This window comes from Neoarthrinium moseri, assembly GCF_022829205.1.
Source record: "Neoarthrinium moseri strain CBS 164.80 chromosome Unknown scaffold4_Wmoseri_CBS_16480, whole genome shotgun sequence".
Lineage (NCBI taxonomy): Eukaryota > Fungi > Ascomycota > Sordariomycetes > Amphisphaeriales > Apiosporaceae > Neoarthrinium > Neoarthrinium moseri.
In genome coordinates this window covers 789,548-1,057,937 of record NW_026055118.1, presented here as the reverse complement: position 1 = coordinate 1,057,937, position 268,390 = coordinate 789,548, and the positions used below count along the sequence as shown (strand labels likewise).

At 52.3% G+C, this 268,390-nt stretch overlaps 88 protein-coding genes across 88 annotated transcripts; 47 read left to right on the top strand and 41 right to left on the bottom strand.

The window, feature by feature from the left end:
* Positions 1–537: 537 nt before the first annotated feature.
* JN550_002125 (uncharacterized protein) lies at positions 538–1,368 on the bottom strand (the record flags this gene model as incomplete). The annotated part of the gene is made up of 1 exon (XM_049313386.1): positions 538–1,368. One exon carries the CDS (start codon positions 1,366–1,368, stop codon positions 538–540), a length of 831 nt encoding a protein of 276 aa, XP_049176186.1.
* A 2,177-nt stretch (positions 1,369–3,545) lies between these two features.
* Positions 3,546–4,593, bottom strand: JN550_002124 (uncharacterized protein; the record flags this gene model as incomplete). The annotated part of the gene is made up of 2 exons (XM_049313385.1): positions 3,546–4,204; positions 4,257–4,593. The coding sequence occupies 2 exons, from the start codon at positions 4,591–4,593 to the stop codon at positions 3,546–3,548; spliced, it is 996 nt and encodes a 331-aa protein (XP_049176185.1).
* Positions 4,594–5,463: 870 nt separating this feature from the next.
* Positions 5,464–7,938, top strand: JN550_002123 (uncharacterized protein; the record flags this gene model as incomplete). Its single annotated transcript, XM_049313384.1, has 3 exons — positions 5,464–6,581; positions 6,634–7,147; positions 7,207–7,938. 3 exons carry the CDS (start codon positions 5,464–5,466, stop codon positions 7,936–7,938), a joined length of 2,364 nt encoding a protein of 787 aa, XP_049176184.1.
* Positions 7,939–8,419: 481 nt separating this feature from the next.
* JN550_002122 (uncharacterized protein) lies at positions 8,420–9,378 on the bottom strand (the record flags this gene model as incomplete). The annotated part of the gene is made up of 5 exons (XM_049313383.1): positions 8,420–8,607; positions 8,667–8,805; positions 8,859–8,894; positions 8,945–9,295; positions 9,355–9,378. The coding sequence occupies 5 exons, from the start codon at positions 9,376–9,378 to the stop codon at positions 8,420–8,422; spliced, it is 738 nt and encodes a 245-aa protein (XP_049176183.1).
* Positions 9,379–10,588: 1,210 nt separating this feature from the next.
* Positions 10,589–12,271, bottom strand: JN550_002121 (uncharacterized protein; the record flags this gene model as incomplete). Its single annotated transcript, XM_049313382.1, has 1 exon — positions 10,589–12,271. The coding sequence occupies one exon, from the start codon at positions 12,269–12,271 to the stop codon at positions 10,589–10,591; it is 1,683 nt and encodes a 560-aa protein (XP_049176182.1).
* Positions 12,272–13,003: 732 nt separating this feature from the next.
* On the bottom strand, positions 13,004–13,819 carry JN550_002120 (uncharacterized protein; the record flags this gene model as incomplete). The annotated part of the gene is made up of 1 exon (XM_049313380.1): positions 13,004–13,819. The coding sequence occupies one exon, from the start codon at positions 13,817–13,819 to the stop codon at positions 13,004–13,006; it is 816 nt and encodes a 271-aa protein (XP_049176181.1).
* A 692-nt stretch (positions 13,820–14,511) lies between these two features.
* JN550_002119 (uncharacterized protein) lies at positions 14,512–16,253 on the bottom strand (the record flags this gene model as incomplete). Its single annotated transcript, XM_049313379.1, has 2 exons — positions 14,512–15,888; positions 15,960–16,253. The coding sequence occupies 2 exons, from the start codon at positions 16,251–16,253 to the stop codon at positions 14,512–14,514; spliced, it is 1,671 nt and encodes a 556-aa protein (XP_049176180.1).
* A 661-nt stretch (positions 16,254–16,914) lies between these two features.
* On the top strand, positions 16,915–19,196 carry JN550_002118 (uncharacterized protein; the record flags this gene model as incomplete). The annotated part of the gene is made up of 2 exons (XM_049313378.1): positions 16,915–16,991; positions 17,069–19,196. 2 exons carry the CDS (start codon positions 16,915–16,917, stop codon positions 19,194–19,196), a joined length of 2,205 nt encoding a protein of 734 aa, XP_049176179.1.
* A 424-nt stretch (positions 19,197–19,620) lies between these two features.
* Positions 19,621–21,235, top strand: JN550_002117 (uncharacterized protein; the record flags this gene model as incomplete). Its single annotated transcript, XM_049313377.1, has 3 exons — positions 19,621–20,321; positions 20,375–20,427; positions 20,478–21,235. 3 exons carry the CDS (start codon positions 19,621–19,623, stop codon positions 21,233–21,235), a joined length of 1,512 nt encoding a protein of 503 aa, XP_049176178.1.
* Positions 21,236–21,677: 442 nt separating this feature from the next.
* On the bottom strand, positions 21,678–23,468 carry JN550_002116 (uncharacterized protein; the record flags this gene model as incomplete). Its single annotated transcript, XM_049313376.1, has 1 exon — positions 21,678–23,468. One exon carries the CDS (start codon positions 23,466–23,468, stop codon positions 21,678–21,680), a length of 1,791 nt encoding a protein of 596 aa, XP_049176177.1.
* A 999-nt stretch (positions 23,469–24,467) lies between these two features.
* JN550_002115 (uncharacterized protein) lies at positions 24,468–26,093 on the bottom strand (the record flags this gene model as incomplete). The annotated part of the gene is made up of 1 exon (XM_049313375.1): positions 24,468–26,093. One exon carries the CDS (start codon positions 26,091–26,093, stop codon positions 24,468–24,470), a length of 1,626 nt encoding a protein of 541 aa, XP_049176176.1.
* A 1,231-nt stretch (positions 26,094–27,324) lies between these two features.
* On the top strand, positions 27,325–28,578 carry JN550_002114 (uncharacterized protein; the record flags this gene model as incomplete). Its single annotated transcript, XM_049313374.1, has 6 exons — positions 27,325–27,358; positions 27,416–27,486; positions 27,539–27,747; positions 27,813–27,894; positions 27,964–28,240; positions 28,316–28,578. The coding sequence occupies 6 exons, from the start codon at positions 27,325–27,327 to the stop codon at positions 28,576–28,578; spliced, it is 936 nt and encodes a 311-aa protein (XP_049176175.1).
* Positions 28,579–28,892: 314 nt separating this feature from the next.
* Positions 28,893–30,452, top strand: JN550_002113 (uncharacterized protein; the record flags this gene model as incomplete). Its single annotated transcript, XM_049313373.1, has 4 exons — positions 28,893–29,655; positions 29,713–29,894; positions 29,951–30,061; positions 30,120–30,452. 4 exons carry the CDS (start codon positions 28,893–28,895, stop codon positions 30,450–30,452), a joined length of 1,389 nt encoding a protein of 462 aa, XP_049176174.1.
* Positions 30,453–33,406: 2,954 nt separating this feature from the next.
* On the top strand, positions 33,407–34,632 carry JN550_002112 (uncharacterized protein; the record flags this gene model as incomplete). The annotated part of the gene is made up of 2 exons (XM_049313372.1): positions 33,407–33,927; positions 34,014–34,632. The coding sequence occupies 2 exons, from the start codon at positions 33,407–33,409 to the stop codon at positions 34,630–34,632; spliced, it is 1,140 nt and encodes a 379-aa protein (XP_049176173.1).
* Positions 34,633–35,494: 862 nt separating this feature from the next.
* JN550_002111 (uncharacterized protein) lies at positions 35,495–36,720 on the top strand (the record flags this gene model as incomplete). Its single annotated transcript, XM_049313371.1, has 2 exons — positions 35,495–35,865; positions 35,928–36,720. 2 exons carry the CDS (start codon positions 35,495–35,497, stop codon positions 36,718–36,720), a joined length of 1,164 nt encoding a protein of 387 aa, XP_049176172.1.
* A 688-nt stretch (positions 36,721–37,408) lies between these two features.
* On the bottom strand, positions 37,409–38,505 carry JN550_002110 (uncharacterized protein; the record flags this gene model as incomplete). The annotated part of the gene is made up of 2 exons (XM_049313369.1): positions 37,409–38,125; positions 38,398–38,505. The coding sequence occupies 2 exons, from the start codon at positions 38,503–38,505 to the stop codon at positions 37,409–37,411; spliced, it is 825 nt and encodes a 274-aa protein (XP_049176171.1).
* Positions 38,506–39,442: 937 nt separating this feature from the next.
* On the top strand, positions 39,443–41,547 carry JN550_002109 (uncharacterized protein; the record flags this gene model as incomplete). Its single annotated transcript, XM_049313368.1, has 2 exons — positions 39,443–39,751; positions 39,823–41,547. The coding sequence occupies 2 exons, from the start codon at positions 39,443–39,445 to the stop codon at positions 41,545–41,547; spliced, it is 2,034 nt and encodes a 677-aa protein (XP_049176170.1).
* A 745-nt stretch (positions 41,548–42,292) lies between these two features.
* Positions 42,293–43,204, top strand: JN550_002108 (uncharacterized protein; the record flags this gene model as incomplete). The annotated part of the gene is made up of 1 exon (XM_049313367.1): positions 42,293–43,204. The coding sequence occupies one exon, from the start codon at positions 42,293–42,295 to the stop codon at positions 43,202–43,204; it is 912 nt and encodes a 303-aa protein (XP_049176169.1).
* A 387-nt stretch (positions 43,205–43,591) lies between these two features.
* On the bottom strand, positions 43,592–43,897 carry JN550_002107 (uncharacterized protein; the record flags this gene model as incomplete). The annotated part of the gene is made up of 2 exons (XM_049313366.1): positions 43,592–43,720; positions 43,775–43,897. The coding sequence occupies 2 exons, from the start codon at positions 43,895–43,897 to the stop codon at positions 43,592–43,594; spliced, it is 252 nt and encodes an 83-aa protein (XP_049176168.1).
* A 4,413-nt stretch (positions 43,898–48,310) lies between these two features.
* JN550_002106 (uncharacterized protein) lies at positions 48,311–49,330 on the top strand (the record flags this gene model as incomplete). Its single annotated transcript, XM_049313365.1, has 1 exon — positions 48,311–49,330. The coding sequence occupies one exon, from the start codon at positions 48,311–48,313 to the stop codon at positions 49,328–49,330; it is 1,020 nt and encodes a 339-aa protein (XP_049176167.1).
* Positions 49,331–52,393: 3,063 nt separating this feature from the next.
* On the top strand, positions 52,394–53,597 carry JN550_002105 (uncharacterized protein; the record flags this gene model as incomplete). The annotated part of the gene is made up of 2 exons (XM_049313364.1): positions 52,394–52,780; positions 52,854–53,597. 2 exons carry the CDS (start codon positions 52,394–52,396, stop codon positions 53,595–53,597), a joined length of 1,131 nt encoding a protein of 376 aa, XP_049176166.1.
* A 1,099-nt stretch (positions 53,598–54,696) lies between these two features.
* On the top strand, positions 54,697–56,442 carry JN550_002104 (uncharacterized protein; the record flags this gene model as incomplete). Its single annotated transcript, XM_049313363.1, has 1 exon — positions 54,697–56,442. One exon carries the CDS (start codon positions 54,697–54,699, stop codon positions 56,440–56,442), a length of 1,746 nt encoding a protein of 581 aa, XP_049176165.1.
* Positions 56,443–58,054: 1,612 nt separating this feature from the next.
* Positions 58,055–59,319, top strand: JN550_002103 (uncharacterized protein; the record flags this gene model as incomplete). The annotated part of the gene is made up of 4 exons (XM_049313362.1): positions 58,055–58,137; positions 58,235–58,901; positions 58,959–59,064; positions 59,144–59,319. 4 exons carry the CDS (start codon positions 58,055–58,057, stop codon positions 59,317–59,319), a joined length of 1,032 nt encoding a protein of 343 aa, XP_049176164.1.
* Positions 59,320–59,558: 239 nt separating this feature from the next.
* JN550_002102 (uncharacterized protein) lies at positions 59,559–61,799 on the bottom strand (the record flags this gene model as incomplete). Its single annotated transcript, XM_049313361.1, has 4 exons — positions 59,559–60,552; positions 60,653–60,741; positions 60,806–61,310; positions 61,357–61,799. 4 exons carry the CDS (start codon positions 61,797–61,799, stop codon positions 59,559–59,561), a joined length of 2,031 nt encoding a protein of 676 aa, XP_049176163.1.
* Positions 61,800–62,557: 758 nt separating this feature from the next.
* On the bottom strand, positions 62,558–64,671 carry JN550_002101 (uncharacterized protein; the record flags this gene model as incomplete). The annotated part of the gene is made up of 2 exons (XM_049313360.1): positions 62,558–62,574; positions 62,637–64,671. 2 exons carry the CDS (start codon positions 64,669–64,671, stop codon positions 62,558–62,560), a joined length of 2,052 nt encoding a protein of 683 aa, XP_049176162.1.
* Positions 64,672–65,483: 812 nt separating this feature from the next.
* JN550_002100 (uncharacterized protein) lies at positions 65,484–66,850 on the bottom strand (the record flags this gene model as incomplete). Its single annotated transcript, XM_049313358.1, has 2 exons — positions 65,484–66,642; positions 66,699–66,850. The coding sequence occupies 2 exons, from the start codon at positions 66,848–66,850 to the stop codon at positions 65,484–65,486; spliced, it is 1,311 nt and encodes a 436-aa protein (XP_049176161.1).
* A 1,626-nt stretch (positions 66,851–68,476) lies between these two features.
* Positions 68,477–69,184, top strand: JN550_002099 (uncharacterized protein; the record flags this gene model as incomplete). Its single annotated transcript, XM_049313357.1, has 3 exons — positions 68,477–68,603; positions 68,719–68,997; positions 69,129–69,184. 3 exons carry the CDS (start codon positions 68,477–68,479, stop codon positions 69,182–69,184), a joined length of 462 nt encoding a protein of 153 aa, XP_049176160.1.
* A 1,062-nt stretch (positions 69,185–70,246) lies between these two features.
* JN550_002098 (uncharacterized protein) lies at positions 70,247–71,358 on the bottom strand (the record flags this gene model as incomplete). The annotated part of the gene is made up of 2 exons (XM_049313356.1): positions 70,247–70,689; positions 70,755–71,358. The coding sequence occupies 2 exons, from the start codon at positions 71,356–71,358 to the stop codon at positions 70,247–70,249; spliced, it is 1,047 nt and encodes a 348-aa protein (XP_049176159.1).
* A 5,105-nt stretch (positions 71,359–76,463) lies between these two features.
* On the bottom strand, positions 76,464–77,120 carry JN550_002097 (uncharacterized protein; the record flags this gene model as incomplete). Its single annotated transcript, XM_049313355.1, has 1 exon — positions 76,464–77,120. The coding sequence occupies one exon, from the start codon at positions 77,118–77,120 to the stop codon at positions 76,464–76,466; it is 657 nt and encodes a 218-aa protein (XP_049176158.1).
* Positions 77,121–77,668: 548 nt separating this feature from the next.
* Positions 77,669–81,409, top strand: JN550_002096 (uncharacterized protein; the record flags this gene model as incomplete). Its single annotated transcript, XM_049313354.1, has 4 exons — positions 77,669–77,720; positions 77,779–77,938; positions 78,181–78,844; positions 78,914–81,409. The coding sequence occupies 4 exons, from the start codon at positions 77,669–77,671 to the stop codon at positions 81,407–81,409; spliced, it is 3,372 nt and encodes a 1,123-aa protein (XP_049176157.1).
* A 954-nt stretch (positions 81,410–82,363) lies between these two features.
* On the bottom strand, positions 82,364–84,328 carry JN550_002095 (uncharacterized protein; the record flags this gene model as incomplete). The annotated part of the gene is made up of 1 exon (XM_049313353.1): positions 82,364–84,328. One exon carries the CDS (start codon positions 84,326–84,328, stop codon positions 82,364–82,366), a length of 1,965 nt encoding a protein of 654 aa, XP_049176156.1.
* Positions 84,329–84,916: 588 nt separating this feature from the next.
* JN550_002094 (uncharacterized protein) lies at positions 84,917–85,485 on the top strand (the record flags this gene model as incomplete). The annotated part of the gene is made up of 2 exons (XM_049313352.1): positions 84,917–84,919; positions 85,027–85,485. The coding sequence occupies 2 exons, from the start codon at positions 84,917–84,919 to the stop codon at positions 85,483–85,485; spliced, it is 462 nt and encodes a 153-aa protein (XP_049176155.1).
* An 876-nt stretch (positions 85,486–86,361) lies between these two features.
* JN550_002093 (uncharacterized protein) lies at positions 86,362–87,227 on the bottom strand (the record flags this gene model as incomplete). Its single annotated transcript, XM_049313351.1, has 2 exons — positions 86,362–86,504; positions 86,570–87,227. 2 exons carry the CDS (start codon positions 87,225–87,227, stop codon positions 86,362–86,364), a joined length of 801 nt encoding a protein of 266 aa, XP_049176154.1.
* Positions 87,228–90,451: 3,224 nt separating this feature from the next.
* JN550_002092 (uncharacterized protein) lies at positions 90,452–92,149 on the top strand (the record flags this gene model as incomplete). The annotated part of the gene is made up of 1 exon (XM_049313350.1): positions 90,452–92,149. The coding sequence occupies one exon, from the start codon at positions 90,452–90,454 to the stop codon at positions 92,147–92,149; it is 1,698 nt and encodes a 565-aa protein (XP_049176153.1).
* Positions 92,150–93,821: 1,672 nt separating this feature from the next.
* On the bottom strand, positions 93,822–94,391 carry JN550_002091 (uncharacterized protein; the record flags this gene model as incomplete). Its single annotated transcript, XM_049313349.1, has 1 exon — positions 93,822–94,391. One exon carries the CDS (start codon positions 94,389–94,391, stop codon positions 93,822–93,824), a length of 570 nt encoding a protein of 189 aa, XP_049176152.1.
* Positions 94,392–97,727: 3,336 nt separating this feature from the next.
* JN550_002090 (uncharacterized protein) lies at positions 97,728–99,401 on the top strand (the record flags this gene model as incomplete). Its single annotated transcript, XM_049313346.1, has 1 exon — positions 97,728–99,401. The coding sequence occupies one exon, from the start codon at positions 97,728–97,730 to the stop codon at positions 99,399–99,401; it is 1,674 nt and encodes a 557-aa protein (XP_049176151.1).
* Positions 99,402–100,179: 778 nt separating this feature from the next.
* JN550_002089 (uncharacterized protein) lies at positions 100,180–104,000 on the bottom strand (the record flags this gene model as incomplete). The annotated part of the gene is made up of 5 exons (XM_049313345.1): positions 100,180–100,675; positions 100,751–100,862; positions 100,915–101,198; positions 101,252–102,376; positions 102,433–104,000. 5 exons carry the CDS (start codon positions 103,998–104,000, stop codon positions 100,180–100,182), a joined length of 3,585 nt encoding a protein of 1,194 aa, XP_049176150.1.
* Positions 104,001–105,608: 1,608 nt separating this feature from the next.
* On the bottom strand, positions 105,609–106,510 carry JN550_002088 (uncharacterized protein; the record flags this gene model as incomplete). The annotated part of the gene is made up of 6 exons (XM_049313344.1): positions 105,609–105,722; positions 105,790–105,967; positions 106,056–106,070; positions 106,140–106,240; positions 106,309–106,448; positions 106,498–106,510. The coding sequence occupies 6 exons, from the start codon at positions 106,508–106,510 to the stop codon at positions 105,609–105,611; spliced, it is 561 nt and encodes a 186-aa protein (XP_049176149.1).
* Positions 106,511–112,203: 5,693 nt separating this feature from the next.
* Positions 112,204–113,703, bottom strand: JN550_002087 (uncharacterized protein; the record flags this gene model as incomplete). Its single annotated transcript, XM_049313343.1, has 1 exon — positions 112,204–113,703. One exon carries the CDS (start codon positions 113,701–113,703, stop codon positions 112,204–112,206), a length of 1,500 nt encoding a protein of 499 aa, XP_049176148.1.
* A 1,142-nt stretch (positions 113,704–114,845) lies between these two features.
* Positions 114,846–115,415, top strand: JN550_002086 (uncharacterized protein; the record flags this gene model as incomplete). Its single annotated transcript, XM_049313342.1, has 1 exon — positions 114,846–115,415. One exon carries the CDS (start codon positions 114,846–114,848, stop codon positions 115,413–115,415), a length of 570 nt encoding a protein of 189 aa, XP_049176147.1.
* An 839-nt stretch (positions 115,416–116,254) lies between these two features.
* JN550_002085 (uncharacterized protein) lies at positions 116,255–119,772 on the top strand (the record flags this gene model as incomplete). Its single annotated transcript, XM_049313341.1, has 2 exons — positions 116,255–118,529; positions 118,586–119,772. 2 exons carry the CDS (start codon positions 116,255–116,257, stop codon positions 119,770–119,772), a joined length of 3,462 nt encoding a protein of 1,153 aa, XP_049176146.1.
* A 2,887-nt stretch (positions 119,773–122,659) lies between these two features.
* On the top strand, positions 122,660–123,569 carry JN550_002084 (uncharacterized protein; the record flags this gene model as incomplete). The annotated part of the gene is made up of 3 exons (XM_049313340.1): positions 122,660–122,730; positions 122,799–122,999; positions 123,059–123,569. 3 exons carry the CDS (start codon positions 122,660–122,662, stop codon positions 123,567–123,569), a joined length of 783 nt encoding a protein of 260 aa, XP_049176145.1.
* Positions 123,570–127,633: 4,064 nt separating this feature from the next.
* JN550_002083 (uncharacterized protein) lies at positions 127,634–128,909 on the top strand (the record flags this gene model as incomplete). The annotated part of the gene is made up of 3 exons (XM_049313339.1): positions 127,634–128,027; positions 128,079–128,562; positions 128,792–128,909. The coding sequence occupies 3 exons, from the start codon at positions 127,634–127,636 to the stop codon at positions 128,907–128,909; spliced, it is 996 nt and encodes a 331-aa protein (XP_049176144.1).
* Positions 128,910–129,641: 732 nt separating this feature from the next.
* JN550_002082 (uncharacterized protein) lies at positions 129,642–130,993 on the top strand (the record flags this gene model as incomplete). The annotated part of the gene is made up of 3 exons (XM_049313338.1): positions 129,642–129,980; positions 130,036–130,574; positions 130,624–130,993. 3 exons carry the CDS (start codon positions 129,642–129,644, stop codon positions 130,991–130,993), a joined length of 1,248 nt encoding a protein of 415 aa, XP_049176143.1.
* Positions 130,994–132,281: 1,288 nt separating this feature from the next.
* Positions 132,282–137,826, bottom strand: JN550_002081 (uncharacterized protein; the record flags this gene model as incomplete). The annotated part of the gene is made up of 5 exons (XM_049313337.1): positions 132,282–132,468; positions 132,846–132,871; positions 132,932–137,293; positions 137,360–137,508; positions 137,721–137,826. The coding sequence occupies 5 exons, from the start codon at positions 137,824–137,826 to the stop codon at positions 132,282–132,284; spliced, it is 4,830 nt and encodes a 1,609-aa protein (XP_049176142.1).
* Positions 137,827–138,657: 831 nt separating this feature from the next.
* Positions 138,658–139,441, bottom strand: JN550_002080 (uncharacterized protein; the record flags this gene model as incomplete). Its single annotated transcript, XM_049313335.1, has 2 exons — positions 138,658–139,350; positions 139,403–139,441. The coding sequence occupies 2 exons, from the start codon at positions 139,439–139,441 to the stop codon at positions 138,658–138,660; spliced, it is 732 nt and encodes a 243-aa protein (XP_049176141.1).
* A 1,313-nt stretch (positions 139,442–140,754) lies between these two features.
* Positions 140,755–141,894, top strand: JN550_002079 (uncharacterized protein; the record flags this gene model as incomplete). The annotated part of the gene is made up of 1 exon (XM_049313334.1): positions 140,755–141,894. One exon carries the CDS (start codon positions 140,755–140,757, stop codon positions 141,892–141,894), a length of 1,140 nt encoding a protein of 379 aa, XP_049176140.1.
* A 640-nt stretch (positions 141,895–142,534) lies between these two features.
* JN550_002078 (uncharacterized protein) lies at positions 142,535–143,240 on the top strand (the record flags this gene model as incomplete). Its single annotated transcript, XM_049313333.1, has 3 exons — positions 142,535–142,812; positions 142,877–143,034; positions 143,131–143,240. The coding sequence occupies 3 exons, from the start codon at positions 142,535–142,537 to the stop codon at positions 143,238–143,240; spliced, it is 546 nt and encodes a 181-aa protein (XP_049176139.1).
* A 1,610-nt stretch (positions 143,241–144,850) lies between these two features.
* JN550_002077 (uncharacterized protein) lies at positions 144,851–145,879 on the top strand (the record flags this gene model as incomplete). Its single annotated transcript, XM_049313332.1, has 2 exons — positions 144,851–145,242; positions 145,318–145,879. The coding sequence occupies 2 exons, from the start codon at positions 144,851–144,853 to the stop codon at positions 145,877–145,879; spliced, it is 954 nt and encodes a 317-aa protein (XP_049176138.1).
* A 2,395-nt stretch (positions 145,880–148,274) lies between these two features.
* On the top strand, positions 148,275–148,755 carry JN550_002076 (uncharacterized protein; the record flags this gene model as incomplete). The annotated part of the gene is made up of 2 exons (XM_049313331.1): positions 148,275–148,521; positions 148,571–148,755. The coding sequence occupies 2 exons, from the start codon at positions 148,275–148,277 to the stop codon at positions 148,753–148,755; spliced, it is 432 nt and encodes a 143-aa protein (XP_049176137.1).
* A 912-nt stretch (positions 148,756–149,667) lies between these two features.
* Positions 149,668–150,497, bottom strand: JN550_002075 (uncharacterized protein; the record flags this gene model as incomplete). Its single annotated transcript, XM_049313330.1, has 2 exons — positions 149,668–150,198; positions 150,273–150,497. The coding sequence occupies 2 exons, from the start codon at positions 150,495–150,497 to the stop codon at positions 149,668–149,670; spliced, it is 756 nt and encodes a 251-aa protein (XP_049176136.1).
* Positions 150,498–151,104: 607 nt separating this feature from the next.
* JN550_002074 (uncharacterized protein) lies at positions 151,105–152,903 on the top strand (the record flags this gene model as incomplete). The annotated part of the gene is made up of 2 exons (XM_049313329.1): positions 151,105–151,797; positions 151,851–152,903. The coding sequence occupies 2 exons, from the start codon at positions 151,105–151,107 to the stop codon at positions 152,901–152,903; spliced, it is 1,746 nt and encodes a 581-aa protein (XP_049176135.1).
* A 983-nt stretch (positions 152,904–153,886) lies between these two features.
* JN550_002073 (uncharacterized protein) lies at positions 153,887–154,756 on the top strand (the record flags this gene model as incomplete). Its single annotated transcript, XM_049313328.1, has 3 exons — positions 153,887–153,912; positions 153,989–154,302; positions 154,353–154,756. The coding sequence occupies 3 exons, from the start codon at positions 153,887–153,889 to the stop codon at positions 154,754–154,756; spliced, it is 744 nt and encodes a 247-aa protein (XP_049176134.1).
* Positions 154,757–155,519: 763 nt separating this feature from the next.
* On the top strand, positions 155,520–157,513 carry JN550_002072 (uncharacterized protein; the record flags this gene model as incomplete). The annotated part of the gene is made up of 5 exons (XM_049313327.1): positions 155,520–155,662; positions 155,730–156,461; positions 156,541–156,927; positions 157,025–157,368; positions 157,428–157,513. 5 exons carry the CDS (start codon positions 155,520–155,522, stop codon positions 157,511–157,513), a joined length of 1,692 nt encoding a protein of 563 aa, XP_049176133.1.
* Positions 157,514–159,635: 2,122 nt separating this feature from the next.
* On the top strand, positions 159,636–160,628 carry JN550_002071 (uncharacterized protein; the record flags this gene model as incomplete). Its single annotated transcript, XM_049313326.1, has 1 exon — positions 159,636–160,628. The coding sequence occupies one exon, from the start codon at positions 159,636–159,638 to the stop codon at positions 160,626–160,628; it is 993 nt and encodes a 330-aa protein (XP_049176132.1).
* Positions 160,629–162,947: 2,319 nt separating this feature from the next.
* On the top strand, positions 162,948–164,026 carry JN550_002070 (uncharacterized protein; the record flags this gene model as incomplete). Its single annotated transcript, XM_049313324.1, has 4 exons — positions 162,948–163,020; positions 163,079–163,128; positions 163,243–163,555; positions 163,605–164,026. The coding sequence occupies 4 exons, from the start codon at positions 162,948–162,950 to the stop codon at positions 164,024–164,026; spliced, it is 858 nt and encodes a 285-aa protein (XP_049176131.1).
* A 294-nt stretch (positions 164,027–164,320) lies between these two features.
* On the bottom strand, positions 164,321–165,454 carry JN550_002069 (uncharacterized protein; the record flags this gene model as incomplete). The annotated part of the gene is made up of 7 exons (XM_049313323.1): positions 164,321–164,538; positions 164,591–164,631; positions 164,688–164,697; positions 164,752–165,126; positions 165,195–165,205; positions 165,268–165,380; positions 165,440–165,454. The coding sequence occupies 7 exons, from the start codon at positions 165,452–165,454 to the stop codon at positions 164,321–164,323; spliced, it is 783 nt and encodes a 260-aa protein (XP_049176130.1).
* An 841-nt stretch (positions 165,455–166,295) lies between these two features.
* On the top strand, positions 166,296–168,947 carry JN550_002068 (uncharacterized protein; the record flags this gene model as incomplete). The annotated part of the gene is made up of 3 exons (XM_049313322.1): positions 166,296–166,358; positions 166,414–166,584; positions 166,680–168,947. The coding sequence occupies 3 exons, from the start codon at positions 166,296–166,298 to the stop codon at positions 168,945–168,947; spliced, it is 2,502 nt and encodes an 833-aa protein (XP_049176129.1).
* Positions 168,948–169,597: 650 nt separating this feature from the next.
* On the bottom strand, positions 169,598–170,196 carry JN550_002067 (uncharacterized protein; the record flags this gene model as incomplete). Its single annotated transcript, XM_049313321.1, has 2 exons — positions 169,598–169,824; positions 169,986–170,196. The coding sequence occupies 2 exons, from the start codon at positions 170,194–170,196 to the stop codon at positions 169,598–169,600; spliced, it is 438 nt and encodes a 145-aa protein (XP_049176128.1).
* A 2,696-nt stretch (positions 170,197–172,892) lies between these two features.
* On the bottom strand, positions 172,893–173,769 carry JN550_002066 (uncharacterized protein; the record flags this gene model as incomplete). The annotated part of the gene is made up of 3 exons (XM_049313320.1): positions 172,893–173,050; positions 173,109–173,600; positions 173,661–173,769. 3 exons carry the CDS (start codon positions 173,767–173,769, stop codon positions 172,893–172,895), a joined length of 759 nt encoding a protein of 252 aa, XP_049176127.1.
* Positions 173,770–176,043: 2,274 nt separating this feature from the next.
* JN550_002065 (uncharacterized protein) lies at positions 176,044–180,077 on the top strand (the record flags this gene model as incomplete). The annotated part of the gene is made up of 7 exons (XM_049313319.1): positions 176,044–176,872; positions 176,934–177,738; positions 178,178–178,293; positions 178,353–178,414; positions 178,500–178,653; positions 178,706–179,610; positions 179,715–180,077. 7 exons carry the CDS (start codon positions 176,044–176,046, stop codon positions 180,075–180,077), a joined length of 3,234 nt encoding a protein of 1,077 aa, XP_049176126.1.
* Positions 180,078–180,146: 69 nt separating this feature from the next.
* On the bottom strand, positions 180,147–183,158 carry JN550_002064 (uncharacterized protein; the record flags this gene model as incomplete). Its single annotated transcript, XM_049313318.1, has 1 exon — positions 180,147–183,158. One exon carries the CDS (start codon positions 183,156–183,158, stop codon positions 180,147–180,149), a length of 3,012 nt encoding a protein of 1,003 aa, XP_049176125.1.
* A 2,763-nt stretch (positions 183,159–185,921) lies between these two features.
* On the top strand, positions 185,922–186,545 carry JN550_002063 (uncharacterized protein; the record flags this gene model as incomplete). The annotated part of the gene is made up of 2 exons (XM_049313317.1): positions 185,922–185,966; positions 186,030–186,545. The coding sequence occupies 2 exons, from the start codon at positions 185,922–185,924 to the stop codon at positions 186,543–186,545; spliced, it is 561 nt and encodes a 186-aa protein (XP_049176124.1).
* Positions 186,546–186,720: 175 nt separating this feature from the next.
* JN550_002062 (uncharacterized protein) lies at positions 186,721–187,434 on the bottom strand (the record flags this gene model as incomplete). The annotated part of the gene is made up of 3 exons (XM_049313316.1): positions 186,721–186,793; positions 186,885–187,243; positions 187,315–187,434. 3 exons carry the CDS (start codon positions 187,432–187,434, stop codon positions 186,721–186,723), a joined length of 552 nt encoding a protein of 183 aa, XP_049176123.1.
* Positions 187,435–188,893: 1,459 nt separating this feature from the next.
* On the top strand, positions 188,894–191,237 carry JN550_002061 (uncharacterized protein; the record flags this gene model as incomplete). The annotated part of the gene is made up of 4 exons (XM_049313315.1): positions 188,894–189,084; positions 189,157–189,232; positions 189,300–189,664; positions 189,719–191,237. 4 exons carry the CDS (start codon positions 188,894–188,896, stop codon positions 191,235–191,237), a joined length of 2,151 nt encoding a protein of 716 aa, XP_049176122.1.
* Positions 191,238–191,932: 695 nt separating this feature from the next.
* JN550_002060 (uncharacterized protein) lies at positions 191,933–193,117 on the bottom strand (the record flags this gene model as incomplete). Its single annotated transcript, XM_049313313.1, has 1 exon — positions 191,933–193,117. The coding sequence occupies one exon, from the start codon at positions 193,115–193,117 to the stop codon at positions 191,933–191,935; it is 1,185 nt and encodes a 394-aa protein (XP_049176121.1).
* A 3,842-nt stretch (positions 193,118–196,959) lies between these two features.
* On the bottom strand, positions 196,960–197,706 carry JN550_002059 (uncharacterized protein; the record flags this gene model as incomplete). Its single annotated transcript, XM_049313312.1, has 2 exons — positions 196,960–197,430; positions 197,488–197,706. The coding sequence occupies 2 exons, from the start codon at positions 197,704–197,706 to the stop codon at positions 196,960–196,962; spliced, it is 690 nt and encodes a 229-aa protein (XP_049176120.1).
* A 249-nt stretch (positions 197,707–197,955) lies between these two features.
* JN550_002058 (uncharacterized protein) lies at positions 197,956–198,809 on the top strand (the record flags this gene model as incomplete). The annotated part of the gene is made up of 5 exons (XM_049313311.1): positions 197,956–197,989; positions 198,043–198,350; positions 198,407–198,497; positions 198,569–198,599; positions 198,668–198,809. 5 exons carry the CDS (start codon positions 197,956–197,958, stop codon positions 198,807–198,809), a joined length of 606 nt encoding a protein of 201 aa, XP_049176119.1.
* A 2,593-nt stretch (positions 198,810–201,402) lies between these two features.
* On the bottom strand, positions 201,403–203,201 carry JN550_002057 (uncharacterized protein; the record flags this gene model as incomplete). The annotated part of the gene is made up of 8 exons (XM_049313310.1): positions 201,403–201,464; positions 201,517–201,915; positions 201,975–202,059; positions 202,110–202,343; positions 202,390–202,397; positions 202,446–202,909; positions 202,964–203,096; positions 203,147–203,201. 8 exons carry the CDS (start codon positions 203,199–203,201, stop codon positions 201,403–201,405), a joined length of 1,440 nt encoding a protein of 479 aa, XP_049176118.1.
* A 759-nt stretch (positions 203,202–203,960) lies between these two features.
* JN550_002056 (uncharacterized protein) lies at positions 203,961–205,715 on the top strand (the record flags this gene model as incomplete). The annotated part of the gene is made up of 2 exons (XM_049313309.1): positions 203,961–204,172; positions 204,239–205,715. 2 exons carry the CDS (start codon positions 203,961–203,963, stop codon positions 205,713–205,715), a joined length of 1,689 nt encoding a protein of 562 aa, XP_049176117.1.
* A 1,215-nt stretch (positions 205,716–206,930) lies between these two features.
* Positions 206,931–208,063, bottom strand: JN550_002055 (uncharacterized protein; the record flags this gene model as incomplete). Its single annotated transcript, XM_049313308.1, has 4 exons — positions 206,931–207,414; positions 207,483–207,690; positions 207,759–207,894; positions 207,959–208,063. 4 exons carry the CDS (start codon positions 208,061–208,063, stop codon positions 206,931–206,933), a joined length of 933 nt encoding a protein of 310 aa, XP_049176116.1.
* Positions 208,064–209,041: 978 nt separating this feature from the next.
* On the top strand, positions 209,042–213,815 carry JN550_002054 (uncharacterized protein; the record flags this gene model as incomplete). The annotated part of the gene is made up of 2 exons (XM_049313307.1): positions 209,042–212,246; positions 212,452–213,815. The coding sequence occupies 2 exons, from the start codon at positions 209,042–209,044 to the stop codon at positions 213,813–213,815; spliced, it is 4,569 nt and encodes a 1,522-aa protein (XP_049176115.1).
* Positions 213,816–214,334: 519 nt separating this feature from the next.
* Positions 214,335–215,210, bottom strand: JN550_002053 (uncharacterized protein; the record flags this gene model as incomplete). The annotated part of the gene is made up of 1 exon (XM_049313306.1): positions 214,335–215,210. The coding sequence occupies one exon, from the start codon at positions 215,208–215,210 to the stop codon at positions 214,335–214,337; it is 876 nt and encodes a 291-aa protein (XP_049176114.1).
* A 1,610-nt stretch (positions 215,211–216,820) lies between these two features.
* On the top strand, positions 216,821–218,404 carry JN550_002052 (uncharacterized protein; the record flags this gene model as incomplete). The annotated part of the gene is made up of 1 exon (XM_049313305.1): positions 216,821–218,404. One exon carries the CDS (start codon positions 216,821–216,823, stop codon positions 218,402–218,404), a length of 1,584 nt encoding a protein of 527 aa, XP_049176113.1.
* A 242-nt stretch (positions 218,405–218,646) lies between these two features.
* Positions 218,647–219,666, bottom strand: JN550_002051 (uncharacterized protein; the record flags this gene model as incomplete). The annotated part of the gene is made up of 1 exon (XM_049313304.1): positions 218,647–219,666. One exon carries the CDS (start codon positions 219,664–219,666, stop codon positions 218,647–218,649), a length of 1,020 nt encoding a protein of 339 aa, XP_049176112.1.
* Positions 219,667–222,244: 2,578 nt separating this feature from the next.
* On the bottom strand, positions 222,245–223,301 carry JN550_002050 (uncharacterized protein; the record flags this gene model as incomplete). Its single annotated transcript, XM_049313302.1, has 2 exons — positions 222,245–223,002; positions 223,109–223,301. 2 exons carry the CDS (start codon positions 223,299–223,301, stop codon positions 222,245–222,247), a joined length of 951 nt encoding a protein of 316 aa, XP_049176111.1.
* A 1,275-nt stretch (positions 223,302–224,576) lies between these two features.
* JN550_002049 (uncharacterized protein) lies at positions 224,577–225,575 on the bottom strand (the record flags this gene model as incomplete). The annotated part of the gene is made up of 1 exon (XM_049313301.1): positions 224,577–225,575. One exon carries the CDS (start codon positions 225,573–225,575, stop codon positions 224,577–224,579), a length of 999 nt encoding a protein of 332 aa, XP_049176110.1.
* Positions 225,576–226,985: 1,410 nt separating this feature from the next.
* Positions 226,986–227,924, top strand: JN550_002048 (uncharacterized protein; the record flags this gene model as incomplete). The annotated part of the gene is made up of 2 exons (XM_049313300.1): positions 226,986–227,425; positions 227,483–227,924. The coding sequence occupies 2 exons, from the start codon at positions 226,986–226,988 to the stop codon at positions 227,922–227,924; spliced, it is 882 nt and encodes a 293-aa protein (XP_049176109.1).
* Positions 227,925–228,139: 215 nt separating this feature from the next.
* On the bottom strand, positions 228,140–228,937 carry JN550_002047 (uncharacterized protein; the record flags this gene model as incomplete). Its single annotated transcript, XM_049313299.1, has 1 exon — positions 228,140–228,937. One exon carries the CDS (start codon positions 228,935–228,937, stop codon positions 228,140–228,142), a length of 798 nt encoding a protein of 265 aa, XP_049176108.1.
* A 1,988-nt stretch (positions 228,938–230,925) lies between these two features.
* On the top strand, positions 230,926–231,469 carry JN550_002046 (uncharacterized protein; the record flags this gene model as incomplete). The annotated part of the gene is made up of 2 exons (XM_049313298.1): positions 230,926–230,938; positions 230,991–231,469. The coding sequence occupies 2 exons, from the start codon at positions 230,926–230,928 to the stop codon at positions 231,467–231,469; spliced, it is 492 nt and encodes a 163-aa protein (XP_049176107.1).
* Positions 231,470–232,293: 824 nt separating this feature from the next.
* JN550_002045 (uncharacterized protein) lies at positions 232,294–233,585 on the top strand (the record flags this gene model as incomplete). The annotated part of the gene is made up of 5 exons (XM_049313297.1): positions 232,294–232,328; positions 232,449–232,530; positions 232,604–233,290; positions 233,350–233,481; positions 233,550–233,585. The coding sequence occupies 5 exons, from the start codon at positions 232,294–232,296 to the stop codon at positions 233,583–233,585; spliced, it is 972 nt and encodes a 323-aa protein (XP_049176106.1).
* Positions 233,586–234,018: 433 nt separating this feature from the next.
* Positions 234,019–235,575, bottom strand: JN550_002044 (uncharacterized protein; the record flags this gene model as incomplete). The annotated part of the gene is made up of 3 exons (XM_049313296.1): positions 234,019–235,052; positions 235,130–235,385; positions 235,447–235,575. The coding sequence occupies 3 exons, from the start codon at positions 235,573–235,575 to the stop codon at positions 234,019–234,021; spliced, it is 1,419 nt and encodes a 472-aa protein (XP_049176105.1).
* Positions 235,576–236,693: 1,118 nt separating this feature from the next.
* On the bottom strand, positions 236,694–238,677 carry JN550_002043 (uncharacterized protein; the record flags this gene model as incomplete). The annotated part of the gene is made up of 4 exons (XM_049313295.1): positions 236,694–237,679; positions 237,775–237,919; positions 238,018–238,175; positions 238,239–238,677. 4 exons carry the CDS (start codon positions 238,675–238,677, stop codon positions 236,694–236,696), a joined length of 1,728 nt encoding a protein of 575 aa, XP_049176104.1.
* Positions 238,678–240,279: 1,602 nt separating this feature from the next.
* Positions 240,280–242,799, bottom strand: JN550_002042 (uncharacterized protein; the record flags this gene model as incomplete). The annotated part of the gene is made up of 1 exon (XM_049313294.1): positions 240,280–242,799. The coding sequence occupies one exon, from the start codon at positions 242,797–242,799 to the stop codon at positions 240,280–240,282; it is 2,520 nt and encodes an 839-aa protein (XP_049176103.1).
* Positions 242,800–248,936: 6,137 nt separating this feature from the next.
* On the top strand, positions 248,937–249,618 carry JN550_002041 (uncharacterized protein; the record flags this gene model as incomplete). Its single annotated transcript, XM_049313293.1, has 5 exons — positions 248,937–249,061; positions 249,168–249,293; positions 249,353–249,373; positions 249,481–249,522; positions 249,591–249,618. 5 exons carry the CDS (start codon positions 248,937–248,939, stop codon positions 249,616–249,618), a joined length of 342 nt encoding a protein of 113 aa, XP_049176102.1.
* Positions 249,619–253,026: 3,408 nt separating this feature from the next.
* Positions 253,027–258,174, top strand: JN550_002040 (uncharacterized protein; the record flags this gene model as incomplete). Its single annotated transcript, XM_049313291.1, has 10 exons — positions 253,027–253,133; positions 253,189–254,139; positions 254,191–254,736; positions 254,792–255,900; positions 255,959–256,648; positions 256,788–256,927; positions 256,974–257,039; positions 257,096–257,350; positions 257,417–258,015; positions 258,066–258,174. 10 exons carry the CDS (start codon positions 253,027–253,029, stop codon positions 258,172–258,174), a joined length of 4,572 nt encoding a protein of 1,523 aa, XP_049176101.1.
* A 355-nt stretch (positions 258,175–258,529) lies between these two features.
* JN550_002039 (uncharacterized protein) lies at positions 258,530–259,661 on the top strand (the record flags this gene model as incomplete). Its single annotated transcript, XM_049313290.1, has 3 exons — positions 258,530–258,554; positions 258,600–258,640; positions 258,696–259,661. 3 exons carry the CDS (start codon positions 258,530–258,532, stop codon positions 259,659–259,661), a joined length of 1,032 nt encoding a protein of 343 aa, XP_049176100.1.
* Positions 259,662–264,440: 4,779 nt separating this feature from the next.
* JN550_002038 (uncharacterized protein) lies at positions 264,441–264,818 on the top strand (the record flags this gene model as incomplete). Its single annotated transcript, XM_049313289.1, has 1 exon — positions 264,441–264,818. One exon carries the CDS (start codon positions 264,441–264,443, stop codon positions 264,816–264,818), a length of 378 nt encoding a protein of 125 aa, XP_049176099.1.
* Between the last annotated feature and the right edge of the window lie 3,572 nt (positions 264,819–268,390).

Sequence of the window (268,390 nt, the reverse complement as noted above, 5' to 3'; positions counted from 1 at the left end):
TGCCGTAAGGCTGATTCCGGCATAACTACATAGTGCTGAGGCTGACTGCTCGGCTCGAAGTCATTATCGTAATGTTCAAATGCGGCCTCACGTCATGCCAAAGCCACAATAGTAATTTGCCATGTTTCTTAGTGAGCTTGGTCTGCTGCTTGGCGCTCTTCATTTCGCTGCGCGGATGAAGAATCGCCAAGTTGTGCGTTATTTTCTAAGATTGAGTGGCATAATGGCTTCAGATCCGAGAAAAGGACGGTCTCATGCTCTCATTTTGCAGGACAAACGCCTTGTTGCTACGCAGTTGTGCATTGCGGATGTCAATGCTTCCCAAAACGACCCAATGTCATCGTACATAATATCACTCTTCTGCACTGTAACCCAGCTGAATATTGAGGGGCCATTAATAGTCCTGTGGCCAATCAAGTTTGAGGAGGACAGAATCCCATGCCTCAATTGGTATTAATCTGTATACAGCGCTTCTATTTCGATCTTCTACATTTGCGGAGAAGCACTCACATGCAGAAGCAGGAATGAATAAGCTGGTCAGAAACCAGCCGCCTCCTGGCCTGGCCAAGTGCCCCTATGAGCACACCACTCCATTAAAAGTGCTAATTCCTCCGAGACCTCCTTGCTTCTTGGTATCTCATGGCCGCCTCCTTGGTCATACACCTTGCGAATATACGGATCGCATAGACCCGCCAACTGAACTGAGGCCGGTAATCTAGGATCCTTGCGTCCGTAAACATGTACAGTGGGAATTCGAATCTTCAACTCTGGTGGTATCACATTGAGGTTCAATCCAAAACAATCATCGGAATCAAATTGCGCTCTGCGAACCACGGACGCGTAGTCGGTAAGTTGCCACCGATCCCGCGTAATTTTGCACGTCGTCTTGTCCAGCAACTGCCGCTTCGTGGCGAGGTCAAGCTCCTCAACGTCCTTGGACACTGGAACTCCAAGATCTTTCAGGACTGTGATAGGTACACCGCCGCAGATGAACATGGCAAACTTGAAGGGCGGCGGTGAGTCGGGCTCGTACCACTGTTGGTACAGCATGTAGCTCGACACGAGCGCACAGCCCTGCGAAAACAACAGCGCACCATCATATGGCCCACGTTGTTCGACAACGCGGCTCAGCCACTCATGCGCAGCACGAATAGCCTTTATTTCTGTTCCTTCGTAGAAAGCGTAGTGAGGTGGGTCGTAGAAGAGCGGTGTGTCTGGCGCCGGTGCCGAGGGCTGAGGTCCATCGACAAAGTCAAATTCGAAAGTCGTTTTTGGGTCTCTCTCTTCGAGTTTCCTCCGCAACGATGTAGTCTGAGATTTAAAAATGCGTCCGCTGGTCCCTTTACCGTGGAGGCAAAGGATCTTCATCGTGGCGCACGATTGCCTGGACGAATCTCTGTGCAACCGAAGTTACCGGCCCTGCTCAACAAAAGGAGTTGGATAAAACTCAGTAGAAATGTTCAATTTTAAAGACTGTAGATGTGGGTTGCGATATCTTGAGAGTCTTTCGTTGAACTGACAGACCTTGCGTTATGCTGACATGTAACCGGAGCTCCGGACTGTCACGGAGCTCCGGTAATCTCTGAACACACGGACGCCTTCCGATAATTACTTGGTTCTAGTCATGATTGTAGCGAATATGAAATAACAAGACTTCAAATATGGTATAAAATATTCCATCTGCACTCAACTTCACCCTGTGCTACGCGACGCGTCACGTGACAGTGTTTCTTATAAGTCCATATTGTCACCCTTCGCGTTTACAGGGTGACAACTTAACCCCAGCTGCAATGAATTTAGGCAACAATGAAAATGGCCATCAAAATGTAGCACAATATTGATCTACATAATCTTGATGAGGTCTGTTGAGCACTTTCTGAACGTCGGACACAGGCTTCGCCACCAATTTCCTGCACAGCCCCCCAAGAACGCCTAACGGCCAGCACTTCAAAACGCCAATGTGCTTCACACCGGAGGCTTCGGCAAAAAATGGCGGGTAGTGATTGAAAATTGCGTCGTGCACTACCCGGGGTAGGTTATAGCTGAGCCATGATTTTACGTGGCTTTCTACAACGGCTCCGGCCAGACATGTGTCAGATTAGACTGGTCTAGTGACAGAGTTTTGCCTGGCCCAGCTTCTGTCATTCGACGGTTAGGCATATTACGAGACCATGAAGGGAAGCAAATGACCATCAAGGCAGCGTTTATGCGCACAGGGACAAGTCCGTGCTTACATCAGTCGCACTTCGGAATCCAGGAACTTGACGGGCTGGGATCAGGCCCGGTGACCATAGGCACATTAACGACAACCATTCTATGAAATGCTAACAGAACCGTCACGAGGCTCACCTGAGAGCAGAGGCGAGTCACATCTGGCTTAACATTTTGTTGGAGACGAAAAGGGATGTGTGATCATGTATTAACCAACTCACAGAATGATTCTACCTAAAGATTCTTAGGCTGAGCCAAGCCGAAGACAGGAGGGGTTCTGTGAATGACTTTTAAAATGGCCGTGAATAATTACGTCAATGAAGAGTGATTATTCGTCTGTCCAGTTTCAACTAGCTCACAGAAGGTAATCGCATCCATGTTGCTTCGACGCCAACGTTTTCATCAGGGTGAGTCAGATCACTGGCAAAAGAAACGGAAGAAAAAGAAGAAAATAAGACTTCAATCCACGGGCCATTTTGATTGTCACAAATGCGCACCAGTCGCATACGCACCCGTATAGAGTTTGCACAAATACATTAGGTTTATGACCGGTTGGCCGACGGTTGACATCCTGCATGTGCATCCATGATATTGGATCTGAGTTTCGTGGAGAATATCAGCCTGGTTGTTATGTATGATGTTGGTAGATCAGCAACGAATGTAAATCTTATGTTGAGATGGTATAAACTTATATTTCTGCGGATAGCAAGCAAGTGACTGAACTGATACTACACAAACCCAAAAGACAAAAGAACAAAAAGATAGCCTTTGAAGGGCGAAGTTTTCCAAATATTGTATCGTGGTGCGACAGCTAAGTGCTCATCAAAGTGCACAGCAACTGAAGAATGGCAATGCAAAGCGATGCACACAGAAAACCACTCGGTCATTGGACCGAGAGTTGTCCTCCGTTGTGTGGAGGACGGGAAACTCATCGGTTGTTGCAATTCACACAGAGCTCGGCGGCAGGCGCCGAGACTGTAGTTACACGCCTCCATTGTGATGAGTACTAGCGGAGGTCGTGAAGTGAATTTTGAATGAATCTCCCCCACAGTACTTGTCAATGGAGTTAGCCACAATAGTCCCCCAGCATTATGTGAGGTACACACATGAACGGTAGTCAGAAACTAAGCGGCACCAGAGAGCACACATGGGGAGGTGATTAGGGAATGATACCGCATGACTTGTCAGCTACAAGCCCCATACATTTGAATGCTGGACACCGTGCTTTGACTACTTTTGACATGGAACCAACGAGCATACCACAAATGCAGCTCGAGGAACGAACTCGATAAGAGATGCTATTCCAATGTCTCGTGTGTACCATAGGTCCGGTTTCAACTATCTAGCCTTGCTACCTCAGGAGATAAAAATGCATCCAAGCTTGCAATAGCCTTCTGAACAGCATCCATGCCTTGACCTTGGTCTTCTATGAACGAGGTCGCTTCAAACAGATGACCTTGATTGTTGGCCAGCCACAGTGTAGCTTTCTCAATGCCCAAGCAATTCACTACGTATAATGTAACATCTACTGAGACATCATAATCTTTGTCTCCCTGGATGAAAACAGTAGGCGGCCAGGCGGCCAGCTTATCTGGGTTTGATTTTGTCCATTCGAAGCCTGCGTCAACGTCACCTACCAGGTCGAGAAACTTGTTCCTGTGAAGAAAGTAGTCGTACAGACATCCACGATACCACTTGGAGTCAGGTAGTGGGATGACTGGCTTGACCACAGGCTGCACAAAATCGGCGTTCTGCCGGCCAGACGGCAAGATACGATCAAGAAAGAAAACGGTTTTATCGGCTTGGGAGGTGGATCCAACTTCCACTGGGTTATCAATGTACGGAGCCATGTCCTGGTCGTCGATTGGCTCTGGTGTGAGGAGAGTAGACGAGTTGAAAAAGGGGTGACGAAACGTTGGAATCCCGGTGATTCCAAGTAAAGCGACCGGCAGTGTCTTTGCGTGATGGGCAAGGAGGTTTGCCATAAAAAACCCTGCAACTTCAGTTACCAATGACTTCTTGCCGAAGATGCAAAGACAGCATACCTGCGGATGCACCGCCAGCGATGACGCTGCGTTTCTTGCCGTTGTCTTCAGCCTTCCAGGATTGCGCGAATGCGTGTGCCGCGAGAGCATCTTTCAGCAGCCCCTGGCCGCCACTCTGGGGAAGTAGTCGATAACTCGCGCTGATTAGTGGCCATTGGCGTTCGAAGCAGACTTGCGCCAACCACGGGGGCAGGCAGATACGGGCTCCTCCAACGAGGCCACCAGAATGGAAGAAGAGGAATACCGGACGGGTGTTCGGGTAGTCGTCGGCGTCATAGACATCACACTCGAGGGGAATGTCGTGAAATGCGAATTGATGTGTCGTCTTGTTGAGCATGTTGATAGTCAAGTCGGGGGATGAATCGGGGAATTCAAGTAAGTCACGATGGGACGAAAAGCGAAGACGACTTGCTCATTCAGCTGAGCTACTAGGTCGGACTCACGACCAGCTAAATACAGGTAGGTACTAGAGAGGGCCAATGATCAATCGACTCAGCCCAGGCAGCCGTCAGGTTATCGTACCCGAACGTCTAAACCAGTCCCTGGTCAGAAGGACTCACTAGCCTTCGATAAAACGGTAAGACATGAATGCAGAACCCTACGGTCTGTCCTGGCACATGGTCTCTGTTTAAACAACCCTGGTGCTTTGTTTTGAGGCTAAGCCTGCCTGTGCACCACATGCGATCGACCAGTCGTCGGCGACATGCGACCGCAAGAAACCTCGGCATATTCGATAGGTAGGGTGAATACCCGTTGAATACGTACATGAGATACTTGGGGTACTGGAATCGCCCAGATACTTGGGTACCTAACGTACCTGGCAAGACCTAGGTATGTGTTCAAGGTGAAAATGGTTGACCAGATCGCGACCATACCGCGATGCCACGTGATTCTGCGGGGTAAATGCTGCATAAAGCTTGAACCCCCGTCGCTGCCCGTTGGGTCCAGTTTAGCGGGGATGATCCCTGTGGCCACCTCCGTCATGTCGGGGCTTGGAAACGGTGCCAGCGGGATTGGTCCGAAAAAAAAAAGGTCCCCAGGAATACTCAGAAGTCAACATTGCCCGCGCACTCTTGGCGCCAGTCCCCGTCAAGCAGGCAATGTGCTACAGCTCCTTGCGCCCCATTACACAGTGAGCGCCGCCATTGCCGTTGACAGGCCGGCAGACCGACTTTGCGTCTCACGAGTGCGAACCTAACCGCCCGCCATGTCGCCCCGGCCATCACCGCCGTCGCGGACCAACTCGCGGCAGGCTGCCGACCACGCCCCGACAACACCAAGTGCCCTGCGCCAGGCCCATACTCTCTCGTCGTCCTCGCTCTCCAACGACGGCCGCTCCGATCACAGCGCCGACCCGGCGGACGGCAGTCGGCCAACCACCCAAGCTGGCCCCAGCACGCTTCCAGAAACGTCGGACGACTTCTCCGAGACCACCTCTCTGCTCCATCACGAGCGAGCACACCCCGGCCCCTGCGACCATGGCACCTTCTCCCCGCGCCCGATGAGCCCGACTCCCAGCAGCCCTAGGGAATCTGACCTTGACGTCGGGTCTCTGCTGGGCTCCGAGGCGTCCATCGAGCGGCAATTGAAGGGCAATTGGAGGAAGACTCTGTCCTCCAAGATGAAGACCAAGACCATGACCAATTCGAGCGCGCTCGCGGAACAGCATGGTTTCAAGGACTCCCGTATGATGTACCTGTCATACTATGTCCCGTGCTTGATTTGGATGCGACAGTACAGCTGGTCCTGGCTGAAGGGCGACCTCACAGCCGCCATCACCTTGGCATCCATGTACCTGCCCATGGCCCTCTCTTACGCCGATAGCTTGGCCCACGTCCCCCCAATCAACGGCCTGTATGCATTCGTCTTCAACCCATTCATATACGGCATTCTAGGAAGCTGCCCACAGATGGTGGTTGGCCCTGAGGCTGCCGGCTCGCTGTTGGTCGGATCCATAGTGAAGAGCAGCATTGATTCTGGTCATGGTAACGACGATAATGCCGTCATGCATGCCCAGATCGCCGGCGTTGCTGTTGGGATGGCCGGGGCCACTGTTTTCATCATGGGCTTATTCCGCCTCGGCTTCCTAGACAGTGTGCTCAGCAGACCCTTTTTGCGTGGTTTCATCTCGGCTATCGGCGTCGTCATCTTTATCGATCAGTTGATTCCCGTCCTTGGCCTATCTCCCATTGCAGCGAGCGAACCTGGCGTTGGACATGGAAGCTCTGTCAAGAAGCTCGAGTTTTTGTTCACTCGACTTGCAGATCTTCACAAGTTGTCCGCGATCGTAGGAGTTGTAAGCTTTTTTGTCATCATGGTTCTCCGGTAAGTTTCCGCGCCCCCTCTTCCTTGGTCGCGCTACTCATGATATGTGCAGAGAAGTGAAACGACGCCTGCAGCCTAGATATCCAGGTGTTGCATACGCGCCAGACCGGCTATTTGTTGTGGTGCTATCTGCGCTGCTCGCATGGCAACTTCGTTGGGACGAGCAGGGCGTCCCCGTGCTAGGTGACGTTCAAACCGGATCCAGCCATATCTTCGAGTTCCGCAACCCCTTTCAGATTTCCCATATGAAGCACATTCGTGAAGCTATGGGAACCTCATTCTTGATCGGCATGCTTGGGTTTTTCGAGTCGTCAGTCGCAGCCAAGAGTTTAGGCACCGGCGAGGTCATTGAGGGCATGCAGTTGAGTCCGAACCGGGAGCTCATTGCCCTGGGTACAGCCAACCTTATTGGGTCTTGCTTCATGGCTATCCCGGCATTTGGTGGATATGGCAGAAGCAAAGTCAACAAGTCGACTGGCGGGACAAGTCCTATGAGCTCCATCCTACTCAGCATCATCACTGTGTTTTGCGTCATATTTCTCCTCCCTTGGTTCTACTATATCCCGGTAAGCCTTCCCAACTTTGTATGCATTGGATAGACATGGATGAATACTCACATTCCCAGAAACCTGTCCTGGCCGCGCTCATATCCGTGGTGGCATGGTCTCTTATCGAGGAGGCCCCGCACGATGTGGCTTTCTTCCTTCGCATTCGAGGCTGGACAGAACTTTCGCTGATGGCAGTCATCCTCCTCGTCACCGTCTTCTTCTCCTTGAACCTTGGCATCGCCATTGGCATCGGACTGTCCCTTCTGCAGGTCATACGGCACGCCACACGCCCTCGAATTCAAATCCTTGGTCGCATTCCGGGCACTGAGCGGTTCGAGAATGCCGAAGGAAACGCCGAGAGCTTGGAATTCATCGAGGGCTGCCTTATCGTGAAGATACCGGAGCCTCTGACGTTTGCGAATACTGGTGAGCTGAAGAACCGACTAAGGAGGCTGGAACTGTATGGCACTGGGCTGGCACACCCCGCGCTGCCGCGTTTGCGCCCCCTTAACAGCAACCGCAATGTCATCTTTGATATCCACGGCGTAACATCTTTGGATGGCTCGGGAACGCAAGTTCTTGAAGAAATCGTACGAAATTACAGAGCCAGGGGAGTGAGGGTCTTTTTCAGCCGTGCCCCTGGAAAAAATAGCCATATTTGGAAGCTCCTAGAGAGAAGCGGTATCGTGGAGCTTGTTGGCGGTGAAAATCACTTCGTGCGGGACGTCAAGGACGCTCTACGGATGACCGAGGTTGAGGACCTCGAGGAAACTGGCGCTTGTGCTATTGCGAGTGACGATTTGTCGTGAGCAGTGGCGGATGAGCGACAGTCACGTTTATCGTGGGCTGGTACTCGTCGAACCTCTTTTTACGTATGCATAGAAGGCGTTAGGTTTGCTTTCATCATGGCTCATTTGGGAAGCAGTTTCATGAAACGGGATATCAGCATCTGTCTAGCTAGCATTACAGCGATGCGGCGCTTTTTGCATCATACCCAATATAGTTCGAGGCACTTGGATTCTTCCATCTCATAAGGCCCGATACATGGAGTTCTGTATGGCGAACGTTATGTTGCTTTTACCACATTATGTGTTCCAACAATCATGCTGTAATAACACATATTATAGGTTCGACACTACTAACCAATTTTCAACGTGGGCGGAAGTTTCTGCCAAAGGGTATCTGGAGCCCGTCAATCCTTCCTCGCCTGCCTTCACAAGGTCCGGATATATGGTAAGATCAGCCAGACTTGATCTAACGATTTTCATAGGCGCTATTGTCTCAGCTTGCTCAACATACCCAGCCGCCATCTACGTTATACACAGCTCCAGTGACGAACGAAGCCTCATCACTAAGCAGAAACGCAATGACGCGGGCTACTTCGATAGGCTCAGCCCTTCGCTTTTGTGCAGTGTGCTGGAGACTTTGCTTCACGTCCTCTGGGTTCTCTCCTTCCGATAGCGGCGTTCTAATGGAGCCTGTCGGCGCGATCAGTGCCAGGTTCACTTCCACCAGAAATTCCTCGGGTTTCGCTTACCTGGTGAAACACAATTAATTCGAACGTGCGCATTCTCCTTTGCTGCAGTTCTCGACAGCCCTATCACCGCCGCCTTACTAGCACAATAAGCAGCATTTCCTGGAGCACCAAATTGTCCAAAAACGCTGGCGGCCGAGACCTATTCAATGATCAATGTAAAACATCATGGAGCAGTTATATAAGAGCGCTTACAATGCTTTCCCCGGCACTCATTGCTTTGATTTCAGCCTGTCGATATTATCAACATATAGAATCAATATAACGTGAAGCATCCCTACCTTTAAGCAACTATAGACACCTCTTGCGTTGACCGCGAAAGTAAAGTCCCAATCTTCATCAGTTGACTCGCTCACTGGGCTCGCGTGCTTAATTACGCCAGCCATGTTGACGGCACCGTCCAATTTACCCAGCGTTTGTACCGTGGCCTCTATCCAGTCATCGACTGACTTGCTACTCCGCACATCGACCACGGCGTACATGTGTTCCTTACCACCATTCTTTGGAAGCGAAGCTGTCGCCTCACGAACAGCAGCCTCGTTGATATCCGCCAAGGAGATAAGTGCCCCCCGAGAGGCGAGCAGTTGCGCGGTGGCAAGGCCCATGCCCGATGCAGCTCCCGTGATGGCGATCTAGATTGTGATGATTCAGAGCGAGGCTCGTGAACAGTGCAGTTTGGGAAGACACATACAACTTTGCCGTGAAATGATGCCATGGTTATCTGACCGGTGATACTGTTGGTGTTGATGCGGAAATGCGTTTCGCGACTCGCAGAGAATTCTTCAATGCCGTAGTTGAATAAAGACAAGTGCTGCCTCGCGAGTAGATGGCAGCGCTGTCGTATACGGGTATGCTGTAATGTATAGGGTCATATCTACTTTATCTCCTATCCATCCATGACGCATAACACTCAGAATTTTTGGACACACTGAGTCCGTCCAAGTCCGGGCTAGATATTTGAGATAGGAAGGTAAGCCCTAGCCATATGCATAGTGATTCGTGTTTGCGATTTGCACCTTCGAACATTCCGTGGAGTGCCAACAACAACGATATACGGCCGAGGTCGGTTTTAAGAGGGCTGGTCACACGGACGATAAGGCAGTAATTCACTCAGGGGCTTACCGCAAGGTCACCATCAGGCAGTGGTTATCTGCGTGACTATGTTCGCTTCTTCGGGAGTCTTTACTTTACGTGCGCATGTTGCGTGCATTGATTGCGGGTGGGCTGACTCAAACCTGGCTAGCTACGTTTAGCATAGCTCCAGGGGAGACTTTCCTATTTGTTTTCAGCGGGGGTCTTTCGGGCTTACAAGAACATGGTTGCCTTTAGGCTTTGGAGGGTATGCCCCTCAAATAATCGAGATAAGAGACATTCGCCGCTGGCCACTTATTGACGTAGTCACGCGAGAATGTCAAAGAGCAGGCGTTGGAACTGTTCCCCACCATTTCATCAGTGGCTGGAGAGACAGAATGATATCATAGCCTAACAGACACCGCGTGTCTGGCCGAGCAGATGCCCTTATGGATGTAAACCAGATTATCGGGGTGATTACTCCCGAATATTATCAACAAATTAGCTTATTCTCCCAGTGGGAAGACGTCGAGTCCTCTGGCTCACGGCAAGTAGCGAGTCATGACCGGAAGACGAGTCTCCTTGACCTAGCACAAAATCTTTTGACACGCTGTGCATCCGGAAAGTAGATTACCCCGGCCTACTGTACCTAGAAATCGCGGCCATGACAATCCCATAGTCGAAAGGAGGCCCGAAGAGCAGGCTTCACCCAAGTGCAGCTGAATAATCATTGGATGAACACGCTGCATACATACCATCCTGCCTCATCTTGGAGGTTTGGTCAAGTTGTATGAGTACCGGCAATCTCCCTGAGACTGTACATGCATGTATTTGGTCTAACCTATCCGATGACTTCATACATACTTAGCAAAGCTTAACTCCTTCCAGCCTGATGCATTACAATCAGCGCACCGCTTTCTATATTCGACCACATTGCCGACGTATCTTGCAACGGTCCTCTCCTGTTTGCCCTTCACGTTGGTGTTGACACCAGTCATCCAGCTATCTACCTCGTTGCCTAGCAAGCCCTTGCTAGAGTCCACAACATGCTCCCCCCACGCCTGCACAGCATCCGCCTTTGGCTCTACGGCTGTGTAGCCATGATCAAATATGTGCTGCAGCATAGTGATGACGACATCGACGGCGTTCTCGAGGCTGCGGGTACCATTACCGAATGGCTGGTCTGGCCCAAGCACCATAAATGTGTTGGGCAGGTCGGGGGCCATGATTCCAAGAAAAGTTCTTGGCTTATGGTCGACCCAAATGGCGTTCTTTCCAGTCTCTATGTCACTGTATCCAAGGAGTGGCCGGTCGTTTTTGCCGTGGATATCGATGGCGCTAAAGGACCCCGTAATGGCATTAAAGCCCGTAGCAAAGATGAGCACGTCCAGATCATGACGCTTGCCATCCGTAGTCCTAATCCCTGACGCATCAACAGTCTCGATTGTTGTTTTCCTTAGATCCACCAAGTCGACATTCGATTGGTTATACACCTCAAAATATCCGCTCTCCAAAGGCACGCGTCTCATGCCAAAGCCGTGATCCTTTGGGATGAGCGAATCAGCGATCTCGGGGTCATTGACACGTGCTCTGATCTTCTCCGCCATGAAGTCCGAGTATAGTCTGTTGGCCTCGCGGTCTGTATAAGTATCCTTGAAGACGCCTAGCCATTTGCCAAAGCCCTGGCCGTTGTAAAGCTTCTCCCAGAGGGCCAAACGTTCCTCGTGAGTCACCTCTGATGACTTGCGCGGGTCGGCTTGATACAAAAAGCCAGAGGAAGTCTTGGCGCATTGTCCAAATAAGTGCTCATATTCTTTCACGTGCTGCTTCATCTGTTCCGGGGATATCGTTGTGTTACGGAGGGGAGCAGACCAATTCGCGGTTCTTTGGAACACCGTAAGTGATTTGAGCTCGGCACCCTTTGCCAAGGCTGTGATCGTCTGGATGCCTGTAGCTCCTGTGCCAATGATCCCGATTCTCTTCCCTGCGAAGTCTTTCTTGGTGTCAAGTTGCTTCGGCCAAGCTGATGTGTGGAATGATTGACCCTTGAAATTGGCAATGCCAGGAATCAGGGGTAGAACAGGCTGAGAGAGGAATCCTAAGCAGCTAACGAAGAACTTTGTACGATACTCGGAGCCATTTGCGTCAGCTAACACCCAATTATGACAATTTTCGAGCCATCTTGCCGACTTTATTCTCGTGTTAAGTTGGATGTCTTTATAGAGATTGTGCTTTTCGCACACTCTCTCGATGTACCTGAGCACGTCGGGCTGAGTGGAGAATGTCTCTTTCCAGTACCACTCCTCCAATAACTCCTTATCCCACGAGAATTGGTAAGTTAGAGACTCTGTGTCGACTCGCGCACCGGGGTACTGATTGGTGTACCAAGTACCACCGACGCCAGGACTGGCTTCGAGCACTTTGACACGCCACGAGGGAAAACGCTCGCGTATATGGTGCAGAGCGCAGACACCAGAGAATCCAGCGCCCACGATGAGCACGTCGTACTGGCTGGGTGGCTGACTAAGAGATCCCATGTTGCCTAAGAAAAACCAGCGAGTATACTCTATGATGGATGATATGGATTGTGGGGGCTGGATAGATATCAACAGTGTTGTTGAATTAGTAGTATGGTTACAGAAGACTGGTGCTATATATAACATGAGTGCGAAGCCGGTTGAGGTGCTTGGTGAATTGACAGATCTATGAACGCATTCCTCGAAGTCCCCAAGTAACATCGATGGCCAAAACTAATGATAGCCGACCATGTGAGACTTCTCTTCTCTCTTCCGCCATGTATCATGCCCCGTATTGACATTAAGGAAGGTCTTTCCTGTATTGGTCCGATAGATCACCGACGGTAAACAGATCTTGATGTTTCGGCAAGCTTATCATTGGTATGTGTGGTGGGTCAGGGATTGCCTTCCGCTTGGTCTCGCTAGTCGCCCGTGGCGTTTCCCCACACTCCACACATGGGGTGTCGAAGGGGTCCAAGTGAACGCACAGGAACTCATTTGCCATGATTCTGCAAAATCGACCCCTGGTCTGATCAGTTTCAATACGATTCATGGTATTGGCTTTGGATGGCTGCTGTCGGAAATGACTATCGGTCGAAGGAGTGACGGAAACAAATTACAGCCTATGTTGCAATTAATCATTCGGGTCACTATTGAAAAAGGCATGTAAACTAGACGATGCTACAGTGATAGTGTTGTTTAATATGCTGTAGCTACAATGCCCTGTCAATTGATCTCCTATTGCAATCATTTCTATCTCTCAGTGTACCCGCCGTCAACCATGAGCGCAGTTCCCGTGACAAAAGAGCTCCTGCCGCCTGCAAGATAGACCACACCATCGGCAATCTCCTGTGGTTTGCCTACACGCATCATGGGAACCGCAACCAACACTCGTTCCTCCATCACTTTGAATACCCCAGGGTTCATCGTTGTTAAGGGCGTCTCGGTATAGCCTGGACAGATCGCATTGATACGGAGACCATCTTTCGCGTAGTCTTCGGACGCGGATCTCGTTAAGCCTAAAACACCCGCTTTCGATGCGGCATATGCGGTAGATAGAGGAATGCCCGCCACGGACTGAATAGATCCGAAGAGAACAATTGTCCCTCTTTGTAGTGGCCTCCCATCGATCGAAGAATGAATAGGCTCTTGCTTCAACATGACCTGAGCCGCAGCTTTCAGCACCAGAAGAGATCCAGTCAAGTTAACGTCAAGAACGCGCTGCCAATCGTTGAGCGCGGCAAATGCAGCACCTCCTGCATGCTTCATCGCGATGCCAGCTGCATTGGCGACATAGTCCAGACGTCCATACTCCTCAACAACTGCTTTCACGGCTTGGGTGACCTGTTCCTCCTTTGACACATCTACTTGGTGTATGACAACCCTGCAGGGCTTCCCCTGGGGGGTGTACTGCTTCTGCTCTATCTCTGTTTTGACCATGTGTAAGGCCTCAAGGCAGACGTCAAACAGCGCTACTCCGGCGGCACCATCTCTAGCAAATGTGTTCGCACAAGCTCTACCAATTCCCGAAGCGGCACCAGTTACCAAAGCGTAGCCGGGAACGTCCATGCTTTGGAGTACGCTTTTGAGATGAGGATGAACGTGAAAAGAGAGGAGGTTTAATGTCGACAGGTGCTTCAAGCAATTGACGCCCAGGGAATTGGTTGGGTACCACCAGTGTGGATATCTGTCTGTAGGCGGCGTGCAGATAGTTAGTTATCTATTATATTAGTTCTGTGGACAGTCAGATGATAGACTAGCTCGCTTTAGTGACCACCGGCCATCGGACTCGGCAACCCTCCCCCTCACTAAGAACAGCGGGTACCGCATTGTCCATTTGGGAACTTCTCATCCACGGATTGGACCAATAGAGTTCAAACTGGTGTGCAAGTAGATCGCGGCTTTATCGTCGGGAGTCCGACTCGTTGTTTGTGCCTTGTATGTTGCTGCGTGATGCAAGCCCTCTGCTGATGACCCGGGTTTTGACAACTGATTCGGACCAGATCAATGTGATGGACCTGCCGCTTGTCATAGTACGAGTTTTTAAGTCTTCTCAAGAGGAAAACATCAGGAGACTGTTTCACGTTGTTTACCTAAGTGATCAGACAATAACATTTGCGCACTGATCGTTTGGTGGCCCGAAAGTAACTTCAAAGTGTAAATAGCAAATTAAATGATTAGCCATAGGTCAACTAATAATTCAAACACATGCCGCTTTTCAAGCATAAATGCGTGGGGAGACATCTATCATCTGGCTGATCTTAAGTACGTGAGAATCCCCGTCTTATGATTCCCCAAGGCCTAAACTTATTAGAACGCAATCTTTCGTTCTCTTCATACGTTTGAGCATCCGCTTGAACCACGTCCAAACCCGTTGTCAGGTCAATCTCACCCAGGCTCATCAGCCACGGGTCCTTTCTTCCAACAGTCACCTTGTGTCCGACCCAGACTGCCATGAAGATAGGGATGCCTATGTAGGCTGACATAAAGTTCCCGATTGACCACTTGCCAGGGAAGAAAACGGTAAAACCGTTCAGCAAGCACAAAGCCGTAAATACGATGATACAAATCCATGCACCGAATGGCTGGATAAATGAAGCATGAGATCGCGTAATGCCTTGAATATGGCTGGCTTCGCTAAATCTGAGGAATGTGATGCAGCAAATAACCCAGGAAGTGTATCCTGCAGTGTTGGTAAGATTTATGAACCAGTTGAATACAACTCCTGCCTCAGAGTTGCTGGACATGTAAGCGAGTGGCATGAAAAGACTCGCAGCGAAAACGGCGTAGTGTGGTGTGCCCCATCGATTGCACTGGGAGAATATCTTCGGTGCATCTCCCAGTACCGCCAAAGAATATAAGGCACGACTTGACATATAGAAATATGAGGATCCGGCCGACCAAGCGCTGGTGAGAATGCCGGCATTGACGATGGAAGGCAGTGCTTCGATGCCGGAATTACGGATAGCAATGACCCACGGCGATGAATTGGCATTTCCAGTACCCGAGACAAGCCCTGATGAGTTTGAAGCACAAACGGCACCAATAGCCAGAGAGCCAAGGATATAAAAGACCATTAAACGATAGAAAAAACGGCGAGAAGCAATAGGGAGATCCTTGCGAGGGTTGACCATTTCGCCAGATGTCGCTATTATAAGCTCGGGGCTGAAATAAAAGGAAAATCCAGATAAGATCAGAACATATATGAACGCAACAAAGCGACCACTCGCTCCGGTGACGATAAATGCGTTCATAGCGCCAGGATCATACCAATATCGGAAACCAAGGCGTTCATGATTTGGTCCTCCCCCAAGCATCAAAACCAGTGATAGAATCAAAAGACCCACAATCAGGGCAACTTTGATGCTCGCAAACCAAAATTCTGCCTCGGCATATACGCGGACGGGGAAAGCGTTTAGTGCAATGATGATGACCATGATGATCGTGATCCACACGGCCTTGTGGACGCTATGGGGCCAATAATTTATAAGTATTGTCGCAGTAGTGATCTCATAGGCGGCAATAATGCCGTAAGAGTAGAAATAGAGGTATCCTAAAGCCACACCCAGTGACTTAGAAACATAGCGGCGGCAATGCATGGACATGGAAGCCCCCTCGAGTGGTAAGTGAGCGCCAACCTTGAACACACAGGTTAATGTCGGAACATCGCCAATCCTTCATGGTCCTGCAATCTGCCTTCTTGACTCACTTCGACAACGGCTGTGACAACGCCGTAAACAAGAAGAGACATCACGATATAGGCAATCAACAGGATTGCCGGTCCTCCAGCAGCAAGAGCTTGACCCGACGCTATAAACAACGATGTGCCGATGCTTCCTCCAATTGCAATCATCTGCGCGTGGCGAGGCTTGATTGCTCGTTTCGTGCCGTGTTGTTCAGTAACCTGGCCTTCACCAGTACTTTGAATCCTGGACATGTCGGCATTCTTCTCAACATCATCGTTCTTGGGACTTGTGGAGCGTTGATCGGAGGGTATGGCCATGATTACGGGCGGGTACATATGAAGAAATTGCGACCACAACAAGACTGAGCTCAACAATGATCACAGGGTACGAAAGCATCAAGAAAGGTTTTGTTTTGGGAATGGGTTGACACTGCAACTCGTCATGGCATTAAGAGATTCACGAAAATTGCGTTCTCAGTTGGGCTGAGGTGCTCGTTTATATATGTGTCCACCAGATCCTTGCGAAATCTGACAGATACATATCGTTTAGTCCTTTCTATGCTATCTCTAAATAACTGTGCCTGCAACTCTCATCTCTTTTGACCAAGAATCAGGAACAAGCTGTTGGCAGCTAAGAGCTGTCTACCCTGGCGAAAGACGCGACTCAGGCGTCTCAAGAACTGAATATGGATTGGGGAATCCCTGCCAGCTAGCGGCCTTTCGAGCAAAGCAGTTCAATTACACTAGCCGAGAGCAACGATAAACAGCAAACCAATGACGTCTAGTAGTCAATTGCCACGATTGAAGTTGGGAAACTCTCCCCTTGGCTCGGCCGGTGCGGTTAGCGGGGCAGTCTCTCAGGGGTAAACTTTCCTGATTCAATGGTACCAGGTCCCACTTTTGTCCCTCGCATTCGATAAAATAGCAGGGGCCCGGGCGCCACGACAAGTTTGTCTACAGAGGAAAGTCTCCTTCAACAATGCGAGTCTCGATCTCGGGCAAGTCATGGCTGGGACTGAAGGGCTCGCTGTTCGATCGTTCGGAGGGTGCGACACGGTAAGTCAAGTGCCACGTCATCAGTTTACTGGGCGGTACTTGATCGAGCGCAGCTGACAATCATTTCAGTGTCGCAGTCGACGTGTAAAGTGTGATGAAGTTAGACCCACTTGCCTTCTGTGTAAAACATCGGGATTGGCCTGTGGAGGTTACGGCAAGAACATCTTCTTTACCTCTGGCGACGACGGCGCACTTGTCCGAGATGGTATCCGCTTTCGCCGACTTCTGTTCACTGAGGCAGAACGCAAGGCTATGAGCCAATGGCTGATGTCAAGCGTACCACCAACGCTTGTATCTAGACAGCTGTCACGACTGGATGAGCATTGCGAAAATGCTGCTCCCTATGACAGTATTGAGCTACACTCTGGCCCATTTGGGGTCTTCAGAGATAGGCCCGCGCTTGAGACAGGGCCTGAGCTCCCACAGTCTGGGTTTGAGTTAGACTGGTCTAATGACCTAGACTATTGCCCAGAAATGGAGAACAATCCGGCGTGTAGACCGCCAAAGGAGTCGACACATCAACTGAGTACGATTCAGCAATGGCACGACCCCTACTTAGCTACTATGCTCAATGGCTCTTTACAGGATATGCTACCCGATGCATCCGACATTTGCAGTATCCTGGACGTAAACGACCTCGGTACGACCCTACGAAATCTGAGCGAGGGAAATTCGGGGATGCAGGAGCCGGAGTTATCTCTCGCTGCCCCGAGGCAGGAAGCATCCAACGGACCAGACACAGTACTACAAAACATCTTCCCAGCCAGTATCATAGATCTATGTCGTATTTCGCAGACGGCAACAAGCCATCCGTCAACACTTGCATACGCCCCTATGCCTGTTCCTGGCGACGCCGTTTTCTTGCTCAAGCATTATAGCTCAACCGTGGTCAATTTCATATCCCCTTTTGGGCATGCCAAAACACCATGGCATATCCTATTTATCCCCCATGTTAAAAGCTGCCTTGCAGCTTTGACGATGGGTGAGAATCTATGCCACGCAAGTCTCACCATCTTCTTCGGCACCTTAGCTGTTAGTGCGTCCAGTCTAGAAGAGACCAAACAGTCACACTCGATGTGGAAGGAACGGGCCAAAATGTACGAAAGACAAGCTCGTAAGCACTGCCATGCTGCCTTAGAGACTGCGTATCGTGTGCCAAAAGCGGCTAAATACAAGACCATCTTGATGGCGCTGCTTACCGTTATCCATATGTACACTGTTTTCGGGAGCCAGGACCGCGTCGACTTTTACTTTATAGAGACCGAGAAGTTCATTAGGGTCAAGGGTCTCAACCGCCAGAAGTCACGGAAAGTACGCATGCTGCATCACTGCTACGCATTTCAACGCATATTCTACGAAAGCCTATGTATTAACGACAACAACAACTTCTCACATCGAGACGCAGTCCAGAGGGCTATAGCGTCCAGCAATCTGGCCATGTACAGCAAGGACAGCGTGTCGTTCCACATATCGCGATGGCGCAATCTATCTCAAGAATTGTGCAAGTCGAAGACACAGGAGGAGGGTGAAAACGATCTTCATCTTGAGCGACCGGGTGTGTGGCCCGCTACTTTATATCCTGAGATCTACGGTGTCCCTGAGGTCTTGATGTGCCTCCTGTCTTGCATTGTACAGCTTGGCAAGGAAAAAGACGCCATTGGGCAGAACGGCTCCAGTATCACAAGTTTCTTGGACCGTGCAAAGATCTTGGAAAGATGCATTGAGCGGTATCAACGGCAAGACAACACTTCAGCCATGTGTCTCCCTGATTCGAACGCCGACGAGCTCGACAAGTTGGCGAAAATAACCAACGCAGTGCAGAACGCACTCGCGATCTATTTTTATCGGAGAATCTATGATGTAAATGCCTCGCTGCTGCAGCATATGGTGGCAAGTGTTCTCGATTCACTCATTCGAAGCCAACGTACGGGCACTGGGGATGCGTGTGGTTCTTTGGGACTCGTCTGGCCTGCTTTCATTGCGGCTTGTGAAGCTGAGGATGCAACCATACGAAAGGCGTTCACCGAGTGGTTCGAAACCTGTACGCGCAGTAGTGGATTCAAGACATTCAGCACCACCGCTAAGACAATCGCAGAGGTTTGGAGGATTAAAAGCTCTCTGAATAGTGAATCATCTTGGATTGATTTGCTGCGTGCAGGCCCTCAACTGCCTGGCTGGCCCGAAATGCCTATGACGGCGGAATAGCTGACCCCGGGACAATTAAAGGCGGCTTGGGATAGCGTAACGGGCTGGCAATCTAGCTATGGATATCACTTTTGGAACCTAGGATCCAGAAAATGATGGTGATGTGGTTGAGAAAATACTACATAGACACATTTATAATATATTCAGCAGAGGCCTATGGTGTTGCAACGATGCACCTATCTGGGAGTCAGCCTCTTCTTAACGCTCAATATGAAGACTGAGTAGCTTCCAACAACAGAACGTCATCCGTATGTTCAAATTACTTGAGCCGGAGTGAAAATGAACCATTAATCATCGTGCCCACGTAATTTTCGGCAACCTCGGAGCTGATGTACTTATGTGCGGGGTCCAACACATTTTCCTGGCAATCCTCAAGCACCCTCACGCTCTTCACCGTTTATCACTTTGGCACACATTAATTACAATGAATTTATTCTCGTTTTTGTTGAAGGCGTCCACTGTCTTCCATAGGGCAAGTCCTGCTGCCGCTGCCAAGGTGCTTAGCGGTGGCACCATTATCGCTTTCGATCAGGACGCCGAGTCACTTCAGGTAATACGACATGGCTCGCTTCTTATTGACAAAGACAGAATAACTTCCGTTTTTGATGCGTCCTCCCCGATTGTGGTGCCACCCGGTGCGGAGGTGATTGACTGCACAAACAAGATTATCACGCCTGGTTTCATCGACACTCACCGTCATGGATGGCAAACAGTCTTCAAGACGATGGGTTCCAACACAACCCTTGCAGAGTATGCCGGGCGGTACAGTGCCATGGTAGCCGAGCCTCTATTTACCCCCGATGACCTCTACATCAGTCAGATAACGGGTATTTACGAGGCTGTGGCAGCTGGCGTCACAACTATACTGGACCATGCGCACCACACCTGGAGCCGCGAACATTCGGCTGCAGGTTTTAATGCCTCTGTTGACAGTGGCTCTCGGATCTTCTTCGCTTACACCTTTCAAAACGCTTCTACCGGATTTGGTATCCAGGACCAGATTATTCATTGGCGCGAGCTTGCCGCTAAAATCTCTAGCAACCTCACAGAACTTGTTGTAGGCTATGACGATTGGACAGCTAATCCCGATGGAGCCGACACACTAGCTGTGTTAGATCTGATCTAGTATGTATCACTCAAGAATAATGGCGAATATATGGACTTAAGTATTATGGCAGTAAAAACAACGTGTCAGTACTCACAACGCACCATGTCGAAGGACCGTGGATGTGTTAGTTCATGTGTTCTGACTTCATTACTGTACATGCTAACTAAGCACAGTTGGGAACTCTCCAGAGGATCTCCATCGGGTTGGAATTCTCAATTCAAGCATTCCTATTGTTATATCGCATGCTTCATTTCTTGATGCAAGAGGAGCTGCGTTGCTAAGAAGCACGAACAAACACATCTCAATCACCCCCGAAAGCGAGATGCACTATGGCCATCTTCACCCGACGTCCCATCTCATTCTTGACCAGGCTTCGCTAGGAGTTGACACGCATTTCACTTTTTCAACAGATATCCTCACGCAGGCACGTCTCTATCTCCAGTCAGTGCGATACCGCGTTTACGAAAATACCATCGATCGATGGCAGCTCCCTGCTCAAAGCCCAATGTCTGTCAATCAGGCGTTCCTACTTGCAACTAGGAATGGCGGGTTGGCCCTGGGCCGCGAGGACCTGGGCATCATTGCACCGGGCGCGAAAGCTGATATTGTGGTCTGGGATGGGAGATCTCCTGCAATGCTGGGATGGGCCGACCCTGTGGCAGCCATCATTTTGCATGCCAGCGTGGGCGATATCAAACACGTCCTTGTGGATGGTGAGTTCAAGAAGCGTGACGGTGAACTCACCATCGACAAGTATGCAGGATTGCAGGATCGCTTCTTAGCAAGCGCCGAACGCATTCAGCGTATCCTGAGAGAAACACCATTGCCGTCCCAGGAAGGCAGCTTCCTGACTGGGACCCCTTATGGCTACGTTTTGCAGGTAGACGCACGTCGAGGTGATGGAACGGGGTATGGTCCCAATTTTGTGTAATCATTCATTAAAGTCTCAAGCACATTACATCATGCGGATTATTATCGCACAAGTGATCAACAACGGAGCTGGAAGTGACGGATGGTAAGTTGGCGTGCATTAATCTCGAAAGATTCTCGAAGCGTCCAATCTCCAGAGCCGCGAGGTTTGACGGTCTATGGGGGGTCCTTCCCGATGATTTAGGAGCTGCATTGGGAGCATCATGAATTGGTTGCAAGTCAGTCCGCCTGTCATCGTTACGGTACAGTCTAGGGAGTGCCATACAATGATGAGTGGGTGTCGCTTTTCGACAATGGTACAATCAAGTGTTTGGCACACAGTATCGTAGTCGAAGACTTGCACTGGGTTTCTCTATTGTTGTATCTCCTCTATGTTGCCTCTAAAATGCACTCTTTTGCCACACTGTCTTGGACCACAAAGCTGTCATGGTATGCGGTTTTTCTCAAGCGCACTTTCCCAGAACGCCTTCCCAGGGTTTGAGTGGTACAATGGCAGACTTTGGCTTCTCAACCCGGCCTTTGGTGTAGTTGCCAGCTGCCCAGAAGTCCACCTTCAAGCCCTCGGGCAGCAACCATTCGACCTGCCGACCGGAATAGTTCAATACTACGAGCCACTTCTCGCCCTTCGCGCTTGTCCTCGTATACGCGAAGACTTGGGGATGCTCGTGAGTCAATTCCTCGAAGTCTCCGTAGACGAAGACGTCGGCGTGCTCTTTTCGGTCCTTCAGACCACGCTGCCAGAACTGCCAGACCGAGAGGTTCTCCGAATCGTCCTTCATCTGCGCTTCGGCATTGATTGTCTTATAATCGTCCATCACGCGCATCCACGGCTTGACATCCGCATCGCAGAACCCTGCATTGTCGGATGCATCCCAGTGCATGGGTGTTCTAGCGTGGTCTCGGGCTTTCATATCAACGACTGTACGGCCATGATGTAATAACTCTGGGTCATTGGCGTAGAGCTCTTCAACCTTCTTCCAATAGTTAACCGTCTCAATATCCTTGAACTCCTCGATACCCCAGTTCTTGGGGATATTCCGCATCCCGATCTCCTCGCCTTGGTACACGAAGAGTGTACCGCCGAGTGTGGTCTGCATGAGAGCGATAAGCTTGGCGCCGAGATGTCTGTATTCGTCACTGTCGTCGGCGTAGCGCGAAACGGACCGAGGGTTGTCGTGGTTCTCAATAAAGACAGAATTCCAACCATCTAGGTCAATCATAACCCTCTGCCACTTCGAAATGATGCTCTTCATCTCCTTGACATCCCAAGGTTTCAAAGCCATTCTGACGTGGGGCTTGTCAATGTCAACGACATCAAAGATGAAAATCATTCTCAGTTCCCCGGACTTTGCCCCGACAGTTCGTAGAATTTCCTTCTCATCGCTTACCCCTGGCATCTCGCCCACAGTGATTGTGTCGTATTTGCTCAGTACTTCCTGGTGCATCTCTTGAAGATAATCATGGAGCTTCGGCCCATTGACGAAGTACTTGAATGCTGGCTGGTACTTGTGGCCCTCCCCAAGAACAACTTCGGCATCAGGGTACCCAGGGACCTTGGAGATTAGGTTGATAACATCCATGCGGAAGCCGGCGGCACCACGCTTCAGCCAGAAATGCATTACATCCCAGACTGCAGCACGGACCTCAGGATTCTCCCAGTTGAGGTCGGGTTGCTCGGGTGTGAACAAACTTAGGTAGTATTCCCCAGAACCCTCGTCGTATGTCCATGCTGAGTTCGCATCGCCGAGGATTTGGGCCCAATTGTTTGGGGGCTCAGGCTGTCCATCGACGCCCATGCTCTTGGGCTTCTGCCAGATGTACCAATCTCGCTTTGGGCTGTTCTTGCTTTTCTTGGACTCCAGGAACCAAGCGTGCTCGTTGCTGGTGTGGTTGACAACGAGATCCATCATCAGTTTCATGTCTCTCTTCTTCAACTCGGCGATGAGCACGTCTACATCCTCGAGAGAGCCATAGCATGGATCGATCTCCTTATAGTCCGCAATGTCATAGCCCATGTCTGCCTGAGGTGACTTGAAGATGGGGCTGGACCAGACCACATTGACGCCAAGGCTCTTCAGATAGTCTAGCCGCGAGGTTATGCCCTTAATCGAGCCCCATCCTGTGGTTGCGCCTGGATGCGACTGAAAGGAGGAGGGGTAGATCTGGTACACGACCGCCTCCTTCCACCACTGTGGGGTCGAGAAGGATGACTTCTTGTACGCTTCAGTCACCATGGTGTGTATCTTTGCTGATCAAGTTGTGTGAGAGTTGTTGTAGTTCTCATGCGAGAATTTGCAAGGCGGTTTCCTGGCAAGGTTTTGGGGGAGTGTTTATTACAGCAAGGTGTGATTCTCCGAGAATATCCCCGGCGGTTAAGCCCCCGCGGCAAGATCACTGACGTCTCCATTCGGGGGCGGGACTAAATCCTTGGCACGGCCCTACATGCGGCGGTGACCCGCTTCTTCGACACTGCATCGCCGCAGTGCCGTATCAGTGACACTCCAAGTCAGCGGTGATAGAAAAGTGACTTCGGCAGACCCAAGCCCGTGAGTCTATTATTCTTGGCTGTTACTAATCACGTTTCGGACATTAGACAAAAGACCAAAGAGACTCTCTGCGAAGCAGTCTAATCTCATTTATGAAATCTCATATAGACAACCCTCGTGAAAACCGTAACTCACAAGACCAGTGTCAGACATTTCAGCAGTAGTTCTGACTTAGTAACAAGAATACAAGGCTTTCATTTGAACAGGCTAGTGTCAAGTGATAGTCGTATCTTGGAGGAGAATCGACCGTAAATGGACACTGCAAACAACGGCACAGCACTCGACCAACAGGTTCTGCTTTGTCAAGCAATTCTTGATTTAAGGGAACTGATGTACATATTATCGCTTTCCATTTTGATCATGAATCGTTCCATACCGGAGGAGGTACGGCGCGCCTACTTAAACTGCGTACAATATCCGCTACGGGTACGAAGACAATTGTTTCCCTATCAGCCAATCCACCCTTCGAGATGCCGCTTGGCCCAGTGGTGAAGGTTTCCCACTGTTATATCAACAGGTAAATGGGAGATCACAAGTCCGACCCTTGTAGTGACCGCCTTTATTTTACCAAGGGTTTGGAGTGGCATATGGAAGGGGGCAGAGATCGTTCCGTTCGTTTTCTTTCTCTTCGATGTTTCTCCTTTTGTAGGTCCTTTTGCCTGGATGAGATGATCAAATTTCACGTACCTAAGTGAGATGGTCAGCTGACTCGGTAGAGCCCTGTGTGAGACTACTAAACAAAGCCATATCTACACCCTGCAGGGCCCAGTCATCTACCTCTGCTGTCAGACCAGGCACAAGCAAATGCGTTTCCTGGCCTTCATTTATAGCAAACACAGATTCATCTAAGTTCTGCGAGTCGAGCTGCAACGGTACCACCTGCCAGTCACTATTAAGGGGTTGCGTAGCACTGATTTCGTAGCCAATAGGACCATTTACAGAAGAAGTTTGCCCGCTTCGCTTGTCCTGCTGCCCTGCGCCGTGAGGATACATTGGATCGTCGGGACTGAGCAGGTTGCAATCATTTGTGTGCGAGATTGACACCTCCCGATGGCTTTCTTCGGAGTCCGTTTGGGCAGGTCCGAAGTTGTCCCATACATTGGGACGGTACTCGATTTTTATGGTGCCAAAGTATGGAATCTGGATCCTCAGAAGATTGGACCCATCACAAGTCCCGCCGGGGCCTTGAGAGTCTGAAACACCCGACTCATGCGAGGCGCTGGTATGGTATGTCGTGCCTCTAGCCGAGTTAATCTCAATGAAAAGAAGTGGTCGGAGGATGCTTGATATCTTTTGCGCAACAGCATCGTGCCCTGTCTCAGCAGTTCCCTCCATAATCTCGAGTGTGCGTTCAAGCAGTCCACGGTCGCTCAGTCGCTGGTGTTGGATCGCTTGAAATCCCGTGGCTCGTCCAGCACGGTCCGCCTCGCCCTGACGTCGAGCTTCGATATGCGCGATGCACAGCGTCGTGCTGGCGACGAAAGTAACAAAATCTATGCCACGGCAATATGCACTAGCTGTCACTGACTCCCGAAAGGACACGAAGCGTTCCACAATAGCACGACTGGCGCTCGTGGCTGTTATCTTGCTGTAATTGTAGGTCTTGTCTGCCGGGGACGACCGCAACATATATGGTAGGTGTAGCTGCACTAGAAGATGAAAGTGAGCAAACTGATTCGTGAGTCTAATGGAATCTTCAAATACTTTGGCATCCTGGCCGGCGGCAGCAGTTAGCTGAAAAGTCATCAGCCACCACTGCGGTGGCATCAAGGCAGCAGCCTCTTGGAGTGTTGTGTCAATTTTGTGCACCGTTTCGATATCGTTTAGTGCCGTCTTGTTTCTCTGTAGAATGAGTCCAGCCGCGACAGATTCCATACGCTCCATGCGCTCCAACGGTGTACAGCCTTCAAGTGCCTTTGGACTAGCGAAGATGTTCTCTGAAGTGCCTTGGGGAAGTCCTAGCATCAATGACAAGTATCGATCAGAGACTACTATGCGAAACCACATATATGCAGGGTCAATGTGCTGACTTGTTTCTACTGATAGAGCCATGCTTGGCGAGTTCGAGCCCGTATGTAGACCCAATACTTGTGCTAGGCTCATGGCTTTCCGGTTGGTCAGCCAGGCACGACGCAAGTATCCGGCATTGTTCAAATACATGCTTTCAATCATAATACACTCAATGCCCTCGAGCGAGCAGACAAGGTCATCGTCGCTTGTCACAAGACTGCTGGCTGTATTGACCATACGGGACATGATAGTGTTGTAGTCCACGCCCATCTCAGCAAGCTTGGAGGCTGAGTCGGGCGACATGCTCTGTAGAAGCACCCCTAGCATCAAGAGCCTTCTTGCTAAGGGAACTGGGTGGGACGATTTTACGGGCATCTGAAATATCGACCGACTTGATCCTATCTGTTCAGAGAAAAATCTAGAATATGACAGACACACCACTCCGTGAAATAGTATGGCAGCGCCGACGGGAACGCTAAGGATAACATTGAGGTCGTGTTGATTGGGCCATACTGCCAGGAGAGCGCGAGATAGTTCGTGAAGGCTCCCTGTAATCTGGCTTTTCAGCTCTAGGTTACGCGTTGTGATAAATACTGAAGATGGCGGTTCAAGGTTGGTGTCGTGCTGATGACTGGTAAGTATAATGATGTGACTGAGAACAGAATTGGACTCTTACTACTCTATCGGCATTTTCACTCGGAACAGGCGAATCTCGGCGGGGCATGCCCGTTGGGTTGGCCCTTTTATGTCGGGGCTCTTGTCCACTCGGAGATCCCCTGCCTGGCTCGTTGTCGAACTCCTGGCTGATGCATTTGGTCCGCCGACTTCGGCATCCGTCGCAAACGGTTTCTGTAGGCGCAGCAAACGTGCAGCGGATCTTACGTCGCTTGCATTCCCAGCAACTTTGGGTTCCTCTGCGGATTTTACGTCTCTTTGGCGCAGTTGGCGGGCATGACGCCCTACAGGAAGGACTGCGCGAATCTGCCGACATCTCAGGCCAGAACTGTCCTTCTCGCTTCCGCGATGTAGTAAGTCATTCGGCCCACAAAGATGCGAGCAGACGATCTTGGGAACGGTAATGCGGCGGCATATGCCAAAAGTCGTAGATAAGCTGCTTGTTATCTGAGGGGCAGCACCGTGTGATCTTGCAGTGCTGAAGTTGACGACTCTGTTCCGCCGCGGCGGAGGAATGCAACGCACGGGCTCACGGGCCGCCGTCGTACAGTGGGCGCCAATGCAATGCTGTGAGACACCGCCCACTAGTTATCTCCGCGGTCGAACAACATACCTATGTAGCTACCACTTGCTGGTAGTCGGTACATAGTCATGCACTCCCCAATTTCTATCGTTTCTCCGCTCCATAGCGCTATTGGCGAAGTCCTTACAACAGCCCTCTCCTGGAGATTCTCAAGTATAATAAGTGGACGGTCTCGCACTCCGTCCAAAAGACAAATCCCACACCAGTTTGCGCCGTTCTCAACAATCGGTTTGTGGAAATTTCCGGTTATAATAAACTCGCTTAAAACGAAGTGAGATGGTCAGGATCGCGGTAGCTGGTGGTTCCGGGCGTACGTCTGATTAGGAGTCGCATGCGAAGCTATCAACACTGCTGATGCAAAATACAGCTGTCTCCAGAGAGGTCATTGACGCTCTCATGTCATCAGGAAAGCATGACATAACTATATTAAGCCGTAGTGTGAATGAGATGTCGGCCCCACCTAGAAATCTATTGCTAATACTCCTACCAGGCTCAGAAATCTGACATCGCGCCTGAAATCACTTGGCAGGTTGTGGACTACAATGATAAACCCAATCTGATCAGAGCTCTCCGAGGAATTCACACTCTGCTGTCATTCGTTCAAATCCTGTCTGATCCCGACCAAGAGTCGCAGAAAAACCTCATTGACGCCGCAATCATTTCCGGTGTTAAACGCTTTGCACCAAGCGAGTATGGAAGGTAATACCAGTCGTGTCATATGTATATACGTGGCCGGAAAAGCTTGAACCTAACCTGATCTATAGCAAGGGAACGGTGGATATGCATTGGTGGCATGGCAAAGAAAAGGTTCGAAGGTATCTGGAAGAGGTCAACGAAAACGAACGGGTGAGAGGTCAAAATCATACCAAACTTGTGAAGTATCAAAATATCCAGTCTAATTTAATTGCTGGCCAGGTTCTTGAGTACACCTTATTTCAGCCTGGATTATTTCTTGACTACCTGGCATTCCCCTACAAGACAGCGAAATACCTAGATCCGCTACAGAGCATCTTTGACTTCCAAAACTGTCGAGCTATTGTCATGGAAGGTCACGAGGGCGCCATTATGACATTGACCACTGTGGCGGACCTTGCAGCAGTCATAGCGCGGGCAGTTGATTATGATGGCAGGTGGCCGACAACAGGCGGCATCAGGGGAAATAGAGTTACGTCCTCACAGATCCTTGAGATTGGTAAGAGGGTTCGAGGTAAGATTTCTCGCTGCCTACGACGACATGATCATCACACTTTATTCACATAATTTGCAGGAAGATCTTTCGTTGTCGATCAGGTAAAGCTCGAGGACCTTGAAGCTGGAAAATTCAAAGCATCTTGGGGGCTAGAGGCCATTCATCCAGCCGTGCCTGTTGACCAGGCATCTGAGCTCCTCAAAGCGGTTTCCATCGGTATCCTATTAAGCAGCTCGAAGGGTGCATGGGACTCGTCGGATGAGATGAACCAACTTTTCCCCGACCATGATTTCACTCGGATCGATGACTTTCTCGAGAAGGTCTGGGAGGGAATGCCATAACCAAAATCTTCTGTCATGGTCAATGGCGGAGTTGAGCATCCTAGAGTTTCGCCGCAAATATGTTTCCAAAGCTGCTTAATGTTTTCCTGATTTTTAATGTACTGTGCGTATAAATTCGGAGTTTTACTGTCTATGCGACTAGTCCGCCTACGTTAAGATCGCCAGCCAAGAGCTGACGAATGTAACCTTCCTGCGAGGTTCGTTTGCACGACGGGTAAAACTGATCATGGCTCGATCCATACCGTGGTAGACTGCGTCCCGTATTTCTTCTCTTCTTGAATCTATACATAGTGAAGATTCTTTTCAGATCCATAATGAAAGAATTTACACGGCAGTTTCGCTGGCATAGCCCCTGGACACAAAATGTTATCAGTGGCATTGGTTTTGGGTGTTCTGCTGGACTGTATGTTGCATTGAACCTGCTCGGCGCTGGTGGCGGCCGACCGGACTCCGCACAAGTTGTTCAAGTTGTCAACGCTACACTCTGTTCAGTGTGGTTTCTATCTTCATCATTTGGTGGTTCTATTCTCAATAAGCTTGGTCCAGGGCTGACCATGTGCATCGGCGTGCAGACTTACGCCGTGTATGTTGGGTCGCTTTGGTACTACGACGAGACCGGCAAGCGAGACTATCCTTATGCTTCTGGCCCATTGATTGGTATTGGGGCCGGTTGCGTCTTCATCACGGCCGGTTACGTTGCGACTGCTTACCCCGAGGAAAGCGAGAAAGGAGCCTATGCTACTATGCTGATGAATCTGCAAGCATTGGGCTCTGTCATCGGTGGAATCATTCCCGTCATCGTTAACCGTGATTCCAACACGACTTCTGGCGTTCCGCGGTCTGTCTACATTTCATTCATTGCAATAATGGTGATTGGCGGCCTGCTATGCCTCCTACTTCAACGGCCGCACAAGCTCAAGAGGGATGACGGCTCGGTCGTTGCGGTGAATCCTCCTCGAGGTGCTTGGGAAGAGCTCAGATCCAATTTGGCTGTATTTAAAGACCCAACCCTGCTCATGATGCTTCCGGCTTTCTTCCCATCGGAATGCTTTCTTGTGTATAGCGGGGCAGTCAACGGTATTATACACTCCAGATCCATCGCAAACCGCTAGTGTAGTAATTAATAGCTTCCAGCACACCTGAACAATCTTAGAGCTCGGTCAATTCTGAGCTTCATCGCTGTTGTGTTGCAGATTCCAGCAGGTTGGGCACTACAGTGGATACTTGATCACAAGGAGTGGGGTAGGAGGAAGCGCGGACTGATAGGGCTGACGGCCGTATCGAGTCCCATGATAGTGGCGTGGGTGTGGGAGATGGTAAAGCAAACGTCCCTTGAGAAACCGACAAAATCACCTAACATTTGTTGCCGCAGATACGTGTAAGCGGATATGACCGCAATCGTCCCCCGCTTGATCCCACCGATTGGACTGAGCCGAGATTTGGATGGATCTTTGTGTTATTCATGCTGACATGGGTGTCTTGCGTGAGTCAAGTCATATCACATGGGCATTGATTAGCGTGTGCTGACTTCATATTACTAGCAACTGTGGCACAACATTGTCTACTATTGGATCGGCGCATTGACAAACAACCCTCGAAAGTTAACACATTACGTCGGGGTCTTCCGTGGAGTCCTTGGCGCAGGGGAGGCTTTGTGCTTTGGGCTAGACTCTATCAAAGTTCCATTCATTGCTGAGGCAGGTGGAGTGCTTCTGTTCTATATTATCGGGATTTCGATATTCTATTACTTGGGATTGTACCATATGCAAGACACGAACTATGACAAGAAGGAGGAAGGGGCAATTGTGCCGAATCATGTACTCGAAGAGAAGGGAATTGCTCCCAATAGCAGGGGCGTAGACGCCACTGTCTGATAGAAGAGTGGAATTGATAAAGCTCAACAATATAGTCGCGGCCGACGCCGGACACTCACCATTTATCGGCAAGCCAGGGACTGCGGAAACTCTTATTACCGAGGCTTGTCGAAAGGTCTGCTTTGGAGGATTGGGCATTGTAATATTTCAATTCGGATTTTGTTCTCAAAGCTATCACGTATGGTAACCCTTCATGCTATAGTGGAAATTTGGCACTCGACTAGGCCTGCCTTACCTGGTATACGTAGAACCACACAGCTGAATGAATTTGGTATCTGGCTTGTTAACTTGCAATAGTAAATATTTTCTTGGTACATGCCACTGTGAACCATAAGACGTGCTTTCTGAGAACCTTAGGGTTATCCGACGCTGCGATCGGGCGGAAACGATCAAATGCATCACTTATGAATGGCTTGTGATTTTGCTTGTTCAAAAATGTCTGGGCATCCCCGCGGTAAAATATAAGTAGCGGTTAGGGGCACTGGAACGAAATCATCGGTGATGGTTGTAGTAATGTTACCACTGTTCACACCCCACCCAGTGAAACCTCTGGCTCGCTTTTGACCTGGGTGCCTTCTTGATACCCCCGATTCGGTGATATTGGCGTGGTAGACAAACTTCGGAGACACAACAGCCGAGGCATTGCTGTTTAGAATATGAATGCCATCGTTGGTAAAATTGTGGTAGATGACACTCATTGATGTTACTCTTGTGCTGTTACCAACTCCGCCGGCTGAAATTTGAGCACTTCCACCGGCCTTGCCATGAAGTATAAAATTACCCTTTGATATACCAATATCGGGCACTGGGGTCCTGAAGCACTTTGAATCGGGAATATACTCCACGCAAACCTCGCAAAGCTCTGGCAATAGCTCAGTAGGTCCTGGGATTGGCCGTTGTGTACGTGAGGAAAGCCTTACAATCACAAGTCGGGAGCGTTGTCCACCGGGCTTTGAAGAAATAGGGCAACAATCACGAGTCTCACGTCCTGTTGGAGTCTGTAGGTTTTGCGCATAGACAGCACTGGTTTCGTTGGGAGAAGGCGAGATGTAAGATGCAACGAGTGGCCATACAGGGTCACTGAAGCTGCACGCCTCGCCTGTGTCGGCGTTGAGTTGCTGCCCATCATAGGAACCCCAAGACCTTTCCGCATCGATCATAACTGACTGTATATACCTACGAAATCCATCCGTTGGACTAGCGATAGCTATCTAAAAGATATTCAGAGAGGCAGAGCCACCAAGATTTGGGGGGGATCTCGGATGCCAGCTATAAAGTTCATACGCTTTGCCAGTATAGTGCTGCTGTCCAATCAGCCACTTCTATACGCAAATGGGGACAGAAGTTCTCAAAAGCAAGTATTGTCGTTGATGGGCTTTGTTTCGCCGGTGTGCACATTCGTAGCCCAGTAAATATATGAAGAAGTGTCTCCGGTCGAGACGTACGCGATCCACTAGTCGAGTTAGGCTTGTATAGATCATTGACATTGATGAGATCAAATCTGGGCCCGAGCGCAATGGTAGTCACGGGCGCTGGGTTGAAGCTTAATTTGGCGTAAAGGCAGGCTCGTTCTCCAAAACCCTCTGCTATTCCTAACACTAGCGAACTCCACGCGATATGTGCGTCGTCTGGGTTGAGCGAAATCTGGCGCGTCAATGTAGATGACCCATGATTATTCGCTGCCCTGTCGAAATGGATCGGCTAAATACGTACAGATCAGGGGTACATTCATCGCTAAGTATAGGAAATACAGGGCATAATCAGAATTAGGCCAACTTGGACTTGAGTGGGAATTTTCAACTGTTCGCGATTGTCCCGGCAGTTTCACGAACTACCTGAGGCTGTAGGTACATGCCATGTTGACTCCTGCTAATTAGAAGTGTGTGGATAATTATTCCATTTCGTGATGATCAAATGAATTTACTGGCACTTGGGCTGCCCGTAAATACGCCACGCTTCAAGTTGCAACAGTGTCATTACTTGCGAAGTTTGAAATCACGCCCCGTTCCTTATTGATGCCGCACATGCCGCACAGAAGTGACAGCGGACACGCCTGGTAGAAAGTACCACCCGCCCCTTCTGAGAGAAGGAAAAGAAAAATCTTCAGGGAAAGCACAAATGACCCCCCTCACCTGACGCGCAATAGACGTGAACAAGATGCATAGCGCCCCTGGTTGCATACCAAGCAGACTGACAGGATTGCATTCCTTGCCTATCGTCCTTGCCCGAGTGGTGAGCAAGTAGTCTCGACCCCACTGGGAGTGCGGCGCGGCACATGGACCCCAGCCCAGGCAGAGCTTCAACTGGTCCACGGGTACCGATGGCTTGGTCGGCGGCTAGCGGGCTCTCCTAATGCGGACCGACACATTGTAATCACCGGCGGACAACCGAGTGGCACAGCATCCCCTCATTGGAGGCCAAGCTAGCTGGTTCAGAGCCTGGGCACAGCTATAGAGATCATTCCTCTGGCCCCTGATTGGGTACCGACCACGCGGGAAGGCGGGTGGGCCGCCAATAGCTGACACTGTGCGACTGCGCATCAAGTCATGATCGGGCCTCGACTATGGAGTCATTCCTCGGCGGCGAATCCTATCTTACATGCAGCACGCAAGCTGTGTTGGCGGCTGCGCAGTGCCGTTTTGAATTTGCTTTGGGACAGGATGGCCGGACTTCCATTTGCTTGCATGGGCCGCGGTGTCTCAGCATGACCAGTGACCACCACAGCCATCAGAACGTGACCCATCATAGCACCCCGTGCAATATCCTTATCCTTTTTCCTGCGGAACTCAGCGTTTGTCCAGAATTCTAGTCCATGACTCCCATTTGAGTTGCAAAGCTGCGCTAGGTCCTCTCTTGTACATCATCAAACCACGTTTAGATTTACAAGGCGTGTGCTTCCGAGGTGGATTGCTGGGCCTTCTGTCGGCGCTTGTCAAGCCCCTTGCGCAAGCATCATGGCTCTCGGATTGCCCACCACAAAACTGCCCGGCTTCCGCCCGAAGCTTGGGAAGCGCAATCATTCCGCTGGATCAAGTATATCTAGTATGGAAAACAGCGAGAAGAAGCCAAGAGAGAGCAACGCTGACAACGGATCGCGAAATGCCACCTCTGCGCAGCTCGGTAGCCAGTTGTTCAAGATACCTTGTGAAATACGGAATATCATCTACGATCATGCCTTGAACAGAACAGTCCGAGACCAACATATATATCACGAAAATGGGCGACTGTACCACGCACGATGCGTTATGACAGCCAATGACGAGGAACCAGACTTCATCCAGAAGCAGATGGATCGCTTGCTTGGATCAACACCAGTTGATGGGTTTAATAATGACAGGATGAAGATGTGGTTTTCAAGGCTCACTGGTGAAGAGTGGGATCACAGGCATTGGAGATGCTACTTGCAGCGACGCGGCCCTATTTCCAAGTTCGAAGAAACTGGATGGATGTCAATGATGCTCGCGTGCAAAAGAATGTAAGAGACTCTCATTGCGATTCTTGGCAGTTGATACTCAGCACAATGCCCCCCGATTCAAGCTGATAGACCGCTTCTCAACTCAGGTATCCCGAAGTCCAGACAGCTATTCTGGAATTCCACAAGTTTCACATAAACGACTTGACCTCCATACATCTGTTTATGGTTCTGCGTCCTCCGCTGATGCTGTCACAGGTCCGGCATCTTGACCTGACGATCAACGTGTCCTACTACGAGTACAGCCCATTCGTGAAGGACGACCACACCTTGAGCAATAGCCGCATCTTGGCTATTCAGAACGTTCTGCATAATCTTACATGTATCCACACATTAAGAATTTCATTTGACACCTGCAGTCGGAGGGTCTGGAGAGAGGTCCCTGAGAAAGCTCTCCTGAAGCGCTTGGACATGCTCCAAGTCCTAAGGGAGTTCACAGTAGAGCTGCCGCCGGAGCTATCTGAGCGGAACAGATCTCTTCCCAACCAGCTTGTCAAGGGTGGCGACTTCAAGATCGTCAGGCGCCCAATGTGGCGCTATTGGGCATGGCCGCCTCTGCGTGGAAACGTGCAGCGGATCGAGTGGCTGACATCAGAACAAGATGGGCAGGAGTACGGGTTCAGGACTGAGGATCAGACGATTTGGTGCAAGAAGAACCCATATGCTGGCTCAGACGTCGAGGGACATTCGGCCTCATTAGATTACTAGATAGCCATGGTGTCTCTCAAATGTAAATTCCTGGTTCTGCTGGAAGGCATCACATTGCTTCTAGCAGTGAAATTATCAGGACCCTGATATCCCAACACCGCGCCTGAATGTCACATTGCGGGTGGAGCCATTCGTCCAAGGTTCAATATTTGGGGCGGATCATGGTTCAATCACATCGGACGGTAATTCACACAGTGCTCTTCAATTTGTCCTTTTGCCAACGGAGCAGCTGTAAGGCAGAAGCGCGTCTGCAATCTATTCTCCTCACAGCGCATAGGTTGCACAAGTGTGTCACTACAGGTGGGCTGCAGAATCCATGTTCCACCGCACCATCGCTTGAGCGCAACGGACCCGACAAACTACGCATCTGCCCACGTCCCATGCATGCCAAGAACCATGTCACACAGGCAAACATGTCCAGGTCGGGATCGGCTGAGCCGCTGGGCCACGATCCTGCATACAGATTGAACTTTAAGCACGCATTTGGTTCTTTCGTTCATTTTCCTTTAGCGCCAATCATGTTTTCGAGAGGCGTTGTTGAGGCCCATGTGATGTATATCCTGGCCGCTCACATCACCCCAGACTCCCCGCTGACTGTGACACCAACATGCCGTGATGGTGTTCCGGGCCGGAGCCGCTGTGCCTCACCGGTGGCTGAGTTATTGGGTGATTTAGGACTTCGCCCCCAGATACTCGGTGGGATATAATCTGAGTCAGACTCTGCAACCTCTAGGGTGTCCAGCTTTCGCAGCTGTTCGCTTGTCTTGTGTCTTCGTCCTATCAACCAGTCTTTATAGTTGAAAACTCTATTTCCGCTAAGTGGATAGACTTTGAGTTTCAGCTTGATCACAAACACCCAGATATGGAAGCTCAGCTGCAGTCCACCTTCTTCGGAAGGCTGCCACAGGAAATTCGGGACATCCTCTACAGAGAATTCTGGGCAGCGTCGGGCATCCGCCAGCATATCTTCGAACAGGATGGTTGCATCACACACTCTCACTGCATTGTAAACCCCGGCGACGAGGACACGCGCAATAGTGACTTCGACCAACTGTGGCACAAGCGACAGACGAGTCGTCCTCAATCCCTGGTTCACGATGCCAACTGGGCAAGGAGAATGTCTTCGTCTTGGAACGAGCACTGGAAATGTGAGGAAGCTATGCTCCACTCTCGGAAATCAGGCACGCGGACGGGTACGCTGTTTCTGCCTGTCCTGGTATCATGCAAACGAATGTAAGTCGCACTGGTGTCTAAATTGCTGTGTCTCTGTGCGATTGGCTGATACTAGTTTGAAGGTATACCGAAGCTATAAAATCGCTATATCCATCTCTAACCATTATCATCACCTCCCTTGACCTATCACAGAGGCTCTTCCACTGCACTCACCCAACGGCTTATGTGCCTTACCTGCGCACCGTGGAGCTATCCCTCAGCGTCCCATTCACTCTCCTTCACACCACCATCGGCTCACCTCCCATCCTACATCAAGAAACGGCTTGGCCCGAACTATTAAGCTCGCTTTCCGCACTCGCCGACTCAGGATCGCTGCATTCCCTTGCCCTCCGTCTCGACCTCGCGGAGGACAACCGGTTCTGGTGGGAGGTGCGCGAGACCCGAGCGCTGGCCACAATGAGCCCAGGGCTGAGGAAGCGCACTCGGCTTGAATTGCCGGTGCTCAGCGTAGATGTGGGCCGGATGCGGCCGTTCCAATACAACTGCTCTGGCCCCCCCTCAGTATTTGATGAGCAACATGAGCAGGCCGAGGTAACTGAGACGAAGCGACATCCAAGTCAAAGCAGCGAATCGCAGGCTCCTGCCATTCTCCGGTGGCGGAATGAGGCTTCTGTGTATCCAGTTCCATTGGACCCAGGAATGCCGCTCAGAAGGGCAGGAGCTGAGGAGGAGCGGCAGCCATCTGATTTCGGACAGCTGACCAGGTACCCACGACGGCGGTGGATGCGGGCTGGCCTGGGCGATGGCATTCAACCACGGCTGGAGTTCTTCAATCCACAGAAGCATGGCATGTTGAATATCAAGACGCCGAAGGATCAGATGGCGGGGTTGTTCCGCGGCATGCTCATGAGTTAACGTTTCGTCTTGAATGGGGCATCATCCAGATGTGTGGTCAGAGGCTGTGAATCAACATCACCATTAGGTGATGCACAATGCACAGCTGCTACTCTATTTGAGAAAACGCCGAGTGTACAATCTAGCTGCTGTAGGAATGACGGCCTCCCATGTTGCTACACTATATATATTTCTAAACCAGCCACGTCCCCTGATTACGCCAAATCTCTTTGAAGAGAGAAATCTTCATCTATTTATTTGGGCATGACAAAGGGAGATTTGGGTGATGAAAATGTAAAATGGCGACACGTAGCATCCTCCCCGACGGTCTTACGTGCCACTAGTCCCATTATACCGAACCGTGCGGCCAATTGAGCCAATGTCACATCACTTCCTTCTTGTCGGTTATATACGGAGGACCATCCACTGACCATCCACTGTTAAGATCAAATATACTTAGTTCCGCTTATGTGCGGTTGTGATGCCTTCTACCCCAGAACTGAGCAGTTGTGAAAAAGCCGCCTAGGTGAACCTCGTCTCTCATAGGTTGGGAGTACGCGATTTACTCCCCAGAGCCCTCGAGAGCTGGATGTCATGGAATTGCAGACTCTAGCAGTGCTTACAAGCATACGAAACTCGTTATATTTACCTGAAAGCGAACCAACATACCATGAAACAAGACCTTCCCAAAACACCGTTCAATATGCAATCAAAGCCCAAGACTGAAGCCGAAAGACCCGTCAAATATATCGACATCCTCAGGCCCCCTACCGCCACGCATTGCCTTCAGTACATCTAGGTCTGGAACTTTGCTGCCCTTGTAGAATTTGAGCAGGTTGTCCATGTCCTCCTCAGTCAGGCCGCAAAGCTCGTCCCAGGTATACTGGTCGCTGACCTTGATCATCCACCTCATTCTCTTGGGGCCCTCTTCTTGTTTCGGAGCCACATCTCTAAGCTTGGTCCTTAATATACCAACCCTCTCGATAGCGTTGCCGACTCCCTGCGGCAGGGCGCCGGCGATGAACTTGCGAATGCTGGCTGCCAGACGCGGCCCCTTGCCGTTGGTTGACACCATGATCTGGAGGGGCCCGTCGCGGTGAACGCTGCCGAAGTAGAAATCGCACTCCGGGGGCACGTCGGCGATGTTGGCCGGGATGCGGTGCTTCTTGCACAGCTTCCAGATCTGGGTGGAGGCAGCCGGGTCGTCGACGGCGGTGAGGACCATGTCGGGGGCGCCCGTCTTTTCGGCATCGCCCGATGGATGCGGCAGGGACTCGAGATCAGAGGGTTCGAAGACTCGGTCGATATACGCGACTTGGTTCTGGGCTATGCGGTGTGCGACCTCGGGGTTGAGGCCTGAGGATGGGCTGATGACGGTCACGAGGGCATCGGCGTTGAGGACGTTGAGGATGCGGCCTGCTGCTACCTGTAGACACAGGTCAGCAAGTATAATGAAAAGAGACATGTACAACGTGATGAGAACCGTGCTGCTCTCTCGGCCCAGAGTTCACCTGCTCCAGGAGGCGAACGCCAGCTGCGACTTGCATGTGTGGGAGCCCTCGTGACCACAGTCGATCAGTTGGGTGGAGAGCGTAGTGTGCGTTCCGCTTGTGCTTCATAGATCTGGGGAGCTTCCAAGGAACAGAGGTGCTATACTGAGAAAAGAAAGTCTCATTCTGAGCAAACGGGTTCGCCTACCTCACCACCACCGACGACAAGCACGTGCTTGTTCTTGACCTGCCAGGCCAGGATCAAGCTCCCACCGCCCTGCACCTCAGGGAACCCGTGCTCCTTGTTCGCAGACATTGCCAGGCCGGCTTCGGGTGCGATGGTCTGGCTGCTTGAGCTCGTGCAGAGCAGTTGGTGAGGCTATTCAGGCCATTTCCACCCAAGCAAAAAAGCCAACTTAGGTACCCAGCCCGAGGAAATGCCAACTGATGACGGCACCGCTTCATGGCGCCCGTTCCCCAGACAGAAAAAAAGCTGTCCTATCCCGGCCGCCGAAGCCGCCCCCATCCCTGTCGCTGTTGGCCGATAAGCAGCAGATAAGTTAGCGGGGACCCATGGGCCATAGTGATGGTGGGATTCGTCTGGGCAAATGGGCTGGCTGTCTGGTGCGACGGGAAGTCCATCCTGGAATCAAGGGGTGCTTGGGTGGAACCCGCCCCGCGCCAGCTAAGCCCAGCCCAACTAAAAGGCTGCCAGAGCTTTGCAAGTCAGCCTGCGGGCCAGGCCCCAGCTGGTGCTTCCAGGGGGGGTTGTGAGACGGCTCCAGCGGCCAGGCCAACCACAGGGGGTTTCCAACCAACCGGAGTCCACCACCACCATCATCACGACGACCTCGACGGCAATCCTGCAGGAAGCTGCATCGCATCACTGCGTTGCCTTGCGCCGCCATTCATACCACCCCAAATTATCTCGTGGGCTCGGCCGGCGTGAGCTACAGCCTCGCCTTGCCTCTGTGTGTGCAGGGTTCCGCTCCCTCTGTCTGTCAGCGTCTGCGTCTGCGCCGCCAGCGTCGACGACTCGGCTCCAATTCGACCACCAACGAGGTTCAACCGCCACACAGACCTCTGGTCTCACCAGCCAACTGGGCACGGCACCTTGCATAGTAGTTACTGTTTGCTTGACCGCCGCCACGCCCTACCCCACGATCGACCCGTCGCCCTATCCTGCTCCGATGGCTCTCCTCTGTATTTCCTCGACCATCCTCTAGCCTCTGCATACTGCCCACGCTCCCGCCATGTCGAGCCGTAAACTCGGCGGGGGCCGCATCCTAGGCAGCGGGAAAGGCTTGGCCCCGCCGAGTGCAGCAGCAGCTTCGCCCGCCGTCCAGCGGGCGACGAGCCCCTACGCGCCCTCGGATAGCACCCCGTCCGTAGGAGGATCGATTGGGGACACCCTCCAGTCGCCCGCCTCCGGCTCCCCCATCTCGACCAGTCCGCTGCCCGGTTTTGCGCAAGACCTTGCCTCGAACATCAGCCTCGGCGGCCCCAGCGATGGCGCCGCTGCGAGCTCGAAGCTGGTTTGCCCTATCTGTGAGGAGGAAATGGTATGTCTGCCCCCGTGGTGCGCATGCCCACATTCTGCGACGAGAAACTCTGACAATAGGCCCTGTTACAGTTGACGCTCCTCCAACTCAACCGCCACATCGATGACAACCACCAGGAGCTCCCGGACTTCCAGCAAGACGAGGTCAAGACATGGTTCGACAAGCAGGTGCTCAAAGCCAAGAAGTTCCAACCCCTCTCCATGATCAACCAAAAACTCCGGGGTCTAGACGTCTTTGAGTCCAATGAGACGTATACACCACCCGTACCCGCCAAAGATGGTCCCAGTGCCAAAGCGCCTGCTCTTCTGGAAACACCGTTCGACCCCGACGACATAATCACAAAGTCACACTGGCAGCGGTCCGGGGTCAACGACCTTTGCACCGACCCTGCTTGTGGAAGGCGACTGGGCGCGGTCAACGGGAGCATCAACTGTAGGAACTGTGGACGACTATTCTGTGAGGAACACACCATGTATCAGATGAAGCTGTCCAGATCAGCTACTCACGAGCCTATCAGGGGCTACTGGTACAGGGTTTGTGAGACGTGTTACAAGTCAAGAGACGGCTACAACGACCACAATGGCTTTATGAGGGACCAGACTGACGCCCTTGCGGAAATAAGAAAGAAGAGGGTGGAGCGGCAGACTCTGGAAATATCACGGCTGGAGAAGAGACTGTCAAAGCTAACACAGCTGCTGGCAAACCCACCTGAAGAAATAATGAATGGCAGTGCGGGTGCTGGTGGGAGCCTGCTGTCCTCAGTCACGTCTCTAGCCGGCCAGAGAAACCAACGGAAGCTGATCGAGCAGTCGGTGGTTACGTGGGAGGAGGATGCCAAAGTGAGCAAATGCCCCTTTTGCAAACAGGAGTTCGGATCGTGGAATTTTAGGAGACATCACTGCCGAATATGCGGACGAGTGGTATGTGCGGACCCCCAGACAGGATGTTCATCTGAGATCGGCCTAAATGTCGCAAATTCAACGGCCCTCTCATCGGAAAAGTCCAGCGACAAACCGATAAGCGTGGATATACGGATGTGTCAGGACTGCAAGTTCACAATATTCGCAAAACGGGACTTTGTCGACAGCATCATACACAAACCCCCGGACCAGCGAGCTTACGAGACCTTGCGGCAATTTGAACGTGGTATAGAGCAGCTGATGCCCGGCTTCCAACGAGCACTACTTCCGTTGCAAGACGAACATAATCCGCCGACCCATGCCCAGATTCAGGAGGCTTCCAAACTCCGGAAACGACTCATGGACAGCTTCTCCAAGTACGACATTGCCGCTAAACGAATTCGTGATATGAAAACGACCAGTCCGACGCAGCAACACCTACAGAAGTCCATTTACCAGGCAGCTAGCTCGTTTTTGCACATGCATATGCTCCCCCTGAAGAACCTGCCGCGCCTCCTGAAACATTCTAGCTCGTCTTCCTCCAGCTCTCGACGGCTGCTCTTGCCAAACGGACACGCACCAAGCCCATTACGGGGCAGCACAGATGGCTATCTCGAGACAGCAAGTCAGACCAGCGAGACGAGCACCGTCGTTTCTGCGTTGGAGACCGAAGAGAAGGAACTACGTGAAAGGCTCATTGTTCTGGAGGAGCAGAAGTACTTGGTGCAAAAAATGATCGCGAGCTCACAGGGTGCCAGAAGATTCGAGGAAGTCAGTGCCTTGACGAGGAATGTGGATGAGCTAGAGAAGGAGATATCCGGTCTCAAATCCAAGATCGGCGGCGTGGAGGAGAGGTGGCAAGGGTTGTATGCTAACGGTGGTCCCGGCTCAGCTTGATAACTTCATGGATTTTTTCACTTTTTCGAGTTCTTGGTTTGCGGAAGATGAAGTTTCGGACAACGGATACCGGAAGGGTGCATTGCATTGCGTGGCGTTGGGAAGGCAGGTCGATTCGGTCAGGGAGGATATCACCATCTGGCATTGTTGCTGTCATGTATGAGTCTGCATTTAACAGGCAGCGGTTTGGCTATAAGCCACATAACCAATCATCGAAAAGACATCTAATTTAGCTGACTTCAATCAAACTTCAATTTCAAAGTCGTCAATGGGTTGGAAAGGAGCCAGATCAGGGCAACGGGAACTCTGTGTCAAGTGAACGAGTTGATAGCTTGTAGTAATGGTCGCCGGGCCTCGTCTGACATCCTGATACGTAATTAGCTAATTCCTCAACAGCACTCGTTCGCAGGACACCTATGCCCATACTCGCTCCCTGAAACAGCCCGCAGTGCGTGGAGGGACAAAGAGGCTACTTCCTCTGAACAAGGCCCTTCTTCACCCACGCCAAGTGCCACTCTGGCGAAAGACGATTCTTTCTTCGACTTGTAAGACTCGAGTGCATGCGCAGCCCCTACCCAGTTGAAAGACATGGGTGCCTCAGCAGACAATGCGCCGGAGACCTGTGCCCCCCTTTTTGATCCATGTTCTATACATAATGAGATTCCCCATCCACGTGAAGTTCACCTAGTCTCATCGTCTTAAATCTACCTCGAGCAATTCGCAATCAACAGCAGCTTTGAAAGCAATGTCTAGGACACTGGCAGATGTTTTGCAACTGGCGCTGGACCGCCAGGCGCACAAGTCCTGGTTCTGCCTGACCGCTTCCTCCGAAGAGTCGGGCTGCCGAGCCGCCGTAGTTCTCAACGAGGTGGCACTCGCCGTCGATCGTAGTGGTAAGGACATCATGGACGAGTCTTACGGGCCATACTTCCTCTTTAACCACGGAACCACGGGTGGTAACGCTGGCCACGGTTGCAGGTGCGTCGACTTCAGCCGTACCCGCCTCGCCGGTGCCTACAAGGCCGACTCGGTGCAGATGGCGTCGCGGATCTCGTCTCTGTTGGACAGCATGTACTCGGGCGAATTCGGCGACGAGAGCAGCAGCCTCCTACTGCACTACCGCGCGATATGGGATGACATCCTAGACGCCGCACTGAACCGGTTTGGGGAGCGGGCAGGGGGGGTTAAGACGCAGCCTCTGAGGTTCGAGGAGCCTCAGGATTTCCTCGACGCCAGCAAGGTAATCTTCATGTACCTGTGGACAACGGCCAGTGATGAGGACGACGACAACAACGACGGGAGCGGGACAGACTTTTCCATCTCACGGGAGACGTTCGACCGGATCCGGGCCGCCAACTCGCAGCAGTCCGAGGACATCGAGTATCTCTGCAACTGGTCGCGCATGGTGAAAGAGGGCCTGTCGAAGCTCTCGTTCGCCGACGGCGCCTTAAGCAAACCCGCGGCGGCCATGGCCCGGCTCAAAACTTTGTTGCGGCATCCGGCGCCGCCGCCGTCCCCTTCGCGATCCACGTCAGGGTCGTTGAGGAGGACGACTTCCCAGATGGTGTCGACGACCGTGGTCCGCAGAACGCGGGCCCCAGTTGATTTAGATAAACGGCCTCCGTGGAGGCCGGCTGGAAAGGGGATGAATGAGTGAATCTAATGGTTCAATGGTATCTCGTCTTATGTGATGATCTATCCCATTAGTTGTATAAATATGTAACATGACGTGATACGAGGTTCATGCTGATTCGACTTTTGGGGTTGATAATTCGTCGCAATATCCTTTTTCCTAGAACCTCGAGGATTTAAGAATGCGGGAACACGATGATACACCTACCTACTATTCCTCTCGCCAAGAGCTCTAAAGCTTGATGTGATCTGTGCTGCCATGAGTGTATTGGAAGCGAAATACTAGATGATCTCACAAAAGGCACGACCACTGAATTAATCTGCTCTAATTGTAGCTACAATTGCGACACTACAAAGCTGTGCAGAACGGCTATGCATGGTGAAAACGCTCCACCACAATCGACGCCTGGTTTCAACTGCAAATGAAGACAAGATCCTGCAAGTCTCCCTCCTTGTGCAGCCCCATGGATATGGTCAGGCGCTTGGCAAAGCCAGTGAGTAGCGAACGCGGTTCGCTGTCAATGTTGTTTCGACTGGCCACCTAGAAGGTATTAGTAGGAGTAGTACGGCAGGATAGCGCCAGAGTATGACACACCAGGTATATAACTAGGACTTGGAGTACACCAAGGTCTGTCTTACTCAGAAGTTTTGCAGGCTTGAGTGCAATCTGTATCGTGCCAGCATAACTAGCTTGCAGAACCTTCTTAAGCACTCTCATCTCTGCTCAACATTAATCGTCTGTCATTACCGTGATGGAGGCGAGGTAGATGGAGAAAAGTAGTGCCTCGAGGCAAGCACTAATGCTCCGGAGGTTGGAATTCACGCCAAAGATGAGCTGTTGGATCGAGGGTGCATGAAATGACAATTGTAGAGGATATAAATTGTGCAGAAAAACTTGCCAGAGCTGCATGATTTGTGGAATATGGGGGGTGAAGTCTGGGCAATCCTAGCGAGTGCACCTTTCCATATTTGCCTTCGCCTTCTTCGCTCGGACAAGGGAGATTCTCTCCAAGCTATATGATGCCGTAAGTAACACGTGAACTCATGTATCAGACAACTCCCTACTTCAGGTGCCAAATGGGTCCACACAGTTCTGAATGGTTTCAAGATCAAGATTTGATATTTCAGGAGCCAGAGAAGTCACGGATCTTTCTACAACCCTGGCGTGTCCATGCTGAATGACGAAGTGACCATGATCAGATTCCTCATTAGTCGCCGAGTATGCTCCATTATCGTCCTCAAAAGAGATTCTGTTTGTGCTTAGAAGAGACCTTCATATCGGTTCACACGTTTGATTAATTCTCTGATAATTACTTGTGATGCCGCTGCGCCTAACCTCGGCATCGTGATCTAATGACAGTCAGAAGAGTGACCAGTCATGACACATGTTCAACGTAGTCATTAGCTCAGATCAATCCGCCCGAGAATAATCGGAAGCAATACGGAACACGGACGCTTGCCGTCGGAGGATTCTAATTTATTTGTTATTTATGGTGCCCTTTTTTTGTACCACAGTATTATCCTGCTGTCTATATGTACGCCAGAATCAGACGTGATCGCGCCTGGGTGACTGAGGTATCTACAGTTACAGACATCGGTCCCGTTTCCTACACATATCGGCCGAGTCAATCTTAACGACTAACGGACAACGATCCCGCAATACCCATCGTATGTTCACGTCTTTTCTCTTTTGGTTAGAGGTATAATGCCTGATACTATTGGTTTTACTGCTCCGGTCAGGTTTCCTTGCACCGAGTCGCATTCTTGCACCTCTTACTTCATGATCGATCATTTAACTGGTAGGTCCTCTGATCGGAGGGGCCTTCATGGATGACGTGACCTGGAGATAGCTTTTCTATGTTAAGTCAGTGCTATGCATACCATTTACAGCTTGTGACTTGCTGACATCCGTTTTGGCAGCCTACCCATTAGGGGGCTGTCCTCGCCGTTATTCAGATCCGAAAGCATCCAAGACGTTATTTGTTCGCCAGCTTGTGCTACTTATACTTTAAGGCAGCTATTTTTCTTGCCATTTGTCATCTGTTTTCTCTTAGCTTTGCAGTAAGAGGTACAATCCAACCCCAGAACAGTGCTCGCATCATTACGCTGTTGGTTCTGGCTAGTATTCTTGAGATCCTCTTTACCGTCGGACAGACTTGGCGTCACGGGATGCGACACTTCCACCACACATCATGAAGTGACGCAGCTTGTCATTTCGGCGCATCTTCGCCATGTGTAATATGGTGGTGTCTCCATCGCGATTCTATATGCCTTGGCTCTATGGTTGAAAGCTGTGAAGGGCGTATTAGCAGTCCTTTCAGGCATCTATATCATTCCCTTGCTGTTGGCAATAGTCATCGGCACCATGATTTCGGGCGCTACGGTCCAGAAGACGGTTACTATGTCCATTGGATGATTGCATCCACGGTTTTCGTGACCATGGGAACGGGATTTATGACCACGTTTCATGTGGGCACTGGCCATTCAAAGTGGATCGGGCTCCAAGTTTCTTTGGGTTGGGCCTGGGATTTGGAATGCAACAACCAATTTTGGCAGTACAAACGGTGCTTGAAACGGATGATATCGCCATTGGCATTTCTTTGATGTGCTCCTACCAATCCCCTGGTGGAGCAGGTTTCATTTCTGTTAGCCGGGCCGTCTTCTACAGTTCTCTTAGGCAAGGCCTTTCCACCATACAGGGAGAGGATGTTGCTTTGGCTTTGGAGTCTGGCGCCACTGATTTAGTGAGACCTGTGCCTCTAGGCGTACTGCCACAGGCGTTGGTGGTGTAGAACGATGCCATTACCAAGTCATTTCTTGTCTCACTTATGACTTCCGCTCTTATGATCCTCCCGGCGATAGGGATGGAGTGGGAAACAATCAAGACAGCCAAAGCTTCTCGAGGCTCCACTTGATGCCGATGACATAACCTGCTAAGGATATTCGTCACTTGGTCATACGCAGGGAGGAAGAGAGCACAAAGGAAATCTGAAGCCAGCTAGAGGGTTTCTCTGTATCATTTGGGTACTATAGACTTACGACTTTAATTGCGTTCTACTTAGAACTTACCATCACGGGAGCATACAATGACTGTCTCTCTCTCAGGCGGAACTGGATATTATAAGCGGAAACATGTTGCATAGTTCGCGTGTAGCATGGCATGAAGCCATCTGTAGGCAAGGATAACAACCACAGTTGATGGATATACGGCGACCGTGCTCATGAAATGAAAACCTAGATTTTCTTTTCGAACATAGTAGACTCCACACCGTACCGAGTGCGGATCCTCGCAATCGGCATTTGTCATATAAAGCAAAATTATTCACATTTCGTCTTTCTTTGCTGGTGTAGATCAGCTGATACGTATGATTCATCCGGTGTTGTAGATTGGTAATACTTCACCGCCAATTGGGCCCTCAGTGACACAGCTGTGCAGTTCCATCATGCTGGGATTGAGGAACAGGACACAGGCCGGGTTTTGGCAAGGATGGATACGAACATGCGGTCAGGCCTAGATGCTATCACTAGTAGTATTGCCAGAAGTTACTAATTGTTGGCCACTTCTGAAACATCGGGTGTGGTGATTTTAATACGCAGTCAATCGCGTCTTGGATGGAGTGTCACAAAAGTATATTCATCGTCAGTGCCATGACCCCACCGACGTTACTACTTGTCAGGTGATCGATGGGGGACTACAGTTCGCTTCAGACGCCGAACGGAGTCGCCGAACGAGGCCCTGGGATGAACCAAGTTTCCAGGGTTGAAACACGCCATAATAGAATGAAACCCAAGATCAGGATGCATCCCTATCCTTACCGCAGAGACTCAACTTCAGATTTAGCTTTGCACTGCTATCACCATCCCTACTTCCGATGGATGTTGCCAAGGCCAGGCCAGCCAATTAGCTTAGCCTTGCGGGGAAATCAAGGAACAAAACCGTTGAGGTTCCGAGGACGCTTAAACTGGGGCCGCTTGAGCATGGTCTATTGGCCAGCTCGTAGCAGGACCAAAAATTTCTGCGATTCGCAATTTCTCGAATTCTTCTAGAAGCAGGCTAGAAGGCCCGAAGATTTGGATGCCGAGGACATCGTGTTACACGCCAGCGGCCAGTCCCCGTCTGCATGCGACTACGGTACTACCTTATCCCACATTGTATTTGTCTTTCCACGTAGTTCCGATCATCATCTTGCAGGTTGCTCGTCCAGACTTCCAGGGCATGATGGCTTGGGTGGGTCACAGACCGCCCGCAATGAACAAAGACGACATGAAGCGAAGCTTAGCCCGTAGGGATTAGCAACGACATATGCGCGACACGACAGTCGGGAACAAGCCACGTGGAGACCAGCAGTCTCATGAAGTCCGCCGAGTCTATCGTGATGTTTGTTTCGGCCAGGTCATCTCTTGAGCCTGACCGCTTAATTAGGTCAAGTCAGTCACTGGGGATATGTGCATCCCAGCTGCGCTTACTGGGTTGCCAGGGACCATGTAGAAAGACCCCAATGAACCATGGGTTTCCTGGAGTGCGTGGATGAGAGCCAAGAACCACCCGATTTTGACAGGTCCAAAGTCAAACAGGGGCGCCGCGATATTCCGTCATAGGTGGGTTCGGCCTCTGTCCCTACGGAAAACTGCACTCCTGACGTCGGGATTCAGTAAGATTTGGTTTCGATGGCTGGGTTTCCGCTGTGACTGTGTTAACTCAGTCAATGACAACGTGTAGAAATCCTTTGAAGCAGCGCATTGAAACAGCAAGCGCCCCAATGGCCAGCTTGTCATCGGAATTATTGTAATGAGTCCCCAATTGTTCTATGAGAAGCTCCTTGCAGACCCCGAGCTTACGGGCTTTAAAGGAAATTATATGGGCCCTCGGGGGCTATTCCCAACCTGGTAAATAGTACAGGGCTATTATCATTCCATACGGGCTTCTAGCTAGATAATATGATTCTATGTGCCAACCATTCATGGATCAAGGGTCCAACTATGCAAGGCCGTTGTCCCACTGGAGTGAAGTACCGGCCGAGAGTCCAAAATCTTGGGGACGCGGCTCTATGCACGATTCCTAGTTTTCTTTTTCTAACTAAACCGCGCCACGATACTACCTCGCCAACCTACAACTCGATCATCGTCGATAATGCCGCCCCCACCTGCGCAAAGGCCTACTCTAACCTATAGACGGCTCAATTCAACAAGAAAGGAGATACGCTTGCTTGAGCTACAACCAGCACAGAAGATCGAGGATCAAGTAGTTTGCCGCCTCATCACCGTGCCGCTCACAGAAGATTTGGAATTCATTGGACTATCCTCGCTATACGGAGATCCCAGCGAGACCGAGAAGGTCGTCGTTAATGGCATTCCCCTTGCCATCCCAGAGAACCTTGCGCAGGCTTTGCGCCATGTGCGCCAGGTGTTCTACCCCACGGCCGTAAAACCGCGTCAAAGGGCTCAATCCAAGGATGTAAAAGCGCCAAGGTGGTTGCAGCACTTGTTGAATCATGTTGGCAACGTTATTCCAGACCAAGACCTGGAGCGTAAGATACCGCTGCGCATATGGCTCGATGTGCTCTGTATCAACCAAAGCGACGACAAGGAGAAAGGGAACCAAGTGACCAGCCTTGCTCAGATCTATGGCGCAGCCAGGATGGTAGTAGGATGGCTCGGGTTAAAGAGCGACACCACCGATGCCGGCGCCGAAGTATTGAGGCAAATTGACGAGGCCATGCCGCCAACTTGGGGAGACCCAGGAGACGAGGCACGCAACCCACAAAACTATTCGCCGCACCACGAATGGATGACGAAGATTCAGCACCTGTGGGAACCCGTCGCATACGGGCTTTCACCATTGAAGAACGATCATTGGGTCGGTGTGGCTGATTTCCAGAACCGCCCTTACTTCCACCGCGTCTGGATTTTGCGAGAAATAATGATGGCCCGATACCCTGCCTTTATGGTTGGCGACGCAATAGTCTCATGGGAACAGGTCCTGCGACTCAATCGGTTTTTGGAAGAGGTGAAGGAGCGTGCGTCGTACGTGTGGCCCGCCAAATTGAAGACGGGTATCTATGAGTGGCCGCTGGATACTATTCACATGCTACTGGATGAGTTTAACAAGAAGCGGAGACAGGAGAGACCCCACGGTCCGGGACATTGTTAAGACTTGCACGGTTGTCACGTTGCTGGCTGGAGTCTGGGTCAACTTGGTGAAATTGGGGCCAAAAAGGCCCACAGCCACTGTTATTCGCATACGGGAAGGGAGGCTAGTAATTATTTGGGTTTTATGATACCCATTTGATGTTACACGGGTTCTTGCATAGCGTCATACATAGCATAATACATGGAGTTTTTCGGTTCTAAGTTGTGGCACTTCTCTTGGAACCCATAGTTCATTGCGAAACTGGCACTCGGCTCAGTGGCAGATGCAATATCCTGATTGTAGACATGGTTCATTCAAGAAACTCGCAAGACAGATTACATTAAGATCACTACTTTGAGAGAACCGCCGCAGAATCTCAGCCATAACTACGAATCAGTTTCTCCAAGGGCAAACACATTATTTCCAAGTCATCGACCATAGCTATCACCTTATAGCGTCGTGTACATTAATTCCAATAGATAGGCACCAACTGTTGTAGCTTGGTTCTCCAGTGGCAATAGAATCTCATCCTACCAATCTTGGATCCCACAGTCCTTCTTTTATATTGGGAATTCTCTCATGCTTAAAAGATGATTGGACTAGAAATATGGCATCTTTATATTCTAGTGAAGAGTAGCAATGTGCATAGACAACACAAGCAGAATACCATGGTTTGTGGCGAGAATTGCCCTAGATCCTGTACCTGAGTAGGTCGTTCACTCTTCAGACTTTCAGCCATGGCTTGACCCCCCAAAAACGTGGGAAATCGCAAAACATTTATGCGACGGCTACTTCGAATGTCCGGACCGCAGCTTCCCAAATAGCGTTGTGAGTGGAAACTGGTCATTGATGGTGTAAGTAATCTCCCCTGATTTCATACAGACGCAGCGTAACTATCGCAACCAATACTACTCACCTCCAGTTCAGGTTTGCTTTTGCGATATTTGCAACGCCTTGAATGTAGGCTTCCACTTGCCCATCAACGGCGACACCCCACCTTGGCAAGTGTTCGAGTGCCACTTCCCATCTTTTGTACCTGCTGCTGAGCATATTCCCAACATAATCAAATGCCTCTTGTGGCCCATGGCCACTCAGACGAGCAGCGGCTACCATGTTGTGAGGTACGAGCTCAGCCTAGACACCCGGTTCTTTAGCTTTCTTGACAGTTTCTAGAGAGTGTGCCTCGAGTGGGCTTACCTCTTCTTTCATGTAAGAAAGAATATCATTCGATCTATTTCAAGGCGTTAGCCCCTTGTGTGGTGATAGGTGTCGATAGGTGTCGATAATTATACATTAAAACGAAATCTGTACCAAGCTGCTCGATCTCTTGAATGACCGGGTGCTTGAAGACGTAATCAGGAATGTGCAGTTCGTGTGCATATTCGATTAGTGGGTATATTGGCCCAACACCCGCGGAAAGCTGCCTCCTCTCCAATACTTGTTCTGGACTAAGACGTCGCTTCTTCGAACAATCTTCGACTTGGACAAGAGCACCATGGCAGTAATGCGCCATTGCCCGGATGAATCGTTCCTGTGTACCTGTTCTCATCCTGAGTTCACATCTCTTCTAGTTGTCCGCTCTAATTGTACGAACCAGAAGGTGAGCTCTGATATTCATTAGCAAAAGGAATCGCTGCCAATGGTTCAACTGACATCTTGAAGTCTTTTCCAAACCGAGTTGTGAACTTTTATTATTGGCAGGGACGATTCCAAATTTGACTGCATAGCGTGACACTTGCTCATAGGTTTCATCAAATCGTGCATGATATCCGCTGCAGCCTTGGGATTGTCTCGGAGGTGGCCATTATCGAACACTTCGTACAGAGGACTAGGTTAGTTAGGGTTTGCGAGAAGTGGCCCTCGTCAGTAACGTACTGTCGTCGTATGGAAATACCTGTGTGGGCTTAATACTTAGTGAGAAGCAAGTGGCTCTCTGGATGCTTACCCAATTCCCCCAGTCGCATAGAGTTCTGTATCTCTCGGCATTTGCACTTGGAGCAGCCACTGCCATGAAGTATGAAAAATCACACTTGCTAATTGTTTTAGACGTCTTCGCATCGAATGTACAAAAGCTAATCATCAGTATTAATAACACGATACCCAATCTAAGTCTAGAACATACTCCGATATCCATGCTTCCGACTCTGTTTTGACTTGTCTGTAGTGCGGATTCAATTTTGGCGGCTCTTTAAGAAACGAACGAAACATATCTGGGATCATCACAGTCACCCGGGAAGAATGGGTACCATGCCACATTGTGCACTGATCTGTTGTCTCACGGAGACTCACCTAGTTACCCCTCGATATGGTACGGTCTCTTGGTTGGCCTTGGACAATCTGACTCGATGAGAAGTATAGTATAAACTGGACGTTGGCTCGTCAAAAGCAGTGACTGAGGTTCATATGATATGTTCTAGCCAAGGAATCTCGGTTACCTCTCGCGATAATTGACCGCCGCGATTCAAAGGCTAAATATAGGAGAGTCATAGCTCCTAGACTATGCACCACTGGGTTGACTAAGCTGAATCCTGTTCCTGGGCAAACTTTTACTTGATGTTTGATTTGTTGAACACATTTGGGAGACGCATTTATGGGGTTAGACCGATGCATGTCAGCTATCAATGGTGTGAAGCTGCGCCGCTTTTAGTTTCCTTCATTTTCTTGGACTACTGTTTTCCGACTAGCACCTGCATAAGCTGACCGCAAAAGGACATTCATTGATACAGAATGATTAGTGGGAGTAAAGGATTTTGGAATGCACCCCTAAGAATAGTGGGACAAATAGCAGAATGGTCGGGGGCTACGTCCTCCGATTGGGGGACACGATAATCAGCTGCGGACTGTTTGGCTGTGACCGGCGGTCAGCACTCGTAGCTCCATCCCACTCAAAGTCGCCGCAGTTCGCATGCCAACAAATTTTTTGATACCCGAAGAGCCCAACCGCTTGCTGACAGAGTGCCGTTCACTTATTCTTCTTATATCTAGCTGCTGCAACTTGATACTGCACAACTCCGCATTTGGATAGTCTTCAACGCCTGGGAAATCAGATTCCCTCAGAACCGAGATACCTGGCTTATGGCAACAATGGCAGAAGAAAATATCGGATCTAAGCAATGCGCAGCATCATATGTGTTTGAATGGACCGACTTGCATTTACCACGGAAGAAGACAGACCCTCTGCGGTTTCAGTATGACGTGACAGGCGCCAAGGCCCTTGAGCGGCTGCAGTCTCTTGCAAAAATGAAGGGCATGACCGATAACCCACAAAAACGACCAGACTTTTACCAAATTTTGGTCGAGAACCACCAACATGATTCTGTGCTAGCCGAATTGTGGACAGAGCTTCAAACTGTCCCTGACTGGGTGGATTGGGATCAGTTGGAGCGTGGTCAGCGGTTTTTCTACCGGTATGCCGCGGCCAATATCATGGGATTCGCTTTGCAGGGGTTTGTCGGCGAGAATAGTGCAGCTGTGAGTGACAAGAATTTGTGCAACACGCTACCATCCTGGCAAGAACTCTATCTGACTCCGAATGATATCTCAGTCTGGCGTTGTGGAAGTTCTCGTCCGCACGGGTGGCTTCTCGACCCGTGTTTTGCTACATCGCCTTCTTGAGACCTTTCAATGGCTCATTCAAGTAACAGAGTCCTTGTCTGCCATCAAACCTGGCGGCTCTGGACATATATCAACGGCCAGAATCCGACTTCTGCATGCCTCCGTTCGCCAGCGAATTATGAAGCTCGTCGAGACCAGGCCTCAATACTACAATGTCGAAGAATATGGTGTACCGGTAAATACTTTGGACAGCATCCATTCGATCGCCACATTCTGCTGTAACCACATGTGGTTGCAGCTCCCACGAATGGGTATACAACCCACTGACCAGGAGAAACGTGACTATATTGCGCTCTTTCGGTATCTAGGATATCTCTTGGCCACCCCCGATGAGTTTTTCGCAACTGTTCCCAAAGCCAAGGCTACGATGGAGTCGATGTTAGTGCACGAATTGAAAGTTACTAAGACGAGTCAAGTTGTGTGCTACAACTTTATCAACTGTCTAGTAGACCTTCCACCCTCCAACGTTTCGCGAGAGTTTATCGCAGCGGGAAGCAGAATACTCAACGGAGATCAATTATGTGATGAGCTTGAGATGAGCCGACCAGGTTGGGTATCTTATGCGTGCTTTAAGGGCCACTGCTGGTTGGTCTCAAGTCTCTCAGCGGCTCAGAGGCTAATCCCAGCATTTGATGCGTGGATCATTGACGTAAGCCCGACCCTCCGGAGATAGGACTCGTACTAACAGTCGAGAAGAAATGGCGAAAGCTGTTGCATTCAGCCGTTATACAAGGCGGACTCAACGGCGCATCTAAGTTCGAGTTCAAATATGTGCCCAAAGCGGATATGAAAATCAAAAAGGAGGGCAGCGGGCGTATGCCAGTAAGTTCTAGCCTCTTATTCCGACCGGTCGAGGCATTCTACTTTAGTGTTTTCATCCTTGGAGTATTGGTTGCAGTGTCCCCCCTGTTGGCTGTAAGCGTACTGTTGCATTATTACTACGTATGCTAGCGTTTCGATTCCAGAAGAAAGAAAACGAATTAGGCTCCTCCACGAATGATAAATGACAACCTCCTGCTTCTACATTATGGCAACACGTATCTTTCATATCTCCTCTGGCGGAATATCATATCATGATCCATCGACGCCCAAGTCGTGTCTTTAGAGTATACGGCAAGGCTGATACTTAGCACTTGTTGCTTTGTGCTAGCGCTGTGAGCTCACGCCAGGTAGACGTTATCGTTCTACGTCCTACTGGTGGTCGGCGATCGGTTGATGCCAACCGGTTCAATCCTTGTACAATTGCGAGTAATCTTCAGGAATAAAGTGACTTCCACCTAATCGGCGCTCTGAAAAGCTTCTAAGCGGGGATCGCGGCTGACTTAAAATCATAGACATGGCCGCCGGCTTATCTGCAGTCGAGTTTACTAAAATACAATGGAATTTAATATGTCTCTCCCATCGTGTTTCAGGTCTTGCTGGTATGGAATACCGGAAACACCTGCTCATAGGCGAAAGTGCATTTGCGCAGCACTACGTGCGTGCATGGATAGGTACATTAGCCACATGCCGTACGCTAAGATTTGTGCAGCGGCTTCGGTGGCGTGAACGGCTTCGGCTCCCGGCTCGCTGGAGCTGTGCTTCGGACACTTCCGATCTATGAAGGCGGGGATCCCTGCACGCCGATCCATCATGGTACAGATATAATTCAGCAATTCGGCCTTCGGATTGCGAAATGTCCCTCAACAATTTCAAAGCCCAGCCACCTCAAACCTTTCCACGCTGATTGATTTTGCCCCGTCACGGCTTTGGATGACCACCCGCGAGTAACAATGGCGGATTACGAGAAGCTGCCGCTCGTTCAGCAGCACGGTGCTGCTTTCAATGATCCAAACGGAAGTGCGCGAAGACCTCGGACGACCCATCGGGGTCTTATCATGACCGTTTTTGCACTCATTGCCGGGTACTCCCTACTTGTCCATTCCAAGGATTACCTGCGTGATTTGGTACCAGGAGAGTCCCAATCAGCAGAGGCACGATGTCCGCAGGTGGAACCCCTCCTGCCCGTCAGGCAGACAGATTCTCTATTGGAATTGGAGCAATACCTGGACTCTGGCAAGTTTCGCAACGAGACAATTGCCCGCTTGTCCGGTGCCGTCCAAGTCCCAAGCGAGTCTTATGATGACTTGGGTCCTGTTGGCGAGGATAAGCGATGGGATACAATGTACGACGTGGCTGCGTATCTAAAGAAGACCTTCCCGTTGGTCCACAGCAAGTTGCAGTTGGAAAAGGTTAACACCCATGGTCTGCTCTATACATGGGCAGGTTCAGACAACTCTTTGAAACCTACTGTGTTAATGGCGCATCAAGATGTGGTTCCTGTCGCTGCGTCAACGGTGAACCAGTGGACACATCCACCATACAGCGGCTTTTATGATGGAAAGTATATCTGGGGCAGAGGATCTTCAGATTGCAAGAACACCCTTATCGGTATACTTGAATCAGTGGAGCTTCTCCTAGATGCGGGCTTTGAGCCGAAGAGGACTTTTATTCTATCCTTTGGCTTCGATGAAGAGAGCTCTGGGAACCAAGGCGCCGGCCATCTTGGAGAGGCTCTGTTGGAGCGTTATGGCGAAAACGGAGTTGCACTCATCGTTGACGAAGGTTCCGCAATCATGCCATTCTGGGGATCATACTTTGCCACCCCGGGAGTAGTGGAGAAAGGCTACATGGACGTGGACGTAATTGTCCGCATGCCTGGAGGCCATTCGTCAGTTCCGCCTGCACACACCGGCATTGGTGTGATGTCAGAGTTCATTGCCTTGGTTGAGAACAACCGCTATGAACCTCACTTTGACTCGGAGAATCCATTTCTCCAGGCATTGCAATGCGGAGCGGCTTACAGTCCAGAGTTTCCACCCTCGTGGAAGAAGTTGCTGCCTACGAACAAGGGTGGCGATCGCCACAAGACGGAAAAGTTGGCTCACGCGGTAGCTGCGTCAAGCGATATGCTCAAATACCTTTTTACCACCTCTGTAGCTGTCGACATTATCGGCGGAGGTGTCAAAGCGAATGCCCTGCCAGAACGCACCACAGCACTCATTAATCACCGTATTAACATCGGCTCCTCATCCACAGATGTCAAGAAGCACTTGACTCACCTCGCATCGAAGATTACCCAGAAGTACAACTTGACTCTTCATGCATTCGATGGAGAAGAGACACCGTCATCGATCACGCTGAGCCTGTCCAAGGATCCCCTCGAGCCGGCTCCTGTCACCCCAACCGAGATTGACTCTCTTACTCCGTATGCAATCCTGTCTGGAACTACTCGTGCTCTTTACGGAGAAGAGCTTTACGTCTCACCGGGACTAATGACTGGCAATACTGATACTCGATATTATTGGGGCGTGACGAAGCACATCTTCCGATACGCACCTGGTTGGGACCCAGAGGACGAGGGTGGGCTTGGAAACATTCACACGGTTGACGAGAGAATCAGCGTTCTCAACCATATCAACGTGGTAAAATGGTATACTATGTTTGTGCGAAATGTTGACGAAGCGGAACTTTCATAAACTGTGTGCCTGTCGAAAGACATCGTTCCAGTTTCCTTCCTCAAAATTTAGATTCCGCAATATACATGCTGCTCCAATTGATAACCATTTGCAAGAATCAAGATGTCCTTTTTTTTTCTTCAGGGCTGTAGAAAGGTTCAGATCTTTATTCGAATTCTATTGAATAGTCAGACCAATCCTGTTCGGTTTACCCTACCTCCTATGAATGCAGGCATGTTGTCTGTAACCCCCTGGATGTTACTGCTTTATTGTCTTGCCCTGCCATTGAGTCCAATTACTACGAACAACATATTCTTCTAATCGTCTTTTAAACCTCTGTAGTAAGAACATGCCCTCGCTAGTTCAAAACTCGGAATTGCTCAGCTCTCGACGGTTGGATATTGTCATACTTAAACCGAGCATCATGAACGCCAAACAGGAAGTCAACAACTCCACTGGCTACGAGGAAATGGTCCAAGTCAACTTCCTTTCAACAGCATCGCTGGCCGTCCTCCTGCTTCCGGCACTGGAAATGAAATCTCCCGCTGGTATCCCAGGACGACTCTTACAGACGCAATGGCATCTATATATCTTCATGCCGCGTTGTTCACAGACGTACCCAAGACCTTCATGACAGGCCAAGCAAAGGGTCTTATGACAATACGCAAGCTGCGGATGAAGCCGGTACTGGGAGTAGAGGTTGGATCAACGACATTGATGATCGTATCTTCGGCCGTTGTGATCTTGCTAAGCTGAAGTGTGAACATCAAGACAAGGCCTTTGGTCGTGCCGTACCTTCTCTTGGCCGCCGTTGAGTTCCAGTTTTCTCGGTCACCAAGGGCGGGCAGTAAAGTTACTGCCTTGCGCTCGGAAAATTCGGCTATCAGCGCTGCGCCGGGCGCAACTAAGCGGCAAAGGAAGCCATGGAAGCTTTTTGAGTGATTAGGAGATCCAATCATACGTTCCACTTATTGTGTTCAGTGAAAGAGGTCAACATTTTCTAATTCTGTTAGATTACACCCGTTAATGTACCCTAAGGCAGGCTAAGTGTTTGTGAAGGGCTCTGGAATAAAACGGTCAGCGGGCTTTAATTTATGGAGGTGCAAGCAACGTTGGAATCTTGTGAATATGCTGCAACGTAACTGGGTAGATCAGCAAGGTCTTTTAAGAATCAACCATTGACCCGGACACAGCATCTTTAGACTAGTTGTTCACATCCAACATAATCCCAGCATACCATCCAGCACCCCTTGTAGGCTACCTGATCAGCATAGCAAAAAAGTCCTAGCTAGGGTTGCGTAATATGAAAAAAACGAGGACCCAAAAGCTCATATGTCAGATCATGAACAGTTGCAAAGACCCACGCAGAGCGTGGCAGTGTTCACTAGCGAGACTAGACCAAAGCCCTGTGCCGTATACGTGCCGCGCTACTGCAAACTTCGGTCATTGCTAGTCAGGGGTAGGCTTAAATCCAGCCAACCAGACCGAAGAAGCTCATTGCATACTCACCGTCGGTGCTACATAAGCCGCAGCACTTTTCTTTGCATTTTCAAGTCGCAATCAGGTATCGCGACCCTCATGTCGAACTCTCCTTTGGCCGTTCCACGTTCTTTTTACTGCTAACCCATACACCATGGACGAATTTACTGATCTCCCCGACTTTGACTCGCTGCCTCCAGTAGAGGGTATGCCCAAAGGCTGCGCATGGGGTGTCTTGTAAGTCCCACCTCATCCACCACTTCCTCGTCGTGGCAACGCCTAAACACATCTCTACATCTATCACGCAAGAGCCTACTCACATGCCTACCTACAGCGACAAGAACGGCACGAAGGACACTCTGGGCTGCCTCAACCTCCTCACGCCGGCCGTGGTCCAGTCGGCCTATGCCGAGGCGCGCGACGGCATATCCATCTCACTGAACCACACGCTAGACGTGCTCAAGGTGCCGAGAGGCCGGGCGGCGCCGTCGCACCGCGTGCTGTCGTGGGCCGAGGACATTGCGCCGGCAGTCTGCGGCCACTTGCACGTCTTGGACGACGAGCTCAGCTTCAACACCCAGGCCAGCAGCCAGTGGGACGGCTTGCTGCACTATGCACACCAGGCCACTGGGCTAAGGTACAACGGGCTGCGGATTAGCAAGGGTGAAATCGAGAAAGGCGAGAAGACTAGCATCCCCGGTCTGGAGCACTGGCATCAGCGCGGCGGTGTCGTGGGACGCGGCGTCCTGCTAGATTATCGGGCGTACGCTGCGGCAAAGGGAATCGAATATGACACCCGCAGTCGGCATGTGATCACAGTTGCAGACTTAGAGGAAATTGCGAAGTTTCAAGGCACCGAACTACGCAGGGGCGACATCCTGCTCGTGAGATCAGGCGTGGCCGAGGACTTTGTGGGGCTCAGCGGCGACGAGCAGATGGCGAAGATGGCGAATAGCCAAGGAGGAATGATTGGGATTGAGGGAACGGGGGAGGCTGCAAAGGTAATCTTTCTTACATCGACGCCGTGCGTGTGCTATAAATGTGCTAACCAACGCAAGTGGTTCTGGAACAAACACTTCGCCGCGGTGGCAGGTGATATGTTGGCTTTCGAGGTCTTCCCACCCCAGAAAGCAGATGGATCATTTGGTGACATGGGAGATCTTGGTATGTGGAACGATTCCATATCACGAACCTCCTTCTCGAGAAATTTCCACATGAAGTAGCGATTAACCACTGCCGCCAGTCCTGCACTCGTACTTCCTGGCCATGTTCGGGTTGAACATTGGCGAGCTTTGGAACCTGAAGGCCCTTGGGGATCATTGCGCCAAAATAGGCCGATACTCTTTCCTCTTAACATCGATTCCATTGAACATCTCAGGTTTGGTGGCTTCACCACCCAACGCTCTTGCTTTGTTCTAGTGGGGTGAGAGGTTAAACATAAGATAAGTCAAGCAGTGTACACACAATGGCATGACTCTGCCAGCCAATATCTAGAGAGAGCTATGCTCCTTACACAATATAAATATTCGCTATCTCAGGGTATCGAAATAGCTTTTGGCCACAATCTCCGGGCACTCCAGGGGGGAAATGCAGCCGAGTCTTGATCAAAGATTCGTCTTGTGCCTGATGTGCAGATCCATGATTAGCCGGCTTCAAAATCAGTCCTCATCGTCGCTCGAGTCGCACTCAGTGTTGTCGTCCTCCTCTTCTGAAGAAGTCCAATCACATGAATCGTAATCCTCGGGTTCATCAGCCCAAGCACCAGGAATTACCAGCGACGTTGGCGGAGGGGTCTCAACCATCTTCCAGAAATGGCCCGCAAACCTGTCCGTAGGTTCCGTGATCAAGATATCCCAATCCTCGATTTCGGGGCCGATCTTGAACGCAAGTAATTTTGACTTGAATTTCCATCGCCTGTCTCCTTGGCGGGTGCGCTTCCCGGAGTTACAATAGACTTGAAATTTTATCGATGTGTTTCCTCGCACATGTTGCGGCCCGCGGTGGCCCCGAACGGCGCCTTGTAGAAGCTCGTTCTCTTTTCGACCAAACTTAGCAAGATCTATTCCAGCCGCCTTGGCGGCACCTAGCCAGCGACGGAGGTTTGTTAAAATATGAGAGTGCATGTTGCTTCGCTTGTCGGCCCAAAACAAAGAAAAAAGAACAAGGGAAACCAAGGGGGTGCAACTAACGCGACCCTTTACATAACCGTAATAGGTTTCGTCAAGATGGTGAACATTATCTGTCTTCCGGATTACTTCTGTCAGAAATGCAACCATTTCTGACGGCCACTGTCCTAGAATCAATTGTCCAGAACGGGACAGTGAATGTATCAAGGTCGGCCCATCTGTCTCCGATATGTCATTGCCCGGGTCCCAATATTGGCCGAGAATGAATTTGATCACCTGAGCTTCGTACGTACAGTTGTCTCGAATTCTTTCCAGCCGCGAACGCAAAGTCGTGTTTTTGTGATTCGGACAGCTGTAAGGCTGGACAATCTGAAACAATGCCCACGTAGAGACCTTGCTGCAGGTGCAGATATCGTCGAATGGTTCCGATTCTAATTCGAACTCCAATTGTTGAGTGACCACTTGGCTGAGAATCGCTTGAAGAAGTTCTGCACTTGTTGGATTATAATCATAGCACGGGGCGGGCCTAGAATCAGAACAAATATGGCGCATAACGGTTCTAACGCTCATTCGGACCATATCAATTAGTCAACCTGCTGAACTATAGAGCAATCGAAATAACTTACGAGCCATCACGATAAGTCTTAGACTCGTCAAATATATGCAAGTCCATGAAGAATTTGATGATTTCCAGCTGAAGGAAACCCGCAGCATACTGTTGAAAGGTTTAACTTCTTGTACATCATATCTCTTTCAAGTTCCTTGTTACGGACACTCACCCAAGTCACATCGTATCCGTATTCGTCACAATCAAACGGTGATGCTTCGCCAGAGGCAAACATCCCTTTGAGCACTTCTAAGTTTCCACGACTAGCAAAACGAAAAACATCGGAGTTCCAAGGCCTAATAGAGTAGCTGCGAAAATGGAAGTTCCAACCATCGTAAGATTTCCTCAGGTTGATATCCCACGCGTAAGAGATGCCAGAAAGCCAATTCGGTGGCCGAAAGCCTGCATCTAGAAGATTAGAGGACCTCTCATAAACAAAACCACCGAGAACTCCTGGTTTTCGCCATGGAGCTGTCTGTAAGTTATTCTGCTTTCGTCGGTGGATAACCTCCGTGCCATAGGTCTGTTTTAGGGTGCAGCGCGCATGATCAACGTTATCTTGTTCTTCAAACTGTCGTTCTGGCCCCTTCAAGAGCTGGGTGCTACTTGATGCTATGTTGTCGATCTTCGCAACGACTCTGCCAACGATGATATCAGGCTGGAGTTTGAGCATCGCTCTGTTTGAGGTCAGCTACTCGGCATGAAATATATTGAGGTACCCACATAATGTTGCCCTGTTGCGCTGTCTGCAGCAGTCTCACCGCAGTCTCCAGCCGCCTCTCGAGCTTCCTCAGCTCGTCCTTCTTGAGGACCACCTTGACTTTGGCCAGCCTCTTGGACAACCCCCGGCACGAACTGATCTGCACGGCCAGATCATCAACGAGCTCGGTCAATTTCGACAGTGCCTTGCGGCAGTACTCAGCGCTGCGCACGGCCGCGCTGTCGTTCCACAGCATGGCGGGCAGCTCGTTCTGGGCAATGTGCTGCTCTGCTTCCCAAAGCGCTGGATCGAGGCAATCGATCTGATCCATGAGGCACTGGATGGTCTCGGGGACGTCCTTGACTTCATCCCATAGCTTCTTGAGCTTGATGACCGCGCCGCCAGCCGTGCCCGCCACTTGGGCAACGGCAACGCCGCTGGCAAAGATACTGAGAACTTCAGCCATCGCGATGCATCAAAACCAAGTGGATATGATCATCATGAGATACCGAAGTTGACGGTGATAGAAAAAGGGACAGGGAAATTGAGTGGAAGAAGAGGTGGTGGGGAAGTGAGATGAGAAGCAGCCTGACGAAGTTGTCTCGGGGCGAAGCAGGTATACATAGGAGCAAGTCTGTGACACGCGGGCAGTGCTCATGCAGGAAAAGCACCTGTGTCGGCCCATGATAGGCTCGGGACGAGTGGTGTGCGGCACGTGCAGGCAGAGTGGTCAGCCCATCAGAATGCCCAACCGGCGGTATGCAGCAACTACACAGCCGCGCCGGTCTGGAGACCGGTGTACGATGGCTGGTCGACGTCAAGCAAGGATTTGGTTTGTGAATCGATTGCGCACGTGGTTTTGGCCGAAGACTACCTAAGCAAGCTTCTCGAGGCGACTATGTTGGAGCAGGGGAAGATGTGCGTCCTAATAGGCGCTGGAGCTTCAGTGCGCCTGCCAAATACACAAGGCTGGACGTGGGCACCGACGCACCGAACACGGCTAGACAATGTGAACGAACAGGTGCTGTTACATAAGTCGTACATTATTCTACTTCCGCTATATAGCGCCTTTTATTTACAATACTCGCAAGAATCAAGTCTTTCGGCGGGGCTGACCAACGCCCATTTTGTTTCTCCAGACGCCATTTGGGCTCGAAACACTTTTAAAAGCACGCAAGTGACGGAAACAATGCTGTGGTCTCATTCCCGGAATGGACCGTTGATCTAGAAACTGACGAGATCTGTATACATGTTAGTAGCTGCGCCTGAAAACCGGTTGGATCTGTTGCTGGGGTAATCTTACCTCTTCCAAAGAGACCTCGCTTCATCCAATCCATCATCATGAGGAACCGGGTTCGAAGTCCGACGCTCTGGGCGAAGTACACGCTCCTCCAGGCGTATACAGCCCAGATACCACCAGTCAGGCCCCAGCCACCGCCGAGGTCGAAGACGGCCGAGTTGCCAACGTAGGCAAGGGCGCCCAGGTGGTGGTACTCAAATGCCTTGTAGCAAGCCTCGTCGAGGTCGCCATCACGGATATCGTTTGCGCTCATGCCCGGAGCCGCAGAAGCCATCTTGTTGAACTTCTTGGCGAGGTAGAGACCCTGCTGGTTGGCGCGCTGGGCAGTGGCGGGCAGAGAGGTCAGCTTGCTGTCAATTTGGCCGAGGAGCTCTCTGAGCTCTCCAAAGTCGAGCGTTCCGGACTGGTCCTTGTCGAACTGGCCAAAGAGCTTGTCGAGGCGCTTCAGGTGAGCTGCCGCCTGGGGGAACCGGCGCTTCACATCAGCAGCAACATTGCGCCAATCAGAGAAGTGCAGCTCAAGGTTCTCAGGGTCTTTGCCATGCTTGTAGGCGAGTCCACGGAGGAAGGAGATGATATTGTCCGCAATGTTATTTTGGACAGTGGAGCAATCCCCAATGGCGTAGACATCACCCAGAGGTGTACCAGCCACGCGCAGGTGGGTATCGGTCTCGAGAGCGTGTCGGTTAGTCTGGGAGTCGCCGAGCTTGTTTGCAATACGCTTGCAGAACTCGGCCTGCGACACACCAGTCGACCAGAGACAAAATCCCATTGGTAGTTCCTTGGTAACCACCTCGCCTTGCTCGTTCTTTTGAGTGAAGATGATCTTGTCTGATTGGACTTCCTTGACCCGCGAGTTGGTGAGCACGTCAACCTGATCACGCGCAAATCTCTCCTCGGCATATTTGGACAGAGCTTCGTCGTAGGTGTTGAGAATATGGCTGCGACTTTGAATCAAGTGGACGGAAATCTCGTTTCTGAGCAACTTTGGGAATCGAATGGTCAGATCCTCATTGAGCAGGTCGAAGAGTTCGGCAGCGAACTCGACACCGGTAGGACCGCCACCGCTGACCACGAACGAAAGTAGTCTCCGCCGCTCGGCATCATCGGTTGTGGGCAGGCATGCAAGTTCGAGGTTTCTCATGACCTGGTTGCGGATCATCCTGGCGTCATTGATGTCTTTTAGGAAGTGACAGTTCTCCAGGCCCTTGACACCGTGGGGATTCGTGACAGACCCGACGGCAATGACCAGCTTGTCGTAGGGCACGTAGAACCTCATCTCTTTGCCATGAGCGTCGGTCTGAGAAACCTCAACCAGCTTGTGGGAGAACTCGACATCCTGGGCTTCTGCCCGCACGTAATGGCCATTGATTCTGGACAAGATGCGCCGTATGGGTTCGACCAGGCTTCGCAGCTCGAGGGTTCCAACGGTCGCCGAGGGGAGCATGGGGGTGAACAAGAAGTAGTTCTTGGGGCTGACCACGGTGACGTGGTAGTCATCGGGGTCGAGCTCCTTCAGCAGCGCAACGCTGCCCCAGCCGCCCCCGAGAATCACCAGACGTGGCTTCTGCTTCTGCGCTCGCTTCGCTTCGGTGTCGTCGTCGTCGATGAGGGCGTCGATGATGGGCAGGTTCTTGGGCCCACCCCTCCGCGGCGAGAGCGCAAACTCGGAGACGCGGCACTCGCCAAAGAAGCTGGTCTCCTTGTATGTCGTCGAATCGTAGATGAAGAAGGCAGCGACGAGGAAGCCGAAGAAGCCAACACCGGTGCCGAAGATCGCTGCGGAGCGGTACATGAAGTTGAGGAAGAAGGACCGGCGCTGGGGTAGGGGGCGCCCCGAGAGGGCTCGCGAGACTGCCTTGGCCGGGAACAGCCATTGCGTCGGGCTGTCGTGCTTGCGCTCTGGGTTCTGTGGCCTCCTGGCCTGCTTGCCAAAGGCGCGCGTCTGGAAGAGGTTCGCCTGGTAGGCGGAGGTGAAGCGGCAGGTCCCTCGCCCGCGAAAGGCCCGGGCGACGGCAGCGCCTGGCTGCGGAGGCATGGCCGTGATCTTTGTCTTGGGGTGTGCTTGTTTACTCTGGGTCGGTCTAGACAAACGAAAGGTCTATAACGAGTGGGCTCGCATGTCGGGAAATACCAGGCTACGGGAAATGCAGGTCTCTGCTGGGCAAAGTCAATTGCGAAAGCTGAAGGTATTCCAGCCTCCCTCGCCTAAAATGCAGAGCCGTCCGAGATCCTGGATGCTGGGCCGATCTTATCAGGGAACGAGTGCGTCATAAGCTAGCAGTTCATCGGGCCTACCCACGTATTGATGCTGTAACTAAGCTTTCGGGGGGCCCACTCCAGCACCCAGGACCCGGGTTGCCCGGCGTGGCCCAGCTCGGAATTACACAACAGGATGTTTCGGAGACTAAAGAAACCCATGTCCAGGGTGAATGATGGGTTGATCGTTTATTCCCGTAACTGGGAAACCGTTTTTTTTTTTTTTTTTTTTTTTTTTTTTTTTTTTTTTTTTTCCAAGTATCTTTTTCCTCCTGGCCAGCAGCAGCCTTCAAAGGTCAAAGCCAATCTCGCTTCTCAGACAATTGTCTTCATTGAGAGAGGCTTCCCAATAGCAGTGGCACGAGGCACATGGGTGCTGCGATGCAAGACCGCAAGATTACTCAGCCCACACATCTTGGCCTAAAAGGTCTCCATCATGGAACACTCGGAGCAGGGTAGCCAAATATGAATCACGGTTCACGCGCCACTCCAGTTTTTTTTTTCTTAGGGTGCCGGTTTCGCGGATGGGGTATTTTATAATGTATGCAGTTCTCCTGGCGCTGAGGGAATTCCCGTACCGCGCGTCTCGGTCTATATCCTGAAATCCTTGTAAGTCCACTTCTCGGTGAGCTTAGTCCTGGCCTGTTTCCTGAAGGGCACTCTCCTGCGCGCCTCCATCCTGCCGCGCACCAGCATACTCCGATACCGGTCCTTCAGGAGGTTGCCCTCTGGTCTCAGTAACCGCAGTGAATCTTGCAGCTCGTCGGGGAGCACCAGCTCGAGGTCCTTCTCCGGCAGCTTGAGCTTGCCCAGTCGCTTCCTCCTCAGGACATCGTCCGTAGCCTCCTCGGTGCCGCTGTCATCCTCAGCTTGTAGCAGTGCTCGGGCCTGCTCTCTCTCGACCGCCTCCTTGGCCAGCTGCTTGATCTGCTCTAGCTGCGCCTTTCTGACCTTTGTCTTCTGCTCGTGCTTTAATCGTCGCTCTTCCTCCTTGCGCCTGTTTATCCTGTTCCGCTGGGCCTGCGTCTTCCTGCCCGGCCTCTTGGCTGAAACCTTCAGCTCCTCGCCGCCACTCTGCACGCCCTCCCACTCCGAGTCCTCGTCCCATTCCGACAATTCGGCACGGGCCTCGGCAGCCTCGGCCTCGGCGGCCGATCTGGCGGCGGCCTCCATCTTGAGGCGCTCTTTCTCCTCTTCCGCGAGGCGCGCCTTTTCTGCCTCGATGGCCTTGTTGGACTCTTCCAGCAGGCGAGCCTCGTAGTCGTTGTAGGCAGGGTTGTAACTGTAACCACCGGTGGGCTTGGCTACGGCCGGCACTGTCTTGCCCGTGGCTGCGAGCGAGATGGGCTTCTGGGCGAAGGACTTGGGCGCTCTCCTCTCGTCGTCTCTGAAATCGTAGACCTTTCCTTCGGGCTGCTTGGGCGCGGCTTCGGCACCCCAGGGGTCATAGACGGTATCTGTGAACTCGACGGTGGTCTCGGTCTGTCCGTCAGCGACCTTGCGCAGGCGCGAAAGCTCCTTCTGGGTGACGTAACCCGTGCGCTGTCGTTTCCCGGGGACGATGCCGTCGGTAGTCTTGTCTCCAGTCCGCTTCCGCGAGTCAATGGCGGGGACGGCGGACCGGAGCGAGAGGATCTCGTCGGACTTGAGCTTCTTGGCGGTGTGCTTGGGGAACTTCTTGGGGATGGCAGCATCGCCAACCGTATCGAGGGTGAAGAGTGCATCGGACGGGCGTTCTGCCACGACACCACTGCGCAGGGTTAGGTTGGTGATTTCAAAAGTCTTTTGGAGTGGGCCACGACATACCCCTTGATTATCTCTTCATTGAGGTCCTCGAGACCCTTCTGCACCTCGGTGACATCGACATTCTTCCTCCAGGCCTTCTTTCCCTTTCTCGAGGGCTGCTTGTGCGTGGCGGGCGCATCGGGCGACCCGGCCAAGGGCTTGATAACAGGCATCGTTCCGGTCGACTGCTGCGCACTTGAAGTTCGCAAGTTACAGGAAGAGACTGTTGATGTCGCCAGAAAAGAGACCGGCGGGCAGGATTGGCGGGCAGTTGTAGGTGCGGTGCAGTAGTCAAGCCCGACCACCCAGACTCGAAATTTTGGGGGACGGGGGATGTCAAGCGATAAGCAAAAAATAAATCTCTTATCGGATCCAAGCCGGTGGGGCACGGGGGATGCCGCCCAGGCGGTATGGTGATCCACCAGTTGCAGGTGGAGCCACTGGACTGGAGGCCACAGGTGCCAACTGTCGGGGCCCGCCAGACTACTATGTACGTACCTAGCCTGACCCCTCTGCCCCCTAAGTCAAGTCACCTGGCGATCCTGTGCAGAGTAGGACCAGAACGCCATGGACTCCCGACGTGGTCGAGGCCCATGCCCATACCGGTCGGCGTCGGTGGCTGACGAACGGGAAGAGGAAATGCGGAGGTGGACAGTTCAAGTCTTTCTTCTTCCAAGCCCATGTGACAATGTGGTAGATCTGAGTTAGTGCTTAAGATCTAGTTCTTGAGAGTCGATCACACCCGGGACATCTGGGCCTAGCAGACAGGCTGCCAATACTGCGCTTGGAGAGAGAAAGTAAAGGTACATTATGTGATTTCCCACGCATAGAGTCTTCTCTGTCACTAATACAGAATTTGGCGAGCAGCCTTGACGTCTGCAAATCCCCTGCGTCTATCCATTGGATCCTTTGACCAGTGGCAGCACCGATAAGTTGAGTCCCCAGCAGTTCCCAAGGAGAACCGACAGAGGAGAGAGAGAGAGAGGGAGCTCCATGCTCCCTCCCCCATGCTCCCACGCTCCACCGCTAAAGGAACCACCATCGCCGTCCAGCCGCGCCCCCCTTTCCGCATTCGTACCAATAGCCGTTCAACGAAGACCGCTGGAGTCAACTCAACTCAGGTAGACCGACCGACCGACCGACCGACTTGACTGACCAGTGACTTGACTTACGGCTGCACCGCAACGAAACCGCACCTTTTCGCAGACTTCATCCTCCTCCTCCCCCGGCCACGCCCGTGTCTTCCGACAACCGCCCACGAACCCGTCACCATTACTTATTTACCTAGCCACTCAGCCTTGACTTGACGGCCCTGACGCGCATCTCGCTTGGCACTTCCCCCGACCGACACCGAATCGCAAACATGGCTCAAGCTGGGGCAGGCGGGTCGTACAACAACCCGTTGAAGAAGTTCAAGTAACCACACCCACCCCTCCGGCCTCTCCACGTCCGACACCCTCACCCGAGATACGCTTGTACTGATCATGCTCTCCCTTCAGATTGGTGTTTCTTGGCGAACAGAGCGGTATGCATCACGTCCAACGTTCCAATATGCCCCCCTCTGTCACCCAGGTGGCCGCGGCGGATACCGATCGGGACCTCCTTCTGACTTGAATGCAACCTAGTGGGCAAGACATCGCTGATAACGCGGTTCATGTACGACTCGTTCGACAACATGTACCAGGCCACCATTGGCATTGACTTTCTTTCCAAGGCAAGACCCCTGGGCATCGCTCTGTGGTATGGTTGAGGAGGGAAGGGAACGCAGCAACTGACCCAATACTCCGGCCTCATAGACCATGTACCTCGAAGACCGAACCGTACGATTACAACTCTGGGACACAGCGGGACAGGAGAGATTTAGGAGTTTGATTCCCTCGTACATCCGTGACTCGAGCGTGGCCGTCGTGGTATACGACATCTCAAGTAGGGAACCCCTCCCACCTCCCCGTTCGGCCACTCGGTCCCATCCCTGGCCGACCGACCTAGCTCCCCGAGTTGCACATCGATAGAGAGAAAAAAGAAGCTGACATGGGCGCAGACGCCAAGTCGTTCCAGAACACCAAGAAGTGGATAGACGACGTGCGGGCGGAGCGCGGCAACGACGTCATCATCGTCCTGGTCGGCAACAAGACGGATCTGAACGACAAGCGCGAGGTGACGACCCAGCAGGGCGAGGACGAGGCCAAGAAGAACAACCTCATGTTCGTCGAGACCAGCGCCAAGCTCGGCCACAACGTCAAGACCCTGTTCCGGAGGATAGCCCAGGCTCTGCCCGGCATGGAGGGCACCGACACCGCGGCCCAGGCTGCTTCGCAAAGTACGTCCTCCTTCGCCTTAGTCCTTTATTGCCCTTACACCTGGTGTTCTTTTCATAACGTCATGAAAATGTTTTGGTGAAAAGAGCATGCGGCAATCCCCGATAGGTCAATGCTAACCACTGACCGACAGTGATCGACGTCAAGACCAACGCCCAAAGCACACAGCAGGAAGGCTGCGCATGCTAGAGCGCGATCGAATTGCACCTTTCGATGCATCCCTACGCGGGAAGCCCAAGCCCTCAAAGTCGATAATATAACCATGTGCCTGCGATCAGGCGAACCAGACTCCGCCGCCGACAGGGTTTAGAAGACAGGATATCATTGCGGGTAGTGACTTAGAAGAGCAGCCATTGGTGTTGTATAATAATCAAGAGAGAGTGAGAGTGAAAGCGAGAGAGACCAGAGCCCCAAGGGGGCGGGAGGATCAAAGGCTACCACTGAATTGTTCACCGCATTGCATGGATAGGAGAGGAGATCCGTCGACAGAAAAACACTTTGGCCAGCATTTACCGTCCCCTTATATGACATTTTAGTATATGTAATACTTTGCTTTCGCTCTACCATGTCTAGACTTGGCCATGGAACCTGTGCGTTCACTGTCGCGTTTGACTGGGACACCTCGCTCTTTCTCGTCTTGAGGGAGTTCGAAAGCTCACACTTTTGTACACAGAAAGACGGCACGGGGCGTCCTTTACGGTAGTGTTGGTGACGTATATAGGTCTACTTGTTTGTCATGATGGTGGTTTGTGCCGTCTCCTTTGGAGAAGATCCTGTGCCCTCGGTTTAATATACGCGAAATATAGCCTTGTATACGTCATTCTCGTACAACCAGGATGCCACCCTGTGAGAGTGAGCGCAAAGCTATGCCCTTGACTCTGAACTTGGGACAACAAACCCAGTATTAATTACAGTCTCTAGTCCCCCATTTTCCAAGATTACGAGCGTCTCCACTGCCAATCTGGTCCAATATTTACGAACCGGAAGGGCCTCGGTACCTAAACCATCAGGGGCAAATTGACTCAGGACGGGGCGGCAGCGACGTAGTAATGTCGGTCGCTGTTTTAGGCAGTTTATTCTTATGCTTAAGAGGGCTTCTTTCCTATCTTGAATCCATGCATCACCCCTTTGGTAAAACTCACGGGCAGCTGGCAAGACACCGCCGTCCCGGCGTATATAGTTATGGATCAGCGTTCAAGCAAGTACTTGAGGCATGCTTAGACTTGCCCATCGCTATAATACCCGCCTCCTTTATTTCTGTGCGTACTTGGTCTCGACGCTTCCGTCCGCCATGCCAAAGTAGACCACAATGGGCTTCTGCGCCGCCCGGGCGGCGTTGGCACCGGCGGCGCGGGCCTCAGGCCCGTCGTAGCCGGTGAAGATGCCGACCTCGATGACACCCGAGATCTGCTTGATGCGGTTGAGCAGGGCATCGGGCGTCCAGATGCCGCGCGAGGGGTCCATCAGGTGGGCCTCGCTGTTGAGCAGCAGCGTCGGGAACGGCGCATCAATGACGTGGTTGCCGTTGTCTGTAACCACGGGGCCGGCCTTGCCCGGTAGTCCCGAACGGATGAAGGGCTTCTGCGCCCCGATCGAGATCAGCCCGCGCCGCACGCCCTCGGTGATCTTGGGAGACACCTCGATGGGCACGCCAACCCAGTTGGTCAGGAGCCTGGGCACTTGCTTGCGGTAGTCTGTGGGTGTGGCCTCCAGTCAGCATTCTTTTTATCTCCCCGGGAGGGAGGGCGAAGAGACTCACCAGCAACGCAGACAAACTTGCGGCTGTAGTTGGCCACCATCTTCTCCTGCAGGTGGCAGGCACCGCCGCCCTTGATGCAGTTGAGCTCGAGGTCGACCTCGTCCGCGCCGTCGAAGCAGACATCGATGTACTGCTGGGCGTCCTCGTACTCCTTCTCGGTGAAGAGGTCGGTGATGTCGAGCAGGGGCAGGCGGGCGGCGCGGATCAGCTCGCGGGACTGGATGCCCGTCGGCACGAACTTCATCTGGCTCGTCTGGGATGCGGGTAGCTCGGCGATGGCCTCCACCACGTACTTGATCGTCGACCCGGACCCGATGCCGATGTGCCTGTACGCCGTGTCCAGGTGCTCGGCGACGGCCCTCCGGCCCGCGGCCCGCTTGGCGGACTCGACCAGGTCACCGGCCGTGGTCACCGGCGGCGGCGGCGGCGGCTCCATCTTGACGGGGGCCATCTTACTGCTCTTGTGCGATAGAGGGGGCGGGGTGCTTTGAGTCACCTGCGATCGTTGACGGGCAACCGAAGTGAAGGTTCTCCCGTAGTACTGGCCGTAACAACCGACAAGATTCCGGAATCGATTGACTGATCGCAGCCGCGCAAGAAGCATGGGCTAAATTTTCCGCGTCAGGTTGGACGTGGGTGAGATGGTTCTCACTTGGGGGCCGATCGCGGACTCTTCCGGGTAGGTAGGTGATTCACCTGTCGAGATACGGCCCTAAGGTTGGCGCTTACACAACGACAACACGATATGGATCGTAATATATATGTTCAACTCTGTCGATGAACGACTTGGTCTTATAGCCTCAAAAAAAAGGAATATGGCAGATGCTACTTGTTGGTACGCAAAGCGTCGGGGATCAACAAGTGTGTGAATAACTGGGAGCTCATGGCGGGGCACGAGGTCAGGTACCTCTTATCTTATCTCGTAAACCACAGCTGTCCACAGGTTCCAGAGTTACTGCCAGCTGCATCCCGCCGCGTCCGAGACACTGCGAGTTGCCCATCAGTCAGCTACTGGGCCCATTGGAAGTATAGGACATAGTAGAGAAGTGCCCATGCGAAACAGGTAGTTTGATGTTGCCGAGGCGCCAATTGAAGAATTATTGCCAACTGCCATAGCCGTGCCGTGCAATTGGCCACGCCAACGTGACATGACTCATGTTGGAGCATGACTACTGGTTAATGCCCCATGGACTGGAGAACGGGTCATAGTGGTAGCGAATGAACAGTAACACTGCCAGCTCGTTGGGATTATTGGCTTATGTGCCACGTGCTGTGTATTATCGTGCTATTAGGGCCAATAAATATATGTGTTTACGCAGCAACAGTGTTCACTGAATGATCGCGTCGAGAAGAGACAGGGTGGCCTTCTTTCTCTTCCAGAAGCCGTCCAGGATGTTGTCTGTCAGGCTCAGCGGCTCGAGATACCGTGTCTGTGGATCAATCCCATTCGCATTGTGTAACATGACTGAAAAGGCCGTTCACTTGAAACAGCAAGGACGGGAGATGTGGACGTCAACTCCAGACTGATCTTACCTACCCTCAACTCGGAAGACTGCAGTAGTTGGCTGTTTAGAGAGCGAAACAGGCTTTGTTGTGCCCATATATTGCATTATGGGAATATGCCAGAACATCGAGGCATGGTTAACTTGATCTGAACACATATGCATGCTACGCAAGTTCGCGGACCCCAAGTTCCACAACTCAGTCTCGGCATTGGCTTGGGGTCCGTCTGATATGTTTCTCGTGTCACTGTGCCGCATTAGATTACTAGAAACGAGATTATCCATGGGGCTGGGGGAAAATCATTTCGCGCAAGGCTGCGCTCGCGAGGCCTCGTGGAGCTGACATCCACACATCCTTTGCTTCAAGTAGCTAGGTTTGCTAGATGAGGTTCGATCTGCCAAACCAGAGCCACACGGATGAACTAGAGCTCTATGTTGTTGACCAAAGGAACCTAAAACATTCAGTCGCCTCCGTCCAGGCCCACGGCTAAGCTCCCAAAACCCGATCACAATGCGCCTCGTCAACGTCAAGACAAAGGTTTTGGAAGAATTCTTGGAAGGCACCGTCCCCCCATACGCAATCCTATCACATACATGGGGTGCCGAGCACGAAGAGGTTCTATTCCTGCGGCCCGATATCGTGTATAATGGCGCGTGATAATCTAGCATTACAGGACATTCATAACTTACGATCAAATCTTTAAGAATTTATATGCTATTTTATATGTATAGTATCATATATATTAGGTCCTTCGAAATTAACATTTCCTCTTTTCAAAATCTGCCGTAAAAGTGACTACATAAAGAGACACCAAACAAGCCTGTGGGCTTCGGAACAGATTACCGTACTTAGTTAGGCTCAAAACCTGTGGAATACCATAGTAATTATCCCTGTGCAGATCCTCCGTAATGGAATGTACGGGGAATAATACCGGAAGCATGAACAACGAGAAGTGGCGAATATAGAAAGTTCAAACGCTTCGACTCCCAACACACTTTTTATCCCACCAGTCAGCATAGTGCTTTTCTGTTGTTCCGTGTGCGGCGCAGAATAGAAGTGATACTTGGTGCTGACAAAATCCTTGTCTGTTGGCGGCAAACCGTCGGCGTCCTTGAAGAAGGCTCTCTCGTCTGGACGAAGCAGGCAAGCAATGGAATATCGGTGCCCTTTATTACTTGCGCGTCCTTCTCTGATGACGCTGTGTAGGCATGAATATAATTTCTTGTCGATGAAAAATCGAAGCGTCCCCCAACGTTGATCACAGCTTGATATTTTCGGGGTTGAACCCACTCCCACTTGCCAGATTTTGGCGCAACAACCTGAAGACCCCATTTCTCACTAAACAGAACCGTCAGGGAGCCCACATCGGTATGTTTTTGGTGAGTAAGCTGGTCAGGGTAACTAAGAAGAGCTAGTATGGTGTCCGAAAACTCTTGATGGTTATGGAACTTTTGGAGAAGAACATCTCCTTTCAAACCAAGGGCAATCGAGAGGCAATCCAAAAGGACGTCAACAACACGACTTAGCAAACGCCCTTGAAAACATCTTGACAGATTCTCACCTGCGCTAGCCGTCTTTCTCCCTTACAGGACGGAGGGATTGGTCCGATACCCAAGCTTAACCTGTCAGCCAGAGCACTCGCTCAGCACTTATCGAGCAAACACAGATACTCCCCATCCTCCATTGGGGCCATATATCTTGGATACTTACTCTGGACCGCAAGCAGCTGAGATCGACGTCTTGCAGGCTCTTGACTCCCTCGGTGTTGCTGAAGCAGTGTCTTAGAACGGTGAAGTTACTGTTACTGGATTGGCAAAGCTGGTCGGCGTGAATAAACTATCTATTTTTGATAAACAGCTCAAGTTCGGGTACTTCATGGGTATGTTTCGTCAAACGGCCAACGGCAACGTGGCCAACACGGGTTTTGAGCGCCGCAATGCCTGAATCGATCGCATGGATCGAACCCAGGCTTGGTAAGATATTTGATCAAGGGATCTATGAGACCACCAATGCAATCCGATCAGACAGCATGGCAGGGTCAGTGTACGCTGTAAACCAGCAGACCCGACGGGTCGAGGCAGAGACCTATGGTCACAGTTAAGAGACGCGCGAGAGGGCTGAGGGCTACAGAGATACAGTGCAGCGATATATAGTATCTCGAGCCGCTATAACGTTGGCTCATCATCCCCACTCTTCGATTCTTTCCATTTGGGATCACTAAGCAGGGACACAACAGTGGTGGATGTTGGTGGAGGCAACGGGCATCTCCAGATGGAATTGGCACCGCACGTGCCGCATGTGCACTTCATAGTTCATGATCAGCCGCCAAACGAAGAACGAGCCAAGAAACTGATGAGGTTAACTGTCTGGAGGACTGGGTACCGTTTCAGGCGCATGACTTCTTCACGCACCCGCCGGAGCTTCCCGCTCGGAAGGTCCCCAATGCTTATGTCCTCTGTCGCGTGCTACAAGACTGGCAGGATATCGACTGCAAGCGCATTATTAATCCTCTGCTGCTTGGCATGGAGAAACATAACACCAAGCCCTGGATCATGGACCGGGTTCTGCCTGATCGGTCCGGTGAGCGGCCTGTTCATAGGGAGAAGCTGCGCACACTATGGATCTTCTTACTTTCACTCTGTATGGGAGCGGTGAGAGAAGCTATGCTCATCTGCAGACATGACTAAAGTCCGTCGATAATAGAGTCGTAGTGAAGAAGGTCGCACGCCCGCCTCACTCCACTTTCTCAGTCTTGAAGGTAGTGCTTGACAAGTAGGTGTTGCGCTACACGTAACAAAATCAGGAGGTGACCCTTGACAGGTGGTTAGCCCGCGGCAGCTGTGCATCAGCTGTACACGGTCGGTCGATAGTATCCTCGCACTCGAGTACCGTACACAATCTATGTTTCTTACCATAAGCTTTGATAATTTACACTGGTACGATGTATAGGGGGTGAAAAGCATGTGTAAGAATCATCAATTCTAAGGGAACTTAGGGTGGAGCCTAAGCCCTATAGCTAGCTAGTTTTGACTTACCTTATCTGGTAACAGCAATTTATTGTAACGGGCTACACCGTACAACGCTCCATTCACGGTTGGGCTACATTCCGACCAGGTATAGGGTCCGATTTGCAATAGTTTCGTAACATTTGTAAGTATCTCTTTTGAAGTTACCGTCTTACTTCACGCTGTACAATATGACTGTTATCGTCGCCGGTGTATTCTCTCAGTGCACCACCCTACCCGGACTTACAATAGTGAGTGGCGCAAACCTGATGTCTAGGCTGTGCACAACAGCTTAAACTTGGTCCTTATTGAAATATATGCCTATAGGCTGTTTCTCACACCAACTTAACGCATTTCACCGATATATATTGGGTACTTGCCCCCGGTTCCCGCTGTGTCCATACCTGATGCATATACAGTCTTCTCGCCATCAAGGGGTTCGCATGGGCTAACGGCCAAAGCCAACCATATGGTATGCCTTCAGTTCATTGTCAATCAAGCAATAACCAGTGAGTTCCTGCACGGTCAAACATCAGCTAGAGAAGTCGTGTAAGACAGGCCGAACTCGTGAGCTGTCAACGGACCATTTGTAGCTATAGTTGGCAGATCAACCTGGCACACACGCGCGCGGATCTACAGCCAGTGGTAGCGGTCGGTATTGATGCAGCGTGGCGGTTGACCCCAAAACAGTGCTCCTCATATCTGTCCCTTGTCGGCATAGATTTTAGGGGCGGCGACGGCGGGGGTGAGCAGACGATGCGACACACCATGAAGTGTTGCGCGATCTGGCAGGAATGGGCAACGAAAGGCGCGGAGAGGGCAGGACCAGAGAGATTGAAGGCAAACTGGCTGACAGATCTAATATCACGATGTCCCCTATGTTGCTTCAGCCAGGTACTCTTGGTCTCCACCGCCATTGCTATACTTTGGACAATGGCTTACCCAACCCATTGTTGCACCAAATGAGGGAGCTGACGGGTGTTGCAGCCTTCAGCCACTCAAGAATCCACTCTGCACCTAGGTATTGGCCATAATACATCTGAACAGCCCAGATCTGTAGCCAAATGGCCAATACTGGCATGAACCATGTATCAAAGCTGAGCAGTCTTGTCGAACTCAGTAATGAAGGTCTTCACTCGGAGGGCAAGCATAGTGTAATTGGCCTCGTCGGCGAACCCTCCATTACATGGCCGAGCCTCTGCTACGGGTCACTCGCTTCCAACCAGTCAGAGTGAACGGACGGCGAATACATCGCCGCAATGGCCATCCTCTCGCCGGCTTCAAGTCTGTGTCTGGGCAGATTCCGCGAAGCCAACTCCTCGCCCGAGTCGTCAATAATGGTCACCTCAACGCTCTCGGCCCACGTCCCAAAACAGCGGAACTCCTCCAGCAGGGCGAACCAGCCGAACCAGTCATGCTGGATGATGCTCTGGACCTGGATTGTGAGGCACTGCAGGGCGCGCAGCCGGGCGAGAGTGGCGTAGTCACGGCGTAGGACCTCGGAGTTGCGCGCTTCAACCACTAGATGCCGGATGTAGCGATACTCGGCGACGAACAGCCGCACGTACACATCCGACGTGCGGATGGTATCGGCCTCGAAGTTGACCCAGATAAACCGCGGGCGCGCGCCGTACCGGAAGGCCTTGTGGTACAGGGACTGCAGGGCCGCGCGCGATTCGCTGCATGCGTGAAGGGGCGCCGGTACCAGCTCGGGGATGTCATCGCTGGCGAAGTATTGGAGCTCCCCGTTCTCCGCCAGACATGAGTTCAGGACGAGCTCCCGTGGCTGGACAGTGAACCTCCAGACTTGGCGGCGCAGCTCAGGAGGGAGACGGGTGAATTGAGGGAAGGCCACCATTGCAACCAGCGATGGGTTATTCAGATGTGTGGAAAGCGAAGGGTGGTTTCGCAGGAGTGGCTCACGGCATCACTATATCATGAGATGGAGCTAAAGCAGATGATCTGATAGCCATCCCGCCGGGTCCCAGCATCCATGGATGTGGCTTACATTCGGCGTTGGGTGCGCCGCGGGGATAGATGCCAGAGCCAACAGTGCCAACAGTGCGGGGGCTTCCCCAAAACCATCCAGTCCAATTAAGGCAAGAAGATTGACGGTTAACCCGGCTTGCCCTTTTTCGCAGGTTGAGGGAGATAGATTGGCACCAAACTCTTAAGTCAAGTCCTGCTGACTCCCATGACCGCCGCTAGATAATGGGTTTCGGGCCGCTTTGGATGTTTGAGCAGGAGAGAGGAAGGAAGTAAGCGACAGCAAGTTTAAGCCGAGACTGGAGATCATTTCGATCTTGCGATTGCGGCCGGGGCGCAAGCTGCTTGACGTATAAGTTTCGCCCTCGCCGCGCACTCTGCCGTGACCTTGTTGGATTTTACAGCCCGCAAATATCGACCATGGAGAAGCCGGAGCAATGCGCACCTCGGGGCTCTAGCTATTGTGTTGGCTGTAGGACTACTGCAACGGGAACAGCGTTCCAGAGCAGCAAGAAAGAAAAAGCTCGTAGGCCGCAACTGGGTAAGGATCTGCGTGTCGACAGGCTTGATTGGCAGACGAGACCTAGGCATTGAGACCCTGCCAGACCCTGCCAAACCCTGCCAAAAGGGCTCCACCGCGCCCCATACCTCGCCTGACCCAGACGAGTCTAGACCGCGAGACGGCCACAGGTACGTCACAGGGCCTCCCCAGGCGAGCCAGGGACCTATACTCCATACACGACGGGAAGACGGACTTGTGTTTGTTGTGTGCTTTGCCGTGCATTGAGTGTGTCTGGTCCCAGGTCGCCGGGAGCCCTCCTACCGGTCGGTGCCAAAGTCATTAAAAGAGAAGAGGCTAGTTCGCTCAGGGCTCTTGGACGGCATTTACTGCCAGCCGGAGCAGGCGTGCACCTTAACGTTACCTAGCCCAGAAAATACAGACCCGGCAGCGGTCCCACACGGTCTCAACCTTCCACGCACCACCACCCGTACTTCTCGCCATGGTCTCGCGCCCATCCAGACGACAATAACACCACCGCCTTCGTTGGAATCGCTTCGCCTTCCACTTCAACATCCATGGCGGCGATCTCCAACAGCGGTCGGCGGTTGCGCTTCGTCCCCAAGGCAGATGCCGCTGTCCTGTCGGCCAAAAATGCGCCTCCCCCGCCCAAGCGTCCCGAGACCTTTGTCATCTTCGACCGGGACAACCTCGACAAGCCCCTTGCGCCGTGGTCCGACGGCCAAGCAGAGTCTCTGTATCCCCCCAAGGCAGATGACCATGCGCCCGCCTCGATCCCCGAGAGGCCCACGCAGTGCCTCGCCGACAAGTATCTGCGTGCCTTTCTCTCCAAGCACGAACGGCTGCGCCTCTCAATGCTCTGGTATTACACTCGCGACATCTTCGACGAGGGCGAGTTCCTCTGCGGGCTCCGCGAGAAGGTCTTGCTGGCCCAGGAAGCGACTGGCTGGGAATATGTTGTCCTCGGCCTTCTTGATGTCAATGTCTACATCCGCCTGGCCACGATTGGTCTTCCCCTAAGCATCCTCCCGCGAGGTGAAACCATATGCGCACACACTGTGACTCAGCCTCCTAGTGTACGTTGTCAAGTCCCACGTTATTGGTCTCTATACTGAGATTATGCTAACCCAACCCTCGCCTGCCAGAGCGTCTTTCTATTGCCAGACATGATGGAGGACTGGAGATTCCGGGAGTCGCCTTATGTTGAATCGGGCGGTCTTGTCGCGTACGCTGGTGTGCCGCTTCGCTTGCATCACGAATCTGGCGACGCCGTTGGCCTCGGGTCGCTTTGTGTAGCCTCGGCCACCGCGCAACCTCCTTTGACCAAGTCGCAGCAGGGCACGCTCGCGCACCTGGCCGATTGGGTCGTGTCCAGCATCATACACTGCGCGCGCGCAAGACGCCAGCGAGAGCGGCATCGGATGACCGAACGACTCGCTCAGGCACAGGCACAGACAGATGGAGCCACCCCGGAGGAGCCTATCCTCAGGATACTCCGGGATACGTATCCAGACGCAGTAATCGGCCTCCAGTCATCCAAGGCCGCTAAGATCGAAGTTGACGGACGAGACCCGATTTCACCGTCAGACCTTGAAGATGGTTTGTGGGAAGACATTGACTACCTTGACGAGTTTATTGAGAACTCGAACCATCTGGAGTTCCCTTGTAATCGGGTTGTACGCATCATCGCTGCCCCGTGCGACAGTATTTCGGGTCAATCCCTACTCGTCGTGGGGTCTAAAGATATGCGGCTGGTATTTGATGATATCGATTCCTGGTTTGTTCAGACTTGTGCGGTTATGCTCTCGCAGACGTGGCAAAAGCGCCTTCTAGCAGAAGCTTTGGTGGCAAAGGAGAAGTTCCTTCGAGGGTTCTCGCATCAGCTCCGAACCCCGATTCATGGCATCCTGGGGTCTGCAGAACTCCTGGCCGAGGAGTTAAAGCAAACCAACTTGCGCGAAACCGCCGACCAGGTCTCGAAAATGCTGGAAGCGGCGCCTGCAGCCATGTCTGGCCAGCCCTCCATCTACCTCGACACTATCAAAATGGCGGGGCGAGACCTGATTTCAATCGTCAACAGCATGATTACTCTGAACAGGTGGTCTGACGTTGCCATGAAGGACCGTCACTATGATGTTCACACCATCGACCAACTCGAGACTGAATTGGCAAATGAGATGCTAGCGGCGATTTCGGGCGACACACGTTACAAAGCTTCCGTTTTCTTCAAGCATCACGTACCTGCCGATTATGATAATCTTCGGGTTGATCTGAGTCTACTCCGGGACAGTGTACTCCCACTTATTCTCAATGCCATTCATAACACCTCAGAGGGTGTTGTAGTGGTGACCACATCACTACGACCAGACCGCAAGGAGCTTGTCGTCGACGTTGAGGACACTGGCTGTGGAATCCACCCGGATGATCAACAACGCATATTTGAACCCTACGAAAAGGTTGGCAGCCACTCCACGGGTGCCGGCCTCGGCCTCACTCTCGCGTCCAAATTCGCAGCACTACTTCACGGCTCTGTTACTCTAGTGTCATCCGGGATTGGACAAGGCTCCCATTTCAGAGCCGAGTTCCGGGAAGTGCATAGCGTGTCCTCGCCTGTTACATCACAGCAGTCAGCCTCGAAACTCAAGAATCTCCCCTCAAGATTCCACTACAAAGCCCCTGGTCTCGAGAACCCCTCTCTATACACACATTTCAGCGGATATCTTACTGAACAAGGCTTTGCACCATCGGACGGCACAGAGGACTGCTTTACCATTCTGGATTTCGTCCCTGCCCTGGAACAGCGCCGGGCGTACTTTTCACAGATCCCACCAGAACAAGTTGCCTTCTGTCTAATTCCAGTCATGGAAGCCGAGTTTCCACTAGACGGAACTCCTAGTAACATAGTCTACGTTCGTGGACCTTTCTTGACCTCGACCATAAGTTCTGCACTTGAAGAAGCAGATGGGCTCGTTGTAAAGATCAAACCGTCGCTAACACACCCAATTCAACGCGATGAGCCCTCACTTACCCCTGCGGCCATGGATGCTAGGCTGAGTAAAGATAAAGGAATCGGATCGCTGGTCAACTTGTCTCATGACATGGCTCAATCGATCAAAATCATCCCAGTTAGCCCAAGCTTGGCCATCGGCACTTCTCCTGCAACAAATACTCCGCAAGACTCGGGGATTCCGGTTCCAATCGTTGCGACACTCAGAAGTACACCTAGACCCACGGCGCTTCTTGTCGATGACAACACGGTCAACCTCCGCATTATGCAGATGTATTGCAAGAAGCGAGGACTACCGTTCCTATGCGCTACTGACGGTGCGCAAGCCGTAGAGTTGTTCTCCAAGCATCAGTCTTCTTCAGCCGCCGGGCAAAATGCTCCAATCGAGTTGATCTTGATGGACCTTCAGATGCCAGTCTGCGATGGCATTGATGCCACCAAGCAGATACGAATACTGGAGGACCAGAACAAGTGGGATAGAAGTGTCATCGCCATCGTGACTGGCCAAGACAGCCCATCAGACAGGCTGGACGCCGAGGGCGCTGGCGCCGATGACTTCTATGTCAAGCCTGTCAGCATCAAGTTATTGGATCGCGCCGTGCAACGATATTTCCCATCCTTCGTACCTCCCTAGGAGCCGTACGCGCAGTCGGATTTTCACTTGCGATGGTGGTGCGAGAAGTCATGAAATCGCTTGCAAATTCCCCTGTCATGAAAAAGAGCTGGGCATTTGTCGGCAGCAAATATTACCGTATACGAAAACCAGTGTTACCGAAAGACGTCTGAAAGTCTTTGCGCTATGTATCATGGGGATGGTGCCTTCAGACGACCCCACAGTTCGTGCGGGCTACTGGTCGAAGAGGACACCTTAAATTCTGAACATCGAGGACTCTTTGTATATCTGGATAGCCCTGAGCAGGTGAGCAGGCTTACCCCAAGGCGGGTCACGGTAACGAAGCCCGGCAGGTCTTCGCGGTGTACGTACACGTTGGGAAGTTGGCGGCGTTATCTGTCGGTGATGGATGGCCATCCCTGGGCTGCGCGATCCTATTTCGTCTTCAAACGCGACACCTATGTTGGTTTCTGTTTCTTTTCGTAAGGAAACATAAGTCCCGGACGTCGGAGACAGGAGCCCAGAGACGCTTTGTAACATCCTCTCCGGTTTTGGGTCGGATACTCTCTCGGACTTTGGAATACGCGAAGGAGAAACACGAAGTAATGAGTAAAGAAAAGATAGCATTGGTTACAAATATCAATACATCTGTACACGATTGACCTTTTCCTCTGCCGTGGCCCACTCGTTATTTGTGGTCTCATGATACTCGCAGTCATCCTTGGGGCTCCGGAGACATGCAGATGGTACAAGCATTTCACTTTAGATTCACCCTTTTTAAAAAATCGAATTGCTGACAATGTTCGTGCTAGATTTAATGTTCGAAAGCCTTAGGGGCCAGCCGAGAACAAGAAATGGCTGTCGCTGTCTGCATTCCCACGTGAGACGGGGGTAATCCAACAGGTCTGGGGATCATGAACCTCAGATCAGGTCTATATAGTATATGCATCTTATCTAGGCCCACTTCAATGCTCTTTACATACTCATGCCCCAGATGTCCCTCCACCCCTTCTCGTCGCGTCCGAGCGGGCCCCTCGACCTCCCGAACCGCGCGGCGTCACCCGAGTTTGCCTCAGGGAGACATAGCCACTCACGAATACAGTCGGGGATCTCTTCCCGGACGTGACTGATACAGATCAACGCCTGGTCCTGCGTCAATCCCGCGACCTTGACCGAGCCGGACTTGGCTGCCTCGCTGTCGACCACGACCTCGGACCCGTCCTCCTTGGTCACGTACGTCTTGGCCTCGCCGTGCTCTAGGAAAAGCAGGCACCGGTTCCGCACGCCGTCGTCCATGCCGCTGCAGGCCTCGTCGAGGACTACGATGTCCGGGTTTTTGATGATGGCGCGCAGGAAAAGGGCGACGCGCTGGGCGGAGAAGGACAGTTCGCCAAACATGAAGTGGTCCGCCCACTTCAGGTCGCTTTCGGGCGCCGACTCGGTCGATGCCGCATGCGCCGGATTGAGCTCGGGTGCGAACCAGCGTAGCACGGCGTCTACTTTCTCCTTACTTTCAGCATCAAGCAACGCCTTGGAGCCAAAGGTATCAGCCCACGCGTTCTCGAGGACCTTCCGCACTGTTAGGTTGCGGGGAATGAGCTGGTGAATCTCTGGGCTTGAGTGTCCGATACGGGCCTGGATGTCCCAGATTGTCAGGGGTAGAGTACTAGAACCCGGCTCCGGAAGCCTGCTCTTACCGAAGAGCCTGATGGGCAGAGAGTAGGTCTGGGGGTGATCGGAGCAGATCAGTGACAAAATCGTCGTCTTTCCGGAACCATTGGGGCCGAAGATGCCCCATCGTTCACCTCTTCGCACAGTCCATACAAGACCTGTCTTCTCTTCGCCGTCGACTTCTTGTGTCCAGTTTCCCAGGGCGATCTTGCCTCGGTACTGGACCTGACAGCCGTCCATTTCCACAAGCGGCGCTCCTATCGTTTGTGCAGAGCGCGAATCCTGATTCAAATCCGTTTCCTCGGCAGAGGTGCTTTCTTCTTCCAGCAATGCCTCTCCCTGTATGCCGTTCGCCGTGAGAGACTTGCCCAAGTGCACAAGGTTATGCACAGCTAGCTTTTCGTCCTCCTTTGACAAGCCATTCCACACACCCTTGACATACTCTCTGAGCTTATCTAGAACTTCCTGCTTCTCGCCAATCGCCCCAACTTGACAGTCACTCCGCAGGTAGACCAGGTGGGTAATCCAATCGGGAATTGGGTCTTGCGGCCTGGCACTCAGGACAAGTCTGGGGCTGGCTTTGCTTGCAAGTCCGTGAAGCAACGGACTGAGGCCAGCGACTGTAGGGGGGTCAAGACCCATGAAGGGTTCATCCAGCAGCAGCACCTCGGGAGCCATGAGCAAAGCTCTCGCAATTCTGGCTCTCCTGCCTTGCCCATTGCTCAGGAATGCCACTGGGAGATCCAGCAACTGCACCAGCTTCAAATCCCTCACTACGCGGTCCACGAGGGCAGAATCCGGTACTTCATCGTCTCGCTTGAGCGCGTTCAGCTCCGTGTTGCCCAGCAGAAAGTCACGGAGAGAGAAATCTGTTGTCTCGCGTTTGGACTCATAGCGGGCGGACAGATATGCAGCTGTAGTCGGGCCCGTGGACAAGCCCTCGTTGCTGAACCCAACATACCGAATGGCCCGGCTGGGGACCCGCAGTTTGAGAGGCACGCTATCCGATGATAGGTATGGAAAGCTCCGAGCCGTGGGAGGGAAGCACAGGTGCTGGCCCCTCAGAAGCTGGAGGAACGTCGTCTTGCCGCTCAAGGAGGGACCAATGATGGACCAATGCCTCGGCGGTTCAGCAGCAGAGGGGAGAGTGAAGTTCAAGTTGCTGAACAGGGGCGGGTTGGGGTGGATGGACGATGCATTGGGGTGGTGGCGGTAGAAGGTGCCATTGGCAATGCTCACCACGGGGAAACGAGTCGATGATGGCGGCATGGTGTCAATTGAGACATCCCTTGACCGTCGCGAACAGAGCACCAGTCAAGCGAGTGCCAGACATTGCAATCATGGCTGTGAGTCAAAGCTATGGAAAGTTGGGAGTCGAACTTCATGGGTTGTGTCAATCAGCCTCCCGGTGATCGGTGACGGGCGGCGGCCCACCGCGGGGATAGTCGGGGTTTAGCGTATGCACTTATGCAACAGGCCAGGACAGGGGAGCAGGGGTCGCTGAGTTTAGCTTGGGGGCTCGGCACCACATGGTCCAGTTGGGCCGGGCTTCAGGCGGGTCAGGCCACCAAGGCAAGGCTCCCAGGGCGTTCGCGTCCAGCTCGGAGCCTACCCACCCACTGACGAGGCCCCAGCCGCTGCTTAGTGGCCAAGGTACCGCAGTAGGTACGGCCACCAACTGGAGCTTCAAGCAGCTTCAACATCACCATCGAACAAACACCCTCTTCCGAACTTCTCTTCATCCCCTCCCCCCCCGCTGCTTCGGAGTCTCGTTCCTTCGTGCCGTTCAAAGAATAGACCTCATCCGAGTTCTCCCTCAATACCCAAAGCCAACGACACATTCACATCACAGCCAAAATGGTACGCTTTATCTCTGTTCTGTCTCTTTGCCTATGGACTTGAGACCACCTCTCTCCCGTCACCCGTCACCCATCACCAAAGCCCCCATGCTGACTTCCTCTGCCCAGTCTATGCGCATCGTCCCCGCCGCCGACAACCCGACCTCGTTCACACACCTGCGGAGCGCGGGCGCGCCGTCGGCCCCGGGCCTGCACGACACACTCCGGCACGGGCTGGGCGCCGCCTCGGGTGCCGACAGCAGCAGCAGTGACGTGCCCGTGTCGCGGCACCCGCTCGAGTCGCGGCTCAAGGCCTGGGAGGCGACGCAGGCGTCGGTGCGCATGGAGGTGCTGCGCAAGACGTACGGCATGGCCGAGCCCATCCGCCGCGGCATGGAGGCCAAGATCGTCGCCGACGGCTCGTGGCGGCCGCTGGCGCTGTCGGGCGGCAAGAGCGCCGCCAGCGTCCACGACGACATCCTGCGCGGCCGCGAGGCCGCCGTCGACTGGGAGGACGTCTTCACCGGCGAGGAGCAGCAGTCGGCCGTCGGCATCCACGACGAGATGGAGCGCAAGCTGAAGATGTAGAGGGGGGACGCCCGGGCGTTTCTCTGGGATGAGCAGTACAGCGGTGGTGGGCGGAGATCGATCAGCGTATGCTGGGTGATGACCCCGGAAGCGGGTTGGCGTCGGTGGTTGCCACGGGCAAGACTTATGGCTCTGGACTGCGTCTGTCCATGTACGATACGACCCAGGACCAGATGAATAGACTATCACGAACTGAGGCGTAATAGTTCGCCGCGTTACTAACGCACAACGACTTGTGAAGAAGCTATGCAACCGTTCCGTTACGATCCTGCTGTGTCCATGCTCGCGGCCTTTCATCATCCTAGCCATCCCCTCCAGGCCATATCACTAGGGGTCAGCGGCCAACGGACGAGTCTTGGTCATATCAGAACATGTATTGTCCAAAATAGCAGCGAAAAACTGCATTCTATGCATACCCAGCTATACACAGCCTCCCATGTACCCTTTTCTCTCCTTGGAGGCCTGAACCGAGAGACTATGAATTACAAGTGACAAAAAAACGCTGCGCCAGCCAGGCGGATGACCCCGTTCCCCCCCGGCGTCCTTCTTGTCTCGTCATGGGGACGCCAACGAGCCATTCTCAAGGCTCTGGCAACTTTCTTCTCCCGCAATGACTGGTTCGCACTGCCCATATAAATGCTCCCGCTATGTAGCCAATGCTTGATCGTAAGCCACGACGGACGGCAGTTGCAAGCAAGTCTGCCGTGCCCTTTCCCGTTCCCGCTCCGGGGCTGCCCGAGCGTTCCGTAGAAGGGCACACGCGATGGTGCTCACAGATAAGAGATAATACTCCGTCACGCCGGCCGATATTCCAACGAAGAAAAAACAAATCCATGGCCGTATCTCCGGCGACCTCCCCGGCCTGGTTTTCTACGCTCATAAGATCACGCAACACCCACTGCGGCCAGTATGGGACCCAGGCTCCTTGAGTCTCTTATTTGCCTCCTCCTCGTCGATAATATCCTGAGGTTTGACCGTCATGTGTACTATACTCTTGACAGTCGGTGTAAAATCGTATTCTGCGTCGGCAATTGTCAGCTGGGGCTCTGTGGGAGGGGGAGAAAACAGACAGGACAAGACGTACGGTTTAGGGGCAGCTTATCATCCAACATTTTGCCCATCTTGATCAGACGTATGCTCGTGGGCTCCCTTGGGGGGGTGTCCCAGTCCTTTCGCCACTCCCGTAATATCAGCTCCTTCAGCGTATAGACTGTGATGCTGAACGGGTCCATCTTTCCATCCTCGGTCACGCCTGTGACGTTCACATTCCGCTTCTTGAGGTACCTTTCATTGATGCGGAAGGGATGCCGGTTGCCGGTCTGCGGGAGGATCAGGAGAATGTCGACGGCGAGCTCGCCCGAGCTGGCCGGCTCCTGATGTGAATCGGCAGGGCCAATGGCGTCCTGTTCCGCCGGCTCGGACGCTGTGGCGGGTGCCTTGCCCATGGCCTTTGCCGAGGGCGCTGCAGGCGTTGCGGCATCGCTGGCAGAGGGCTGGGAGGCGCCGAGGGATCCCGTCTTATCGGGAGGCGGTATTTGGGAGGCGTCGGCGTCGGCGTCGTGTGCGGATGTCGTTGTTTCTGCACCGGCAGCAGGAGAGTCTTGGGGGTTGCTGTCGGACTTGGGCGGCAGAGTGTCCATCTCCACGGCTTCGGGGGCTTTGGATGTCTGGTGCGATGTCGTTGTTGATGGCTCATCACGCGAAGCCAGGTCTCCACCCGACGACCGCCCCGTCTCTGCCATGGCTGCCACTGTGCGGGGAGAGGTCAGGTCCTCTCAATTGACGACAGACAAACCGCCGGGTCGGTCTCCGTGATGATGAGTCCGGAGATCGGAGAGGTAATTGGCTGCGACGACAGTCTGGGGGATGCGATGGGTACGGGTAGATAGGTGGTGGTATGGAGTTCGGGTTGATTGATTGAATTGAATGGATTGATAGATTGCGACGGCAGCAGGCGAAGGTGCTGAGATTACCCGCAGCGGAGCCCCGGGGTCGGACAGTACTACAACAACACACCGCGACCTCGACCGGCCGACTGAGGGAGCCAAGAGTATGGGCACACAGTACCTGGGCCTGGGTAGTAAGTATGTGGGGTCGGACGTAGAGGGCGCTGGAGCGAGTCTACGTAGGTGCAGGCAGGTCTTTCTCATATGCAGACAGCCCTGCGGACGTGAAATATGACACGGGCAGGACGATGCCGCACGACTAGCAAGCAGCTTGGAGAGAGAAGGGGGCTGTGACACCTGATCCCAAGTGGTTCAGGTTGTTGTCAAGTCGCTCCCGGACTGGGGTTTGGTTTGAAGGATAGCTAGCCCGTCTGCCCGTGTGGTGCACTCACTCACAGTCTGGGAGGGAGGTAGAGCGGGAGGGCGGGCGCGAGGGACTGACTAATCGCGGGCTGCTGAGTTGGATGTTCAGAGGGCAGGAAAACACGGAAGTAGCTGATGGCACGAGTGAATGGATGCTGCTTGAGGCTACGGCCGGAGAAACTCAGCCCAGATTCGTTTGTCCCCGGTGGCTATTTGTTTCTCTGCTTCGCTGCTGCTTTCGCTCGCTCGCTCGAGCCTGATGGATGGGATCGAATGGAAACTGGAGGGAAACTGATCCAGAAGCCAGACGACTCTGGGCCCCAGGCCAGCCTTAGGTTGGCGCTGGGCAGGCCCGGGGACGCTGGAGGGCGAGTTACCGGGCGCTGGGCACCCTGGCAGCCTGGCTACACCCAGCAGGGTTGGGGCCGTCCAGGGCACCACCCGCTGGAGGAGGGTGGTCAAGGCCCAATCGATGCCAGGCACGCTTGCCCTAAACCAGCCTAGAGCACCCTCCCGAGAGGGGCCCTGGATAGGCGGGCGGTGGGTGATGACATCTGTAGTGGGACGACAACTTGGCACTTGGGGCAAGGATCAACTCTACTCTAGCAAGCGGGATAACCAAATTCAAGGTCAAAGAACATCCCGGTCAGGGGTTGGTCTCTTGCATCCCACATCCCACGCACACGGGGAGGTTACAAGATTCTTTGGGAGCAGGTGAATTATTGCATGAGCGTCTTGTCTATCTAGTGACTACCCTACGTTGGAGCCCGCGACTCGTTTCACGTCCGATGAGTGATTGGCAACATTACCTATATAGGTAATACAAAAGTCAGCACAAGGTGTAGGATCGCAGTGGCTCGCCAGTCTGAGTAGGCTTCGTCGGAAAGCTTCACCGTGGGGTGCACGAACTTCGTTTGCCCCCAGGCCTCTTCTCCACGATTACAGATGTGAAGGAATCCTCGGCCTGTGCTATCTGCTGAAGAATTCGCGTGAGAGGCTTGCCACCTGTCTCGTCACGTTCTAGGTTAGCTCACCACCTCTTCCGGTTGGTTGTCTTGGATGTTCTTAACTGCGAGCTTGTCGTGCATGTCGACTGCCATTGGAAGTCGGTGGGTGCCCAGCCCTACCTTGGGGGGACGTGGAGAAGTTCCGCATGGTCCCATAAGGGGAGGTCTCGGCAACTTCCCCGGGCTGGGGACCTTGGCAGCTGAAGAAGGGAGCCCTCACCATGGCCCTGCCGATTTTGCGGGCCTGGAGTATTGTACATACCTAACAAGCTTCAAAAGCAACGCTCACGGCCACTCATCCACGATCTTCATCGACTTTATCAGCCTACTGCCACTGAAGCACATAGAGAAAGCTTAAACCAGCATAGCCAAAAGCACCCGCAGCTTTATCACCGTACTCACCACCAGAGCACTCTTCAGCGAATAACTTATACAAAGTTTCTGATTCCCAACGACGGGCCGCGAGGTTTGGACACCACCATTATTGGGAGGCTGGAGGTGACGTTGCCCCCTAGAAACAAAGAGCCTCGCCAGGAATCTTGTTACACCCATACCAGGCTCACCGGTCTAGCACTGGTACGGGTTGGTACTGTAGATCTTAAGGTTGTGTCTTCATTCCCGCAATGGAAGATAAGTACGATGACACTTGTACTCGAGGAGCAAGGCCTGGCACGGCGCCATCAAACTCTATTTCTGCCTACCGGCCTGTACCATGGTAGAGAGGACCGGGGTGTTATCGACACCACAACTGTTGCTCATCGGTACCTGGTCGTCCAGCAACCTCTGTGTGCATATCGATAATCCAGTTTTAAGGCTGCAGCCGGTTTGTTGACATATACTGCACTGTATAGTCACACTCAGTCAGATGTGTCATGATGGGGCAACAGAGAGCGTCTTGGCTGCGCAATGCTCACCGCCCCATTTAATGCTCCTATCATCGACTGCATCGTGAGTATAATCTTGGAATACGTTCAGGGTGAGGAGCTGTCTGGTCCACCCAGTGCCACTAGTTGTCATCCGGTCCAAAAAGACAGAATGTTCAGGTAGTACACCTAGGTACGCACTCTCTATAAAGCAAGCTTGTTGCTACGATATGCACTCAGCAGATGTGCCAGCGGCATGCCAACGTTATCTACGTCGGCGCATATTTCCAATAATTCTTGCTGCCGCATGCGCAGTTGGTTTAGTACGTTTGTCAGCACCGGCGAGGATCGGAATGTCTGCAACGCGCGGCGCTTGACTGTCGGGACAGTGGAGCCGAGCAACCCGGACCCATCGGGGGATCACTTACTAAGTCTCGCGGTTTCGCTTTCTGGACGGCATCAGCACTGCAAATGATTATGAAGAACTAGTGAATGAGCTGGCATGATCTTTGGGCCGGTGTAGGCTCCGCAACCGCTTCGGCTCCGAGTAGTGTGCCGGCTAGCGAGTCCGCGAACGCGAAACTTATCTCCAACTAGGACCGTCGTTACGTCACTAACACAATACTGTCGAGCTCGGCTTATCGGTTTTCGAGGTTCAATAAACACGACCCATGTGTAGATGGCAATGGTGCCGCCTTACATAGACAAGTGATGTCGTTGTCCCATCACAGGTTAGCTACAGCCCACCGCAGTTTCCAGGCCTTCACAAAAGATTCTGCAAGTCAAGATGCCAGAGTCATCATCCTCTCTCGAGGACCGAACATCAGATCTGACCTCCGTTGCGTCGAGCGGGCTTCGGTCCGTGAGATCAAACTCGGGCGGCATACACACAGAAAAGGAACATGATGGGCATCGGCACTGCCGCTGTGATGGCGATCTACAGCAGACTGCGTCTCGCACCAGCGGAAGGAGCAATCTGCCCGAGATCGCGAGGACAGATACTATGCTGGCCAGGTTGCGTTCAAGAACGTCGGTGCCCCGGTTTACACACCCTCTAAGTCGGGCAAAGACGACGGAGGCTGAACTTGTCGACTTCGACGGGCCTGATGACCCGTATCACCCCCTAAACTGGAATACGCATAAGAAGGTCTCCACGACGTTGCTCTACGGCCTGGTGACAATGACTGCCACATGGGCATCATCCTCGTACTCAGCCGGAACGCAGAAGGTCGCGGACGAGTTCCATGTTGGCTCGCAGGTTGCAGTGCTGGGCACGTCGCTGTTCCTGGTTGGCTTTGGCCTGGGTCCTCTTCTTTGGGCGCCCCTTTCTGAAGTATACGGACGCCGGACCGCCGTGCTCGCCCCCATGTTCATAGCGACCTGCTTCTCCTTTGCAACCGCAGTGGCCAAAGACTTGCAGACAGTCATGATCACAAGATTTTTCGGCGCCTTCTTTGCCGCCGCGCCCGTCACCAACACTGGCGGTGTCCTTGGAGACCTGTTTTCGCCAGCGCAACGGGGGATCGCAATGGCTGGATATGCCATGGCGGTCGTCGGAGGCCCGACCTTGGGACCTATCGTTTCGGCCGCCGTCGTGGCTCAGCCGTGGCTTGGGTGGCGATGGACCGAGTACATCTCTGGTATCCTCCAGGGGTTTGTTCTATTCATGGCTATCATCTTCGTGGACGAGTCTTATCCCCCAAAGCTGCTCGTCTACAAGGCGCGGAGGTTACGTCACGACACCGGCAACTGGGCGCTTCATGCCAAGTTTGAGGAGTGGGATGTCAGCATTGCCGAGCTAGGGAGGAAGTTTCTTGTTCGTCCTGTGCAGCTTCTATGCACACCGATTTGCTTCTTGGTGGCAATATACGCGAGCTTTTGCTACGGCATCCTATACATGCAACTTGGTGCCGTCCCTATCATATTCGGGGAGCTTCGGGGTTGGAACAGTTTTCTTGCCGAATTGCCCTTCCTAGCAGTCATGCTCGGTTCTTTGTCCGGTGCTGTCATCAACATCATTAATCAGCTTTACTACAATAGAGCTTACCATGCGGCTGGCAACCGCGCAGTCCCCGAGAAACGACTTCCACCCATGATGTTGGGTTCTGTCCTCTTCGCTGGAGGTCTGTTCATCACCGGTTGGACAGCCGATCCAGGTGTGGTTCATTGGATTGTGCCGGTTATTGGACTGTATCTAGTCGGTACCGGATTCAACACCATTTTCCAAGCGGCATTAAATTACCTGGTCGACACGTTTCAGATGTATGCCGCGAGCGCGGTCGCTGCCAACACCTTCTTGAGGAGCAGCTTTGCAGCAGCTTTTCCGCTCGTCGTGTCACCCCTCTACCATAATATCGGGGTCGGGCCTGGAACTAGCATATTTGCTGGCTTTGCCTGTCTCATGATTCCCGTACCGATAGTCTTTTACTGTTTTGGGAAGAGGATACGGGCAGCTAGCAAGTGGAGCAAGGCGAGTGTCTTTTGAAGAGTGCTAGATTGGTAGATTCACCTTTATGATACATGATATATACGTTGCATTCATATGACAGAATGACTGAGTCTATCGTGCAAATTTATTATTAGGCAAATAGCGCAGTCAATGTTCGTGTGTGCCATCCCACCTAGACGACCTGGCAGGATTTGGCTGAAATTTGTGCACCTTACTATAACTTCCACGAGGAAGCGTCATAACAAACCCAAGAGCGATACTGGCAAATATAATAGTAGTCTCGCCGCACAGACGCCTTTCTCTCTATTTCCAAGATTTCCCTCGTTGACCCGGTTGGTCGAGATCCACGACTGAATGTAAGGAAGTGAGACATACGTCTCGGTTCATCATCATGCTAGAATAGTCATTGCTCTTTAAACCTAACGACATCCAAGATACATCTGCAGGTTTCCCTTGGATCCAAGTTTGTTTCATCCATAATTGTGCTTATTGATGACAAGTAATGTTATATGCGTATAGACTGAAGACGAACCGAGAAAAGGCTCGAAAGTCTACATAAGTTGATTCGTATATCAATTGAAGGCGTTTAGGCCGGCTCGGGGCTATCGTGAGGCCGACCAGTTTACAGTAGCTCATGGTGCCGCGTGTGCGAGATTTCGAGAAGAACAACTCGAGTCGTTTTGAAATGAATAGTATGCACTTAATGGCAGTTGTCGCGACGCCACCAAGTCTACTTAAGTAAACTAAGAGAGCCGGAACGCTTGTTCCACCGCGCGGCCCAAAGTGGGCCCGTCGCACCGAGTTCGTCTGTTTCTCGGTCCCAACAGTCTATCTCGTAGCTTGAGTTTCAATGCTAGCCCAAGTCGCCACCTTTGTTTATAGGCGTGAGTTTTCCCTGAATGGCCGGCGAGAGATTTGAGTGTTCTTCACTCTGTAGCCTCAACATCTCACATTACTATAATGCATTTGATTGAAGAGTCGGTATTCATCGCCGCACCTCCAGCCAAAGTGTGGGCCATTCTGATAGATCTTGGCACATGGTCAACGTGGAACACCTTTGTCATTAACGCCAAGACTCTGCCTCCGCATCAACGACCCGTTGTGGGATCTGAGCAAGTCATCACTGTAGCGGCGAAGTCCGCTTCCTCTTCCCCCGCAGAATACAGCAACAAAACCATCGCCGTCAAAGACGAACTCGAGTTACGGTGGGCTGGCCAGCTCTTATTTTCGGCCATTTTGCACACCGAACATTGGTGTCTACTGGAATCGACAAATATGGATGGCGTTGAAGGGACCATGTTCATGCAAGGAGAGAAATTTGAAGGCTTACTGGTCCCGGTTGGGAAAGCCATGGGGCTTTTTGAGGACATGCGGCAAGGATATGTAAGGATGAATGGAGATCTGAAGAGGGTCTCTGAAATGGTGGAAATGACGCATCGAAAGAATGAATATAGCTTTGCAACTGTGTAAACTTCTAGTCTTTTGGGAACATACTAGTTGAAATAAGCGTTGTAAACTAGCGGTAATTCTATATGCGTCAAGAGGAAGCACTGCGCGATGAACGATGCAAGAAGGCAACAGAAAACTTGCAAATTCGTAGATATGGCTTTTTTATGAACCACTTTTTTCTCATTTTCCCATTTTCCAGATATAACACCCCATCCATGCTTTTCCGCCCGCCATTGTTTGTGCTGGTTCCCCTGGGTTCCTAAGCCGGGAGCTTGCCAGACTTCTTCGCATTGTAAGTCGCAATGGCGTCCATCAACGGCGGGCTCAGTGCGTCATACGTTTCAAGGCCTAGCTTGTGAAATCGGTCTCGGACCTCAGAAGCCTTGTCCGGAGGGAATCCCTGCTCAATGATGGAGCTGACGAAGGCAGCGAATTGGGGCTCTTGCCAGCCAGCTTTGTCGCTGAGTTCGGTATGGACGAAATCCAGACCTTTGAAGGGATGATCTTGAACGATGCGGCCAAACAAGTGAACACCGCACTTGGAGCATGCATGACGTTGAATAGCAGCGCTCTCATCAACGATCTGCAGCTTGGACTCGTTGGCAGTCACCTTCAGGTTGTCCTTCGGGGTGACACCAACGATTGAAAAGAGGGCATTGGCCGGTTTCCAGCATTTCGAGCATCCGCAAGCATGGTTATGGAGAACGTTGCCCTCTATGGTGATCTCCACCTTGTCACTACTACAGTGGCATGTGAGCTTGCCTCCAGGGAAGTCAGACTGACCGGCCTTGATGCCGTTATCGATAGCGGGATGAAGCGAGTATGACATTCTGAGTTGACAAGCGCAATGGTTGGGTTGAGGTAGTTGTTTAAACAGAATGCTAACTTTGTAGGCGACGGGTAGTTTTAAATCAGGAATACACGTATCGGCAGTGGCTATTATATGAACAGTGTAAGTCGGCATTGTGTGATTGTCTAATGCCGTCGCGCCATGATGGGGTTCGGACTTTGCTCGGTGATTCTGTAGGAGCTCGGGCGACAACATCGTGCAATCAGCCTAGAATAATACATCGATCCAAAGATCCAATGACGGCACCTCGGCAGTCCTCGCATCCCGCTTACGATACCTTTCCGTATATCTTACCCGGACCCGACGTGGAGGTACTGCTTATCGACTACGCCCCGCCCCGCGGCGAGAAACCAGGGCGAGGCACCGGGTTTATGTCTGCCAGTCGTCTGGGCGTGCTATACCGGTTCCCACCTGTGACACTAAGAAACCTTATTTGCTTTGAGTCAACGAATGATCTGCCGCCAAGTGCGGGCGCATTAATCACCGGATTCACCCGCCCTTGGGCGGGATAGCTCGGTGTAGATTCGGTGAGTGCGGGATTCGACGCACCGGAAAGTTCGCAAGAAGCAACCCCAACGTGACGGAAATCTCCTCACGAATCTCGATTGCTGATGCCGAGGCAAACAGTCTCCAACAATAGCCAAGGACCTCTATTCATCAGCACGATAAGCTGTTGACGACAGCGCTGCATTCCTTGGCGTAAGGTCATCTAGAGAAGGGCCTTGGCCTTAACATGCCGGCCTTGAACATTACTTTTGTCCATGGCAGTTTCTCAAAATGTAGACCGCTTGTAATAAAGGAAAACAAGGCCGCATTTCTCAGAATACATGCTCACAAAGATTCGTGATAGGCCTGTCACATTGACCGTTGTTGGCAATCTTGTTTCCGTTGAGCTCCCACCTATTGATGCTCCCGGCGGGCTCTTCACTGCTTTCGAACCCTGTTACTTTACTTATTCTTGAAATTACACTGTTTCGTCATCATCGAAAGCGTCTTGCGAATGCTAATGTTGGCCACTAGGAACTTGAAAGGGAAGTTGATGGGGGCTTTGGTCATGTGGTGGGTGTGGCAGCGGACCTGAACCGCAAACGGAGCAACAGCCCAGAGATTGTGTCAATTGAGTCAAAGCGAGGAGGCGTCGACGAGGCCAAATGTTGTCAGAATGGGCGGTTCTGCACAAAATGGACTATACGTCCTTGTTGTTCGATATGAGCTACCAATATGCCCCATGATCACTTTGGCCGGTGGTAATACCACATTACTTAGACCAGATTAGCGCCCTCCCATATGTGTATCATCGTGGCATAATTAACTCACCTAGACGGCGTTCGCGATGTTGATCATGATGATGGACGTACCCAGAAGTCTTGGTAAAGACTAGGCGGTGTCTGCAGCCTATCGGTGTCATGCTCCAAACACAATCCGTGCAAAAGAGTGCATCGAAGATCTCAACAGCAATTCTTCGAGCCTGCGTTAGATCATGGTAAATCGGATGAACGGTCCCTGAGAAGTACAACTACAGATCTTGGAAAGCCAAGTGAAAGTGGTCTTTTGCGATGCTCTGAGCCAATCATGCCTAGTACAGTGCAATGTTCAACTTCGAAATGCTATCGGTCCTAAGACCAATTGGCCATGTCTTAGTCGGGCGCAAATCCTTTACTTCAATAGCACGAGCAAAGTGATTGCATATAACTGCTTTACCCAAATCTCATACCAATTGCAGTCTGCAGGGTATAGTGTCGGCGGTGCAAATGGAAGCTAACCATAGAGCAGTGCCGCATGCAAGGCACCATGCCCACGCATCAAGCTTACTAAGAAGCATAACCTGCCCCTCTGCGGTCTAGTGGTGCTTTCGCTGAGAGGCCTACACTCTGAGGCACTTTTCAAGCATTAATAGACTTTTCTATACTGTACTTCGGTTGGCCTACCTGTCCTCCTGGCCCTTGGTCATGCGACTTGGCACGTGCTGTTTTCTAGTCCGTCACATGGCCATGGCCTCCAGAATGCTCTGCTCTAGAGCTGGAGGCTGACGTATGTGTTGCTGCTGTGTTTTGCTGTCGATATTATGTCGAGAGGCTCATTCTGCAGGAGCGCCAGCTCTGAAATTGGCGAGACAGAAGACGTCTTCGTGGAAGCTTATCTTATCGACCCGGCTGACTGAGGAACCTGGCGCTAGTTACGTAGAGATGCATCCAGCCCCATGGGTTAGAGTGAATTTCACATTATACCCGAGTATCACTGGCCTGCCAGAGCCACGCATAATTCGATATGCGCAGAACTTGGGCCCTAAAACAGTGGCCATGCCCCCCATACTTGCATGTCTAAATCGCCCTGGGGCGAGTACCGTATACTGCCACGTCAGGAAAGATGCACGCAAAGCCAGAATTATGTATGAGAGGGTGACGAATCCACTTAGCAATACCAAAGGATGGTTGGCGGCACGGCACACGGTAACCAACCGATCCTCGGCGGCTCTCCCAGGAACGGGTGCCACGCGGTGCCACGGTGCTACGGGATACGGTTCTGGCGTGCACAGCACCAAAAGGTCTGGACCGTGGCAGACCTTTGCTTTGGACTCTTGGAGGCCCTGATGGTGTGCTTGAGTCGGAGCGGCGACTGCCCGCCCTGGCCGTTTCTGAGCACCGGGGGAAGTGTGGGGTAGAACAGACGCGATTGGGACAAGTGCATGAACAGGCATAGGATCTCTAAATCCCATAGTGTCATCATACAGGAGCCTGATGCCATGTGTCACTTGTGGTGCCCGACTCTCCAGTCCTCTGTTCTGTGATCCCAGATGCTATTGTTAACACATAGTACAGAGTTGCGGCTCCTCCGGGCTCTGTCCGGTCCAGCACACCTTGGGACCTGATAGTGGGCCACGACTAGGGGTCTGTAGGGGTCCCATGGTCCGCCCCCGCTTCTCCCGCCCACTAATTGCTATGTATGGTAACAGTGCCATAGTAAACGGTTAGTTAGTTGCCAAGGTCCCTAGCAGCAGAGCCCAGGACCACTGGAGCAATGGAGCTCCGCTGCCCAGGCTGCGTTTAGTACAAACGTCATGGTTCAGCGCAGGTGGGTCTGGACCCTGATTCTTCTGGTCTGGGTCCGGTTGACATTTGCACGCCTTGCGTCGGGCTCGACCATTCCTTCAAGATCGTCCCCAAAGTCTCGGCCGCCAACCTTGGAAACTCTTGTCTCTCGAACCCGACAATCATCCCGGGCCGGAAGCCTCGCCGTAGACCTGCTCTCATACAGATAAGGCGGCCATCTGCAGCTGGCGCAGCATTGAACCAAGAATGAGCAGGCGTCGGAGCAATGCAGGGAATGAGCACGCCGCATGACAGTCGTTCCCCTGATCAACTCAGTGACAGGGCGGGCGTTTGTGCCAGTAGCCCGAGCTTCACAATCTCCTCTGGAGCAACTCCATCCCATCGCGACGACTCGACAACTGAAGCCAGCCATGGCTCCAGCGATGGCCCAAGGAATCCAAGCACCGGGAGACAGCCTGGCTTTGAACATGGCTACCAAAACGCTTCCGTGCCGACAGAAACCACTCCATTCGACATTTTCCGCGCCCTACACAAGCTTGCGGTACGCCCAAACCAGCAAATAGCACTCGACGCCATACACATGTCGAGGCCGTTCGTCGTCACAGATGTGTCGGGACTCGACGAGGCTGTTATCTTTGTCTCCGATAGCTGGCTGACACTGACGGGATACGATCGCGAGGATATCCTGGGGAAGAACTGTCGTATTCTTCAGTCCCCGCCCGGCAAGGTTAGCCCTGGCCGCCCGAGCGAGTTCAACATGGGTGCCTCAGCCTACGAACTCAAGCAGAAGATTCGTACCGGTCAGGAAATTCAACATGTCATCCTCAACTACAAAAAGACCGGAGAAGTCTTCATGAACATGCTAACCATCATCCCTATTTCTTGGGACACGCCGGATATTCGTTTCATATTCGGCTTTCCAACCGACATGTCATTAGCATCGCTCCCTGCCAACTTCCGGCTCGATGCGCATACCATGAATGTCATGGCAAGGAATCTTGACTTGCCAGATTCCGTGGACGCCATGATAACGCAGCTCAGTGGTCATTATAGGATGCAGCCTAGCAATTCGCAAGTGAAGCAGGACAATCCTAATCGTGGTGAAAATTCCCAAAAGCCTCACTTCAGGAGCCCAACGGAGCAGAACCAAAGGATTTCCCAACTGTTATCACATTTGATGTCAGATAGCGATTTCATGTCACATGTCGACACTGATGAGTGGAATAGTATGCTCCTGGAGAACACGGGTGGTTTGGTCCAAGTGCTTTCCCCCAAAGGAACCATTGTCTTCATCTCATCATCATCACACCGACTGCTAGGTTATCGCCCGGATGAGTTACTCGGTACCTGCATAGAAAGCATTTGTCACCCCTCCGATGCCGTGGCAGCATTGCGGGGGCTGAAGAGTTCTTCTGCTGACAGCCCGATCGAGTTGAACTTCCGGCTCAGGCGACAGGATGGCCAGTATTTACTGTTCCAAAACTATGGCGCCACGTGGAAAGAGAATCCTCGCAAATGGGCCGTTCTCGTTGGATACCCGCAAACCATGTTCCCTCTCCACAGTCAAGTCATTGACCGAAACGTTGGCTTTGGCGATCGGGACATATGGTTTAAAGTGTCAACATCAGGCCTGGTCTTGCATGTCTTCCCTAACCCGCAGCCAGCCCTTGGGATCCAGACAACAAGCCTGGTCGGCACTATGCTGGGCACTCATATCAACGATCAGAGCGAACGGGTACAATTCCAATCTGCGTTGCTGAACACGCGGTTAGATGTGACCACATCGACCCTACGGCTTCGTACCGCCCGAGGTCACGATCTGCCAACACAGATGTTGTTTTACCCTGGAGAGACTAGTGGCGACACAAAACCTCATTTCCTCCTGGTGCAATGTAGAATATTAAAGCCCCCAGCGCGAGGCGCAAGTTCGTACTTCTAGTTTTCTTCACGTATCGTGCTTGAATCTAAGTTAAGTACAGATCCTTCCTCAACGACTGTCCCACGATCGTCTACGCATCACTCCGTTTTCACTACAGCAGGTCAGGATAACCACGACATTCTACAGGACCTCAACGTCGATATGTGCGAGCCACTACAACTAGAATCACATCGCCTCCATCATCAAAATCAAATTCTCAGCCGAGAACTGCAAGAAATGATGCGGTTGTCGAAGCAACGCAGGCGCTTTAAATTACAAGGGGAGACATTTCGAGGGTGTGCCAATTGCCACACGAGACTGTCACCCGAGTGGCGGCGTGGACCCAGCGGCAAGCGAGATCTGTGCAATGGTTGCGGCTTGCGGTGGTCAAAGAGGGTGAGTCTATCAACTTCGGCATATCCAACCTCTCTAGCATACCACGACCACGTCATGCTAATGTAAAACAACTAGCCAAAAATAGAGCATTCTGATGATGCAGCTGAAGTCTAGTATATGGCGGCCGTTACATCCACCCTGGACTCACCCGTTCCTCACCCACAGCCAAATATGTGGCTATAATGCAACGCGCATGGTGTGGAGTATTGGCTGGCATGAAATTATGCTTATTTCCATGATTATTTTCATTAAATTCAGCGTAAGAATGCTGATCTAGATACCCCACGATGCAATGTTTAGGCGCGTTTCGATGACGTTATCTGGTGCAGGCCATTTTGGCTCTGCGTTGTCAGTTGAGTATTTCGACATTTAGCTGTATCTATGTATATATCACTGCACAGAATTATCGGAGTCTCCCCTTGATCACTGACAATATATCTGATACCTGAGAGATTCTCTCAAATATGAGATCCGGAAGCTCCTCAATTGTGAGCACGTCCTCCAATATAGTATCTACCCGATCAATGTCAGTCCTGTTCGCACGATTCGCCTCACGGAAATCTGCGTTGAGCTTTTCTGTCTGTACGCTTCTCGTCTTGAGCCGATCATAGTTACGTTGAATGTTACTTCGGTCGAAGGGTGCGGGACTATCGATCGACATGTACGCCGGAGGTACGGACCCTGGCGACGTTGTGCAATTGAAACTTGATTGAGTGGCCCCGCTCGAGGAGGGTGTTATGAACAGTGATGAATCTAGATCGACCGTTGGCTCGCCCATCAGCTCGAGCAGAGGCATGGGGAAGCTCTGTACAGAGGGTGCTGGCGAGGGAATGGCAAAGCCCGTATTGGGTTGCAACGACGAGCTCTGATCCACCGGCCATTGATAAGGCAGTTCAGAACTATCTCCGGTATTAGCCTCTAAATGCATGGTGATGTGATCAATAGAGGCCAATAGGCATATTTAAGCCCCTTACCTATCAGTTGTATACCCCTCCTCGCTGAGTTGGCCCCGCTGCGTTAATTGGCCTGGTAGCTGTGAAAAGGAAATAGCTGGGATCATAAAGTTGGAGTGATAGTAGACGTAGACTTGACTGGGTCAGCTTTACTGCGTCTCTTGACCGAGAAGCGCTGGACATACACGGCGAATACTGTGTCATCAATGACGGTAGGTCACGGTTCTGCATGCCAGGAACGAGGAGACTGAATAGACTCCACCAGGCATCCTGCTCGGACATGTTGCGCCCGATTCTCTCCACTTCGCCCTCCTGGTCGATGTTCATGAACCGCTCCTCCCACCCTTTAGGTCTCGCATCGCAGGGTGGCTGTTGTGTCGCATGGTTGCTCACATCGCCTCTCGTATCGAATGATCGCCAGCACCTCTGACATCGATACGAGAGCATGTGTCTCCGGCTCAAATGCTGCCTAAGTTTCACTTAGTTCTTGAAATATCACATAGAAGGGGACAGATCACAAACTTCAATCGGCTTATACCGGCGCAACCGCCCTCACGATTGGATCCGCCTCGACGTAGGCAGCTCTGAAACCTCTCATATGCCTGATACGGACACGCCAGACGTGGTAATTTCGGCTTGTCACATGGGAGAGGGAGCATGCGCCTGCGTTTATTGTTCCTGTTCTCTCCGTCCTCGCCGTCTCCACTTCGTTTCCCCTTGGGCCGTTGACCCTGAACGTCGCCAGTGTTGGAACTAGAAGAGATAGATCCTGCGAAGCCAACACCGGAGGATCCACTCGCCGTGTGCATATCTTCCATGTGTTCCACATCGTTAGGTGCCACCTCTTCTGCGTCAGTTTGATCGCTCTCATCTAGTTGGGATTCGTCAGAGTCAATCCCGGCCGAGTCGTCGGGTTGAGAGGCAGTTTTACAGTGTGGCGACAGGGACACAAGCATAATTTGGACGTTGACGAGGCCAACTTGCCTAAGTTGGACATTGGACTGAATATCGAGTAGTTGATACTCTAACTTTGTGTCGGGTACAACAGAGCTTTCGATATGCCGTGTTATATTTGTCGTGCCTGATGCGCTTGAAGCGGACGAGACATCACTGGTTCTGCTTCGATATCTTGTCTTCTCATCTTCTGAGAAGTCTACCTGTACTCCTTCATCCACGAAATGAGGCAAACTTGTTGAGTTGACGGCGTGATATCCTTGAGACTCTGATTTGTAGACTTCTGGTAAGTCCACCTGGACGCCCTCATCAACAAATTGGGGAGCATCCGGGCAATCGACACCAAGACGCCCCCGCAGTGTAGGTTGAATTATATCGGGTATTTTGTCATCAAAAATATCCTTGCCCGCGTTAGTATTATTCTCATTCTTGACATCGAACGCAGCATCTTGCCTCCGGCCATTGTTGAGGGTAGTTCTACTTCCACACGTTGGGCATGGGCTGATGCTGAGGCTAGCACTCGGTGTAACACTTCCCACATTTCCGTTCTTTGCGGAAATTAAATCTGGCTCGCGTTTTACCATGCTGCCATATAGTTGCAGAACTGACGACTGCGAGGGGTTGTAGACGCCAAGCCGAGTCTTGAGCAGAGCCTCTAGCTTTGTTAATTGTGTTTCAACATCGGCGAGATAGCTTGAGGCAGCATTAGCAGGACTCTGCGCGGTCAGGAGTTTCAGAAAATGGCTCACCTCTCAGAGTCCTCTTGTCCAACTATAGCACATGGTTCGCTAAAGATCTCGAAAAGACCTCTGAGCAACTTCTCCGCCTGTCCAATCTTATTTTCGGAGGATGGTAGGCCGAAGACATCTGAGATATTGCTAGCAACTCGAGGGTGAGGAAGGCACTGTCTCAACTGCTGAATTTCTTCATCTGTGAGATTCCTTGGAGATGAATGAGATTCTGGTAGAGAGGTTCTCTGCAAGAAGTTACCAGCTATAATTTGGTCTTCGTTCGCAACAGACGGCAGGCTTTCTGGTTGTGTACCCCAGGATGCGCAATGCGAAACAATAGATCCATTGTCATGGTCCATTCTGTTGAATCTCTCTATGGCTGCCTGTGAGGTTGCAGGCTGCATACGAGCCCAAGGGGACTGAACAATGGGAAGTAATATGGGAGGGTTCTCCCATACCCTATACTCTCCCATGAGATACAGGTCTGTATCAGTGATTCTGCCACCACGGAAGTTGTAATATAATTGTGACTCGATTTGACGATTCTTTGTTTTTCGTTCAGTAGGAACTGGCTCGGTCCTAATGTTGTCATCATCATCATACTGGGGAATCTGTGGTGAGTTAGACTCGTGCCAGCTGGAACCAATATAGCCCAGGTCCGGCACTTGCGAAATCCATGTCTCGATGTCCATATATCTCCCCCACTCCTGGTGTTTCCCCATCTGGTGTAGAGCGCTTTGTTCGTCATGCCACGCTTTTACGTGCGGAGGAAAGGCTTCAGACGGTTTCAACGTGACCGGAAGGCTGGTATCCGGAGTACGCGGGAAGTCAAAGGAGGGTAAGTCTGTCGACAAGGGCTCTTCACCGTCTTTACCCCAGACAGAGATCGTGATAAGTGGACTTTGATGAGCTAATGGGTAGGAGTTCATTAGCGAATCTTCGTCATTTGGCCAAAAGCCACCTTTGGAATTTGGTGATAACTCGAACTGTCTGTGATTTTCATCGACCAGCGGACCGCTCTCCCTTTTTGGACTTTCTGCAAATGCCAGACTTGAGTCTGAGCCGTGGGATGATTCTTGTGAGTTATCAGTGTTACTTCTTGGTCGGCGTAATATATTACGGGGCGGTGGTAAGCCGAAACCGATCCGAGGCAACTGCGTGGTGGCTATTTGAGGCCCACCAACTGCAGTGTTCAGACTCGGCATCTGCTGCTGACTTCGCCGATGCTTTCTGCCCCAGCTTGATGAACGGCTGGGTGGTGCCAGACTGTCTCGTGATTCATGCCGAGAATGTGACCCAGATTGGTCGGCCTCATGCTCATCATCGTAATCACAGCTAATTTCGCTTGGTTGATAGGCACTTGGCGTACCAACCGTAGCGGGCGGGGTGTGCAGGAATCCAGGATTCCCGGAGGGTTGTACTTGTCCCTGTGGATAATATGCAGATGGGTGTTCGAAGTCTGCATGCCTATCGCGGTACCAAGGAACATTACGGTGCGCCTGGTCCGGGTCCAACAGCTGATGATCCGATGGGGCCTTTGACTCTCCGCCGTCTCCTAAGGGAGACGAGGCATCGTACGAGGCCATTTCATGAATCGACTGAAAGGCTGTGTCCGTGTGGCTATTCGCGTCGTGGAAAACGTTGACGCGAGGCTGTCACCACGCCCTATTTAGGACGACGATCACTATTGTGTAGAAACTAAGAGGCTCCTGGTGCGATGCTCAGCTAGTAATCATGCGAAACAGATGCTAGCATCCTGACAAGTACGTGACAGTATTCTGTTTGTGATGAAATGTGCGGATGTCCCTCGGGGGTGGGTGATGTGATCCAATAGAGAAGTTGGGGGCTGAATACACGAATGTGTCCCACTAACCCTTTTAGGCACCAGCGGCCACTGTCGACTGTGAATGGGAGGCGCGACCGTAATCTGATTGGTGACTATTTATAACCACATTTTACAGTTTACACCGAAGTGTTGTCGGACGCATTGGCAGTCAGCAAGCTCTCTGGCAGTTCTTCGCCTCAGGTAAATAAGTTTGTCCTCTTTTCGAAGACTAATCTAGCTAAACGCAGATAATACTATAGACGGAAAGTGCAATTCATCTCAAGGCACAAATATTTTCATGTAATCAATTCAGTGAGCTTGAAGATGCATTGCGATGGATCCCTTGTGGCTTCACTGAGGACCATGCAACGACGGCTGAATATGATTACCAATTACACAATTTGTGTTGGAGGCTGCCATGATGTGTGGCTTGTGGAAAATGGCATTCGCCATTATAGCTAAAACACTCAAAGGGACACTGGCATTCCAGTACTTAAACCTAGCTTCTGACGGCTGAGCTTCCGAGGATTCGCTTGTGGCTCATCTAATAGCAAACCTTCATTTCCCAACCTATGTATCTGTTTGAATTATATCGATAGTAATTGACTCTAGGATATTCCATATCTTGTTGAATTACTAGGATCAACTTCCTCGCTGCCGTGCTGGAGTTCGCAGTGTCATTCTACCACCGAAAACACCCATCGTCCCAAAAGATGCCATCACTTGATCAGAACCCGTCAAGTTACAGAGAGTGAGCACATCGAAGCTTCCGTATACATCAAGAATGAAAGAGTCTAACATCTCAATTTTCACAGGATACGGCGGAAGCCATCAGCTAGAACCATCTCGTCAATGAGCTGTGAGCCTGATATCACCTTGCGTACTCATCTGGATAAGAAAATGGTGTCCTTCGTGTTAAGGACAAACAATCATGCCAGTAAACAGGATCAATCCAGCTTTCTTCTTGGAATTGGGGGCCAGTTCAAATCGACTTAGATCGTGAGAAGAGGCATGGAATCAAAGTCACCAGTACAGTGCAATAGTCTCTGCCGATGCGGCCCAAGGAAGCACTTTCCCCGGACACGGTCAAATGTGGCCCGCATGATCAGGCCCAGTCTTCAGCCCCACAGGACGCAACGTTTGCGCCGCTCTCGGACGCGCCGCGGAGTGAGGGTAGCCTCTGCTTGTATACGAGGGCGTTAATATCAACTGTGATGTTTTAACATGAATGCATTATCTAAAACGATTGTCCACTAGGCCAAATATTCCATACTTATACATCTTACACAGTTGCTTCAGTAGCTTCGACTACTCGATCAACTAATCGTTTTTCCCATCCCTCTAACCCGTCATACTCTCTCCATACTTCTCAGTTGTTCTTTTCCCAGTTCGACCCGTCTGGAAATTTGGCTTCAATCTTGGGAACTACACAACTCCATCGCTTGGAGCAGTCATTGACAATAGGCGTGTTACCACCCTCGACCTATTGTAAATTAGCTATCTTTGGTTTGCAACTTCCAGAATGGTGGTGATCATACCCATCTACAAACCCATGGACCTTTATGGCAACCTAACGGAGAAATGCCCTTTTCGCAAAGATTCGCATGAGCACGAGCTGAAGACATTGAGGACACGTCCCATTCCTTCCAATCGGCGACGTGCTTTACTTGGAGAATTGGGTTCGTAAGCCCCTGGAGCTCCCACCCATCGCGCTTGGTAAAATTGACACTAGCACAAGCAGAAATGAGTAAGCAGGCTTCACCACAATGATTCGCACGGTGGCTTCTCTCGGCACCCGTCTGTTCTCAAAACTCACCTGAACTCTCCAATCCTTGAATCGTCGAAGTATTGCCGGCCCCCGACGAAGCAGTTCTTATAGTCGCCCCTATTCTAGAAATACTCCTTCTTGCCACCGTCGTTGCATTCAACCGTCACAAAGCAGTTTCCCCCGTTCTTGGTCGTGAAGAAGACGTCACACATGTCCTTATTATCTTTGAAATCCTGTTCCATTACGTTAGTCGGACTGCATGAAACTTGCACTTTAGTACCTGTGGTCATCTAGAACATACCCAGCCATCCTTCTTGTCACTCTCGGTGAAAACCCCAATGGCCTTGAGGATCTCCTTCACAAGCTGCGCTCCTGCAAGGAATGTGTCGCCCCCTCCCCCGCGAAGCTGGAGCGTCTGAAGAGATGGATCGCCTTGAATTACTGCAGGAGATGCGTTTGCTCTCTGCAAGCGCTGCAACTGTAAGATAACGGACAGAAACCATCTTGGATTTTGGCTATTGAATTTCGCGAAATTTAACTTGCACATGATATGGTTCTAATTTATTTTAATGTGATTGATAGTGTAAGTTAAGAAGTTGAGTAATATGATTGAAAATCTACTACTCTTCTGTTCTCATATAGAGGCATATATAAAAGGCTCCGTGATACTTGCCAAACGGCAGAGTTTATAAATAGTAGCATTCAGCACGTATAATCATGTCTTGGCGGCGCAGGTGGAATCTGAGGCTATCATTGTATGCTGTCATCGTATGCTGTTGTATGCTGTTGACGTGTGCTGAATGATTATCACTCCTACCGTTAGGCGACATTCTCTGCCAAGCTCATGGTGTATGCCACCCAAGATTCTGTTGATATGAACATTGTTTAACCAGGATCTCTCTTAAATACCTGAGAGGGCCGAAAGGATCTCTACGTAGGTTTGGAAGGCTCCGATGGCCTCTACGCAGCATGCATAACTCCTTTCACCGTGGCGTCAACATACACTCTAATTATTGGAGGAGTCAGAGCCCCTCGTTGACATCATTATCTTCATAGCACTGCCAACGGCCTTCTGGATATCAAAGGAGCAAACACCGTATGCTGCCCTTCAATTGGTCATTTGCAATCCTTACAAGGAGCGGTCTTAATCTCGCGTAGCTAGTTTAACAACGGCGTGATCAGTGGCGGCCTTGGCACCTCCATCTCTCAAAGCTCTTTTCATTGTTGCCTGCTTCATCTAAGAGGTCATATCTAATGATAGGTTGCTGAAGTTTTAAGCATGGTCATCAAACTAGGGAGTAAAGAGGCAGGGTGCGCCGACGATGCTGGAGGAGTGGGCGACAATCTTCGAGGGGGAGAGTACGTCACTGCCTCGCAGTCTGCTTCTCACGGAGGCTACACGCAGGTCATTCGAATGCTGCTGGATGAAGGCGCTAAGCATCAATGCTCAGTTGAAAAAAAGAAAAACCCTACAGCATTTCAGGCCGCCCCAAATGGTGAACATGAGGAAGCCTTTGCAGATACTGCTGGACGAGGGCGCTAATCTGAATATGGCGAGCAATGAGAGATGCTGAATGGAAATATCGAAACGACCATGCTTCTTTTCTGATACAGTGCTCATCTTATTCTCGCTTGTATTCACGGTTGGCAAACTCTCTATTTGGCGTCAAACCAAGGACATGTTGACCTGCTAAAGATTCTCCCGCACAAGAGTTCTGACCGGATCATTTCGAAACAGAGGTGGATAAGAAAAGTTAGTAAACTGGCGTCACCAAAAAACGAGAACCGACAGACCAAAACATTCTGTCGATGTGTAAACAAGACAAGACGCATTCTGTGCCTGATGGATTGGGTGTTTTGTAGCTGATATCCATATAGTCGATGTAGTCACTCACATTGCTTCAGAGGCCCCAAAACCACTGTCGATAACCAATGCCAGGATCGGTGGAACGGCTGTGTTTGGCGCTCTCTTCTCGTTAGTGATTTCAATCCTCAGCGAATCGAGATCTTTGCTGCAACGGCGACGTAAGTATGCCTGACATTGCCGAAGTCTACCACATGGCAGTGTTGCCTGGCTTCTCACATAGCTTCGTTGCGGTGGAAGTCATTTTTATTGGCAGTGCAATAAACATTGACGTTTCAGCGTTAGTGTACAACACTACAATTCCAGGATAAAACGAGGGCGTCTCTTAGTCGAAAATGCATAAGAAAACTCGAATCAGTCGTTTTGCAGTCTCAAACCCATGGTCGTAGTGCTATGATATGGCTAGATATGATATATCTAATTCATTGGCAAAAAACTTGAATCTGCATATCTTCGGCCGTGAAAGGGAAGCTTTCACCCAAGCTGGAGGGGATCAGTGAAAAGAATGTATGAGAGCAATGAAACTACTCAATAGACTTGGAATCGAACTTTAGGCTCGAGCTACGTCATTGCTGGCCACCAAGAGGGGAGATCCAGAGATTTTCAACGTTATCCTTCAGAGTAGCGCGAAATCTACAATTGTTGACCATAGGGTAGGGAAAATTCACTCATCTATATTTAGGTCACTCATAATCCTCCTTCAGTTGATAGTCACAACAGAGAAGTACCATGCATAAGGTTCATGCATGCTCGGTTGAAACAAGCCCCCTAGAATTTTTCCCCCGGCCGAGTGAGCTTTCAGCCTTGAATGATTGCTTTCGATGATCCTCATTATTGTGGTGTTGTATGAGATTCTGTTGCTGCTCATTCATATTTGGCGATGAATTTAGAATACTGACAACGGTAGAAAGAAATATTTAATTCAATTCTGGCTTCCAATGAAAGCCTAGACACCATGAACCATAACTTAACAACTTTATGATGATTGTTGACAAGATCAGGTCAAACAGTAATAGAGGTCAAGATTTCAGCTTATTCGGAATTTTCCATTATTGCTAATATGAACGGGAGGTTAGATTCAGATGTGCTTGGCAAAAGCCTGGACAAGGCAAGTATGCAGCATGTAGCCCGTTCGCATACTGGCAAAAGAAAGGTGAAACCTTCTCGTTAACGAAGTTAGCCATGTGGCGGTCCATCTCCAGTCCTACTCGCTGTGTGTAGCAACTTTTTTCAGCTCGCTCAGCCCCGTTCATCCTCGGTCAACCTTCCTCAGCCCACTTCTGCCGTACCGGGTTAGGTCGAAGTGTTTTGATTCTCGGGTACCGGACCTTGCGCCATATTTCTGTTAATAGTTTTCATTGCATGCACAGAAGAGGTGGGCGCAAGAGACAGTCCCGTAGAAAGCGCCGCATCTTGAAAGATTACGTGAAAGATAGCTCCAAATATTCGAAGTGGCCTTACCGGAAACAAGTCACCCATCATAAAACTCGTCTGCGACCAATGCCAGCTCATAACAAGAGGAATATGCACAGCTCTTACCTGAAGATTCAAAAGGAGGCTAACTCCAGTCTCAGTTGGACTGCGCTGGTGTGTAGGTCAGCGAAGTGGCGCACGAACATGATAGCTGAAAATTTTGGGATGCCATTGAGTTATATAGAAAAATTCAGTATCTCCCTACAGCAGCCATGCAGCATTGCCTCTCATAATTGCTTGGCAATAGGGACATTCTGCGTACTCATTGTCGCATGTCTCACTGAGCCATGAACAACCTTTGCTTGGCAATGATATCGCTTGCCCGAAAACGCCGCTGCATACCTTCAGCGCTTGCAAGGCTGCGTCGCGTGACCATCATCAAAACCAACCGACCATGGCAAGTTCGCTTAATTTGAAAGCCACGGAAGTATGTCTGAGACTCATGGATCACGAAGGTCAAAGGCTAACAGGAGTCATCGTGGGCTGAGCCCAGCCCCAGTCGTATAGGCAACGCAGGTAGAATACTGTATTGGGAAGTTGGGGTTCCAAGAAGCAAGGTATAAAAACTCAGCTCCTGACTGTACATTTTCCAAAGGGACACACTCCGTATATCTCACCAATTACAAGTTAGCCACATTGTCTTCTCAAGGCGAAATTATCATCAGAAACTCATGATGCAGTTCCACGCACTGTTTTGTGGTCTTCTTGCTGCGTTGACCGCTGCATTGGATCCTTCACTGACATCGTCTGACTCATCTTGGATCAGCTCCTCGTCTCTCGCATCCTCTACCCCTTGGCTCACACCTAGCTCTGGGACAACCACGGATTTCTCAGATACTACATTCATAACCAGTACCACTACGGAACCTACCACGACTATAATAACGCCCACATCCACCACCGAAACGACCTCATTTACGCTTGATCCAAGTCCACCAGCATGCGGAGGGGGCGGAACACAAGCATGTTGTGTTGGCCTTAAAGACAGATTGGGAGTACAGCCTTGTGAAGCCAGTGAGTATCCCAATCGCCTAGTGAAGGCTCATATCAGGTCTTTAACAAGCAACAAGTCTCCATCAAACCGAATGAAACACCCACTGCTGAGAAACTCAGACAAATATGCGCCAAACCCCTCACAGACCCGACTGGGAAAGAGTACAAGTATGCCGTCTGCTGCTGGGGGGACTTTTGCCTCCAACGATAAATTTGAGAAGTTGATCCAATTCGACCCGCAGAATGGCAGCTATATCCGTCGTCGGGTCGGGGCGACAGGATGCACAGTCGGTACGTGGGGAGCATAGGTGGAGCTGATTCTCTGCAATATTCAACAATGCAATGGCTCATGCGAGACTTCGAGGCTTATTCTTCACTGTTAGCCTCGAGAAATATTCTCACAGCTATGAAGGTTCTTTCGTTATCATTCCAAATTTGTGTTGTTGCTTCCGCGGAAAAAGGGGTAGCAGGTATTGGGTTTCTCGCATGCGACCTTTGTCTATCTTCCTTCATGTCTCTCCTTATAGGCACAGTATGATAAAATTGAGAGACTATGAATCTCATCAAAATTGTTATTTCTAACCGTAAACTCGCGAGCTTTTCCTCAGCCGTCTTGCTTGTCGTTTGCCTGAAAGCACTATCCGGTCTCTCCAAGATACCGCATGGCGACGCCGATTGACTTTCCACCAGGATGGCTATATCATTGCTCACCTACCCCTCTCCATTAGGAAGATTGTTTCCGCATCCTAGATAAGAAACACTATTTTCAGTGGCTACAGCAGCAATCGCGCGACTGCATTGTCTGGTTCGTCTACTTCGGCATCTCATTGACGCATTACCAATGACCATGAGCATTGAGCCATAACTCCGGCATGTTTTCTTTTCTTCTGCAGATATTCGCTGCTAGGGTCAAGTTGGTCAGGAATGTTTGAGAATATGTGTTGCAACTGGGTTGGAAGCCCCTGTGGCTTGGAGTGCATAAACTTAGAAACAGAAAGTAGTGCCACAAGCTGGAGCCTAGCCGGTTTCCGAGCGATGTAGAATACGGAAAAAATAAGCGAGAGAAAAGGGTTGCCAAGGATGAAGAAAGAGGTGTTTTGTACTTCACCAGTCACACTCCGAACATGCCAAGACAAGGTAGGTCTAGGTTTACAGGTGATGATATTTTCTCGTCCTGTGAGATATGAGTAACGATAAGTACAGCTCCAAGGACAAGTGTGTTCCGGCTACGCGCCAATACGTATCGCAAGCACCTTGAAGATTGTATGGACAATGCGTCAGGCCTTAGGCCGCAAGCATTGCCAATCGGGGCAGCGCTCACAAACATCATGTATATCCAGCGGGAACCTTTATCCGGCAGCTGATCGTTCTTCTTTTCATCGTAATATTTAATGTCTAGTGCTTATAGTGCTTCTCTTTGAGACAAACCAGCTTACTCCCGCTCACTAAGTTCAACCGCTTTCTTCATGTCGCATTGATAGCATAAACGCATAGGGGCACGTCAGATACATACCAGATCCGTCCTTCTATTCTACCGCGTTTGGGATGTATCCACCCTGCGCCCTCAATAGACTTGCGTGGATGAGAGAAGCGAAAGACCCGTCTCGTAGATATGCTTGGAATTGAGAGACGGTATTTTCTAGCTTGGGTACAGAGCGAGTTGATTGTGAATTTAGTAAACAGTCAAGTAGGGTTTCAGGTTCCTGCCAGATACCCGTTTAGCTAGGTAGTTGTGGAGTTGGCCGGCTTAGCAGCGCGGTTTCCAAGCATGTCTGGGAATGTGAGAACGGCGCACAACTTATGCGCACGCCTCCCAGTTGAGTTCCATCTGAATTACTTGCTATATTCCCATGTACTACATAATGCTTAAGATGAGACTTTCGAGCTGGGCTCGAGTGTATCTTTGGGTGCTTCGCTTTGATATTTGGGAGTTCTTTCGCCAGCTCGCCACTTGAACTTGCTTCCAGGGTGGTCTTCTGGTAGCCTTCTCGTTCCAATGTAAGCTTCCCTCGCAGTCGCACCCTCTTTCTCTACGTCAGCCCTGAAAATTCCACGACGCTGCAGCTCGGGAAGCAAGTAGTCGATAATGTCTTCAAACGTCCCCGGGTTGGTGATATGAGCCAGATTGAAACCATCTACATCGGAAGCTTCAACCCATCGCTCCAACTCGTCGGCGACCGTGGTTGGACTACCAATCACCTTTGCTTGGAGCCCCCCAACACTCAAATATTCGACGATCCTCTGCTTGTTCCAGGGGAGGCTATCGGTTCCAGGAACCGTGGCTGCCCATCGACGTATAATGGACTGTATTCGAGGCGAGTCACTGAGGCGGAAGTCCTCATCGTCTGCATATGTGGACAGATCCACTCCCGTCCATCCGCCGAATAGGGCCAATGCGCCTTCTTTGTCAGCGTATTTCAAGTGTTCGTCTCTTTGCGCATAAGCTTCATCATCTGTGGGAGCCACGATGACTTGAATGCCAAGGATGACTTTCAAGTGATTCGGGTCTCGTCCTTCCTTTTCGGCCACTGCCCGGATGTTCTTGACTGTCTGGTGCACAGCCTCATGGGTCTGCCCTCCAATAAAGATGGCCTCCCCATGTTTACCCCCGAATCCGTTTCCTGCTTCCGAAACCCCTGCTTGGAAAAGAAATGGGGTGCGCTGGGGCGAAGGCTCGCAGAAGTGAGGGCCAGGCACCTCGAAATATTTCCCCTTGTGGTGGATTTGACGGACCGCATCGTTGGCGATGTAAACACCACCTTCTGTATCCTCTATGACGGCATCGTCTCTGAAGCTTCCCTCCCAAAGCTTGTACAGGACTTCCATGTACTCGTGGGCAATCGCGTACCTCTCATCGTGAGGGATCTGTTCCTTCAGCCCGTGATTACGAGCCGCGCTATCCAGGTATGAGGTAACGATATTCCAGGCCACCCAACCCTCACTCAGGTGATCCACCGTCGAAAGGCGCCTGGCGAGCGCGTAAGGCTTTTCGTACGTGAGACTGGCAGTGACTCCAAAGACCAAGTTCTTTGTTGCTGCTGCCATGGCCGGCACTAGGTACAGCGGGTCGTTGACGGGGAACTGTGCGCCCGAGGCCAAGGCTGGAACCACGTTCGCTGGTCCCTTGTACACGTCGTAGGGACCGAGGGTATCTGCAATGAACATGGCATGGAAGTTGGCCTTGTCTAAAAGCTGCGCCAGTTCAATCCAAAATGACAGCTTTTTGTAGTGCGCAGTCTTGTTCCGCGGGTGTCTCCATTGCCCTGGAGCCAGGTGACCTGGCGTATTCATCACGAAGGCATTCAGAATGAGCTGCTTCTTTTTGTCAGGCCCATTACTGCCGTTGCTTGTTATGTGTTCGGCCATTTTCCCAGACCTTCTGCGTTACGAATTCAATGCTTCAGGTGTAGGTATTGAAGTGATATTGAAATAATTAGATTCGTACACTTGAATGCACAGCATCTAATACACATCGGAAATGAATCCCATTAAGCGTCACATCATACGGAGTAGGTAAACGAACTGGTGGGGTATATGCAGATCGCGAAGCACGTAAGGTATCTTTTGATCTGTGATTGGATAGTACAGAAACTGGCCCACTCCAGAGGCTTCGCCATGCTGAAGCTATAGCACGCCATCCGTGAAGTTGAATTCTGGCAAGGATGCAGCATGCTCAATACTTATGAGTGGTCGACGTCTCAGCTAACGCGATACCGGGCAGCACGGCGTGACACGAAATACTATTGGCTAGCGGGGTTCTATCGCCGTCGTTGCCGGCCTCGCAGAACCCCAGTGGCACCGGCTCGCGTGGAAGATCTCTAACGCGCCCGTTTCGAGCATTTGAACCGCCTGTGTCTCGAAGCCATCTGGTGGCGAAGAATGGATGACACGGATCGCCTTAGTCTTGCAATAAAATTAATATCTACATAAGAAGCACTTAAAAGTATCACTGTTATTGGGTATTCCTTAACTGTCTCATCCACACCAAACGCTTTCTTCTTTGGAGAGTAAACACAGATTGTAATCGCATTACGAAGCTATCACGACCTACTGTCACATCAGTAACCTGGCTTCCGCCCTGTGGATGGCTACGGGTCATGTTATCCGACAGTCGAATCAAACCGGGCTAGTTATGAATCGCAGTTATGAATCGCAGGGCATGGGAGCATCACTCTTAGCAGCCGGACTGGGGAACATCATTTCTCAGGGTCGGGGCAACACTGCGTCTCTGGCACCAAAGAGCCTAGACTAAAGGGTTTCCGGCTCGAGCGTGCGTTTGACCCGTTCGATGGCTCTTTATCGTTTTAGTACGAACTATATACCTTTGAGCAGTTATGAGCACATTGCATGTGGTGCTGCCATCAGTAGACAGCCCGTATTGAGAGCGAGGTGCAAACATTCAGAGACACCCGGCTGAACTCACCTGGTTTGACCCATCTTGACTCGTGTAACGGGGAACTGGTATGACAATGGCAATAAAACACGGAACCTCGATCCATTCGCAAGTCATGGAGGCTGTGCCTTGCTTGCTAGGCAGCAGTAATTACATGCAGTGGGCCGTAGGACTGCGGCTTGCGTTGCAGGTATTAGGCTTGTGGTACACGATCGATAGCAGCTGCGACTTCAACACAGCATCTGACGACCCACACAGCGACGAGAAGCTGGCTCTGGCCGTAATCCGCGGGAAACTCGGTATTCGGATATTGGTATACTCATGGTTCGCCAAGTCTCCGCGAGCCATCTGGGTGCAGATGGGGAAAATGTACGGTGACATGGCCCCTACGGCGCAGCTGGGCCTCGCATGTGCCCTGTCAGAGATTCAACGGGTGCAATATGACAGCACGGCCGAGTTCATCGACGCTTTTGCCACGCTGCTGAGAAGGATGAAGGTCGCCGGGTTTGAGCCAATGCCCTGGCTGCTTGTAGAGCGGCTCATTGCAGCAACCCGGATGGATTTCCCGGAATTGAGGGCGCGGATCGAGTGCGCGAGAATGGCACGAAATGGACGCCTGCCCGGCTTTGAAGAGATGGCGCTGATGTTGCGAGGGCTAGAGTTTGCTAGGACGAACAGGGGATGAACATAGCATAGTAACGACCTCCGGAGGATGCGGTTCAGCAGTGATGTGCGGGACTTTGATGGGGCAGGAAGAGCGTGAGGTTCAGATAGCCCACTCTACGCGGGAGTAAAGGAAACTCCGAGTGTAATCCATCTCGGGTTGCCGCGCCCAGCTTGAGAGCCAAACCCATTGAGAACCCAGTACATTGGATGTCTTCATATTTACCGACATCAACAAGTTTGTCATAAGGACCTCACCAAGGCTCAAAGAACACAGTCCCAATCCAGCTTAGACACTACCTAACTAAGGTACCTGACATTGGCCGTCAATCAGCCCATTGGGGAATCCATGGTGTTTGGGAGGGCCGGGGTTTGTTGTGGGCCTACCGCATTCAGCGCCGACGCGGGTCAGTGGGCTCTTGGCGTGTTTCTGGCCTGTGCGCCCGTCCCTATCCCGCCTTGCCGCCCGCTGGCTTGGCTGGATCCCGTCAAAAGCGCCGTAGGGCGTTGCCAGGTCAACGGCAGCAAGGCGCAGCGCAAACAATACGCATGCGACAGTCCAGGATGCGACGGAGGGCCGCCACCAATATCAACCGGCACTGGTAGGGGTTGCTTAGCTTGAGTTCTCCTGTCGACTTCATTCTCAGCCGGGGCACATCTTTCTCTGTCGTCAAGCACAGCAGCAGCATCGACAACCACGCCCGACCACTAGTAACTTCGACCTCACCTCATCCAGACGGGCAGCAGCGCGAGCTAGATGCGCTGACTCGACCTTGTCGCATTCCTACTTCACCTAGCAACCTGACCTCGCTGTCTCATCTGCGGCATTGTCGGTATTCTGGCTGACAATAGGCGATCGCTATGGACGGCCGAAACTCGTCATCGCGTCCGCCGGACTATGCTCTGCCCTCCTACGACGATGATCTCGACACACCAACGGGGGGAAATTCGGCAGCCGTGAGGCTACTCACGTCCATGGAGGAGCCGCTGCCCGAATCTCGTCCGTACGTATTGCCCCGACTGGCCCTGTCCTCCCCCTTGAGCCTCATTCCCCCTCCTCTCCTTCTGTGCAAGAGTCAGCCCCAGGAACAACAGCAAGGGGCAGGTGAACTTCGGACAAGGCAGGCAGATCCGCCAAAGGTGTCAACGCCAGAATACTTGGAAGCTCTCAGGAAGCAAGAAGATGGACCAACACCCAAGTCTATCTCCTCTGAGAACCCGTACTCATCAGCACCCAAGTCGCCAAAACGCAAGCCCGTTGTCAAGGTGCAACGCTCTTCAACTGTGAAGTTACAGAAGAAGAAAAAGCCCGACCAGGTTGTCGAGGCCGCAGTCTCACAGAACCTCCCCACCATACCTGAGGGTCCCTCACCGAGGAGAAGTTCTCTCCTCAGCAAGAACTCAAAGAGTCATAGCACTCTGCGAAACCAAGATCAATCTCCTGGTAAACAAAGCTCACACAAGACTCCGAATAGTATACGACCGACTCCGCGACGTTCGTACCAGCCCTCCGTCAACTCTCTGGATTCATCTTTCCTCGACCCTCCACATATACCCCCACCGACCTCGTCGTACTATCAGCCCCGCGAGAGTGGGTCGCCAACTCGGCCCTGGACTCCGTCCTCGAGGATGTCAACCAATTCCGATTTCCGACGACCGCCCGCCTCCAACCTACACTACGAACCAGTTGACATCAATGGAAGCCCTCGTCCAGGCACTCCCTCTTCACAGTATGGTGGCAGTCCCCGTAGACCATTGCCCCCTGCGCCACTGTTTTCTGCTTCGGCTCGCAACTCATCGTATACAGCAGACGATGCTACAGTCAATATTCCACTAGATCCCGACAACGATGATGTCTTCGGTCCTGGGGGAGACATGGGAAACCACCGCGACTCGTATGCTGCGCAGTCCCAGATGACCCTCAACGAGGAACCCGAGACGCCTTACAACGACAAGGACGAATTCTACGCGGAGCTGCCCGACGGAGAACAGGAACGCCGCGGTGTTCGCGCGCCTCAGGTCTCAAGGAAAGCTGTTCAGCTTATCAACGGCGAGCTTGTCCTGGAGTGCAAGATCCCGACTATCCTCTACAGTTTCCTTCCGCGAAGAGATGAGGTCGAGTTCACCCATATGAGATACACAGCCGTCACTTGTGATCCCGACGACTTCGTCGAGAAGGGATACAAGCTGCGACAGAACATTGGCAAGACAACACGAGAGACGGAGCTTTTCATCTGCGTCACCATGTATAACGAGAACGAGATTGACTTCACACGCACAATGCACGCTGTCATGAAGAATATCAGCCACTTCTGCGGGCGCAACAAGTCGCGAACCTGGGGAGAGAAAGGTTGGCAGAAGATCGTCGTTTGTATCGTGTCGGATGGAAGAATGAAGATCCACCCTCGGACCCTCGATGCGCTGGCCGCTATGGGTGTATACCAGCACGGTATCGCCAAGAACTTTGTCAATCAGAAGGCTGTGCAGGCCCATGTGTACGAGTACACGACTCAGGTCTCGTTGGACGCCGATCTGAAGTTCAAGGGTGCCGAGAAGGGCATTGTGCCATGCCAAATGATTTTCTGCCTGAAGGAAAAGAATCAGAAGAAGTTGAACTCCCACAGATGGTTCTTCAACGCTTTCGGGAAGGCACTCAACCCCAATGTCTGCATTCTTCTTGATGTTGGCACGAAGCCTGGCAGCAACTCGTTGTATCATCTTTGGAAGGCTTTCGACCAAGACTCCAATGTCGCAGGCGCTTGTGGTGAGATCAAGGCCATGAAGGGCAAGTATGGGACCTCGTTGCTGAACCCCCTCGTTGCTTCTCAAAATTTTGAATACAAGATGTCCAACATCTTGGATAAGCCTCTTGAGTCGGTCTTTGGCTACATTACAGTTCTGCCAGGAGCCCTGAGTGCCTATCGGTACCATGCCCTCCAGAACGATGAAACGGGACACGGCCCGTTGAGCCAGTACTTCAAGGGAGAGACGCTGCACGGCCAACATGCCGATGTGTTCACCGCAAATATGTACCTAGCTGAAGATCGTATTCTCTGCTGGGAGTTGGTGGCGAAGCGCAACGAGAGATGGGTCCTGAAGTATGTTAAAGGTTGCACTGGCGAGACTGATGTTCCTGGTAAGTTGGGCCTCCGAAAGAAAAACATCCTAGTTCCATGCTGACTCCCCAAATAGATAGTGTCCCGGAGTTCATCTCACAGCGACGCCGATGGCTCAACGGTGCCTTCTTTGCTGCCGTGTACTCTCTTGTGCACTTCAAGCAACTGTGGCAAACGGACCACACTATTGCCCGCAAAGTACTGCTTCACATCGAGTTCTTCTACCAACTTTTGCAGCTCTTGTTTACCTACTTCTCCCTCGCCAACTTCTATCTTACCTTCTACTTCGTTTCTGGCGGTCTCGCGGACCCATCTGCCGATCCCTTTGGCCACAACATCGGCCTCTACATATTCACCATCCTTCGATACGCCTGTGTGCTTCTCATAAGCATGCAGTTCATCATCTCGCTGGGCAACAGGCCTCAGGGTGCTAAGAAACTCTACCTTACCAGCATGATCGTTTACGCCATCATTATGGCCTACAACACCTTCGCCTGTATCTATATCGTGGTGACACAGTTCACGAAGAAGGATGGCAACGAGAACGCTTTATCTCTAGGCAACAATGTCTTCACAAACCTGATCGTCTCGGTCGGTTCAACCGTCGGCTTGTACTTCCTCATGTCATTCATGTACCTCGACCCTTGGCACATGTTCACCTCCGCGGCCCAGTACTTCATGCTCCTCCCTTCATACATCTGCACCCTGCAGGTCTACGCCTTCTGTAACACGCACGATGTAACATGGGGGACCAAGGGTGACAACGTGATGAAGACAGATCTTGGAGGCGCTGTGGGTAAAGGCGGCCTGGTCGAACTAGAGATGCCCTCTGAGCAGCTCGACATTGATTCGGGCTACGACGAAGCCCTCCGCAATCTTCGCGACCGAGTCGAGGTGCCTAGTCCTGGCGACAGCGAGGCTCAGATGCAGGAAGACTACTACAAATCCGTGCGAACTTACATGGTGGTCAGCTGGATGATGGCCAACGCCATCCTAGCCATGGCAGTCTCTGAGGCCTACGGAAGCTCTGGCATTGGCGAGAACTACTACCTGCGCTTCATCATGTGGGCCGTGGCGGCGCTGGCGCTTTTCCGAGCCATCGGCTCCAGTACGTTTGCCTTTTTGAACTTGGTGAACATGGTGGTCGAGGGCCGTGTGCGCATGAGCATCAAGGTGCCCCAGTGGATGGGCGGTGTTGGGAGCAAAGTCAGCGAGGCCATGAGTAGTGTGGGCAGTAGCCTTGGCAGTAGCTTGGGCCGCTAAATCCCTACGTCAGGGTCTGGTTGATGCTATATTGGTCAACTTTGGAGGTTCAGGTGAAAGAAACGTCGCCACGTGGAGCCTGTAGCTGATCGGTTGTCATGGCGTCATTATGTCCGAACTTGGTAATGATTTGGGACTTGTGTGTTGTTTTGCGAAAGCTGGCGTTGGGCGGATAGCATATGCGAGTTCTACCGGAGAAAGATGACGAAAACGAAGGTCTCTCCAGATTAGAGGGACTTAATGATGTGTCGGATTGAAATGAAAGGTCATGTATGATAGACTAGTCCCGATAGCTTTCGGATGGCGGTTACGTTCAGGATTATATGAATCCATTGACGCCGAAATGATACCATTCTGACAACCCAATATTCGCTATCCCTTCTCAACGTAGCCAGCAGCCTTGCCGAACCCGAAATACTTCCCACTAATTACTTCGCTCCGCCCTAAGCGATCAGCCTTGACTAAGGAGGCTTGATCTGGAAGTTGGGATGGAACTTCACTCCAGCGCCTTAGTTATGACATGTTAGAAATACGTCGACCAGATCTACCACATTTGTCGTCACTTCAATGTACAGTTGCATTGCAGATATCGCCAGCACGTATCTCCCATTCTTTATATATGTCTAGCCTTACATGCGTGACCATAACTCACAAGTGCTCTTGGAAATGGCCAAGTTCTTTCATACACACACTTGCGCACATGAGCTATGCCTAGACGCCTTGTAGTCCCCAATTCACTCACCATCCAGCGGCTACGATTTGCAACTACTATATCTCACACTCAAGCACAACATTTCAACCCCAGCTCTCAGCTCTGAATCACTGGCGCCGACTATTCGAACCCAATGTTTGCTAATTTTCTACAGTTCAACCTGGAGATTGATCATGATGAAAGGCAACAGGAACGGATTTAGCCCGTTTGGCGGGCATATGTAGTCAGACCGTCTCGTTTGAAGCTCACAGTTTCGTTGTGCATTTGTGAGACTAACTGCATCTTCTAGCAAGCAACATCCTGATTTCGTTATCACTGGACCATTGTTCACGGAATGATGGATCTCGGTTGCGCGACATCGGTCGTTGGAACGTCAGTGCCGATGCAAGATGAGGGGACAGCTGGTTTAGATTTCACTGTCCCGACTAAACCCAATCAGCTGTAATCAAGCTCTCTAAGACAGATCCCGATAGTAGAAGTCGTCTGGCAATAAGAGTGAACGGTTATTCACTTCTCAGTCAGTTCTTTACCATCGTCTCACCTGATCTAGACTCTTTCCGCATAAATACGTTAGCGAGAATAGGGACCAACTTTGCCGGCACGTCTTGGCCAATACCAAGCTACTCAACGATTGTCTTATGTACAAGCTGCTCCCATATTAATCAGGTTCTCCTGAGTAATTTCTATCCCAGATCACTATCACTGTTCATTGGAATAACGAGCCAGCTGATTTAGTCCGAACGGGCCGGCAGAGACCTCGCTGCAGGAGCTACCATGCAAAAGCTGGCCTATGCATCTTACCACATCACTGACCCATCTGCAAGAACAACATCGCACAGCGCACTTGCGTGCTGACTCATCCTGACCAACCGTAATTCCCGCCACACCTTATCGCCTCCGTCTGACGCTTCGCTCTTGATTGGGTGGTGGTTCTCCTCAATCGTGCATTGTGACCACATAAGAGGCCATGTCCGTAACACAATGCTGTCTTCACTTGGACTTCTTGTCCGTGGCTTCGTCTGCTGACTGACGTCCGTTGTTTTGCTTCCGTAAAAGCTTGTCCTTATGCTGTTAAAAGATCAATTAGCCTACACATATGCGGAACGAGACCGAACATGGATATCTGCGCTTCGAGTTCCCCAGCCAAGACTACATGCATTCACAACAATCAACATGAATAATAGCTTACTGCAGCGAATAATAGAAGCCCAGAGTTCTCCCCGTGGACTTCTGTCGGAACCCAAGGTCTTGACATCCGGCTAGTGTAACGTGAGTCTCCGCTTGTCTCAATACCCGAACGTTTCGGAGACTTCGAAGGAGAACCGCATAAGCCACCCCAACGTAAGTTCTGGTACGAGGACTGAGGCGAATAAACGAACACAATAAAGCACCACGCACGTAAGCCAAGACCGTCGTTAATCACACCCAGGTGCTAGCGTATGGCGGTGATTAGAGGTGAACAAATCAAGTGTTTTCAAAGCATCGCGTCCGAGGACCATGTTTTCTCTAGTCTTAGTGATGTTTTTACATGAACATATAGTATACAACGGCCCAGTCTTCGTTACTACCAAACTATGACAAGTACGAGGCTATTTTCCTTTAGACCTTTTCGCAGTTCTATACACTCCAGCCTGTTAAGTGAAAGTAAATCGGAACGGAGTCTCATGTTCTAATTAACGGATCTAATTACAACGTATGTCTGAGACTTGCAATTGGCAATAAACCACGAGCATATTATCCGATGATATCTAAACTAAGTGCCAACCCTTCTAAATTTGCAAATAGGGTTCCTCGGCCGAAGTCATGTATTACACAGCAACAGCATCAGCTGTATAACGATCACGCAGGTCAGTCAAAAGGGAATTGAAACAAGACAATGTTTTGTGAGAGATTTAATACTAATCGTGATTGGGTCGCCTAACCGCAAGATGTGCCACATTGGTTGATCGCTCTACTAGCGTACTTATACATACAGCCTCTTACGTTATGTTCAATACATGGTCTCGAAAAAAAAAAGTCGAGGGTGCCAATCTCCCATTTATATAATGGTTAGCATTTCAGGGAATTGATGCTGTTCCATCGTTTATAGCAGGCATCTTGATCGGTCCTTAATCAGGTCTATCGTTCTACCCAAATCGCGCTTTAATTTCTGCTATCTAGGACGACCCCCGCAAAATGCACGCGCTACTCCTCGCTACCGTTATCTGTCTTGGTCTCGTCGCCGGGAAGCCTTATTCAGCAAGCAGGTAAGCAACCAAGTCAGCTAATCATGAAACGACGATTCCGCCGAGCTAATCGGGCTGTATCGATGTAGCGTTGCTGTTCCGCAATATACCAATAAAGTTCCCATATACTCAAACACTACCTACACGCTTTCGAGCTCTAGTAACGTACAGCCGACCAACGACAAGCCATCGACGACCACTTCATCGTATACTCGTCAACCCAACAACACCTCTTCTTACCCCATCGTTCCTACCTATACTTCTGCACCCACCCCAACCCCGCCCACAAAGTAAGTCAAGTCTCGGATGGCCTTATATCATGTTTCCACGCACTGAACCCGGGTTCTAGCGCTACACTCAGAAATCTTTTCTACAACCCTGGCTTCGAGGACAATGGGGGATCGCTGTCGCCCTGGAACGTGTCCACGGATGGTAACGCGACCGTCCGAATCACCCGGCCCGGTAGCAACTCTGCAAACGCTGCGGTCATCTCGGGGGATGATAACAACCAAACAACGTCGGATTTCTTTTTCACTATGGGCAAGATGTCGCAGACCTTCGATACACTCCCCCACGATCCTCTTAACCCCACAAGAAGTTATGACTTTTCGTACGAGTACAAGTACTTTGCGAAGGGAAATTGCCAACTTCAGAGCCATATAAGAACTGAAGCTAGTGGGATAGAGTTATATTACACAATTCAAGTGATAGAGCGATCATACGATTCTGGTCCCGGGTATGTTACATTCAGCGAAAGGTTTACGACCAGTTTTAACCTTCGCGGTTTTGAACTTTTCGTCGGGTGTATAGGCGGCTCCTTCAGATTAGAACTGGATAACTTTTCCGCCTTAGCACTTTAGTCATGAGTTCTTTCACGGTCCTACCCAGTTGGGTGAATCAACATTTAGGGTGGGACCGTCAGTAAAATAAATCAAGGATTTGAAAGACCAAGTTTTGAAGGCTGTGGGGTGTCTGTCCATCTAACGTGAAACCCCACTGCACTATCTTTAAGTCCTCAGAAATTACGTGGCTTTGGGTCTGTCTGTCCCTTGGTGTCTTGCAGCAACCTTTGGTTCTTATAATTGATTTATTCCCACCGGCCACTTTTATTATTAATAGAGTGGAAGTTTGTACCAAGTATAATCCTTGTAGTGTATAGCAAGAGATCAAAAGATACAGTCAACTCAGGATTGGGTGCTATCTTTGTGCTGAGTACTGAACTGGAGTAGTGCTCCAATTCTATACCACGTCTCACCAGCCCGAGCTCAGTACCTTGGTTTGTGAATAGTTCAATAACGTCGTGCTACCACGTTCATAGCATTGGACTACCTACTTAAAGATGAACAAAAACCATTTATCAGTATACTCAAGCCAGTGTTAACGATCGCTTTGTATTTTTATTTTTCAAATCTGTTTTGAATGGAACAATCCTCTAAATGACCGAAGATATTCTGCCATCTAGCCGTGCTGTTCTATATCGTATACCACGCAGCGTTATGGGTCCAAAGCCTGGACTAATGAAGGTTACGCGCTACGCACGTGACTAGATCTGTAGGGTCCCGGCGTGGCTTAAAATAGTGTTCTCGTAAAGGCCCTGCTATTGTAGAACTTCTTCTTTTCTATCTCGATAAATAATACTACTTGGCACCTACCTGGTCTCCCATCTTAGGTCGGACCATAATACGCAGTTCGCAAAAGGGATGGATGCCTTGGAGCCTTATATTTCTTGCTGTAGCCGACGGACCAAACGCACGTAGTTCCTCCTTTTCCGCGTCGACCGCTTTACTACCCTTGGTGGCAATACCCTCAACATCTTTTATGGCTTTGTCGAAACGTTGGATTGAACAGAATTGTATTAATTAAATTTTGAGTGTCCCCTTTTTCTGTAACAGAGGAGACGAAAATAAGGGGGCATTATATATTATAGTACCGTATAATGTGCAGTATCTGTCCAGAACACTGTATGGCTCCGCAAATGCGCATTGCTCCTGGGAAGCTTTGGAAATCACGTGCATTGCTGTACTGAGCTGCCGGACGGCCTAGTTGCCACATACTCAAAGTGTTTAGGAGAAAGAATACAACATAATAATTATAATACCTTAAATTTTATAAGCTAGAAAACATTTATATAAAGGTTGGCGAGTTCAGTAATGGAAAGTCATGTGGCTGCCTCCTATTTTTAGACCTGATCTTTGGCATACGTGCCTCCATTTTCGGCGCCCAAAACCTGACTTTCTGGACGACTCTATGCCTAGTAGACCACTTCTGTGTGCAAGATCTTGGAAGCGGGAAAGTTCCCTGGAGTACTCGCCCAACTTTCAAGCTGGTACCGGACAGACGAAATTGGGACAACAGTTGCGGTGTTCTTCGTCTTCAACTCATTGTCCCTAATCGTGAGGTCTTTACTGTGTTACGGCCGCAGCTATCCCAACAGCGCGGATAGCCTTAGCATCTGGAGATGGGTATATTCCCTCGAGGGAATCCTCACCATCATCTTCCCCAGATTCGTCTTCCGGTTCCTTCCCGACTGCCCCAAGCTATCCCATAGTAAACGTTGGCTGGCGGAGAGAGAACAAGAGTTTAATGAGGACCGTTTGACGGAGAATTATCCTTTGACTACTCATCCTGCTTTCTCGAAATGGAAATTATCGCCGCCCTTGAAAATGTGCTCGTTTGGTCAATATTGGTAGTCACGCGCTGACCTGGCATCTTCCCACCATTATCATGAACTTGGGATTTGTTGAGGCTATAAGAACCAACTACTGAATATTCCCCCGGCTGTGCCGTATTTTGCGGTCTGTTGGCCCCGGCTTGGTTCATGAACCAGGCAGTCATCGTAAGACCGGCGCTGATTATGTGAGCATCTTGATCGTTTCAGATGAATTGCTAGCTAATTTCATGATAGGATCGTGATGCTTGGCATGGTCACACGCTTCGTTCTTTCTTCACTATTACCAACCAAGTTGGTATCTATGTAAGCTGCATCCTTGGCAGGCTGTTCTATCAAATCTACTTTAGTCCGTTCTGGGCTTGGAGGTCGGCATCCATGAGAAGCTCCAGAGGGATGGTATTTGCCCTAGGATTACAATCGGGCCTCACAGAAATAGGAAGCGTCATAGGGCCGCAATTGCTTCAATTAAGATTGGCCGTTAATGGATACAAGAACAGCTTTGCCATTGCAGGCTCAACTATCATATCTGGCTTTGTCAGTAATCTCTGGACGTGGTGGTTCACTCGCAAACCCGATTATGACGCCATACGTGTGCGCCAAATTATGAATGAGACTCGAAAGCATGGGAAGACATATTATCAGGACAATATCAGAATCTTTGAGGAGAGACAGTTGTATCAAGGCCTTCACAGGCAAGAGGGGCAATCAAGCCAGTTGAGGTCGGATGTCTAAGTTCCATGAAATGTTCTCATGATTTCAACACTTGTATATGACTGCGGGGATACCAAGATAATACCAATGAAGATCGGCTGCTAATGCCGGTCCATTTGTCGCAGAAACGGAGACCGTTGCCGAGCTGCATTTGAACCTCGAAACAGTTGGAGCTGAAGAAGAGATATTTCGGCTTCCAGCCATCAGGTGCCAGAGGTGTCCAGGCTTACATTAGTGTCTCACCTAGCTTCGAACCAGTGAGCATTTCTTCTCGTAAGAAAACAAAAGAACTGTCTCAAAACAAAACTTTTTTGGAGCCTGCGGCTTGAATGCGGGGATGAAGGATCAGCGCAATGATTCGCGAAGCTCAATAAACATGTTCCTTGGCGAATGCAGGTACTACGAGTGGAAAGTCTCGCTTCGTTAGATCCAATAGGCCTGCGCGCTGCGACGATGAAAGGCGGTGGCTGGTGTCTTAGAGCCTGCAGTAGCTCAATGAGGTGGTCGCCACTGAGTACTTCAAAGCGTTCAGGCCAGATGAACCTTCATAGAACATAACCGTGCCTAAATTTTTAGCAGCAATCTTAACATTTGATGAGGTTTCTGGTTTGTCTTGGATGGGCTGGCGACAAATACGACTAATTGGCTGTTTATGCTGGCAAGAGCCTTCAGGATTAATGTGGTCCAAAATGAGCTCGTTCCTTACGATTGACGTCTCCTCTAGGCGCAAGTGTCTGGCGATATTCCATGATCATCTGGTGTTCAAGAGCAGCGATAATAATGTCAGACCATAGTATGTTGAGACGATCTGTATCTAGTCCCAATGTTCTAAGTCCCCAGACTGATCGAGTTTGGATGCAACGTTCTGGGTACACCGTTTGCCTAACATGACCAAAACATGAACGTAGGCTGCCGTTGAATTCAGCTGGCAAAGATACGACGATGCTTTTCGAGAACAAACAGAACTCACGGACGCCATTGTGGCCTGATGACAAGCCTATCATGATCTAGTGAGATCGCCTTGACTGCTTCATTTAGTTTCATAGATCGAAGCCTATACTGCGGAGACACTCGGCCCGTGCCCGACGTGGCTTGCTCTAGCGTAGCCGAAATTATTGTAAACTCAAACGGACAGACACACATTCAGCTTAAGCCATCGTGATCTCAGACACCCCATCTTGTCTGGTCCAGGCAAGGTGACTTGGTCATGGCCGGCCAGGACGAATCAGATTCGACGCGTCTGTTGACTTGACTAACTTTGGCCTACTTTAGCTGAGGAGCCTCGTTTTCTGCAAGCTCCATAGGAGGCAATAAACTAGTCTAGATATTGTCTTGACCTCTTAGGCCAGTCTCATGCAAGGGAAGTAGTTGGCGAAAACACATATAACATGGCGCTCCCTCCCCCATATCTGGAGTCTCAAGGTCATCTCGTCAGCATCCACACTCGTTCTCTACATTTACGTTCTTTTTCAGAATCTGCGACGTCTTGGCCACTCTCGAACAACACCCGCAGTACATTTTTATCTCTAATTATTGAACAAAATGAAGTCAGCTACGCCTATGTTCCTTCTTGCCACCGGGGCCCTGGCCGCCGTCCAAGGTAACCAGCCCCGTGACCTGGCTCAGCTCGAGGCTATTATGAACAAGGTCCTTCAGGGCCTGACCGAGGTTGATGGGGCAACCACTGCCTATACTGGAGGCGAGGCGTACGAGCTGGACTGCGCCCTTGAGAAGATGACCGACAAGGCCACGGAGGCCACGGATGCCGCCAGCAAGTTGGACAAACTTGCCCTCGAAGAGGCTATTGGCTTCCAACCCCTTTCCAACCAGCTCAACGCTGCCGGTGACAAGTTTGTTGCCGACCTCAAGAACAAGATCCCACTCCTGTCTGAAGCCTGTGCTTGCGAAATCATCGCCGAATCCTTCGGTGTTCTCAGTAAGTCAAACCTCTTCGTGACAACATCTCAGCACTAACAGACACTTCTAGCCAACACCGCCTCTGGTCTGATGAACACAGTTGCCTCCAAGTTCCCCACCCAAGGTGGCAATGGTGACATTGCCAAATTTACCGCATCCTTTGCAGACACCAACCAAGCCCTGAAGGACTGCGCTGCTAAGGAAGCAGAGGAAGGGGGTCACGAAGGTGGGCATGGAGGCTACGAGGGTGGTCACGGAAGCCCCAGCGGTGTACCAACTGGTGCGCCTACTGGCGGCCACGGTCCCTACCCGACTGGTGAGGCCGCACCGACTGGCCACCCTACCGCGGCTCCTGCTGAGCCAACCCACCCCACCTACGCCAATGGCTCATCGCCTGCTGGTGGCTCTGGTAGTTCCGGTGGCGCCAGCAGTGCTGATGCCGGTGGTGACAAGTCCACTCCTACCTATGCCTCCAAGCCCGTGGTCACTGCTGGTGCTTCTCTTATCGGGTTCTCAGGCGCCGCTTTGGTTGCTGCTGCCGTCGCATACTTCCTGTAGGTGGATGCATTCTGAGTGGGGAGCTCACCACTTGTGAGATAGCTGGTACAAAATGTCATTGAGGGGCGGCGCTTTGCTCGGGATTCAAATTGTTTATTACATAGTCGTCAAATGGTGCCACAGGCTTTAGTAGCATTAATGTAATACTGTATACTCGATGTTAGATTTTGTTTCATTCCCTGTCTGCACACTCTGCCGTGACCCCACTTTGTATTCGATTACAAGAACCTATGAGAGCAGCGGAGACCTCCTTGTGATCAAGCGCTATGTTAGAGAGCACGATTTGACCTGTCTGCTCAGTGCCGACAACATGGACCAGGTCCTGGACAAGTTTGGAGAATAGAGAACCGGGAACTTCGCAACCGACGATGTTGAATATGGGGCAGCTTAGCTATCGCATACCTAAGGAGCTGTAGAAAAGAATATGGATTTGGTACTCCATGATAGCATGTGGGGCACGTGGTGTACGGTGTCGCAGATATTTTCCTGTCAAGAGCTGGAGGAACCCAAGACTGGCCGTACGAACAGAATCAACCTAAATTCCTGACGATTATTCTCTAGCCGATCAGTATCCCTATCGCCCAAGAAGGTTCTCTTTGTGTGATTTCGCGTCACGCAGGGTCACTATATGTAAGGTGGGTCGTTCCGTCTCGTCTCGGGCCCGGGGGAACTACGCCAGCTCCGGATCGGCCCCACTGGCGATGTACTGCCTAGTGGTGAATTGAAGGGCACTAGCTTCATTTCACCGCCGGCAGAATCAGAAGTGATGTGTCCACACCGCCTTTGGATCACCATGAAGCTCCAGCCCTATGGGTAGCATCAGTACGCACCTCGTTTGGTCGCTGGATTATTTTCATCCAGTGGGATCGAACACTGATCGCTGCGCATCCCGCAATTTGCCACAAGCATCACCGCTCATCAGTGCATAATTCTTTCCACCCCCTTTGTCTTGAACCCCCTGGGAAATTCATCACCTGTCATCATTATCATCATCATCATCGTCATCACCATCATGCGATCTCTCGCGCTCCCGAAGTTCCTGTCGTCAGACGGTTTTGTCTTCCCAGAGGGTTCCATGGCCCACCGTCTCGTGCTCAAACACGTGAACGTGTCGTGGGCAAAGTACCTTGAGACCCACGCCAACGCTGATGCGAAGATGGCCGAGCTGTTCGAGGCGATGCACAACGCACGTGACGAATATGCAAGCAACCCAGAGAGATTCTGGCAGACAGTCAAGTCGAATGTCTCTTGGGCCCTGTTCCTAAACATCAGCGAGATCTATGATTTAGCTGAGAGTATGGTCATTGCGGCGCGCAACTTCCTGGACATGCTGGAGGATGAAGGTCGGCCGCGCGCCATTCCAAGAAAGAAGCTTCCTCAGCTCGTACACGAGTGGGTCGAATGGCACGACGCGGTCAGTCGAACCGATCTGTTCGTTTCATCCTAAATACTCACTAGGAATTTTGCAGCTTCGTCGTCAGTCGCGAAGTGTCTCCGTGGCGCTGTCGTTTGTACCAGATCGGTTTCCCCCTGCCGGTCGTAGAAGGCTATCCATCTCAACCCTATACGAGGATGCAGACGAAGAGTCAGTCGAAGACTCGGACGAATATTGTGCCCATAACAATGGGAAATCCCTCTCTCCGGACTCGCCCCAACCAATTCAAGAGGAAGCAAGTGACACTCTGTGCAACACGGCTAGCCATACTGATAAGAGACCAAACGAAGCACAGGTGCCCATCTCGACGGGTGCTTCTCAGCCCTTCACCAAGGGATCTGAGACAAATCCTGTCATCTCAACAGCTAGAGAATCTAACGTCCCTGACTATCGACCACGTGCTTATTCGAACAGCCACACATCCGTTACTGCGCCTGGTTCTCCATTGCCCTCCAGCGTTCGTCTTGCAAGGATACTCACGGAAGATCATCAACAGATCATACAGTCCGTAGAAACAGGCTCCCCCACCAATCCATTGACGTATGCCTACCGGGGTAGGGCCGATTCACTGACGTAGGTTTTTCTTTGCCGTGCACAATTTTTCTACTAAACAATGTCACAGAGGTCCTGGCTATCCTGTAGTGTTGAGAAGACGTCGACTCCCGAGCAGCTATCCCACTCAGCCTAACTACAACTTGAGAGCTAGAAGATCGCTTGGTGCTACTACCGGTGGGAATCGAATTCAGAAATCGACTGCCGTATCCACAGCGGTGCCAAAGAGTGTCGCTCAAATTGTCTCATGTGTCGGTGCAGCTGCAAGCGCAGGAGGGCAGACAGAGAGTGCTGCTGACAATCAAGGGGACAAGCCTTCAGAATCCCTTGATGGTGACATTCCCAGGGCGGTTTTACGCGGTGGTTGGACCACAAGTCTAACACTCAGACCTCGACGACAGATTACGAGGCCACGCTCTCCGACACGTCGTCAAAAGTGACACGGCCCTGATTGCGCTGTTTTTGAAGGTACTGTTGAACGAAATTCGACAAACATACGGCAACGGTCTCACAATCACGTACCGGGGCAGTGCATGTCCGAAGTGCATCATTGAGGACAATCCTTGTGTCTAGCGATCACTGGTATGGCAGGTGGTATGATTGTAGGACTTGTTTACGCCCGAGGTCTGTTTTTGTTAGGTCTTGATCGGCTTATCAATGTAGGTATCGCGTCATAAAAGCATCTCAACTGGTCTCATATTGCTTGTAGAATGGTCAAGCAGCTGTCAAAACATTTCAAGGGGCTTCTAGGGAATGCACCTGAAAATGTAGCGAGTCAAGAGGTCAGCCCTACCGGCAGGCGGGCTCCGGATCAAAGTTCGGAGATAGGGCCATAACTTTGTATGTAGGATTAAAAGCAGAACACGGTAGGAGTGTCAATCATACAGAGCGAACAAGTCATATTCCAGGCTTCATTCAATTCTTGCAATACCACAAATTATCTCTCCACCGCGTGAACGCACGGAAGAAGAAACTCGGGGGCCAAAGGGTGAGTGCAAAAAGTAGAATAGCACCTGCTGGTTTTAATCCAGCGACCTCCAGGTTTCATTTATTGGAAATATGAGCCTGGCGGACTTCCACTGTGCTAAGATGCTTTGATTGTTTGATGGAGAGATATGTGAGCATCCGAGTTCATATATGGGAGTCCCCGCGAAGATGTGACTCATTGCGTCTGCTGCGTCCTCGGTTGTTCTATCAAAGGTAGCGTGCCCTGCCTCAGGAAACCTAGGCAGACGACCAATCTTCTTTTCGGTGCCGAATTCAATGGTCTTTGGGCTTCTTGGCTTCATGGCATTTGTTATGTCCAATTGAGTCAGAATGAGGATGCTCTCAAGAGGTTCTATTGGGTCTCCCCGTCTCCCCGTCTGCACTCCCAGACGACCTCAGGGGGAATCTTGAAGCCTGCGGTACATTAGGACCAGTGTTCCCGTTTAGTAACTTACACCATCTCGGCAGGAACTTCATCACTGCAACAGTGTGTCGATATGGATTGTTGAAAATTCTTCTGCGAAATACGAGAATACCAGCGCTGACCTAAGGGATTGATCTATTGAGTAGACTAAACACCAACCCCAGTTAACTGCGACCTCCGGCGCCGTCAAAATTGTCGTGGTTTCTCCATTGAATTATTACAATGCAGTATGTGCGTAGACAAGACCACCGAATAGAAGAGTATTAAATAAAACATTAAGTGCTAAATACATACAACCAATTCGATGAGACTACTTGTTAGATAACCGCCTCCCGTCCTACAGCCCCACCATGTGATAGCTTTCCAGCAAGCTTTGTATCAAAAATGGTCAGCTCATACTTGGCCGTGATCAGTTCCTGATACTCTGCCACGCTGTTGACAACCTTTTGCGTGAATTGTAGCAACTTGCCCCGCTCGTTGAGGATTGAGGTCACGACGCAGGATCTGATGGTCACATTTCCACAAACAGTCAAGCACTAGGGACGTTCGGCTGCGGGAGCAAGACCCAGATATCCTTACGTCAAAACTGTAGCGGTTGCCTGAATCAATCCGTTATGCGAAATGTGCTGTTCTGACCTCCCTCGAATTCCTAATGAGTAATCCTATGGAGTCCTTCGTGCATCGACTACGAGCTCTAATCAATAGTAACCAGGGGTTATCATTGCTGAGACGAAACAATTTTTCTCGTTTAATGAATCTTCAATTTTGGTTCTCATATCATGCATGCAGTGTAGTATGCCTATGACCCAATCCGAACGCCTGCTATGATGATTGGATATATACAAATTGTCATGGCGGATGCCTTTTATCGCTCCTCTTACTCTTCGTCAGACTCTTCCTCAGCCACCTGTGATCATGTTAGTCGCTGATGTCATAAATTCTTGTCGTAGTGGCTTGGCAAACTCACATTGTTGTGGAAGTCCTGACCTCCCTTAGTCTCGGCGATGACGCCAACGCGGATGCAGAAGTCGCCGAAACGCTCTCCCTCCTCACGCTCAGTGGCGTAGCGCTTGAGAAGCGGTTTCATGATCTCGAGAATTTCGTCCTCCTTAATGCTGGATCGGAAAAGCTTGTTCAGTCGCTGTCCGTGGTAGCCACCGCCGAGGTACATGTTGTAAGCTCCGTAGGCCTTGCCGACGAAAGCAACCTCGGCCAACCAGGGGCGAGCACATCCGTTGGGACATCCAGTCATACGCATGACGATCGAGTCCTGGCGCAGGCCGTTCTCCTCCAGGCAGTCTTCCAGCTTGGAGATGAGCACCGGCAGGTATCGCTCACTCTCTGCCATGGCGAGGCCACAAGTGGGGAAGGCAACACAAGCAGATGAGCTGAGACGAAGTCCGGAGAACTGTACGTTGTCCAGCTTGTACTTCTTCATGAGTTCCTTCATCTGGGGCAGGTCCTCATCCGCTACGTTCGAGAGGATTAGGTGCTGGTTACCGGTCAGGCGGAACTCGCCCTTGTGCACCTTGGCAATCTCACGCAGGCCGGTCTTCATCTGGAACTCCGGAGTGTCCTCGATACGACCGTTCTCAATGAAGAATGTGAAGTGGCTGAGACCGTTCTCGTCCTTCTGCCAGCCAAAGGTGTCAATGTTGCTTTGGAAGTGGAAGGGTCGCTCCGGCTCGAAAGCCTTGCCCCACATTGCCTCGACCTTGCCACGGAAGACATCAACACCGAGGTCGTCAATGGTGTACTTGAGACGGGCGTGCTTGCGGTTCTTTCGGTCACCGTGGTCGCGCTGCACGAGCATGATCTTCTCGCAAGCAATGTGAACCTCTTCCGCCTTGACATAGCCCATCATACGACCGGTTTGGGGGTAGGTCTTCTTGTTATTGTGCGTGGCACCCATGCCACCACCAGCAAGAACGTTGAATCCAACCAGGTTGCCATCATCTCCCTTAATGGCGATCAGACCGATATCATGAGCGTAGACATCAGTGTCGTTGTGAGGAGGAATGGCGATGGTGATCTTGAACTTTCTGGGAAGGTATGTAGGTCCATACAGAGGCTCGAAGTCCTGGACGGCGTCGCTGGCAATCAGCTTCTTCTCGTTGTCATCAGTCAGCCAGATTTCGTGGTATGCTGATGTGGCGGGCAGAAGATGATCGCTGATTTTCTGAGAGCAAGCAAAGACTTGTCTGTGGTATTTGGACTGCGTGGGCAAGGAGCTGCACATGACGTTTCTGTTGACATCACCACAGGCAGCAATGGTGGTCATCAAAGCACGGTTGATGGCCTGCATTGCCGGCTTAAGCTTGCCCTTGACGACACCGTGGAACTGGAATGTCTGTCTGGTGGTAAGCTTCATGGTTTCGTTGCCAAGAGAGTTGCTGATGTCGTCCATTTGGATCCACTGCTTCGGCGTAGAAACACCACCGGGAAGTCGACAACGGATCATGAAGGAGTAAGCCGGCTCTAGGCCTTGGGCCTTGCGCTCGTCTCGCACGTCACGGTCATCCTGCATGTATGTGCCATGGAATTTGGTCAACTGCTGGTCAGACGCTGAGATTGCACCGGTGGAAGGGTCATTAAGGCCTTCCACGATCGTACCACGCAAGTAGTTGGAGGCCAGCTTGATGTCCTCGTTGGTAATTGGCGGCGGCTCCTCCGGCAAACCCTCCACGTTGGCAACTCCAAGAGCTTGCCAAAGTCTGGGCTCCCACTCCGAATATCCGGTCTGGAAACCGTCGGGGTCCTGATCATCACCAAGGCCGATGTCCGCCAATCGCTTTCCGCCAAAGTTTGTCAGCACTCGGTCCAAATCCTTGGCCGGCTTGTTGTAGTACACTCGGTCTTGCTTGCGAGGCCAGTAGTGCTTGTCACCAAGACCAAACACTGAGTAGTTGACGGAAGCAAGATCAAGATCAGTGCTATCCTTGACAGCATGCCAGAAAGACAAGCCATTCTGGGGGAATTCTCCCTGGCCGGCTGTGGAAGTGATGAAGACGATGTTCTCCTCCGAAGGAAGATCCTCCACCGGGTAGTCCTCCATGGCCATGACAGACGTCTTTAGCCCCCTGGCTCTACCACGCGTGCCCAAGCGCTTGGCAAGAGATTGGGCATTGCCGTTGTCGGAAGCGAACAGGATGGTGAGAGGGGCTCCAAACAGTCCTTCCAAAAGCTCGTTGTAAGCATCCCTAGCCTTTCGCTTCTGCTGAGCGCGCACCTCTGTGCCAAAGTCTTGAGCAAGGTTGGCGGCGAATGTGGGCTCCTTTTGCATCAATTGAGTCAGGTGGTTGTCCCTGGCTAGGAACTCCTTCAGCTCCTTCTTTACCAACTCGGAATCCAAGGCAAAGTTAGGCTCGCCCTTCGTCTCGTTGGCGGGGTTCCATCGGTAAAGTGGCCAGTAGCCAGCATCGACTGCCTTCTTGGTCTCTTGCAGAACAGTGAGGGGAGAATCATGCTCGCCGAAGTATGGCAAGTAAGCAAGCACAATGGACGGGCCATTGAATTTGTCGGCCTCAAGCATGGCCTGCAGAACTTGGGTGTAGGAGCTGTAGACAGCAGTCGAAGCAACATATGCATTGCCGTAGTTCATCGCGTACAAACCGATGTCCTTCTTACGTCTGGCAGCGTCGGCTGCTGACTTCTGAGAGAATGGGGTCGAATCGATGATCAACATGTTGACGTTTTCGCCCGAGGCCAGAACGTGGTGGACGCCTGAGTTTCCAAGATCGTAGGACCAGGCATCCGAGCCCACCAACCAGAGGGATTCCTTTCGGAAGAGGCCCTTGCTGGAAAGCAGCTGACGAGCGATCGATGATCCATCGGTTTCCAGGCGTGAGACTACGTCGTCGGCAATCTCACCTGCCTTCTGGGCGTCCTCCGCGCCTGCAGACCACTTTGCGAGCCATTGCTTGGGCGCTTCGGTTGTGAAAGCGTTGGAGGTGGCTGCCTGCTTGACCTCCTTGACAAATCGCTGACGGTGCTCCTTGCGGGCAAGGAGTGAGCCAAAACCGAACTCGGGGCTTGCGGCAACTGTTGATGAAACACCAGCATTTTGAGAGTTGAGAGCATTGGCAACATAGGCCCGGTTGCCAAACAGCTGGTCCAGGATCTTGGTGTATGCAGTTTCGAGCTTCGGTTGCTCGAGGCCGTAGCCAGTGGGAGTCTCAGGCGCTTCACGCTTGCCAACCTCGAGGTTCTGGAGCGGCTTCGGGGAGGTAAGGTTCTGGAAAACGCCCTTGAGCGCCTGAGAGACGGTATCTGGTGCGATGTACCCGATTTGGTAGCCAACGATGTGCTCGACGCCTCCCGGGCCACTCTTGATCGAGGTCAGGACGTCAATCAAAAGGGGGCCCCACTTCGTAGTCTTTCTCGAAACCTGCTCGAGCACAGCAATGCGCTTAACAGACTTCGGGATAGCCTCGATCAACTTGGCGCCCAGCCACGGTCTGTATAACCTGGCTGTGATCATGCCCGACTTGGCATAGACATCCGTAGGTTGGGCGGCATCCAGAGCCTCGGCAAAGAGCCCGGCATCTGATCCAAAGACGAAAATGGCGTTCTCGGCGGTTGCGGGTCCAGACCACTCGAAAGCGTTGTATTCACGACCCGTCAAGTTCCTCAGCTGGGTCCAGATAGCAGTAACATATTTGTAAATGTCTTCGGATGTCACGACTGGGGCGTTTGCGTCGATGGTGGTTGCTGTCGACACGCTTGGCGTAGCGCTCGAGTCACTCGGAGAGCCGGACTTCACCGATGCCTCAGTAGAAGTTGCCTTGGAGGTAGCGTCCAGGAGAGTAGAGTCGGTCAAGGTGGAAGCGCCGTTAGCTACGGTATCAGGCTGCTCGCTGGCCACAGCTACCCTGCCGTCGTCGGCATAGATGCTAGAGCCCTGGATCGAGGAGGCCTGGAATCGGCGCACATCACCAAGGTTAAGCAGATCTCGCACCAGGGATGCGTCCTCGGGGCCAATTGGCTTGTCCCGCGAGCTGGAACCGGCATCGAAAAAGTGAATGACACCCTTTCCCGATCGGACAGCCAGTGCATGTGCAGTCACTGCGATATCCTGGGCTTCCTGCAACGACTCGGACTGGAGGAAAGTCCATCCCGAGTTTCTGATGGCTGTGATGGCCGAGTAGTCTGGGGACTGGCCGGATTGCAGGGAGACGTGGAGCACCACGGGGTAGTTGGCGAGCTTGTAGAGGTGGGCGATCGAGGGAAGTAGGACAGTCGAGCTCGTCGTGACTGAAACTAGCTGGCCGGATCGGATGGGCGCGAAGACGGACAGCAGAGGGTCTGTGTTGTGCCTGACGGATTGAATCTGCAGCGGAGAAGGTCAATTGGCGTTCCCAGGCGTGTAAGTCCAATGATATGCAGGTATGCGTACCTCTGGGACGGCGCCGCTGCTCTTTGCGACCAGACTCTGGTCCTTCCGGGCGGCATATCGCTTCAGGTGCGATGAGAAGGCCGAGTCTTGTGCTTGCGACGGCTGGACCGAGACGACGACGTCGCTGGCCAGGTAGGCAATTCTCGCAACTAGAGACAGAGGCCATTGTTAGCGAGCCGGCGGTACACACTCGATCTCAAATCAGAAGCGCGGCGTCTCGTTGCAGGATGTGATTGGCGTTGCGGGCTGCAGCAGCGCCCGAAGCAGCAAGCTGCCCGCTGCCCCGCCAAAGCTGAGGGCCCGGACGGGCACAGGAATCACAGCAATGTAACATGTCGCATCAGCAGTGTGGGTGACGTACCGGCCTCTTGGGGCGTGCGAATCTCGATGTTCTGCGAATCCATGTCTGCTCCGAGGTGAGAGGCAGGACCAGACGACGGGTCTGCTTTGCGGAAGAGAAAGGACATCTTCACGGGCGGCGACGATGTCGGCAGAGAGTCAGTTCTAGTAAGAACAAATTTTCCGCTCGACTGCGCTCCTCAGATCCCGAGTCGTGGGGAATGACGAACTAACTACAGGCCTAGAAGCAGGCATAGCGAGCTTTTCGCCCCGCAACCGCATTTTATTGCTATGAATCCCAGATGTCGCCATTGTCATGTCCTGCGATTGCGCGATGGCGTGATCGTTTAGTTTGCTGGGCCCAGCCAATCCCGTCGGTCACTTTGTCAGATGAGGACCCTGAGATGGGCGACGGAGCGGTGGGCGCCCCCTGGGGTAGCGGCTGCCGGTCCTCGGGGCCCACTGCTGCGAGCCTCAGCGTGCGGCTGAACGGGCGTCGGTCCACTGCCGTAAGCCTCAAGATCTGCTGGGGGCCACCGCATGCGCGCCACCGAGAGCCGTGCATGGGGGGGCCTCTGCGAGACTGTCTGATGAATACCATCTATCAATGAACTATTCCATCAAAGATTTCGACACCAGGGCCAGCGAATTCACTGCTCAACGAGTTCCGTGCTTCTGTGCTGGCCCAAACTCAGGCATGCCACCACTACTTCCCTGGGGCTGAAACCATGAGTCAGGACTCCTCACCGGACACCAGACACCTCCAACAACGACTTAGAAGTTAGCACACATACAGCCCGACAGCCGGCCTGACGCGAACTGGGGAAACAATTCTAGAGATAGCACCTAGTTTCTGCAAATTACCGAAATGCCATGTGTATACTATGTATATTACAACACGCTTTACGTGCGTACAAGGACGGATCGCTGCCCGCCTGTCGCTTCGACGGCTAGTGCACTCATGCCGCAGACGCCTTCCCGCGAAATCTCGAGTTCATACTCCTGGCCCACTCGTCTTTCTCGGCCAGGCTGGGCAGCCAGTAGCCTCTACCCACAGAGACCATAGTCCTTCCGACCTTGCCCTTCCAGCCCGCCCCCTCCGGCGAACCCACCGCAAACGGGTTCTCGGTAGACTGTGACTCGTCGTCCCACTCGCGCTGGCCGCCCTCACGGTACTGCAGCAGCGCCGAGCGTGTGTGCGCCATCACCACAAACATGAAGTAAACCCGGATGAGGGTGAACATCACAATCAGCGTCATGCTCGTCGTGGTGTCGACCGCACCCAAGACTCCGCCCATCGCTGGCTCGTCCGTCTCGGTCGGCTCCGCCTGCTTCGGTCCAACATCTTCCAGAGCCAGGAACCAGCTCACCGCGAACAGTGTAGTGTAGGCCGTGTTGACAACCGTGTCGATGATGTAAAGCCATGCGAAGGCGAGGTTCTGGAAGGGCGTCTGCTTGCGAATGTGGGGCAGGCAGAATGCGAGAATGCCCAGCGCGAGGACCGAGTAGACGTAGAGCGAAAACTGCACGACCGAGAGGCTGTAGCCGGTGAGAATGGCGAGCAGCCCGTAAAGGCCGGTGATTTTGTTGAACAACAGAGCCAGCGCGATCATCTCCGTGCCCGTCTGGAGGCTCATCAGCCCGCAAAACGTCTGCTTCTGTCAGCCTGAAAACCCTGCACGGATGTGTCGCGTGGTCGCTTACCTTGGGCCGCGGCAGCCGCAGTGCCTTAAGGGATGCCATGATGCAGTTCAAAACGTGTTACTGGCACAGTAACTCCAGGTCTGTCGTGTTGTTTTCGTGGAGTTCGCGGACCAGCGTTCGCTCAGGAGATTTCTTGGAGTTTCGGGTTCCAACCAAATGACGACGCCGGCCAGCTCGGCTCGCCCGGCATGTTGGGCCCCACCCCTCCACTACGTCAGTCAAACTGAAACTGCAAGGTGCACATGGTTTGAATCCAAGTATAACTACCTACCTAGGCAACTAGTCTTTGCCTTCTAATTGACTTATACTTGACATCTCGAGTACGTTGATTTTCAAGTTCTCGTTTCTGTGGGTTCAACCCCAATATTTTCTAAAGATCAGTTTGCCACAGAATGTCCTGAGCTGAAATCTCAATAGCAAGCATTGCGCTGTGGCAAGCGACAAGGTCTGCAGACAAAGGGCCGGACATGAAAGCTCTGAATGTCGCTCTCATTGCATTCGATCGGGCCATTGGTAGCCCGTGAGGCGACTGTTACGTTCAGCTATATCGTGGAAAGCCAGATTTCCTAGTTCGTGGGAGCCCATTAGCCGTTTCTTTTGTGTACTGTCAAACCCAGGTCAACCCATGCTCGGCACCTTGAATTAAAGGCTAGATCGATCTGACTGCAAAAAATAGACAACGCCAATCATCTGGGCTGTTTACAGGTCAGGCCGGCTGATGCAGCAGCTATTGCCTTAGGGGTCGTTGCATTTCTGTCAGCAACAGTGGGGCAAGGTTTTGGGGGCTGTTAGTCCAAACCAATCAGCAACATAGACGGGGGGCAAAGACCATCTCCACGCTGCTCAGATCGCATAGCCACCGCTTTCGAGGCAACCAACGAACTGCCGCGATGCAGACTGATTGGACTGCGCTCGAGAAGCTATGTAAAACATAGTGAGATACCATACAGTCTTAAAGCAATGTTACTGGCTCTTCGACTTCGAAAACATACCCTCAAAACGTGTCATGCACCATGTAAGGGGCAGAACGCCCGCCATGTGCTCTTTACCAGGCCAGGCTTTGGTCAGCACTAGAAAAGGATAATAGATCTGATATTAATACCGAAACCCAATCTAACTTCAGTATTCTCAAGCATGGCTCCGGCATTCATTGTACTATTTGGAACGTAGGCGTCGTAATCTCGATTACTGGCACCCTCGTGCAGTATCTTACCGTCGCGTGTATTTTGGAAATTTCTCTTATCAATCAGCTCCTCACGCACTACATCAACAATCGACAAAACCCAAGAATTGGAAGACACAGTTGCCACATCTCTTCTGATGAACTCTCTGCTACTGCCCAACACCTCGGAATGTTTTATGTCGCCCCTCTTCAGATCCAAAGCCAGAGCCTCTCGTTCGCTGAATGGGTTGCCTTACTCACACTCTGTCTCGCACCATTGATAGCTCACATCCTCGCCGGAGCACCTCAGCCCTCTCTTCTAGCATCGTCAAAGCCGAAGTGGCATGACAGGGTGTGCATTCTGAACCCTACGTCGATATTATGCCGATACGCCGCTATTGTGGACAGGCGCATACGAGCTCGCCAGTGGGGGCCTGTTGATGCAGCGGCTGCCAACGCTGTCTTCTGGAACCAGCACGGATGGGACGGGTCCGAGGAAATGGTTATGAGGGCACTCCCTTATTGCACTCTGCTACCTGACCACGGCACGGTGGAGCTGCTATCGACCGAGATGCTCAAGACTGCCATCGTAACTATGCAGGGTCTTCAGGCACTAGTGTCTCTTGTTGGAGGCATCACGGGTACAGTGCTGTTCAATCAGTACTTTGGACTCGACGGACTCTTCGGTCCTCTATCCGTCATGGGACTTCTCCGCTTATATGCGGCACCATGGCTCACAGATGACTACATGTACTCAGGGCGAGCGCTCGCCGGGACACATGCGGTTGCTTGTGGGCCGGTTGCAAATAACAACTCGGCCACGGATGTTCCACGTCATTCTATCGACAGCCTCAATCAACCACCAGATATCAAGGAGTCGGTGGACTCAAGATACCGCCCAGTTTCATTCTGGCCGAGTCAGTGTTTCCGAGCCCTGTATTTCAGCTCCTTAATTGGGTGTTGGTTTCTGGCCATGTGGTGGACTTTCATCCGCCCCTTTCTAAGGCCTCGTGGCACGCCATTGACTTCATCGTCCTTCCTCGCCGGCGTATTTTATGTCTTTGGCCTTGGTAGCACTGCGATTATCTACTTCTGTTATTACATTTGGGGCAACGCCAGATCCACCATCTTGCCCTGCGCCTCTGATATTTGGTATAAAGCGTATACCATTGTGTTAACGACATTCATGGGAGTCGTGCTTTTGCTATCAGCTTTGGAGACTTACAAAGCTGCATGCGGATCATACACAAGTCTGCCAGCCAGATGCTCCGACCTCGTCTGTGTGGCGACGGGGGGCGAGGTTCCAGCTACGGTTGCAAGATGCTACTAAGGTAGCTCTCTTGTGGTCCGTGACTTCGAAAATAGATAAGTCAATGATAAATAATAAAAGGCAAACAAGCAGTACTTTGGCTACAAATAATTAAGGAGGGATCAGACTCCGGCATCTTCAATGGTCTTGAGCAAATTGTGGAACTATCAAGCTCACCGTAATTGCCCAACGCTTGGCTGGCCCATAGATTCAGGATACCGCAGACTCGATGGCACGGTGATATTGTTTAGTCCGTAGCTATAGTCAATTCAACCTTCAGAGTAGATCTCTTGTTGTAAATTGATGCGCAACTCATGCCATAACTAAGTACTGAATAGTTAGCCTGGAGTAGGTATTCACCAGAACTATTAACCAGAAACTATTAACCAGAAACTATTAACCAGAAACTATTAACCAGAAACTATTAACCAGAAACTATTAACCAGAAACTATTAACCAGAAACTATTAACCAGAAACTATTGAACAGGACTATCTCGAGCAAAATCAATCAGTATTTAAGCAGTCATAATTATTACAGCTGCGTATAGCCTGCACTATCCCTCTCTCAGCATCAGTCGTTGTCTAACACAATTCTGTCGACTTGGCCGGCAACGAGAGCTTGCTTGTATTTAAGAGCACTGCCATCATTGATTTGTCAACATGAAGTACTATTCTTTCGTCAGCTCTATCGCTGCCGCTATCTTCGTGGCTACGTGCGCTGCCTCAATGCTGACATCCACGACTGCTACAGCGACAACCGTTCCTGATAAGGCTACCCAAGCACCAGTATCGATCGGTAGCATTCACACTTTCAGCAGCCGCTGTAACCGACCGCGGGTCAATGAGGGTCAGCACGAGCAACACGGCAATATTTGGTTTGATGCGTTCTGTCACGGCGATGATGGTCGACTCTGGCACGCTGTGATTAATCTGAATCAGTAAACATCCTTCTTGGCTCCATGTTAATTAAATCGAAAAACCTGGCTCACAAATATGACGCAGCTGCTTGGCCAACAGAGACGCCGTCCTCAAGGCCGAACCGGGTGGTGACTTCGCTCAGTCTTGCTGGGACGCCAAACTATCCTCAAGCACGTTCATGGATGTGTTGTGCTCGACCACTGGGGATGGACACCCTCCCAAAGCTGCGAGCATCAACTTGGGTAAGTCCGCGGTTCCGAACATTCACGCGTCGGAAAGGTAGCGTTGTGTCCTCAAGTTTACATCTCGAACATGTTGCTAACCGACTATCACTGCAGATGACATCACCGAGGTCACCTCAGATGGCTTGCTCAAATGCAACAATCACCAAGGCTGTGCATGGAACCAGTTGGGATGTATCGACAAACCGAACGGGGTTCCAGGTTAAGCTAAGCCACTGCGACAACTAAGGCACATAGGTCCCGCCCATAGAGCAGATAAATGTCAAATAATGCCACATCAATGACTCTGGCAGTAGATAATCTCAAAACAAATCGTTATTATCTCTCCAATTGTTTCTCTGTGACGATGTGTGGCTGAGACGGCCTGATGTCGAGTTTGGTAGAGCATTTGTATCCTGCGTACTTACATACCGCATTGGCCAGAGTAAGGTCCTTGTCCGCTCATCTCAAAATGGAACCATTGGGAGCTGAGGTGTCCCTCATTGAAATCATATGAGAGACGATGGTTGACATCGTAGAGCTCGATCATATACTGAAGTATTGCAACTGATTCCCACAGCGCCACTCCAGTATTAGGATCCCAAATGGCCGGTACGCGGCCCTTCGGGGTCACGTCAATAAATGGCCGCTTTTTACGTTCGCAAAACTGAATGACTTGATCTCATAGTTGAGCCCAAGTTCTTGCAGTACGAAAATAACCTGCCAAGGGCAATGCCAGTTATATGGGATCTTTAATAAATGTTCATGGCATTGGAGCCTCAAATGGGGTTTACTTTCCACGGGTTAGGGCCCGGCGCTGCCAAATCTTTGGTCAAGAGCTCGCCAACAACAATGTGATGAGAGTCTACTTGCGAGTAAGCCAGACATGGATGGGCTTTGGCGGATTGGTTGCCATGTCCAAATGATTTGCGACGAGATTGTATGACACTGACTCCGTCTGCGCTGACTCGTTTTGATTGACTATTACTCCAAAGCCAATTGAATTTAAGGCTCTGTTCTTAAGAACACCTCTGGAGCAGTGCTGTTCTTGCACATGGGCGTGGCCATTCATAATCAGGCAATCTGAGTCAACACTTACCATGAGTGCTCGTTTGCCAACCCTCCATTGGGATGGTGCTGTCCTAGAACCAACTGCATGGCCAAAACCTGCACAAGTGCGGCAGATAAGGGCACTTGTAAGGGGTTCCATCCGGATGTGTCCCCGCTGCAGGGAGCAGCCTTGGCACGTAGATATGCAACAGGGGTATCAAGACCACTGTGTGCATGTGTTATTATCATCACATACTGTGTGCAATTGACCGTAGAAGTACATCAACTCCTGTTGAGATCCCGCCAGCCTGCGAGGATTGATGAGAGAGGGTTGTGGTGCATTGGCAGATTTTCGTTGGACTGCTTGAAAGGCTACTGTCTGGAGGCGTTTCCTTGGGCCACTCGGGACCAAGGCCTGGGCTGTAAGGATGTTATGCGAATGTATCTTCCCATGTAAATCGGTAAGGGAGCTCATGCCCAGCTGCAAGGAGGCCTCCCTTTTTCTACCTAGGTGATTGCTATCCGGCTGAATTGTGGAAAACGCGGATCTTAAGATGTGCTAGCCAGTCTGCAGGCCTCGACACGTTGCAGTGCCATAACTCCTGGCCGATAGTTGTTGATCGGTAGATTCGAATTTTACACACCTCAACCCATATATCCTACAAACAAGGTGGTTATCTAGTCTCTGTTTGTCGGTCGAACTGCAAACTGGAGAGCCTACTCTTTCGAGCGTATCCTTCTTTCGCTACGCACTCCTATTGAACTAAATTTGACCAGATCTTCAATAATGGATTTCATCGACGTTGCTATTGTTGGTGGAGGACCTGCAGGCCTTACTGCGGCCAATACTCTGGCGCGCCAGGTCCACACAGCCGTCGTCTACGACAGCAAGTCGTATCGCAACGCTGGCGCTGATCACATGCATATGATCCTGACTTGGGATCATAAACGCCCAGGAGACTATCGCGACGCCGCCAGAAAGAACATTCTGGAGAATTATTCGACTATTCAGTTCGCTGATATTGCTGTTGCCAAGATCGACAAAAAGGCGGACTCCCACTTCGAAGTCCAGGATAGCAACGGTGATGTTAGAAAGTTCCGCAAGGTCATCCTCGCTGTTGGTTCATCCAATATTTTCCCCCACGTTGAGGGATACGATCTTCTTTGGAAGAAGCGCATGTATGCAGCTCCTCCTTCTAACAATTAAGTGCTCTTCCTTTTTGAGGATTGCGATAGCTAATGCTGCTCCTAAAGATTTCATTGCTTGTTCTGCCACGGCTACGAAGCCAAAGGTTCTGCATCTTCTGGTGTCCTCGTTATTCCACCAGTCAGCGGCGCTCTCGCTGCCCATATGGCTCAGAATGCTGCGCAACTTACTGATCAAGTCACCCTATACACCAACGGCGATGACGACGTGACGGTGGAGCTTCAGCCCATTGTCAGTGGCCTTGTGCAATCAAAATTCATTATCGAGGAACGTCAAATCAAGCGCCTCGTCGAGAACAACGACGGCGATTGCGTTACAGTCGAGTTCGTCGACGGTAGTAGCAAATTGGAGAAATTCTTAGTTCACAACCCACAGACGACTACGCAAGGCCCCTTCGTGACACAGCTTGGACTGGCCACTACGCCAAATGGCGACATTCAGGCTGATGGTCCCTTCTACCAAACCAGTGTACCTGGCGTCTACGCAGTTGGTGATTGCAGCACTCCGTATAAAGTGACTCCCAGCTCCATCACAAGCGGCTGCAATGCGGCTGTCGCTGCTAGTGCTGAGATACAGGCTGCCAAATACAGAAACCTGCTAGACGCTTGATAAAAAGAGTTAGAGTTTCGACAAATACTGTACGCAAGCTATCCCATGCTCGTTGCGTGGATATATGAGAGGTCTTATGTAGCCTCATTAAACTGACATGGTTGGAATGTGTCTTAGGTATCTTTCATGATCAACACACATTTCTAATTGCATTTATTTGCCATAGTCATATTGAGAAGTGACTACGTAGGACATCGTAGTAATTGGAAGGGAACTTCCGAATGAAGCATTTCGAATTGACTTAACCTTTATTATGAGTGTACACCGAAGGCCCCAGCATTCTATGCATAGGAAAGTCTAGGAGGTATCCATTAGGAGCTGCCCAGCATCGGCGTGCTGCACACCCTCTTGAGTCTCATACCATTTCGTCGATCGTCTCCGCTCGCTGCATACATGAAACGTGTACACTGATTCAAATCAGCTACGACTCGCGGGGAAAATCCTGATGAGGGCCTAGATCAACTCCCGCGAGTCATTTCGTGCTCATAAAGGTTACGACTGACCACCCGCATTGCATTACATCAATATTGTGCCTTGATGGTAGCATTAAGTGTCGATACTGGCTGTATTGTGCCATCGTACCATTTGTGATTTCTTGTTTTCAACGAAGTTGCAGTGAATTGATGCAGCATCCCTGCCATTCACACAAGGTGGTTAGCCTATGATATACAGTATTGTGCCAATCTTCACTCAACGTTCAGCGTTGGTGGATAGCCGCATTTGTCGCCAGTGCACGAATACGCCGGCCATATTTCGAGTGGGTCTAGTATGCCAAGATTAGCCGACACACGATGTTATGGGCAGAGTCAAGTAATATGCGATTGGGCTGGCCGCTATACAGTTGACCAATTACAGAGCCTTACGGACGTGGGACTAGTTGAGCCACGATACTCGGTGTTTAACAATTCACCCTGCGTAACAGTGCAGCTGTGCATGTGAGGTTGGTGATGGCTTGGTGATTGGCATATAAAAGTGATGTTATCCCCATCAATCTGCCATCAACCGTTGCCTATTCTTGTCCAGTACAACTGCTTCAGCATATAAAGACATCAAAAATTAAAGGAACGCTCCTATCTTGATCTGAACATCTCAGCAAAGGTAGGTTTTCTAATTTCTTACTGACGTGTCAAACAAGACTGAGAATTCTTCTTAGTCACCATGCGCTTCACATCGGTCTTCGTTATCTTGGTCACAGCCGTCATGGCTGTCCCAGCACCGGCCCCTGAGCCCAACCCCGAAGCTCTCCAAGAGAGCATTATCGAGCCCATGGCCTGCTGTCTCTAGGGTAGCAAGTCAATCGAGGCGGTTGAGTGGAGGAGTTGTCGTTTCAGGAGGATTTGTATAGATTATCCGATCAGCAGCAAGGTGGATGGTTGACATTACTACTGGGGGTATCGCGTCGCCTATGCAAAAAGTGATGAAGCTCCCAGGGGGTGTTACAAGCAGCTTTTGAGGTTGGATGGATCGAAATCATGTCATTCGTTATAAATTCTACTAGACTAAGTCTACTCACACTCTTTCATACATCAGGACTCATATTCACCAAATTGCGCCGTGGAAGTTCAAATCTCTGCAATAGACTGAGAGCCATTGAGTGCCTGAACCCTGTCTATCTCGAGCCAGAAATATCCGCTCGCCTGCCGTCATGAGGCACAGATAAGCATAAGGACCAACCACAGCGTGTCAATCACAGTTTTGTCTTGTAACGCATCTACGCTGGGGATCATCAGATACACCTTAACCCTCACTGGGGGCTGTATTGTTCTTTCGGTGGTGAGAATAGGTTATGCAGGCCATTGATTATATGCGGCAGTGTAGGATTCATCACACCATCAATTCCAGGTATTTTGCGAGGTATATATGGAGAAGCCATGCTTGGCGGTCTTTTTGGAAGTTGCCAAGAGCTGGAATTCTTGCATACAAGCAGGCTGGCATGGAACATCATGATAATCGATATTTCCCATAGCCGAGATGAGCGCTTGTATCGCAGTGGGTAGTTTCTGTGGAGAATGGCCCCGAATGTTAATAGTTGTTTCTCTTCGATGTACTCTTCTTATTTGTTGGTTGTGTTACACAATTGGGGAAGCTGTGCATCGGTCATTTCTAATCGGTCATTTCTGTTCGGCCATTTCTACTCGGCCATTGCAATGTTGCAATTATATTGACTTGATGTAACAGTCAGATCGGTCTTTTCTCGGACTTGCACGGATCCTTCAAGTGGGTTTGCTCCCTGTAGTAGGATCTGCATGCAGCATCCTGCATCCGGAGATGTTGAAATTATACCCATATATACAGCTTTTTTTTGGGGGGGAGTGAATGACACTTTCAATCCAGTCCAATACAGCCCTATTGCAAACCCAAATCTCCTAAGCCTCCCATTTCCATAGTTGATACCATGTCATCGGAGCAGGTATACGAGAAGTATCGTCTTCTTGAAGACGAACTCGGAGCTTCAGGGGAGGAAACGGCCTCGGAAAGTGCAGGTCGCCCAGAGCGACACTTCCAACCCGGTCATGTATCATCACCAAGGTTATGGAGAAGCCTGGCAATCTTCTCAGCGGCTTTGTTATCCCATGCAGTCATTTTCTTCCTAGGCTTCAAAGTACGGCAGTATTCTGCTACAGAAGGCCTTTCACCATACCGTAAGATCTTGAAGTGATAGACCACAACTGATGTTAATACTGCATACAGTAAAGCTGGGGTATTCTAACCTTGATACGCTCTGGTGGAATACGGAGTACAGTGATGGGGAAACAGATGAGGCGGAGTTGAACAGACTTTGGGATAGCACTATCCCTTGGGAGACCGGCATCATTGCGCTAGCAAACGAGGAGGCTGCGGAGATGGGTCTTCCGGACTCACAGCCTTTTCCATAGGATGCGAGTAGGAAGAAAATTTACATCCTCAACGCACATCACATTTTGCACTGCGTGGTCAGTTTGCGTACCCTATCCGCTTTGTCTAGTCAGAGCCTAGCGTTATATTGTTTATGATTCGCCCGTGGCTGACCAGTTTTTACAGAGAAATATCTACATCTCTATACACCAGTATCGCACGAACCAAACACAGACCATAAACTATGCGCACATACTTCACTGCTTGGACAGCTTGAGGGTCGAAACGATGTGCACTGCAGACGACACATTACGCTATGTACCACTCAATTCAGTCCACGGCTTTCGGCCAGGCGACGGCCAAAAGCGTCAATGTCGTGATTGGAGGCAGGTTGAGAGTTTTGTCAAAGCCCATGATCCATGTTATCAGTATCTACGTCCTGGAGACCCAGAACAATCGAACCTAGAGAGGTTTAGCTTCTGCCCAACTGGCTCAGAGTACTTGCCAAAGATTCGCAAGTATTTTGGCCATAATGATGACTGGAATCCACCGTCACCAACGGGGCCTCGAGAGATAGAATGGTGAATCAGTCAAACACTTGGAAGTCAGATGGACTGTAGATGAAAGCGTGGATGTTTGGGGCCCGAATAGGCCTGTCTCGATTGGTCAGCTGCGCTATAGCATTTCATGTTGAAATACCATCTCCCCCACTTGTTAAATCGTGGTTCATAGAGATGTCGCTACCCAGGCGCTGCCTATGGAATATGATAGTCTACTTGCAATCGGACTATGTATAGTTGATAACATCTCCATCATGGCACCTATCTCAGAGAAACTCTACAGATGCCAGCTAAATTCATTATGCCCAATAGGTTTAAAATTCGGACTGGTTTCTCTCAAAACATCGAATCAAATATTGTCCTACGTGTCGTGAAAGTTGAGCATCAATCTCCTCATTGCTGCCGATTCAACCTCTTCTGTGCCTTCACAACCACAAAACCTGGACGTTCAATCCATAATTGCCAGAATCCGGGATCTGATTTGACAATCTCAGCATTCTCGCATGGCTCGCTCTTGACATCGCAGAAACCGTAGCGTTCATGCATCTCCGTGGAGCCGGAGTAGCTCACCTCAAGCGACGCATTCTCGAGATGGACCGACGGGGCCCCGGACACGGGGATTGTAGAACTATAGTAGATCCCACCTGAAAACTCAACAAAGTCCTGGCAAGTCGGTCCGTATTTGCCGGTTTTCATGGCCTCACAACGCGGATCACAAGCTCGCACGCCCACAAACCGACCGCCCGGACGCACCGCGGCGGCAATATTGCGCCACAAAGCCTTGAGAACATCGGGGCTGTCGATATGGTCGAAAATCCAGTTTGCCATGACCAGGTCGTAGGGCGGGCAGAGTCCAACAACTCCTTGCTCGCCAAAGAGCGGCCTGGAGACGTCCCCGTGAAACCAGCGAAGCCGACCGCTTTCCTGTGGACCCATAAGCACCTCCGCATCTCTCTTGCCTACTGCCATCATTTCGCTGAGATGTCAACCACATCTACTCTCGCTGCACCGGCTTCGAGCACCTGGCGCGCACGAAGGCCCGTTCCGCCACCAAGGTCAAGAACAGATGCATTCTTACAGAATCCATCGCCAGCTGCCGCTGATATAAAGAGTTGAGACTCCAGGACTCCAAAGGGAAGTTTCAGGAGGGCATTGTACGAAGGTGCTTGCTCGTCATATTCTTTCTTGACTTGGGCGAACTCTGTAGAGGATGAAGAAGCCATGTGGAAAAGACAGTAGGAGGTGGGTTAGCGCAGCACAAGCTTGTGGCATGTCTCGAAAATCACCGCCTGGAAATAGTGTTTAAATATACCGGGTCTCATCATTTACGCCGACTGGGACAGTGAACGTCAGGGCTGCTGCACTGTCAATGATCGGAAACGCCCCGACACCCACGAAGAGACACGTACGTTTAGCGCCACTCCGCGTTTGGGGGTGGGGCGGGTAATTTATAACTCTGGAGTTCGCTATACATATTAGTTTGATGTATTGTTAACACCGGTAGTTAATAGATATAAACTATTAATAACAGTATTTATCATAAGCTGTTGTACGAGGTTAAGTTCATGGAACACGGGTACTTGGAAGGGCACTAAGCTGCCTGCTTAGTGAAGGAGGGGCGATAATCATCCCAGCCACCTGACCTTCTCCAAGCTGTGCCGTCACGTGTCTGATATGAGAGCTGAATTTCGAGCATCATGCAGCCTTCATAAGTACCTAAATTATGCTTAGTTTCTCTAAAAATGAGAAGAGAGCTACTAGAGTATACTCTTCTGCTCAGCCTAGTCACCCTTAATAGCACTCTACGACTTGGCTTCAGACAGCGATACTATGAAGCATACTTCCGTGAAAGCCGCGACATGGCATACTGGGTCACAGATTGAGAATGATGCTGCCAATCCACTAGAACAGTCCATTACTCGCGTCAGTGATGCTGACATTGCAAGTCCCGAAGTTGTCAATGGGAATACGTTCACTGCATCTCTGGTGGCCGGTTTCATGCCTCACTATAGTTACCATCCTCTTCCGGATGGCTCGATCCGACTACTTCGACTCCTACCTGACCGAGACAAAGACGCCCCATTACGGTGTAACATCGTGAGCTACCCTCTCCTCGAGTCAGGTTCCGGCGACCATTCCTACGACGCCCTGTCGTATGTTTGGGGCACTACATCCAAGGATTTTGTGATTTTTATAGAAGATTTCCAACTAGCGATTACAAGGAATCTTGCTACAGCGCTTCTGAACCTTCGGGACCCCTTCATTGAGCGATTTATTTGGGTAGATGCTATTTGCATCCACCAGGACGATGTGAAGGAGCGCAATCACCAAGTGCAGTCCATGGCAATGATCTACGCCCAAGCTGCTCGTGTTCTGGTTTGGCTCGGAGAGCAACAAAACGACAGCGAGATAGCTCTCCAAGCGATTCACCAAGCTGCTGATGAGCAATTCGGAGATATTGGCCCCACATTTCAGGATGCCATTCGCATGTTGTTGAAGAGACCATGGTTCAAACGTATTTGGGTGAGTTGCTGAGCGGTCGAAAGTTGTACGAGAGTCTAACGTTGTGCGTTCAGGTACTCCAAGAAGTTGCTGCAGCTCAGAATGTTCTAGTAATGTGTGGATCAAGCACCATTGATGGAGCTGCCTTCTGCTCCGGCTTGAACGCTTTGGGACGCCATATTGAGGCCCTGTCCGATATTGTCAGTCTTGTTCGCCCAGCAAGTTACCTCATTAGACATACTGTGTTCAAGCCTAAAGTCCTCTCGCGCGAGTCAGACACGTTCTCTCTTCGCATACGCCCGCTAGGCGAACTAATTGACATGTATCACACGCACGAAGCATCCGACCGCCGTGACAAGGTCTACGCTTTACTTGGAATGGCTTCCGTCCATTCAAGCTCAGATCGCTTATCTCCAGACTATGAGATCGAATGGGGAGTTCTTTTTCGCCGCCTTGTACAGCTACTGCTCAGTAAAAACGCAGACATCACTACTTGGAACAACAAAGATATTGCTGTTATAAGGGCTCAAGGCTTCGTTGTCGGCAAGGTACTGGCCGCTGTGAGTGAGAAGAATCGGGTTGACAGGCAGATCGTGGATGTTTCTGCGAAGTTTTCGAGTGGTTCCTCTGACAAGACACCGAGGCTCCATGCTTCCTGGGTAGTGCAATCTCTGGCAATACCAATTCGAAAGAACGACCTCATCTGCGTCATCAGAGGAGCATCGAGACCTATCATCATTCGAACATATCAAGACTACTGTGCTGTCATTTCCGTTGCTCTTACGCCTTTAAGTACATTCACTGATCACACAGATTCGTCCTATCAAGATTTGGTGGAAGCCAAAGGACTCCCTAAACGAGACTTCCTACTTGTTTGGGACTGGAACAGCTCCCGTACATCACTTGGGGAAGAAGACGAATTCCATACACTTGCTAAACGCCAGTTAGGAAAACGTGCAAGAGGACACAAGGCGACCAGACGGGAAAATGTCCGGTTGCTGTGGGAGGATGCAGGCGCTTTCAAGGAACAGCCAAAAGAAGGTCAAGATACGGAGTCTGAACTTCGAGGACAGCTTAATGTCTACGTTGAGAAGTTCCGCCAGGTTTGTCTCGTATACGACAGCTAACAGTGACCATTGCTGACCTAGGTTGCCCAACAGGTAGAGGACACACTTAATAACAGCAACGATCTGTTCCTTACGTTCCGAAAAGAGTTAGAGCATATGGCCAGGAAGACGAAAGTGCTCGAGCAAGAGAATGAGGAACTGAGGAAAAGGTCGGAGCAGCTATCCCAAGGAGGTAATACCAAATATTGATACTAGTGAGCCGGAAGCGATGGGAATCTGTCTATTCATGGAGAAGATGTTCAAATTACATCGCTAAAACCACGGGTCTGAAGATAGCATGGAAGCCTAGATAATGAAACTTGTGTCGGCATTCCGCCAAGATCTAAGCAGGGCAGACGAAGCCCGGAATATGTACGTTACTCTTTGACGGGCTGTCAGCGACTGGCCTTCGGTTCCAGTCTCCAGTGCTACTAGGACTGCCTCTCTTGACTTTGGGCATACTTTTCGGTGTCACCTCTCACTTGAAGTCATTTGTACTTGCTGCAGCCGCCGACCGTAGTAAGACGAAAGGGTCGCGCGGCCTAGGAATGGCGTTGAGGCAAGAGTGAGAGGCCATTGGCTTGAGGGGATACGGGAGAAGATGTATGGAACAAGTTCAGTGCGATTCTACATCTCTCAGTGGATCTTCGCCTTGTCCGCTATCGGGCTAGACGCAGTGTTACTCGTACTCATATGCGTACTATGTATGAGAATTGGGCGTGCCGAGTGGTGAAGCACTTGTATGTATTGTCTGCTACATTATCTTGTTTGTGCTTATGTATGTATTTAACGGGGGTGATTCAGGCGGCAGGAATTGCGAGTCGGCCCTAAACTGTTGTCTTCTTGTTCCCTCTTCGTACTCTTATGCCACTAAGGGGGTTTACATCCGGACCCACTCCCTGCAAGGCTGCGTCTGGGATTCCTGCGCACTGGCGCTGTTCGCGGTTCGTCTGTAGCTGCATCACCCGCGGCTGTTCACTTGAACAACACAGAAACATATCAACATGGCATCCGGCCAAGCAGTTGCTACGTATGTGTCATTGCACTCCGACACATATCGGTCCTGTTCCCTGTAGGTCCAATAGCTAACTACGGAATGATGGCAGTGTTTACGTGCGCAATCTGGAGGAGCGCGTCAAGCCAGAGCCGCTCAGAGCAGCGCTCGAGGCCGTCTTCTCCGAGTATGGCAACATCATCGACATCGTCGCCAAGACGAACTTGAAGGCCAAGGGCCAAGCCTTTGTCGTCTTTGAGAGCCCCGAGTCGGCCGTCAAGGCGATTGAGGAAGTCCAGGGCTTCGAGCTGTTCGACAAGCCCATGCATGTCGCCCTCGCCCGGACGAGGAGCGACGCCACCGTGAAGACTACAGGCAACGATGATGAGTTCGAGCATCACAAGCGACGAAGGCTGGCGGAGAAGGGTATGTCGCTTTGGATCCACGCTCCGGGACGTTTGCTGACTAGCATGCAGACAAGAAGAAGGCTGCCGAAGCAGCGGAAGAGCAGAAGAGACTCAAGCGACCCGGTGCCGCACAACCGCCCGACATGGCCAACCGACCTGCCAAAGCTGCCCGCCCTGGCGGTCTCAAGGCCACCGGGCCTGCTGCCAATGCCGTGGTGCCAGACGAGTACCTGCCCCCGAACAAGATCCTCTTCGTCCAGAACCTGCCCGACGACTACGATGTGGAGGCCCTCACTGGTATCTTTGGGCGGTACGAAGGCTTCCGCGAGGTGCGCTTGGTGCCTGGCAGACGCGGTATTGCATTCGTGGAGTACGAGGCCGAGGCGGGCGCCATCACTGCGAAGGAGAATACGGCAGGCATGGCTTTGGCGGATGGAGCCAAGTTCATGAAGGTGACCTACCAGAGACAGTAGATGCGAATTTGAACAATACGATATCCCGCACCCTCAAGATACAACCATGGCAAGGCTCGTGACTGGCGTTCTTTCAACCAGCTGACAATTAATTGTAAAAATAAGAAAAAAAGGGTGATGCCGCCAGCTATGCTACGAGAAACCCCGGCTCGCTAGCACATGGTTTGAACCCCACCAACTGCAGCTGCGAGGGCTATGTCTGATATCCGGGGACAGGCACATAGCGTAGCCTACAAATGGGCAGACAAGGCTCGCATGCTTCAAGTTATAACTTGGTGATTAAATTGTGAAGCAAGGATTCAGCATGAAGTTGCTGTGTCTCACGTCTCAGTAGGCATGAGCACGAAAGCTAGGCATAACCACAAATCACCCAACCGCAATGTAATGGATCTCAAATCGACACTACTCAAGTTCGTGAGGAAAAATATGGATATCCAAAACAGGTTACATGCTTCTTCCCGCGATATCATTTCGAGTATTTTGCATAGCCAAAACTTCAGTTGCCCTCTACTACCTAACATCTGACTACGTATGTACCCAAGATGGATGACAGATGAGATGAGCCTTGGCGCCAGCCCGCTAATCCTGAGTTGTATTAGCGCAGATCGCCTCTGAGCAATCATCAGCCGATGAAGCCGGCATCGACGGCTTCAAATACTCCATACCTCGTAGTTAGGTCCTTGACAACTTGACAAGGGCGACTACCAAGCCCAGCGGCATACAGCAAGGCTCCTCGTCGGCCGCTGTTCTGTTGCGGCCAAACATGACGCATCCTGGCAGAACACAGACATCATTCAGGCCCCAGCCTTATCCTCTAGACGACCTTGCCCTGCAGGCCTGTCTCAGATGCCGATCGTCGAAGCGGAAATGCGATAGACTACTGCCGCACTGCTCCCGCTGCACTAGGTATACCCAGCAAAGTCACGTGTAAGCCTCAGATCATAGATGGAAAACTGACTCTGCGTCACTATAGACTGCGTGCAGAATGTCTCTACTCTACCAAGTCTGGCACGCCAGATACAACGGCGAACGGTGCTCTCGCCACCGAGCTTCAGGCTACCGTACCATTTGACCAAATCACGGCCTCGCAGGTGCTCTCTCTTATTGCAGCAGATGCGAGGCGTGAGGGTGACTTCGGCTGGGCAGACGCCGTGCGAAGTTACTTCGAGCATGTCCATTCCTGGTTTGCCGTTGTCCACTGCAGCCTTTTCGAGGAGAAGCTAGCCGTTCTGGGCGACAGGCCAGCTTCGCCTGCAACACCAATGTCTATATCTTCCGTGGTAACTTCCGAGAAGCCCTTGTCCATATTTCAGACTTTGGACAACCTGGGCTCGGTTCCAGACCCCGACATAAGCAAGGAGTTTGCACTGCTGATCCTGACGATGTACATGACCACACGTCCTCGCCTAATGAAATCCGGGGAACGGACCTTGTTTGATGACCTTTATTGGCTTGTGAAGCGTGCCCTCGCCTCGTCTTTTTCCAGCGAGCCCAAGTTGGAGCTGGTTCAGTCGGGAGCTTTGCTTGCCTTTTACGAATATGGCCATGGGGAGCCGATAGATGCCTACGGGACGTTAAGCAAGTCGGTGACTGCAGCAAGTCGATTAGATGTCAAACCCACTCGCCTCGATGAAGGGGCAGACCCGAGCACTATGGAAGAGGAAGAGAGAAGTGGCTTGTGGTGGGCACTGTTCATTCTCGACCAGTAAGTGAAACGGGCTAGCCATTCCCTAGCCTTCGATCCCATTGCCGTCAACCGGCCGCTGATATCATATCCACAAAAGGTTTCTCCATATAGACGATGTAGTCAAAAACTTGCCTTTCATCGTCAAGAGCCCAGAGATGGACACATTACTTCCCGGGCCCATCATGTGTCCGCCATTATTAGATCACAAGTGCAAACCGCGATCAGAGCTTCCAGGACCGCTGCCGATCAGTGCTCTGCTTGATACGCAGAAGATGGAATCATTCCAGATGTCGGCCAAGGTCGCAACTTTACTCCATCGCGCCCTCCAACACGAACACAAACTCAGGGCTAGTCCAGGCTTTCTGCCTCCTATCGACTCCTTTTCGAGCCTTGACGCAGAGATCCGCGAGGCAACTATGATTTTGCTTCGTAATGACGTCAACAACTGGCAAGTTACGCTGGACTGCTTCTCTATGGCTATCTCGTAAGTTACTACCTACAATGTGTCTCACATCGGGTTTTCTCTTGATCTCATCCATTCCAACCAAACCTCCGCTTCACTCAGAACTAACCTTGCCCAGAGCGCTTTTCAGCATATATCTTCCTTACCTACCCATGCTAGAAGCCAAAACTGCAGCAGAGATCAAGTCAGACCCCAGTCTCACAACTGCTATGACAGCATTGGGGTTCGCGTCTCAGCTCGCGGTAGATATTAGCTGCAAAGTCAGCAATAGCCTCGACGCCGACGATAAAACAGCGGAACTTGACTACCTGGTGGCGCCCGCCGTTCCAACATGCTATCTTGCTGTGAAAACATGTACAAGCTTGCGCCAAATCTTTCCGGATGAGTGGGAGAGGTTTGAGAAGGCCATTGTGGATCGCCTTGGAAGCCTTCGGTTCTTTAACAACCGCTGGGGCATTGCAGGTAAATACCGTTGTCCCCTTTGGGCACCCTTAAGTTTCGGATGACTCATTTCTCTCCAGACAGGGTAATGCGCCAGATACAAGAGCTTGATGGTTTGGATCCTTTCGAGCTTCTCAGTTATAACTCGCCATCGGCGCCTCGTTGAGAGTCTCCACTGATCCAGCACGTACGGGACAAGCCAGGCCTTGGTGCTCATGATACGTGGGCCACTCGTTCTTTCGTTTGTACCATAGTGTACGCACTGCGAGGATTTACTACCAGGAGCCTTTGACGAGCGAAGCTACGATATAGGCTGTCAAGGCAGGTTCTTTGATCCATTGTCAATTGACGTCCAGAGAACACGACAGTTCTGCGCTAGGCATGGCAGTAAACACCGATCTGAAGCAAGGAGCCACCAAAAAATGACGGCGCACCAATGTGTTCGTCGCATAGGTCTTCACATGCAAGGTTTACAGCAGGTGGGAGCGACCTGTAACTATACGGCGCTGATGGCCGTTGAGGGAACTCGAGGGTTTCCCATCGGCATTTGGGGCAGTCTTCGTAAGCTGACTTTGAACATGACTACTCCCTATGACAGACTACCCCTCTGCGAAGCAATCATGGGTGCTGTATCCGAGGCATCCCTAGAAACACTCTAGCTCTTACTATTGTTACAACGACGCGATATATCTAAACCTGGATTCATTGGCGGAGAACAGCCGCATGTGCCCTGTCATCACGAAGGGTCCTTTTCCTGGTAATGGATGGGACAACTACAATTCTGTCCTTTTGCATTCGAGTTCTGTCGTATGAGCATGTCAAGTCTGGGAAACTTGGCTGCTGTGGCTTCCCCTTCGACGAGCCACGCCATCAAAGCATTATACTGAGACGGGATAGCATTGGTGGACATGAGGGAGACTGGTTGGACTGAATCTTACTTGGATCATAGACTCCAAACCACCCTCATGAGTCTGCTTGTACTATTCCCTTGCCTCGATAATATAACTAGGAGCACTCCGTAAAGGATTTATGATTGGCGTTATTAGGCCTCGGAATCAAAATAGCAGTAACGAGCCGACATTCGTTGAGACGATCATGACTAGTAGCACCATGTATCCTAGCTGCTCAGGAGGTGGTTGCAAGGCATGCCTCCTATGTAGACTTCACCGGGTAGGATTGGATCTAGCCAGCGCGTTGAAACGTCCCCAGACAAGGATTTAGCAATCCTACGGAATTGCATTCGACGGAATACGTAGGAGCAATCTAATCCGATACCCGGATATGGAGAACATCACGTGACCTATCAAGTCCGGATCTCGCTACCCAATGCGGCGGGCGTCCTGTGGCTCTGCATCAAAGTGCGGAACCCCCAAGCTGCAGGCCGCAGGGGTCCGCGGTCAGTGGACACTTCACGTGCAACTTTATAAGCGCTGGGTCAGTCAGCCTTAAAATTGGGATCGCTCGCGCCTATAGGAAGTATCGATTCTATGGCACCTGTGCCTTTCCCATAACTGACGGAAGCGTCTGTTGAGAATGAGTCCGGTGTGATAGGGGCGGGCAATAGATAGTTCGGCGACCTAATTTAGCACCCTCGGGATCTAGCGCTGTCATGCCGGCCGCGACTATCTCCTACTTGTCGCAGGATCAAGGTGCCACGCTACACGCCTAATCCCTGGCCCTTATGATCCTCCAGAGCCGGGCTGGGCTTGGCTGGGTACTCACACACGGACGAGGAAGAAAAAAATCCATCTCCCCTGCCGGTCGAGAGGGGCTGTCTCGTGGCTCGGCCGCCAGGCCTGCATACATAGCACGTCGGGCCCCTCAGCGACGACCTAGCTGACGACGGACCAGACGAATGGGTCGACTGCAAGGTTAAGCGACCTATAGCAGCCGACGCCGTTTTTCCGTCTATTGCCCAGGGCTACGGAGGTAGCGTCTGCGCCTGGGGATCACCTAGGATCACCAGGCTAAGGGGTGCAAGCTGGGACGCGACGGCCTCGGAAACGGGCTTGAGTGGCTGGCTCGATCTAGGGACGGGGACGCTTGAACTCTAATATCCACCGAGATACACGACTAGTGCCGAGCTCAGCTAGTCGCCGACGCTGTCCCAGTGCCGGGGTATCGCAACATTATTCAACCATCTGGAGTTCAGAGCTGAGTCGCTCCTCCACCGAGCCAACCTCAACACACACGATCTCTCTTCCCCGCGCACAACACAAAAAAAACCCCATCCTCCCGCAGCAGGCTGCTCCTATCGCCAGATACGCACCCAGTCCGCCATCTTGACCATGGGCAACGACGGAGACGTGGATGTCGTCCTCGTGACGCAGCTGCCGCCCGACTCGTGGTTTGAGGGGTTCGCAGTCCGCCCCAATAACCACCTGGTGGCCGCCCGCCTGGACGCCCCCAGCATCTACGACCTGGATGCGGAGAATCCAGATGCCGAGCCACAGCCTCTGTGTGAGCTCCCCGGTGCCGCCTCCGCTATCAATCTGGTCGCGGTTCCCGGGCGCCAGGATGAGTACAGCATCATCACTTCCGACATCTGCGACCTGGCGGCGTGCAGGTGGCAGGACTTTGCCGTGTGGCATCTCAAGATAAATCCCGATGGCAAGGCGGAGGCCACGAAGAAGGGTGAGATCAAGGACATTGCTCTGCCCCTGGGTCTCTGTGCGGTGAACGAGCAGTACATCCTCGTCGCCGATTCGGTGAAGCTGTGCATTCAAGTTTTGGACGTGACGACAGGCCAAAGCGAAGTCTTGCTAGCGGATGAGGAATCCATGAAACCTAAAGGAGAGGACGCATTCTTTGGGATAAATCGTATCTGCCTGGCCGGTGGCTATCTTTGGTATTCGAACTACGGCGCCGGTTCAATCCACCGAGTGCCATATGAGCTGGATGGGAGCAACCCTCGGGTACCGCTCAAGGTTACCGGGCCGGTGGAGCTGGTCGCCGACGACTTGAAACATTGCGATGGATTCCAGGTCACGCCAGGCGGCAGCGCCGCTTACACGTTGAACAGCGTTGATGGCAACTTGATGAAGACCGACGTCAAGTCGCTCCAAGGCGCAAAAGCGCAATCCATAAACGTACAAGAGAGGCTGGTTAGCCCCACGTGTCTCGAGCTAGGAACGCCAGGAAAGGGAAAGCAGAAGATTTTTGTCATGTGCTGCGGCGAGATCGACGTTGGCTGGCTGGATGCAAGCGACAAGCTATCATGGACAGAGTGGTCGAAAATTCAGGTTTCGAGCACGGTGGAGGTGACCGTCACGACAGAGTAGATCTCACAGATTCAGGTTCGACAGGAGTTTTTCACCATTAGCGCGAGTCGGATTTTCGGGCGTTATTACACGCCACATGTTGATGCAAGGCTTTCAGTTGACTGGATTACGACGCTGGAAAACAACATACCCAAACTGGCGTTTTGTTCATTATCGGCAAACCATACTTTTGAATTAGGAGTTCCCAGGTCATGCCGTTTACTATCTACTACCCCCTCCATACTCTCAAAATAGACAAACCATGCAGACTCGACGAATTCCATTGGAGACAAGTGAGAGTTGTGCAGGCAAGGTTCAGTTCTGTGCTATGGCGTTTTGAGTGAGGAGGCCGTGGGATGGTTCGCTTAAACAAGGCCCAGAGCAACTATAACCTCAACGCGTGACGAAAACGGAACATCCCCGAGCGCACAGGCAGTTGCACATTGACCATAGCCAATCATCCCGGTACCGATTCATGTGCCGAGCCGTGGCTCCTCAGCTGTGTTATCTCATAGGCTGCGCCTCCTCGGAACGTTCTTCCTAGTTCGGTGCGGCTGCAGCCGATCCCTAGCAAGCCACGCAGCTTGGACCCTTGTTATGACATGTCTGAGATTCTATAGAATGAACGAGTCGAACGAGTCAAGGAAAGGGCTTGGGGAAACCTGGGGTTAGGTTTCGGATGAAGCCCCCGGAATACTCGAGTCATTTCGCGGGACGCTTCCGGCAACTCTATTAGCTCCACACTCACGATCAAGAACACGAACTTGGGAGGCTGCATTAGAAAAAGCAATTCTATTTTCTTCCCATCCGACCAGGAACCATATTGAAGGACCTCGGCCACCCGAAAACATAACACTGACTCGATATGTGTTGCCGTGTTCATGTCGGGGCTTACAGTAGGACACTTGACTTAATTTTGCTTGATCGACGTCAGAATTACCTTGCAGCCACGCTGCCTTTGGTGCTTCGTCAATACTCTCCCAAAATTCACTTTGTTCAACCTATTTACAGGTCTAGTCCTGTTCATTGGTGGGTATACAGCCATTGTAATCCGGCATGTCATGCCTGAAGTTGAAACACCTACCAATGACCCGCGCAGTTCTGATACTGGCGGCCTCCATGGATAGTCGACGAAATTCACTGCAAGTCAGAAAATGCTCCGGTGAAATGACTGTTATACCAGAGGTATTTTGATTCTGGACAATTGGGTCGCAAGTCACTTATTCAGGGGATGTGTAGATACTGCATTATCAGAATCTAGTATGAAAGACTACCAAGAATCTCTAGGGTCCAGTAACAAATCAATCTCTATTTTCTGTATTATCACTACTTTCAATGTGAAGACAATAGAACACTCGCATGCGAGGAACTCCTGTGCTACTTACGACTTTGACGGGAGAGGCGAAGCTACTCTGTACCATTTCCGAATAATCAGCTTCTCATTGGCCATTCGGCACTGGTGTACAAAAGTACGCCTTTGCTTGGCAATAAGAGACTTCTTTCAATGCAGCCAAGGGTAATGCCGCCCTAGGGGATACATGATGCCTGTAAGTCCACGCAAATAGGACTGACAGGCGCATTCTTTTGTGTCCCGAGAACCTTTCATTGATGTATGTATATTTGTATGTGTGCGCGTGAGTGTTGACTTGACTGTGACTCAAATTACACCAGTAGGCAGCACAATGGAAAGTAACAGTGGTCGTAAATGATTCATGGTTAAAACTACGAATGATATGAGGCTAAGTCTCAGATAGAAGAAGTCTATCGAACGACTAATTGAAAGTTATGAGGGTGATGGACCGAATTTCGACTATAGTAAGAACATAGAGCCACTCAATACAAGACTTGAACACGGACTCATCTGCACCGGTTCAGATGTTGTAAGAAATCTCGAACACTGCCAGATGGTTGGATGCGGGGTTAGTATGTGTCTATACAACACCGGCAACGACTGGCGAGAGTGATGGCCTGTAAGCGGCGCGGCCTTGCGCCTCCAAGTTCTATGCATGTCATATGCAATGAACTGCATTGTTCTGCTGGACCTCCTCAATCTCGTTGGCCACACACATAGTCTGGGTCACATTGGCAGTGGCACTGCCATATTCGGCGAGTACGAGGCATTGTCCCTCAGCGTAGCCTGCTGATATCTTCCCAAAATGCTTTATTGCGTGCCACACTCGCAGGACATGTATTTCGGGTTTGGGTTTACCTTGAGGCCGAGCTTCGCCTTGCTTGCACTAGTGCTCCTGGAAAGTGATAATCTCTCTTTGGCAAGCACTCATTCTCCTGGGCGTGTTCTATAGGACAGGCATATCACAAATCGCAAAGCACATGGGCACTATGGGCACCAGCCAGCGCCAGGCCTACGATATATCTAATGTCCCCATCCCTAAGACATGTTATTCAGACTGTAGTGAGTTTTCTTTCCTCTGCAACCTAGCCTTGCGTTCTTCTGAACATGATGCACACAGAAAGTGCCGACGACGAAACACAACTCTCCGGGTCGATTATGAATCCCGATGTGTGTATAGTTGGTGAACCGAAGTCGAAGTTCCTCATATCTTATACGCTCTGTCGCAAATGCATCGGCAAATCCGCAACGAACGCGGTCCTGATATACTCAGAATTCCTCCAGCCGTTGTTTGAGACGGCCAATGATTATTGTGGCGGGTGCCTGAATAAAACCGCCTTTTTGCCAACCGCTGTTCCTGTGGCAGTAGGTGTGAGCACAGTCTTGGTGACAGAACTTGTCGAAGATGGCGACAGAGAGACGGTGTATAGCACTGTGTTACAGAAAACGGTGTATGGGACGAAATTGGTAGACAACGTTACCCCCGGCGTTGGCTCTTCCACTGCTACAACTTCTACACTATCGTCCAATGTTACGAGCCAGCAAACCATAGCTAGGAAGACCACAACTAGTACGACCGCAACAGCATCTGGCAACGGTTGGTCTTCTGCGTCTCTATTAGTTTGACAATATTAATCACCACCTAGCGCCACCAACCAATGGGATAGCTCTGTCGAACCAAGGTGCAGTGTCCCAACGGGATGTAATCCACTGGCCTCAGACAGTGGGCGCCGTGCTGGGCTCGGTAGCAGCGCTGGCTATTCTCGCGATTGCTAGCTCTTATTTTCGATACAGGCGGCGGCGACGGCGGCGCTCTGAGGCAGTGACGCCCGAAACCGAAGAGCCTGAGCTGGGCGACAAGGCGCAGCTGCACTCGGAATGCGTCCCGTATCTGCAGCCGTACGAATTGCACGAGACGGCACGGCCGTGGGAAGCTGGCGGCAGCGAGAAATTCGAACTCCTGGCGGTCTTACCGGTAGAGCTTTATGGCGAAACGAGCATGAAACCAGAATTTGCGGCATCACCGGTGAGCACGGAAATGGCTGGTGAATACAGGAGAGGACGATAGCACGTGAGACCCCTAACCCGACACCAAATGTTGGCTTGGCCAAACACATTTCATGCAGCATGAATGTTACGTGGGTGCCCGCCGTGGAAAGCAAATATAGGTCATAATGCAATGCTTTACCAAAAGTCATATATACTCTGTACTACAAGCGCCATGCAGATGGATAGACGAGCCACGCTGCTGAACATCCGCTCAACAGCACTAACGAATCACCGAAATCCTAGGTATAAAAACACAATGCAGGCTCCATCGCAACGGCAAACTGAAGCAACCAGGAGAACATCCTTCCCATGGTTAGAAAATGACGTCTTCGTCTTCGCCAGTTGCTAGTATGTCAGAAGGTCCGTTGTCGCCTTCTGGGGCCACATTCTCCTGGCCGTCCTTCGCCTGGGCTTCCTTCTTGGCCTTCATTTCGGCATCAGCAGCCGCTGTATCCCTCTGCTTCTTGCCAGCCACCTTCTTCAGTCGGTAGAACTCTTCTCTGTCCAGCTCATCGAGCTCTGAGTTGATGTCTAGCACGGTGTCAGCAACTCGGTCATAGAAGGGGGTCCCACGATAGCTTACACTTGATGGTGTTCTCTGTGCGAGGGATGATGACATGTTCACTAGCTGCGCGTTAGTACGGGTATGTCCTTGCAGGTCCGGGTGGGTGCGGTCTTACATGGCGTTTACTAGAGATGAGTTAGCATGTTGTTGAGAGGAAAAAGAACGCTGGGCAGTCTTACCTCTTCGGTTCACAACCTTGATGACCTCGTCCAAGATGACAAAGGCGGTTTGCAAACTTGCCAGCTCGACAAGAGCCTCGACAGCCCTGGCGTATGTTTCTCTGCATCTTTGGACCTGCTGGCCACCCTTGCCGAGACCGGTCAGGCCGAAATCGTTGTTCCCCTCTGTCTGATAGCTCTCGAAGGCGGGCAGGAGGACACCGGACACGTTCTCCTGCTTGGTCCGGAGCCTGAAGCGTGCTTGGCGCGCAGATTCTTGTACTTGGTATCCGATATCACCTCCAACAGCGTATGTGACCTCTGCCAGGGAGAATGCGGCAATCTGCATGACGCGGCCCATCTTTCGCTTCGCCTCGTCGATCCGGCGCGTGATATCTATCGTCTTGTCAGCGGGCATGGGACTGGGGCTGGGACTGGGGGCGGGTGCGTGGGTGAGCGATTACCTCGGAAGCGCCTAGAGTCGAGCTGTTAGCTTCAAATATACCTCTTGGAAGGGCCAGGGCAGCGGCAACGTACTTGGTGAGAGCCTCGCTCTTTCGCTTCAACAAGCTGTGTCCAGTCTCGGCTCCCTTGAGCTTCGCCTTCATGATACCGAGCGACTGGCGCGTCGGGAAGACGGCCTCGCGATCCTGCGCTGTCTTAGCTTCCAAGCAACATGGGATGGGGGTGCGGCGTTGGAGTGACGTACTCCTGCTCCAGACATGGTCGCAAGCTTTCAGACCGACCACGGCCGACTCGAATCGAAGATATAAGCAAGGCGATCGGTATGTGGACCCAGGAGAACGGGGGGTTATCGATCGTATGTGAGGCGTCGAGGAGGGGAGGGCGTCGGCAACGTTCGAGGGTTGGATGAGGTTCTGTTGTCGTCGAGGTATGATGACCCAATTGCTGCGCAGCAGGTACCGCACCCTGGCCAGCGCAGCCCAGCTTCAGCCAGCAGTGAGCTGCAACCCCCCACTAATATCCAGGACCCAGGCGGGCGGGCTACTGGCTGGCTGGCTGACTGGCTGGCTGGCTGGGCTACTGTAGGCGCAATCTCCGATAACTTCATAGCCCCGGACCCCTGCCGGCCTGCCCGTTAAACGCCTACCTGGGGACCTTGGGTGGCCTTAGGTAAGTAAAGTGTACACTAAACTTGGGGGGGGGGGGGACTTGGGGACCTTGGGCAGTGCAACCTTATTCACTGTGGGGCGGCGCGTGGCAGGCGCAAATGCGCTGCAGACATTGGACGCCCGCCAGCTGAGGAGTTTCTCGGCAGACGGCCAGCAAATAAAAATAGTTGGCGCCAGCCATCAACCACCACTACCACACCACCACCAGCCAACCAGCCAGACAAGACAGCCTCGACCACCGCCCGCGACACACGGCGGGAGCAGGGTATAGTTTCGACTATACACACCATCGGCGTCCACCTCCTCCTCCGGGGGCCTCGATTGTCCTCTTGCTGGTGCTGTCAGTCAACCTCCCCTTCAAGCATGCGCTGACAGATCTGGCCCTCGACCTTGCTGTCTGTTGCGCCGAGACTGGCCCTTCACCTCTTCGCCATGGCGCCCAACGGCATGCAGAACGGCGCCCGCCCCGCCAGACAACCAGATCTACACCTCGTGGTAGGTTTCCCAGAAGACAATGGCCCGACTATAGCTGACACAAACCCCGCCACAGTCCGATGAAGATGCCGTCTACGAACAGGATATCCTGCGGGACCCAGGGAGCACCAAGCCCTGGCTTGCTTACGTCGAATTCAAGCTCCAACATGGCACCGTCCACGAGCAGGCCTTTGTCATGGAGCGCGCGTGCTTGCAGCTGCCGCGCTCGTACAAGCTTTGGAAGATGGTAGGTAGACTTCCTGCTCCCATCTCACTTGCGCCCCTCTCCGTGGGCTGGGTGGTCCACCTCCCGCACCAGCGCTGACAAACATGCTACGACAGTATCTGCAGTTCCGAACGAAGCATGTTGCCAAGCTGAATGCTGCCATATTCGCCGCCGAGTACCGCAAGGTGAACGCCCTCTTCGAGAGGGCCCTTATCCTGCTGAACAAGATGCCGCGCATATGGGAGCTGTACCTCAAGTTTCTGCTGAAGCAGCCCTTGGTCACCTTGACCCGCCGTACCTTCGACCGCGCCCTGCGAGCCCTGCCTATCACCCAGCATAACCGGATATGGGCTCTCTTCCGTCCCTTCGCCAACTCGGCCGCTGGGGAAACGGCTGTCAAGATTTGGAGACGCTACATGCAGGTCCACCCCGAGGATGCCGAGGACTTCATCGAACTGCTCGTCCAAGTAGGCCTGTACACCGAGGCCGCCAAGAAGTACATCGATATCCTGAACAACCCGCGCTACAACAGCAAGCAGGGCAAGGGGCACTATGAGTTGTGGAGCGAGATGGTGGATCTGATGGTCGAGCATGCCAACGAGATCGAGACCGGCCACGAGACCGGCATTGACGTCGAGGCGATCATCCGCAGCGGTATTGAACGGTTCCCAGACCAAAGGGGGAAGCTGGTCTGCGGCCTGGCAACGTACTGGGTCAGGAGGGGGAGCTTTGAGCGCGCAAGGGATGTCTTTGAAGAAGGCATAACGACCGTCATGACTGTCCGCGACTTTACGCTCATCTTCGACACGTACACCGAATTTGAGGAGTCCATCATCGGAGCGCTGATGGAGATGGCCTCCAACCGGACAGCCCAGGGCGAGGAGGACGAGGATGCCGACTTCGACCTGGATATCCGCATGATGCGCTTCGAGCAGCTGATGGACCGCCGCCCCTTCTTGCTGAACGATGTGCTGTTACGGCAAAACCCTAACAACGTCGCCGAGTGGGAGAAGCGGGTTGGGCTATGGGGGGAGAACAAGCAAGAGGTGGTACAGACATATACGAACGCGATTGCGGCCATCCAACCCAAAAAGGCCGTTGGACCGTTCCACCAATTATGGGCAAATTATGCCAAATTCTACGAAAAGGGCGGGGACCTTCGGAATGCGAGAGTCATCATGGAGAAGGCCGTCAAAGTTCCCTTCAAGTCGGTGGCTGAGCTTGCCGACATGTGGATCGAATGGGCCGAGATGGAGTTGCGCAATGAGAACTTTGATGAGGCCGTCAAGATCATGGCCAAGGCGGTGCAGGCGCCAAAAAGGTCAACCGTGGACTACTTTGACGAGACGCTCTCGCCTCAGCAGAGGGTACACAAGAGCTGGAAGCTGTGGAGTTTCTACGTCGACCTCGTAGAGAGCGTGTCAACGCTCGAGGAGACGAAGAAGGTGTATGAGCGCATATTCGAGCTGCGCATTGCCACTCCCCAGACGGTCGTCAACTATGCCAACCTGATGGAGGAGCACAAGTACTACGAGGAGTCGTTCAAGATCTACGAGCGAGGACTCGACCTCTTTAGCTACCCCGTGGCCTTCGAGCTGTGGAACCTCTACCTGACCAAGGCCGTCGACCGCAAGATCGGCATCGAGCGTCTGCGCGACCTGTTCGAGCAGTCTATCGAGGACTGCCCGCCCAAGTTCGCCAAGACCCTCTACCTCATGTATGGCAACCTCGAGGAGGAACGCGGCCTGGCCAGGCATGCCATGCGCATCTACGACCGGGCCACGCAGGCCGTGTCGGACGAGGACCGTGCCGACATGTTCAACTTCTACATCACCAAGTCGGCCTCCAACTTTGGCCTGCCGTCGACGCGCGGCATCTACGAGCGCGCCATCTCGGTGCTACCCGACGAGGAGGCCCGCGACATGTGCCTCAAATTCGCCGACATGGAGAAGCGGCTGGGCGAGATCGACCGCGCCCGCGCCATCTACGGCCACGCCTCGCAGTTCTGCGACCCCCGCACCAACCCGGCCTTCTGGACCAAGTGGGAGCAGTTCGAGGTCCAGCACGGCAACGAGGACACGTACCGCGAGATGCTCCGCATCAAGCGCTCCGTCCAGGCCCAGTACAACACGGATGTCAACTTCATCGCCTCCCAGGCCATCGCCCGCAGCCAGGCCGCCAAACAGGCCAACGGCGCCGGGGCCACCGAGACGGAGGACCCCGAGGTCGCCGACGCCATGGAGCAGCTCGAGCGCCAGGCCCGCGCCCCCGTCGGCTTCGTCGCCAGCAGCACGGGCATCTCGGGCACGCTGGCCCCCGAGGAGCAGCCCGCCGCCCCGGCAAACCCGGACGCCATTGACATTGACGGCATGGACGACGACTGAGAAACCGTCCACACTTTGGTACGATAGCAAGGGTGGGAGGCGCCAGAGAGCAGAGGAGCGACAGATTGCAACCATAGATTATAACATGGTACGGAGGCATGGAGGCACGGTGGTAACGGTTGGTGGCTTTTTGCATTTGAATATCACCCGGAGGGGTTTGTTCTGCTGCCTTGGGATGATGTTACTCCCAGACATGTTGACTTTTTTTTTTTCTACGCATTCATATCTGAGGCGCACCATAACGGCGACGCATGGGGATAGGTCTTGAACCGGTAGCGTCAATTACGATAGTGTGTGGTTACAGTCACAAAGATACCGTTCAATCGCGAAATCTGCGAATGTGTTGTACAATTGTTCTTATTGAAAAGTGTTTGTTTACTGTGCTCATGCTGGAAACCATCTCACCAACGACGATCATGTCTCTCTCCGAGGTATGGGCCAGGACGCTCGCCGCCAGCCATCCATCCATCTCAAAACGTCCCACGGAAAACGCCAACGCGTTCGAATCATCATAAGCAGAATCAAAATGAAAACTCCCCCTTCGCCAGCTTCGGATATCTCCTACAGGCTGTCTCTCTTACAGGCCACTGAAGTCGTATGGAAAACCCCGAAGGATGTTACTCTGCCTTGCCTCTCTTGCTTCTCCATGCTCACTGGCTCTTGTTGGAAGCGCTGCTGGTCTTGCGGTGGTGGCCCGTCACCTTCTCGCCGGCCTCCTTGGCCTTCTCCTTCACCTTGCCAAAGAGCTTGGTATGCGTCTCGTGGAAGGTGTTGTCGCGGTCCTTGTTCTTCTCCACGTGGCCGTCACGCGAGCCGGGCGTCGAGTAGATGGAGCCCTTGCGCTGCTGGAAGCGCGAGGGGGGGACCTTGGAGGCGTCTGTTTGGCCACAAAGCGTTAGCCAGGGCTCTTTGTCTTGTCTCATTTCTCCCGCATCGGCCGAAAAGTAGGTGGTAGGTGTAGGACAGAGCATGGCTTGATGTGGGTGGTATGAATGCTGGCTGGCACAGCCATGAGAGGGAGAAAGGAAGTATACATACCCCACTCATCTGTGACGGTATAATCCTTGGAACCACTGCGCTGTCTGGTTTCCCCGGTACCTGAGAAGGGATTCTCCAGGTTCTGGCCTACGGCAGGAGCAAAGCTGTCATTGAACTGTGGTGCTCCAGCGTGTCCAGTGCCGCCCGTGTTAATAGCTGAGGTATGCTCGGTGGTCGATGGACCCTCCTGAGGGCGGAATTGCTCTGGCATTTGGTTTTGTCAGCAATAGAACAGGGCATGGCAACAAGTCTTGAGATTATCACCGGGAGACATGACATGCAGGGGAATGAAAGATGGGCGACAAACCGCTAGTTGTTTCTGCCATGCTGACTGAGGATTTTCTTGTTCGAGTTAAGTGGCTTCTATGAGTGATCTCGATGTGATGTTGAACGAAGTTTGTTGTATGCCAAAGTGCCTGGATACTGGTGTTGATGGGTGGAAGATGTGATGTCGGTATGAAGAAGGACAAAGGGGTTCGAGGGTTCGAGGCGAAAGGTAGGCGTTGAAAGAAGATGGCCGTTTCCCGTTGTTATAAGACGGGGAGCTACTGCGGGGCGTGGGTGAATGCTATATTGTGCTCTTGCTGCTCCGCTCCAGTCAACTCGACTCGTCAACCACGCCGGAAGCGTCACAGGGTCGGATACATGTACATGGAGCAGTCCCCAGGCAAGGAAAGGCCGGGCTGCCCATGGGGCCAAAGACCAATCGCTCATTCTCGCAAGCTCGCAGAACAGGGAAAGGATCACCGCGTATCTTGCCTGTCACTCGAACCTAGATCTCGCAGTCGCCTCATATCAATGCAACTCCGGGACGCCATGCTCCAATCATGTGGCTCGCTGCAAGCCTCTTTCGAACGGGGACAACCCTGAGAAGACCGACGGGCCCAGGCTGCAATTGCCTCTTCCACCGGCTGACTCTGCTGCTCTCACCCAAGCAATCTCCAGGACGCGGCACAACGTTCTCTTTTCGGCTGGGATAGCAGCTGTAGTTGCTTGCTGGGGGTGGCCTGGGGACGGAGCCGGGCCATTGGCTAATTCGTCACATGTGCCCCCTGGCCTTGGCTCTTCTGACCCAGATGCCCAGAAGCGGCAGAGAAAGACAAGAGCAGATTGACTTTGGCCTAGGCCGCATTCTGCCTCCCGAGCCTGACTTACACGGGCGACAAGACGATGCCAATATCTTCACAGCCCTGCACCTTCCCGGGAACTGCTTAGTCGCTACGGTCAAGCGCCCGAACAGCCCGAACAGCCCGAACTACTGTGTGCAAAGGGGTCCCTGACTCTTCCTGCGGTGCATCATGGGAATAGGACGCCAAGCAGCTTATCGTCGAGAGGAGAAACGTGGCAGTGCAGCTCATCAGCGAGAAGAGCTAACCTTGCATCTCGCGTGCTTCTCGTTCATAATTCTCGCTCGCCTCGCTTGGCTTGGCGGGCGGCCTCTGCACTATGATGCCAGTCTAGGGCACAGCACATACTCATGCTCGCGTGCACGCGACGAACGCCTATCAACAAAGTACCAGTAGGTATGTAGGAGGGTAGCTCTCAGGGCAGCCTCCTGACGTCACGGCAGGCTTGATGAAGTATGACGCTTGTCCCCGGAGCTTTTGGGGGGCACGTCGATCCCCCGCATTCGATTTGAGAGCACTTTGTTTCGCCCTAGGGGCCTACGTCTTCCTGTGCGTACCACAGTACGTGTAGCTCACGGCGCGTGGGAACGCCACTGTCCATCGTTTTGGCGATGGGCGGTTTTGGCAGTCTTTCCTGGCTGCATTACGTGATGCTAGACGACATGAAGAGCAGCGACTTGGCAAAGCTCGCGATCGGCAGAGCAATTGCGGTAGCAAGGTAGCACTCACTCCCTCTGTGTGTGTGGATGCGTTCCCTAGAGCTGTTGCTGCAATACCAACGAAAGCTAGGCAAAGCTCTTGCATTGGTCTTGCGCCGGTGAAGCGTTGTCATTCGTTCTCCCGTGTTGCCGTTGCATTCCTGCAGATGTTAGCGACGCACGTCGTGAACTCGGTGGATACCTTCGGTTGATGCCCTCGCAGACCCCGCGGCAGGTTGCCCACTATGAGGTAGTGGGTCCGGGGTAGCTTCAGTTGGAGTGTGGGAGGGGCTGAGGCCGCCCGGTGGTCTGTGGACCCCATGAGCTCTAGGCCCAGGGGTCTTTCCGGCCAACGTCACGTCTTGCTGCTTCAGAGATTATCGTGGCATATTTGGTTGCAGACTGCCCCATCTCGAGATTTGCTTACATGGATGCATGGCATTCGCGGCTCTGCAAAATTCCCACGCATCAGTCAGGCCATCACAACCATTTGTGGGCCGTCCGGGACACGGTGCCCAGGTGATAACACGAGCCAAGCACCTACTTGGTCGTGGTCCACATCACATGCTTTGTGCAAGTTTCCTGCAACACAGACTGCAACCTTGGGCCACTTGCAAGTGGACGAGAACGGCCCCCGCTGTAATCTGCTCAAGCTATCGAAAGAATTCCGGTTCCAGCGTTTGATTAAGTTCAATAAAAGAGTCTGATCGTCAGGCCTCCAATGTACGTTCTTTCGAACAGACCATCAGGTCGAGCGCGGCAGCATCGGGACTGCCAGCTCCAAGTTCAGTCACCAAGAGAGGAGAGGTTTGTTAGAAGTTAAGCTCAAATTAATGGAATGAAAGTGTATGTCTACTACCCAAAGAGCCAGACCCGTCAAGCATCTCCCGATAGGAGCCAGTTTGTACATGTATGTGCAGAGCTAGATACAAAGCAAGATGACTAGGAAATATGTATATCAGTATGAGCATCAGTATCGGTATCATCCTCACAGCAGCCTCCGATCATCGGCAACCCCTTCAACCTAATGCGCCCCTCTTTGGCGTACTGATTGAGAAGGCCTCGGAGAGCCCCGTTCTCATTTAGATCTCGCCGTCCTCGCGGAGCTCCTCGATCTCCTCGGGCGAGAGGCCCTTGAGGCTGATGGCGCGCTTCACCATGGCGCGGGCCTCGTCGTCGCTGCGCTTGACGGCGCGGGCCAGAGCGCGGCGAGCCTGGGCGGCTGTGGTGGTGTTGGCCACTGCGGTGCGTGTTAGTGCTGTATCACGATAGTCTGTCTCGCTGGGGTCTTGACTTACTCTGCACGGGGACGACACCGCCGAAGGGACCGGCGCGAGCGGCATTCATGCACTTGACCAGGCAGACATTCTCCTGGCCGGCAACGGTGCCAGTGCAGCTAGCATCGGCGGGCATGGCGGCCTTGAGGGGGAAGTCGGTCTCGGCACCGTCCCTGTTGCGGGAGTTCTGTCCAGGGGGCGACTGGGTGACCTGGATGTCGGTCCAGGTTGCGCCAGTTGCGTCGGCGTTCATGCTGCAGGTGTAAGGACCGCCACCGTCGGCGTTGACCTGGTGGAGAGTCATGCTGATCTCGCCGCCCTGGGAGACCTGGGGAAGTTGGTCGCCGGTCTCGGCCATGATGGCCTTGGTGCCGGTCTCCACGTTGTTGTTGCCGCCGCCGAGGGTCTCGCCGAAGGTGTCAGCCTGGTCACCCTTGAATCGAGTCGAGTCTTGCTGGAACGGGTTCCTCCTGGTTCCGTCACGGGGGGTGCTGGTGTCAACACCGATAGCCACTTAAGTAAAAAGACTGTTAGCACTGCTTGACTGTCAGCCGCCAGGTTGGTGGAGCTTACTTCCGGAGCCACCGGCATCACCGACAGCGTTGATGATGGCACCGTGGCCAGCAACAAGCTGAGCAGTAGTCATGAGCCCGAGGGCGACAATGGACTTGAAGGAAGACATTTTGAATAGTTGAGAATAAGGTATTAGATGGAGAAATACCTGACCGGCAGGAGAAGATTATCAAGAAGCGAAAAAGGAAGTGAGGAGGTTGAAGAGGTTGAGGAGGCTGAGGAGGCTGATTGATCTGAAGCTGATGATGCTGATGATGATGAAAGAAAAGCTCTCTGCTGGTGGACGAAGCCCACCCTCTTATAGAAAACTCTGTCCCGTGAGGTAACCAAGGAGACGGGCTGTGATCCAGAAGCCATCATCATAATTCTGGTATAGCTTCTAGGGGTTCTCTGGGTGATACGGTCGATACTGCCAAGCCAAACAAGTTAGCGCCGGCAAGGAGCCGGAAGCAATACTTCATAGCTGGATGGCGAGAAATGGAATGCAGACCCACGGTCCTCATGAGTTTCGCAGATGGGACGAAGTCATAGAATCTCGTTGTTGGTCATTGATCGAACCATGCGGAATAGGTTAGCGTGTTGGGCTTTGGATCATAGCTATCTGGTTGTATGGGACGAGGCTGAGGTCGACCTGCCATCTCCTGGGGCAAGGGTGACAGAGGAATGGCACCTTGGCTGTTGAACCAATCGCATCAACGGAATGGAATTAAGCTTATGGATCACCAGTGAATCAACAAGCCGCCATGCGGCTCCGAACTGCCAAGGCGTTAGGACGATCCGAAGCTTGGCTTCCAAGCGTAGCCGGTGCTGCCTCACGTTCTAAGGCCCATAGAAGTGGAGAAGGTAGGGGAAGATGGAGGTTGCAGGTGAAGGGTGCACGATGTTTGCACAGATACCCCTGCCTTCGTTTAGCCAGGCAAGGAACAGACCAGGGGCTCAGGAGAAACAGAGACTCGCGATTGGCGTAGCACGCTAGCCTGGAGTTGCCCGCTCTCCATGAGAGCCAAAAAGCAGCCGGCGGTGGGTTTGGGGCTGTGCGATCTGTGGTCAATGCTACAATGCTATAGAGTTGTAGAAAGCTGGGTGAGCCAATGGGCTTCGTGCGAGAACGGCAAACAACGAAACGCGAGGGTCAACGTGGGGGACGGGAATTGGGGATATATAACAGCCAAGCCTTTCTTGGCAGTTTCAATTCGTGATCTGCTGCGTGGGTAGCTCTCTCGTGTAGCTTGCGCCCGGGCTTTCGGCACGGGCACAGGCTCCCACCTGACAACTCCACTACTATTGACATTGACGTTCTGGGCGGCGATCATGAAGAACATGTCCATGATGTTTTGAGCACCAGTTTGATCGCCATACCGATTGGTCTGTCAACCCCTCGGCAATTGCTCGCGAGATCGCTTCGACATGAAGGCAGCGGAAGTAGATCGTTTCCGTGGTGCTGCTTACCTTGGCCAAGGTCTTGGCTAGGACCGAATTGACGATGGCCTGTTACCATACGAAGACGATAACTGAACAATGCTGTCATGGCGCGTCGGACTCTTCGCGGCAAAGCTGCGGGAAGGGGGAGCAGAGACACATTAGGGCAGCGGCTTGCGGCACAATTCCACGGCGAAGTCTGGGTGCTCTTGCTGGGTTGGAATTCGTCAGAGACTGCCCTCATATCGCCTGCTTTCTGTGAGGCAAACCCGACGCTTTGAAACAAACGAGGAGAATATTGGACTTGGAAGCTAACATGGGTGGCAGCCGATTCGCGACAATGAGTTCAGCTCTTGAATCAATATATGATCCAGTCCCTCGACGTGCTTAACCCGAGCGCACAGGTTTCTCATGGAAGTCGTATAATTTTAACAGCGATCGGAGAGCACTCAGAGATCTGCGTTGAGCCAAACTTGACGTCTTGTGGCCAAGCCTACAGATCCCAAGAAGTGTTGATCATGTTTCCCTGCCAGTAGCCGCAATTATGCTTATAACGATGCTTCCAACGCACGGGCCCGTAAGGCCACTGTGGAGACCCGCAGCCTAATGAATTCACATAACAGGAACTCTGGGTGAAGCCTCACACAAATTCGCGAATTCATCCACCTAGGCCCCCGCCAATCAAGCCCTTTTGTCCAAAGAAGTCTAGTAAACGCAGAAAGTTCACCTGGGGACTTAGTAGAGGTCGAATTCGCTATTAGACCACTACTTGCCAGGTTTTCTAAGATCTTTGTCGGCAGGAGGGCTATGTTCGGGGCTGGCCAGATGATTTGACTCACTCGGACACTCGATGAGTCTTTGCAGACTGCTGCTGTTTCGCCCCCAACCTAGTCACCACATTTTGTCAGGAGTCTTTGGCGCAAGACACCTAAAGAGTCCTGCTCGTCCTCTGTCGGACTTTCTCATGCCCAAGCGAAAGCCCGATATCCTAGACGAAGACTGTCCCTGCCAGCGGCCACGCCAGATCAGAAGAATGGCCTCGACGCCGGTGACGACGACTATTCAGCTGACGGCGAAAGAGGCCCAGCTAAAGGGCTTGCTTTTGGATGTCGCCGAGTACATCAACCAAACGCGTGTGGCAGATGAGCCTGTGGTGTTGCGTTGGGCTGGAGGGTGGGTGCGGGACAAGCTCCTTGGCATCCCGTCAGAAGATATTGATACGGCCATCAATGTGATGACGGGAGAAGCCTTCAGCTCAAAAATCGTCGAACTATGCGAGAAGCCTGAAGTTGCCGACAAGCACGGGGTTAGTGCCACCGACATCGGGAATCTTCACAAGATCGCAGCCAACCCCGAGAAGTCGAAGCACTTGGAGACCACCACAATCAGACTCCTGGGTTTTGATGTGGACTTCGTCAACCTTCGCAAGGAGACCTACACTGATGACAGTCGCAATCCTCAGGTGGAGTTCGGCACGGCGGAAGAAGATGCTTTACGCCGGGATGCAACTGTGAATGCCCTGTTCTACAACCTGAACACCGCCAGGGTGGAAGACTTTACAAGCGGCCTGGAAGACATGCGGTCCAAGCTTATTCGGACGCCATTGGAACCCTTCCAGACGTTTATGGATGATCCTCTACGGGTGCTGAGACTTATTCGCTTTGCGAGTCGACTACAGTTCAGCATCGATCCTGAGGCGGAACGAGTCATGGCGGATCGCCGTGTTCTCGACGCGTTGCGAATCAAGATCAGCCGCGAGCGCGTCGGTGTTGAGGTTGAGAAGATGCTTAAAGGTGAGTTTGTTCAGATACCGTCTTGTCTCATTTATCCTCTGGCTTTGGCTAACTCTAGTAGGAAACCACCCTAAAGTGGCCTTGGAGAGGATAGATAGATTGGGTCTGTACCACACTGTCTTCACAGACCCTGAACGACCTGACATGCCTCAGCCGGAAATTTCAAAGCTACTCGTTTCTTACGAATGCCTAGAATTCCTGCGCCAGACGAAGACGCCGGGTTCTGTGCATGACGTCCTCGTCCGGTCTGATGAGGCATCCTACTTCTCTTGGGTGCTGGCTGCCTTGACCCCATGGGCAGATGTCCCAGACCTCTCTCCCACGGGCAAGGGAAAGCCTCTTCCACCTTCGGCTACGTTGGCAGCCCGCGAGGGTATCAAGGCACCAAACAAGCTGTGCGATGTCATCACTGCCTCTCACAAGCACAGGGAGGAGATTCTCTCTCTGAAGACTGCAGTTTGCGAGAAAGCCACGTACATTAACGAGCGCGATCGCTTCGGCATGGCCATCCGCCAATGGGATGCCAGAGGAGGACATTGGAGGTTGCAAGTGCTTTCGGCCTTGCTTGTGGATGCACATAAAGTTCTAAGTGTCAAACATGATCATGCGGCAGACACCTCATTCATAGCCGGCTGGCAACTATTCCTGGATCACCTGCAAGAACTGGATGTGATGGAGGCACCAACGTTGAAGCGGATCATCGATGGGACCCAGCTGGCCAAAGCCTTAGGGGTCAAACCAGGCAGATGGATGGCCCAGGCCTTGGACGTCTGTGTCGCGTGGCAGCTACGAAATCCGGATGCAACTGACCCGGCTGGTGCGGTCGAGGAGGTGCGGAGCAAGAAAGAGGAGCTGAATATTCCCATGTGAGAAACTGGGGGCCTCTAGGCCGGATAGGAAAATGCATTGGATGCGGGAAGTATGATACCCATAGACTTGCCTTAAGACATGAGTGGAATGAAATGAACAGAACGCAAGAGGAAGCCCCGATTATCAAAAAATGTGCACGACGGCCCGGAACATTATAGATGATGCTCTTCGCCATTATGTACTACCAAAAGCGCTTTCCTCGTTCCAAATTCCTTGGAAAATATCGCATTAGTTGATGTGGTCCGAAGTTCAAAGTGATGTTCAGCTCATTGTTACAAGTGTCGCGTGGACAGCCGCCCAGTCGACGCAGCCAACCAGGCACCGAGGTTCAACCGTTAACTTAGTCACTGAACTAACGAGCAACAACCCAACGTGCGCTGGTCAACCATCTGCAAACGACAACTGAATTTACCAGACCGCGGAACTCAAGCACAGGCACTCTCCTTGGACTTTTGACTTGGATTCTGTGATGTTTGAAGAGCTGTTGGAAGCAGCTAGCCAGCACGGCCAGGTGGGATCGCCAGCTACGGTACCCTCAGAATTTGCACAATGTGGGTGAGGCTACACCATCTTTTGACTTACACAGTTCAACTAATGCCAGCACGTCAAGGTCTGCCATCCGCATTCAGTCTGCAAGACATCTTGGATGAGCTCGTTGGCTCAGATTCTCAGGTGGGTCCCATACATCGTCGCATACCCCAGCTGCGATGTAGTTTGATACTTGGCTACCAGCATGCTGACTATAACATTGAAAAAGGAGAAGGGCGACATCAAGTCCTTGAGAGCCCTGCAAGCATGCATCGACAGTGACCGACTTGACCGCGAGAGTTGCACGCAGCCTGAAGCTCTCGAGCGGCTTGCCAAGTACGTCGCTCGAGGTATCTCGCTCGGTGCAAGCCAATCTGGCATTGGTAAATTAGCATCGACCCAATGGGAAGAAGACCTTCAACTAACTTGACACAGATGCCGCGAGAGTCAAGATCGCAGCAGCCCAGGGCGAGTTGGGCTTACGCATCCTATCGGACTTGAGCAACAATTTCAACGCTCATCTGGGCCCAGATGTCCTCCTGCCAGTAACGGCGTACACCAATTCCAGCGATCCGTGGACGACTCCCGCATCCCCAGCGCTCGCTTCAGCAATTCTAGGCCGAAGTCTAGATACCGAAGGCTCCAGGGCCACCTTCATCACCTCCACAGTCCTGACCGGCTTCCTGCGGCCTCTGTTCGCCAAGTCCCGGCCCTCGACCGTCACGGCGGCGGGACGCAAAGCCGAGTTTCCCGAGCCGGCCTCGCAGTACCAGAGCAGCCTCTCGGGCCCGCCCGAGACCGAGACCAAGCCGTGGAAGCACGGGCAGCGCCACGCGGTCGTCGTGTTCGAGTGGGCCGTCCACGCCGCCGACGCCGAGCTGCTGGCCCGCCACTGGCACATGTATACGCCGATGCTGCTGACGCTGCTAGACGAGCCCGCGGCGCCCGTCAAGGTGCGCGCGCTCAGCATCTTTGGCGCGTTCTGGGCGCGGTGCCCGCCGGGCCTGATGGCGCGCGTGGGGCTGGCCGACGTCTTCGAGCAGGCCATCTTCCCTGCCGTGCTAGACCTGCCGAGCCTAACGCCCGAGGACGAGTCGGTCCGGATCCTGGATGCGGCATACCCAGCGCTGTTCCAAATCACCGGACTGGCGTACCCCGAGGGCGATATCGGCGAGCCGGTCAAGCACGCGTCGTTTACGGACGCGCAGAGGAAGCTTCTGGATAAGATAATCCGAGAGGGCATTCTCGTTGGGTATCATCATGCAAGCGAGTACATCCGCGTCACAGAACTGCTCTGTAAGAAGGCACAGTCTATCGTCAATGGCATAGGTATATTATCGGTAAAACACCTAAAGGTCTGTCTAAGCCCCAATCTCCCCCTAGAAGGTTGGGAGAATACGCTAAACGCCGTGTTGTATGCAATGCTAACTAAACTCTAAAAAAGGACCTCATTCCCATGATCTCTTCCGTAGCAACAGACCCCTTTGGCACCAAATACCCACCGGCGCTTCTCGCTGCAATCCACCTCCTCCAGGCCATCATGCGGTGTTGCTGGCCTCGGATAACGGGCTACAACACCGAGATCGTCAAGGTCCTGACCATCTGCTACCTCAATATCGAGGACGAGGACGACTATCCTCAAGGAGCTCCCAGCAAAGAAGACGTCGTGTCAGAATTGGCAAAGTCTGCCGAGATACTCTCCGCAATCATGGAGGCAAATGGCGACAATCTGTCGGAAACAATGGCTCCTCTCATTGAGAAGGAGCCGCTCCTTCAAAATCTATTCACGCCACTGAAGGACGACTAGGCTATCGACCCCCATGCCCTCTAAAGGTCCGTCGAGCGGCGTGTAAAGCGGTGCGGGCGCTGCCGATCCCTAATCGACAGGCTGTTGCTTGAAGAGACTCTTGCCCCGCAACCACTTCCTGTAAGCCTTGTATCTCTTCTTGGGCAGATCCTCATCCGTGACCGTGAGCGGGTTATCCCCGATCCTCAACAGATCCCAGTACGCTGTGATGTCCTCCTCGGGCACAGTGCCATTGTTGTCTGCAAGGCCGTCTGTCTGCCAACTGCCATTCAGGTAGTCCTGGTACTCGGAGGCGTCGACGTCCTCGGGTGCCTCGTTGGAGATGACGAGGGGAAGGGACTGCGGGTGGCTGATGTACCTTCGGTACTCGTCGGTATCCTGAGCGTTGACGGATGGGTTGAGGGACTCGTAGACGACCTTCTTGAAAGTCCACTGGGCAGCTTTTGACTTCTCCTGTGGGGTCTGCTTACGAGGCGCATCAGGGAGCTGCTCGCCGCTGCCGTTGCTGGGTTCCTTCATAATTCCCTGAGGCACAGTTGGCTGCTTCTCAAGGGCGACGGGCTGAAGCCAGCGCTGGATTGAAATTCCGCGGCTGTCCCCCGTCTTCTCTGTCATTAGCGACTCGTTATTAGCGCCGCCGCCGTTGGGTCGATGAGAATCGTCCTGAGGATCAAGTATTCTCAACTCCTTCTTCTCCCTCGATCGCTTCTTGACGTGAGTCTCCTGTTCTCCTTCATTGCGGACACGGAAGGGACTCAGATCATAACGGCCTTCTTGAGTGGATTTGAAGGGAATATACTTGATGGTAGAGTTCATCTTGTAGGGGAACATCTTGAGGAACGACGACAGGGTGGATGGTCTGTAGTACTCAAGCCAGTAATCATCATAGAACGATACTGGCTTATTTTGCGTATCTTCTTGTAGTGGGTTGCAAGGTGGGAGTACCCGTTTCTGCAGGTGCCGCGGTGTAAACCACCGTATGTAATGCTGTGGCACCTTTTGCAGCCACATTCTTGGATCCGCGTGGTGGAGGTAATAATCGGTTGATAAGTCCCAAAGCATGGGCTGGCCTTGTGCGAAGATGTAATTGCCCAAGAACAGGTTATATGCCTCCTGGCGCTGACTATCCAGGAACGAGTTGTTGTAGTAGCGCTTGAAACTCTCAATCATGTCTCGTGAATGGCTGGTCCATTGGTTAATCTTGCGATACGTCTCCATCGTGTTGACTAGCTGTGATCCACCATATTGCATGGCTATCGTGTCGCCGTGGTCATGGTACATGTGCGTAAAGAGATTAACGGCATCCGTATCGTAGTCAATCATGGTATCCTCTAAGATGCCAAGCGCGTGGAGCTGATGCCCGAGAGCCCTCTTGCCGATCACGAACTGCGCCGCGTTGGTACGATCGAGGCAGTCGATACAGTTTGTCCTAGCAACGCCGTTTTGTACTTGTGTGGGGGTGATCTCCCCATCGCCATTCTGGAAGAAACCCGTAGTGGTCACGACGGACTCAGCAATGCTCTCCAGTGTCCCGATGACATCTTGGTCGCGACTTTTGGCTGCACGACTCATGTCCCAATGTTTCTGGATCATTTTGTGCTCATCTGGAAGAAACTGATTGAGGTAATTGATACAGTTGGTGTATTCGTCAAGCAGTTTAGACTCTCTCGGGTGTCGCTCTTTTGCCTTGACGAGGTTCAAGACATAAATGGGAGACCCGTATCTCTCGAACAGATTATCAAAATGGAGAGCCGCAGCAGTGTAGAAAGGATCTACAAGGTTAAGCTCAATCGGCGGTTTGGGGGTGACGCCAATGTTGTCTTGTGTCCAGTAAAGAGGAATACTACCTCTATGCTGCAGGTATGAGGTGTATTGAGGGCTCGCGAAGAGTTTCGGGCCTGGCGAATGGAACGAGGTGGTCAGGGACTCTGAGACAATCTGCTCGGTCTCTACATCGTTGGCAACATAACCCAGATCATTTGCACCCCTCTTCAAGAACCGAGCTCCGGCAAAGTACCTCGAACGTCTGGCAATAATGGTAATATGTGCAGTGCGTCCATATATCGAGACCGCGGCTTGATCAATGTATCCATGTATAATGGGCCGGCACCAATCGAAAGGCTCGTGCAAAACATCATTTGCGGGCTGCAGAAGATGGTCGTTCCATATGAACATGGAGTTTGAATCTTCGTATGTGATCCCTGGCTGTCCCTTCATCAGCGCCACGCGCTCCCTCGTGATATTATGTTGCAAACTCCGCGTGATGTCGTACGAATAGCTGTAGTAGAACGACCTCGTCAGGTCTAAATTGTTCAATATGCCTAAGAAGCGCGATTCCTCAGTGTTCCGCACATCGGGCCTGAACTTGGCGGGCGTCAGAGGTATAAGCTCGGTTCCGTCGACTTGGTAGACATAATGGCCGCCTATCATTGCCACGGTACTCTTCTTGGTGATCAGGAGCATGTAGTAAGGCCCAGTGAACTTGATGAACCCCAGAAGACCCCAGGCGGTACATCGTTGCTTGATGCCACCAGTACCCTTGTTCCCATCGTCGATGGTGTCCAACAGCGAGTTCATCTCCTTCTGGCTGTAGATGATCTTGTCGTCCGTGATGCTGAGGTCCGAGTCGTGCGTGTTCCGGTCGATCTTCAGAATACGGTATCGTTTTTCTGTCACGTCGCCTCCCACGATGTAATACCGGCTCGCCGTCTCGTACAGTGTGAACTTGTGCATCTTGTGAAACAGCCGCGCCGGGGCGCGTTCATCCTCCGGAGGTGTTTCCTCCCTGGAGGCCGAGTCGGGACTGCGCGTGCGGACAAATGGTTGGGCAACGGCAGGTTCCTCGTCCGTGTCATCTACAGCAGCTCTACCCTTTTGCGCCTGGGCATTCTGGGCGAGTGTCTCGCTGCTAGCGCTGTTCTGGAGCAGGGGGAATACGGGCGGCCCTGGTGGGTGGTCGCCCGATGGCTCTTGCGCCAGCTCGCCAGTCCCATTTCCATTTCCCTGGATGGGCGCATCTGTATGCTGGCCACCATTCAGGCTGCTGGCCTTCGGGGTGCTGGCTTCGGTCGCATCGCCCATGATGGGTAGTTACGTCGCCGTTCTGATATTCGGCGGATGTTGTTGGGCTCGGTGGGGACGGCGAGCCCGGGGCTCTGTCACTCTGCAGCGCGCCTTGGATTCATAGCAGAGAGCTGCATGAGCTCGAGCAGTGGCTGCAGCTGCAGGTATCAGGGCGGCTTGTTAAACTTGAGAGGGGTTGTTTCGTGGTGGCAGCCCTCCGTTGCTTGGAGTTTCGGTTCTCGCTCAAGCAGGATGATGTAATCGCTATTCCGGGGACCTATCAGATATGCACCTAGTGATGTTGTGCAACTATACAAGCCGTTTGGGGAGATTTGGTCTTTGGCTCATGTGGGCAGCGAGACCCGACCGCAAACAATCCCAAAGGGGTACAACGAATAGGTTCGCTACGATCTTGATATGCAGCCTCTTCAATCTCATCAAAAGCAATTCAGGCCACAGGAATTGGTTCGATTCAGCCAACGAATGTATCACTGCTTCCAGGAAGCTACATCCCACCAGGCATTGTTCTCTTACTCACCGAAGTCACTACATCATAGCATCCCACTTTGGTCATGGCGGGACGATTTGGGCCCTGTCCAGTTTTCTGAGCACGAGGAATGTCTTTATCGGCGACTCCGGTCTGAGATGTTTCTCCACTTGCCTCGAGGTACTTGGTGCCAGGTCTGCATGGTCAAGTGCCCATCGGACCCTCGTCGTGAGGTCATTCTGAGAGTGCATCGCATGCTTAATCTCCTTCAAACCTCATAACTTCTGTGAATACATCGCAGTCATAGTTACTTAGGTATTTGAGGCGCAGATCCGAGGTCGGGCCAGGAACGGTGTAGTACATCAACCTGTTGCTTGTATGTCTCCTCGATTTCAAACTTATTCTCGAAGGATTTCCTCTGCTGATTTAGGCATGACTGCCTAACCACCATACATCATCCTCACGCTTGCTTGTTCAAGAATCTATATGGAAGTCCTAGATCTAAGAGAGATATACCTTCACACGTGACACTCGTGAGGTCCTACGATGGGTAGCTGAACATCTGTAAGTGACCAAACCAGCGGCCCAGGTTGGGATTTTGGCTAGCTTGGCTAGCAATAAGCAACAACCAAGTCTTCCACGGGTGACTGCAAGAAATTGCTTTTCTCTGTAAAGAAATACTCAAAGGTTCCTTGCGAGATGAACCACGATTGCTCTATCGCTAGCAGGTCAGCTGTACGACCCGAGCGTCCGGCACCGATTGCCATTCTGGCCATCTTGCATATCGGAAGTATTCCGGTTCCAACCTACATCCGCCCGAGCTTGCTGGCAGTCTGAAGTCGGCAGGCAGCGGCTCCAACGACCCTCGCAAATCCCAACAAGGAGGTAGGCGACCCAAGATTGCCTTGAATGACGTATCTGTCCTCTCAACTGCCGATTCTTCAAGCCGAATCAAACGTGGTTGGTCTGTCGTCTTGTCTTGGTCACTGGCGAACTCGCCATGGCCGTTATGATAAGTCAGGTAACACAGTCCAGAAAAGTTGTTCTATTTTGGGTCTACCTCTATGTACCATGCTCTCTTTCTCATAGGAAGGAAATACGCGGGAAGGCGTTGTATGGTGGCCCATCCCGCCCCTTCAGATTACTTATGCCAAGTTTGATACGGCAAGTTGCGACCCATTTCAAGCTTCTACCGCTAGATTTCAATCATGATGCTGCGTTGCCCGGAAAGCTTTTGGGCATGGCTCATTTCTAGACTGCCTTACCAGATGATTGCCTGATGTCCAAAGGAGATTTCAACTTGTCTGCGAGGTGACGCTGACTTACCCCGAGTAAAGGCTGCGGAACAACCAATAGTTCCCAACTGCGAAGTCTTGGATGTACTGCACCTGTCAAGGTAACTTCTAGAAAAGTTCCCAAACATACTCGATAATGCACAGACCACGATCAGTATCAATAGGGCAACCAATACCTAAGAATTCATTGTACTCGCATACGTCATGGTCCGTTCCAGCCCACACTCCGATCTGGTTTAGGCCCGGGCCGAAGCAGCGTCTTGCTCCTGGACTGAGGACGGAAGTAATACGGTACCAAGCACCAAGGCTAGTCCATCCTCAGCCAATATACGTATCCTGTACCTGTTGACCGACGTCGGGGGGCTTTGAATAGTCGCCAGCCAACCCCTTGGAATCTTCCCGCCCTACAAAACGATCCTACTGATCATGGGAGCAACATGACTACAGAAGCCGGTCTCAGCACCGTGGAGGTCCAATCCTTCCCTGCTAAACCCCTGACTCGATGTCGATCAACGTGTTCTTCGAGGGTCGTTCCAGTTCTACAGCATCAGCCGCTTGCTCTGACAAACGGCTGGCGGCTTCTGTTCAGCCACATAAACCTTCTGCGCAGGCACCCCTGATCTTGCGGCGCCGAGATACATAGGCAATATCTACCGGCTTCTTCCATGAGATCAACACAACTAATGCAACTTGGGACTGATCTTATCGGACTCCTACCGCAGCTATCCCCTTTCTGTTCGCGGTCACGTTGCAGGTATGCGAATGCTTCCACCTTGCCGTCGATCGGCAGACTTTCCATATCACGTGTTCTGGGATCTATAAATATGAGACTCCGGGCTCTTGACGCGTTCCATGCTAGCAGACAACTATCATGAGAAGAGAGCCTAGTTTGGATCTTTATCTGCATTCTAGATACACACTCAACCGCTGGCACAGAATGAGATCAGGTGCAGGTCAGGTCTCTCAGAAATTGCTATACACATACGGCAATCCAGCAACATGGCCGAAGAGGACATCATTGAGATGAATACGGCGGTTTCATCTGTAAGATTGACCCTGCCCCCATGTGTTGGCGTACGAAACAAACGCTGATTTGAGTAACCACAGGAGCCATCAACAAGTCCAACATCAGCCCCGGCCCAATCCCAGTCGGCAGCTACTTCGGGCTCCAGCGTTGATACATCCCAGAATAACGACGTAGTACACCATCAGGCATCAAGGGCCCAGACAACAGAGCGGGCCCAGCTCAACGGACAGCCGGATTCGGCTCGCTCACAAACGAGCCCCGGACAAGATCCCAACTCCTTTGGTGCTACAGCAGATAACGCAACGCGAGTGGCATATGCGGCGCTGACACGCGTCTGGAATCTGCGGTACCAAGTCCGGCAGCGGGAAGGGCTGGTCATCCCACCGGCTGAGCCTCGCCGTGAGACGGCCATGGCGACGTACCACGGGCAGTCAATGACTGATGGCCCGTACCACAACGTTCGCGCTGTTCGCCAGGGGCAAGCCCAACCCGGAAAGCCCCTGACCAACGGGGACCATACACATGGCCAAGGTGATGATGAGAGTAACGACGGGTCTGTAAGCAGCACGGGCGCTACGGGCAACCAAACCATATAGAGGTTGTTGGTCAGTATGAGACCAGCTGGCGCATCAGTTTCGCTTTCTGTCACGGCGGTCGTCTCTTTTTGGTTCAGGATGAACGAGCCCAGATTGGATGGTATCAAGATTGTGTTTTTTGAAGAGTTCAGTTTCTAGTCTCACATATGGCTATCCGTCGCGGGCAGACTATAGTCTACAGAGCCACAACGGCATGTTCTATCGGATCCCTCTGTGCTTCCCATGCTAGCCAGTCTGATGTCGTCGTTCTGTCTCAGTGTTAGCTGTGTAGTGAAATTCGATCCTGCGCAGTCGTGTGTGATTTCTCCTATGCTGGCAACAACGTTGACTTTGACTTACGGTAATAAGCCCATTGCATTGACCTTCCAGACGCCCAGGGCCAGGGCGACGATCTGCATGGCGACGTAGGCCAGCTTGACCTGCAGCATCTTGCCGCGGTTGCCGTCGCTCTCGAAGCGCTCAAAGGCCTGGTTGGTGGCGAGGATGCCCATGATGGGGTTCTTGAAGGCCATGAAGACCATCATGATGCTAAAGATCTGCAGCGAGTTGCCCGACATGTACATCATGATGGCCGTCATGGGCAGGTTCTTGACGGGGGCCAAAGCAACCTCCCAGGCCTTCTTGAGCTTGAGCGTGTCGGTCTCGGCGGCCGTGGGCGGCTTGCGGGCCGGGGCGGCGGCGGGACCCTTGGACTGCTTCTGTGTGCGCGTACAGGCGCGTTAGCCCATGGGCATGAGAGGTGGGTAAGTGCCCGGGAAGCTACACATACCTTGCCAGAGACGGCTTGCGAAGGGAAGCCCGGAGGGTCTGGTATGCTGCTGTTCTTGGATCTCGGCTGAGGTGGGTGTTCAAGGTCAGCAACCCACTGTGGCACCGTGTTTTGCGACATTTTGCTCGGGAGAGTCGGGTTCGACTGAGGCGCAGGTACGAGCAGTAGCGGTACTGTAGTCGTCTAGCTTCGGTCGTGATCGTGGGCGTGACAAAGGCTGCAGAACGTAACGCGACGTTGTAATCTGGCACGTCGAGTCGAGCTATTCAATGAATGCAGCCATGGGTAACGGTGGCCGTCAGCCAGTTTCTCCACCAAGACCAGGGGGTGGGGATTTGGGGGCTGGGCCCACCTGGAGCCGCCGCTTGGCCGCCTGCTGGAGAGCCAGGCAGGGAGCCCAAGAGGCCGCTGAGCCGTGCACCTGTGCCTCTGTAAGGCCCGCCGTCGTGTTGAATTACAGCACTTTGGTGCCCATGCTGGCACCGCTATCAGCAGCTGGTTGTTATCGCCAATCGATCCCCCACCCCACCCCACCCGTCCAGTGGACCCCAGCTGGAGATTGGTGAGATGCAATATGGCGAAAAAGGGGTGCACCACCAGCCGGGACGAACGGTCTTTGGTGGAGTACCACGGGCCCGGAATCGCGACTTCAACCGACCGTACGTTAGGTATTCCATAAGGGGGGAAAGCCTAGCCTTGTTGCCCGCGACAGTGACAAGAGCTGGATGAGCATCCCAGGACAAGACCAGGAAAATACCAAGCCAGACCACGTCGCCCATCGACCCATCCTCAGCCCGTCCCCGATTCCCGTTCTCGACCGACCTGGGGCCTGGTAACAGCGCGCGCATGTGACTGCGTCCCCGACCTTGACCCCTCTGATATCCATATCCAGATCCTACGATTGGGCAGCCGGCCACCCAGAATCTTGCTCCGCTGCGTGTCGCGCGAGGAGGGGCTTGTTCCTTGTTCCCTACGTTAGCTGTCAATTGCAGCCAGCAGCCCGCACCCAGACAGCCAGACAGCCACGCCTCGCTCCCATTGCTCGGCGCATAGCCCGACCTCGTTGGGCGACACGGAGACCGGGCAGGCGATTGGCGCACCCGAGACAAGACCAAGCAACGGGGAGACGCCCGCGAGGAGGCACCACGTCTCTACAGACCAGACACACACATACATCCGCACCCACACTCACACCTCCCGTACGCCATGTCGAACCCCCAGGGTGGAGGCGACTCCAAGCTGTTCGCTCGAGTAAGCTTGATCCTTTCCATTACCCTCTCCCACGAGATGCGCACGCCGTATCTGTCCTGCGCTGGTATCCCACGCAATACCCCATGATCTCCTTGCTTTGCTATTTGATATACCCCATTCTGTGGTACACTGCGACCTCTCCATTCCACCCACGCGACACCTCCCTGCACCACCTGTGCTCGGCGTTCATGAAGCGCAAGCGCAACCTCTCCAACCGTCCCTCGAACACGAGTCCCGAACTACACTATGAGCCTTGTCGCCTCTCCCTTCGCTTTCTATGGCCATGTTCCTAGCATACCTCCCTCCAACCTACTCACGCCCCTTGACTATGCAGGGCAAGGTCGCCGAGCTGCGCCTCGAGTTGAACAGCGGCGGCAAGAAGGACAAGAACTTTACCCAGAAGAAGATCGCCCTCAAGAAGATCGTCGCCAACATGACCATGAGCAACAACGAGATGGTCTCGCTCTTCCCCGACATCATCGCCTGCATGCATATACAGAGTTTGGAGATCAAGAAGATGTAAGGGACCACAGACGACCACACGGGGAGACGTGGGCAAGAGACGGCCCGACGGCTAACTGTTTGCGATAGGTGCTTCTTGTTCCTGGTCAACTACTCGAGGATGAAGCCTGAGATCGCCGTCAAGGCAATTCCGGTGCTGGAACAGGTGCGTGGGACTGGGATAAAGCAGTAATACTGTCAGAGATGCCCAATGTAACTGACCCCCGGCCCAGGACATGCAAGATTCAAACCCGCTGGTCAGAGCTCTGGCTCTGCGAACCATGTCGTACGTCCATGTGCGGGAGTTTGTGGAGGCTACTGTCCCACTGGTCAAGCACATGCTCAGAGACTCGGACCCGTATGTCCGGAAGACGGCTGCCTACTGTGTCGCCAAGCTCTACGACCACGATAAGCACATGGTGGAGCGGTCAGACTTGATAGAGAGGTTGAACTCGTTACTCAGGGACGACAATCCGACGGTCGTGGCTAGTGCGCTCGCCGGCCTGATGGACATCTGGGAGAGGAGCGATGCGATCAAGCTCACTATCGACTACAGCAATGCCTCCAAGATGGTGGCTATCCTTCCGGACTGTTCGGAGTGAGCATTCCCACGAGCCGCTCTCTTCTTGAATTCCTACTGACATTTCGCAAGATGGGGTCAAACATACATCCTCGAGGCCTTGATGTCCTACGTCCCGCAAGAATCAGGGGAAGCCACTTTGTTGGCCGAACGGATAGCGCCGCGGTTGTCGCACTCGAATTCCGCAGTAGTCCTGACCTGCATTCGGGTGATTCTCTACTTGCTGAACTACATCGAGAACGAGAAGCACGTTGCTGCGTTATGCCGCAAGTTATCGCCGCCCCTGGTCACCTTACTTGCCAAGGGCCCCGAGGTCCAGTATCTCGCACTACGAAATGCCCTCCTGATTCTGCAGAGGAGACCTGAAGTACTACGCAATGATATTCGCGTCTTTTTCTGCAAATACAACGACCCGATTTATGTCAAGGTCACGAAACTGGAGCTCATCTTCATGCTTGCAAACGAGAAGAACATCGACGAGGTTCTCACCGAATTGCGCGAGTACGCAACCGAGGTCGATGTCCATTTCGTCCGCAAAGCTGTACGCGCCATCGGAAAGTTGGCCATTAAGATTGAGCCCGCTGCCAGGCGGTGTATCAACCTTCTCCTAGAGCTGGTCGCTACCAAGGTCCCTTACATTGTGCAAGAAGCTACCGTGGTTATCCGAAATATTTTCCGCAAGTATCCCAACCAGTACGAATCCATCATCGGTACGCTCTGTGAGCACCTGGACTCGCTTGACGAGCCTGAGGCCAAGGCAGCCATGGTCTGGGTTATTGGCCAATACGCTGCGCGCATCGAGAACTCGGACGCTCTGCTCGAAGACTTTTTGTACTCGTTCGCTGAGGAGCCCGTCGAGGTCCAGCTTGCTCTCCTGACGGCAACTGTGAAGCTCTTCATCCAGCGCCCCACGAAGGGGCAGGACTTAGTCCCCAAGGTCCTGAAATGGGCTACGGAAGAGACTGACAACCCTGATCTGCGAGATCGTGCGTACATGTACTGGCGACTACTGTCGTCAGATATGAGCATCGCCAAGCAAATTGTCATGGGTGAGAAACCACCCATCACAGCCGAGTCCGAGAAGCTTGACCCGCAGACACTCGAGGAGATGTGTCTCAACGTCGGCACACTCGCCACCATCTACCTCAAGCCGGTCCAGACCGTCTTCCGGTCTGCCAGGCCACGTCGTTTGACAGACAGCCCTGCACTGCAAAAGGATAAGTTGCCAACAAGCCAGAACCTACCACAGTTCGAGAACCAAAAGCATCTCAGCATGTTGGGCATGGGAGGACAGCCCGCCGTCGTGCGAACGTCAAATCAAGGCGGACTAGCAGGCTTCGACGGTGACAACTTCAATGGCCAGCCCGCAAACGGGAACGGCGGCGATCTGAATCAAGCTGTTAACGATGCCGATGCCTACTTTGCTGGCTTGGGCTCGCAGCAGATGGCCGCCATGGGCATCCACGATGCCCAGGATGCATTTGGCGGGAATGGAAACGAGGCCGGCTACGTCGTGAACCAGTATGCCCCACAACAAGTTTTCAGGCCGGCGCAGGGAGGCGGCAGCAACGGAGATCTGTTGATGCTCTAGAGTCCCGACTGCTCAATGTCTAGCACAACTTAATATCGGAATTTTGGGGATCAGAGCATATTATTCAATGTTCATATTGGAGGCGGACCATTGACTGTCAAGATATGGAGCTGTTACATAGCATGGATGGAAGATCAAAAGCAGACTAAATATGCAATCAAGACCGACATGATTTGACAGCTGGGCGTGAGATGTCTGTGTGTGAAGCACTGTAACAGCTAGTTCGACTTCATTCCCGTGGCATTCCTCATATCGCTCAGGTCTAAGTCTTGGGTCTTAGAGATGGTATTGTTTGAAGCTGGAGCGACTCTCAAGCCCAACAACTCAGCCTGACTGCAAGCGCCAAGAGAGCCCCAGTGCATTGTGGTTTTGGGTTCAGTAGAGTCTACATAGCACGCACCAACAAGACAAGTGTTTGCTTCTATGAGACGTCCATAGGGGCATGACGAGGCCAGTATTCGGGTTCTGTGGGACTGCTGAACTACCATATTTCATTCCGTGTGATGCATGATGCATTTCATAACAGGTGCTTCTCTGAAGCCAATCCGAACTTTGCAGTCTTTTATGAGGTTTCTTCTGCGAGACCACGATGAAATCCCTCGTTCATAGATCATTCCAGTCTCCCACTCCACCCTTTCATTCCACATGGCGAAGACTTCATCCCTTCAAGTATACCGCGTTTGGTGCCACAGGCTCTAAAGCACAAAGGCCAGAGCCCCAGCCAAACCCACCAGTGCACCCATCGCCTGCTTGGCCGTGGTGGGCGCCACTCCAGCCGTCGAAGCCGTGGCGGAAGGCGTAGCCACCTCGGAAGTAGCCGTGCTTGAGGTAGCGGTAACAGCGGTGCCAGTGCTGGTGCGAACGGTGGTGCCGTTCTTGAGATCCGGCAGGCCGGTGCTGTTCGAAGCGCCGCTTGGGGCCATCTGGGTGGTGAGGGACGACGACGCCGCGATCGGCGCGGCGCCGTACGGCATGCTGACAGCCATTCCCGTCACCGCGGTGGTCATGGAGCCCTGGCTCGCCACGGTCATGCCGACGCTTTGTGAGGGTGGCGCGACAGCCGCCATGGAGACCACGCTCACCTCGCCCGTGTACGTTGTCAGGCCCGCGGAGCCGGTGTCCGCCGTTATCGTGGCCAGCGTCGTGTACACCGTTTTTGACAGCTGGCCCATGTTGCTGTTGTTGTACAGGTAGGTGCTGTCTGAATCTGAGCCCAGGCTGGCGGCAGCACGGGGGAAGGCCGCGTCTGTGGGTTTTCCGGTGACGGTGCTGGGGTTGTAGGTGCACATGGATGTGCCGGTAGGGCACGGGGTCCAGAAGGTGACGACAGGTGAAGTCGTGGTCTCTTCGGCAGCTCGCTCTACGACACGGCCGGTACGGATATGCGAATCGTCAGTGGTAGTGGGATTGTAAGTGCACATCGAAGTACCCGTAGGACACGGGGTCCAGAAGGTGACGACTGGTGTAGTTGTAGTCTCAGCTTCTCGCTGAGCAATTCCAGCATGAGCAGTAGCATGAACGGCACCGGAGTCAGTAGGCGTGGTGACCATCGACGGATTGTAGGTGCACATGGACGTGCCGGTAGGGCATGGGGTCCAGAAGGTCACGACCGGCGAAGTCATGCTGCCACCATCACGCTCGATAGCCTGGACGGGGGCGTGGAGGTCAGACGCCTGAGCGGCCTGGGTGGCAGTCGTTGGGTTGTAGGTGCACATTGAGGTACCAGTGGGGCAGGGAGTCCAGAATGTGACAACGGGGGAGCTAGTAGTCAGTTCCAGAGAGTCAGTGGTCGCCATGACTTTGCCGTCGCCGCCGTTGGCCGCTGCGACGCCGGCAACGGCCAGAACGGTGGCGACGTGAAGCATCTTCAGCACCTTCATCTTGTGGTTATGGTCAGAGAATGACAAGATTCGGTTTTTGCGGAGATGCAGGTGTCTTTGGAACAAGATCCTGACGAGAAATAAATATGTGTGAAGTCCGTTTGGCGTCTCGAATGAAGCTAATGTGAGGTTGCGAAGTGAATTTATACTAGGCAACCCGCCACAACGGGGCTACAGAAGAACAACGACGCGTTTGTCAGACCAGTTAGCAGCGCGGTTGCCTTGCCAGGCCCTTGCTTTGGTTTCTGTTATGACTTGAAATTGCTTCGCCACCTTTGATTTTTCCATTTCCATAAGCAGAAAGGGAGTTTTGAGGCGCATGCCCCATTATGCTTGCCATTGGCTATGGCGTCTGATCATCAGTTGCTGTCGTGCGTCTTCGGATCTCGTCATCCGGGAGCTGCACATAAATTTCAACACCGAGTCAGCGAGTGGCACTTGCAAGTGAAGGATATTTCATCACGACCTAGCAGCCCAGTACTGTTACGAGGACAGGTGAAGCAAGTGGTCTTTTGGCCCCCTTGTGCCTTCATATTCTACAAATCTCAGGTCAACTAGTTTATGTATTGAGTCTTGGTATCTCTTTTTTTTCTTGTTGCCATTTTAATGTAGTTCTTCGAGAGGCTTGACGGAAGAACATGTCTACTTGATATGTCTACTCTCTCCTTTGCCAAGCATGGCCTGTTTGCGACGGTTGGATAAACTAAATGCTGCGTACTGCTCCATTGGGAGCACAAGTAGTGCCGCCAAACCTGCTATTCTGAAATAATAAGTTTCATATCGTTGATATGATCAAAGGAGATATTAACATTGCACATATCCATGAACTCGATACATGGTATTCGGGAGACATGCTCATGTTTCCTTTGGACTTGATCGAGAAATGTCAAGAGTGTTTGATCATTTTAACGATACAGGTCTCTAAAGAAGCGAATAGGCCCAATGTTTTATTCCGAGGTGTAAATACCGTGCATTATGCAAATAGTTTGATGCGTGCACTTGAGGGTGCACTAGAATAGCTTATCGTAAATAAGATAAGAATAGAGATAAGCCACTTAAGGCCAATTCTGCTCCCCTACAGAATTGGTAAGGGTAGCTTTCTACATATCACTTTTATGACCCTATGATCCACGTATCATAGTTGTTCAGCGGTTCAATGTGGCGCGTTGCCATTACGTCTCCTATGCTGACAGCATCTACCGTGATAAGCAATCTCTACGTAGTAACTTCGTTTGATTATAATTAGATTATCACTCCATTGATAACTAATTTGTCCACCTCATTTTGTCATATACGTGCCGAACCTGGTTCTTTTATTAATGATACACCTCAGATATGATGAAACAGATCACGTTAACGTGCCACGGAGTTAACAAGAATGATGCGTCCACTATTGATTTCCACCTATGTATCTGTCAGCGTGGTCTGCGCCAGCATAAAACCGTCTTCTCGATTCAGAAAGTAGCATTTGCTTAGCTTCAACATCAGAGTAATCCATCCATGTCGAAAAGACGCACTTTCTCGAGGGCGGCTGGGCTTCTCCGCACACCTTCTTCCGCATACAACATTGTTGCTCAGGTCGATTGTGTGTGCCGGCACAAGAGGGAAGGCGAAGTACAAAGTGACGAGTCCCAGACGCAGGTACTGTTGACTGTTTCCCAAGGAAAAAAATGGGCTTATATCGTGAAATCCTTTCTGGTAGACGCTTTCATAGCATTCCGACGACTAGCAGAGAAGAAGTAGCTGGTTGACCAAGGGCTTGATGAAGAATGCAGGCAGCAACTAGAGTACGATATCCCATCACTGTCGCGCGCACGATAATATTCCGCCAGACTAATATAGCGCAAACTTCGAGACCAAGCCCGCAAAGGTAGAAGAGGAAAAAGCTGGTCGTCCAGCGCCAGAAATAGCTTGACATCTTTGGGGACTATTTTCCCGTGCATCCTTGTTCGTGAGCATCTGGTCCTGTTTCTTCTTGAATAGTCGTAACCTTTGGTTTCGCGTTGCGGCAAATCTACAGATTGCTTGGATCCACTCATTTCGGATAGAGTCTGGTGTAGGTGCGGGATGCACAGTACCAATATTCGACAGTGGTGGTATCAATGTTGGTTTGCAACACATAACATGCGGTTGTGGTAAGCATCTATAAGTTTGGACTGCTGCACGTATATTAGCTATCTGGGTGACGATTTGATGCACTTGAAATGTATTGAAACGCTCTAGTTCATTCCGCAGTTGTCGTGACTCCTCCGGTATCGCAGATTGCTGCTGTAGCACAGAAAATTGCAAATGCGATGACGCCGAGAGCTCTAGGTATTCGTATTCCGTAGGCCAGAGGGTATTTCTACGAGTCGTCTTTTTCCTCTCTCTTAGCAAAATCTTGATATGTTTACTGCTTGCGGAAGACTGGCTACCGCTTCCGTGCTAGATCGCTGTGGTCAATCAAGGTGTTTCGGAAGCACTGAGAATTTCCGAGGTGTGATCTGGTCCATCCTGTACAGAGAAAAACTGATTACCAATGAGAGAGTGAATGGCTCGGCCTTGGAGCACATCACAGTTGGGGTGGTTCTGGCAAAATTGTCTCCACGGCTTTGCCTGGGTTGCGGGAAGATCAACTTCCGCGCCAGTACCTAGTCAAACAGAATAGATAGAAATACTCAAGTAATGGCTTGACTCTGGAAATATAGTGGCATGTAGGAGGATGTAAATCGTATCGCAGACACAGATCGAAAGTCTAGATAGTCGTATGCATAGGGAATATGTGATGTTCGGTCTAGGTCGGAGGTCTCTATTTGGCTTGTAAAGTCAAAAGACGAGGCGTCGACTTGGGTTTGGATAACGTCTCGGGTGAACTTGATCGGTGGGAACCTGCCTTGAGATAACACAGAAAGTGCTCGCGCAGAAATCGGGGTTTGAAGGAAACATTTATACGACCTGAAGGAAGAAGACTAGGTCCCACGAACCAGGCTTTCGAGGAGATGAAGGGAACCATCATAGAGCCACTCAAGACCGAAGGCACTTTTCGAGCCGACGTAAATAGCTGGAATTCCACATGGTGTTTATTCCTGCAGCGCCCTCAACCCCATGATTCATTACCCAGGAGACCGGAAACTCATTGTCCAATCCAACGTCGCAGACCACAAGCGGTAAAATGGAAATACAGCTGGTATTCGGTTATTGTAATGCAAACTCGGACGAGGAAGAACGCACTTCGGTAGATGTGAGGAGCAGCTGTGGTTATTGACTAATGAAGGTTGATTTTGTGGCCGATAGGTTTGGAGTACGGGCTTCAATCTAGTTTTGCCTCAACTGACAATTGCACAGCATTTCTACTACCATGACAATTACATATGTCTGAAGTACCCATCTAGCTATCTGCTGCAGCGTTCCAAGATCAACTATAGTCCAATTACTCCCACAGTGGCCAAGTCTGCACCTTATCATGAACTACCTACTTAGGAAGGTAATAACGTAGACTGTACCGTTGGGTGGTGAGCACTGCTCCCCGTCGGCCTTGGACAATAGCACCTTCCCTTCTTATCCTTAAACATAATGTTAAACGACAAAATGACAACATTGGGTTTCTGTAATTCAGATACATCAGGACGAGTTCCCGAAGTCTGGAAATTTCAACACAAAATGATTCTTAATAATGAAACGATCAAAACTATCAAAACGACTGAGAAACCTTGACTCGGCACCTTCAACAAGCGTATACGGCCCTATCAGTTCCATAATAAACGACCTGGTATCCACCATTATCTTCTGCGATACAGCACCCTCGGTGGTCGACTCGGAGAAAACATCGCTGGCCGCGAGCGAAGTCCTTCCCGTCCACCCTTTCACACCTTCGACACCATAAATGAAACTGCTTCTGGTACTCGAGGTCCGTATTGTAGATGCGGTGCCCTGATTTCCAGTGTGCCGTCACAGACCAGATCACCATCATTGCAAATAATAAGGGTCTTGTCAGTTGCGAACCCCGGAATTTGTCCGCCGTCCTGCTCGTTGCGCGTGTCGCCAAAGGTGACTGCAGCTGCGATCCGTGCCTTCACCGCTGTTGATAACTGCTTGATACTGGCGTGGACCATTGCAGCCCCTTGACTATAGCCCGACACCAGGATCTTGGCGTTGGGGCAGGTGTTGTACACCGATCTGATCAGAGATGCCATGTTCGCCGCTGCGGTCGCGTCTACGCCATTAGGCAGAGTACCGTGTGCCACCGCGTCGTAGTTGACGCCTTGGACGGCAACATTGGAGTCGCCCAGGGCAGACTTGATCTGGTTGTACAGTTGGAGCCCAGGAGTTGCACCCTGCAAAGGTTTCAGTGCTCTATTACGACGTTAACAGAGTTGTCAAGATTGACGCACCAGATTGCCTAGCTGAGCTGTTCCACGAGCAAATATCAAGACGACATCCTCACAACCCCCATCGGTGAATTCGTTGGAGGTGAGACTCGCCCTCGCTAGAAGTTCATGGTCTCCGCTCCACGCTTCGACGCCATAGACGGCTCGGTCTCCTACAGTAATAGGGCTCGCTTTGACAAAGGTTGCAACACTCAGAGACAGTATTGGGAGGGAGAACTTCATGGTGAGGACCGGTATAGGATGTTCTGTTGAACAACACAAGGTATCAAGGTTCTTGGAGTCTACTAACAGAACAGTAGGCGAATACTTTCGAGACAGGTTTTCTGGCGATACTATGACCCTCTCAATAACTTCAATCGAAACAACGACGTCGATAGACCTTTTATAGCCACCAGCTAGATGGCTTGACTATTCTCGACGACAACACCTTCAACAACCCTGGCATGATGGCGTGCTTACACTCAAGTCACCATGCATCAAAAAACGTCTGGTCAAGGATTCCCGCGTAAGCATCCATGTGGACACGAGTCGTGTGCTGAACATGCTCCCACCGTTTAGACCCGATTGCTCCGAATGGAGGCATTATCTTTGCACCGCCCCTGCTGCTACGAGCACTGGGCGGAGCATATCAACATCCATCCAACGTCGGTCCGAGCCACACCAGTTCTTTCGACGAACGGTTTACCTGTTCCAAACGCTTACAACGTCGCGTGCTGCGGAGTGCCACGATAGAGTCCGCCATCTACCATCACGTCGGGGATACTAAAGCACGTGCTTACGCAAAGAGCAGGGAAATAACAGAGAGTGTAACCATCAAATACAAGGTTCAATCACGCACCAGTCAATGGAGCGGCATCAAGCAATGTGTACGATGCGGCTCGGAAGGAAAAATTTGCCGAGACCCTTGAAAGTAACACCCTAGGGGCCAACACTTGGAGTTATTGGGTCAACAACCTCCGTCGCCATCGCGGTTGTGGCTCACGCGGTAAGGTTACATGCAGAATGCTTTACGAGTAAGTCTTGAGAATGATGCAAGTGACAATGCATGTCCCCAATGAAGTCAACATGGTGACATTCCGTAAAGTCGCTACTGGAACCCAACCTTGGCCTCCGTGGTATGTTTTCTTGCCCGGGAGCGTCAGCCTTTTCATATATATGTGTGTGCCCACACAATGACTCCTAGGCAACTCGTGGACGGCGGCAGCGCAAGTTGCTACTCTCTGTCTTCGGAGGATCGAAGCTGGATACCTTTTGCGTTGAGTGGCGCACTCCAGGTGGTCTACATTCGTGCCGAGGCGCATGATGCAGTCTTCTGCAAACTTTGAATGGATCGAACTGGACTTTTCAGCCTGGAAAACCCTTGTCCCTGGCTGACAAGTGGTTACTGCGGGGTGTATTGGGCTGACGAAATCCTTTTTGGATGGGGTGTCTCGTTTAGTGGTTGGTGGATCTTGGCAGGCACGCACCTACTGACTGGCCCGATGATCAATGACGAGAAACTATCGAAAGTGATGTGATACTAAATTGGCGGTCTGTATTCTGGTTGGCAGATGCGAAATGGTTGCAAGTGGCACGTCGTGGTGCTAAATCAGCGGGGGCGATAATTGTAATTCTACGCGATACTCATAATGTAGAAAAGTGTATTGCGTCCAGTTTGCGGCTGAATCAACTGCCGTTCTCAATTTTTTGGACAAAAATCTTGCAAGAATGTAGCAGAAGGCGATGTGATCCGAGATCGATGGAAAAGGGGGACATTCTGCCATCAGGAAGCACACTGAGCAAAATGCCCCCCAGTCCACTTTCAAACTTTAATGACGCCATTGGGAGTTCTTCTGGCGAACGCGGGATAGAAGGTCTCTGCAACGTTTAGATATTAAGACCTGTGACTCAAGCGAATATTGGGAGAAATCGTTATCTTGACCCATGCACCAGAACAGCAGATGGAATCCAGTTGCGTTACAAGGCAGGATGGAGACGCAGGATAGAAATGGCTAATGTGTCATTAAGAAGAAAGGTGTCGATACCTGGTAGACGTAAGCGTTGTTGAGATGGGGGCTCTCGTTGGTAATGTACGAATTACCATCCAGTCCCCGCCAAGAAAAAGGGGGGAGTGGGTCACATCCCCCAATAGAACCACGTTATGCTGCCCAAATCCAGTCATTTTCGCCATTCCGTTGGTGTGTGTGTACGCTGATCTCATAATATGAATTTCTTCGGGTACCCGAGGCTCGAACTCCCAATTGGGCTGTACTTGTTATGTTGCGATCAGAGTTAACGGGGTTGAACGGTCGTGAGCACAGATGCCTCGTCGCTTTCGAGGTTTGTACTCTTGCCTCGGCTTTCCTCAAACAATTGCAAATAGATACCCATAGTACATATATTTTTAGATATTCGAGTGCTTGAACGAAGGATCTGGCGGTAGGACATGGATATTGAGTATTCGTTGGAGCCAACCTCCACAGCTCAGCCAGTCCTCGCTTACGTATCAGTGAATTTAGCCTAATGCCCCGTGGCTTCAATTCTGGACAAGAAACTCTTAGAATACTATTAGTTCTTTATAAGACGCAAAAGTCAACTTGCGAATGCGCAAGTCCAGATTGGACTGGCCTTCGCGGCTTTGTTTGCTGGGTAGGCAAACCCCAGAAAGGCAACCCGGATTACATCATGATGTCATCTCGCACCTAAGAGATCCTTGGATCTTCATTTGCATGGAATTTTCGTCTTTGATGATCTACAAGTTCGATCCGAGAAGGATTCAAATGGAGCGCGAGTGTACTTTCCATATGCATCGTTTGATACCAAGCTTTGAGATGGATGAAACAACTCTACCCTCCCCCAGAACCATTTTAATTGAGTCTAGGGTCAGTAAAATACATCCCCTGGTGCAAAAAACGAGGAGAGACTTATGCCAGAGATTTTTGCCAGACTCGGCATCCAGACAGACCATTGTTCTTGACTTGAATGATGCACCAAGGATCTTCCGACCAGAACTCGATGCTTAGAACCGTGTTCACACTACATGTGCTGGCGTACATAAGAAGAAAAAAACTTCAGATAAATTTGGAGACACCTAGTCGATTCGATTGAGATGAGATTCCTAGTTACGCGGTCTTCCTGGGTATACTTTGGCGTCTTTTTCTTCCGTTTTCTTGATTCCATTGTCAACAACTTAGATATATCCCAACAACCCAGCCGACAGTCCCAAACTAACGCCAATGAACCCCCAGTGCCCCCATTCCCCTCCTCCAATCTGCCAGCGACTCACAAAACCGTCGACCAGAGCAACGGGTATGCCAGCGAACATCAGATAACCCAGCGTCGTACGGTCCCCTCTTGCCCACACGATCAGCGTTGTGAGCCCCATGGTCAAGGTTCGTGCCCCATATATCCGCATCAGCGAGTATGTGATCTTTTGTCCTTCTGGCTGAGACGGGGCTGGAAATTTTAGCAGCGAGAGCGCTGAGGCCGGGCGTAGGATGGCATTGATCCCCAGGCAGGTGGGAGCCAGAGCAGTCAAGAACGTCGCGGTGGCAAAGTATTCTGTTCTTGCAGTGGAAGACATGGCTTCTTTGTTTATGATGACAAGGTTGATTATTCAATAGGAGAGTGTATGGTAGCAAAGACGTCAGGAATGTGCGAGCTTTTTTGACTGATGAGTGGTTGCAAGCTGAGTCAGCTAACGCCTTCAACGTCAGCAAGGGGAGGAGTTGCGCCGACGCTAAAGTAGCCTTAGCTAGGACGCCAGCACAGGCCTCGGGGCCATAATTGGGGGATCGACTATGGTACAACTGCTACAAAGTATGCTAGCGAGATCAGGGGATGCGTTATTTGTTGGAGAGTGTTTGAAATGGCAGATCATGATACAACTTTGGCAATTAATTAATGACAGACTTTTGGGGCCTAACCCTAGCGAACTTATTATGTCGCGAGCGCCTGTTGAAGTGCTTGCTTGAGGCCCTGGTCGACACGTCCAAGATAGTCTACAATTACTTAGACATCGATGACTGCAACCTAGATGGTGATCAGACTTACCAAGGACTTCTTCTTGGAGCTTTGTCGGAACATCTACCAACGTCGGTATGATGTTGTGTAGAAACTCCTCTTTCCCATTAGGCTCTTTGCAGATGATATTCCAGAGTTCTCGGGGTTGCACAAAATCCTTATCTGTGACTGTTGTCGAGAACACACTGACCTGCCCGGACCATTGCTCGTGCGTTGCTGCTCGGGTACGCTTACTCAGGCTAACAGGCCGATACTCCGAGAAGATATAGTCCGGGTCCCCTCCGTAGTTGCCGTTCATGGTTCCTGGACCATCTCGAACGAATGGCGAGTACACAGAATTGACCGGTCTATTGGGTGGCAGCTGAAAATAGTTAGGGCCAACGCGGTAGCGATGAGCATCTGGGTAGCTGAACATCCTGGCTTGCAGAACTATAATTGGGTTAGCAAAGAGATCACCCACGGATCGCTTGCAAGTGTAGCTGGCATACCTGGGTCACCTGATGGCCCAATACCCGGAACCATGTTGGAGGGGGAGAAGCAGGCTTGCTCGATGTCTTGGAAATAGTTATCAGGCTTTAATCATTAGTCCCGTAGATGACACAGAGTGATAGGCGGTTACTAACATTCTTGGTCAGGGTCATTCTGCCGACCAGTCTCAGGGGGTACTGCTCATGGGGCCAGGTGTATGTGTCATCAAAAATGTCGATGGGCGCAGACTTGGCCTGGTCAGGCGTCATGACCTGGACGTAAACGGACCAGCTTGGATAGTCACCCTTCTCGATCGCATGGAAGAGGTCTTTCACATGGTAGTCTGGTTCCGACCCGGCAAGGCGAACCGCCTCATCTGCGTCTAGGGTCTGGATCCCTGCATCAGGCCTATAGTGCCATTTGACGTATACGTACCTCCCATCCTTGACAAGGTTAGATCAAGTCCGGCTCTAATTGAAAAGAAATTTTACTTGCAGCTCGATTCAAGGTGTAAGTATGAACACCGAACCCATTGATATGTCGGAGCGATGCTGGAATACCACGCTGTCCAAACAAGTGCATCAAGGCATGGATGCCTTCCGGATTGTGGACATGGAAGTCCCAGAACATGGTATTATCCGGCACATTAGTTCGCGGGTGTCGCTTGTGACTTCGATTCATCGACGGAAATTTGATCGGGTCCCGAATGAAGAAGACTGGAAGATCATTGAATACAAAATCCTGAATACCTTCTTCGGTGTAAAGCTTTGTTGCCCAGCCCCGAACATCCCGCACAGTGTCACTGGAACCTTTCTCTCCACCAACGGTCGATATGCGCATCAGCATCTTTGTTTTCTTTCCGACTCCGGTCAGGAAGTTTGCGTCGGTCAAATCTGATATGTCCTCCAATAGCTCGAATTCTCCGAAAGCACCAGCTGCTTTTGCGTGAACGCTCCTGGAATACAATCATGAGTGAACCGCCAAGTATGGTAGCGCCATTGAGCATTACCGTTCAGGAATACGCTCACGGGCAAAATGAGCGAGAACTTCAACCAATTGAACATCATTCAAGACGAGTAGGCCGCCGTTTGTATCACCGTAACGAACCTGCCGAGCAGACCCGGGCTTGTCGCTTGGCTGGCCTAGATAACGACTGTTAAATCTTGTTTGGTTTACATGACAGGTGTCCTACCATTAGAGAGTGTGTACAAAGGATCATTAGAGTCGGAATGTACTTGATGGGGCATCGTGGTTCGAGTCCTTTCTTGACTAGACTTTGAAGAGAAGAGTCTTCCGTTGGAAGTAGCTATTTGGTCCTACTCAACAAATATTTGCTCATTATTATAGATTACCGATTCAGTAGTAATAACTTCAGACGGTCCGAGAGCCGTTATTTTCCCCCTCAAGAAGCTTATTTGTTTACGATAGAATGTGGTCTGAGCATTCGTCCTAAAGCAGGCCACAAGCTGTTTTCGAAGGTTACCGAGCTTCACAGTTGAAGATCACAATCAAATAGATGAATTGCCGATTGGCACTCAGTATCAGTTTGAGTTGCCTTACTCATCAAAATCAGGATTGAGGTCGAACCACCTGCAAGAGATCCTTGAAATTCCCTTCAAAGTTTAGCCTCCTCTTAGTCGCTCCAATAACGCCACGGATTCTGTTGATAAATCGTTCAAATCAGACCACTGATGTAAGACCGCATGCAATTGACTTTGCATCGCACTTCCAAGTCGGCGTCGAAAAGAGGGGAGAGTTCGCATTAAACCTTGATTGGTATGGGAAGTGTCTTGGTATCGTCCCTTAGGCTCCATGTGGGAGGGTGAACCTTGGAGTAAACCTTCTGCTGGTGATAAGCAGGATATCTACCTCCAGCCTCTCAGGTGGTGTTGTGGAGAAACACAGCTTCGAGGTCAAACGACTGTCCAGCTTAACTAAACACTGCAAATCTCAGGTTTTGAAGATATCTTCTACCACTCACATAAGACTTGGAAGCAGAGAGAAAGATGCCATTTTTGCAGACAACTAATCGACCCGATGAGTGGAAGATCGAGCAGGGCCTGTCCGGGGCTGCGCTCCCAGTTCTGGACATGACCGGGCCCGAGACCAAGGCGCTGGCTCCTCAGACCTTTGGGCCACTAACCAAAGATGTGAAGGCAATTAAAGCTGTGGGTGATCGGAATACCCTTTTCACTCGCGAGAGGAAGGGGTGGACGGGGTATGTTCGTCAATATTTGTGAACGGGTCTTTAACATCCGTGTTTTGCTAACGGAGTACTCCATAGATTTGTGGAATGGGAGAACTATCCGGACAAAAAAGAAGCAGCACACAAGATTCTCAAATCCCAGACATTTCCACCTAACCCTGAGTTTCAACTGGGACCCATTCCCGCGAGCAATCCAGTTCTTCCTGGCACGCACTGGAAAATGTGGCATCATGCCATCGGCGGCGAGTTGACTCAGGTTCCCGAAGACTCATGGGAAACTGTCCTCAAGGAGAAGCATCCCGATATGCTTCATCTCCTTCAATTTCCCTACAACGGAGAGCCTCCTAAACGACTGGTCACGTCGAAGGTTGTGACGCCGAATTCCCTGCATTTCGTTAGAAATCATGGAGGTATTCCGATCATCAACAAGGAGGATTACAGCTTCTCCCTGGACGGCTTGGTGGCGAATCCACGCAGTTTCACCTTGGATGAAATCATGGACGAGAGCAGATTCCCACGAGTTGACAAGACCGTGACGATGCAATGCTCAGGTACTCGCCGCATTGAGCAGATCCTGAGTTACCCCGGACAAGGAGACGAGGTTCCCCAGGCTCCTTGGGCTGAAGGTGCAATAGGAACTGCTCGATACGTCGGCATCAGCCTCAAAAAGGTGATCAAGGCATGCGGAGGATTGGTGGACGGCGCGAAGCACCTGGAGTTCTACGGCGCCGACACCTACTTCAAGGACGACAAGACCATGAACTACCTCGTCAGTGTTCCATGGTCCAAGGTCAAGGCGAATGAGGTACTTCTGGCCTGGGAGATGAACGGAGAGCCTTTGCCCAGAATCCATGGGTTCCCTCTCCGAGTTGTTGTCCTCGGCTATATCGGAGCCAGAAGTGTCAAGTGGCTATACCGCATCAAAGCGATCATGGAACCATCCCGAGCGCCCGTACAGAGCCAGGAATATCTCTACTTTCCTCAGCAAGTCGGCAAACATAATCTGAAATTTACAGACGGTATTCAGATCCAAGAGATGCCAGTCAGTTCTGCCATCATGTCCCCGTGGACCAAGCAAGTCGTCATCCACAACGGCAAGATCCGCTGCAAGGGCTGGGCTTATTCCGGTGGTGGTCGCTGGCCAGAGCGCGTTGAACTTTCATCAGATGGCGGGTTCAACTGGTATACTGTCCCCGTTGAGAACCTCTCCGAAAAGCGAAGGTGGACCTGGCGCACCTGGCACTTCGATCTCCCCTGCGATGTCGAAGGATGGGTCGAGATAGTCTGCCGCTGCTGGGACAACTCACTTAACACCCAGCCTCCAGATGTCCGGACCGCCTGGAATTGGGGATTGCATGTCACAAGCTCTTGCCACCGCATCACAGTGTACAGCGTCAACAAGACCCGGCCGGCAACAAAGGCTCGAATGGATGAATTCGAAAAGGCGCGTGTGCCGTTCGGGCCTATCACAGTTCCGATCGCATTCCCGCCTCAGACACCAGAAGACTATGAAAAGTTCTGGAGTCAGCACGATCCACGAGATGCAGAGGAGTAGTGCCAGATATAAGCATTCTATTGACTTCGTCATGTCCTTGTCTGCCATCAGCTACGTTCCTTCAAGTGTATGGCTTCTGTCCGTACACAATGTATTTATCGTCGAGTGAGCTTAGCAGTTCAATTCGGTTCAGACTTCATATGACCAAATGCCCACAGATTGAGACACAGGTACATAGAAGCAAACTCGTGTATCCTCAAGTCTAAAAGAGATTTCTTGACAGCAGCGCCTAATTCCTCGATTGTTTTGCCGTGATCCGGAGGCACGTGCCTCAGGCTCTTCCGCGAAGTAGTGACTGGCTTCACGGGCACCAGCGATATCCCGTCCAACTTTATCGTGTCTGAGCTCCTGGAGCTTTACCCAGACGCAAAGGTTATCCTACTAGCGGGTGACCCGGAGAAGTGGGGAGTCAGCTTTCAAGGCAATTTATCATATGCTAGAGTCTGGTACTTGTCCGTGCTGACGTGAATCAGACCCGGGCGGAGATGGCTTCAGGCCTTCATGACAACGTGGAAGGAGGACGCCGGCGGACTCATTGAGAGCATTAGGAGCCGCCAGGATAATATGGGCCAGGTGAGAATGGTCACTGGATCGTTTGACTCAGCTCGCTGAAGAGGCTTATGTGAAATGGATAAGAGCGTATAATGGGAGGGTCAAGGAAGCCGTGCCCCCGAATCAGTTGCTCATCATAATGGGCCTCGGCGATGGTTGGGAGCCCCTTCTCGAGTTTTAGAGTAAATCCGTCCCGGAGGACTTCTCCTGCGCTGCGCGCAGGAGGCTGAGGCTGTTGGCGGGTTTGGCAAGTACCTGTTCATCGAGCTACTTCTGATGCGGCTTGGATTGTCCTTGGTCACCAGCGGTGTCTACTACGTAGGCTGTATCGTAATATTTTAATTTTACTGCGACTTGAGGATACCTAGGGACGCTGCGCTGTTAGGTGTGATGTGATGTGCATTATTCGACCGAACGAAAGGGCTGCTCAATTGCATATGCGCCGGCATATGTGAATATATGCTCTCTATCTCAATGCTGCTTTTTGGACTCCCTGATTGAGAAACCCCTTGGTCAACCGAATCGCGGCCATGATCTATTCATCTCATCATCCAGGGCCTCATTATAGACAGTTGCTGCCAAGCCCTGTTGCTCATGACCACCAGCTTCCCCACAAGTGCGACACAACTCCAGAACGCTGAACGACGTGAGGGCGAACCTTGCTCACATGGTCTCGGGGATGTTGTCGTCACTCTCCGACTGACTCTCATCACCGCTGACTTCGGCGTTCTCACGTTCCCTCTTCTCCATGAGGGCCTGCAGCTCAGCATCATCGGACTCGGTGACGGCCTTGGGCTCCATCTTGACGATCAGGGAACCTCCAGCTCCCTCGATGCTCTTGCGGATGTCGACAATTGCCTCCTCCAGCCTCGTAATACCGGTGCTCTTCTCAAGACAGGTGCTGGTCAAGACGTACAGAGGCGGCGAGACGAGCTTGACCTTGACCTGGTTGTCGTCGGTGTTCCGCGCCTCGGCAGTTCGCAGCGCAGTCTTGACGGCGTCGATACCCTCGTAGCCAAAGCAGGTGACCTCGACATCGGCACGGACCTTGGTAGGCTGGGGGGTCAGTCGCTTTCCGATGTAGGACTTCAGCTCCTCGGCGACGGCATCGCTGGTGAAGGTAATGTCCTTCCAGACGTCGGGGTTTCTAGGGAGTGTTAGTGTCTCTGGCGGCGGAGTCCACATGGCATCCAAAAGGGCGAAAGGATGGCTTACGTGATGGAGAGCTTGAAGGCGTCGATCGAGTGGCCGTACTTCTTGTTCAGCGGCCAGGCTATGTTCTCGTACAGGGTCTCGATGGGGACCTGGGTCTTCTCGGCGACGTGGCGCATGATGGAGTGGACCATCTTGCTCTTGTTATAACGCTCCTCGCACTTGACGATATCCTCGGGAGAGACTCGGCGCTTGGAAAGATCGATATATCCTGTGATGCAGCGTGGTGTCAGTCGTGGGGGGCCCCTCGTCAGGCGACAGAGTTTACGCCACACATACCCTTCTCCTTGTCGACTCTGAGCACGACGACCACCTCGTTTCGGCCGACGCGGATGAGCTTCTGGATAGATCTTATACGACGTCTGGAGAGCTCGCTGAGAAGAATCATGCCGTCGATGTTGTCGTACTCGAGGAGCTGCGGGGGTGAGGTGAGGGTCAGCGGAGACGGGTCGCCATGGCCGGGGACGGAGCAAACCAACCTTGACGTAGGCACCCATGTCGGCAATCTGCTTGACATTGACCATGACGAAGGAGTCAATCTCCGGGTACTTCTCCTCGTAAAACCGGCAGTTCGTTAACGACATGCTGGCGGTATTGTGGCGTGGCGATCGGGGTGGGAAACGGGCGGGCGTTGGGCCGGGTGGGTGTGGTATCTCGAGTGCGCTCGGGCAGCAGGCGGGATTCGGGCCGCGTGGTTGATTGACGAGGTCAGCAGAAAGACGAGAGATCGGGGTCCGATGGGAGCTCGTGTGTCAGGCGGTCGGCTGAGCTGTTCTTGCTGGATGGTGCCGGGCGCTCTCTCGGAAAGTTGCAGCTTGACGATGACGATAATTAGCTGGGAGTCACGCAGTAAATTTGACTGGCCTTGTTCGAAGAAACGGGCTTTGGTGGGGTGTGCCCCGCGGCCGGGTGCACGGCCACAACTGCGCTGCGCAGTGGGCGAAAAAAAAAAGGGCGCGGGATGGGCGGACTCTCCAGCCACAGCGGAACATCACATGCTCCGACCGAGTGGAACCGGGCACCGCACCTGGGCACCTGGGCGCCTGGCATTGGATCTGAAGCCCTGAGTCAGTCAAAGCCAAGGGGAGACTGGCACCCGTGGACGAGCCGTGGACGCAGAAGAGAAGAAAAAATAACAATGGGGGGTCCCACTCCAGTTCCTCGGCCAAGGCGCGTGATTCGAGCTCCAGCTCACCGTCCCCTACCTAGCTGGTAGGTACCCTTGAGCCTTGCCAGCTTCCGTTTCTTTTGCAGCACCTCGACCTGGCCTCGGAGCTTTCCTTCCTGCCATAACAAATTTCCTCCATCTCGGCCCTCACAGACAGGCATTTTCACAGAAATGTCTGCGGCCGACTGTCATATCTGGAACCTCGCTTCCAGGTGCGTCGAGCGTTGATCGACATCTGCATTGCAAGTCAGCTTGTCTTATTTTCTCCTTCTTTTGCTGTCTACCGGTTTTTGCCGTGGCACGCATTCCTGCCCTCCTCATCCCATACCATGAGGTGAGGACGCGCTTCTGCCACCAGACTAGATATCTGGCCTCCTAGCCCTGGCAACACAGCATGGCTTCCTCGGAAACCCTGTCCTCCACCATGGAGGCTGCTCTTGTGGCCGCCAACACGGCCGCGGTCGAGGTGGACAAGGTCGTCGCTGCGCGAGGCTCTTCCACTTGGCTCGGCTGGTTCGGGAGAGTCATCCTCTTCGTCATCCAGCTGCTCTCCTCCATCCTGTACTGGAGCCTGAAGCTCACCACCATATCCGTCCCAACCTTGCTCTTCCAGCTGTTCTCCACCAATCTCACCGTCACCATGAATGCCACCACCCTGGCCTTGATCCTGGCCATGATGGCCTCGGCCGTCACTTGGGTTGTAAGATACAGGTATCTGAACATGTATTCTCGGCTTCCTCCAGAACCTCAGCGCAAGGAGCCGGAACTGGATCTTCCCCCAGACTCGCATGAGGGTGATGACAAGCCCGGCCTCACCAACTACCTCGACGAGTTTCTCAGCGCCATCAAGATCTTCGGATATCTGGAGCGGCCCGTGTTCCATGAGTTGACCCGGAGTATGCAGACCAGGAAGCTCATTGCCGGCGAAACTCTAAATCTCGAGGAGGAGCAGGGCTTCTGTCTCGTCGTGGATGGACTGGCCGAGATTTTCGTCAAGTCTACCAACCGGAATCACAGCCCTGATGTTGCTGACTTTTCCTTCGCTGAGGACGACCAGCAGTATGGCTCAAGTCGCCATCCATACCAACTCCTCACCGAGGTCCGGAATGGAGCTCCCATGTCATCCCTCTTCTCCATCATGTCCCTGTTCACCGAGGATGTGCATTTGCGCACCCCGTCTGACGAGGACCCCGTGCAGCACTCATCCTCGAGTACCTTCAACGACGGTCAGTATCCCGAGAGTGCCGGGCTCTCTGCCGGCCGCCACATGTCGGACTACTCGCCAGCGACTCCACAGTTTGACCAGAATGAGAAGCGGGCTACCCTTGTTGAGGAACCAGAGGTCATCCCGACTGGTTCTCCCAACGGCAGCTACTTTCGGCAGAAGATTCCGGCCATGTCGTTGGATAATACTCTACCGCCGCGGCATCCTGTGCGCCCAGCTCCCAAGAGAATGGTGACAAACTCAGTCCATCCGGACATTGTGGCTCGGGCTGTCGTCGACACCACTATTGCGATTATCCCTGCCAACGCTTTTCGTCGCTTGATCAAACTCTTCCCCAAGTCAACTGCCCACATCGTCCATGTTATATTGTCTCGCTTTCAGCGGGTGACTCTCGCCACAGCATACAACTATCTTGGGTTGACAAATGAGGTGCTCCACATCGAGAGGAGCATGATAAATTTCACCACTTGTCAGCTGCCAAATGTATTAAGAGGCGATGCACTGGAGAGACTCAAGGAGAAGTTCAAGCGCGAAAGGGAGAGAAACAGCAAGGAGGATATTGGCAAGGGGATAGCGTTGCATAACGCATCAGCTGCAACTCGGCGTCGGCGGTCTAGTACGGGTCTGCGTAGGGACGCTGCCGTGCACGCCATGACCCGAGCACGTCCCACATCCGTAGTAGCCTCTACCATCGTTCCGCCACAACAGCGTTCGTCCTTGCACACCGCTGGGCCCGGTGATCTTCTGGCTAATATTCAATCCGCACGAGCTGGCGGGTCTCGAGTTCCTGGTACCATTGATATACCTCTAAGAGAGCCATGGCAATCCAGGGACAGTCCCAAGGCAGATACGCTGAGTCCTCTTGCTCATCATGCGTTCAATCCATTCGCTGCTCAGAAACGGGCGCGTATCTCTATAGATCCGAGAGAATCTGTCGATGAGGATAACACGTTCCGGGTCTCTATCTTGGAATGTGTGTTCAACGCTCTCGGGATGAATTCTGGTGGCACCTCATCAAGGGGACCCGATTCGGTTGAGGCTTCTCCCCGCCTCAGTTCTTATGATCAGAGAAGGCAGCGGGGTGTCTTCAACAGCAACGCCTTCGGGTTCATGGACTCTTTTGATGGTTCAGCTGACTGGGATGCCGAGTCAATGACCTCTGGTGGTCTTTCTATGACCGGGTCTCCGAATGCTCATCTCTTGGCCGAAGAGATGAAACATGAAGTGGAGATTGTCTTTTTCCCTCAAGGATCAGTGTTGGTAGAGCAGGGTGAAAGGAGCCCTGGTATCTACTACGTGATTGACGGTTTCCTCGACATTGGCGTGCCATCTGAGGACTTCAGCACTGAGATCTTGAGCTCGTCGAGCAAAATGTCTCTCTCTGCCATGCACCGTGAAGACTCCCACGCATCGCATCGCCGGGCGTCCAAGACAAATATTCCTGCTTCGAATGGCTCGACTCCAGGCTTGAGCTCAGCCGATGGCAAAAAGAAGTCGAAGCCTGGTCGCCGCAGTGTGGGGCTCGTGAAACCAGGAGGTCTAGCGGGTTACATCGGCACCGTCTCCTCGTACCGGTCGTTCATTGACGTGGTGGCGAAGACGGATGTGTATGTTGGTTTCGTACCGCGTGCAGCCTTGGAGAGGATTGTCGAGAGGTATCCTATCGTGCTTCTCACCATGGCCAAGAGACTCACCAATCTCCTCCCGCGCCTGATCCTCCACATCGACTTTGCTCTCGAATGGGTTCAGGTGAACGCTGGCCAGGCTCTTTTCCACAAGGATGAAGAGAGCGAAGCCATATATCTCGTCCTCAACGGACGATTGCGTTTGGTTGAGGACAAGAAGGGCGGTGGGCTGAATGTCCGTGCCGAATACGGTCAAGGCGATAGCGTGGGCGAGCTTGAAGTATTAACCGAATCAAGTCGGTCAGGTACCCTTCACGCCATCCGAGACACCGAACTTGTCAAGTTTCCGAGGACACTGTTCAACAGCCTTGCACAGGAACACCCGAATATTACTATCAAGATATCCAAGATCATTGCTTCTCGCATGCGGACTCTGGTAGATGATCCGTCTTTAGCTTTGGCAAAGGAGGCCTCTACGGGGACTTCCATCAACAAGATCTCATCAACCTTGAATCTGAGGACTGTTGCCATCCTACCTGTAACCTCAGGCGTACCGGTTGTTGATTTTGGAAACCGCCTGATCAACGCACTAGCGCAAGTTGGTGCTCCTGGTGGTGCTACGTCGTTGAACCAGTCCGCCATCCTCAACCATCTTGGCAAACATGCGTTCAATAAGATGGGCAAGCTCAAGTTGTCTCAATATCTTGCCGATCTTGAGGAGAAGTATGGAATGGTTCTCTACGTTGCTGGTAAGTGCACCAACACCCTTTTATCGTCACATTCCCCCTTCACACAGCCCAAGCTGCAAATTCTTCATGATGAGAAAATCACAATCTAGAGCTCGTTCGATGACGGCCAAAACATACTCTAATTTTTTCCTGAACGTTGAAACATACTATCCATCATCCAACAGGTCATTATGCTCGGTCAATAGTAGCTAACGCCTAATGATAGATACCAATGTCAACTCACCCTGGACCCAGACTTGCATCACACAAGCTGACTGTATCCTGCTTGTCGGCCTTGCAGAGGGTTCTCCTGAGATCGGGGAGTTTGAAAGATTCATGCTTGGTCAGAAGTCAACTGCCCGTAAGATCTTGGTCTTGCTCCACGCAGACAGATATTCTCCACCCGGTCTCACAAGATCATGGCTCAAGAATCGGGTCTGGATCAATGGTGGTCATTACCACGTGCAGATGGCCTTTCAAGAGAATACCGTCCCCGTCCATCCTCCCTACAGGCGTCTTGGTGCAGCGCTCAAAGAACGAGTTCAGGTTCTTCAGGCCGAGATTCAGAAATACACCAGTCGCAAGATTCGGCACACCCCATATTACTCTCCCGATGCGCCCTTCAAGGGCGACTTTCATCGGCTGGCTAGGCGGCTTTGTGGCAAATCCATCGGTTTGGTACTTGGTGGCGGCGGCGCTCGCGGTATCTCTCAGATTGGCATCATCCGTGCCATGGAAGAAGCAGGCATCCCTATTGATGTCATTGGAGGTACATCCATCGGCTCTTTCATTGGAGCACTCTATGCACGACATGCGGACATGGTTCCGGTCTTTGGGTTGGCGAAGAAGTTCGCTGGGAGGATGGCAAGCATGTGGCGTTTTGCCCTCGATCTGACGTATCCTTCCGCCTCCTACACTACTGGTCACGAATTCAATCGCGGTATCTTCAAGACGTTCGGCAACCACCAGATTGAGGACTTCTGGCTGGAGTATTACTGCAACACGACAAATATCAGCAAGAGCCGTGGTGAAATCCACACCAGCGGCTATGCTTGGCGGTATGTGCGTGCCTCCATGTCACTTGCCGGCCTCTTGCCACCTCTGTGTGACGAAGGTAGCATGCTGCTAGATGGTGGCTACATCGACAACTTGACAGTGTCGCACATGAAATCCATTGGCGCCGACGTTATCTTTGCAATTGATGTTGGAGCTTTGGACGACGACGTACCTCAGGCATACGGAGACTCGCTATCGGGCATGTGGGCTTTCTTCAACCGTTGGAATCCATTCTCATCCATTCCCAACCCACCAACATTGGCAGAGATCCAAGGCCGCCTCGCATATGTGTCTAGCGTCGATGCCCTTGAGAGGGCCAAGGCAATGCCGGGCTGCATCTATATGCGTCCGCCCATCGATGATTACGGCACTTTGGACTTTGGAAAATTTGATGAGATCTATCAGATGGGCTTCCAGTATGGCAAGGAAACCCTAGCCCGTCTACGCGAGGAAGGTGTGCTCCCCCTCGTTGAGGAGACCGAGGCCAAGAAGGCTTTGAGGAGAACCATGGCACCTCGCAGAGCCAGTATTTAGATGGCCCTGTGTTGACTTATATTCACGTATTATGAACTTCAAGATACCCCTGGAGCAGGCGTTAGACTAGATGAATATTTTCACAAAGGAAAAAAAAACACCCTCATGCGGGAGGTGATCTTGTGTGCCGCATGTACCTGTGAATAGAAAAGCCCGAACTCTATTTCCTATATTTGCGGTACGATTACTCGACTAGTTCATAAATTGAGTTGATATAAATGTGACTCGTAAGAGAAGTGAGATAGCCGTAGGCGAAACATGAGCAGGCATCGCAATGATAGCATCGGCCATATGCAAGTACTTTAACAAACTCTGAGGGAAGACTGAGGCATCGACCATGTCACGATTCTATGCCACGGTGGCCACTCGCGCCAATTGGACTCTTTACAGTCGGCGTAGCGTCTGCCGTTCAAATTCATAACAATCACAAGCCGCATCCGTCGATTGACAATGGCTACACTTTTGCATACTTTCTTTCATTATCTATGAATTATATGTGTTTGTGTGAGTCTATGCACATTATAGTATAAGCAAGGCCCCGAGAAAGCTTATTGCCGCCCTCAAAGTCGAAACAAAGCTTCCTTCACTACTAATACTGAACGTAGAGGATGACGATGCAGAAGTTGATGGCGTCGAGCTAGACGATACGGTAGATGAAGCCGTCAGGGACACGGTCGACGTGGTACTTGGGACGGTTGGCATGGCTGTGGAAGAGCCCTGCTGAGAAGTCTGGGTATCCGGCGTGCTCTGGCCAGTCACCTCAGCCCACGACTTCATTGTAACACCGGGGCACGCCGCGTTGCACTCGTATACAGACTTGACCGCATAAGGGTTCTCCCCGTCAAAGTCGTTGAGGTAGTACTTCACTCCGCACTGGCGCACGCAGTCGTACGCCGTGCAAGGAACTTGGTCCGCAGTGCCAATCCTCTCAAAGCCGCCCAGTTCCGGCTTGCTCCAGATCCCCTTGCCCCCCTCCAGAACGGCTTCGCCGCTAAAGTAGTACTGCTTGCTTGAGATGGGCTTGTCAGGGTCGTTGTCTGGGTTGGGCTCAGGGTCGGCGACGGTCGGCGCTACGCTGATCCGCACCTTGGCACCATCCGGAGCCACCAAGGCTGGTATTGTGAACTTGACGTCCGTGTTGCTTCCGTCCGTGGAGTTGACAAGGTAGCAGACATTGTCCCAGTCGCCCTCGTGGGCGTTCCCCTGGGCGGGACTGAGAGTGAGGTAGATGCGGACCGGAGAGGTGAAAAGGTTCTCCGCGAGGGTCACATGGGTTTCCGTGTCGACTGTGACTTGCTTCGGCGCCGTGATGGGCATGGACGAAGCCTGGGCCACGGCGGGACCAACGGCGCCGGCCATCATCAGACCGGCCTTGAGCAGATTGGCAGCGATCATTTTCAAAAACGAGCGGCGCGCACCTTTGACAAGGCGCAAAAGGTAAATAACGTCGATTTTTTTTTTTTGACTGTGCAACGAGCGAATAATGAATTAACTCAGAACAGGACGGGAAGAGGTGGAGGGAAGCTTTCTGGAGGAAGGAATCGATAGTAGACGCTAAGAAAACTGTGCCGCCCGTCTAAAAGTCCCAAATAGGAACTGCGGAAATTAAGCATCGTATGGGGTATTAAAGGATTATTTAAAGCAAGCTTTAAGTAGTTAGCGGCTCGCCTCGCTGACCAGGGACTTGACAGTTGCAATTCATGCATTCTGGTGCACGGGATACATGTCTGGAGTATACTCTTACAGGTTCCGGTGGAAGTAGCGCACACGGGTTTGAAAGGTGCCGGGACACGACCATCCCCACCCCTAGAGGGGATGCACTAGGATGGAGACCATTTTGGCTGCGCTCGTTGAACTTGGTTTAAAGAATGGAACAACTTAGGATTGACGATACCTCTAGTGATGTGCCGCCTTCTTCGTCCAAGTCGACTCAGACATAGCGTAAACCGCGGCGTCTCCCTCTGTCACCATGCCGAATGATAACTGGCCTACCAGGCTCTTGGAACATTGACCGCCTGAGACATGAACAAATTGTTTCAACTATATGTGCCCCATTATAATAGGAGGTAAATGAGCAAGCTAGCGGTGTGATCTTTGGTCAGGGTCGCAAAAGTTTGGATTCTCATCCAGCCTTGTACGCAATCATATAGGAAGCGGCCAAGAGGAATCTCGTCTTGATATGCTGGCTTCCTCTGGATTCTGACAATGTTGTGTTGTTATTGAAGAAATCAATTAATCTGCCAATTTCAAAGGAGCGTTGTTGAATATTCAGTACTGGGCTTGTAATGAAGTACTTCAAGCCAAAGCCTATCGTTTATAGGTGTCGCGGATGAGTCTAATCCTGAAGCCCACGACACCATTCTTTGTTGACATGATACCCATCCAAACCCAAAGTAGATCGTGCCATTTCTTGCCTGTCTCGAACCTCTCACGCTTCTTCCCAACCACCTTTGGCGTATGCTCCATTCGTGTTCTAGTCCAAGCAATACGAGTTCTACGCAAGCCAAACCGAGGTTCGAAATGCCTAGTCACATAAATCGAAGCAATCTATTGGCTTTCATTGCGTATGAATGGGCGACCCTGGTCGTAGATGGACTGATAGATGTGCTTACTAAGATACATAGTAAAATATATGGGGAAGCTACGTGTGTATTGGTATATATAGCTTGCAAATGAATACGTCGATCTCATAGATGGTAGCATTCCGGCCCTTGCGTTGGAGCACCTGCCAGCTAGTGACCTACAACCCGGTGGAAGGCCTGGGCTGTGGGGCGGCGGACGGGTTCAGAGCCTAAATGAGGCCCGAGCACCTACCTGGGAACCAGTAGTGCCCCAGCTTCTTGGCTGGATATACCACATCCTGGCGCGATCTGATGATCCAGAATCCTTTGGTTTTCATTGGATCCTGAACCCCTCTTCGATATAGTGCAGATTCAGGTCGGCTCATTCGAAAGCTATTGCCCCTGACGTTCCTCGGGGAGCCGGTTCACACCAGGAGGTCTGCCATGAGCGATGCACAAGAGAGACTGTGCCAACTATGCGCCAGAGCAGCAGCTCAGGTCGAAGAGGAATGCACGCAGCTCCTTCATAGCTCAGAGCGCAGGAGCGCCGACGATCTCTCTGGCTGCGGTCACGCGTTGGTAAGCCTCCTCGCAGAGCAAGCTTCGCAACTCGCCCGCGCATACAGAACAGAGCTGGCTGGGCCTACATCGGAACAATCGCCTTCAGCAGAGCACCAACTCATTCTGAGGAGATTAGACGATATAATATCCATCGCATATGCTAAGTTCTACGCATTCATCTTCAAGGACCTTCCGGCTTGCTGGCGACAGCTGTACACAGATGCAAGCATCCTCAAGTTCTGCTTGCTGGTCTATGAACGTATCTCAAGTCATAGGGATCGTCGCAGAGTTACGACTAGGGACGATAAAGGTGTCCTGGACAAGCTCATCAGATGCCTGGATCTGGCTCTGATACTTGCCGGGGCTGCTGGCGAAGATAGGGGTCGAGCCTGGATCGATCGAGCATTTGGCCTGCTTCAACAATGGTGGGATGCTGCACAAATCAGCGAGGAAAGCTTTGATCTGCCTGAGAGGCCCGCAAAGCGTCCAAGGTGGGATAAAGATACGGATGGCAGTTTACACCCCCAATTCACAGGCAAGTGCTCTTTCTCTCGATTTGAGCCATTCACACCACCAGTCCAGCATCCTATCAAGCGCGTCTCTTCGATGTCCATGGAAGACTTTCAAGGCCACATGAAGCACGTTTCCAAGGCAGTTCCGGGACCGGAACCGGTCATACTAACGGACGTCCCTGACGACTGGCCGGCACGCACCACCAGGCCCTGGCAAAACCCTGATTACCTTCTCTCGCAAACCTTCAATGGGCGCCGACTAGTGCCGGTGGAAGTCGGCCGCAGCTACGTGGATGAGGGCTGGGGCCAGAAGCTCGTCACCTTCAATGAGCTTTTGGAAAGCTACGTTGATCTCTCTCGGCCATCATCCGATCCTGGGTCCACCAAGAACCCTAACGATGAACCTCCTCCAATTGTGTACTTGGCTCAACATCCCCTCTTCACGCAGCTTCCGGGATTGAGGAACGATATCATGATCCCAGATCATTGTTACACGTCGCCTCCCCCACATCCGACAGACTCAAGCATTGATCAGCCGGAATTGGATGAGCCATTACTTAACGCTTGGTTTGGTCCGCCAGGCACGATAACCCCACTACATACCGATCCATACCACAACCTCTTGGTACAGGTCGTTGGTCGTAAGTACGTACGACTGTATTCGCCACTGGAGACGCAACGCATGCAGGCTCGCGGCAAGGAAGACGGCGTAGAGATGGGCAACACGAGCCTACTGGATGTGGGGGTAATGGAAGGCTGGGATCGTATCTGCCAAGATCATGACCAGGTCGTCCAAGATCAGGAAGCGGCGGAGAAGATGCGGCAGGCGTTCAAGCATGTCCCATTCGTGGACTGTATACTCGAACCCGGAGACACCCTGTACATTCCCATTGGCTGGTGGCACTACGTACGAGGGTTGAGTGTCAGCTTTTCCGTCAGCTTCTGGTGGAATTAGTGACTTTACTACGCAAAAGAAGGCTGCTAGTATTGCAACCCAATCATGGTCAAGACAACAAGTATTGCTCTACAACTTCATTGAGAAATCGTGATCATTTTAATCGAGTAAAGAACGTCATTCCGTAGGTCAACTTCCCATCTACCGAGAGAAAAAGCAATGTTTTGAGACCCCCACTCCCCGAACTTAAAGTCCTATTATCCGTTTGCCAAGACTTGACCGCATCAGGCAGGCTATTATGACTAGCCCGTGAGATATTCTATCGTGTTTCCGACAACTTCATTGGGGTTCTTTCTCTCTCTTTCAGCTCGAGCGTAAAGTTCTTTGGTCTCGTCGTTGGCCTTTCTCCCATATTTTTTGCTCACAACGATTTTGTGCAGCTTCTGGCGCTTCGCATTCTCGTCTCGCAGGTCGACGTTAGGCGACAGCGTTGCGTCCTCGATCTCTTTTCTCTTGAAAAGGTTGCCCTTAGGCTGCACATTGTCATCGTCGTCAACGACTGAATACACTCTATCTTCGCCCTTTTCCCATGCGCTTAGCACCATATTTTCATTACTGAAGTCGAGCGGTCCGAGCTCCTCAACCATGTAGTTGACGAACCCACCATGACCATACACACAAACGGAGTAAGGTTTGTACCCTGAGTCTGCTTTGGCCGCCCGGCAGTGCTTGATGATCGCCTTGGTAGCATCGAGGCCCCTCTGAATGAGCTTTTCAGGCGCCCAATCACCGTCCTTTAGCTGCCATTCTCTGTCCTGACGTTCATCAATAGCACCCCAATTGATATCGAGATCCCTGAATTCAAGCTTGTGAAGGCCTTTCGGGGGCGTTCGGCATTCGAGCTCGGTCTTGAAGACAGCTTCGATGTGAGTACGACGCCTAGCTCTGTCCGAGAACCAAATCGTCTGTTCAGTGAGCAGAGGCTCCAGTACAATTTTTGCCGTCATGAGAGTCTTGTAAGGCACAGAAATCAAGAAGGTCTGCAAGGCTCTTGTCAAGGGAGAGACGATGAAGTAGGATCCAAACTTTCCCTCAGCCGCATAACTCTCAAACTTGTTGGCCATTGTACCACTGGCGAGATCGCGACCCATTCCAATTACTTTGGTTTTTGTCGCTCCTGGTATCTTTGTTTTGACCCAATCCTCCTCTAAGGCCCGGGTGGTGAGTTTAGGGTCCATAATGTCCTCCCCAGAGGAGTCAGGACAGTTGGACTCCGCTTGGGCATGACGAATGTAGCGTATCAAGTATTCCTTGCGAGACATTGTAGTGATTATGCACGTGATTCAGTGAAGCGGCTAGCAGTAAACAGTTTTGAGTAGTGACGATGGTCAGAATGAGAACGAAGCAATACCTCCTCCTCCTCTTTATATGCGTACTGACGAGTTCGGTGATGCTCGTCCAGCCGTTTTCGGACCATGGCATCTGGTGTAAATTCACCAACTACTCTTTTGCCAGGAGCCAAAACCCGCGTAACACCACTTTTGGACCCAGGAAATGAGCAGTTGACTTGGTGCTCAGGTTCCAACATAACCAACATCTCCAGCGGTTGTTATATCGAAAACGGTGCCCCGGTGAGCCTAAGCATGCTGTGACACGCAGCCAGAACAAAGAACGACAGCACCACCTCATATCTCAACATCAGCTTCTTCCAGATCTGCGCAAAACGTCTCGGAAAGCTCCATGAATGACACAGCCCCTGGTTCGCATCTTTTGCCCGTACCCACCACTCAGTGCGACACACGGCAAGAAGTGATTGATCACAAGCAGAACTACTATGGCGCCTGGGCACTCATTGGAGCACAGGAGCCCACCCATTTCCCTGCGGGCTTCTGCAGTCCATACCAGCATTGGGCATTGGGATGGCTTCATGGTTCCTGCTTAAATTGACTCGCCGCGGATGAATGCCCGAATGCGGTCTGTGGCCGATGCTCTGCCCTATCCGTTGACCGGCATCGCCCGCAGGGTTATGATCTGATCAGTCACTATTGGCTCGAAGGAGGGTGAAGAACATCGCACACCAGGCGCTAGACTGCAAATTTTGAGACGAGAGTATTCATATCTTGGTCGATGCCAGCCGCTTGAACCTTCCCGAGATGGCCTTTGAATACCACTCGAAATAGTACACGTCTCTAGCTCACGAGGCCGAGGGGTTTTGAGGCCGAGAACGGTGAACCTCCAAGAAGCGAGCTTGCGTTTGTTCATGCACAATGATGCTTCGTCCAGGCTCCATGTGGCGGCTGTTCCCGCTTGGGCAGCGGGGTATCCTTGAACTACGATCCCTTATCAGAAGTATGAATTCATCCGACTCCATTCGACAAGTGGACCTCAGCGTCTCGGTCTGCGGTGCCAGTTAGCTGACGCTGCAGTGAGGAATATGCTCACGAACACCACAAAGCTCATATAGCACTCCTTTGCTAGACGAAATATTGAGACGAATCCGAATGCATTAGCTCCAAAAGCTAGCAGCAGGAGAGTGATAGCCCAAAACGTAGATTGCAGGCTAATTCCCCCGGGGTGCCCAACTCACTGCCAGATTCTCAACATTCTTTCCCTTTTGCACGATCCGACAGCGGTATCCCTCACCAAATCAGACATTTCAACGAGCGGATAGCTGCCGCTTCGACCGGTAACCAACCTAAGCAAACATTGCGAATCCGGCAATCCACTGGAACGGCCAAGATGCCAAGTTGGGAGCCAACACGACTTAGGTGCATGCCACGCCCACCATCATCGGGACGGCCAATATGATCACTTGGCCCGGGGAATCATATATACAAGGCACAAATATGTCGGATGTCGGATTGCCTATAAACGAAGGGAGTAGAGTACATAAGCAGACGCGAGGCAGCGCCTGATTGGCCGACAGCACGTCGGCTCACGAATTAGAGTTTGCCCCTTGCAGTGAGTCGGACCCCAGACCTGGCACGGCCACCCATGCCCCCGGGTAGCAATTGATGACATGCCGTAGCCATCGGTTACTGAACCCTAGACGTCCCGGAAGGAGAAATGCCTGCTCGCTATATAAGGTTTTGGGCTGGGCTTCTCTCCCTGGAAATACTCGGCGGTTCTCAGGTTCGACATGAGGCATTCGGAGCCAGCCTCCTGCCTTCTGTTGCTTGGCGTGGTATCATCGGGCCTTGTTTGACATGAATGCGCATATGATTGATATCTCCCCTTTGCCATAGGCAACCGAAAACCAGAATAACGTCTAGTGCGAGAAGCGCTTATGACCATTACAAATAAAGCACGATGAAAAGACCAACGCGCGATGTGAGAGCGTGACATGATCCCCGATGCCCAGAAAGAACCCGATATATGCCGGAAACGCCGTCCTCATGCCGCCAACTGTATCATGCCTTGCGTAAGAACCGTGGCCCGTGTCGTATGGGTGGCCATGGTTCCATGGAGCGGACCAATGCTGAAAGACAATGCGGAAGAGACTCATACCCAGCCCAGCAGGGCGTCTCATGGTCTTATCAAAAGACGTGATGCAAACGTGATCTTGCCCCATACTCCTAATATCATGCTCGGAACCGACTCAGCTCCAGTGGAGAGACAGGAAGCTCCGATGAAGCAGCGAGCAACGTCTCAAAGAAATGACCCCTCAGGTCACTGTCGCCAGCTCTTGGGACGAAAAATTCCCACGGCCACTACTTTCATCTACTGCCTCATGAGCTAGAGAGCTCGTGTCCACCCGTTCTCGAGCCCGTCTCCAGATTCTCTAGCACCCTCGCGTAGCTCGAGAGTCGCTATTAGACGTCCAAGTGAGCATTCCTAGATAAGACTTCGCCCGTGCTGACCGTAGAATCACGGTCTGTGTTCAGACGCTAGTAGCAAGGCTCAACAGCACCTGCTTCTCCTCTTGTCCTGATCCTGCTGATGGCTTTGCTCGGCGCCATTCTGGCCCTGGTTCTCCATGGTCACGGCGGGCGAGAAGCCGGGGGAGAAGAGCCAGCTCCGCCTGTCGCGGCCGACCCTGAAGCTCCCCCGGGCGTTGAGCCCGTCAAAGTACCCGCCGTCCATGCCGTGCTCGAAGCCCGGGGTGCTGGGGGTCGCGACGGCGGCCAGCAGCGCCTGCTGCATCTTGCGGTTCTGCTCGACCAGCTTGCGGGTGACGACGCGGAAGACCTCCTCGACGCCCTCGCCGCTCTCGGCGCTGATCTCGTGGCACGCGTCCCAGCCGACCTCCTGGCCCCAGAAGCCGGAGCTCCGCTTGCTACTCGGGCTGCGCGGCTCGCCGAGGCCGGCCGGCATGCCGCCCAGGCCCGACAGGTCATTGGACATGCCGGGGGTCGCCATCCCGCCCGGCGTGGCCGTGGGCGGCGGCGTGTTGCCCTGGCCCGGCGCCAGGTTCTCGGCCACGTATGCTATGCAGCGTTCGAAAGGGACCTCGCGGCGGGTAGGGTCGCGGGCGACGATGTCGGCCTTGGTGCCGACGACGTGCAGGACGATGTCCGGGGGCAGGTTGCGCCGCAGCTCCGTCAGCCACATGCCCATCTCGGCGAAGGACTGCGCGTCCGTGATGCTGTAGCAGAGGATACAGGCGTTGGCGCCGCGGTAGTACAGTCGCGATATCGAACGGAAGCGCTCCTGGCCGGCTGTGGTTGGGGAGTCATGATGTCAGATAAGGTCCGCGGCAAGACTGATAATAGTGTGCATAGTCAAAGAAGAAGGGAGAGGGGGGAGGCAGGAGGCAGTACGAACCGGTGTCCCATATTTGCAAGCGCACAACCGTGTCTGTATCGCTGTCCACCACGCGCTTCGTCATGAAGCTGGCACCCACTGTCGACTGGACCTGCGCCGGGTCAAAGGCGCCTTTGCAGTAGCGCATCAGCAGCGAAGTCTTGCCCACGCCCTGCGAGCCGAGCACGACAATCTTCGCCTCGAGAGAAGACATGTCGACAGAGGTGATACCACACAGTGGTGGTAATGGTTGGTGGGAGGAGCTGCTGAGAGGGAGATCAAGTCTCAGGAGCTCGAAAGCCCTCGCTCAAACGCAGAAAGGGTAAATAGACCTCGGTGAGCCGAGGGACAGTCAGAAAAGGGCGACCGTCATGTCAGCTCCTTGTTCACTTGTTTGTTCGCGGCTGTGGCGCGGGGTTGCCGGTGAACAACAACAGATTGTGGTGCGGCGGCGGCGGACGATCAATCTCGCACTCGACAGACGAATCGCGATCCCGACCTGCTCGGCTGATGCGAAAATAGCGGTAGGCAGGTGGTTAACTTATTGCGATCCTGGACGGGTGAAATGCAGCCAGGGTCCCTATCCTATCCTACGGTCCGGGTCATGCACGGCCGATACTGCACGCTGACGTATTGCAAGGGTTCCGGGGGGAGAGGAGCCGACAGGTCCTTCTACTGATCAGCTCAAGTGAGGCAGGCGAGCAGTCACAGCGGAAAAGAAGGTAGGCAGGAACTTGAGAAAACGAACAAGAGGAATTACATGACAGCGACAGTGCTGTATGCAGCAAACACGCGGGCGATACGCGACTCGTGGGCCACGGACGCTGCGGGGATCATGTCTGTTCGTCTCGTTTATCTGTGTACCCCCAAGTTTTTCTTCTCTTACACAGTAGGAGTGCTCCTCCTTTGTCTTCCGCGCCTAACGACAGAACAGAGATAAACTCGAAGTTGATGGCTTGCTTCCAACGTCTCAAGTGATAGGATCCCCCAGCTTCTCCCCCAGCTGATCAGGAAAGTGTCAGGGGGTCTGAAGCCAATCAGCGCATTCCACTGAGACTTGACCTCTTGACTTGCAGGGCTCGACGACGACCAAAGCTTCTGGGAATCCGGGGCGGTGAGCCTGGAGAGCCTCCGTTCTCTTAGTTCCCGGAGCTTAACCTCCACTACGCGCGCCTATACACCCACACGTGAGCTGCCATCTTGGGCGGGCGGAGCCGGTGGGCCGGCTACGGTACACCGAGGAGCTAAGCGCACACATTCCGAGCTCGATGGGAAAGTCGTATATTCAGACATCTGAATTCACAGCTGCGTATTGCAGATTCCAAGCCTCTGTTTTCTTCCCCTCGTGCTAAGTCATCACAAATCAACAAGAGGCAGAGACCAATGGTGTTATGTCATGTCGTGTAGTGTATTTATACAGATGAATTCCAAATTGACCCCCGAGTCCTAGGAGTAACGCCAGTCCAGCCCTTCCGTTCATTATGTATCCCTATTGCCGCTGCTTGGCTGGCCCTTCTTCTACGCCGCCCAGGCGTTCGACTATACGTAGTACACTGATGGTGAAATTTGCCACCCAAGACACCAAGCCAACAGCCAGCATGGAGGCCAGGGTTGTGGCCAGCCCTTGCGTGGCCGCATCCGTCCGAATCTCGAGCGTCTGAAAAGCCAGCGCTGTACTGGCAGATTTGAGAATGATGAAGAAAAGGTCGAGTAAAGTGAGCGTAATCTTTTGTATGGGTGGTCTCAGGCCCAGCGGCTTCCCGGCGAAGTCATCCCACGTCATGTATAGGATGTAGGGAATGGCGATGCAGTCCACGATGATGGCCATGATGATCTGGTTCTTCTCGGCCTCGTTGGGCGAGGTCCTCCAGGGCGAGCGCTGGTATAAGCTGGTGGACACGGCCAGCGAGGAGATGGTAGCCCCCAGGACCAGCAGGCGGAAGATCAGCTGTGCCAACGGATGCCGCAGGGCCCAGCTCCACAGGCGGCCGAGGAACCTCTGCTTCTTGGACGGCTTGTTGGAGGGGATTTGGATGTCGTGGATGGTGTCGCGGCCCTGGGGCATCTCGGCCAGGAAGTCGTAGGGCACGATCTCGTAGTCGCCGCGCACGGGCGGGTAGGGGTTGTCACGCATGAAGTCGCGCCACTTTGCATAGGGGTCGACGCCGGGCGGGCGGTAGCCGGTGCCCATGATGACGGGCTCGTTGGTCCGGAGGTGATCCCAGCGGCGGCCGGGGCGGTCGCTGCGTTTGCGCATCCACGGCGGCAGTTTGGACGTCTTCAGCAGGCGCTCGTCGACCCATTCCTCGTAGCCGTCGCGCGAGACGCGCTTCGTGAGCCCCGGACGGGGTTGTGCGGTCGGCTCGGGGGCATTGAGGGGGCTGCTGACGGGGCTGTTGAGCCGGGCCTCGCTGGTGGACGAGTTGTCAAAGTCGTCATCGTCGAGCGTTACCCACGGCGGCACTGTGCGCACTCGAGGTCGCGCCATGGAGCAGCGAGGGAAGATGTGCGGCGGCGGGCCAAAGATGGGCGCTGTGTGTTGCTGGGACCCTTGGACAGGTCGACTTGCGGAGGCACACACACAGGGTAGGAGGAACGCGCCCTCAGTCTGGCGACGCTGCTGCCATTATCGTGAGTTGGTCGTACGGAGGGCTGGGCGGAAGCGAGGGCGAGCAGGCGCAGTAAGCAGCAGCTGGGCAGTCGGTTGGCCGTCTGCACTTAGCGCCGGTTCCAGTTTTCGTGGTTGGGATTTTTAGGTTATTTATCAAAGTCGCCAAGGTTGCGTCACTTTTCCCATCCCATCCTATGCCATACCCATACCCGTGGTCCATAGCGTACATGGATGTGTGCTGGAGCTGCAGCTCGACCCGCCAGACAGGGCAGCGTTTGCTCCAATCAGCTGAGATGCCGACTTCTTTTTGGGGGGTTTGAAGCGTCGTAGGGCATACCTGCCTGGGTACCTAGTTAGGTAGAGAGACGATTACTATGTATCCAGGTTCAGGTTCAGGTTCCAGCAGCCTGTTGTCTCTCCCAGCCCTCGCCAGATACAATATCGGACTAACAATATGGACGCCGCTGGGATGGGGTTTGCACGAGTTGCTCAGCCGCCATCACATGGTCTGAAATCGCCTCCGTCCGTCCATGGCTCTGTCTGTACCTAGGCAAGTGGTGATAGCAGCTACCGCACCAGAACGATCTAGAAGGGCTCCCCATGCCTGGTTTCTATATTGCCATGCTCCGCATAGCCCGCCGTGTTGTCGAGGCTAGAATTGGCCTGCCTAACTAGATGACGAGCCGCGGTAGAACCAACGGTGTAGGCAGGCTATAACCTTCCAACCAAAAGCGGCCCATCTACGAGCTACGTATCGGAGCATTATACAGGCGCACGGGTAGGTACCTGGGAGGAAATCCGGTCTTCCATTGGCCTTACCACAGTAGCGGCGGCCCTGACCCCTCTGTCAACTGACGTTACGCCATAGGCTCCGAGCTCCAGCGATCCAGCGCACTCTCAGCCTGAGGCGGTGGGCCTTGGCACTAGCCGGGATCCCATCCAAGGATTCACGATCGCTGGAGCATTTTCACCACCCGCTCAACGTCACCTGCGGCCCCCGTCCCCCGTCTCGTCTCCATCCAGCTTTGTCGCATTGAGCCCCTAAAATTTGTTGACAAGCTCCCTCCCGGCGTGCCTCTCTTCCATGTCGCAATCTACATAAACATGACTGCTCGGTGCACGCAGTTCTGGACATGAAGTGATCGGCTTTTTTTGGAGAAGGTTCCTCACATCGCCCACGGGGTCCTTCGCCGGCCATTTTCCCTCTCCCTCTCCCTCTCCCTCGCCCTTCCCCTCTAGCGCATACCTACCTGGACGTCCGACGCCAGACGTCACACACCACCGACTATGCGCCTCTACCTCCTGCCCATCTCGACGCGGCGGACGTTGCTCTACTGCCAGAAGCTCGACACCCCTCACCTCGCCAAGAACAAGACCTTGGTGGATAAAGCCACTTCCAAGGCCGCGCACCTGTGGACCAGCTGGGAGAAGAAGGAGAGCGGCTGGCAAAAGACGGTCGTCAACTATGGCAACGCCGCCTTGCGCCGCATACCCTACGAGGAATGGGGCTTGAAGTCGGTGCCCCCCCTGTCGGCGCGCAGGAGGGATGACGAGCTGCAAGGCGTGGACAAGATCGAGGTTGTCTACCCGGAGACTGTGATACCCACGACGAAGGCCCTGGGTGTCCTGCAGACGCTGGCGACAGAGCGCCAGTCGCTGCATAGACAGAGGCTTATATGGTGCCTCATCGGCATGCCCATCTCGGCGCCTTTTGCCTTGGTGCCTGTGTAAGTTCTGACATGGTCACCGGCTGGTTGACGTACATACTGACCTCTCCGGCGCAGAATCCCTAATATCCCCTTCTTCTACCTCCTCTACCGCGCCTGGTCGCATTGGCGAGCCTTAGCTGGAGGCAAGCATGTCCAGTTCCTCGCCTCGAATAGTCTCCTCTCGTTATCGCCCTCTCCTATACTAAAATCCATCTACCCGAGTCTTCTTCCGGCGTCATCACCGTCGACACAGACACCACCAAGCCAGCCAGCCACGAACGAATCAGGAGCACCAGCAGCAAACGGCGAGGAGGAAGAGGAGAGGATGGTACTGTCCCAAGCCAACGGGCGCGAGTTGTTCAAGGCCTTGGACATTCCCGAGCTCGAAGTGGAAATCGAGCGTGCCATCGAGCAGGTCGAGGTGGCCCTACGGAAAGAGAGAAAGGAGAAAGCCGAGGGCGCCGGCAAGCCCAAAGCCTCCACCACGACCGAAGCCGAGGAGAAGAAAGAGAAATGAGAGCATCAGCCACGGTTGGGATAGTTATGACGATGAATGCATCACGACGATGTTGTACACCAGACATGAAAGATAAACGAATCATAGACGGGACCGGCTCGGGCAGGAGATTGGGAGACAAGTAGACTCTCCTCATTGCACGCTGTATAGTAATTCTCCTCCACACCGTCCTCAGATTATTAGTCCTGTTCGCGCCCTGTTGACACGGCGTTATATTATACAAGTCCGCGATGAGACCAAAGAGTTGATATGACTCCCATCGCGCACAACATTCCGATAGCAACAAGCACCCGACCCCGAGTTATGACTTTCGGTTGCCGTGGCCGGTGTGCGTACGAGGGGAGCACGCTAATCTTTGCAGGATCATCGACAACGACGCCGAAGTCACGGCAGCTGGCCAGTGCCCGCTTCTCCATATCCGCCGTCACGATACCCAAACCCGTACTCCCCATGCCATCGAAAGCGTCAAAGAACAGCGGCACTGCATGCTGCTGCTGTCGCCGCTCCGAGCTGATATCGCCCTCTTCGATTTCTCCGTCTTGATGCCCGTGCTCCTCCTGATGTGGCCGCGAGGGCTGCTCACGGTCATGATTCAGCACCACGACGCTCTTCCGCCGGCGGTCGGCCGCCATTAGTATGGCCTCTACCTCCAACGCATGCTTGGCATCCGCTCCGCCGCTCTCGGACGCGATCGACTTCCAGGCCGCCGCGGCCTTCTGCCGCATCAACCGCTGCGTCGGGCTGACGGGGGTCCTGCCGGGCCTCCCCCCTCCGCTGCGCGCGCGGCTGCCCCGCCGGCCGGGCCGCCGCGGCGGTGGCGACGGCGATCGTGTGGCTCTGCGGCTGCTTTTGCTGCTACTGCTACTTGTGGGGTTCAATGGCGATGATATTGCCGGCGTGTAGTGGGCTTCCCGTGGAGACGTCGGTGGTGTTATGGGTGGTGGTGGTGGTGGTGGAGGTGCCATCGGGTCCGTCCGGGTCTTGCTCCTGCCTGTCCTCGTATGTGTGTGCATGGTGTGTGATGATATCGGAATTGCAGCTCTTGCGAATGTCTTTGTCTTTGTTGGTAGTATAGACTGAATAATACCCTGCGTCGTTTTTGTCGTATCACTTATTTAGGCCAAAGAATTCACAACCAGGTTTTGCCCCCTTCAAGGTCTGGCGGGATAAAGGGGGACTACTCCCACGCTGAGGGCACTGGGTGGCAAGCTGAGTGACAAGCCTCTCTCTCTCTGTGTGTGTGTTCTGGAATCTCGAGCTGGCGGCTTGCGCGCCATCATCGCGAGAGACGCCTCATTTCGCAGCTGGCACATTGTCTCACAGCCCCTCCCTCGCTCCTCTGTGACAATCGCATGTTGCTTATTGCTGTGAGACCATTTCGGATGCACGCGAGACGCCCCGGCGTCCAAACTCTGAATTGACTACTAGAAAGGCATGGTTTTCCAAGACTGTCTTATCGTTTGGCACTCCAAGCGCGTTGGCTCGGTTACACGGGACGGTCGTTTAAGAGATTGGGGGGGGGGGGGGACCTTGGCCATCGATGAGAGAAGACGCGAGTTGAGACGGCTCTCCTCCCTTTCTCCAGCCACTTTGTTCAGGATGAAGACTGTCTGCACCCGAACGGCGGGCCGACGACTGCTATAAAGCCCATCGCCGAGCTAAATGAACTCCCTCATTATTGTGTCTGGTTAGGTAATGACCGTAACGGCCGTCAAGTCAGGGCGGTGACACCTTGTTCCGATCAGCAGTTCTTGCAAAAGCCACTGGGTGCCACGCCGTAGTCATAGTCAAGAAGCACACAATGTACAAAGTGCATTGTTGACAAGCCCTACGGATATAGTTACTATGCGCAATTCTTAGTGGCTCCGTATCGTATACTGGTGCATCGAAGTTTGCTGGCTGAGCGGCGACATGATAGCCAACCTGGAACGAGGTTGATGGCAGAACTACCTAATATTATGGAAGTTCCAAGCTGGTTCTGGCAGTTGCGATTTGGAAACTCGCAGCACAAGGTCACAGACAGGCACGACTCTCGGCCAAGGTTTCACGATAAGGGAAGAAATCGCGGCCGGCTTGGATTCTACCTAATATATTCCCCGAAGACGGGGTGTGACTCGAGCATCTAAGTAGTCATCCCAAATCAGCATCATGAGAATCACATCTTCTATGTGTATTGGCTTTGTACTCATCATACCAGCAAAAACACTCCGGTATCCGTTCAGTAGTCCGCTCCCTGGCCATTCCCAGTTGCTATTTTGTCGCCACGATGACCAGCCTGGAACGCCCACTGCCGTGCGCCATGTGCCTCGCGACTGATTCCGTGAGATGGGTCACATATGAATGCTGGAGAGGCATCGTCCCGCGCCTGGGGCTCTGCGTCCCCTGTATGCGCAAGTATGCCGAAATTGCGAACTCGACCTATATGCAGCCGAGCATATACGCCTGCCAAAACCTAAGAGGCCACGCAACCTACAACTGCGCACACAGGGCCCTGGAGGTCTCGAGGTATACCCGTCGCAATCTCGAATTGCGCCCAACCTGTCGATGCTGTCTTCTCTTGTTTGGGGCGGTAGTTTCACACCAAACCCCGTGAAGTCACATTCCAGCCCTGCTGACCATTCCCTTTCCTGCAGTCAATATTCAGTTGGCCTGACAGATGGCCAGCTGACGCTGATCATTGCGGCAATACGCGGCCGACTTTGCCTGACGGGGACGGCACATGCCCCATACTGCTACCGCCGGAAGAAAACCGTCCTGTTCGGTCAATCCGGACTGGACGGGATGAAGCTGGCTCTACGCGTTCCTGGCGGTCATATAGTGTGGATCGCAACACGGCGTCTAACCGCAATGCTGGGCAGTCTTCCTCGACCGCCGCTTTCCCCCGGTCCACGCCTCGTGTGAAACGCAGAGCCCAGGGCGAGCAAGCATCAGGCGTGTACTACCAAAAACAGCTCTGGGGCTAGAGACCTCTACGGTTTCTGTTCAAGGAGCCCGTGGCACGATGGTTGCCGCGGGTTCTGGGGGCATTGAGTGCGTTCGAAATTTCAGTCGAGCTGCACGTCAAAGGGCAAGAGGCAGGCTTGACCAAGAACCTCAAGCTTCTGGTGCTAGAGGGAGAACCCGACGCCCTTCAGCTTTCCGAGACAACCAATACTCTCTGGAGCAGATACGAAGACCCTCCCAAGGCCTGCGACGTGGTTATACAGGACTTTATCGGAATCCCTACCAGGCTTGCGGCCAAAATACTTCAGAGGGTACACCAAAAGTTGCCCGCGTCGGTGCAATGCGCCATCAGAGACGTGTACGATTCTTTGCCCCGGGGCGATGTCCGAGTAGCAGGCAGTAGCATCAGGGGAGGGTTGCCCGATGCTCTTTGTGATGTTCTAGGTCGAGATTCGGAGCTGCGGAAGAAGGTCATAGCGATCAGATCAGTCTGTGAGACTGCCCGCGAGGCGGCTGTTCAAGCCTGGGAGGATGCAGCTGGCATTGGTGGTCGACGCCGGGCACGACAACTAAAGCTACGACTGGGAGCTTGGTTATTCTGAGTGAGGCATAATGGGACGATTGGACTTTGGCACGAGTGACACGGCATCACGGTGTCATCTTGTCAGTTAGTAAAGAAGCAAAGCAGCGGGATGGAGTTTAATTGCTGGCGTTTCTTTGACGCCGCCACGTTATCGGTCTAGATCACAGACGTAGTCGCAGGAGTCTAAACCGGATAATGGCTGAAGGCATACGCTAAGACAGAGATACCATAGCTTTGCCTCGGTGCTGCACTGCGGGAATTGATCTGCCCGAATTGATTTGCTCTACGGCAACTGGGACGCCTTGAACAGCGTGCCTGTACACATCACGACTGAGGCGCAGCGTTCGCGGATGACGTTGCGCAAGGTCACGTGCCGTCGGAAGTGACACCAAGACAGACACTGCTGTAGTGCTGTGAAGATGTTGACTTACAGTCAGTAAGTTAGTAGTGTGTGTAGTGTGTGCAGTGCTGGAAGAACCCTGTGGATGCAAGTGCTACAGTAGGCGGCTACCTTAGGCCCTGGTTAACCTGGAAGTACCTAAGGATGTAGCTAATCAACTAGCTTTGCAGCGCTGGCCGGGACCCATCTGGCTGCTGGTCCCCCGTTTCCCCCCCCTAACCTTGGAACTTGGCAGACATCCCATGGTGGATTGGATGCAGGTTCATGATAGGCACCCACTTAACTCCAGCTGTTGACTTGGCCGACTTGTCCAGTTCCAACACCCGTGCTGTCCAGTACTGTTTGATACTTCGTCATCCCGCATCTGTCACGCCCTCAACCGACCTCACCTCACCTCACCTCACCCTTCACCACGTCCACCACAGCCAGCCCAATCGCCCAAGATGGATAACTTCAAGGCCATCGGCAACAGCCTGACGTACGTTGCTATGCAGCTATACCCCTCACCCTGACTCTCCCGTTCGCCCTCAACCGGCCCTGGGGCCGCGAGCTTCATTCCCAGCTTCAGGAGCTCGTCGCTGACCTCGTGCTATCCCAGCTCGCTCGGGTCGCAGTTCACCCCCTTCGCATCGCGGACCTTCCAGTACACCAAGGAGCAGCTTGGCCAGGCTGAAGACAAGGTATGGCCGCCACCGTAGCGTCTCTAGACCGCCGCGCATGTGCTTATCAGGTGCCGTGCCCCCGACGTGACAGACCCAGCTGCCCCCCGACTACATCGACCTCGAGAAGCGAGTCGATGCCCTCAAGCAGGTCCACCAGAAGATGCTCTCCGTGACGTCTCAATACTCGCACGAGTCCTACGACTACCCGCCCAACATCAAGGAGACCTTCGGCGACCTGGGCCGCACCGTCAGCGAGAAGGTCCAGCTCCTGTCCACCGCCTCGACTCCCGCCGAGGCCCAGGCCGCCCTCACGGCGCCCCCTTCCGCCAAGCCCCAGCCCAAGACCTTCAACCATGCCCTGGCCCGCGCCAGCTTGGCCAGCTCCCAGCTCCTCCACCAGCAGCACACGGGCGCCGGCGAGGACCCCCTGGCCACCGCCCTCGAGAAGTACGCCCTCGCCAGCGAGCGTGTTGGCGAGGCCCGCCTCGCCCAGGACGCCCAGATCCAGAGCCGCTACCTGGCCGGCTGGAACACGACCCTCAACACCAACCTGATGTTCGCCTCGCGCGCCCGCAAGAACGTCGAGAAGGCCCGCCTGACCCTCGACTCGGTCAAGTCGCGTGCCAAGGGCAACACCTGGAAGATTGGCCCGACCTCCCCGCGCGACGAGCAGCCCGCCTCCTCCGAGGAGCTCAGCCCCGAGGCCCAGGAGGAGATCGAGAAGGCCGAGGACGAGTTCGTCACTCAGACCGAGGAGGCCGTGGGTGTCATGAAGAACGTAAGTTTTCCTTCCGGTCACCACCGCATCCTCACCAAGCTAATCACGGCCAATTCTAGGTCCTGGACACCCCCGAGCCCCTCCGCAACCTCGCCGAGCTCATCCAGGCCCAGGTCGAGTACCACAAGAAGGCCTACGAGATCCTCAACGAGCTGGCTCCCGTCATCGAGGGCCTTCAGGTCGAGCAGGAGGTCAGTATAGGCTTCCCACCAACCAGTCTAGATGCTACCTAGAGTCATTGCTAATCCTCATCTTGCAGGCTGCCTACCGCAAGAGCCGCGAGAGCGCTTCTTAAATAACAAATAGTTTCCTGATGCTCAAATACCCGGATCGGATATGATATAGGAAGGGATATAGATGTATAGGACTCCCACGGAGGGGTCCACGTGTGTGATCGAGGTTTACTTGTTTCGTTTCTTTTCGATGGGCTTTTCCTACAGTGATTATGTGTGCTTCTCGGCGACGACTATGCGCCTCTTCTTCTTGACGTCAATGAGACATGGAAGGTCAATTTGGTCTGACTGAACTCGTGCCGCCATATTGCATTGGAAATTGTTCCCACACTCTCTCGGTTCCACTTCACCATTAACCACACATGAAAACCCCCCACGCAGGAATACCACTCCCAATACTCTGGGAGCGACGGGAGAATCGTTCTGCTTTTCCGGTCCTTACAGCATCGACCACGACACCTTCAACACTGAACGTGGTACCTGGCTTGTAGACGTCTAGTCGTAGAGGTCCAATCCCCCACGCACGACCATACCCTCCCTCTTCCGCATCCTTAACTCCACGCCCGACTGTCGCGGGAAGATGCTGTTGTGAATCCTCCACTCCCTCTCGGGGTCCGCCAGCTCGAACTCGTACAGGGCCGCCAGGGTCGCCACCGTCTTGTACACCTGCATCATGCCCAGGTTCATGCCGATGCACTTGCGCTGGCCCGCGCCAAACGACAGGTCGCAGTTGTTCATGTCCGTGAGCCGCCGGCGGAACGTGTCCTCGCCCTCGCCCGCCGCCTCGTCGCGCAGCCACCGCTCCGGCCGGAACGCCTCGGCGTCCGCGCCCCAGACCCCCGCGTTGCGGTGCAGCACGTACGCGTTGAAGCCCACGGCCGCGCCCTCGCCCACGAAGCTGCCGTCCGGCAGCGTCACCCCGCCCGCCGGCACGTACCGCTCCATCGGGAAGCAGTTGCCCGGGTACAGCCGCAGGGCCTCGCGGACCACCGCCTCGAGGTACGGCAGCGCGCGCGCGTCGGCGAACGAGGCCGGCAGGTCCATCGTCTTCTTCCGCGCGAAGGGCGCCGCCAGAACCTCAGCCTGCAGGCGAGCCCACACCGATGGGTGCTTCAGGGATAGGTAGAAGACGGACCGCAGGGTAAGCGCCGTCGTGTCGGCGCCGGCGGCCATGTTGGCTAGCAAGTACGACAGGAGTCGCTGGTCGTCCACGATGTCCGGGTGCTCGGCCTTCGCCTCAATGTAGCGGTCCATAAAGTCGGGCTTGGCCGGGTCGTGCTTGTCGCTGCCGTCGTACCGCCTGATCAGGTGCTGCAGGGAGATGGCGACCAGGGACCCGAACGAGGGCGGGCCGATGCGGTACAGGCGGTTCTTGTCCAGGAACTTGTCGAGCCCCGGCTGCATGCCGACCGTGACCAGGTAGTCCATGGCCTTGTCCTCGACGTTGAGGGTCCCGTCGAAGTCGTACCCCTTGTCCAGGTAGCCGACTCTCTTGCCGTACGTGACTTTGCCGACCATGTCCCACCCGACTGGACGGCAGGGAGAACCAATAGTCAACAGCTGTCCCACCAGGTTCATTGCTTTGGGTTGGGGGGTAACAACTTACGATACAACACCCATTGACCAAAGTCGAATGCTGGGCCCATATCCTCTCCTGTGCCCACGAACCTGGCATCGATTTGCCGCACGAAGTGGCCCAGCACATTGTCTATATGTGGCTCCAAGGTCAGGACGCCGTTCATGGAGTAGTATTTGGCGATGGGCTTCTTTATGCGTGCGTGTTCGGCCGAGTTGGTTTCGCTGAAGATGTTGTAGGCCACCTTGCCCTCGTGGAGCACGCCGCTGACAGCGTAAAACTCGGTCTAAGGCAAAATATCAGTCCTCACATCAATGGGGGCTTGTTCAGACGAACGCGATGCTCACCTTTCTCCAGAGGCCATTCCGATCAAGGCATGTCTTGATCAGCGATGGGCAGTCCAGGTCGAGATGGTTGGGCCCTATCCTAACAATTGGCCCGTACTGCTCGTGCAGCCTCTTGGTCACCAGGTGCATATGCCCTGACGCGGCATGGTATAGTCGCCAATAGTTTGTCCATGCTTCCAAGATGGTTACTTATTAGAACATACAAAAGTCTTGTTCATTTTGATTGGGAAAACCAACTCACCTGCCAGCGGCGGGCCCGGATACTTCCGCAGTGGTGACAATGCGTAACCTAATATGTACCAGAGCAGAACGGCGACAACTGGCACAAGTACGAGGGTAGTTGCTGGCTTTACAAGGAGCCGAGCTACGGTTGGGAAGATTGAAGCCATCTAGTAGGTGCTTCCTAGCTCTTGGTGAGCCTGATTCAGTGATAATGCAATGTATCCGAGCAGTGGTCCTCTATCCAGGTCGCAGCTGGCCTTTCTACTCCGGGTCAACTCAGATTGTTAAGTTGATCAACAACATCATATCGAGAAAGTCGATTTGTATGGATACTTTCGTAAATCCCAGACCACGAGGGGTAAATATCCCGAGGTTGTGTTGTCTTATAAGCTGACAGCATGGATACTTGTGGAGGGTATGTATGTCGTGCCCCGCTCGGAAGACGCCTTGGTATAGCCTAGAAACCCGATGTGGCGAGAACTGTCTTTGGTTTCAATGACAGGCCAACGGTACACTTCCATACAGGCTGCAGACGGCACAGCGGTGCTCGTCTGTACCTGAACGTAAAGCGGGCCTGTCTATACCAATTCTGTCAATATTGCTCCATCGGGGAACTAGACAGTGAGCATCAAAACTGGGCCACAACGTTGACGGCCAATCAACGGGCCTCTCATACTCTAACTGGTGAAGTCGAGCTGGGATCGCAAAGAGTTGCATGCTTGGAACCCACTTCTGCAGGTCGCGGCGTTGACTTCAGTTTCAAAGGCTCACCAATTTTGCCACATTACTGAGTCCAATATATTCGTGTGGTAGGCGAGCTGGCGAGGCAGAGGTATACCGCCGCTTTCCTGGCAACCTTTCATGTCAAGCTTTGCCGTAACGAACCCAAGCATGGAGATCTGCCATCCACACTTCATTTAGCAATATTAATCGACCCGAGTCCTAGTCCGACGGGTTCAAAACTGGAGTGCACGGCCACCCGTATGGTATTAAATACTTTGGAAATTACAAAGCTGGATGGGACATCACAGCATGAACCTGAACGGATGACCAGGGCCGAGTTCATCCCTTTGAGATGTTCCAACTAGACCCTGCGCTTCTTCTTCATCTCGCCCGTGATCAACGGGATCTAATAGCCGATTCTTTCGAGCAAGGTAAAGCCGGAGCAAGGCGCCCAAGGCTGCGACGCCAAACATAGCACCAGCACACGCCCACATGCCCGGCTCGAAGAACGGTCCATCCCGCTTGGGATAGAGTCTTGTGCCAACGAGGGGACCGCATTGACCGATGACCTGCAGCAGAGCGAAGCCGCCTCCCTGGCGACTCTCCGTGGGCTGGTTGTTGATGGTCCAGGCTATAACGAGAACCACCACGTTGAAGAAGCCGGTAGCAGCTGGGTAGACGGCCAAGTATCTTAGCATAGGACTGATACTCAAGGGCCGTGCCAGTGCCATGACGGTGTAACCCAGGGCAGACGAGAGCGCGTGCGCGACGATGAATAGAGACCTAGTCTGTAGTCTATCAGACAGATACGCCGTTATCAAAACAGTGATGAAGGCTATCAGGTACGGTGGAGCGCTAAGAGCCTGGCTCTCGAGGGCGGTATGTCCCATCTCTCGAAGGATAGTGGGCAGGAACACGGGCAGTGATGAATACGCCATATTGGTCAAGAAGAACATCGACGCGATGGTCCAAGCTTTGGGATCAGCTAGAACAGAAAGGACCTCCTTTGTCTTGAGGCCCGATGCCTTTGGTTGAGTGCCGTACCCCTTTCGAGGCTGGGGCTTCTCGTGTCGGAGACGCAGACGCGCAACCTTCTTCTCTCTCGCCGTAAGATAAGAGGCGGTTTGCGGACGATCGGGAATCACATGCCACGCAATGACGCCAATGACGACCGAAGGAAAACCTTCGATTAGGAACAGTAATCGCCACGGGGCGATGGGAACATGTTCGCCAATTTTGAGAACGAGCCAGGCGAGAGACGACGCGAAGGTCGTTGCAAGTGGCGCAGCTAGGACGCGAGCAAGTCAGACCGTGCCATTTCCATCGAATAGTCCAAAACGGCAGACAAGAGGGCGACCCATCAGGTAACCCGTCAAAGCTTACCTGAGATGAAGAGCGCCGTCCGAAATGCTAACTCGTCCTTCTTGAAGAAGAATGACAAATAGAACGGAACGCCAGTGAACCCGGCTTCGCCAATGCCAAGAAGGGTCCGTAGGAAGATAAGAACCGGGTATGAAGTTGCAATTGACTGAAGCGAAGCTGTAATACCCCAGGATATTACAATAAGTGATATCTGTTCCTGAGCTCTAGATACGCCACTCCTTTAGGTAGGTGCATAAGACTTACATAGATATGGGCTGGAATCACCTTGAACAATAGACTCATCCATTCGAACACAATGTAGGCAATGTAAAACGAAGTCAGGGACCATTCGTACCAGTCATCTTTAGCTGGTCTTGACTGCAAGTCCTGCTCCATGCCGGCAAGCCGCGCGTTGCCAATATCTATACTCTAACGTCAGCCGCTCCCCTCTATTAAAGATGTTGCTTGGTGGCGCGGAAACTGACTTGACCGGTCCAGAAATGACAACATGTAGCACACCGACAAGAAAAGCACTAGCCGCCGGTCGAACTTGCGGACCACAGCCTGTTCTTCGTCCGGAGTGTAGAGCTGGAAGCTCGCGGCGGTGCTTTCGCTCAACCTCCGCCGGCCGCCCGAGCTTGAGCCATAGACATCGCCTTGGCGCTCATCGTCGTCCTGGTAAGCCTTGGAAAGCCCCCCGGCACTGAAGTCCTGCAGCTCATACGACTCTTCCCCTCCGTGGAGCTGCGAATCCACAAGCGGGAGGTCGTCGCGGTCTTCCCCACTGCTGTCGGAGTCGCTGTCCGGCGTGAGGTGCACGCTGCTCCCAGTCCGTGCAGACGACGCTGACGTGTCGGGCGTTCGGTGCGACCCGTACCCATCATTGGCCGCCCCGGTCCCAGGTGTCATGTCATCTGAACTCATGATGAGATGACTTGGGTCAGAGACGATGCGCCAGAAGAGAGCAACGCATGGCCACCGAGCCAGGAGAGGTGATGTCTCGAAGTACGAACACGCCCCTCTGCTCAGTGCTCAGTGTCGCTCTGTGGAGCTAACGGACCGGGGCTGACCGGGCTGCGACCAGGGACAGCCACGGACGTTAAGTTAGCCTCTGTCCGCTGCCACCTCGCCTCAAGCTGCGTGCGCCAAAGGCAAACCGGCACACCGACTCCGTGTCCTTCCAATCACTGTGTTCGCCAATCAAAGCGAGATCCAGATTGCGAGGCTGTTCTACATGTTCTTGAATGCTTTGTCAACAATAAATTAGAAACTATCACGCCGGAGTTGAAACAAGCCCGTGCTCCTTGCCTCTTATGTCCAGGGGAATATCATTGAATCCTACCAGCAGTGGCCGCAATTGTGCACAGTTTTGAGGAGCTGAGAATGGAAACATCTAGGATCTTGTTTGCACCCATAGTTTCCCAGGGCCCGCTTTAACGAACGGGACCAGGGTCCCCTTCAACGGTTCTATATGAAACAAGAAGGCAACTAGAGGCCGCCGAAGCTATGTGTATTGTCTGTTCGAAAGCAGTTGCCCAACGACACTCCACGCAGCAGCTCGTAAGTGACTGCCATGTCTCGAAGACGATGATCGGCAGGAATTGGTGGACAATCTGACGCTCGTGCCTTGCCCTTCGCAGACTTCGGTCATGTCGGACCCAGCAACACACATTGAGCAAACGGCATTGTCGAATTGAATAGCTGTAGGCTCTCGTTTCAGTAGCCAGGAGGAGGCCAACGGGATAAAGGGACAACTTACTCCTCATTGTGAACCGTGTGAGACTCAGCTCCCTGCCATAGCCTCCTATGCAGTGTAACCGTGAGACGACGTCCTTCCTGTCACTCTTGAGATCTGGTTGCCCATAGTCATCACCGTCGCGAAATGAGCAAGAGAATAATTTGAAGCTTTAAATTTTTTTGCAGTTCTTTTTGTCTATTCATTGTATATGCACATTACAACAAAATGGCTCGAGAGGGCGCTCCTCACTAGGAGTAAAGATCTTGAACTCCTCGGCCATATTCATTCGTGCCCCACGCAATGAACATGGCTGCTGGATGTAATATACACCTTCTCCATCCCCTGGCGCCGCTCACCCTCTCGGAGGCCACCATCACGCCGTCCGCAACCTCTCCCCCCCTCGTCATCCAGAAAGACCACTATCCAAAAAAGCGGCTTTCAACAACCCCTCAACTGCCCCTGATAAGAAAATTAGACAAAAATAATGCCTAGCCATCAGATCCAAGCCAGCAAAAGGTGGGCCAGAATCCTGTACGATGAGCTAGACAAGTACTATTTTGACGGGCCTCCGCTGGTGAAGGTGGCCGCCGTTTTATGAATGTAAAACCAAGAAGAAAAAAGAACCTAGGAGCTATCGCTCGTAGTTGCTGCTGTTCCCGAAGGCTGTTTTGCGCTGGCGTCTATAACAGAAAGAGCAAAAGAAAGACCTTCAGGATGGGTATCGAAGGGAAAAAATGAATCAATGGACGGCATACAGGTCGTATACTTGATGAGATCATGTCCGGCCTCTAGGTCCACCCGAGGGAGTTCTCTGTACGAACAGGAGCGCTGATGAAGGCGGTGCGAGCCGAGTTGTGGGTACCGCTTCCCTGGCTGTCTCTCATGCCACCCGTTCCACCATAGCCCGCGGCAGTAAAGTCGCGGGACAAGAGCGCACCACCCATCAAAGCTGGGCTACCAGTCTGGCGCATATCCGATGGGGACGTGATCGAACTGCTGCGCTGGTGTGTCGAGGCAGCTTGACGCTTTCGCTTGAATCTGCGCGCGATCAAGAACATAGCAGCACCGTATGCAGCAGCGACAGCAGCAGATCCCACAGCGATGGCAGCGGTCGTTCCCTTCTGAGAGCTGGTCTGGTTGTCAGAGCCGCCTCCGAAGGGGTCGTTGTTGTTAGTACTGGTAGGGCTCGCGCCATCAGTAGCCGTCGTTTTACTACCCTCCAAGGTCGATCCCATAATGATGTCGATTGCTACATTGATCTGACTTGTCATGTTGAACACAAGCTGGTTGGGGTTCGTGTATAGTGGCGAAGAAGGAATCTTGTGGTCCAGCTGGATCTTCCTGACAGTATCATTGGCGGAGGGGACGTAGAGGATCGCCTGTGATGTAATATATCCAAGTTGGGCAGTAGTGTCGTACGGAACAATGCTGCGCATGACAACATCATCCGTCGAGAAACCACGGTCGAAGGCAACAGCCTGAGGAACTAGGGAGAACAGTTGCGCGGCGGCCATGCCATTTTGGGCGATGAACTGGTAGTTCAGGCCATAGTTGAACGAAATTTGGATAGGAGTGGTGTTCGGCGGCTGGGATGGCGGCGTGTCAAAAGGCGTGATGGCCTTTGGAAGGGTAGTTGGGATGCCAGTGCTCGTGGTTGAAGCTGTGGTCGACGCCGAGGTAGAAGTCTGCATAATGATCGTACCTGGCAGCCATGACTCGGAGTTCGTAATGGTAGCCGTCACAGGGATGGACGTTACGATAACCGTATCGCTCGTCGTAGTGGGTGCGATCGTCGTCTCAGACTCGGTTTGGCTGGCTGAGCTGGTCGTCGGAACCGTCGAGTTTGCAATGGTGGTAGGGAGCGTTGTGGGGATCGTGGGGGCCTCGGACGAGGACAGGGTCGGCTCGGGCACGGTGGTGTTCGAAATGGTAGTTGGCAGCGTCGTTGGGGCGGTAGACTGCGAGACATCCGGGGTAGTGGTGTTGATGGTGATCGGGACAGAGCCAGTAACCGTAGGTGGCAGAGACGTCGTGCTACCACTCTCCGTTCCATTGTCCACGGGGGGGGCAGTGACGGAGACCGAGGCCGACGAAGTCGTAGGAGTGACAATGGGCAACAACGAGGTAATGATGTCGGATATGCCTGCAGAGGCGGACGTAGTTGGTGCTGTTCCGGGGAACGTGGTTGTAGGGTCAACAATTGTAGAGCCCGAGGCAGTAGGGGCAGTTCCAGGGAATGTGGTTGTAGGGTCCAAGATGGACGTAAGAATGTCCGTCAGGGTCGGAAGCAAGCCGCTGTTTGTGTCGACGCTCTCGGTTGCCGAAGCAGTGGTGGTAGGGACTGCACCAGTCTCCTCCGCAGTTGTCGACGGCAGCACCGTGGTGTTCGTCTCGGGAGACAGGACACTGGTGACCCCAAGAACGGTGCTAATAACACCACCTAGACCACCATCAGACGTTGTCGTGGGTACTGGGCTGTCGCCGGTCGCGGTAACAGAGACGGCATCGGTCGTGGTAATGGGAATGCTTTCGCTTGCTGCCGAAGTGGCGCTCGTGACATCGGTACCGGTCTGCGTGGCTGTGATATCGGTTGTCGTGCTGTTGGTCTCTCCAGGAAGAACGCTGGTGACGCCCAAAACTGTGCTGATAACTCCTCCCAAACCTCCTCCCTCGCTAGAGGTAACGGTTGGGAGAATCTCAATTCCGGTCGATGATACTGCGTCGGTGGCAGTCGCAGTGGCCTCAGTAGTAGTGACCTCAGCAGCGGTGGTAGTAGCCCCAGTCTCAGTCGCCGTGGAGTTGGCGCCATTCGTTGCGTCAGAAGCAACCGCAGATGTTGTGGTCGTTGTATCGCCAAGTCCAAGTGTGGGCAAGGCGATAAGCGGCGGAGTATCGGTATCAACAGCCGGCGTCCCGTCAGAGGCTGTCGTGGTTGACGCATCCGTCGTGGTTGACGAATCGCCCAGTCCGAGTGTGGGTACAACAATGATAGGAGCTGAGTCGCCCGTGCCGACGGCACTACCACTGTCAGCAGTCGAGTCAGAGCCTACGGTGTCTGTATCTCCGTTTCGGCCGCTGGAAAGCGAGTTGAAGAAGTCCGACAGACTGAATGGGTCCCTCTTGGTAGATTCGGTCGAGGATGCTGTCGAGCTGCTCTCCGACGGCACAGGAGCTGCAGTGATCGTATGGTTGACATTTGTCAGTTGACGCTTTACGGCACGGGGAAAGTAGATGCGCGGGCGATCAGGCACGGCATTTGCCAAAGCTGCCGTGGCCACCAATGTGGCCAAAGCCAGTTTGTGATGCATCGTGGGTGATTAATTAAGTGGGATATATCGTCTGAGCCAAACATGTTAGTCCCAACGTTGAAACCACTGGGAATATATCGGAGCCACCCACCTCGTAAGGACGATTTGATGAACGAGTGTAATTGACAATATGTCAAAACGAGTGTTACTGCCAAAGGATGTTAGTATGTCGTTGTACACACAATCATCGACGACTCTCAAGAGAGTCGCATAACAGATCCGCGGATCGCCGGAGGGGCTGGTGTTCAGACAGGCCAGGAAATTGGGCCAGTCGTCAGATCCCATCCAACGTTGTCCCCAACTGTTCTTACTTTTTGTTGGCACGATTCCAATTCCAGCGCGGTTTCAAATGAGTGACACGACGAGTAGATCGTCAATAGCTTGAATGGGCCAGTGTAAATGCCGCCGTGGTTCGAGAGATAAATCGGTTATCGCGAATGATACATTGGGGGTTGCTGTGGCCTCCAGAGGTCCTCCTCGAGAAAATTGTCGTCAACTTGGCTCACAGAGCGACCAAGTATCCGACGAGAAGGTTATCGACGCCGAGTGGGATTGTCGTTGGGTCACGATCTCGGCGGAGGGTGAGGCGAAGGTGAGGGTGGAAGAGGAAAGCAAACGAAGGACGGCGGGAACAAGCACAGAAACAGAACGAGTGGAAACGGAACGAGGAGTGCGAGCGAAGCATGGGGGAGAGTCGTTTAATGACAGGGGGCTATGGTTGGCTCAATGGCAAGTGGACGAATTTAGGAGCAGGGGGTGGCATACCACAGTCGTCTCCCACCGTACTGCACCCATGTACACACACAAACGCGCACGCCAGCAGCGCAGGGACCGTCGGCAGCCATTCTCGCAAGCCAGCCCAGCCGGGGGGCAAGGGGTTCCACATGGTCAGCAGCCTACTGTCCCCTTCGGCGCCCGGAGAGACTGTGCAGTGCTTTTCTGGTTCTCGAGACCGATTTCACACCAAGGATCGCCGCCGTACGAGATGTTCTCTCTCTGACGTCGTCAACAGTCAACATCGTGTCCCAGAAAAGCAACCGCTCGCTCGCTCGCTCCTCTGTGTGTGCGTACGCTGCTGTACGTACTGAGGTCCGTCTTGGAAATGGACAGGCGCAGGCAGCGCTAGACTGCAGGTGTGGATGACCCCAATCCACCATTAACGTGTGTACCTGAGACTAGGGGGATGGGGTACCTTGGGGCCGCCCGGATGATTGCCTCCAGGGAAAGTCTCCCAGATCGGCTGGGCAGGTTCTCAGACATAGAGCACCGGTTAATATGGCGCAGGCACAGAGTCACTCTGGAGAAAGACAAGCAGGGTACACCATTCGCTGGCATGGATCATCCCTCACGGTCAATTTCCCATCTCAGGCTAAGGACCTGAGATCCTAGCCGCTTCGAGTGCCCAAAGGCCTGCCTGCCTGTCTGCCCGTTGCTAAATAGCCACTCTGCAGCTGTTGCTGGCAAGCATCAGCGCTTGCAACTTCTCGACTGTGCACCGCACATAATATTGATGCATGTGCCGCTGTAGTGTGGATGCCACAAACGGTGAGAGAGGCGACGGGTGTGCTGCTGGTATTTGGGCGCAGGCGGCAGGCGGTATTCAAGCGCAGCCGTCCAAGGGGCTAATTGTGCCGAGCAGGTTGCACATGGCTTGGGGCTTGGTCATTGAGGAAGCATGAGCGACAGAAGCAAAGTTGAGACACAAAAGAAAGACAACCATTCGTGCTGTCATGCTCGTCCTAGACAAACCACGCACGCTTCGCTTGAACTGCTGGACCCGATCGTTTTCGGTGCTGTGTGCTGACAGATTAGGCAGTTCGTGATGCGGGCTCCTGTGTAACCCCACCCGAACAGCTGAGTCCCAGAGTCGGGTAGGAGATCTGGACTTCTGGACTTCTGGGCTTCTGGAACCTCACACAACCCGTGTCCCCGTGGTGCTCGGCCGACCCTCGTGGGCGTGAATGGCCGCGAAGAGGTGAGCGCACGACCGCCGACCTGAACTTGGGCCGACCTATCGCGCTAGCTAGCGAGAGCTGCGTGCTTTGCTCTACGCAGTAACACAGTAGACACATATCGATCGAGTAAAGATTGGCAGCACACGGCTGAAGCAACGGCGGGCGAAAAACGAGATTGTCCAGGTCCAAGGCGGCTAGGCCCTGCGCCTCACGAAAGATCCAAAGATGGCCCCGCTCGCCATCTCGCGGACCCACGCGGTGCACCCCTGGGGCCATGGACTGGACACGAGCGTGGGCAACTCCTGCAGCTCTAGCTCGTCTCAATGGTCTACCGTCCCCCGTCCTGGACGGTGCATGCCTTTAATCAAATTATTAGCTCGGAATGTTACGGTCGATCTTCATCCCGTCATTCTCGCCCATCTCATGCGCGCCATACCTGTTCAAAAAGTACACTACCATACTCCGTGCAGGAGATTATGGCTGAAAATAGCTGTCTGACAGCTGGTCGTTTTTTCAGCTGGCGATCCAGACTCGGATTCTGTGATCAGTTGCGCAACCCAGCCTCGCTTCCCTTCCTACTCTCTCATCGTCGAACGCCTCATCGTAGTCATATTGTGAGGAGGCCGGTCGCTGCTTTGAGCCTCATGCGAACAATCGCAGGCTCGGCCCGTGAAGGAGCAATCATTGCAGTACCTTTTTCGATTCCTTTGAAGGAGGCGCTAAACTCTAAGTCGACGGTGCCCACACCGAGTGTCCCTGCGCATGCGTGTTCCTGACGGGTACACGGCTCTGAGATGTCATCCGCTCCCTAGCTGGCACGCTGGCAAGCGTCTTGTACGTGCTTTGTCGCGCTACCCAGAAACCAGAGCGATGGATAAGTTAGAATCGCGGGGTGGCTAAGTTAACCTTGATCCGCTTGTCGCTGTCAATCAGACCTGGTCACTCTGTCGGGTCTGTTCATACTCTCTGTGGCAAGTACTTCCAGCTTACTGTCCGTGATTTGTCTGTATGCGTACCGTACGACACGTTCCAAAGGATTCGATTTCCCGCTAGGTGCTGCATAGGCGCAATCTATCTCATGTTGGTCAGTAGTCTGCCTGTTTTGGAAGTGATCAGCCTACCAATGTCGGCATTTTCAACCCACTGCATCGTCCTCACTTGGGAACCATCCAACGGCCCACGCTGCATCTGGATTGTTCTGTCAAAAACAGGTCATGTCTTTAAATTGCGCCGGGCGCGAATGAGATCGCATGTCGATCCAACTGACGCGTTGGTGAGCGGCGCGGTGCCAAGGTCAGCTACCAACACAATTCTGCACTACCTCAGTGCTAGATGCTGGGGCCAATGGCAGATTTGTTCCTGACTAGTTCAGGGCCGGCCAGGCCAGGTACTTCCATGCTTTAGCTCTCAGGTCTACCGCGATAACGGGTGTGTCCGACCACCGCGCTTCACCTGCGACACCCAGAGAGAAAAGCTCGCAGCCCTTCAAGAACCCCTTCTCTTCCAAACACCACTGGCCGGCCCCCTTGCGGAGGCTGTTGGTTCTGCCGCTCATACTCATTTTCTCGTCCTTGCGGGAACGTTACAGTTTCTCATGCTCTTATCATGTACTCATTATAGGGTTGGTAATTACAGCTTCCGCTTCCGCTTGCTGCATGATATAAACGTACCAACAGGTTGGTTTACATTCACGCTCGGCACTATCTCTTGGCAAGTGATCTCGTCATTCCTATGGAGGTAGCGATCGTCCAGTCCGTTGCCTTCACTCTTCGGGTCCTTTTCGGTACGACGAACGTGCTTGCACTCACTTTATGATTCTTGCAGTCTAGTAAACGTAATTCGTGGGCCGCCAATTTCAGAGGCCGGAGACGCAAGCCAAAAACGACGAATGTTCCCCGTGATTCCTGATGCTCGGAAATCGAGATGCTCTTGACGGTGCTGTGCAACTTCCTTACTGGGGTAGCTGTATTGTCAATCATGGTCGGCATACTGCACTAGTGGCCTTTCGACCACGTTACCCAGTGCTCAGAGATCTAGAGTCCTGTACCACTTGCAAACCTCCGAGCTAAGGTCTCTTATCTCTACAAAGAGTGTGGGCAGGATATATAGCAAGTCGGTTCTTCGGCAGCGCCAGTACTCGAGCAAGTTCATGCTGGTGCCGCGGCTAGATCTATTTATTACTTGGTAGATCTGGGCGATGCCTATAGGCAAGAACCTGCCAAAGATTTTCTTAGTCCTATTCTTCTGAATCCTGTGAGTATTCGTATAGAACGCGTAACTATTGTTGATCACTGGTCATGTCATGGTCAGATGAGAATAGCAACGTTTGTCGTGACTGATTACGCGTTCAGCTGGTAATAATGAGTCTAGCTTCGGCAGTCCTACCAATACGTTGAGTGCTGCCCGCTAGCACACTGTCAAATAAAGATGGAATGAATGATCCTATACCGCCCGTATTATCATCCGTCTCAAATTTCGGTGGCTGTATGTGTTCATCGTGGACCGGCGTCGACGTCTAAAATCCCACACCGTAGCCAGTCACCTCCACATCCTTCGAAGGACGTAGAGGCTACACCGCATACTGTAGCACCCGTTTACAGATCCAACAGCTGGCTGCGAGTTGACCCGAGTCTGAGCAAACAGGGTACGTCTGGTGGGTGGCAAAATTCGAGAAATAATCCGACCGTTGACACTGCGTTGACAATGGCCTCTGCAGTCGGCTGTGAGTGCCAACATCTGAACGGGTTGCGGTTTTACTTATATGAAGATGCCCCTCACCAATGCGGGGTAAACTCCTCCTGGTGAAGGTTTGCGGGTTGGCACGCCTCTTGCATTATTTTGCATAAGCAACTGCTACATGCAGAAACCATCATCGCGGGGCTGGGCTGCTGAATCTCTCCTAGATATCACATGTAGCAAGATGATAACCCGGAATTTATTCCTACTTTCATGAACATTTTCTTGAGCTCATGTCGAATTGCCAGGCAGGGTTCTGAGTCGCAAACATGTCTCGAATTGCTTTGGTCCCATGACGTAGGACTCTCGTAAGGATTCGAAGCCACCGCATGATTATGCAGCCCCAGCAGGGCATTTTATGATATATCTCCTACTGTTTATTACAGCTCACTACAGTGAGCTTCCTCGGCCGCGCCTTTCGGTGCGGTCGGTCATCAATGCGCTGTATATCGTTGTGGCATGCGGTGAGGTCATAACATACCAAGACTGTAACATAGTAATCAAAGATGGCATGCGGTTGAAGACACATTTGCGGGCCTGGGTAGTCGTCCATATAACCACTTGATTCATGGAGGGAGGAAACGTAGTCCAAAGAATTATATTCTTTGCCCGCGTCAACTTCCCAACTGGCATGTCTGACATGACTTGGCTGCTAACCGTGACACAGCTGCGTGATCTATAAGGGGAAACAGGACTTGGCAGCAAAATCAGGCACACGTCCCAAGTATGCACCGTGCCGGTCGGAAGGAGCCCGCCAGAGAGGCCCAGATCCTGACCCAGAGGCTGCAAGATGAAAGATCAATCGCGATTGTTTCCATACAAGCGACTCCGGATGGACCCGCCGGCCTACCCGCCGGCCTCAGATCTTCGCAATTATGGCTCCCCGCATTGAGGAACGATCAGCCGAGTGTCAGCCAATGTCAGGCAGTCTTGTGAGTGCGTGTTGCCCAAGTTTCTATCTTTTACTTCGCTTGTACTCGGCTCTTGCTCTGCAACCGGGCCCAGGACTTGGTATCCCTCTGCAGGCGTTGCTGTACGGGCGAATTCCCTGCGGAGTGACACGGATGGAGGGGGATTGGTCGACAACCTGCAGCAAGGGGACCGGCCCTGTGGTTCGGCAGCAGATCACAAATACACAAGGTACCAACTTACGCCATCTTAAGAGATGATGAATAAGGGGAAAAAACAATTAGTTCACCTGTCAAAGTCTCGACTGCCCCCGGCCCCGCCTGCCTTGGCCATCATTCGTCAGGACATTGCCTAGGTATAAATGCTGCCGCTCGTCCCGCTTCGTCGTCATTCTGAGGCTCCACGCTAAACATCCCACCAACGAAGTTCTCATTTACCCCGCCATACGTCAAGCTCCTAAGCTCTTGCACCTCCCACCTCAACCTTTACCTTCACTTTTACCAAGCAACAACAATATCAACGTCAGAATCATATACAATGGGCGTCACCAAGACCGTTCACCAGGAGGGCTCTGGCCCCCAGGCCCAGGCTGGCCAGACCGTCACCATTGAGTACACCGGCTTCCTGAAGGACACCACCAAGCCCGGCAACAAGGGCAAGCAGTAAGCTACCGTCCATACTTCCTACTTCCGAGCACAATTGGTCAAGGCATAGCCTTCAACCATTGCTTAGGGGACTGGGCGTTCAAGCTGACACTATGGCTACAAGGTTCGACTCCTCTGTCGGCCGTGGCGACTTCGTCGTCCAGATTGGCGTCGGCCAGGTCATCAAGGGCTGGGACGAGGGCGTTACTCAGATGAAGGTCGGCGAGAAGGCCACTCTTGACATCAGCAGGTTCGTACTTTGCTATCATCGCATACTTCGTGAATGTCTTAGCTAACAGGAGTCGACAGTGACTTTGGATACGGAGCCAGGTAAGAATACATCCAAATACTCTCCACCAGTGTTGTGGTCTCCAGCTTCAAAACTCTACACATTACATTCAGTCCTCTTGTATTCATTTTACTCACACTCGCTACAGAGGCTTCACTGGTCACATCCCACCCAACGCCGACTTGATCTTGTAAGCTACTCCTTCTTTCTAGCCGTCCAAATTATCGGCTTCCACTTGCTAACTTTAATTCCAACCAGCGATGTCGAGCTCAAGAACGTCAAATAGATCTGTTTGAATCGGGCCCCTCATGCATGTTTGCACAGTGGGATGAACTGCCGATCCTCATTGCGAAAAGCTACCGTACGAATTCAGGAAAACTCGACAGGGTTAGATAGAGAATTGAGTGCAATGCACTAGATCTACATCATCGTTTGCCAACATGCCTCGTGGACACCATCTAACAGTTTGCACATGATCTATGTGAAACCTTGCACACGCCCCGAGTCCTTGGTTGTCTGATGACTCCCATACTCTGGATGCAGCTTGGGGGTATTGACAGTAGCTGGCACTCTTGCCATACCGTCGGCAAGCTTGCTTCGTCAAATGACTCATTATAGTACTTCTATTACTTACTTGAACAGTCGTCTGCTGTCACTCTACGGTTTTGTTATACTTGATGAACAGGCATTGAAAACACTTACGAATGTTCTTCGTGTTCTCAAACACGCATACATGTCTCAGACGCTCTCGGCAGCCCCCAAAACTTAATCGAACATCATTCATAGCCTCAAAAGGAGATTTGGCCTCGACGTCAGCCCCCTTAGCCCCCTGAAAGCCATTTCAAGTCGGCGAAATAACCCGTACCTCAACCATACCATTGCGGTATTTCTAGTTGTCACAATCAACCTCTCCCACAACCAGGTGTCCTTCTCCCATACACTGGTGCCTGAGCGACATAGGAGCGACCTGTGAGACTCGGCATATGTCGGTGCCTTAGTCGTGTATCTTTGTAGAAGCCGCGTAACAGCTGCGATCGCCCGAAGTGCTACGGCAGTTAGGTCACAGCGTCTGTGTTACTTTGATCTCTCGCTTGTCGATGCTTGAAAGGATTCTACTTGCACGTGATGATGGTGTTGACAGCAAGTTCCTGCATCGGCTGGACGATCCTATGCTGATTATCTGCATCAAGGGCCATGTCGATCCTCCTGGGCACTTCCGACCACAAGTCTTACGGTGGTCAAATTCGTAACGACCAATCTGCATGTAGATGTTTTGGCAACTGGCAACGATGTACTAAGGCCTTCTTGGACCGAACTCTTTGGATCAGATTCCTCAGCGGCTCCCACTTGGTTTGTGTACCACTTGAGCTGGATAAGCCCAATGGACTGGCATATACATGGCCACCACCTGTTTTGGCCCTACTAAACGATCCTGATCGATGTTTGCGTACCGGGCGGATATCGTTGCTTATCCACGTGGTACCTCTTGTACAGGGTCTGTGGAATCTGCAACAAAAGTGCCGCAGCCACAGCTTACTATTGCCGTCTATTGGTGCGCAAAAGCCCATAAGCACCTATTTCAGGCCACTGCATCAAATTTCGAAGACAAGGTTTTGCTCCTGGAGGAAAATCTAAGTGCCGACCCACTAGATGTGTGACTATATACGACAAACATTATTTTCGACGCAGTGAAAGAGCAATAAGTTCTAGGCCTAGTCTCAGATTACGTGCTCGGGTGTTGATACTATATATCATATTCATTCTCCTAGTGGATGGACTCTACCTCTTGACCTCCACCTTGTTGTCCACCCATGATGGAATACTTCTTCCATGTGCATGGCAACACTTCTGCGGACTATCTGGAGGTCCTTCGTAGGAAACGTGACGCTATTCGTGCATTGCCCACCACATGTAATGGGAACAATGATGAGTTTCAGGTGGACTTTCAGCTGCAATGCGCAAATAATGGAGAAACGCGAGGCTTGGAGTGGTCTAGACTTACTGTGTGAACCTAGGAGTGTTGTTGTAAAAAGCTGGCAGAGCACCGTGTGCATTACGATTACCACCAGCAAGTAGAGTCGCCTTCGCTTCTTGAAATCTGCAACTATACCACTGACAATTTCTTCAAGCTTCAACTGCATCACATGTCATGGCGGATGGCCAGCGCGAGTTGCCATCAAAGGGATTTGATACAAGAATGGGCCGTCATATGTGGTCAAAACTGCGAATGACAGTGAACACTATGCCTGTGTTGGCAACATGCCATTCTTCCTCGTGCTTGGTCAGGTTATCGAGGTCCCTTAAGGTAGTTGGAACGTACATGAAGCGGTTAATGTAACCAGGCCTACTACTCACCACGAACAAATCGTTCATTTTGCTGGATCGCCAATGGGATACCGCAGGCGAATCAGTAAGTAAGATACCGGGGGTGGCGAGTTGCCTATCGCAGCATTTACTAGGGCTCGTTATAGGACACTACTACGTCTCTTGGCTCGGCCTATACTCTATTATGTTACGGTGAAACCCAGTAGACGCCACAAGTGAATGATAAAGATGGGAAACACGGTACCGGGCTTGAAGCCGAAGTCTAAAACGACTGGCAGGGTTCCTTCTGTTCTAACGTGATGAATCTGTCGGCTCTGTGCCGCGGACAATGGGCGCAACGAGCACGACCAGCCCTTTTGGGTCAACCGGACGAACCATGACTGATTTCGTGGTTACCTCTGGTCAAACCACTGCGCACGGAGAATGAAGCTTGGACGGCCCATTCGGGATCTGTGGCCATGAAGTAAAGTACGCCAGTGTTGGCTGCAGTTATTGGCTTCTTGAGATAGCAGCGGCAGTATAACGGGGACACTGCATTCGGCGAGAAAGAGTCGCTGGAGGCTATCCCTCTTGCAGAAAACTACCCTACTCGCAGAACCTGTATACCTTGACTCGGTACAGAGTGGTTGTGACATGAACTGAGGAACTAATTCCCGAACAGTTTCCAGCCAGTAAGCTATCTGGCCTGCACTAGGTCTTGTTGTGGCCTAGACTGCGAGACTGCGCCGCAGGACGTACCTTTGTAGGCAGCGACCGGGAAAGGTAAATTAGTTCCTACCTGCCCAATCCGGGCAGCTCTATCTGGCTCACCTGCGTCTCGCAATATTAACAAACCCCGTCGAATTAACCCCCAGTGAAAAGAACGCAGCACCAGCCGGACGACCTAGCCACTCAGCAACCCGCGATTTGGTGGGGCTCTTGCAGGACATCGTGGTCCTACGCAGCTGTGCCCCGTCGAGACATCGCGCCCCGGCCGCCATCCATGGATGTCAAGGACCAAGGACCTGACTAGTGATGATTCCCCAGGCACCAATTAGGTACTTCACATATTACCCGCATAGGCATCAACTGACCGCCCCGGGTGCGCCCTGATTGGACTATTTGCCAGAGTCAGAAGTTCCTCTGCGGCTGCAGGACCTTCTGCACTGCTACGCCGCCCTACGACTATCGTCTGAAGTTCAGCAACGTACTTCCAGGCACGCAACGCACGCGAGGCTCGGAGTGGGCAGGGATCAGAAGACAGCCGGCGCGGTTCCGAAAGAGATCCGATCACACAGCCCCTTCTGTCATATCAGACGGACTCTGTCTCTTTTTGCTTCTTCATCAACCGACCTCGCGCCGACTGTCAACATTGACACGACAAGCCGCCATGGAGTATTTTTCTCTTGGAGGCAGTCAATGGGACAGTGGCTTCCGCTCGCAGCACACGCTACACGCGCATACCGCGGCGCTTGCAGCAGCCAGAGTGCCAAACCAGTACGTTGATGACCCCAAATTCTTACATAGGAATAGAGTTGTAACGATTGTGCAGCCACAGCGAGCTGCAATGGGTGGGCCAATTGTCGCGCTTCGCCAAGGCCGGCTATCTCCAGTTCATTGTTATAGCTATCTCGGTGCTCTTCATTGCAGGCCATCTAATCAGCCGGTCATATTCAAAGATCACGAGGCCAGAAGGCAACGCGTCTACGTTTTCTCTACCGTTTGAGCTCGGCGCCCAATTGTTGCGGGCTGCGGCCCTGGCACTCACTTCCGTGGTCGCTGTGCAGCAGGGCGGTAAATGGCCAGATGTGGCTATCTTGGGCTATGCCTTTCTCCTAGGCCTGTTGAGGCTGATCAATGATATCGAATGGCGACACGTAGCGCTGCACCAGGTCAACTTTGCCCTCTTTGGCGCCTGGGTGGCAGTCTTTCTGGAAGAATTGCTGCCAACGATCGAGATGAGCTGGGACTCGGGAATGAGTCCAGCGTTGGTCGCTAGTATCGCGACCTTGAGTGCAGCCGCCATCCTCGCCTTGGCCACTCGAAGAGAATGGACCCCGCCATCTCTGGATTTGGACTTTCCCGAGAAAGTCGTGCACGAGGCGTCACCTGAGGAGACCTGTAGTTGGCTTGAGTACTATGTCACATACGACTGGCTGACACCTCTGATGTGGTACGGTGCCCGTCGTCAAATGACGCTTGAGGAGCTTCCTGCGCTGCCATGGTACGATGAACCTCTTCTGCTACTAAAACGGATCCAAGAAGCTCGCAAGAAGAACAAGTCCACGATATGGACACTCCTCCGGTTTCTCCCCAAAGAAATAATCACAATGGCAATCTACGTTTCCATTGGCTTCATCGTCGACTTGGTGTCGCCGTACGCAACATACAACCTACTCGGGTACCTGAGTGCGTATGACGAAGCAACTATCAGGCCCTGGGTTTGGCTTGTTCTCCTGTTCGTCGGTCCGCTTGCTCGGTCGGTCACTTTCCAGCAATACATGTAGGTCCCAGCTTCTATACCTGTGCTTCGTGTGACTAAACACCTCGATAGCTTCACATCTACGCGATTGATAGTCCGTGTCAAAGCTGCATTAACTCAGGAGCTGTACTACAAAGCTATGGAATCCATGGAGCTGGATGACGAAGCCTTCCAGGAGGTGTCTTCCACCGAGAAGCCTAAGGATGAGCAGGAAAAGGCACAGGCCCAGACGACAACGTCAACAGGGCGGTTGGCAAACTTGATGAGTGCTGATATTGATGCAATAACTAGTGGGCGCGACGTCATTATGGTGTTGTTTGGCTTGCCAGGGGCCACTATCGTGGCCTCAGTCGGACTGTACCTGATGATCGGCTGGCCTGCACTCGTTGGTATTGCTATCATGGTCATCATGTCCCCAGTTGGCGTGTATATCGCTCAGAAAATGGTGGTTTTGCAGCGTGACTTGAGAAAAATCCAGGATTCCAGGATTTCCGTCATTTCAGAATATCTGGCGTCCATCCGGGCCATCAAATACTTCGCGTGGGAGAACGCCATCACCAAGAAGGTGAATGAGATTCGACGTGGAGAGCAGAAAAAGATCTGGTACATCAACATCATGTAAGTTTGACCATGCTCGAGAATTATATCGTAATTGACTGATACCTGCCGTCAGGTATATGTGCCTGGGAGAGTTTACTGAAGCCATCCCGATTATCGCGCTGTTGGTGATTTTCAGTCTCCATGTTGCAGTACGTCAGCAACCTCTTACGGCAGATATTGCGTTTACGTCGATCACCCTCATCAGGACCATCCGCCGCAACCTGGCTTGGATAACTGGTATGTCAAGAAATATTACGTCGGCTGGCGTGTCTATCAAGAGAATCGACCGCTACTTCGGCAATGTAACCCCCCTCACTCAACATCCCGTCGGCCCACTTCGAATTCACAAAGCCACCATCAGGCGACACAACAAGGCGACATTTACTTTGAAAGACATGTCTATCGACTTTGTTGAAGGAGGACTGAACGTGATCAGCGGTCCCAGTGGGAGTGGAAAGTCTACATTGCTGCTGGCAATCCTCGGTGAAACTTTGGTCGAGCAAGGAACCATCACAACACCCAAGGACATTGCATACGCATCTCAGAGCGCCTGGTTGCAGAGCGAGACCATTAAGGAGAATATCTTGTTCAACAGCGAGTTTGAGCAGACCCGATACGACCGTGTCATCAATGCCTGTGGACTGCCTATCGACTTCAACGAATTCCCTGATCGGGACGAGACGGAAGTGGGAGAAAATGGAGCAACTCTTTCCGGTGGCCAAAAGTCCAGAGTGGCTCTGGCTCGTGCACTATATTCCAAAGCGCCGGTGTTGCTCCTTGACGATATATTTTCAGCATTAGATGCCAAAACTGCCGCCACTGTTTGGGAGGACTGCTTCTGCGGTGATATGCTCAGGAACAGGACCATTGTCCTTGTCACCCAGCTACCTTGGATTGCACCACAGTCGGATCTATCAATCAGGCTTGAGAATGGAGCAGTGGCTGATGTGCAGCAGAATCTTGGCATCGTCAGAAAGCCCGTGAACCTGGACAAAGAACTCGTAGATGAAGGCAACGTGGATGCAACCGTTGAAGTTGCAGCAAGGATTGATGCCACGAACGGCCACTCGAATAACGATGCAAATGGCGCAAAGACCGATGTCGTAAAGACAGCAGAAGCGAAACGGCGCGATGAAGTCACCCAGGAGGCATTGCGCACAGGTCCCACTGCACGTCTACAATGTAAGCAGACAGCAAAGCATGCTACAATACTCTGCACGAGGAGCTAACATGCAATCAGTCATCAAGTACATGCAATATTTTGGAAACCCTCTGTACGCCATTGGAGCAGTGCTTATGAGCATTCTTTGCACCGCGTCTAGCATCGGTACTGGGCTATGGATCGCCGTATGGGTTGAAGCCTACGACAGTGGTGAAGCTGCCAACATTGCATTCTATCTTGGAATATATGGAGCCTGGAGCTTTGGGGAGATCTTATTAACTGCGCTGACCTTTGTTCTCTACGAGAGTGGAGGCTGGTATGCTGCAAAGACCCTGCACGCTACCTTCATCAAGGCCATGTTGACTGTGCCATTATCGTGGTACAAAACCACACCCGTCGGCAGAGTAGTCAACAGATTTTCCAGAGACATGAACTCTCTCGACATGTCACTGACCACCTACCTGCGCTTCTTCTTCGAGACTCTCATTCGCCTAGTCTTCCAGATCGGCGCAGTTGGCTCAGTATTACCCGTCTTCATACTTCCCGCTGCGGTAACATGCTTCGTGGGAATCATTGCTGGTGAGATGTACACGAGAACTGCAGTCGCCATCAAGAGACTGGTATCGTCATCACAATCGCCTTTGTTCTCCCAGTTTGCGGATAGCTTAGCAGGAATTGCTGTTATCCGGGCACGAGCTGGCATGCCCAAGACCTTTGGCAACCAGCTTGCCGAGAAGCTACGGGTATTCGTCAGAACCTCCGAGACACGTAAGTACTCTCCAAATCCCACTTCTGGTCGTCAGCTGTATCGACAGAGACAAACACTGCAGCTGCGTAGTTTTCTGTTGCCAAAATGCCTTTCCATCTCCCGCATGATTGGGGACGAGCAATACTAACACCTGTCCAGATTACAATTGCAATCGTTGGGTGGCACTCAAGGTTGATTTTGTGACTGCGCTGGTCACGGTAGCCGCGGGCGCAATTGCTGTGTCGAAAGCAGGCTTGATTCCAGCCGGCCGCGTCGGTTTTTCTCTCACTAACGCAACGGTAAGTTCTGGTCCCCAAGCTCCCAAGTGCATACTAACGTCCATAGACTCTGAGTCAGATCATTCTCATGCTCGTGCGTTGTATGAACGAGCTCGAAGTAGAGATGCAAAGCGTAAGTTTCGTCGAAAGTGTTTGCGTAGTCAAAGATGCTGATAGAAGTGGTTCTAGTTCCACAGAGTGCGCGAGTATGCCTTAGTTGAGCCAGAAGAGAAGCCAGAGGACTACCGAGAGCCGGGCTCATACAGGGATGATGACACCGTAGTCATGCCTCCGAACTGGCCTCGAAGTGGTGAAGTTGAGTTTCGCAACGTGACCATCAAGTATGACGCGGATGGGCCTGAAATCTTGAAGGATATCAATCTCAAATTTGCAGCGGGTGAGAGAGTTGCCATCGTTGGGCGAACAGGCTCTGGAAAGAGTACCGTAAGTGCTTCAAGTCTCACTCAAACCAAAGGCCCACTTGGAAATCTGACTCATTGTCCTTCATAGTTGGTTCTCTCTCTACTGCGATTCGCCGATATCGTATCTGGGCAGATTTTATTCGATGGCGTTGACATCACCAGTTTCCCACGACAAAAACTGAGAGAAGCACTCACGATTATACCTCAAGAGGCGGTCCTGTTCAGTGGTGATGTCGGCTCGAATCTGGATCCGTCCGACGAGGTTTCAAAGGAGATTGTGGTGAAAGCGCTGCAGTACTGTAGCGGGATTGCTTCTTTTGAGTATAGAGAGAGCGACGACTCCGAGACCGGACAAAGTACTCCCGTAGAGGGAGCAGACGAAGTTCGCTCGGAAGCGCAGATCATCAACCTTTCAACAGCAGTAAAAGCAAAGGGCGAAAACTTCTCGCATGGCCAACGCCAAGTCCTCTCACTCTGCAGAGCGCTTGTCCGGAAGAGCAAGCTAATGCTCCTCGATGAAGCAACTGCAAGCATGGACTACGAGACAGACCAAGGAATCCAGGAGGTCCTTCGGAAGGAGCTCAACGAGCACGGCAGGGACAGAACACTGGTGACCATCGCCCATCGCTTAAAGACAATTATTGACTACGACAAGGTTGTATTGTTGAGCGCAGGCCAAGTTCTTGAGTAAGTTATCAGACGCAACGTCCCTCTCCTAGTGGTACTAACTGTTACAGGGTCGGGTCTCCTAAAGAACTATACGAGGCAAAGGGACAGTTCTATGACATGATGAGACATAGCGGCGAGTTCGAGGATTTGGAGAAAATCCTGAACGCCAAAGAGTGATGGCGTACTAGAAGATGAAGCAATTTGCGTAATAGATAGACAGACATAAAACAACATGGAGGGTCATGGTGCCCAAGCATCTAGGCATCATCAATTTGCCGTAGTGAATACACAAGAAAAAGTTTCGATTTTGTCACAATTCTATAGCTCCCGTGTTTAGTAGTGATTTGAATACCAGTGCGATCTAAACTAGGCCCGTTCTGGTCCGCATAAGGGTGCCGGACAATGTCGTGCTTGAGTAAGTATTGCCGGATAACATCATGTGGATCCCGACCAGCATTCTCCGCCTACTCCATTCATACATAAGCCGGTCTGTTGACCTGCACCTTTTTCATATCCGGCGTTGATCAAGACCATGTTCGGAGCCCAGATGTTACAAGGTACGCGTTCACGTGTGTGAAACTGGCAAATTACAGTTTTGATAGCTGAGGAATTTCGTATTCTTGACAACATGAGGATCACTCAGGTACGAAACTGTGACCCCATTCCTCAAGGAAAGGACTGACTAGACTCTAAATAAGCTTTACCTCTACCCCATCAAGGCTCTGCGGCCAGCCTCAATCACGAGCGCTCAGATTGATCAACAGGGATTCAAGAATGACCGGCGATTCATGCTGGTGAAGGTTGAAAGTGACGGTAGCTTCAAGAATGTCCAAACCATTTACTTTCCGGAGTGCACGCGGCTGTTTCAAGAGATTGATGGGGACGAGGTAGTGGTCACCTATCATGCACCCATGGTGCCTCTGATCCCAGAGACCGCGGAGCAGAATACGGCTTTGAGGATACCTTTACGGCCTGATACCACAGGACTCGACCCCATTGGCATCGAGTTGATGGGAAGCAAGGCGACAGCATACCGCATGGGCCATGAGTACAATTCATGGTTCAGTTCGTGCTTGGGTTACGAGACCAACCTGGTGTATCTCGGGGACGGCAAGCGCCCGGTTCTTGCACACGCACCAGGCGAGAGCCAGGCGGAAGGCTGGCTCTCAACCATCTCATCCTACGTGACCGGCCGAGCCGACGAGCCTGACTGGATCAGCTTCAACGAGGCGGCGCCGTTGCTCGTGGTATCGGAAGCCTCACTTGGCGACGTCAGCGCCAGGCTCCCCGGCGACCAGGAGATGGACATGAAGCGCTTTCGGCCAAACATCGTGGTGGACGGCACCGACAAGTGGGACGAGGACTTCTGGGGGGAGCTCCTGGTCGGGGGCAAACACAGGCTGGCCCTGACAGCCAACTGCGGCCGCTGCATGTCGATCAACATTGACTACGAGACGGGACGGCAAGCCGACGGCGAGGCGGGTGCCATGCTCAAAAAGTTGATGGCGGACCGCAGAGTGGACACGGGCTCCAAATGGTCGCCAGTCTTTGGCCGATACGCCTTCCCGCTGGCGCGGCACTCCGAGGTTTCCGTCGGAGACGACGTTGCGGTGACGAAGCGCATCGACCAGAGGGACGTCTGGCGCTGGCCGAAGTACAAATGAGCAAGACTGCGTGAGGACAATGGCAAGGAGGATGCTACGTGTAGACGAACAAACAGCGACCTCGGGATTGGTGGCGCTCTCTCATCCAACGTTTTACATGTTCGACGTGGCCCGATGTCGCCGTGTTTCGGGAGCTTTTGAGATGAGGACTGCAAGGCCACGGGAAGTGCCATGGCAAGGAAGCCTGACGTAACATGAGGCTTGCGTCTGCTGTACGTTGCACTTCCTTTTGCTACGTGTGGCCGGATGTGTTCCTGCCCAAGGTGACGGCAGGCCTCACATCCAACATGCCGATTGCCGCGTGGACCAACGCGCAAACGACAGATGAGTATGACAACGCAGTATGCATCTCTCTTAATTTTCCTATAGAGAGGTCTCTAGCCGGAGGGTATACCTGTAACCCCCACCCGCTTAACAGAAGTGCAGAGTAGGTGGGTGACGTTCCCATGGGGGCCACCGATCGTGGATCAGGCTGGCGCTGGCGCATCTTTCTGCTAAAGTGTTTGGGGGCGGCGGCGATGGGACCTGGCGTTTCTGACGTATCAACAAGCGTGGTGACTGTTACACGGCGTTTGCAGCCCTACCCGCATAGTAATATAAGACAAGCGCACGTTTGGCTTGCGGGTCTTGCACGCCAGCCTCAGCCTGAACGCGCTTATTGCAACTTCCATATCGATGCTGCAACGTGGCGTACGCAAAAAAGCACCAACCCCAGATTCCCATCTTGTTGGACGTTAGCATGCCAAACACGAGAATTGTAATAGCTGAAAAACAATAGATCTGTTTTCCCAACAGACGTAAGGCTGGAAACTACTTCCCAACACGTAGTTTACATTTGCGCAGGCTACAAAGTGCGATCATATTGACGGTACCCGCCGTTTCTTTTACAAGCAATGCCCAACCACTCACAACTTGGAACGGTTGGCCACATGGTACACGGTCATCTCGACGGAAGGTATTGCCGTCCAGAGCCGTGACCCGCGAGAGATGCCCGCTCAGCGGCCGTACTCGATCGCCCAAGAGCCAGCACTAGGTCCCGGTGCATTGGATGCCCTTTGCCTACCGAATCTATCTGTTTGCTACTGCAATGCATGCCAAGAGATCTACTCCATGGACACGGCTCCCTTGAATTCTGAAAACGAAACTGGAACCGCCATGGAACCATTGACCGCTACTTTGTGAATTGCTCAAGACTGTCTCGCTCTACCTCGTCTCCTCCCAAGATGACGGACTGCAGAATAGTTGACTGAACAAATGTGACTGATGACTGAAGTGCAAGGGAGAACTCAATCTTGGATGGGATACATGATACATGATATCAAAAAAGTGGATCGTGCCTGCAAAAAAGGAACGAAACAGCCGGTCGACAAGTGACGAAACGCCCATTTTGCCACACAATGCCCCAACGAAATTCCGTATGATATCGCAGGGATTGACTCTCTGAGATGGTTGCGCAAGGCTGGCCGTTGTTCTTCTTATGCTAGCATGGCCATCGCTACCGCCTGGTGAGTTGGATACGGTGGCTTGGATCGTGGATCTCGGCCCAAGGTGTAAATCGTCCCGGCGCGATACAATACGGTGATGTGATGTGCACAGGGATTTCCTCGCGCAAAAAGGCAAAGAGGAAGTCTAGAACCGAGGGATCCAATTTGCCGGGTGAACAGGTCGCACAGAATCGCCAAATTATTTGCTTTTTAGGCGAACGAGCCTTTTATTTCAGTATCATTGCTTCTGTTCTGACGTCGAATCGAGAGCCCTCCGCAATGACTTCGATACGAGACAAGGAAACGGCCTGGTACTATGGGAAAAGATGTCAGAATCGGTTACTACGGGTGATATGTACCCGGAAGTTTGGGCACAAAAACCTCCATGGATGAGTCTGCGTACGTACCTCGAACGCGATGGGGCTCAGCAGACGAATGATATCAGACACCAGCCTAGATGTTGTGGACACAAGCACGACAAGTTCGAATCTTGCAGTACCGGCACTCAAAGATCCACCAGTGCGGTCCGGAATGACACAGATTGCAGGTCCACTGGATCAATGTGTTGTCTGACTTGATCATCTTGAAGGCATGGGCACAGTGGTTGGCAACGGCCATGATGATGGTAGTACCTGCTGCAGCGGGTTCTTGGTGAGCTGGGTGAATAGGAATGCAAATTTCCTGGACTCAGAAATAGCGGTGATGAGTTTCCTAGGTCGAGATTCAGATGATTTTCCATGAATAATAGTGTAGACAAACTCACTGGAGATGGGTCTGAGTTGTCGTCGTCGGGCGTCTTTATGAGGGCGTGATCGAGTTGATGAAGCAGTCCTCTAGATGTAACGAGACCAAAGGGCTTTTATGGTCAATGCGATAGACGATGAAATTTGTCCAAGACCAGAGATCCACTCTTGCCTTGTTTGCTGAAGTGGAAGGCTGTTTGTAGGGCTAGCAACAGAGTTGGGGCGTGGACTGATTATGTGACAACACAATCGGTGGATATGACGACCTGGGTTGGGCTGTACTCAGTGGGTGCCATATGTGTTATGAGGTGTGCAGATGGGGACACGGTGAGGCGGGAGGCTCAACCATAAGTACCACGGACGGCTGAGTATCCAGGAGTAGCTCCCAAGGCCCAGATCTATGACGAAGGGGAGACGTCTCCGGGAAGGGGCTCCATAATGATCCAAGGGCTAGTGCTGGTTTCTGGGTATAGGTCTCACAGTAACTTAATAGTATTGGTGGCAGCGAATGACCTGGCACGAGTTCTATGTGGGACGTCCGTTTTCGACTTAACCAGGGGAAATGTGGGCTCGAGGTACTGGTTTATGTATAAGTCGGCTCGCTCCGCGGGTTTGGGCACAGGGTCCAGTTCCATCGATGGAAATACACTTTCGACTTTCGAGTCAGGCCCGCCCTGGTCTCGCCTGCATTAAAAGTGGCCGTTCAGACGGGAAACAAATCACTAGGGCAATTGTAGGGTGTGGGAGAGGCAGCGATGCAGAGAATGGCGCGATGTTGTGAACAATTGGTAACGGCCATGGGTCAGGCACTTTTTTTACCTTGAAACATTTTGGAGTGTGTGGGTGTGTGATACCTTGGGCGGCAGCCATGTCTCCATAGCTCCCAGAGGTGTCAAGGGCCATGGCCATGGCCCATGGCCCCTTGCTTCTGTCCTGTACCTTATCGGTTGCTGGCGATTGGGAACAGCGCCTTGCGTACGAGTTAGGGAAAACTGCCGGCAGGTGGCCTCTGTAGCTGGTTTGCCTACCGGCCGGCGATTATTGTAGGCACTGAGTGTGTTGTGTGTGGACGCGGTTGCTCCCAGATTGGGAGTTATAAGGTGAGGAGGTAGTTAGGTAGACGAGACGTTTTGGCTGCGGGTTGCGCCTCGCAGCTCCCGGGCAGCCGAAAGAACCTGACTAAAACTCTATTTCGGTAGCGTCCCCGGGCAGGACGAGAGAAACTGTCGAAAGAAATCGAGGCCCCCAAATGACCTGATACGGATTGGCAAATCTCGCCAAGGGGCGTTTTCCTGAACTCGGCAAGTGGCGGCAGTAAGGAAACAAATGCGGTTTCTGGAGGTACGTACTCGCCGTCCGAGGGGCAGCAGCGCGAGCGACTGAGCAGCAGTCGGGTGTGGCTGACGTCCGCAGTTGACAGTCGATGGCATAAGTTTACCACAGCTCTGGCAGGTGAGCTTTCTCTCGGGCGGGTGTGTCAGAGAAGGTCGAATTAGAGGACGAGCATCCTGACCGATATAGCCGAGCCCGACTGCAAACGATCCGGTGTGAGATTGTGCTTCCAGAGATGGGGTGAGACACGTCACCGTTGTCGAACCCGTTCAACTCTGACACCCCCCTTCCAGAAAGATCACGGTTGCAACAAGCTGGGCCTCCGTCATGTGAAAAACCCTGGACGGGCCAGCAATGGTGTAGGTGAAGTGCGAGGAGAATGCAAACAGCGCCCCAAACGCGCACCTGGCCCGGCACCACCTTGACACTGACACTACCTAGGAACCGTGGTGTGGTGCAGAGGACGGCGGGCCACCGGTCGGTCCCTGGCACACGGCTCAGTGGTCTTGGGTTGACTTTCGCTAGAACACACGATGCGACGAGACACACAGAGCGCGATTTTCATGCGATATAAGCGGCAGATTATCAATCAAATCTGGTCTACGAAATCACGGAGCACATCTCCATCAACTGTAATTTCTGCACCGGAGGCATCGGGAGGGTGGATTATAGCTTCCTGGGCCGCTGTAGTGCACGATACCTTGCAGCCCGATGCAGGAAACGCCAGTCACCGATGACTGTAGTCATCAGCCACGCAGGCGGCAGCGCAGGGTTGTGGGGCTTTCTCTTTCCCCAAGCACGAAACGACGGACATGGAAGAGCACTGACTATCGACAAACGTTGATGCCCACGTTGGTACTGAGTACTTCAAGTACGTGTTCATCACTCGGGCACTCTCGCGTCTCCAGCAAAGGAATGCTCACCGCCGGCCAGCCTCTGGGAGTCAAAGCACCTCGTTGTGATAGGCATGTTTGCTTGACAGGCGGCTCGACGCCGCCCAATAAGCAGCATTGGAGCCCTGGATCCAACCTGCAGCATTCATGGGTAGGCCTGTCAGTCCTTTGCGTCGATGCTACTTCTGAGTACGGCGTTGTGCTTAATCTCCTGCAAGACAATTGCCAGCCGCGTGCGCCAGCCGAAGACCTCTAGAGTCTGGACAGCAACGGCAGAGCGTATACTAACGTTCGAAAACGTGCCGTACCACCAGAACCGTTACCCGAATGGTCACCCTCACCTCGGCACCAGAGACGATCCGCAGTGGCACCAGCCAGTGGTTTCTTGGGTCTGTGGAATATCATGGGACCACGCGGAAGAGCCTTGGGCGCGACGTCCGCCGCATGCTGGGGCCCAAGCATATCAACACCGGTTTCATGGTCTTGGGTCTGCGTCATGCGCGTAGAAAGATCGCTCTTGTTTCTGGAACCATGGAAGGCTCTCCCGGATACAGGGAATCCTTGAACTACCATAGTACGCTGCTTCAGATTGAACAGCGCCTACCCAGCGCTGAGATCAGTGGAGCAGGGGCAACTAGGAAGGCCAATAAGTATGCGAGCAGCCCTGCCGGGTTATCCATTCGTGCGCATGAGTTCACCGTTTAACCCCCATTTAAGCCTCGTAGTGGGGTTAGCCACGAGGGACCCTTGCAAGTACCGAACCGCCTACGGATTTCTCTTTGACAACTTACATGCCAAGGTCTGGAGGCCATCTCATCCCCGCCCCTCCCATACCTAGCAATCGTTGTTGAACAGAGAGCGGACGATCTCTCCCAAGAGATCGTCGTGTGCTATCAACAACGGGTCTCGGACGCCAATTCTTGGAAGCTTGAAATGAGCACGGAGTAATACCCCCCTCTGAACCGGAGCAAATCGGCAGCAATCCCGAGAATCGTGATCGTTACTGTAGCATCGTGGATCAGACCAAGTGCATGGGATCGGTCAGCATCGCTATTGAGCATTTGAAAAGGGCGCCGTCCCGTGTCACCCATCCCCCCCAGTGTCTGTTCAAGTCCAAGGCCATTGACCGGTCAACCAAGAAAGCAACTTCATGCGTGCATTCTGCGCGTACGTAGCTATTTATTCTTGGCTAGAGTTACGTTGTACTCGCGAAGCTCTTGCAATGTTGCTTAGCGTACCGCGTGTCCGTTTCTAGCCGCCGATACTTCCTGGCTGTCGCGAAATCCCATGCGGCCGTTTATGCGACCTAATCTTTCTCAAGGACGTTCTACCGGGACTGCCAGTATCCTCGCATATGTACGTACTTGCAGCATGCGGCTGACATTCGAGTTCGCATTCTCTTGAAGGTGTAGAGAAAGCATAGCTCCGGCAGGCACAGACCAAGGAGTCCTGGATGTGTCAAGTATGTGGGTAGCAATCAGAGCTTTTAGTCCAGGCATCAGCAGTCCATCGGAAAGAGATCTTCAGCGTAAGTCTCACTCCGGTTTTGAAGTGCAAAACTCGCAGACTATTACGCTGGATATTGTCGAGGTGAACGTGGTAAGGTTACACGCTGAGCGTTCCGGCACGTTGCCCCGAAAGTATCTATCATCCTTTTGGCAATTTCCCCCCCCATCCCCCTCTGTGACCGTGCTCCAGCGAACCCGTTCTCACCTCGACAGGCGCAGAAGGCAAGGATCCTTCCTAGGATCTGCCCGTGGAGAAAATGCTCAATCCCTGAAACTCTCATTTGGTTGGCCGTCACGTCCTGCACCAGGACTAAAGAGGAACTCGCCAAATTTACAATTTCGAGATATCCCGAGATGTCTAGATTAAATCTTGAACTGCCAAGTGATTCTTGACTTGACTTGACTAACTTGACATTGCGAAAACAGAGATTGATACTGCCGTTGTCTTAAATAGATGATATTCGTCGACGATTGTCGCTCGGCGATCCCAGCTCTCTGCGTTGCCATCAACAAATCTTCTCCTTTTCATCCTTGACTCTCATTAACATGATTTAAGCTAGCATGCCCAACATCAAAGCCCAACTTCATTCAGATAAGTGACTAGGACGGCTTCTGCACCTAGATCAAGACTGCTAATTTCTTCTTCGAAATGAACCTCCCTCCGCCGGGCCGTTCGATGGTACAGCCACCCCACTAGCACGATTGAGACGGCTGACGATCAATTACCGTTGTATGGCAGAATATACTTCATTTTATGAGAAACAAATGCATGGCGTCCAGCGTGCAAACCAGTTCAATCACTCAGGAAGATGATATCAGAAGGCGGTGGTAAAGATTTGAAGCCTAGGATGAAGATGACTGTAACTCATGAACTCGTGCTTTAGCGAACATGCTGTGAGACATCAAATCTGCATTGGAAATACAGTCAAGCTTCTTTAGGCGCTCCAATCATGACTTAGGAGTCCATGAAAGGCAGTAGGAGATCCGACTTCACTGCAGATGCTCATGAAATTCTTGCATTTGTAGCGCACTATTCGTGATGGAGGCTTGAAGTGAAGTTCGGACCTCACCCACACGCCAACTTGCCTGTCTTCCGGCGGGCTCAGACGACCACCCATCCGGATGCCTTCCGGGACGCCATCCTCATAGAGAATCTCACCTCTAACAAACCCCTGCAGAGTCGGGAAGATCTCAAGCTAGCGTCCGCTACTGCTCAGTGCTGACAATAAGTCCCACACTTATTTATGTACTGCAGCAACTCCAGTGAACATTGCCTTACGGGGCGCTCGCACCAAGTTCGCAATAGCTACACAGGCCGTTCCGCTTAGTCAGTCACATATCCAGAACCTCAGTGTTGCACTTGACTCAAGAGATATTGAGACGCGTGGCTTGGCCCCAGCGCCCGGAAAGGCATACATTCTACTGGGCGGAGCTTGACTTGGGCGAGCCAGCTGAACCAGACTTCACGATTTAACGTTTCTTGGCGTTTGACCGACTTCAGATCGCTGGGCCCGTGAATCCCGTTCGCCAGGCTGACACGAACCCGAGGGAGCCGCGCTCATCGCGTGGCCCATGGGTCTCCTGCTTGTAAGGCTGGGTGCGACGTCTTACACTGTGTTATGTAGGGTTCCCGAACCACGGAACTGGGCGTCATACCCCCTGCTGCCCGGTTGGTAATGGAGTCACTTGCCGCGCAAAGTCCTCCGGAGACTAGGCCTATGACGAAGGCACGACCCCGTCACGATTGAGGAATAGAGAAGTGCATTTGCCAGCATTAGCTCTTAGTCGGAAGGCATTCCGGCCCCTGAAGAATGCCATCGGAGGTTATCTCACTGATCCGCATATTCTACGACTAGACCTTCCGTCGATCGGAAGGTTCAACCCTAAGATCCGATTCGCATGTAACCGTATACTTTCTCCATAGCCTATACGCATAATCCTAAGACGGTAAAACCCATCTTCACCTTTGCATTGGAGCTAAGAGCCTGCTAAGAGCTATGGCACCCCGACTGACACCAATTTGATTGAACAGAAATAGTATACGACGTCTTGGCCATCGCCTAGCCCTCCAGCTCGGCACAAGTAAGAGCGAGCCGAAAAGTCTATACACCCGTCCTTCCTCTTATCTAGCCGGCGGTTGACCATGATCTGACTGATACGGGCAGCGTACCCCATTGCGCTCCTCCGACACGACCCTACCGGTGCCAAGACCCCGCGATTGGTTCAGTGGAGACACCGGTCTGGATTCGAGATCCTGCACTCAAACCTTGGGATGCTCGACCCGACATTACATGGCAACCAAGAAGCCGCCGGACGGGGCCAGGAAAGGCAAATGGGGGTGTCGTCCCATGGCGGCACGCTGCGAATTTCCAAATTCGAAGCGTTCTACATGCAGGGAGGACCCCTGCTCTGGCTACCACGGCTTTGACAGACGGTTGACAGGAGGGGGAATAAGAATCTGACAGGTCACCTTTTATGTGCCCCCTCCTCCCTGTTGCATAGAGGCAGGAACGGGCTGCAGCTTGGACTCTCGGGTGAGCCTCTTTCTATTATACTTTTGTCCTCATGCGATGGACCGAGAGCCTAGTTAACCCCCAAGTCACCCGCGCTGGCAAGGATGTCACGCTTGCACAATATGTACATGCAAGGGACGGGACAGACGCGGGCGCAAGGGACCCAAAGATGCTCTTGATGTGGATTTCGGTGAAAGAAGGAGCACAAGAGCAGCATTCGGTTCGGTTACTGCAGGACGAGGGATACAGCTTTGGC